Source organism: Myxocyprinus asiaticus, chromosome 36 (genome assembly GCF_019703515.2).
Source record: "Myxocyprinus asiaticus isolate MX2 ecotype Aquarium Trade chromosome 36, UBuf_Myxa_2, whole genome shotgun sequence".
Lineage (NCBI taxonomy): Eukaryota > Metazoa > Chordata > Actinopteri > Cypriniformes > Catostomidae > Myxocyprinus > Myxocyprinus asiaticus.
The window spans coordinates 30,908,945-31,197,302 of NC_059379.1; the positions used below are offsets into that span (position 1 = coordinate 30,908,945).

The 288,358-nt window shown below is 39.8% G+C and overlaps 7 protein-coding genes and 2 long non-coding RNA genes across 11 annotated transcripts; 5 read left to right on the forward strand and 4 right to left on the reverse strand.

Moving 5' to 3' along the window:
- The first annotated feature begins 28,801 nt into the window (after positions 1 to 28,801).
- On the forward strand, positions 28,802 to 33,136 carry LOC127427431 (uncharacterized). The gene is made up of 3 exons (XR_007894936.1): positions 28,802 to 29,125; positions 29,395 to 29,505; positions 29,608 to 33,136. It is a non-coding gene; the product is annotated as an uncharacterized LOC127427431 (long non-coding RNA).
- A 216-nt stretch (positions 33,137 to 33,352) lies between these two features.
- On the forward strand, positions 33,353 to 95,578 carry LOC127427376 (integrin alpha-M-like). The gene is made up of 30 exons (XM_051674957.1): positions 33,353 to 33,491; positions 56,340 to 56,457; positions 64,641 to 64,744; positions 64,860 to 64,936; positions 65,489 to 65,597; positions 65,687 to 65,814; positions 65,992 to 66,134; positions 66,289 to 66,439; positions 67,607 to 67,757; positions 67,913 to 67,986; positions 71,710 to 71,818; positions 71,941 to 72,077; positions 80,376 to 80,525; positions 80,648 to 80,851; positions 81,284 to 81,417; positions 85,318 to 85,460; positions 85,644 to 85,792; positions 86,130 to 86,258; positions 88,815 to 88,888; positions 89,066 to 89,207; positions 89,297 to 89,395; positions 89,596 to 89,675; positions 89,805 to 89,891; positions 89,986 to 90,064; positions 90,231 to 90,326; positions 90,593 to 90,673; positions 91,116 to 91,226; positions 91,324 to 91,437; positions 93,943 to 94,053; positions 94,197 to 95,578. Exons 1-30 carry the CDS (start codon positions 33,449 to 33,451, stop codon positions 94,278 to 94,280), a joined length of 3,411 nt encoding a protein of 1,136 aa, XP_051530917.1. The 5' UTR covers positions 33,353 to 33,448; the 3' UTR covers positions 94,281 to 95,578.
- Positions 95,579 to 106,105: 10,527 nt separating this feature from the next.
- LOC127427211 (testisin-like) lies at positions 106,106 to 113,527 on the reverse strand. Its single transcript, XM_051674679.1, has 5 exons — positions 113,500 to 113,527; positions 112,977 to 113,163; positions 110,705 to 110,973; positions 106,954 to 107,096; positions 106,106 to 106,530 (listed from the first exon to the last, which is right to left on the reverse strand). The coding sequence occupies exons 1-5, from the start codon at positions 113,525 to 113,527 to the stop codon at positions 106,180 to 106,182; spliced, it is 978 nt and encodes a 325-aa protein (XP_051530639.1). The 3' UTR covers positions 106,106 to 106,179.
- A 1,425-nt stretch (positions 113,528 to 114,952) lies between these two features.
- On the reverse strand, positions 114,953 to 124,837 carry LOC127427409 (sushi, nidogen and EGF-like domain-containing protein 1). The gene is made up of 7 exons (XM_051675009.1): positions 122,277 to 124,837; positions 121,321 to 121,416; positions 121,023 to 121,155; positions 120,810 to 120,931; positions 120,343 to 120,621; positions 120,130 to 120,222; positions 114,953 to 120,015 (listed from the first exon to the last, which is right to left on the reverse strand). Exons 2-7 carry the CDS (start codon positions 121,360 to 121,362, stop codon positions 119,836 to 119,838), a joined length of 849 nt encoding a protein of 282 aa, XP_051530969.1. The 5' UTR covers positions 121,363 to 121,416; positions 122,277 to 124,837; the 3' UTR covers positions 114,953 to 119,835.
- A 32,111-nt stretch (positions 124,838 to 156,948) lies between these two features.
- Positions 156,949 to 159,739, reverse strand: LOC127427434 (uncharacterized). Its single transcript, XR_007894941.1, has 3 exons — positions 159,397 to 159,739; positions 157,802 to 157,969; positions 156,949 to 157,691 (listed from the first exon to the last, which is right to left on the reverse strand). It is a non-coding gene; the product is annotated as an uncharacterized LOC127427434 (long non-coding RNA).
- A 12,543-nt stretch (positions 159,740 to 172,282) lies between these two features.
- LOC127427375 (mitogen-activated protein kinase 7-like) lies at positions 172,283 to 185,078 on the forward strand. 2 transcript variants are annotated; one of them, XM_051674956.1, is made up of 7 exons: positions 172,283 to 172,397; positions 172,957 to 173,270; positions 175,023 to 175,188; positions 175,291 to 176,744; positions 177,899 to 179,163; positions 182,562 to 182,695; positions 184,163 to 185,077. In XM_051674956.1, exons 2-7 carry the CDS (start codon positions 172,958 to 172,960, stop codon positions 184,314 to 184,316), a joined length of 3,486 nt encoding a protein of 1,161 aa, XP_051530916.1. In that variant the 5' UTR covers positions 172,283 to 172,397; position 172,957; the 3' UTR covers positions 184,317 to 185,077. The 2 variants fall into 2 exon arrangements, with proteins under 2 accessions (XP_051530916.1, XP_051530914.1); XM_051674954.1 differs by lacking the exon at positions 172,283 to 172,397 and adding an exon at positions 172,591 to 172,672 and having other exon boundaries at positions 184,163 to 185,078.
- A 4,904-nt stretch (positions 185,079 to 189,982) lies between these two features.
- Positions 189,983 to 195,460, reverse strand: LOC127427429 (serine protease 27-like). The gene is made up of 8 exons (XM_051675037.1): positions 195,202 to 195,460; positions 194,933 to 195,047; positions 194,762 to 194,788; positions 194,234 to 194,319; positions 193,042 to 193,118; positions 192,361 to 192,630; positions 191,340 to 191,502; positions 189,983 to 190,264 (listed from the first exon to the last, which is right to left on the reverse strand). Exons 2-8 carry the CDS (start codon positions 194,976 to 194,978, stop codon positions 189,989 to 189,991), a joined length of 945 nt encoding a protein of 314 aa, XP_051530997.1. The 5' UTR covers positions 194,979 to 195,047; positions 195,202 to 195,460; the 3' UTR covers positions 189,983 to 189,988.
- Positions 195,461 to 214,476: 19,016 nt separating this feature from the next.
- Positions 214,477 to 238,606, forward strand: LOC127427411 (paired box protein Pax-6-like). 2 transcript variants are annotated; one of them, XM_051675014.1, is made up of 8 exons: positions 214,477 to 214,694; positions 223,156 to 223,284; positions 224,152 to 224,319; positions 230,377 to 230,459; positions 230,601 to 230,757; positions 230,855 to 230,925; positions 237,181 to 237,310; positions 237,797 to 238,606. In XM_051675014.1, the coding sequence occupies exons 2-8, from the start codon at positions 223,179 to 223,181 to the stop codon at positions 237,892 to 237,894; spliced, it is 813 nt and encodes a 270-aa protein (XP_051530974.1). In that variant the 5' UTR covers positions 214,477 to 214,694; positions 223,156 to 223,178; the 3' UTR covers positions 237,895 to 238,606. The 2 variants fall into 2 exon arrangements, with proteins under 2 accessions (XP_051530974.1, XP_051530975.1); XM_051675015.1 differs by lacking the exon at positions 214,477 to 214,694 and having other exon boundaries at positions 223,221 to 223,284; positions 223,636 to 224,319; positions 237,797 to 238,605.
- A 16,916-nt stretch (positions 238,607 to 255,522) lies between these two features.
- On the forward strand, positions 255,523 to 273,863 carry LOC127427388 (matrix metalloproteinase-25-like). The gene is made up of 11 exons (XM_051674981.1): positions 255,523 to 255,557; positions 255,964 to 256,087; positions 261,897 to 262,029; positions 263,706 to 263,847; positions 264,255 to 264,544; positions 265,384 to 265,560; positions 265,811 to 265,907; positions 266,053 to 266,135; positions 266,795 to 266,947; positions 267,217 to 267,504; positions 273,160 to 273,863. The coding sequence occupies exons 2-11, from the start codon at positions 255,980 to 255,982 to the stop codon at positions 273,417 to 273,419; spliced, it is 1,731 nt and encodes a 576-aa protein (XP_051530941.1). The 5' UTR covers positions 255,523 to 255,557; positions 255,964 to 255,979; the 3' UTR covers positions 273,420 to 273,863.
- The last annotated feature ends 14,495 nt before the right edge of the window (positions 273,864 to 288,358 follow it).

The window sequence follows — 288,358 nt, forward strand, 5'->3', positions numbered from 1 at the left end:
AGCTCCATCAGAGGGCACTGATCTCGGAAGTGGCTCGGGTCTCCGCACCTCCAGCAGGCCGGCCCAGGCGCTACGCCTGCACTTGCATCGGCGGGCGCCCCCCCCTTAGGAGGAGAGTGGCGGGGCACTGGGATAGGGGTAGGTGTCACCTCCCACACCCGGGGAACTGGTTTCAGGGGCTGAAGTCCTCCTCGTCTGCGTGGGGCAGGAAAGGGACTTGGAGAGAGAGCAGAACGAGAGGAGAGAGGGGAGGGGGAAGAAACAGAGGGAGGAGAAAAAATGTAGGAGGGCTCTTCCGCCCTCGGGATCGCCGCCATGTGGTCCTCCGCAAGCCAGACAGCTTCCTCCAATGACGCCGGGCAGTGGCACTGGACCCACTCCGCCATCCCTTTGGCAGTCGATGTGTGAATTGCTCCAGTACCACCTGGTCGATAACTCCATTGACGTCACGGTCCCCCGCTAGCAACCATCTTCGGCAAGCGTCACGGAGCCGCTGGGCGAAGGCAAACGGGCGGTCGGGGCTCTCCAACTTCAAGCTCCGGAAGAGTTGACGACTTTCCTCTGGAGTGCGACCAACCTGTTGCAAGATGGCTCTCTTTAAATCTCCGTAGGCCAGGAGGCTCGTCGCTGGCAGTTGTTGAGCCGTGAGCTGGGCTTCCCCGGACAATAGTGGGATCAGTCGGGCTGCCCATTGGCCGAGCGGCCAACCCCAGATCTCGGCAGTCCACTCAAACAAATCCAGGAAGGCCTCGGGGTCGTCCGCCGCCCCCATTTTCTGTAAAGCTGGTGGGGGTAACGGCTTGGGAGTGGCCGGGGTCGCGGCTGAGGACGCCTCCTGACTGAGGAGACTCCGGATCGCCTGCCGGTCCTCGGCTTGAGCGTGCAGGAGCTCGACAAACCGGCCGTCTTGGTCTTGTCGGAGCTCAAGCAGTGTCTGTTGGTGGCTCTGATGTAGGCTAGCGAGGGCTTGGAGGATCTCCGCAACTGGGAGGACTCTACAGGATGACTCCCAACCATCTTCGACCCAAACTTCAATTCCGGGTTTCGGCACCAGTGTAAAGGAGGAGGCGAGAAGCAGCTTTCCTTGTTTCGGTAAGGGTTTATTTTTCCTCTTCGCAGCACAATTTACAGTCTCACTTTAAACACTAAGTTAAACCACTATCTCACACCGCTTCACAAAATAAACTCTCATTACTAAAAATCTTTGCTCTGGTTCGGCTCTGTCTTGTCCAGTCTCTCTCTCTCTGTCTTCTACTTGCGGTGTGTCTATTTATGCCGCTCTCCCCATGCTCACTGAAATTAGAGACAGGTGTTAGACATAATCTCTCCGGAGAGATGCTTGACCACGCCCCCGCTGCCACAGCCGTCCAAAATGTTCAATCTCCAAAAGGGACATAAAGGCAGCATAAAAGTAATCCATATGACTCAAGTGGTTTAACCCATGACTTCTGAAGCGATACGGTCAGTTTGGGTGAGAAACAGGTCAAAATTCAAGTCCTTTTATTCACTATGGGTCTGTTCCAAAAGTTAGTGAGCTGCCTCGCAGTCTCCTGCCTACATAGGCAGCTGTCTTATAAATGATGCCTCGTAAGAGAGCGATTTGGAACGCTCTACATAGGCGGCAGCTCCGTGCATCATTCAAACTGCGCTCCTCATGTGCAGTGCACAGCAGACTCGACTCGCAACTGATTTCAATACAGGTGATGCAAGAAAAAGACACGATCTTCTAATGAGCAGAAATACGCACAGCACACACACATTTTGGGTAAAACAGTCGGTTTTGTGTCATATTAAACTGTTATTTATCGATGTTTTCAGTAGTGAATGGATTATAAGTATATTTACAATCTAAATTTCTCTAGCTTCATCTGCCATCTTGGATTTATTTTTCCATCAAGCTCACCACGGTGCATTCTGGGATTGCCTACATGGGGAAGGATACATATGATGCTACCTTAGAATGTGCCAAAACGAGATATCTTAAGAGGCAGCATAATTAAGATGCCTACCTTTTAGAACAGCTTTCGCGTCGGGATCACGCCTATGATGTCTTAAAATGCTGTCTCTGGGGGAAGCTCACTAGGTTTGGAACAGACACTATAAATCTCGACATCCGGCTTGATTGGAACAAAGTGCAGGTTTCAAGACAGTGATGCTTTGACGCCACATATGGTTGCCAGGCACTCAATCCAGGTATTATTATACATTAGTAAGACATTGCATTTTCTTTTTCTAGTGTTTATCATCAACTTTTTTGCATACATTTTAAAAGTATCCTAAAAAAACTGAACCATTTTAATTGTTTAACTCTGGTTAACTGTGTTGGTGTGTAAAGAGCTCTGCGCATGCGTCAAGCGTGAGGAAGTGTGTGAATGAGCTTGTCTCATGAACGAGCCAAGGTGACTGCTAATGTCAATATTTATAGTGAAGAAGGAGTTACATTTTAGTCAGTTTCTCACCAAAAGTGATCGTATCGCTGCAGAAGACATGGATTAAATCACTTGAGTTGTGTGGATGTGCTTTTTGAAGCTTAACATTTTTTTAATCCCATTGCTTTGCATTGTATGGACAAAAACAATTCATACATCATGTTGCCCCTTAAAAATACTTTAAGAAAAAAAATGTTGAGGAAAAGGAACCTGTAAAGTTAGTCACTAAAGTCGAAACTGACACTTTACACCATCATAGTTTGGCAACTTCCTTAACTCGGTTATCAGTCTTCCTCCTTGATTTTCGCTTTTTCTCTGTCAGTTAGCAATTTGGCAACAGTCTCTTTCTGTTTGCGTTTGTTTCCATAAGATCAGAATAATTAAATGTGTATAATGGACACTGAATAGCAATTGCTGCAATTTTACCATTTACTCACCCTGATGTGATTCCAAACCTAGATGACTCTCTTCCATGGAACATAAAAAAAGATGTTAACTACTGTGCATTCTTGCCTTTTATGAAACATTGCCAGGAGAAATAAGCAGACTGGTCACCATGAAATTAATGTGTATTTAAGTATACTATTTCTGTGTGTGTGTGTGTGTGTGTGTGTTATATTGGTCCTAATTTGCACCATCCAACCTTTCAGTTGGTGCTGGGATTCAACATCGATCCTGTGACCTGGAAGTACTTCACAAGAAACAATGAGAGCCTGCGGCTAATGTACAGCATCGGGCGCTCCTCCCCCTCCACCACCTGCGGGAGTACGGCCCCCAGCCCTCTGTCTGAAGCGTCCGTCTGCAAGACAAAAGGGAAAGAGAAATCGAGTGAATGCAAAAGCGACCCCCCGCAAAGTGCGGCTTTAACCTGCATGAACGCCTGTTGACATTGCTCTGTCCACTGGACCGGGTTTGGAGCTACCTTTTTAGTGAGATCAGTCAGCGGGCTGGTGACATCCGAATAATTAGGCACGAATCTCCTATAATAGCCAGCCAGCCCCAAGAACTGTCTCACCCCCTTTTTGGTCTTGGGCCTCGGGCAGGTTGCAATCGCCGCAATCTTGTCAATTTGGGGACGCACTTGCCCGTGGCCCAAGTGGAACCCCAGATACCGTACCTCCACCCGCCCAATCGTGCACTTCTTGGGGTTTGCTGTGAGTCCCACTCGTCTCAGCGATCTCAGAACCGCCCTCAGATGCTGCATGTGCTGCTGCCAATCATTGCTGTAAATAAGGATGTCATCTAAGTAGGCAGCGGCGTAAGCCAAATGTGGTCTGAGGATTTGGTCCATGAGACGCTGAAACGTAGTCGGGGCTCCAAACAAACCGGCCGGAAGCATCACAAATTAGTGTAATCCAAACGGCATGGAGAAGGCTGTTTTTTCACAGGAAATTGGTGTCAAGGGGACCTGCCAATAACCCAGTGTCGAATAAAATCGAGCAGTGCCCAACCGATCGAGCAACTCATTAACACGAGGCATTGGGTATGCGTCAAATTTAGACACCGCGTTGACTTTTCTATAATCCACACAGAACCGCACAGACCCGTCGCTCTTAGGAACTAGAACAACCGGGCTGGACCAATCACTGTGGGATTCCTCTATTACCCCCATATCGAGCATTGCATCCAATTCTTATTGGACAATTTCCATTTTGTACTTGGGCAATTGGTTGGGATGGCTCGGTAGGGACCAACCAAGACAGGAAGAGACCCTCTGACAAATAAAGCGTACGTCAGTGTGTATGGCCCTTATTTGTTATTTAATGACACATACATCACACCGTATTTTAACGATAACACAACAAACTGGCTTATGTACTATTACATTTATCAGTATCTACTAAAGCCTTTCCAGATCATGCTATCATAAGACAATACATTAAACACAAGCAACATGAGGGAAAATGGACGCCATGCAAGGAGCAGACATGTGAGCGACGAGCTCTGCGCACTTTGCTGAATTTTTGATTATTCGCATGTTATAATCTGGTGAAATTTGATACACCCAGTTACACATTTGTCCTTTGTTGCAAAACATGGCAAAGAAGTCAAAATCTTCGGGCTCTGGAGATACTAAAAGACACTTACTTGTTCAGGATGAAAGCCCCGACAGGCCTACAGACCGGGGACTCGATTTGGATGGTGCGGCGAGAGAGGAGATCCAGCGTCAGTTAACCCCGTTATTGTTCTGTCTTGCCCTGGAACCATTAGCAGCTGCGATAAGAAAGGAGGATGATTTTCCAGGGGTGACAGCGGGAAGTGCGGCGCATAAGCTTCTGCTTTATGCAGATGATATTTTATTATTTGTCTCTGAACCTACTAGATGCCTTGCCTCCACAGAATTATTAATTCCTTTTCCAAGTTCTCAGGATACAAAGTCAATTGCTCTAAATCCGAAGCTTTGGCGCTGACAGCATACTGCCCAGAAACGGCTTTCCAGCCGGGTGCCTTCCAGTGGCCCAAACAGGGCATTAAATATTTGGGGATTTTATTCCCAGCAAATTTGTCTGATTTATAATTACAACTATTTAATTTTTTTTTTTTTAAATGGATATATACAGGTGCATCTCAATAAATTAGAATGTTGTGGAAAAGTTCATTTATTTCAGTAATTCAACTCAAATTGTGAAACTCGTGTATTAAATAAATTCAGTGCACACAGACTGAAGTAGTTTAAGTCTTTGGTTCTTTTAATTGTGATGATTTTGGCTCACATTTAACAAAAACCCACCAATTCACTATCTCAAAAAATTAGAATATGGTGACATGCCAATCAGCTAATCAACTCAAAACACCTGCAAAGGTTTCCTGAGCCTTCAAAATGGTCTCTCAGTTTGGTTCACTAGGCTATACAATCATGGGGAAGACTGCTGATCTGACAGTTGTCCAGAAGACAATCATTGACACCCTTCACAAGGAGGGTAAGCCACAAACATTCATTGCCAAAGAAGCTGGCTGTTCACAGAGTGCTGTATCCAAGCATGTTAACAGAAAGTTGAGTGGAAGGAAAAAGTGTGGAAGAAAAAGATGCACAACCAACCGAGAGAACCGCAGCCTTATGAGGATTGTCAAGCAAAATCGATTCAAGAATTTGGGAGAACTTCACAAGGAATGGACTGAGGCTGGGGTCAAGGCATCAAGAGCCACCACACACAGACGTGTCAAGGAATTTGGCTACAGTTGACTTATTCCTCTTGTTAAGCCACTCCTGAACCACAGACAACATCAGAGGCGTCTTACCTGGGCTAAGGAGAAGAAGAACTGGACTGTTGCCCAGTGTTCCAAAGTCCTCTTTCAGATGAGAGCAAGTTTTGTATTTCATTTGGAAACCAAGGTCCTAGAGTCTGGAGGAAGGGTGGAGAAGCTCATAGCCCAAGTTGCTTGAAGTCCAGTGTTAAGTTTCCACAGTCTGTGATGATTTGGGGTGCAATGTCATCTGCTGGTGTTGGTCCATTGTGTTTTTTGAAAACCAAAGTCACTGCACCTGTTTAGCAAGAAATTTTGGAGCACTTCATGCTTCCTTCTGCTGACCAGCTTTTTAAAGATGCTGATTTCATTTTCCAGCAGGATTTGGCACCTGCCCACACTGCCAAAAGCACCAAATGTTGGTTAAATGACCATGGTGTTGATGTGCTTGACTGGCCAGCAAACTCACCAGACCTGAACCCCATAGAGAATCTATGGGGTATTGTCAAGAGGAAAATGAGAAACAAGAGACCAAAAAATGCAGTTGAGCTGAAGGCCACTTTCAAAGAAACCTGGGCTTCCATACCACCTCAGCAGTGCCACAAACTGATCACCTCCATGCCACGCCAAATTGAGGCAGTAATTAAAGCAAAAGGAGCCCCTACCAAGTATTGAGTACATATACAGTAAATGAACATACTTTCCAGAAGGCCAACAATTCACTAAAAATGTTTTTTTTATTGGTCTTATGATGTATTCTAATTTTTTGAGATAGTGAATTGGTGGGTTTTTGTTAAATGTGAGCCAAAATCATCACAATTAAAAGAACCAAAGACTTAAACTACTTCAGTATGTGTGCATTGAATTTATTTAATACACAAGTTTCACAATTTGAGTTGAATTACTTAAATAAATGAACTTTTCCACGACATTCTAATTTATTGAGATGCACCTGTATATATATATATATATATATATATATATTTTACACATTTTACATATGTACTGTATATAACCGGGTGCATGTTTTGTGTTTTCAGACACTACTACTCCACTGGTGCTAAGGGTGGGTGATATACCAGTTTCAGTGGTCTCTAAAGAGAAAAAAGGCACCTGTTTTTGAAAAACAAGCTCAAAATATGGGAATTCAAAATCAAAATCAAACCTCAACCAAAATTTGTGAAAATAAGCGATTAAATTTTTTTCCCATGTGGGGTAACTTTCAGGATAGGAATTATAAGCACAGTATACAGTACAGTGGCCAATATATAGTAATGTATTTTCAAGAAATCTATTCTAAAGACAGAGAACACAGTCCCATCACCATCAATGGAGCATCAGTGGAGAGAGTCAGCAGCTTCAAGTTCCTGGGTGTCCACATCACTGAGGAACTCACATGGTCCGTCCACACTGAGGCCGTTGTGAAGAAGGCTCATCAGTGCCTCTTCTTCCTGAGACGGCTGAGGAAGTTTGGAATGAACCACCACATCCTCACACGGTTCTACACCTGCACTGTACAGAGCATCCTGACTGGCTGCATCTCCGCCTGGTACAGCAATAGCACCGCCCACAACCACAAAGCCCTGCAAAGTGTGGTGCGAACTGCCAGACACATCATCTGAGGTGAGCTTCCCTCCCTCCAGGACCTATACACCAGGCGGTGTTTGAAAAAAGCTCGGAGGATCATCAGAGACTCCAGCCACACGAGCCATGGGCTGTTCTTACTGCTGCCATCAGGCAGGCGGTATCGCAGCATCAGGACCCGCACCAGCCAACTTCATAATAGCTTCTTCCCCCAAGCAATCAGACTTCTGAACTCTTGATCTCCCACGATCAATATACATCAGCACTGCACTTTATTAATCTTATTATCTCACTGTCATAAATTATATTATTATTATATTATATTCTCTCTTAACAACACACTGGCAACTGACTATCAACCGACAGCTTGAATGTCAATACAGAACAATACAACCTACTGTACATTTTATATATACTATATATACTTTTTTTATTGTATAATGTGTATTCTATATTGTGTGTATTGTATACTGTACATTGTATGTTATTATTTGTATATTGTGTTGTGTGTAACTATGTGCATATTAGATTTTAAATTGTGTTGTAAATCTGATGTTTATTGTAAATTGTCTCATTACTGTCACGACTGCTATGTTGCTCGGAACTGCACCCAAGAATTTCACACACTATTGCACTTGTGTATATGGCTGTGTGACAATAAAAGTGATTTGATTTGATTTGAAATATATCCCCAAAAATATTTTAAATACTTAGAATATTCTTTTGGCTGCCTAAATCAATTAATAGCCTATAAATCTCTCTCTCCTGCCTGCATGCACACACACACTGTGTGGGCGCATTTGGACTAAACATCACCTTTTGCGGGCGAATGATTTTCAATTTTTTAACATTGGTTTTTAAACTAAGGATTCCTTCAGAATCAAAGCGTATGCTTATGTTCTTTTAAAAGAGAGAAGCCGCTTTGTTTTCGGTCAGCAGTAAGTGGTGTAATTCCAAATATTTGCTGTGATAAACCCTTTCTCTGGTTTCATGAAAATAATATTGGAACAAAATTTTAGCCAGTTATTAACCAGTTACCAGCATTTAAATATATTGTTTTCACTCTGTAACAATTGCAAGGGATTCAGTTACGTTCTGAAATTTTTTGTTTGTTTTCGTTTTTTGTTTTCATTCTTTTAACAGTTTTTAGTTCCTGCTTAAGACTTTATCACATGACAACTCAGCTAGCATATGGTAATATTAATGCATATTGCTTGTGATGGAGCATGAACTGTACACATCAGAGCCTAGGTGTCCCAATGTCTCAGATTACCTTTTTTCACCCTTTGTTATTTTACATCATGTGATCTTACATGTTATTCACTGCATTGCTTTTACTCTTAAATATTTTCTCTTAGGAATCCAGTCTACTGGTGATTTATTGCAGTGTTTATGTCAAATGTAACTAAATACTTAAAAAAGCGTATGATAATTATTCACATGTTAATGCATGCTTAGTGTATTTTCAATATTATTTATCTTTTTATTTTTTTACCATTTAAAATTTAGCAGTCAACAAATGCCAGTGGATACAATATATAGAGTATTATATATGAACACATTATTAATGTCACTTATTACACAATATATTGCATATAATAGTAACACAATGAATATGTCATAGAATAGGTTACTATGCTCTATTCTAGACGGTAATATATCTGAAAAGATGAGAACAGAAATATCATGTAGGAAATATTTTTTTCTTTATATTTTTCTCTTTGTTCAGGTAAGCCTGACGTTAAGTGCTGTGGGAGCTTTCCAAGGGAAGGGTGGATATCAAGAATACTATCAAAATGGTTATTCATCAGCCTTCCAGGAGGGAAATGAGCATGATAGTTACTTAGGTGAGACCCTGCTTAAATACAGGCCAAAAATACAATGCATGGAATTGGCCATGTATTTATTGATGGTATCTCTGATCTACACACATCTAAACGTGTTAAAGGAATAGTTAACCAAAAAAAAAAAAAAAAAGAATTCTGTCATAATTTACCCATTACCTCATGTCACTTTAAACTTGCATGACTTTATTCTTTCATGGAACACAAAATAAAATATTTTGAAAAATCTGCATTTTATCATACAATGACAACATATAGGCCAGGTGCCTTGCCTTGTGTGTTATATATATCAAGTCTTCTAAATCTTGCCTTCTTCCAATCAGTAGCTCTCAAATCTCTTTCACTCATGCGCATATTCAAACCTTCCAACCATGTGAATAGGCTAAGAGCAGCATGAATATTCTACAAAATTCTTATTTTGTGTTCAACAACAACAAAAAAAGCCTAATTATGTTCATACAATTTTCCTTCAAGGTTATTCAAAGACAATAGCAACAGGAAAAAGTTTGTGATTCTGTGAGCACCAAGATACTGACATAAAGGACAAGTGAGCATTTCAGAACTAGCGACCAACACAACTAACCTGCTGCTGGATTCTCCCAAGGTTGTATGATCATTCCCGCAAGACAATACTGTAAGGTTATGTTCTATCAAATAATTTTGCCTTTTGACACCAGAAGACAACATATTTCCATATATGTACATATATGTATAAAGACCAAATGGCATGATGTACAGTACTTAGGAATGAGCATTTTGACTTAGCCTAATTTTGTAGTATAAGACTTTCAGTGCCCTGCATTTTCTTTTCATTAAAGCAAATCATCATCCAGTCGGATAAGTACTTGACTACTATTGTCTAAATGATTGCATTTAATTGTACGTTCCTTTACAATACAGTTTAATTTGTATTTGAATTTCTAAATCATTCATAGGAGTATGTTTGTACATAGTAAGTCACTGATTTTTGAGATAAGGGACAAAACATATCCTACATTCAAAACTCCTCTTTATGTTAAAAATCATGAAATTCATAATAATAAAAATACTGAAAAAGTTAAATCTAAAGGAAATGTGTATACTCAATGTATGTCTATACTCAATTCATTACTTACAAGTTTTTAAAATGCATGCTCTATACTTGGAAATGTAACTGAACCTGTCCTTAGCAAGTGGTCACAATGTTAAACTGCCAAACAAAGTGTTTAAAAAATGCAACAAATTCATAAATATAAATATCAAATGATAGGGAGGTATCTGTAAGATATCAAACAATACATAAAGTAAATTTTAAATTATATTTTCCATAAAAAAAACTACCTATCAAAGTTGTGTCCTCACTAGGGATGGGAGATATGACCAAAATCTTATATCACAATATGAATAATTTTATATTATGATAAGGATATATATCATGATATAGTTAAATTTTTATTAAAAAAAATCAATAAAAACTGGTTTATACTGTATATAAAATAACCATATTGTAATGCCTATTTTTGAATAATCCAGTCAGTGAGTTAAATACCTAATAAATGAAAACTACTTCCTCTTATGTATATAATTTTATCTTTATTTAAATAAAAAAATAAAAAAATAAATAAAAATAAAATGTATTTGGTTTTAAATCAACTTTAATATAATGTTAAATTTCACATTATGCCACATTTCAGTCTGATGTTGTTGACTAATATTATTATTTTTATAAACTTTCCTTAAGAAACTCAACATCATCTCAAAGATGATACATAAGTAAAAAAAAAAAAAAATGAAAATAATCACTTCATTAGGCTTCAATGACTTAAATCATCTCTAAAGAAAATATGTGAAAAACTGAAGGCAAACATGGCTGATTTGTTTCCCTATATCTAATATCATTCAAACAAAATTGTATTAAGGGTGATGATGTGTAGTTTAAAAAACCTGCATGACACATTGTTTTAGCCGTTTTCCCCATCAGTGGTAGTTAGAATGTTGGGCTGTCTAGCCATTAGAGATGTTAGACTTCCTCCATAGCGTTTTAAGGTAAAAAACTTAGAATTTGAATTAAAATTGGTTCACATAAGTTTTGTGGTTTGTGATTCGGACTGAGTAGCATGTGCAATCCCACTCTGCACTCTCCTGACTCTGTAGCACAAACGGGAAACATGCTGGACTCACGTGCACCTGCATGTTCTAGAGATATCATGCATGACAATCACGTGAAACACAGCTCCACCTGTCAGAAGAAAAGTATATTTAGATGCAAGATGAATGTCACTGAATTTGCTTCGGTGGCCTGCAGTTTTGCTTGGGTGGCCATCGAAAAATTGTCAGTGCCTGAAAAACCCTGTTTTTTTAATTCTCAACTCTCACGTGAAGCCGCTCCACCTTCCTCCTCCATTTCTCTGACAAAATGTACTGCGTACCTGTAATGTGAACAGAATGAGGTGCGCATTTTTTGCCATGTGTGACGATTTTGCATAACTGCGATAGAGATGTGTGGCAGTGGGGGCATGGTCGAGCTTTCGTCCGGAGACTTCATTGCCCCGCTGCTCTCCCCCCTCAGGTGGATGTGCCCACTGACGCAAGTACGGGCGTAGCGCCTGGGCCAGCTTGCTGGAGCTGCGGGAATCCGTGGCACTTCTGGGATCAATGCCCCGTGAAGGAGCTGGGAATGGTGGTCCGGATCCCTGACACGCCACAGGCTGCCCCCGATCGGGCCGGAGCATACAGGATACCGGTAAGTGTCGAGGGGAGTACTCACCAAGCCTTGGTGGACACGAGTTGTAACCAGACTGCTATCCACTAACGCTTGGTTCAAAGTGGGGCGCTGTGCACAGTCAAAAGAGTGAGGGTGAAGTGTGTGCATGGGGATATTCACAACTATCTGGTAGTGACCCTCATTGTTAAATTTCAGTCAACAAAACATAGAGTGGAGGCCACGGTTAGTTCCTGCCTCACCCATCCGCAAATTCTGAGCACCAATTGCCCAGAATTAAAAAATTTGTTAAAGGGAATGTGTGCGGATGGGTCCTGCATGAAAGCGGTGGGATGTGAAATGTGTGATGCTTTGGCAGGGGAGGCGGAGCTGGGGCCATCTTCGTCGGCTCCACGTCAGGGTGACGTGAGGGGGGGAATGGCTGCGGCCCCTCCCATCCTCAGGGGATTTCCCAAAGGGGATTTCCCTTTGGAGCAGTCGAGGGACGAAACCCTCAGGCACGCCTTTGACCAAGTGAAAGTTATCGATGGTCACAGACTCCAGCCAAACATTGCGCTTTCATATCCGTATTTTGCAATAATAAAGGAGCGGTTGTATAGAGTGATGCAGGATGCTCAAACAAAGGAAGATACAACCCAGCTCTTAATACTGCGGAGCCGCCGGGAAATGTTGTTCCAGGCAGCTCATTATAATCCAATGGCGGGTCACTTAGGGGAGAGGAAAACACTGAACTGACTAATAGCCCGTTTTTATTGGCCGGGCATTGGCGGTGATGTCCACAGGTGGTGTGCGGCATGCCGTGTGTGTCAGCTGGTGAATCCACCAGCCACCCCAAAAGTGCCATTGCACCCCCTTCCGCTAATCGAGGTCCCCTTTGAAAGAATTGGCATGGACCTCGTCGGGCCATTAAAGCGGTCGCACGCGGACATCGCTTTGTATTATTCCTGGTGGACTATGCAACGCGATATCTGGAAGCAGTATCTCTAAGCAACATCTCAGCATGCAGTGTTGCTGAGGCACTCTTCAAAATAATCTCCCGGGTGGGGATTCCAAAAGAATTCCTCACTGATCAAGGCACAACATTTAAGTCACGGACACTCTGCGAGCTTTATGAATTGTTGGGTATTAAGTCGATTCGCACCAGTGTTTACCATCCACAAACAGATGGCCTGGTGGAGCAATTTAATAAAACCCTTAAAAATATGATTCGTAAGTTCATGCACGAGGATGCTATAAATTGGGACAAATTGCTCGATCCCCTGTTATTCGCAGTACGAGAGGTCCCGCAAGCCTCCACTGGGTTTTCCCCATTCGAGCTGCTGTATGGGCGGCGCCCACGTGGCGTGATTGATGTCATACACGAAGCTTGTGAGGAGGGACCTTCAACCAGTAAAAATGAAATTCAATACGTTCTTGATCTTAGAGCAAAACTCCACACTTTGGGGCAACTAACACAGGAGAATTTGCTCCAGGCTCAGGAACTTCAAAGCCGACTGTATAACAGGTGAACTCGGCTGTGGGAATTTACACCAGGAGACAAAGTGCTCGTATTACTCCCCACATTGGGCTCCAAATTACTCGCCAAGTGGCAAGGAACATTTGAGGTCAACGACGAGTGGGGGATCTCGATTATGAGGTAAAGCGAACTGATAGAGGGGATGCGTGTAAATATATCACCTCAACCTCCTGAAATTATGGAGGGAGGCGGTCCCTGTGATGTTGGCTACAGTAGTTCTGGAGAGGGCGGAGCTCGTGCCAGAGGTGAATACAAAACCCATTCATATCACCCCGGTCACTTGCGGAGACCACCTCTCACCGTATCAACTCGCAGATGTTGCCAAGTTGCAACAGGAATTTTCAGATGTGTTTTCCCCTCTTCCGGGTTGTACAAACCTCATCCAGCACCACATCGAGACTGAGCCAGGGGTAGTGGTACATAGCCGTCCCTACCGATTGCCCGAGCACCAAAAAAAAAAATAGTTCGGGAAAAATTGGATGCAATGCTTGATATGGGGGTAATTGAGGAATCCCACAGCGACTGGTCCAGCCCGGTTTTTCTGGTTCCTAAGAACGACGGTTCTGTACGGTTCTGTGTGGGTTATAGAAAAGTCAACGCGGTGTCTAAATTTGACACATACCCGATGCCTCGTGTTGATGAGTTGTTCGATCGGTTGGGCTCCGCTCACTTTTATTCGACACTGGATTTGATAAAGGGTTATTGGCAGATCCCCTTAACGCCAATATCCTGTGAAAAATGTCATGGTTACTTGCGTAACCTCCGTTCCCTGATGGAGAAAACAAGATGTTGTGTCGATGTAGTGACACTAGGGGTAACTCTTGGGAGCCCGAGACACCTCTGGTCTTTGATAAAAGGCCAATGAAAATTGGTGAGTGGTATTTGCATGCCACTCCCCCGGACATACGGGTATAAAAGGAGCTGGTATGCAACCACTCATTCAGGTTTTATGCTGAGGAGCCGAGAGAAGGTCCGGCCATTGCAGCGGGTAGTTCAGCGTTGTGGCAGGAGGGACAAAAAGTCTCATTCCCTCCATTAGGGAACGGAGGTTACGCAAGTAACCATGACGTTCCCTATCTGTCACTCACTCGACGTTGTGTCCCCTATACAAAACGCCACAACTGGCTGAACTGTGTAATGTGAACTGCCGGTGTGTGACGGGCAGACAACTGTGTGCCTCGTAGCCAGCGCACCAGGCCGACACGTAACCTCCCCCAACATAGTTATGAGTGTAGAACGGCCCTTTGGGGACAAGTCGACTACCCAAAAGGTAGAGACAGGCTAGCCCAGTCGTGGCCTCTTTTCCCCTTCTTTTTTTCACTCCCTAAAAAAAAGGGGGATTATCCAACTGGGCCTCCCAAGGGGAGGACACCGCGGAGACCACACCTCACCCAGAGAGAGGGGGGGATATTTAAGTGGAAAATACGTCACATGGTCTTGCCGATCATATGGAGGAGTCTCATGGTATATCCTACCCAGCGGGGGAGAAGTTACTACAAACATGGAGACTGTGGCAGAGGGGGCTCTGCCCAAGGAAGACGCAGTTTGCCAACAGGGAAATTAATTAGCGGAAGATATACATCGCATGGGGTTACCTTATAGGGAACCACCACATGTGGAGCACCTACCCCAGAACAGGGATCATAGTTAGCACGTGTACTGGGCCAGCAGCGAGTCTCTCTGAAAACTCGACTGTCACAGGGCTCGGAGGAAGTCAACCAGGGAACATAGTTTGTGAACACTACTGGGAAAAAATGGCGAACGTCTTCAGCTCAGAGGAGGTGAAAGGCACTACGTGCAAGCGATACATCCGGCCGGCTATCCCGGGCTTATCCACTTGTATTGCGTGCCACTTCCTGGGATGAAACCATTTCCACCCGGAGGTTGTAGAACCTCGCAAGGTGTTGGGTGTTGCCCAGCCCGCTGCTCTGCAAATGTCAGTTAGAGAGGCACCCCTGGCCAGGGCCCAGGAGGCTGCTACACCCCTGGTAGAATGGGCTCGTAGCCCTACTGGGGGCGGCATGTCCTGGACATGATATGCTATAGCTATGGCGTCAATGAGCCAGTGGGCGATCCTCTGCTTGGAGACAGCACTTCCTTTCCACTGTGCACCAAAGCAGACAAAGAGCTGCTCAGAGATCCTAAAGCTGTCCGTGCGATCCAAATAGATGCGTAAAGTGCGCACCAGACACAGCAACGACAGGGCTGGGTCTGCCTCCTCCTGGGGCAGCGCTCACAGGTTCACCACCTGGTCCCTAAAAGGGCTCGTGGGTACCTTGGGCACATAGCCCGGTCAGGGTCTCAAGATCACGTGAGAGTAACCCGGACCGAACTCCAGGCATGTTTTGCTGACAGAAAACGCTTGCAGGTCTCATACCCTCTTGATGGAAGTGAGTGCAGTCAGGAGGGCAGTCTTCAAGGAGAGTGCCTTAAGCTCAGCTGACTGAAAAGGCTCAAAGGGAGCCTTTTCCCCTGGTTCCCCTGTTCTGAAGAACTACAGAGAGGTCCCATGAGGGAATGAGTCATGGTCTGGAGGGATTCAGCCTCCTGGCACCTCTCAGGAACCTGATCATCAGGTCATGCTTCCCAAAGGACTTACCGTCCACTGTGTCATGGTGTGCTGCTATAGCAGCAACATACACCTTCAAGGTGGAAGGGGACAGCCGCCCTTCCAACCTCTCTTGCAGGAAGGAAAGCACCGATCTAACTGCACATCTCTGGGGGTCTTCCCGTTGGGAAGAACACCACTTAGCGAACAGATGCCACTTAAAGGCATACAGGCGCCTCGTAGAGGGGTCCCTAGCCTGAGTGATCGTGTCTACCACCGTGGGTGGTAGACCGCTTAGGTCTTCTGCATCCCGTCCAGGGGCCAGACATGGAGATTCCAGAGGTCTGGTTGTGGGTGCCAGATGGTGCCCCGTCCCTGAGAAAGAAGGTCCTTCCTCAGGGGAATTCACCGGGGGGGCTGTCGTGAGGAGCGTGAGGTCCGAGAACCATGTCTGGGTGGCCAGTAGGGTGCTACCAGGATGACTTGCTCCTCGTCCTCTCTAACCTTGCACAGAGTCTGTGCAAGTAGGCTCACTGGGGGAAACACATATTTGCGCAGACCAGGGGGCCAGCTGTGTGCCAGCGCGTCTATGCCTAGAGGTGCCTCGGTCAGGGCGTACCAGAGCGGGCAGTGGGAGGATTTTTGGGAGGCGAACAGGTCTACCTGTGCTTGTACGAATCGACTCCAGATCAGCTGGACCACCTGAGGGTGGAGTCTCCACTCTCCACTGAGGGTAACCTGCCATGGCAGTGTGTCCACTGCAGTGTTGAGGTCGCCCGGGATGTGAGTGGCTCACAGCGACTTGAGGTGCTGCTGACTCCAGAGGAGGAGACGGCGGGTGAGTTGTGACATACAACAAGAGTGCAGACCGCCTTGGCAGTTGACATATCCTACCGTTGTCGTGTTCTCTGTCCGAACTAGAGATGCTCTGAACCGGGAGGAACTTGCTCTTTTCCCAGTTGTCCTGAAGCCCTAGTCGGCTGAGGTGCGAGAGCACCAGGTCCCTGTGTGCACACAACACATCCCGAGAGCAAGCTAGGATTAGCCAACCATTGGGATAGTTAAGGATGCGAATGCCCACTTCCCTTAGCGGGGCAAGGTCTGCCTCTGCGACCTTCGTGAAGACGCGAGGGAACAAGGACAGAGCAAAAGGGAGGACCTTGTACTGATACACCCGACCCTCAAATGCAAACCGCAGGAAGGGTGTGTGTTGAGGTAGAATAAAGACGTGTAACTATGCGTCCTTCAGGTCTACCGCCGTGAACCAATCTTGATGCCGGACGCTCGCTAGAGTGCGTCTTTGCGTCAGCATCTAGGACGGGAGTCTGTGTAAAGCCCGGTTCAGTACTAGCAGGTCCAAGATTGGCCGCAACCCACCGCCTTTTTTCGGTACAATGAAGTAGGGGCTGTAAATCCCCTTTTTTATCTCGGCCGGAGGGACAATCTCATCAGATGTACCGGCAGGTGGGGCCTTGCAGCAGGGCGGAGCCTGAGGTGACACACCGTGTCATGGCCGTGCTGAGTTCAGGGACATCGAAGTACTTACCTGGCTCCTTGTGACCACCCCCGGAACAGCCTGGGATGGGGGAGGAAGAGGCCTGTCCTCGTGACCCGTGGAGACTGTCACATCAGGGGTGGATTTGTGCCTCAGCTGGGCGCTCAGGGGTGGGGAGACCGCCGCTGGAGTGCCAAACCTGCCAAATAGAGTGGTGGACGGTGGTCCTGATGACGGCCATGCACACCGGATACGTGACCCAGGGAACAAGGAAACCACTCTTGCTGAACTCTTGGGTACTGAATCCACTTGGGCATGCAGAGCAATTAAATGCAAAAGTAACAAAAGATTCTCCTCCCGGCCCTTGACCGGGGGATGGAGTGGTCTGCTTACCAGCTCCAGAGCAACGGGTTTTGTCATCCCTGGGTTGCCCATCTCAGGGGCACTTCGAAGCCTTTCGCAGGTTCTTGGTGGCCACGAGATGGGTAGCGTCTGCTTCCTGCAGTGGGCTCCACGCCAGGGCCGGGCCGCAGGGGCGGGCTGTGGTGGAGCCGGTGCAGTCACGATGAGCAGACAGGGTGCGGGATCTTGAACCGTGCCGGGGCAGGATGTGCCGGATAACCTCCATCTGCTGCTTCACCGCTGAGAACTGCTGGGCAAAGTCCTCGGTGTCGCCGGACTGGCCAACTTGGGAAATGAGGGCAGCAAAGAACTGTGCCTTGTTGGCCTCTCCCATCTCTACCAGGTTGAGCCAAAGGTGGCACTCCTGGACCACCAAGGTGGACATCGCCCGCCCGAGAGACCGAACCGTGACCTACGTCACCCGGATAGCAAGGTTGGTCGCCAAGCACAGCTCCTGCATCAATCCCAGGGCGGAACTACCCTCATGCAGTTCCTTTAGCACCTTGGCGGACTTGCAGGAGAGCCATGGCGTGCAGGGCGGAGGCGGCTTGTCCAGCAGCACTGTAGGCTTTGGCCGTCGGAAATGACGTAAACCTACAGGCCTTGTACAGGAGCTTTGGGCACCCACGCCAGGTGGCGGCCCTCTGCGGGCATAAGTGCACCACGAGTGCCTTTATCCACCAGGGGGATTGCCGAATAGCCTTTGGCTGCCCCACCATCGAGGGTAGTGAGGGCGGGAAGCTGAAAGATTGGGACCGGGCAGTAAAAAGTGCCTCCCACGACCTTGTCAGCTCTTCATGCACTTCCAGGAAGAAAGGAATGGGGGCGGGGCATGGCTTTGACCGGCGCCGCAAGCCCAGGAACCAATTATCGAGCCGCGAGGGTTCAGGGGAGAGCGGAGGGTTCCACTCTAGCCCGACGCTCGCGGCTGCCCGGGAAAGCATGTCGTCATCTCTGCGTCAGCCTGTGACTGGGCGACCACACCCGAAGGGAGGAGCCCAGCTGAGGCTTCCGCGTCCAACTGGACGAGCCTGCTCTCCAATGCTGCGCTTGAGAGCTTATCACTTTTGCGGGCTCCGAATAAGAGGTCAAACTCGCCATGAGACGAGCCGGCGGACTCATGCGGAAGCCCGATCGGGGCAGACAAGCGTGCTGGGGAATGGGAGGTCCATGGGGGGATACCCAGCAGAGGTGGTCCCATTGGGGTCCCCAAATCGCCCCCAGTGCTAGCCGCGCTGGCCTAATACCCGTGGGTAGAAGGACTGAGGTGGGGAGCCTATGGGGTGGCTTGCTTTCTTACGAAGATAAGCCGGGACCGCATCATTGCCATGGACATGTTCTCGCAATGAGTACATGACCCATCCACGAATGCTGTCTCTGTGTGAGCAGTGCCCAGACACGAAAGACAGTGATAGTGACCGTCAGAAGGCGAGAGATGATGAGCGCAACCAGGAATAACACACAAAGGAAAGGCATCTTTAAAAAGACGCGTCTTTAAAAAGACATTCCGTGTGTGCCACTCTTTTAGAAATATATACTCTTTTAGAGAAATATACTTTTTTATTTCTGCCGAAGCGCCCAGGGGCATTCTCTGCAGTGCACCAGTGCAGAGGAGGGAGAAGCCGCTGAATGCGCCGTCAGATCCAGCAGAGGTGAATGATGAGTCGTGGGAATTCAGCTCAGTGAGCATGACCGTTCGGCTCTGAAGAGAAAATCTGAATAAGTGGTTGCATACCAGCTCCTTTTATATCCATATGTCTGGCGGAGTGGCATGCAAATACCACTCGCCAATTTTCATTGGCTTTTTATCAAAGACCAGAGGTGTCTCGGGCTCCCAAGAGTGACCCCTATCGTCACTACATCGACACAACTTCAAGTGAGTGACAGATAGGGAACTGCCTTCTCCACACCGTTTGGAGCCCCGGCTACGTTTCAGTGCTTCATGGACCGAATCCTCAGATTGCACACGGCTTTCGCCGCTGCCTATCTGGATGACATCATTATATACAATAATGATTGGCAGCGGCACATGCAGCATCTGAGGGCAGTTCTGATGTCGCTGCAAAGGGCGGGACTCATGGCAAACCCTAAGAAGTGTGCAATTGGACGGGTGGAGGTACAGTATCTGGGGTTCCACTTGGGCCAGCGTCCCCAAATTGATAAAACTACGGTGACTGCGACCTGCCTGAGACTCAAGACCAAAAAGGGGGTGAGACAGTTCCTGGGGCTGGCAGGCTATTATAGAAGATTTGTGCCTAATTATTCGGACGTCACCAGCCCGCTGACTGATCTCATTAAAGGGAGTTCCAGACCCGGTCCAGTGGACAGAGCAGTGTCAACAGGCATTTACGCAGGTGAAAGCCGCACTTTGGCATGGGTGGGCAGTGTTTCCCACAGGATTTTGTGAGACTATGAGGGTGGACCTCCGACCCTCTAGTGGGGTCCGGTGGCATGCTCCCCCGTAAGAAAATGTTGTACATTGTAAAGTTAAATACATCCATCTGGGGCACTTTGAGAGCAAAATTATGAGGTTAGTGTTGTGCTCTTGTAAACAATTTTGTGCTCTTAAAGCTGCAGTAGGCAACTTTGAAATAAATCGAATTGTGAGAAACAGCACCCCCAATTCTTCCCCATATACATGATGCTCTTCACCCTAAGCCAGGGTTTAATTGACAGCTGTTCACAAACAGAGCCAAGGTCTGCCTCGCCAAAAGCATTGGCTAAAATTAGCTGGATTGACACTACCCGACCCACAATTTTCACTCAGAGCTAGAGTCTGTGGTGCTAACTAATCTCTCACAGGGTACAAACTAGGGATGTCAGTTTCAGCTTTTTATTTTTTAACGTTACCTCAGACTGCTAACGATAGCTAGCTAGTGAAGCTGCAAGCAGTGTAACGTTATGCCAATTAACTAGTAACGCTAACATTAATTTACGTTAATCATCATGATTAGGGTGACCGTATTCTGGTTTTCCAAAAAGAGGACACCTTCTTTTTTTTTCGCCGGGGGAGGGGGGAGATTGGGGTGGGGTGGAATAATAGGGTTCAAAACAGTGTTACTATGAATGCAAACTTTAATACAGTGAAAAAGACACTCTATTAGCATAACATAAATATATATAAATAAATAAAAATTTCCAACATTCTTTTGAATGTCCATGTACTAAAATAAAATAATTGATGCCATGAGTGTACCTTCATTTACTATTACTATTATTTTGAATGGCCATGGAAAATGAAGCAATGTGATAACCTTTACCTGGTCGCAAAAAGTAGTCCATTAATTTACCTCATGAACTTTCACCTTTTGCTGACCCTTTATGCTTCGCAGAGCTAATGTGTGCTTCTAAATCACTTGCACCTTTATTAGCAACTGACACATAAGTGCCAGCTTTACATGTCATACATTCCGCTTCCCACGGATCTCGACCTGGACGAAAGCATGGGAATTTTTTGTGCAAATCTTCTGTAAATTTTCACTTTTGTTTGGGCATTGTTTCCACTCAACTGTCATTTGCTGCTACTGTCAAGCTGTTTGATGCCGAACACAACAGCGCTTCGCACGTTCACAGAGAGATTGTCAGGCAGGAATTTGGCCAATAGTTGCTGCAAGCCTCTTATAGTTGACCAACTGGTGTGCGAGAAGGTGGGACTTACAAAGAGGGGTTAAAGCAATGCAAATATGCGCGCACACACAATGCAGTATTAGACCAGATGCACCTCATAATGCAACTAAAGCTGAATCCCGGACATTTTCGCAAATTTAGAAATCCCGGCCGGATGCTTTTTTAAGGTCCGAAAAAGAGGACATGTCTGGGAAAAAGAGGACGTATGGTCACCCTAATTATGATTCTAACTTCGGCAATAATATTATCTGTTTGCTCTTGTACACTGATGATGATAAATGTTGTGTGGAGTAGTGTCTAAATGCAGTGGATACATTTAATGTTAGTTAACGTTACTTACCTCAAAGATTTGTCATCCTCCTCAACCAAATAATGTTAGACAGATCCAGGAATACTGCAGTGCATATATCTGCGAGTGTGTGTGAGTGCATGAGTTTACAGCAGCGGGTGAGGAGCTGACTGAAGTGACTGGAGCTGACTGGCCCGCGAGAGAGAGTGCAAAACAAAACCTTTTATTTTATGTTCTTATGAGACTGAGAAGTGCAAAAATATTTTAGATGAGAAGTGTAAAAATGTTTTCGGTTCATTATGAGACCGTGGCGTGGGCAAATTAGACTGTGGCGGGCCGCCAGAGTCTAGTCAATTAATGGGAAACACTGGTGGGAGTGTTTGCGCTATTGTTGGTGTATGCATGCAAACTGTGGGTGTATTGAATGTTAATGAAGTGGTGCATAGCACAATTTGCTATTTCCCTGAGAAATAGGTCACTGCGCTACGACATTTGAAAAACATGTCTTAACTCAGCGCAAAGTTTAAATTCAATTCCTACATTTGCAGTTTGGAAATACCACCAGCATGTGGTAATAAAGTTCATGTCCAAACTCTGAAAATACAGTAGGATCACTATTGAAGCCTCTTTATGAAACAAATATTCATGAGATTTGTGTTAAACTATCTTTAGGCCATGGTTTATTTTTTCCAATTATTCTTATTATTATTGTTATATTTATATTTACAAATGCAGCTTTAGCAACTGAAATGGAGCTTAAGTGTAGTTCAGGCAGACCACAGAGTGCTAGCCCGCTCATCAGCTGACACTCAGCTCCACCTCCTACCAATTAGGCAGTACATATAAACTCAGAGCACACACCTGCTCTAGTCTGTCGCACAGACATTTGCTCACCCACCCCCATCCCCAGCTCCCCCTCACGCTCAAGCCAATCTGAGCCTTTCTGCACGCATCTTCTGTCCATGTGGATATTACCTCATTTTTCAGTGACATAGACTTTTATCGTCGACTTCCTGATTCCTTGTTCTGAACTCAACCATTGTAGTGTATCACTATTTGTACTGTATTATTACCATATATTGGATCTGTCATCAGTCAGTTGTCAATTTGCTTGTAATTTATCTGATTAATTGTTATAGGCTTCGTTAGGGGGTTTGAGCCTCAGCGAGGTATACCATGTGTTCAGCATGGAAGCTGAACCCCTCAGAGCAGAGCCTTCCTGCCAAAACTATTGTCAAGAGCTTGTACAAATAAATATAAATCAAACGAAGTGGTCCTGACTGAATTGTATTTATTATATCATTTGTATTAGTAATTTTCCACCTGTTATCGTAGAGTGATTTTTAAGTCACAGCAAAAGGGGTGGGTTAAAGAAGTTAAAATGTTTGGATTTGGGAGTGATCATGATTGATAAGGGCTAATGGGAAGAATTTAGCCAGGACACTGGGGTTATACCCAATACTCTTTATGAGAAGAGCCCTAGGATTTTGAATGACGAAAGAGAGCCAGGACCTCAGTTTAATGTCTCAGGATGGTGCCTTTTTACAGTATAGAGTCCCTGTCACTATACTGGGGCATTGGGACCCACACAGACTGTAGGATGAGCATCCCCTGCTGGTCTCACTAACACCTCTTCCAGCAGCAACCTTGGTTTTCATCAGGAGGTCTTCCATCCAGTTACTGACCAGGCTCAACCCTACTTAGCTTCAGTGGATAACCAGGTGAAAACTGCAGGGTGATGTGGCTGCTGGTAAGCTATGCTTATATACTTGTATTGTATACTTATAATCAATGACTATTTATAATCATTGACTACAAAGCCACTCCTTATGTATTGGAACTCTAAATGTGTGTATTTGTTTCTACAGCACCCAGGTCTAGACCCATTGTGTCCTTGGATGTGGAAGTAGCCTTCAGCCCATCCAAAACCCCAACCAAACTGAGTGAAATAAACTACATTAGGCCACTGGAAAACATCCTGACAGTGTGCTTCAACATGAGTGGATACAAACATGATATAACAGGTTTTCCAAAATTGTTGTAAATAAAATATAGCCACTAACAGTATAGAACGGTAACAGTAGCAGTTCCACTTGAGCACTGTTTGGCACGGCATGATTATAAACCATTCTCAGCCTGAAATTTCTTGGCATGGTTAGCTTAACATACTCAACCATTCTCAACCGTGTTGGCTTCAGTTTGTGGTGACTCACGATTGTCAACTTGCCAAGGTAACTTAATGTGCTTTTAGTTGTTTTTAGCTTGCCAAGTTCACTAATGTTTTGGTGAAGTTAGTAAAAGTTAATAAAAATTGTACATGTTCAATGTATGTTCATGATTTTATGATGATGGTTTAACTAGTATTGTAGCCTACATTTATTTTTCTACATGCCTTTTTCATCAGGGAAGTAGATTACTAGCTTGTTAAAACTCAAAATATATCAATATATTCTCATATACTATTTAAATATGATACTTATAAAACGTTTTGTCAATAAATATCCTGTTTAGCTAGTCTGGGAAATTTTACCATTCTGCATGTTCGTGTCCAGTGGCATACACAAGCCCTAATGACCAGGGCTGTAGCAATGTATTCTGGGCCCCTTTCCTATTAAAAAAATACAGTTCAAAATTTGTTGTGCCCCCCTCCCCACAGCCCTGGTCCTGTGGGCCCCTAGAATCATTACTACCTTTCACCCCACTAGCTATAGCCCTGCTCATCATGGTAAACCTCTCATCTTTTTCTCTTTGTATTCCTTTTTACGATGTGGGACGTGTCTCTTCTGTGTATTAGCAAAGTAAAACCTGGAGAAAAAAGCAGTACTAAAAACTGGAGTATGTGATCATCCTCATAGCACACTCGCTCCAGTGTTTATCTCTCATGCTGTCACCACAGATGGGTCAGTTACGGACATTTACCTGATTTCACCACACCACAGTGAAAAAAAAGAAACTTTAAATGTGCCAACTGGTGTCATGATCCTGACACTTTTGTCTTTGTTTATTCATTTTGTGGCAGGATCATGACAGTCTCTGCCTGCTTGTTTCTTGTGTGTGCTTGTTTCTGCGTTTCACTCTTGTGTTGCAGGTGCCACGTGGAGAACGTTAGCTCTGTTATCTGACAACAGCTAGTTACTCCACCCTGCTCATTATCAGTGGCACCTGCTTCCCATTACCCTTACCTGCCTAAGCTCCTCCCGTGTTCAGCCCTTTGCCAGATTGTTTGTGTGTCTACCTTGATGGTTGGCTCCTGATCTGCTCATTATTCTCAAACAGTTTTCCTGTTTGTTTCTTTGAGTTATTTAGTCCTGTTTTATGTTTTTCTTCCCCGTGAGAGTGTTTGGCTTGTATTTTGTTTATTTTGTAATTAAGCCCATTAATTTGCCTCTTGCATTTGGGACCTTCTCTCAAATTCCCTGAGAACTGGCCCTGGATTGGCACGGAACGGTAAGGCAAGCCACAAGAGCCTGTAGTTTATGTCACTTGAATATTATTATGACAATGTGTGTCAGAAGCAGATAGTATTAGGGGAAGGGACATTCTTGTTTTAGAGAGCATTTTAGTGTTTATACTGCAGAAGTATAATATGCAATATAAATACATCTGCTAAAAGTGAATTTTAAGAAACAATGCTACACTAGAAGGAAAAAAAATAATGTATGACGTTGTTTGCCTTGTTTTGATCTGTGCAGGCTTGTTCACAGGATTTTCTGAGCCCATTGTTTATTGAACTGATATTCAATTTTGAGGGTCTGCCCTCCCAAAGTCTTGGGAACTTGCAGCCTAATCTTTTACCTTGGATAAAGAACACTACCATCCACAATGTAAGAGATAAATATTGCATAGTATATTGTCATAAAGGGAGACAATAACTCTTAACTTTACATTTAATGATGACTCTTTCTTTTGTATACAAAGTTGTTTTGCTGTGCTGTCCCGTAGATTTACTTGATAAGACATGTTAGTATTAGGAATTGATCTACTGTGAAACACTTGGTTGCAGTTGTGTGACAAATGTATAAAAATATTTTTTTATATTTTAAAATCTGACCTCATATTGCAGTTAGAGTATGAGATAAACTGTAACTCAGACAACCTTTGTGTTGACAACCTCAAAATGGACTTCAGCTTTAGTGGGTAAGTTAATGTGTACTGTCAATTATAAACTTGACAAATACTAACTAAACTCAGCAAAAAAGAAACATCCCTTTTTCAGGACACTGTATTTTAAAGATCATTTTGTAAAAATCCAAATAACTTTACAGATCTTTATTGTAAAGGGTTTAAACAATGTTTTCCATGCTTGTTCAATGAACCATAAACAATGAATGAACATGCACCTGTGGAACAGACGTTAAGACACTAACAGCTTACAGACAATTAAGGTCACAGTTATAAAAACATAGGACACTAAAGAGACCTTTCTACTGACTCTGAAAAACACCAAAAGGAAGATGCCCAGGGTCCCTGCTCATCTGTGTGAACGTGCCTTAGGCATGCTGCATGGAGGCATGAGGACTGCAGATGTGGCTAGGGCAATAAATTGCAATGTCCACACTGTGAGACGCCTAAGACAGCACTACAGGGAGACAGGAAGGACAGCTGATCATCCTCGCAGTGGCAGACCATGTGTAACAACACCTGCACAGGATCGGTACATCCGAATATCACACCTGCGGGACAGGTACAGGATGGCAACAACAACTGCCCGAGTTACACCAGGAACGCACAATCCCTCCATCAGTGCTCAGACTGTGTCCGCAATAGGATGAAAGAGGCTGGACTGAGGGCTTGTAGGCCTGTTATAAGGTAGGTCCTTACTAGACATCACTGGCAACAATGTCGCCTATGGGCACAAACCCACCTTCGCTGGACCAGACAGGACTGGCAAAAAGTGCTCTTTACTGACGAGTCATGGTTTTGTCTCACCAGGGGTGATGGTTGGAGGAATGAGCATTACACCAAGACCTGTACTCTGGAGCGGGATCGATTTGGAGGTGGTGGGTCCATCATGGTCTGGGGCGGTGTGTCACAGCATCATCGGACTGAGCTTGTTGTCATTGCAGGCAATCTCAACGCTGTGCGTTACAGGGAAGACATCCTCCTCTCTCATGTGGTACACTTCCTGCAGGCTCAGCCTGACATGAACCTCCAGCATGACAATGCCACCAGCACATACTGCTTGTTCTGTGCATGATTTCCTGCAGGACAGGAATATCAGTGTTCTGCCATGGCCAGTGAAAAGTCTGGATCTCAATCCCATTGAGCATGTCTGGGACCTGTTGGATCGGAGGGTTTGGGCTAGGGCCATTCCCCCCAGAAATGTCCGGGAAATTGTAAGTGCCTTGGTGGAAGTGTGGGGTAACATCTCACAGCAATAACTGGCAAATCTGGTGCAGTCCATGAGGAGGAGATGCACTGCAGTACTTAATGCAGCTGGTGGCCACACCAGATACTGACTGTTACCCCCCACCCCACCTTTGTTCAAGGACACATTATTCCATTTCTGTTAGTCACATGTCTGTGAAACTTGTTCAGTTTATGTCTTAGTTGTTAAATCTTTTTATGTTCATACAAATATTTACACATGTTAAGATTGCTGAAAATAAAAGCAGTTGAAAGTGAGAGGATGTTTCTTTTTTTGATGTTTATATATATATATATATACAGGTGCATCTCAATAAATTAGAATGTTGTGGAAAAGTTCATTTATTTCAGTAATTCAACTCAAATTGTGAAACTCGTGTATTAAATAAATTCAATGCACACAGACTGAAGTAGTTTAAGTCTTTGGTTCTTTTAATTGTGATGATTTTGGCTCACATTTAACAAAAACCCACCAATTCACCATCTCAATAAATTAGAATATGGTGACATGCCAATCAGCTAATCAACTCAAAACACCTGCAAAGATTTCCTGAGCCTTCAAAATGGTCTCTCAGTTTGGTTCACTAGGCTACACAATCATGGGGAAGACTGCTGATCTGACAGTTGTCCAGAAGACAATCATTGACACCCTTCACAAGGAGGGTAAGCCACAAACATTCAAACATTCAAGAAGCTGGCTGTTCACAGAGTGCTGTATCCAAGCATGTTAACAGAAAGTTGAGTGGAAGGAAAAAGTGTGGAAGAAAAAGAAGCACAACCAACCAAGAGAACCGCAGCCTTATGATTGTCAAGCAAAATCGATTCAAGAATTTGGGTGAACTTCACAAGGAATGGACTGAGGCTGGGGTCAAGGCATCAAGAGCCACCACACACAGACGTGTCAAGGAATTTGGCTACAGTTGTCGTATTCCTCTTGTTAAGCCACTCCTGAACCACAGACAACGTCAGGGGCATCTTACCTGGGCTAAGGAGAAGAACTGGACTGTTGCCCAGTGGTCCAAAGTCCTCTTTTCAGATGAGAGCAAGTTTTGTATTTCATTTGGAAACCAAGGTCCTAGAGTCTGGAGGAAGGGTGGAGAAGCTCATAGCCCAAGTTGCTTGAAGTCCAGTGTTAAGTTTCCACAGTCTGTGATGATTTGGGGTGCAATGTCATCTGCTGGTGTTGGTCCATTGTGTTTTTTGAAAACCAAAGTCACTGCACCCGTTTACCAAGAAATTTTGGAGCACTTCATGCTTCCTTCTGCTGACCAGCTTTTTAAAGATGCTGATTTCATTTTCCAGCAGGATTTGGCACCTGCCCACACTGCCAAAAGTACCAAAAGTTGGTTAAATGACCATGGTGTTGGTGTGCTTGACTGGCCAGCAAACTCACCAGACCTGAACCCCATGAGAATCTATGGGGTATTATCAAGAGGAAAATGAGAAACAAGAGACCAAAAAATGCGGATGAGCTGAAGGCCACTGTCAAAGAAACCTGGGCTTCCATACCACCTCAGCAGTGCCACAAACTGATCACCTCCATGCCACGCCGAATTGAGGCAGTAATTAAAGCAAAAGGAGCCCCTACCAAGTATTGAGTACATATACAGTAAATGAACATACTTTCCAGAAGGCCAACAATTCACTAAAAATGTTTTTATTTTTTTTTATTGGTCTTATGATGTATTCTAATTTGTTGAGATAGTGAATTGGTGGGTTTTTGTTAAATGTGAGCCAAAATCATCACAATTAAAAGAACCAAAGTCTTAAACTACTTCAGTCTGTGTGCACTGAATTTATTTAATACACGAGTTTCACAATTTGAGTTGAATTACTGAAATAAATGAACTTTTCCACAACATTCTAATTTATTGAGATGCACCTGTGTGTGTGTGTGTGTGTGTGTGTGTGTATATATTACAAGTGGGCATTGAGCAAATTTGATCATAATAAAAATTGACTATATGACCCCTTTAATGTTGCGTTACCTTGTTCAATGTGTTTGAGACCCTCCATTATTTTTAGGTGTAACTAAAATGTTTTGGTGTTGTGAAAGATTCCAGATTGCTGGAGGAAAAGAGATGAGCAGCCCACCAGTACAGATTTTCTGAAAGTACTCACAAAGAAACATGTGTTGGTGAGTTGCATGTTTACTATCTATTCTAAATTTAATTAAAAAAATTATGGGTAACACCTTACAATAAGGTTCCATTTGTTAACATGCAGTCTCATGAACTAACAACGAACAGTGATATTTCACAGCATTTGTTAATTTTGATGAGTGTTAATTATTATTATTGTTATATTATAGAAAAACTAAACCCGTTTGACTAGAAGTTGAAATCACTGTCTTTATTTTTTATTTTCTAATTACTTATGTATCTCTTCTTTCTGTCTATGTGTCAGAACTGCTCTGTTGCAGTGTTTGCAGTGTTCAAATGTGATCTGAATCTCATGAAAAATAAATGGAAGTTCTACAACATCTCTAGCAATGTGACCTCTGGGTGGATTGAGCAGGTAGCTAAAATTAAAGACCTTGAAATAATAGATAAGATATTTCTGCCATTTTAATATTCACTCAGATCTTCATTCTAATAGTCAATTGTTATTTTTTCTTAGATTGGGTTTAGATTGGCTTCTTTTCAGCTGATCAGTACAGCATCTCTAGATTTTGATGAGATCAAATATATTTACTTCTCTGACTCCCTCAGCCCTGCACAAGTTTGCAAGTAACACATATGCATTCACTGAAGCCTATCATTTTCTAATTGTTACATGTACAACCTGAGATAAGTGCATACGTTTTATAATATTTTAAATGGTATACTTCATTCTATGCTTTAAACATGATGAAATGTTTAGACTTTACCTTTTGGTTTCAAAGGTAAATATTCAGGTGGAGGTCTATGAGGAACCCAGTCTCATCAAGGAGGTCACTGGAGGTGTTATTGGAGGACTGTTGCTCTTCTGTCTCATTACAGCTGTCCTCGTTAAGGTACAATACACCAGCCTTTTCATAATTCTTAAATACACTAAATTGCCAAAAGTTTGTGGATACCTGAACACCAACATTCATGTGATTTGTTGAACCATTATTTTCAAAACCATAGGGACTAATCCCACACTTTATTGCTATAACAACTTCCACTCTTCTGGAAAGGCTTTCCACTTGATGTTGAAATAGAGCTGCAGGGATTTGCTCCCATTAAGACACAAGAACATCAGTGCACTAATGTTGGGTGATTGGGCCTGGCTTGCAGTCAGCGTCCAATTCATCCCAAAGGTTTTCAGTGGGGTTCAGGTCTGTGCAGGCCAGTCAAGTTCTTCCAAACCAGACTCAGTACATAATATGCACCTTGCTTCGTGCTCAGGGGCATTGTCATGCTGTAACAGGAAAGGCCCCCTCCCCAAACTACAAAGTTGGAAGCACACAATTCTTTAGAATGCCACTGTTCACTGCAGCATAAAGATGTGTATTCACTGAAATTAACAGAATAGCCAAACATGTTAATTAAAAGGGGGTGTCCACAAACTTTTTGCCATATAGTGAAGTAACAACACAATGTATAATAAATTCATAATGTCTCTGTCACAGTCTGTCTCCCTCACGTTTTCCAAGGACTCTTATTTTGAAGTTTTCCCCAGACTACATTTCCCACGGTACACTGCCCTCATCAGCCATCTGTTCCCCATCATCCTCACCTGTCTTCCATTCAATCATTAGTTCTGTTTGTGTATAAATACCCTCCTGTTTTGTTCACTGATTTTCAGTTCTCGTCCATGTAATCCTGATGTTAGTGTGTTTGGTTCTTTGTTTACTCCACGGTGTTTGTTAACTTCATCATCCTCACCTTCATTAAAAGCCTGTATATTGATCCATCACCTCTCGCCTCATCTCAACTACACACCATACTTGCGTGACAGAAGAACTGACTGACAAAGATGGATCTACCGGCTGTTAGAATCCTCCTCCTTGAGCAAGGGTACCGTCCGGTTGAGGATCACGTGCGTTTGTTTCTCTTGCTTGCAAATTTGGTGCACTATGGAGACCACTCTCCCTTCATTCCCTCTGTCCCACCTCGGCTCTATGTCCCTTTTGGCTCCACCATGGTCCTTCAGTCAATTGGCTTCTCCGGGGTCCCTCCAGCTCCCCCTTGGTCAGTCGGTCACCTACGCGTTGTCACTCTGAGCCTCCGGTTTCACCGGGGACCTCCTTCCCTTCGGCACCGCCTCGGTCCTCCGATCCTTCGGCTACTCTCCGGGCACAAAGTTCCCTGGCTACGCCCCTCGAGCCTCTCACGACTCTGCCTTCCCTGGCTGCTCCTCCCTTGGCTCCACCCCTTGAGCCTTCCACGGCTCTGCCTCCTGTCCCTGCTCTGTGGCTGCCTCCCAGGCCTCTGGATCCCACCCCAGCCTGAGGCCGCCTCCCAGGCCTATGGATCCCGGCCCTGAGGCCGCCTCCCAATCCCAGCCCTGAGGCTGACACCCAGATCTCCTGACTCTACTCCTGGATCCTCCCCAGTCACCTGTTTCCTCCTGCCCTTCTCCATCTTTATGTGCCAGGAGCCGCGTAGTAGTAGTAGTAGTAGTAGTAGTAGTAGTAGTAGTAGTAGTAGTAGTAGTAGTAGTAGTAGTAGTAGTAGTAGTAGTAGTAGTAGTAGTAGTAGTAGTAGTAGTAGTAGTAGTAGGTCTGTTTCCCTCATATTTTCCAAGGACTCTTATTTTGTTTTCCCCCGGACTACATTTCCCATGGTACACTGCCCTCATCAGCCATCTGTTCCCTATCATCCTCACCTGTCTTCCATTCCATCATTAGTTCCGTTTGTGTATAAATACCCTCCTGTTTCATTGATTTTTCAGTTCTCGTCCGTGTAACCCTGATGTTGGTGTGTTTGGTTCTTTTGTTTACTCCATGGTGTTTATCTTCACCTTCATTAAAAGCCTGTATATTGATCCATCGCCTCATCTCAACTACACACCATACTTGCATGAGAGTCTCTTTGTTTCTATTATTGGCTGTTTTTTTTTTCAAAAGAAATCCATACAACTGATGAAAAGTACAATACAAGAAGCTGAGTTTTACAATCTAAATGAAAATTAATGTTAAACTGATGAATTCTTCTACTGTAGTTCTAGCATAGAACTTGTGAATATGTATATTAGGACTGTCAATAAATGAAAATAATTGTAGAAAATCTAGACCAGGATTTCTGTGTTTCTTTTCTGTTCTTATGATTGATTTGTTAATAGTTTTAAACTTATTTGCCTGTCTACATTTTACTCAATCTCATCATTGATTGGTCCAACCCTCAACACAATTTTCAACCAACCACCCACAAATAAAGAATGATTGTGATTTTCAGTTCCTGTGTTTTAATGGACACACCCAATCCCCTACATGTGAACTCCTAACCCGAGCCCTTAATCAAATTAATTGGACATATCAATATTTGCTGAGAAAAGCCCATAAATGAGAATAATTAAAAGATATTACATTATTGTGTCAGACAAAAGCAAGCTCTGCAAAGCCATGCATTGTGTGAGGAACTGAATGAAATTTATGTTGATAGTCACTCAAAATCATTCCCTCTGCTCCGTTGTCAAATCTAGTTCACACATATCTATTTTCAGATCTGCTGCGTCAAGAAACATCACGCAAGGTTTGACAAATTACACCGTTGGTTACCATATGTTTGTAACCAAATGCAATGTGCAAAGTTTGAATATTAGACTGCTCCTTTAGAGCTGTTCCTTTACAGTTGTGTAATAAAGAAAAGTGTAATAATTGTATGTTGACCTTTCTGTTGATTTAAATGTCCTGTTAGAAAAAAAAAAAGTGAAGTGAATAATAGTAATGTCGCTATCACTCTACGCAAGAGAACACTTTATAGAAACATCCTTACTTGGCTTTAGTCACAGTATCCATAATCACTATCTATTTCCTATATGTCTAGCACTAATGAATGTCATTGCATTATGCACAGTTCTGTTTGTATCTGTCATACTTGGATAAAGAAACTCTTTCTACCACAGTTACTAGAACAACAGTATGGGGGTTTTATATACTGTAGATTTAAACAGTCCAATGCCTCATTACTTTTCCAAGTGCTTTTCATTAACAAACAGATGTTGAAATACAATAACTGTACACCACTTGGTATCTCTCCCCAGAATGATTTTCTTTAAAAGTCTCTCTTGGCATCTATTTAATTTGAATATTCAAAGAGTTGATAAACTGCTAGAATTAAATAAAAATAATAATAATACAAAAATGTCTCATGACTTTCCATTTATATTGAGCTTCTCTGAAACCTAACTTCCTCTTTGGCAAGTTTGTTCCTCTTTAGTTAGATGTTACCACCCTGTATGCAGCTGTAAACCACAGGACACTCTTTCACACATTAGCTCGTTGACTCTAGCTCACCTCTTGCATTCGCTGATTTATGTTTGACAAGTAAAGATGGACCACAATTTCTTGTGTATCAGCTTGTGTATCTTTTGTGGTAAGAGCTATTTATTTATTTTTTTTCCACTCATATATTTTGTATTTTATTTTGTACAGACCACCACTACCCAAGTCACACGATACATGGAGAGATTAATGAATGATTTAAAGAGATTTTTTGAGATTTTTTTTTTTTTAGCAAAACTTTTGGATTAGAAAAACCTATGTACCAGTTAAAGGGTATGAAAATCGAAACTGGTGATTTTAAAATGCTTGGAAAGAATGTGGTTCTTATATTAGAAGCAGAGTATGACTAGTGCCTTCCATTGACATGTTATGGATAAAACAAAATTGTCCTTATAAGGCAAGAACAAAATGCTAGTAATAAGTGTGAACTTTCTTTTCTCTCTCTCTCTCTCACTGTCTCTCTCTCTCACTCTGTATGTCTGAGTATGAGGTCTGTTAAATGTTATCTCACACATTCAAACATGCATTTTTGAGCGATGAGGTACTTTGACTGATCTTTTAATATTATCAAACAAGCAATTTATTTATTTATTTATTTTTTATATTAACAATTTTATTGATTCCAAACATAAAACACACAAACACAACATAAAATACGGAATCAATTATTCACATTAAACCCTAAATTGCATCAGATGGACCCTTGCATCTCTAGATGTAGACTTGATGCTTTTTAGAATCCTAGCCCACTCTCCTTCCTCCAATACCAAGTTTAAATGTTTCTCCCATAATCTCTTGAGAGAAGACTAAGCTCAATCCCCCAGACTCTGAATTAACAGGGAGTAATACACAGATGCTTCATGACCTTTCCCAAAAGCAGTAATCACCATTTCCAGAGTATCTGCCACTTAAGGGGGGTGTATACTACTCCCAAAAATAGTACAGAACAGGTGGCGCAACTGTAATTACCTAAAGAACTGGGATCTAGGAATCTTAAAATGTTGAACCAAATTATCAAAAGATCTCAGTACTCCACTCTCATATAGGTCACCAAGTGTAGTATCCCCCCTCCCAATCCACTCTGACCTACAGAAAGGGGACTTATTAATATGAAATTTAGGGTTCAGCCATATGCTTGAGGCAACATTTAAATAAATGTCAGAATTAAACACTCTGGACACTTTTGTCCAAACCACGTGCTAATGCGAGATAACGGGGTGTGACTTAACTTCTCCGGTTAGTTTGATAGAAAGGCTTTGCAATGACGAAATAGGGGCAAGGACTTCCTGTTCAATATGAAACCAGGTTGGGGCTCTCTCAGGTGGAAGTGACCAATGAGCCAAATGTCTGAGACCGAATGCATAATAATAAAACAAAATCTTGGGTAGGCCTAGACCACCTTTGTCAATTGACCTATGTAACTTGTTTAAATGTAATCTGGGACGTTTATCATTCCAAATAAAGGACTTCACTATGCTATCAAATTGTTTGAAATAAAAGAGGGGAACATCTATAGGGAGAGATTGTAGCAGGTAATTAAATTTTGGAATACAGTTCATTTTAATAACATTAACCTTCCCAATCATAGATAAATGTAATGAAGCCCACCTACTCACATCGCTCGAAAACGTTTTTATTTAAGGGTCGAAATGAACTCTAACTAAATCACACAAATTAGCTGGGAATAAAATGTCCAAATACTTAATGCCCTGTTTGGGCCACTGGAAGGTGCCCGGCTGTATGCTGTCAGCGCCAAAGCTTCAGATTTAGACCAACTGACTCTGTAACTTGAGAATTTAGAGAAGGAACAAATAATCCTGTGGAGGCAAGGCATAGATCTAATGGGGTCAGAGACGAATAATAAAATATCATCTGCATAAAGCAAAAGCTTATGTGCAATACCTCCCACCACCACCCCTGGAAAATCACTTTCCCTTCTTATCGTGGCAGCTAATGGTTCCAGGGCAAGACAGAACAATAATGGGGAAAGAGGGCAACCCTGCCGGGTGCCCCTATCCAGAGTAAAATAATCTGAAATTAATCCATTTGTTTGTACTGCAGCTACAGTGTGTCTATAAAGTAATTTAATCCATTCAATAAAAGTATTCCCAAACCCGTACATTTCCAAAATCTTAAAAAGTTAATCCCATTCTACCATATCAAACACCTTTTTGGCATCAAGTGAGATGGCAGCGACCAGAGTCTGATCATTCGCCACTGACCACATAACATTGATGAAATGCCTAATGTTATCAGAAGGGCTGCAGCCCTGAATGAAACCCACCTGATCTGTATGTATAAGAGATATCATAACTTTACTTAATTGGTTAGCCAAGATTTTTGACAAAATTACTAAGATGTTTCCAACTGAGCAATCAACAACAGATGAAATGAGGGACTTGTATAATTATATATAAAATCTATTCTAGAATAAATATTATGGACTGATGAAAAAATGTATAGTCCCTATCAGATGGGTTCAGAAGTCTCCAAATATCTGTAAGACCAAGATTTTTACATATCCTATGAAGCATCACTGTTGCTCTAGGGGGCTTACACACTTTTGCTTCACTATGATCAAGGACTGAGTCCATCAAAAGATTAAAGTCTCCTCCCAATATTATATCATGAGGGGTGCTAGTGGCTTGCAACTTCCCTTCAATAATGACTCTTCCTTATTTTTCTTTAATCTGTTTGAGACATTTGAAATTTAGATGTTTACTTATCAATGTAATAACTCCCCTGCTTTTACTTGAGCAAGCACTAAAGGAAACATGTCCACCCCATATCCTTCCTTGCAGGGAAAGATGCATTTCTTGAAGAAACACAATATCATATTTTTTATGTTTAAGAAAAGAAATAACCTTCCTTCTTTTTATGGGGTGCCCCAACCCATTCACATTCCACGTGGAGAGAGATAATCCACTCATATTTGACATAGATTGTGTGTCAAATATAAAATTATAAAGACCACATTCCCCATTAGTGCAACAATCAAACCCTGAACTTCCCCCCAAACCAAACAAACAGAAAAAAGAAAAACGTGCACATTAACCCCACGCACGATAGCGCCAACTGGCGTCCATCCTTCTAAACTCTAACAGTCCATGTACGCTTACGAGAGTCCCCGTGACAACTTTGCCATCAGATTGCTCAAGTCCGGTGCTTCTATACAAATTTTGTGAGACAGAATTACATAACAGAAAATAATCTATAAAACAAACTCCAGACAATAGGCAGAATAAACACAAAGAACGTGTAGATTAATTTACAAAACTGTCCCGAAGGAGTGTTCCTCCACAAAACAAACTCCAGCCGCTAGCGGAGCCAGCACAAAATAAATAAATAAATACAAATGTTTAGTTTCCTCGGGCAGTGAAACGAATGTTCAGTGAGCCGGCTGTTCATGAGTGCAGCAGATGACCTAATCCATCCAATGTCCTGCAAAAAATACTACACGAAACAAACTCCGGCCAATAGGAGGCATAAGCACAAAGAACATGCAGATTCATCCATAACTGTCCCGAAGGAGTGTTATTCCACAAAACAAACTCTGGCCGCTAGGTGGAACCAACACAAAAAGAAACAAAAAAGGCACCCGGCTTCCTCGAAGGGTCAAAGGTATGTTCAGTGAGTCAGTCCACTTGGAGGCATGTGAGAAACACACCATGACTACCTCAGTCCATTGATTTTATGAAAGACATCGCTTGTTGTGGGCATGTAAATATTTTGTGGCCATCCTTTGTATCTATTCTCAATTTGGCTGGGAACTTCATTGTAAAAGTGACCCTTCGTCGATGCAAATGTTTGTTGAAGGAGTGTTATTCCACAAAACATACTCCAGCCACTAGGCGGAACCAACACAAAAAGGAACAAAAAAGGCGCCCAGCCCAGCCAGTGTGTGTACAGCGAGACAGCCCCCTCGGGGGCCGCATTAGAAACACCAAATGGTTTACTCACCCCATGGACTCTATGAAAGACAATGCTTGTTGTGGGCATGTAAATATTTTGTGGCCATCCTTAGCATCTATTCTCAGTTTGGCCAGAAATATCAAAGCAAAAGTGATCTTCTGTTGATGTAAGAGTTTCTTGCATTCCTTGAATCGATCACGTTTCTCTCTTGTCGAATTCGCAAAGTCTGGGAACAAGAAAATGCTGTGATTCTTCCAAGAAAGCTTTCCTTTGCTCCTCGCCTCGCACAACACGAGATCTTTATCGGATGATCTCAGATATTTGGCCAGAATTGATCGGCCCTGTCTCCCTCAGCCGATCTGCGAGCCGGGACTCTGTGAGCTCGCTCGATTTCTAGCTTGTGGCCTGATATGTCGAGCAGACTCGAGCCTTCTTCATGCTCAGGAATTCCAACAATTCGGACGTTGTTTCACCTACTACGATTCTTCAAATCCTCCAGTATTTCAAAAACGCGTTCCAAATCTATTTTGGTTGCTAGCAAATTTCAGCCAATTCCCTCTCTGATGACTCCAGATAATCGATCCGTCTCTCGACATCCGACAATCTTGTAACCAACTCATAGAATTTTGTTTCTATCGCAGTAATCGATCGACGTATTACAGCAAGATCCTCTAAGTCAGCAACAACTTTCGTCAGCATCACCGACATGCTCGCAAGTTGCTGCTGGATTTCTCCCGTTGCACAGTCCAAACCGAGTCCCTGGTCTGCGGGCCTGTCTGATGTTTCAACTTGAGCACGTTAGCCTGAGGATTTTGAATTCTTTGCAATGTTGACTTCAAAAGAACAGATATGTAGCAGGGTGTATCGAATCTCACCGGTTTATGACAAAAAAAATAAATATTAAAAACTAGCAAAGTGCACAGAGCTCACCTTTTACACGTCCGCTCCTCGCATGGCGTCATGTGACTCCCAAACAACCTATTTTTAAGCAATAAAGCACTTAAGGCTGTGCTATTCTGAGAATATAGTGATGGCTAAAGGGCAGGGGCGTAGATTCCGGGGGGAGGTAATATCCCCCTTCCCCCCACAATAATCAAAACAAGCAAGTACAACCCTCCCATTATTTATACCATTATCAATGGAAACATGTAAATGCCTCACACTGCAACCCCCCCAATGTTCAAGCCAAATCTACGCCACTGCTAAAGGGTGTTGTTAGGCATGCCTACAACACTTTCAGCTATGGCTTATAGCTAGCATTGGGGAAGCTACTTTGAAACTGTAATTTGACAAGCTACACGCTACTCATAATTTAAAGTAGTTAAGTTACAGTCAAGCTACCCTTTTGAAAAAATAGTTAGCTAGACTACAAATTACTATCAAGAATTAGCTAGCTACACTGGAGCTACTTAATGAGGCAATATTTTTGCAATGTTACTATAAAACCAATAATAATAACGAAATATACACTAGCAACATATATTAATTAATACATGTATTAATGAAATACAATAAATGCATTTAATTAAATACAATAAATGTATTTAACACATTTAATGAATAGTAACATTAATGCATTTTATAATGGCCATAAAAAAAATACAAATAAAATAAAAACCAAAAAAGATCATTCAAAATGACATTAAACACTATTTAAAATATATATATAAAAAATATTCTAAAGGTATACTTCACAATTTTCAGTCCTCCTGCTGTGGCCAGTTGTAGCCTACTTCTCTAAAGATAAATTTTTTTATGACAAACTCTCCTTGGGCTGACATTTTGTCACATAATATTTAGTATGGATAATATATGAATAGAGATTCTTGGCTTGTTTCCGCTCTCACCTGTGTTTTTGTTAATTGTATTTTCAGACTTTTTTTTTGCCATTGACATGCAAGTGCCAGCTTTACAGGTCACATACAGAGGTTGTGCTACAAATATCTGACAGACTAAGTTGTAAAATTTTCATCATGGTCTATTTTCATCCGTCATATTAGTTTAAATATCCCTGATACATAGTAAAGGCTATTTGATGTTGTCTCAATATAGTCATTTTCAGTTAAAAGTGACTTTGTGTTGTAAGCGTGAGTCTGATAAAACAGGTGTGCTATTTAATAATTCGCAGAGTTGGGGAACGTCCTTTTTAAAGTGTACTTACATTATTGATGTTCCTTTCCCACGCATACATACAACACACAGAAAGAGCGCGAGAGAGAACATGTAAATAGCCAGAATAATCACATAAGGACACATATACAAGTGTAAACTGATGCGTAGTATCAAATACACAAAATGTATGGTAGTCCTAATTGTAGACATCACATAAATATGAAGACAAAGCCAAATCCCAGACATTTAGAGGCAATTTTGAAATCCCGGGCTGATGATTTTTTCAGGTCTGAAAAAGAGGACATGTCTGGGGGAAAAAATAACATATGGTCACCATGGGCACCTGCAGTATTTAATCTGAGGGTATGCACAGAAATCTGCCTAGAGATCTGCACAGGCCTTAAAATGAATCCCGACCCATACCGAGACCGTGTGGCAATGCTAAAAGCACAGTGAAACGTGATGCAGTTGTCAAAAGACATCCATCTAGCGAATGTTTACATGGAAAAGGCCCTTGTTCACATAACACAGCACTAGCTGAAGTTTCTCAAAGTTACCTCTCAAAAAGACAGACTTTTGTTTCAGTTGACTGTAGGTAAATTTACACTGTATCCAGCACTGTTTGTTCTCTTTATTCGTAAATATCCCGATACTGTTTTACTGTGTGAGAAACAACTCCAAATGATTCAGTGAGAGAGCGCTCTGTACGAATTGTACTAAATCACGAATCAATTCAGAACGTTTTGCAAGCCTGTTTGGCCAATTCACTGAAAAGAATCAACTCAAAAAAATTATTCATTTGCAAACTGGGGATTGCTAGTGCTTTTAAACAGCCAACAGAAATATGGGACACATTTCATGAATGGTGAAATAGTCTGAGAGTAAATATTTCTCAGGTCAGTCAGAGCGCTCATGGTACGCACAGTGCTTACTGCTGTACACAGTGTTGCCAACTACTTTCAATGAAAAGTAGCTAAAGCCTGCTCAAAAAGTCACTAAATGTCGCTAGATGACGTCATGCATTAATTAGCATATTCATGACGTCATTGCATAGCATTTGCATTCTGCCTTGTGTCAGCCCTTTACATCTGTTTGCTTCTCTCCTACTCTCTGTGTTCACATACTGTATTTTAATACAGCCGAATTCCCAATAAAGCTGTTCTCATGTACATATTTGTTCAGTTTTTGTTGTCAGACAATGTAACAAGTATGAAATAGTGACTGAAACAATGCCCATTAAGACTACATGTAAACCAGTAGTCACTTCCAAGCAATTTCCAAGCTGCAGCACTTCACTGTTAAATATCCTGATTTTATAACATAAGTTAAAGACAACGGCTGTGCTGTGATTTCGGCTATATTTACATGTAAAATGAGCACTCAGATAGAAAGTTAGAAGCGACAGAATGTCTTATTTTTTCTCTCACACAGCGCACAGCCTCTGTCTGGGTAACAGTGAGTGATAAGCAAGTAAAATAATGGTCAAATTAAATTGTTTAAAACAAAGGAGGAGCAAACCATACAGATTACTGTATAACTCTGTATGCACATGCGTAGCTCATTCACGTCTATGTCAGCTGCCGTGCGGTCAACTGAATGTGCTGCTCCTCTCTGCCACTCACTGAACAGAGTAGACACAGAGAGAGGTGTGCCTGCGGCAGGAAAGCAAGACTTCGCGCGGCAGTGCTGTCGACTCTTCTATGGAAAGTAGCTAAGGTTTGTCCAAAAAGTCGCTAGGTTTATCACTAGGTGCTTTTTAGAAAAAAGTCGCTAAAGTTGTCTGAAAAGTTGCTAAGTTGGCAACACTGGCTGTACAGCTGCAGACGCCACTGATGGTCACCATGTAATAATACATGCCATAATAAATTATTTATTTTACCAGTAATTTTATTTGTTTGACATGAAAATAATGGTTAATTAAATGCTAAAAGATATATAAAATGTCTTATCAAATAGTTGTGCATGATCTGAATTATTTGTCTCGCTGCTCCCAATAAAGCACAGATAATGTGAAATGAAATAAACATATTAAGAACAGAAAATAAATCCCTCAAAAGGCAATACCTTACTGAATTAGTTTATTAAAAAGTAAAGATGTTGTGTTGTCTATATTAAAAAACAAATTGTTTTGAACATACTTTGTTTCATAGAATAGAATTGTGTTATTTCTAGTGGTCAACCGATGTGGGTTTTTTAATGGCTGATGCCGATACCGATATCCAGAGAGCAGGGTGGCCGATAGACTGATATAATGCCGATATATCACACAATTTAATATAGTAACAAACCTAAAATTGCTAAAAAATAATAATCTCTTATTTAGCACTATGTATTCAATTTCACACAAAACAAAAAAATAATTTTGTATTTTATTGTATTGGTAGATAGCAGTTTCTTCAGATTTCTAATTACTCATCACATTTGAGTAATTTTAGTAATTTATTGATGAAAATTAAGAAATTGTTAATATATTAGAAAGAAGTAAATAACAGTACACACAGTAGTTCAGCAACCATGTCGCATTTACTCAAAAAATACAGAATCAAACCAATTGTACATACAGTGCGTAGTGAATAAGGCATTTAATTATAGTACACGTGAAACGCTTTTATCTTGGGCTGCATCCGAAAATGTAGGCAGCTGACTTGCTACCTAAACAGTTAATGGCTAAACTGACATCTGTTTTGAATGAATTGAACGCTTAAGGAAACTGATCTCTGAACAGTTTGAAAAGCACCTTATTTTCATCGTACCCTCGTAGACAGGCTCCAGAGGTTGCATTTTCCTGGTTTCGGACGCAGCCTTGAAGTTGTACTCACGTGCTCGTGACAGCATGGATCGCCAACTTCGTGATTTGTGAATGAGAGGAACTTTTGATCCTGATACTTAAGTTTTTTCTACTGAAGAAAACACTGGATTTTTTGTATCTATTTAAACGAGATATGCGCATATTTGAAGACAGTATAAAATAGAAGTTTTATTGATATTTGTCTTTTATCATCAGAAAAGTTACAGGGAACTTTTGAGGAGAGACTTTTAGAATACGTGCTTCAGAGGAAGATTTATGAGCTGTCCACAGGACTTCGGATTTATAAATATTAGACATTGAATTATAGGCGATGACGTCACCAGCCCAAATTCACCCAAAATAGTCTCGTTTGTTTGTGCTTCATTTGTGCCGGTAAAAGTGTCGTTTGTGCTGCTTCGGATTTTTAAATATTAGACACTGAGTTACAGGCGAATTATAAATGCTGATATTTATTGAATACAATACTGACGGAATAAAATAGATCTCTTAATGTTCACAAAAATCAAATATAGGTTAGTAGCAGTCTCGGTCATTCTGATTACTATATATTAGGCCTCTATATTATATATTTCTAAAATAGGTCTCTCTTGTTTTGTGTGTAGTCAGTACGATTTATGAGCAGTGAGCATTTTATTTTGGGTTTGTCATTTTAATTTCTTACCAAAATGTTGGATGAAGATGTTTTAATACAACAACAACTCCTTCTTATCAATGTTTTTGTAGTCGCTATGGTGTTTATTAAAAACTTTATTGGTGTTCAGACAGCAGCAGCTCAATATTCATCTGGTGTCTGTCGGACTCTTTTTCTGTCACACTTTCGCTCAGCTCTGGGCACGAGAACAAAAGCGCAAATCTCCTCGATGTGAACACACTTTTAGAGTCGAATTGCCGAAGACTTTCTGTCAAGACTAATCATCACATCATTTGTTCAATAAACAATTATCTTTACTCCATTCACTGGTCTTTCCTGATTGAACTTTTTATTTATTTACATGGAGTATCATCTGCTACACTTCACTTCACTTCACTCAACATTCAAGAGAGCTAAGATTGTCAATGTTTATTGAACAGAAAACTCATTGCTAATACTAATATATGCTAATTACAGTTGCACATGTGACCCATGTTAGTTTTTTGAATACACTGTGCATCTAGGGGTCAACATTACCATATTGGTCCTAATATAAGATATATTATCCTTATATATTATTACTATATTATATTATCCTTATATTCAGACCAATACAGTAATACATAAAAACAAGTTTATACTGAACATGACATTTTTTTGAGTCAGGATTATTTAAGTGGGTAATTATGTTTTGCTTATGCCAGATGCCCAAGAAACCAGCAGTCGACAGATTCCATTTTCACTGTCCTGTGTTCATCTAAAGAGGCCATATTCCAAAATGGCAACAAAACTACTCCTAATCTGGACAGAGCTTAGTAAACAGCTAGAAATCAAGATCACTGCAAAGGCTCTATACACTTTTGTTAAATTAAATAGACACAACATCTGGACTGCTTTAGGGTTTACTCATGAATGTGATCATGAAACAAATGGCAGTAGTGATGACAGAGGGTCCCTTTCACCCAGACCAAAAGATTGCTGGACTTTTGATCTTGAAGTTCCATTTCAGAAATGGATTGAATTCATGCCTGAAATGGTTAAATACAACAAGTTCTCTAAAACACAAAAAAGGGAATACACAATTTTAAGCCTGGAATCTGGACACATGTGATAAATCATCACACGTTTTTAAGTTTAAGTTTTTAAAGGTCCATTATTTGTGTTAATGGATGTTCGATAGTACACAGTAATTAAATTTCAAAAGTAAAATAATTTTGGCTTCATTCTTAATTCACGAGTTTCCACACACACACACACACATATATATATATATATATATATATATATATATATATATATATATATATATATATATATATATATATATATATATAGTACTAGTCAAAAGTTTGAAAACATTAAGATTTTTTAATGTTTATGAAAGAAGTCTCTTCTGCTCACCAAGGCTGCATTTATTGGATCAAAAATACAGTAAAACAGTAATATTGTGAAATATTATTCTAATGTAAATCAGTTGTTTTCTATCTGAATATATAGTAAACTGTAATTTATTCCTGTGATCAAAGCTGAATTTTCAGCATCATTACTTCAGTCTTCGGTGTCACACGATGCTTCAGAAATCATTCTAATATGCTGATTTGCTGCTCAAGAAACATTCATTATTATTATGAGTTGAAAACAGTTGAGCTGCTTTTTTTTTTTTTTTTTTTGTGGAAACCATGATACACAACCATTCAAAGGTTTGGGGTAAATTATTTATATATATATATATATATATATATATATATATATATATATATATATATATATATATATAGTATATTATGTATTATTTTATTTTATTATAATACATAGACAATTCAGTGTCTAATATTTAAAAATCCGAAGCAGCACAAACGAAACTTTTACTGGCACAAACCAGCACAAACGAAGCACAAACGATTGAGACTATTTTGGGTAAATTTGGAGCATGTGGGGGGCTGAGTGACCTCAGAATAACCTCTAAATACTATTTTAATACCTAAAAAACCGAAGCAGCACAAACGAAAAATTTTACAGCACAAACCAGCACAAACGATTGAGACTATTTTGGGTGAATTTGGAGCATGGGGGGGGGCTGGTGACGTCATCGCCTATAATTCAATGTCTAATATTTATAAATCCGAAGTCCTGTGGACAGCTCATAAATCTTCCTCTGAAGCACGTATTTTGCCGACGTTTTGCGTCTGTCGCTCGCGGCTCTGATATGCGGACACCGGTCTATTATTGTAGTAACACGATGGCATGTAACAAAAAAATGAACAGTGACTGGTCGTTTACATGTCTCAGACGCTTCACATACAAGCAGACGATTTTTGGCGCCCTCAAAAAAAAAAAAAAAAAAAAAAAAAATTTTTTTTTTGGCCAAACGGGACAATGTATTGGCCGATGCCGATCATTAAAACAAGTCAGAATTTCACAAATACCACTGGTTCTTTCACCATTTTCAGATACCCGCCCCTGTACCTCATGTAAAAGTAAACAAACTGTGGTTGGTCGTTTTACATAACCATCAGACAGCCTCTTATTATCCAAGTGAACCATAATAAGCTGCCAGTAGATGGCGGTAATGCACTATTTTAGTTAGTGATCTGCCGTTACAAAAGAAGACAGATGCCCTCTGAAGGTGCGTTCTAACAGAGAGTATTTAGCAGAAACGGGCCACTTCTATTAAAATGAATGGGAGAAATTGGACCGTTCTACAACGGATGTAGAAAGGAAGTCCCACCTTAAAGTTAAAAGAGTCAATCACCTTGTAGATTGCAGACATCACCTGTCAATCAACTCTAGAACGCACATGCGCATTAGCTATACAAGCCGGGAAATTGTGTTTTTAGCATAATATGAGGTAAAGAATCACAATTTATGATACCAGTAATGTCATGACTGGAAATAGCCTCCGATGAGCGTTCCAAAGATGGCCGACAGGGGACTGACTTGCTAGAAAGATTTTGGTTCTAATCGACCCTTCCTCGGATCCTCCGAAGTGGACTTCACATGGTATTCAGCCATCTTAAGGGAGATTCCAATCTGAAGCGAGCGTTTATGTTCAGTTGGTAGGGAACTGCAAACGGCATAGGGAGTAGTCCTTTTTCACACTCCGGGTTTTGGAACGTGGAAGTAAACGTTTGCAGGGTAAACTTCGGCAGCGGTGAATGGGAGACCACAGCAAATGTTATTTTCACTTACCCATTTGCTTAGACCAAAAGAAAAAATCCACTATTACATTTGAATGACTTTCCAGAAAAAAGAAAGGAAAAAAAAAATAGAGCAGTGGATTAAGCAAGTCAGATGGGAGAAGATGACAAATTTACTGTCACTCTCTCTGCAGCTGTAATAGAAACCCCCTTTCAACTGTGGTAATTCTTTTTTTAAACTAATTCCAGGGTAATATAACACAAACCATAATGTTATAAACTTACACTCAATATTTAAAAAAATTATCATATTGAAAGTTTGCTAGATTTACGCTGCTAAATAAGGCAGAAACGCATTATCACTGTGCATGGATACGTCACTTCACAGGAAGTGGTGAGGGATATTTACCCACCAGTAAGTTACAACTTAGTCTAGTTGTGGCGTAAATGGCACTAAGTCGCAATTTATTCACTACTAAATATGTGAGCGTTGCCCCATTAAACGTAGGTAGGATGTAACCCAGTAGTAATGGATGGAATAAAAAAAGCAGACTGATATTTTATAACATCAGTGAGCTCATGTTTTGGTTGATAGGCTTCAGTCCTTTCGACATATAAGATGATGTTGGCATTTACGGGAGAAAACATTATGTAAAAAACTTAATTCTTCAGCATGAAACCGATCTAACGGTGCACTTTCCTGTGAACGCCGCCCGGTGTCATGTTTAAACATATACGAAATATATAAAATATTAAAATGAATAAATGTCTATTTTTCTAGCTTGTTTTATTAGTATTGAATTATTTATTGTCCCTTATTTTAGATACAGTTATTGAATATTGCTATTTACATAGGCTAAATATACCATTAATGAAATCTTGTTTTATTACATATCGTATTTCAATTGAGATATAATTATTACAGCTGACAGTTACGTGAGCAGACAAGGTTTGAACAAGATCAGACTGAAATTCACGGCTTTTTAACACTTCGCTGTTTATTGGATAAATACAGGTAAACGTCATATTATGTGACTACGCATTGCTTTACGGAGAGATTCTGACCTTCTAGTTCAGAACGCGTTTTAGACGCTGTCATTTTAATTAAGCTTAATTTACCTCAGGTGTGCTTTCTATGCGGTTGTGCGGAAGTGTAAAATACATCCATTTATGTAGTGTAAAGTCTGATATTTAAGAAAATATAAGGGGTCACTAACTTTGTCAATTCTTTCACTGTTTTTTTGAACATTTTTTCTGAACTGCACTGTAAATGTGTCCTATGGTGTGACATAACAAAAATGAAGAACAAAAAAGTTAGGTAATATACAAAGAGCATGAGAGATTTATTTTCATTGTTAGATGCTTATTTTCATATGGTGTTTTTTTTATTTATTATGAAAATGATAAATATAAATATAACAAATAATATAACACCCCCCCCCATTGAACCTGTTGAACTTGTTGGACATTTTCATTAAACACAAGTCAAAATTTGCTGTCATCCTTTCAAAAATGTTGAAAATTATACCAGTTTAAGATAAGTGATGATTATATCTACCCTAATGCAATATTCAGCAGTTTTTTTAAAACATATTTTGAGTTAAAAAATTAATTTTTGGTTCTTTTATGTGTCACACCATAGGACATTATGTGGACAGAAATGGTAGTTGTTGGATTAAAGAGAAATAAGATGTATTACATTCAAGCATTTTTATTTATTAAATTTTTTAAATATAATTGTTGCATTTTTCAAAGCAGCATTTAAACTATTTACTTTCTTCATCATTCTCTTAGGATCTCCTCGCTTCTGTGTGGATCCCTGTTAATTTTCTCTCTATACTTTTGTGTTCTCTCTCTCCCACTCATTTTCCTCCCTCAATACTTTCTGTCCAAAAATGAAACAATCCAAAAATAAAGGACCACATTTTATACTTCAGTAGTTTGCATGTAAATGTAATCTTCAATAGAGTAAAGCATATTTGGCCTGCTGTCCGATATTGGAGGGCTCAGAGCTCGAGACTCGACTTGAGTCCTGATTACACCAATCACCCCCCCGGACTTTACTTACTTGGGGGGCTGATTACACAACAACGTTTTCAACTAATAACGGAAAACTTTTTATGTTTTGGCTGTTCGTTTACACGACAACGGCGTTTTGGGGCCTGAAAACGCAAACTTTTGAAAAAGGGTTTCAAAGTGCACGTTTTTGAAAACGATGCCGTTACTGTCTCCGTGTAAACATACAAAAACATGAAAATTTGTGAAAACGATGACGTCATGCACACGCGTATTATGTATTCAGTCTATAGGCATGTGCGCGAGTACTTCAAAACAATGTGCGAGACATTCAAAACTACAATGGCGGACTACATGACTGTGCTGCTCAAGATTTTGAGTTTATTGACGCTTCTCCAGCAAATTGTAGATTTACTGCATCACTACTACGACCAGCAATCGCCATCTTCATTGTTTGTATTCACCGCTCTGTGGAAGAATGCTTAGGTGCGCAGGCGCGTAGTGTTTCTTTACAAAGTGACATCACCAACTACTGGCCTGGCATGCATAATACAGCATTTTTAGTCGTTTTCGCGGATCCGTGTGAACGGGGATCGTTTTGACAATGTTGTCGTCTGTACGCAAAACTTTTCAAAAAAGCAAAGGAAAAACTTTTCAGTTTTTTTGTATATCGTTGTCGTGTAAACGTACCCTTAGATGAATAGCGAATATCTGAAAATAGGTGGAGATGGGGAGGAGGCGGGATGCCAAGAAAATCTGTCAGGGGAAGCAGGTAAACTGCGGCTTATATACTGCTGCTCGCAGGCTGTAATTATGTCAGATTAAAATTGGCATGCTACTCCCGAACCTCTGTTAATTAACATTTATAACTATTTATTTTCATGACACTGAATAGCAGTATCATCATACATCATATCATCACTATAACAGTACAAATGTTCTGCAAAAACAGCAGAAAGTAGTTTAATTATTGCAATTTAAAACTGAAAATGGTCAAAAAAAAAAAAAAAAAGAATAAAAATTAGTTACATTTTATTTAATTTTTTAAAATGCTTCTTTAATAGACCTTGTCCTCTTGTGTGACATGTTTATCCTCTGGTGTGACAGATGAGGTGGTGTCACACCAGAGGACATTTTCTGTCACACCAAAGGATGTTTCAGCCTTTTGTGTGAGTTAATGACCTTGCTATTCTTAGCTAACATGTCATTAGCAGTTAGCAAGACACATTTGCACAATTTTCCATAATTATGCAGTTTAACATAGTTTTTAGTAAAAAAAAAAAATAATAATAATAATTTAGGGGTGTCACACCAAAGGACAACAAAATGTAAACACTTTTAGAGCTTTGAAACAAGTTAAATATTTGAACAATTTGGAGACAAAAACTTACCATGTGCATATGTCCTGGCCTTAACAGGGGGCTTCAGAAACATGACCTTGAATGGGGTTATAGAAACTAAATAAAGTTGTCTGTGGAATTGCCCGATTTAATATGAGGATATGGTGTCACACCAGAGGATGTGGTTTTCAGTGACAAAATGTATCAACTTCCTACGCTTTTAGACATATATGGATGAAAAAAAAACGAATTGTCATTTACTAAAATAGACACTTGTAAAATTATGCCAGTGGTATTTATCAAGATTTTTATGCTTTTCTTTTTAATTTATTAAAGTTAGAATTTATTGAACCTTGCTTGAGACAGTCACACCATAGGATAATTCTGAGATTTGGCTCAAAAAATTAAAAAAATCTAATGACAATGCAGTTTGTATAATAACAGGTCGATGTAAAGCAAAGAAATGTTTAATCATTTAATGCATTTTTAAATGATGACAATACTGTTTATTAATTTTTATCTTGTGTGACAGTGAAAATGCCATGTCATGTCAACAGTCCATATATATATATATATATATATATATATATATATATATATATATATATATATACACACACACACACACACACACACACACACACATCAGTGCGACTGTAATCAGTGTGACTCGAGCATTGTCTGTGTTTGATGGTGTTGCAGGGTATTCCAAATGAACGAATTTTGTCAAGTGAAGTGAACTTCAACAGATATCCCATGCTCAATGAGTAGGGAGCAGTGAACACTGTGTAGGGACCCTGCGGATTGGAATTTGGAACACACCTTGATTGTGAGAAGCAGCCAGAAATACGCTGCCAGTTCGTCAGACACTTTGCCGGTAGAAGTTTGGATTCTATGCAGTAAAGAAAGCTATTAATTATAACAGTTATAATCTGACCAAAACATGATGTAGCATTTAGTCGCGCTACACAGCTATTTGCTGGAAAATGTAGTTCGCTACTGGAAAAGCTACATTGTTTTAAAAGTAGCTGAGCTACTGTCAAGCTACTGAAAATTTTAGTTAAGTTAGTAGCGTTGCTATTGTAGTTAGCTACTCCCCAACACTGCTTATAGCATGGTGCACTAATTACTTTTATAAAACAGTAAATGCATATAAAAATATTGGTCTTCTGGTCCGAGTCATTCGTTCTTTTTTCACGTGACAGCTGTATACGCTATGCATTGCTCACACAGGAAACAGAAATGATTAGTTCACCTCTCGAGTCTTCTGGTCCGAGTCGTTCGTTCTTTTGTCACATACGAACGTACGAACGACTCGGACAAGAAATTCCAGAGGTGAACTAATAATTTCTGTTTCTCATAATTTGTCCTTGGCTGCATTATCAATTTTTCCTTATGGGGACTGTAATCAAAGTTTGCATAAGTAGATGTATTGGGGGGGATTTGGCTATTGAAAATGTAACTTGAATAAAGTTTGTTCATTTTGCTGAATGAGCCTCAAAGATTCAAGTCAGTAAAATGATCCAATCTTCCCATCACTAGTCTGAGATGACCCACATCTGGCCAATAAAATGAACAATGAAGACTTGTGAAGATAGCACATACCCAAAAAACACTCATGTTAATAATTATTCACATGACTTGAAGACTACTCTTCTGAAGAAACCCCCCATACCATGAAATCTAAGACACTCTCCTTTTGTCCTTCGATATAAACAATTTCCTACACTTAAATTAGGCCTATAAGGGAGCGTGAGACATTTCCTGCGGAACGCCTGAACGTCCATGATCTCCAGAAATGCAAAAGAAGCTCCTTGGTTCCATTCATTCAGTAACATATGAACACTTAAAATTACATACTGAATGACCACCATGAGACATTTCCAATGTCACATGCTAAAACTCAGTACAAGACAAGCGAGAGCTTGAAAACTGTTATACTTTCTTTAAAAATGATCTCTTTGTATTATTTTTTTGATCAGGACATCTCATCTTAATCCAGGAACTTTGACACAATTGCAAATCTTACTTTACTGTAATTTTATCCTGTTCATAGTCTGCCAAAGTGCCTAGAACTCTCAGTCAAGGTTTAGCCTGATAATATACCCTGACAGTTATGCTTTTTATAATGTATAATGTATTATCCATGTTGTAAAACCAATTAATTAACCATTATGATTTTTAATCGGGTATGTTCATGTTTTGTAACTTGCACGTTGAATATTCATGAAGGTATGTCATGTTTACTATCGTTGAGTTTCATTTTGCATGTCTCGAATGCTAATGAAGGGTATTTTCTAATATTTCTTAGCGATTTCATTATATAAAATGTATGATAAAAATGTACTTTTTCGAGCTGGAATTTTAAGAATCCTTTACACAAAGTATTGTAAATCAACTTCAGAAGGAGCAGAAGGAGGGATAGAGAGATGATCACATGGTATCTGAAAAACACTTCTGATTGGCTCAACGCACCTTTGGGGTGTGGCCAAACCTCAACTCAACTCAACAAAACCTCCCCTCCTAAGACGCGCTTCAGTCTCCTCTCTCTCTCTCTTTCTCTCTCTCTCTCTCTCTCTCTCTCCTGCATGCACTTGCTTCTTCCTCTCTTCTCTTCCCTCGTGACTCTTAGCCCATCTGCCCAGGATCCGCACAATGTAGAGCCCAGGAAAGTTTGGAAAGTAAAGTTCAGGAACTCTTCTCTGGGCTACGACTCACACACACGATGGGGGTGTTGAAAGTCAGCCTTGCGGGAGGCCTCGCTTCAAAGCCCCGCCTCATTATTACAATCCACAATCTTAACAGAGGTCCAAAACATTGACGGAACAAACAGAACTTTCTACAAAGAGCCAAATAACCAAAGCAACACAAGGAAACGCAAGTACGTCTCCAACTTCGCTGAAAGTGCTGGTGTCTCTTTAATATAATTTGAGTAACCCGATTGCCAATCGAGGTATTTATTCTAAATGGAAGTTGATGATTCTCAAAGCATTGTCTATAGACTCCATATAGTTACATTTCTCTGTACAGATAATTTCATTTACCTTCTGTTACAATTTACTCACCAACCTGTTTGTCATTTTTGTCTATGTGTTTAGAGTAGCAATAAAGTCTTGTTTGTTTTCCAAGTTAATTTGACTGTGGTACATTTTGATAAATAATCTCGTCACTTGATTTTTTTAAAAGATTTGAGCTCCGAAGCTCAAACCATATCTAAACATATTTGTGATATTATTTTCCGTGAGAATATTATTACTCTAAAGAGCTAAAAGATGCGGCATATAAACTCAGTGTGGCCGAGTGATCAGATGTACACTTTGAATTCTTTCAGTAAGTTAATTTATCATAATTCCCTTATTAGGCTAATTCCTTACATTTAAATTGTGATCGGATACAACGAGACGTTGTATTACATATTAATGGTGGAGAATTTGATTCAGATTTACAATCTGATCATTTGTCATTTATCCTTCTTATTATGGTGGTCGAACGCGGCTAATTCCATTATACAATTTCCTACGTATTATTGTCCGAGATATGTAAAACCGATAATTTTCCTACATAATGCCGTAGACAGGGGGACAGTTTAATATAATTCCTAACACACATAATTTTCCTACAACATTTTGGCTTATGAGATGCGTTATGCATGCAAAGTCAGTGTATATGTTTCTCAGTTTTCCAAAGTGCAATGAACTATTTCTTAAAAAACAAAAAAATATGTTTTCCATCGCATCATTTTTATTTTTGAATACACCCAGAGTTCTCACACAAATTGCTACAGCGAGCACTCCCATTAATAGCCAGTTGTCTTGGCATGAAAATTGAACTTACATTTAGCACTCTTGTGAAAACTGGATAAGACATAGTGCACGGTCAAAGCACATAGCCCTGCACATAATGCTGGTATTAAAATAGGGCTCAAACTCCCTGACATCTAAGGTTAATAATTGGCCTTTATGGGTGCTGCACAGTGATCAACACAGTAGCTAGGTTGAACAAGTGTTTTGCATTATAGCTGTTCAGTGTTGGGTAAGTTACTTTCAAAAAAGTAATCCACTACTGATTACTAATTACTTTTAGAAAATTGTAATTATATTACTTTACTAATTCATGTGGAAAGTAATTAGATTACTAATTACTTTACTTTGAAGTTACTTTCTAAAACCAATCAAACCTGCAGAAAAAAAACAAATGTGACACTAACAGCTCTTATAGTACTTTAATATTGACTGAAATTTTAACCAAATTACAGCAATATGACAAAGAAAGAAACTTGGCTAAAGAGATCCAATGCATTTATAAAAATGCAACTTAACTTTCTTATCTCAAATATGCTGTAGTAGTATCTTCAGGTGTATGTGTGTGTGTGTGTGTGTGTGTCTGTGTGTGCCCACTATCTACAACCTTCTTAGCTGTGTGTGGCATGTAAGCTTGTTTACCTGTGTTTATGTTGGTGTAAAAGACAGAAAAAGAATACTAATGAACTGAAAACCTTTCTGAAAACCCATTTGCAGACAGCTTTGTTAGTAAAACCATTGTGTATTTGAATGGTTGTTTCTTTTTTGTGCATATACAGGTTTGCTTGTGTTGCATCATGCATGTATGTGTGTTTGTGTTTGCACGTTATAGGAACAGTATGTGTGTTAGGAATTAAATTAAACTGTCTGCATTCTATGTCATTATTATGTAGGGAAAAGTATAATGGAATTAGTCGCATTCGACAACCATTATCAAAAAGATAAATGACAAATAATTAGATTGTGTCTGAATAAAATTCTCCACCATTAAAATCGTAATACAATGTCTTGTTGTATCCACTCACAATTTATATTGTAAGGAATTCGCTTTAATAAGGGAATTATGATTAATTCACTTATTGGAGTAATATTATTCACATGACTTATTGAAAATAATATCACACATATTTTAGGTATGAGCTTTGAAGCAAGATCTTTTAAAATCAAGTGACGAGATTATTTATCAAAATATACCACAGTCAAATTATCTTTTAATACAAATATTTTATTGCTATTCTAAACATAAAACTAACCTAACACATACAAACATGAAACAGGTTGGCGAGTAAAGTGACAGAATGTGAAAGAAATGATCAATACAGAGAAAATGAACTTTATGGAGTCTGTAGACAATGCCTTAAGAACCATTTATCATTCTTTGAGTCTAAATCGATTTGCAATCGGATTACCCAAAGTAGTTCAATAATATACCAGCACTTTCAGCAAAAGTCTGGAGATGTACCTGCATGTCGTTGTGTTTTCTTGCATTGCTTGTTTCTTTGGCCCTTTGTAGAAAGTTCGTTCCATCGATGTCTTGGACCTCTGTTAGATCGTGGATGTCTGTTGCTTGTGTCGATGTATGATGAGGCGGGGCTGTGAAGCGAGGCCTTCCGCAATGAAGACTCGTGACTCCCATTATGTGTGTGAACCGTAGAGTGGACTTCGTGTCCCGAGTTTCCTTGGACTCTGCATGGCACGGAGGCTGCAAGCCACGAGGGCAAGAGCACAGAGGATGCAGAGCTGCAGAGAAAGTGGAAGAAGCAAGAGAGCCGAAGAAGAGAGAAGACTAAGACAGAAGAGAGGAAGACACCCGAAGAGAGGAAGACTCAAGACTTCTTCCATGGTACCAGAGTTTTATGTTAAGATTGGCAATACCCCAACGGTGTCCTAAGCCAATCAGAAGTGGCTTTTCAGAGTCACATGGTCAACTGGTCTGTCCTTTTCAAAGTTGATTTACAATCTTTTGTGTGGAGGATCCATACAAATTTTCCGCTCAAAATAGTGCATGTTTAATCATTAACTTTTATATCTTGGATACAACTGAATATATCAAAAATGAATTAACATAAACATTCCTAAAATGCAGAAAGAATTTCAATGATAGTAAGCATGAGGTGTTTTATCCTGAATAGTTACCATTCTTTGTAAAAATGACATAACACGAGATTAAAGATTATAATCATCGATTTGTCAGTTATAAGTGATTACAAATCACTACACATTTTAAAAGGTACATAAGGCTATAATCATTAATTTGTCAGTTATAAAAGTGATCACAGGTCATAAAGTCATTTTCAGAATTATCTAGCAAGGCAAGGTATTGTGTACATTTTGGGTCCAAATGCATTCTGTACATTTTATAGGTTTAACTCATCAAAGTACTGTGACTTTGTGTGAAATGTTCCTGGATTAAGATGAGATGTCCTAGAATTAGAATCACACAAACACGAGGGTCTTTAGATCTGTGTGGAAGTTCAGAAGGTCATGCTGAGTCTGCCCCATGTCACTGTCCCATGGGTTGAGGGGCCTTTCTGACCAATGGCCTTTTTTGATTTAAATCATGCTGTTTCAGTCTCTTTGACCATTCTATCGTCCAAAGGCAGCCCTCCACTAGACTTCTTCTTTAGCTGCTGTTTGCAAAATACTGATCACAATGTCTCGTGATCTCTAGTTTAAGTGTAGCAAATTGGTTTATATTGAAGGACAAAAACAGAGTGTGTTTTAAGCATTTCCCGGGGTTTCCAGGGAGTGTGTTCTCTGTTTTTTATTGCTTGTCATCTCTGCCCTTAAAGTGGAGGAGGCCTTCCTTTAGAAGAGTAGCCTTTAAGTCATGTGAATAATCATTAACATGAATGACTTTGGGATGTGCTATCTTGGACAAGTCTTCCTTGTTTCTCAAGATGATTAAGTTAAACAGGTGGTCATCCTTATCTCATTTAGCTGGGTCATGCCATTATTTTATGGCTTTTGAGGAATTTCCAGGGGCCTCTGAGCGTGTTAAATTTTTTAATTTATTTTGTGTATTTTAGCACAACTGGACTGCTGTATTGACCAATCAGCATCCAGGACTAGAACAATCCAATTTGAAAATTAATTTAAATATGTAATTTAGATGTAGGATAAGACCAAAGAAGCAACTTGTCTTGCATATTGATGTCCTTTTTTATTTCTGAACCTTTTAGTATCTCAATCAATGATGGCTTTCAACATTGATCCTGCTACATGGAGAAGTTTCAGAGGACCTTCACAGCTCTCAAATGTTGCCTTTGGCTATAAGATAATACAGAATGAATCAAAAAGGTGAGAGCAACATAACCACTGATAATGAAACCTGCTTAGTTTGTGTGGCACCTAGAAAAACACAATATGGCCTGTACACATCACACTAGACAGGTTCAAATCCCACACTTACCGGTCAGAGAGTACATGTCTTTATTGGTTTAATTCAGGCTGGGTGAGAAAAAACCTTGTCTCCTGGAAATAGCAAAGCAGTCCGGCAATCTAACTGGAGCTTGCAATTTTCACAAGTGCTATTCAGCATTCTCTGCAATATGCATCAGATGGTTAGTAAACTGACTGTGGTTGGTCTATGAATGTACCATCTGAGGATGAGACTATATCCTCATGCGACCCTGCATACACATGTGTGGACGTTGTATTTTGGCTTCCCTATACACAATGCATCATTTCAATTCGTATAAACTGACTGATCTCAGTTCAGAAGTAACCCTCAGTAAAGGGTTAAAGGAATAGTTCACCCAAAAATGAAAATTTACTGATAATTTACTCACCCTCAGGCCATCCAAGATGTATCTGAGTTTCTTTCTTCATCAACACAGAATTTAAGACTTTTAGGATTTCATTTCAGGCCTCCTCCTTTAAACAATGCAAGTGAACATCCTTCATTTTTTGACGGTCCAAAATGCATATTTAGGGTGCATCAAAATAATCCACACGACTCCAGTTGACAACTGATTATTTTTAGAAACAAAACAATATTTATATACTTTTTAACTACAAATGTTCACTTCCTTACATCTCTGTGATGAGAGGGATGACATAAGCTCGTTGGGAAGGTCACGCGTCACGTGGAAAATGAGTCAGGAAGCGCGTCATTGTTTACATTGTTTTGTTTTATTATTATTATTTGGAAATTATTTTTTATTTATTTTATTTTTGAAATAGTTTTGGACTGTTTTGGTTTGTGAAAGGCACAAGTTTCTCTTGTAAACAATGACGCGCTTCCTGACTCCTCCACGTGACACGTGACCTTTCCAACGTCATCCCTCTCATGAGCGCACGTCACAGAGATGTACGGGAGTGAACATTTGTTTACGAAGTTGTAAATTTGGCTATAACTTTACTCAGAAAAGGTTTGTAAGTGATTTTATAACACTAAAATCATGTTTACATGCATACTCTTTATGTCTTGTGGATATACTTTTGAAACAGTGAGTATTTTAACATTCAAAAATTGCCCCCTGTTCACTTCCATACTGTTTGTTTGACAGTGCAGAGAGATAACACTGAGATTTTTTTGTATAATATATAAATGTATATGTATATATAATTTTTTTGAGATGTTACAAACAATACAGCTGATTTTCTGTAAAACTGCTTTGGAGCAATGTGTATTGGGGAAAGCTAAAAAAAAAAAATATATATATATATATACTGTGTATATATATATATATATAATCAGCTGTATTGTCTGTAACATCTCAAAAACATTATCTGGAAAACTATTTTCTCTAGGTTTGTATCATTTTTTATTATTATGTGCAACTAGTTACAAATCAAAAAGGGAAATGGAAATTCTTGATTGTTATTTTAGGTGCTGACTGATATTTTCTGATTTCTTTTTGTACATTAATCATCTGAAAATTTTGGTGGTGACTGTGAAATTGAACACTGGGATTTTTTTATACAAACTATTTATACAGTGCAAAGTGCCAATAAGTATTAACCCCATATACTGTAGTGCCCTGTAGACAGTGCCCCCTACTGAAGAGCAATGACCTTACAGCATTATAGATTGTACGGCCTTGTTTTTTATCAGGGTCAGAAATTAATTAGGGCTCAGGGCAAAAATACCACCACAAGTGGAAGTTGAAAAAATGCTGATATATTTAAAATGTGGAGGCAAAGGATGCCTAATAGCCATTGCAGGCTGTCTTGTGTGTATTTTGGTTTCTTTTGGTTTCTTGTTTCCCTCAGTTTTTGTTTTCAGTGTTTGTTTTGTATCTTACATAAAACTGCTGCGTTTGGGTCCTGTTTTCTTGATTCTTCATTCTACACGGCATTATAGAACAACTGACCTGCTTTTATGGATCTAGCAGCAGAATTAGGGGTATTCCTTTTTGGGAATATTTGGCTCACTTTCTGGCTTTAGAAAGCCGGTCAGACTGGGCTGACTCCCATCTTTCATCCATTTTTTGGTTCGGCCTGAACTATTATGAGAACACTGATTGGCCTGAGATGGGAGATTGCTCTGGAGAGTGTATACCCTTCATGTGAGAATAACACCACCTAGACCGCAGAGTCCCTGGCCGCCCTGACCGCAGAGTCCCCGGCCGCCCTGACCGCAGAGTCCCCGGCCACCCTGACCACAGAGTCCCTAGCAGCCTTGAATGCTGAGCTCCCGGTCGCTTTGACCGCTGCCTCCCCGTCCGTCTTTATTTTAGAGTCCCCTAGTGCCTTGACCTCTGAGCTCACTGAGTTCCCAGATGCCATAAACTCTGAGACCTATGAGCCCTCTCAGTCCCAAGCTGTTCTGACCTCTGAGCCCTCTTAGTCCCCAGCTGCCCTAACTTCTGAACTCTTTGAGTCCCTTGTTGCCTTGACCTCCGAGCCCTCTGAGTCCCCAGCTGCTTTGACCTCTGAGCCCACTGAGTTCCCAGATTCCATAAACTCTGAGACCTCCGAGCCCTCTGAGTCTCTAGCTGCTTTGACCTCTGAACCCGCTGAGTCCCCAGCTGCTCTCATTTCTGAGCTCTTAGTCCCCTATTGCCTGGACCCTGCCAGCTGTTAACAGCCATCTGCTGGGTTCCCAGTGGTCATCTGCTTCTCCGCCTGGTCCCCTCTGGTCTCCTGGCTGTCTGCCTGGTCCGCCCTGGTCTCCTGGCTGTCTGCCTGGTCTGCTCTGGTCTCCTGGCCGTCTGCCTGGTCCTCCCTGGTCTCCTTGCCGTCCGCCTTGTCCTCCCTGGTCTCCTTGCCGTCCGCCTGGTCCTCCCTGGTCTCCTGGCTATCTGCCTGGTCCTCCCTGGTCTCCTGGCTATCTGCCTGGTCCTCCCTGGTCTCCTGGCTATCTGCCTGGTCCTCCCTGGTCTCCTGGACAACTGCCTGGTCCTCCCTGGCCGTCTACCTGGTCCTTCCTGGTCTCCTGGCCATCTGCCTGGTCCTCCCTGGTCTTCGGGCCCTACACCAGCTCCGTTCTGGTCTCCGGACCCTCTGCCTGGTCCGCTCTGGTCTCCGGGCCATCCGCCCACTCTGCCTGGCCTCTTGGTCCACGCCTGTCTTCTGGACCCTACAGCTGCTCCGTCCTGGTCTCCTGGTTCTAGTTGGTCTCCTGACCCTCTGCCCATTCCACCATGGCTGCCTGGTCCATCTTGCCCTCCATCAGTCTCTCCTGCTTCACCCATGGCTTTCAGCTCCAATTGTTCCCCTCCTGTGCTCTCCTAGACTGCCAGCCACCACATAGTCTTCTGCTCTGCTTAAGATTTTTTTGGGTATATGTATTTAGAAGCATCAGGAGCCGCTCCTTAAAGGGGGGCTATGTAAGGTTTTCGCTGGCGACCACTAGAGGTTGCCATGTAGGTATGTTGTCCTTCCTTTGTCTTGTGTTTTATTATAGGTTTTGTAGTTCTTTTTGTGGTCTTTGTTCATTGGTCTCAGTGGTTATTAGTTTCAGGTGTTCCTCGTTTTATCATTTGTCCCTTGTTTATTTATTCCTCAGTTTGTCTGTGTTTTTTTTGTCAGTTGTTGTCCATGCGGGCTGAAGTGTGTGTATTTCAGTTTCTTTTGGTTTCTTGTCTCCTTCAGTTTTTGATTCCAGTGTTTGTTTTGCATCTTTTATTAAAACTGCTGCGTTTAGATCCTGTTTTCTTGATTCTTCATTCTACATGACATTACAGTCAGGAAGTGAGTGAAGTCGCAAACACGCAGTGGAACACAGAACACCATAAATGCACCTGCTGCATAAAGTCCCTATTAAGAATGACACAACGTTCTTTTATGCTTTTATGCCCTGCAGAATATTCAGTGCGAGCCCTTATACCCTTAATAATATGTTTTGCCATTGCTTTGTATAAATTAGTTTCCCGCAAAGAGTATCATGTATTTAAATATACAGTAAATAATCACCACTGCTCTGCGCATGAGCACAAGGTATCTTAGAATACGATTAAGAAAGTAGTCGGATTCAAATGTTAACATGGCTAATATTTTTCTTTTGAACTGATTATTTTAGGTCTACACCATCCCCTTCAATCGGATGGAAATTTAATTCGGATCCAGCTCAGTTTCAATCCAGATCTCTTTTGTGTTTACTTGAAGGCTTTTCAATCTGATTGATCTATCAGTCGGAATTTAAACAGATTATTTGGTTGCATGTAAACATGGCCAATGACGTCTTTGCTCACCATCCAGTCCACAAATGTGCAGACAAATGCTGAGAATTTTCTTTAAAGGATGTCCGTGAATGAGCTTTTGCATTTGTATTGAGACACTTGTTCCGCAGTCTATATATATAGATATATTTACATACAACAGGCAGGTCTAACACTTGTTGTTGAAAATGTTGAGATGTAGATAATACAAACCTCCAAGACACAACATTGCCAAAAAAATCAGCCATGGTTTAATGCTCCAAAGACCATCCCTGCATTTGTTCCATTAGTGGGATGGTAGAGGTCAGACTATAGGCCCTTTCCCACTGCAGTAACTAAAGCCTATTTTAAGTACTTTTACCTGGAACTAGTACTTTTTGTCATTTTCGGCTTTTTAGCTCCTACTAGGTACTTCTACCCTCAGAAGAAGGACTTTGGGAGGTGCTGCAACCTGTGATTGGTCAAACACGTATGACGCACAAACCTATAAGAAACGCGAAGAGTCAGCAGCCATCACGAGTAAACAAATTTGTAGCTGTTAGCCTGCTACTCAGAGAATAGCGCTAATTTTCCAATTCCCTTAACAGCAATAACATAAAACCAATGAAGTATCCAAAGAGCATCGCCTGATACACATATGTATGTGCGAGTGGTGAGCAGAGCTGTTGCCTGACTTTGAGACGTGCTTTGAGTTTTCATTGCTTCTGTAGCCTACGGTGTTTTTATAAAGTGATTTCTTTATTACTACATTGTTTTGTTTTTTTTCCTTGGATAATGGACATAAATAATAAAAAGTAACAAAGCGGATAACAAAATGAGAAAGGATACAAAAGCAATGCATCATAACAAGACAGTAACTCTAAAAGTGGGGTGTTACATGTGCTCTCTTGGGATCATTGAAGACTAGCCATGCTGCTGCATTCTGGATCATTTGCAGAGGCCTGACTGGGCATGCTGGAAGGCTGGCTAAAAGAGCATTCCAGTGATCCAGTATAGATTCTAAACTTGCTGCACGCCTGTTACTGTGTGGTTAACTTGCTTCAAGATGTCTTTTTTAAGTCAATGAGTGAATAGTTTAGTACAGTGTTTTTTGTTAAGTCATAACACCTTTATTGTAAAAGATTGTGTTGATAAATAGTTTACACTGCATTTTGAAAGTGTTCTGCATGGTTAAAACATACGGCACGTTTCATCTCTCCTCTCACTCCGGCTTCAGGGACACAGCACGCACAGCTCACACAGCCAGGGTAAAGACTGTATGATAACAGGAAAATGCTGCCTTTGGAGGGTGTACGTGTACAGAGATAGAATGAAAATATTGTGTTTTTCAAACTGTTCCGAGACCAGTCTCCTTAAGAGTTCCATTGATTCAAAATGGTATTTTTTTATACCATTGACTGATTAGGCAGTAAGGCAGCTGCCTACGTTTACGGATGTAGCTACAGTTTGTGTTAAACAGCCCTAACAAAAGTGTAGCTCCGATCCTGGCGTCCTCCGTTGGTGTTGTTGATTTTTCTTGTTGTTGCTATTGAATCGTGTGTGCAAACAACATTAGAAGAAAAATTGTCGACACTAGATGACGGCACTACGGGGGCTACTTTTTTGTGTGCGAATACAAGTGGGGAAAGTCTCCTCAGATGTGCCGTTCCTCTTAAGAGTTCTCATCTAGAGAGTTACTAAGGGGAAAAGTACCTAGACTGAATGTGGGCTTATGTCATTAACATGTGCCACATGCACATTTGGCTGCATCTGAAAATGAAGGCAATCAGTCATGGCTGAGTTCGCAATGGCATACTACTCATACTTCTCTTACTATTTGTGCCATATCTTTAAATGGCAGAAATAGTAAGAGTATGGCAATACACCATTCCGAACTGAGTCAATGGATTTACTGACCTTGCTTCTCCCATAACGTCACATATTTGTAACAGTTAATAACTGCCCTAGCAGAGGAGCATCACATTTTTGTGCTTTAGGAATTGACAATAACAACACTGATTGCAAGATTTTAATCTACTTTCAAGCCAACAATGAGAGAGAGAGAGAGAGAGAGAGAGAGAGAGAGAGAGAGAGAGAGAGAGAGAGAGACTCGCTATTCAGTTCACAGAAACTGCTGCTCAAGTAATCTTTTCAACCACATGATGTGTTCATTTTATGTTATAGACATTAAACTTATCTCAGCAATATTACAACAATAGTGTATACACACATACTGACATTTATAAATACCATTTCAGTATTTAGCGTTTTGTCATAATATTGTTTGCTATGACGACCGGCTGCCCACATAGTCTGTAATAACTTACCATAGAATATTATGTGTCGATGATAATATATGAGTAATAAGAAACCATATGGTTACTCAAATTGACTTCAAAGGCTAAATATCTGGTAACACTATTTTGATGGTCCCCTTACAGATATTCAACTGACTATAAGTGACTTATCAACTGACTTCCAATAGCCTGTATAACAGCAAAATAAGATCTTATCAACTGACTTGCTATAGCTAGTAAACAGTGTTTCAACAAACATTTAGTAGACTTTCAGTAGCCTGTATATAGATCTTTATTAATGATCTACTTACATTATTGTTGAGAACATCAGTTTCATTATCATTCATCATTAAAATTTTTGAACAAAACAATGACTTCTGTACATTTATATTTCTTTTACATACAGTCTGTGTGCTGGTTGCAATGTGGTGCTGCTATTCCTGTATGTTATTATCAGTATTGGTATTTATCATCTGTTGATAGTCTGTTTCAAAAAAGGAGACATGTAGCAGTCAGTTAACCGTATTCCTTATGTTCACTTTATTTTGATGGTCCCTAGGCAACTATAGATGAACAGTTGATGCTACATTAAAGTTACTCTGTACTGATAGGAAATTCATATGCAACAAACAGTCAGTAGAGCATTTCCAGAAAATCTTTGGGTAACTAAAGGTGAAATAAGAAAACGAGCAGGAAAGCAAAGATATGTAAATAGGTAATTAATAAAGATCTATATACAGGCTACTGAAAGTCTACTGAATGTTTGTTGAAACACTGTTTACTAGCTATAGCATGTCAGTTGATAAGTCACTTATAGTCAGTTTAATATCTGTAGGGGGACCATCAAAATAAAGTGTTACCAAATATCTAGTATATCGGTAGAATGATAAGTCAAACAGTGTCAGGGGTAGACCATGTTGCTTATAGCCTCAAAAGCAAAAAAAAAATAAAAATACATTAAAGTTGACAAATTGTTTGTTCATATGTTTATTATAGTATATACATTTTTTTTTTTTTTTTTTTAATATAATTTCTGGATTTTAAAAAAATATAATTAAAGCAAAATAATTTATTAAACTACTCGCCCACACTCTCCCTAAGTGATGATCCAGACTGTGAGGGGTTCTGGAAGCTGGAGGTGCTCAACACGCAGCGTCTGCTGAAACTGTAGCTCTAATGGTTGCAATGGCAGGGATGCTGTGTGTGTGGATCAATTTCGTGCATTTGTGGATTACCTTGTGCCTCTGTGGATATGTTAGGTACATTTGTTGATTGCCGTGCGCGTGTCTGTTGCGTGCATTTGTAGATTGCTGTGTGCATGTGAGGTTCTGTTGCGTGCATTTGTAGATTGTCATATGCGCGTGGGGATCTGTTGCATGCATTTGTACTGTAGATTGTCATATGCGTGTGGGGATCTGTTGCGCGCATTTGTACTGTTGATTATCATGTGCATTTGGGGATCTGTTGCGTGCTTTTGTGGATTGTCGTGTGCATTTGTAAGCTGTTTTGATACTGTTTTATCTCCATATACTTAGGCAGAAAATATATGAACACACATCATAAAATTAAATGAATTATCCCTCTTTCTCCTTTACCATAGTGTGATTGCAAGTGATCCTTTAATTCAAATCAACCAAGATCGAAGAGGACAAATTTATAGCTGTTCTGTTACACAAAGAAGCTGCTCACCACTAAACATAAAAGGTATTTAGGTTTTTTATTGTTTTCTGAGAGATTATTCAGAGATGATTTTTATTTTATTTATTTTTTTGTGTTTGTTTTCAATTAAACTGTACAAACTGCCCATGTGTTAACATAGTGCCTTCTGAAGCCTTCAACATGTCTCTTGGACTTTCCATGACTCAAGATCTCTTCAAAGGCTCTTCAGAATTGGCAGTAAGTTTTGGCTCAGCACACCTATACAGATTGAAGCTCATGTTTTGGAACCCAATGAATCACATCTTATGACCATTTTACACTTGCAAGTGGCCTTTGAACACAAAAGGCCAAATTAAATATATTCAATAAAACCACTTTGAATTTCAAGGGATTAGAAATGTTATGGCTATATTTAAAAAAAATTCTTAATAATAAACAAACTGCACTTTTTATGGGACTGGACTGACTAGAACTTCTCTTTGAATGTGCAGTAAAACTGAATTCTTATTGGTCTCAAAATCAGCACAAATTCAATGAAAGATATCTGTTTCATTGTGCCATGTTCTTTGTCTTTTCACCTGTCAACAATGGCAGGTAGGCTTAAGCACATCCACAAAATTTAAGCATGACAGATTCCTACTACTGTATATAATAATAAATTATAAATGGTTTTGGTTGATATTAGGACTGATTATCAGCATTACATTTATTTTGAATAAATTTGGATAAAATTATTTTAGTATTCCATTGATCAAATTAAACTTTGTGTTTAAATTCCATCGCACCCAGATTTGTGGTCCAACCATTCCAAAAATATGTGCAGGAGTTACCACCTACAATGGCATGTGCTTTGTTAGTGAAAACAAGTTTGACACAACTATACCAACAGTTTTGAGAGGTAAATATGGAAGGGAAGTTTTATTTATTAAGTCAAAGGATTTAATAAGTCTCTCTACTATATGCATTTCTGCTTCTCTCCATTTGCAGATTGCCCTGGTCAGATTGATATAGCTTTTTTGTTGGATGGCTCTGGGAGTGTAACCGATAATGATTTTAATAAGATGAAGACTTTTGTGATAAACATGATTGAACGTTTCACTGGACGCAATGCACAGGTATGAAGTGTCTGTATTGTCAGTTCATTTCAGTTTTGACACTAATTCTGGAAATCATTTTATTGTCTTTTTTCACATATAATAGATGTGACGTTATTTGATTTTGACAGATTGTGTAAACAATTTTTTACAATGACTTTAATTGAGACGGAATATGAATCTCCCCTTGGCTTACAGTTTGCTATTGCACAGTACTCTTCCAGTTGTGATATTCACTACAACTTCAATGAACTCAAAGACAGCAAGTGGAAAATTAATATTATGAATATACAGCAGATGCATGGAGGAACCAGCACTGCAAAGGCCATCATCAAAGTTCTGTAAGGCTTGTTTGATAATATAAGCCCATGTAAATGCTATTTAAGTAAATGTATAAGTTAAGCACCTCAACAATACAGACACCATGTTGATAAAGACAAACAAAACCACAATAATTGTTTTGTGAATAATAATAGTCTTTTCTTTAATGCACAGGGACTATCTATTTACGAACACTGGAGGGGCAAGAGCAGAAGCAAAACAAATCTTGCTTGTCATTACTGATGGAGAATCATTTGACAGACACCTTCTGCCAAAAGCTGCATCAGATGCACAAGCAAAGAACATCACTCGTTTTGCTATTGGGGTGTGTTTTTCGTCCGCCAAACTATTCATTTTTATGTAGACAGTGGAAATATATACCTGAGAATAAATAATTCGTTTAAATAGGAAAATTCTAATATGAAACTAAAATTGAAACATAAATTGAATACATTTCTAGTTTAAATAAAAATGATTAGAAATGATTTCTCAAATGTATACAACCTAGTTACTGTATAAGCTTCAAGAAATTATACCTGATATCTGCCACAGAAACAAGTGAAGTGGCTGTTGTATGTTCATGAGAAGTACCTCACAAAAACTATCATTTAAAGACCCCATGTAATCAGAATTATTGTAAAATTGAGAACAAGACTGTTAAAAAAGGACAAGTGTATAGAGTAAACATATAGACAGGGCCGAACAAAATACATTAAACGTAACGTAGACGTAACAGGTAGATTATAAATTTGTATTATGTCTTAATATACTATACTATTTCAAAAACAAGGGGTTGGAATGATCAAGTCTTACGTAGCCAGAACTTTGATTAAAACTGCAAAAGGTCTGGGGCTTACCGCATCTTAAACAGGCCTTGAACTGGCTACTTCGACAGAAAGATTATATAATAAGGGATTATTTGCAGTTGGTTTTGTCAATAAGTGCCATTTAGAGGTAGGGTGATCTGAGATACATTATACCATAATAAAAGACTGGTGTGGGAACAAATGTAACTTAACTAAAGCCGTGGCAGTCTCTGTAAACAATTGCACAGAAAACACATGGAAAATAGCAGAAAATGTATGGAGTCTAAGCATAGCACATAGAAACAGACTATTTTCACAAACAATTCTAAGAGAATTTGAAGTTATGCTTGTGTGTACCCATGTGTGTATATCTGAATATATTTAAAAGATTTGATGTCACTAACCTGGAAAACTTTGGCAAATCCAGTGAAAATTTCATTCTCAAAAGTTGAGGACTTATCAAAAGGTCCTGTATGCTTTTACTCACATAAGTTCTATCAAACCAGCCAAACAGATTACAAACATAATGTCCTACCTATTTTTTATTTGAATAGCCTTGGAAATATGTCACATTATGGAAGTAAAATGAGTTGCAAACTTGACAAGCTGTTGACTTTAAGCATGTCTTTTTTTAAATCTACAAATGCTTTATAAAATATTTTCACCTGGTTTGTTTTGTTCAATAGGTTGGCAATGCTTTTGATAATCATAATGCAAAATGGGAGTTGAATACAATTGCATCTGATCCAGACATTGACTATGTGTTTAAAGTGACAAATTTTGATGCATTGAATAATATTCTTCAAAAGCTGGAAGAGAACATTATTGCCATAGAAGGTATGTTTGCCCATCAAAAGACAATGCAAAAATAAAATATAAAAGTTTTAATAGTTCTTCCCTGAATTCTTTGAAGGATTGATTTGTAGCTTTTAACTGACACATTGGCTCACCCAATTATATGTAACAGGTTCTGTCCTGTTCTTCTGCTACAGGAACCCAGACTTCTGGTGACTCCTCCAAAATGGAATTTGCCCAGGATGGATTTAGCACAGCTTTCTCATCATATGTAATTAATCTGTTTTTGAATTTACCAAACCCCTGAATTTAGATTTCTCTTCAGACTAATTGAGGGAGCATATATTTTAAAAATATAAATAGTGTAAAAAAAAGTCTAATTTAGTGTAAAATCCCTTTACATATGTGGTTTAAAGGTGTACTCAGTAATTGTTTCCTCATCAATTTTTTTTTTTCAGGCTTATTCACACCAAGCCCAAATATTTGGAGCGAATTCTAATTTCGAAAAAGCTTTTGAATAGGAACAATGCATTCCTCTGCCACTATTCACATTGGGTCCGATAAATCTTCTGCCAACAATCCAAAGATTTTTTTTTTTTAACAGAGAGCAGTTTTTTTTTTTTTTTTTTGAGCCATGAGATACAAGCTTTTTTTTTTTTTCCAGAGTTACTGCTGCTCCACAGTCCAGCGTGTTGAAGGCACTAATCAACAGAACACTGGTGTCATTGGACGTGCAGCTGATACATACCCTCAGAAATTTGTAACTAAATAGTTGCAGTTCATGAACCCTTTGTACTGCAAACATTAACCCAGTCCAATTTTAAAAGTCTGTTTATAATATGTGCTTGCATGTATTATAAATGTTCATAAACATAAAGACATCAGAGTGCATTCTGGTGCTCTTTTACTCGACTGACACACAATAAAACTAAATCCAATGCAAATATGCAGTAAATAAATAATACAGAAGCATCGAACACATTTTTTTCTTTTAGAATATTTAATTATTATGCTGATACCTCATATTTTATAATATACCTGGCGTTTTGTCTTAATGTATATAAGACATACCCAGTGCGTACGGCCGTCACCACGACTACCGTCCACGGGCTTTTTCTTGCAGGATTGGCGCTCCAACGGTGTCCTTTCCGCCCCTGAGCGCCCAGCTGTGGCACACAGCCGCCCCCAATGTGGCAGCCTCCATGGGTTACGAGGACAGGCCTCTTCCTCCCCCATCCCAGGCTGTTCCGGGGGTGGTCACAAGGAGCCAGGTAAGTGCTTCGATGTCCCTAGACACGGCCATGCCGTGCTGTGGCACCTCACGCTCCGCCCCACCGCTCCGCCCCATCTGCCGGTACGTCCGACCACGTTGTTCCCTTGGTCCCCCTCGTGCGGAATTTGGACACGTGGCTTGCACTTTCCAATCCATCGCGGTGGCTGATCCGGACCGTCCGACTTGGCTACGCGATTCAGTTCGCCAGGCGCCCGCCCAGGTTCAGCGGTATTCACTTCACCTTGGTCAAGGGCGAAAACGCCGCCACCCTGCACGCGGAGATCGCTACCCTCCTACGGAAGGACGCGATAGAACCTGTCCCTCCAGCTGAGATTAAGAAAGGGTTTTACAGCCCCTACTTCATCGTACCAAAAAAAGGCGGTGCATTGCGGCCAATCTTGGACCTGCGAGTACTGAACCGGGCTTTACACAGACTCCCGTTCAAGATGCTGACGCAAAGACGCATTCTGGCGAGTGTCCGGCATCAAGATTGGTTCGCGGCGGTAGACCTGAAGGATGCGTATCAGTACAAAGTCCTCCCTTTCGGCCTGTCCCTGTCTCCTCGCGTCTTTATGAAGATCGCAGAGACTGCCCTTGCCCCGTTAAGGGAGGTGGGCATTCACATTCTCAACTATCTCGACAACTGGCTAATCCTAGCTCACTCTCGAGACATGTTGTGTGCACACAGGGACCTGGTGCTCTCACACCTCAGCCGACTAGGGCTTCGGGTCAACTGGGAAAAGAGCAAGCTCCTCCCGGTTCAAAGCATCTCTTTTCTCGGTTTGGAGTTGGACTCAGTCTCCTTGACGGCGCGCCTTACGAACGAGCGTGCCCAGTCGGTGCTGGCCTGTTTGAAGGCATTCAAACAGGGAACAGCGGTTCCACTGAAACTTTTTCAGAGGCTCCTGAGGCATATGGCGGTGGCCACCCCGCTCGGGTTGATTAATATGAGGCCGCTTCAGCACTGGCTCCAGACTCGAGTCCCGAGATAGGCATGGCGCCACGGGACACACCACGTGGCCATTACGTCGGTCTGTCACTGTCTTTTCAGCCCTTGGACCGACATTTCGTTTCTATGAGAAGGTGTTCCTCTAGAACTGGTCTCCAGGCATGTCGTGGTCACGACAGATGCCTCCAAAACGGGCTGGGGCACTGTTTGCAACAGGCACGCAGCCGCCAGACTCTAGATGGGCCCGCGACTGCATTGGCACATCAACTGCCTCGAGTTATTGGCAATTCTGCTCGCCCTGCGGAAGTTCCGGCCGTTGATCCAGGGCAAGCACGTGTTAGTTCGGACGGACAGCATGGCAGCGGTAGCATATGTCAACCGCCAAGGTGGTCTGCACTCTCGCTGTATGTCACAACTCGCCCGCCGTCTCCTCCTCCGGAGTCAGCAGCACTTCAAGTCGCTGTGAGCCACTCACATCCCGGGCAACCTCAACACTACAGAGGACGCGCTGTCACGGCAGGTTTCCCTCAGGGGAGAGTGGAGACTCCACCCTCAGGTGGTCCAGCTGATTTGGAGTCGATTCAGACGGACACAGGTGGACCTGTTCGCCTCCCAAGAATCCTCCCACTGCCCGCTCTGGTATGACCTCACCGAGGCTCCCCTCGGCATAGACGCGCTGGCACACAGCTGGCCCCCTGGCCTACGCAAATATACGTTTCCCCCAGTGAGCCTGCTTGCACAGACCCTGTGCAAGGTCAGGGAGGACGAGGAGCAGGTCGTCCTGGTAGCACCCTACTGGCCCAGCCAGACATGGTTCTCGGACCTCACGCTCCTCGCGACAGCTCCACCCTGGCGGATTCCCCTGAGGAAGGACCTTCTTTCTCAGGGACGGGACACCCTCTGGCACCCGTGCCCAGACCTCTGGAATCTCTGGTCCCTGGACGGGACGCGGAAGACCTAAGCGGTCTACCACCCGTGGTGGTAGACACGATCACTCAGGCTAGGGCCCCCTCTACGAGGCGCCTGTATGCCTTTATGTGGCGTCTATTCGCTAAGTGGTGTTCCTCCTGACGCAAAGACCCCCAGAGATGCGCAGCCGGATCAGTGCTTTCCTTCCTGCAGGAGAGGTTGGAAGGGAGGCTGTCCCCCTCCACCTTGAAAAAATGCAAATACCACTCTCCAGTTTTTATTGGCCTTTTATCAAAGACCAGACGTGTCTCGGGCTCCCAAGAGTGACCCCTAGTGTCACTACATCGACACAATGTTTCGTTCCCTCCATCAGGGAATGGAGGTTACACCAGTAACCATGACGTTTCATTTTATATGGAGAGGGTCCTGTCATGTGGGCTGCCATGTTAGCATAAGATGACCAGCAAAATACTACTCTCTTTATCTCAATATCTACCCTTTTACTGGACACTTTCACTCATGGAATAAATTAATCATTGCTGACTGTGAATAGTGAATTTTTACAATGGCAAACTGCATTGCATTTTTGAATGATGCTGCATTCACGCCCCTGGGTGCTTGTAAGCCCAAGACGACATAGATGAAGAAAAATTCTGAATGCACCTCATCAATACCACTGCTCTGACATTGTTTTAAAACACCCTTTTGTAATTCAGCTTTTGAAATACACAGCAATTGTCAATAAATAAAAAAAAATAAATTAAATAAAATGAAAGTTATGTGATATTTTCAGATGTTTTATATGTATCAAAGTGCATGTGATCCACATCCAGTTACTGTTTCTTATTTATTTATTTTTTAAGGGAAGTGTGTTACTGAGTACTGTGGGAGCTTATCAGTGGAAAGGTGGATATGAGGAATACTTTCGAACAAATTCTTTTCAATCGGGCACTGAGCATGACAGTTATTTAGGTGAGGCTTTTTTAAAATACAGTCTAATAAGAAAAAGAAGATGTGTGTAGAAGCAACTGACTTTTAAATCACAATGAGACATTTCAGAACATGCATATTAAACTATTACATTTTGTCTTAAGGCTATTCAGTGGCTACTGCAAAACTGTCAAGCTTTGACTTCGCATATCTTGGAGCTCCAAGATACAAGCATCAAGGACAAGTCATTGTTAGGCAACTCCGTGACAGTTCGCTTACATCGACGCTGGATTCCCCCCAGGTTCTCTCCACTCACAAATATGTTCACTCATATGTGTCACACAATGGTGTCAAAACCATACATAAAAACACAATGGGCCCAATTTTAAGAGCGCTAGCGCTAAGCACAGCACTATGTGATAAGCCATATGCCCAAAGTCAGTGGGCATGGCCATGAAGTTTTGGTATTTTCATGCAAGCATGCGCTAAGTCTAGGTGCAAGTGAGGTTGGCGAAATTGCGTGTGCAAAGTGCTAATGGGCTTGGTCAAGTGCAATTTAATTCTGAGGTTGTTCTCCAGTACTTGCACCGTCTCCATCCTATTTTATAGTCCATTCTTTGTCAAGGACCAGCGATATCAACAAACACAGCAGATTCATAAGAAGTTGAAAGTGTAAATGGGCTGTATGCAATCAATTATAAGAATAGAAATACAGACTTACATTCTTTTGTGCCTTAAATGCATCTTTGTTGAATGTGAGGCACACTGACTTGCACACAACATTTACAAATCTAAAGGTGCCTTTTTGGTCATCCAGAAAAAGGGGAGAATTTTTAGCAATTAAATTAAAATAGTTAAATAAAATAAAAATCTCGTCATAATCTCACAATAATGGTAATAATATATTATTATGAGATTTCTTTGTAAATCAAGGGCGTATTAAAGAAAATTAAGCGGAGGTGCCTTTAAGAGCGTGCGCTACAGCACATCGGGGCGGATTCCAATCGCAAGTGATCCTCCCAATGCCCTATACTCACTCCGAACTGCAGAGCCCTTGAAGTGGATAGTCTGAAGGAAACATGGCATTACTGTATGAATGTACCCTTCGCTAACAGTCTTGTGGAAGGGACTTCTTCGAAAATATTCATTTTCTCACTTTCGTTTTGAACAAGCTTTCTAGTGGCATCCCCTCCCGCAGGAATGCCCTTCAAGGAAGCAAAAAATGCAGTTTTTAATTCGTCCCGGAGCATCGAAGTGCCGTTACCTCAGACGAGTAACAGGTCAAATAAAAAGTCCACTCCATGTATTGTGTTGTAAGTTCATCAAAATAATAATACTCGATTGCTACCGCATTTCTAACATCACGCACCACTAGTGTAGACAGATTTATTAATTATAATGGAAGCGGTCATGTCACTTTCAGAGATATAAATTAAATTGATCATTTATAGAATATTGACATAAACTGAAGGAGCTGTCAGGTATTGCCAAAGCCAGTTTGGTTTTGTTGAAACTAATAATCCATTAGACTAATCACTTTCAGAAAAATACCATTAGGCTACCACAGTACCGCAGCTCCCTATACGGATATTACGCAGTCTGCATAGGGCACCAACTCCCTAGGGGGGCACCAGAAACTCCACTGGCTGCCCTTACTCGCATGTTATACGTTATTCAAGGACCCTGTAGCATTTGCGGAACACAGTCGATCGCCTCGACGTTACCAGGGTAATGCCATGTTACTGAATGATTGACCATGTTCATATTTCATGATATTGTCATGGTACTCCAAGGTACTTTAAAAAATACCATGGTTTTACTATGACACATGTCAAAAACATAATAAAATAAATAAATAAACAAGTATATTACCATGGTGCTTTTTGTGAGAAATTTAACAGAATAAGCTATTACTTTTGATAAAGGAAAAATGGAAAAATATGTACAGTATATACTGCAGTGTTTCCCAACCACTGTGCCGCGGCACACTAGTATATTGTCAGGTGTGCCGTGGAAAATTAACAAATTCCACAAAATAAATAAATGCATGAAAAAAAAAAAAAAAATATGATAATTTCAGGGATCCAAACTCCTCACCTTTCTGAGAAATTCGCCATTTTGAAACCATTATCGGTCACTTCTGTGATTGTGAAGAGCAATGATTAATGTGCAAAAGTGACTGATATTTATACACATTAAGGGTCTCTCACACGACTCGCGTCAGCGCTGCAGAATACACTGAAGTCTATGAAGTGACGCCACTTTACACCAAAGTGTTTTTCACACACACATTTTTGCTTCACCAATAATGTCTTTGAGAGTACTAAGCAACAAGAAATATTTAAAAACTGTCCATATTTGTGAAGAGACATTGAATATCTCATAATTTCTTTTAATTAAATATTACCTTATCGTTTACGAATATCAGAGACCCCAGTTATTGAACTAATTTAAATTCACCAAGAAAACGCTTAGACCTAAACATAAACGAGTCCTTTAATTACTTTATGCTATCAAAGCAACTGCACGCTTTTTCTCTCTCTTCCAAATACATGTTTTCAATGTTTCAATGTTTATTGTGCACACCTCCCACTTTTTTATGTGGAAAACTCTGTGATTGGCTCTCCGTGACGCTTTCTGCAACTCTTGTCATGTGGAGGGCAATGCGGCACCTGACGCTGGTGTTGAACGGAGCGTTGACGCCTCGACTCAACTCATGTGAAATGGGCTTTACAATGACGAAAGAACATTATTGAAACTCAAAATTATTATTATTTGTCTTATTGTGGTCTTTACTGATAAAAGCCATGCTCAGCAGTTTAAATAGGTTACTGTATTGTGTTTATAATTCTTATACTGAAGTCAGTAGATTTGTAGCCATGCAAGTTTTAATAAAGGAGAAGGTAAGGACGTTATTGAAACTCACTATTATTAGACTATTATTGTTGTCTTTTTGGATGAAAAATAATGCTCAGACTGAAGGAAGACTATAGATATGCTTTGTTCTTTTAATGCTTAAACACTATAAAGTCTCTTGGTAGATTTCAGTTGTGAATGACTCAAAATGATTCACTGACTCACTCATAGCACATAAGACCACCTAGTGACATTTCCAGAAGGGGTCACTGAACTAATCAGTTAACAAAATTGAACAAATTTGTGAAACAGAAGCAAGCCTCACCAAAATACTCTTTATTTTGCAGCTAATTGTGCACAATTGTAAACTTGAATAAACTTGAATCACTTAAATAGCTGGAATTAGTGCTTTTAGCTTATTCTTTAAAAAAAATATCCCCAAAAAAAATGTTCGTGGACCAGTGATTGTCTTAGCATTTTCACCCCTCATGAGTTTGCATCCCTGTAATTTGTTGTGGCATGGCAAGAACAAATCTACAGATTAGAAAAGAAGCAAATTTGTTGTTTTTTTAATTACCCATTTAGCGCTCTTACCATCTGTGACCTCACAGCGTAGCCTACCTATGTGACTTGTTGAATTTCAAACATTACAAGTAAACATGCTACTAAGACAGACAGAAAACATGGACAAGTTCTTGAAAACGAAACATATTGACAATAGTTAGCCTATGTGGGATAGTGGTGTACCGTAAAAGATTTTGGGAAACACTGCTTTAGACTACAGTCCTAATCATGGTCTCTTTTAAAAGAAGACACTTAGGAGTTTTTTGGTGAAGTGAAAGCAAGCAGCAATATAACTGAAATTAAAACAACTTTATAGAAGCTTAAGTTTATTTTAAAGAAAATACACTGCGCTTAACTTGCACTAAACTTAAATAAAACAAGCAAAAAACGGTACACAGTGTCCGAAGACCGGCTTCTTCTCGCACACCAGCTCCAGACACTCACAACTCTCCCGCTACTAAATCTAACATCACAACAACAGCATATATGGGTTCTGTGAAACATAGCAAAATTAATGTTACCCACCTATCAAGTAGAAAAAGAGCAATTTATACATCCGTCTTCAAGCCTTTTACCTCTCGGAGGTCTCTCCACCTCTGAAAAGCCTCGCTGATGTTGATGCGGCTCCTAGCCCTCGACTTATCATAATCCTTCTTTTTTTAGTTTATATTCGTCTGACCTTTTTCTCTTGGTCTGTTTCTCAGCCATATGTCCTCCTTGCAGTTTAGAAAGTTCACATCAGCCAGATTTGCTGTTGCTCTTCTTAGGAATTTCCCTCTCACTCTGCCCCCACCCCCCATCCTGTGCACGCGCAAGAACCACCCCCTGTTGCTGATTGGCTGGAGTAGTGTTGTGTTGATCGGTCTGTTCCACTTTGTTTTTGTCCCAATTACAGAGCCAGGGCTGTGCACAAATACTAGATTTTTTTCAGCCCACCCTCAGAATGGACAGCTAGCAGACTGTGAGGAGATATTTGCAGAATTTGACAACAAATGTATTGGTTTAGAATTACAGAGTGCACCTTTAATGGGTTCCAAATAAGCTATTTAAAAGTAGTAAATAAACATCAATGGCCGAAATGAGCAGTCGTTAACTTTTGATTCTTACCTTTATATTGCTCTTTTTTTCTGCTCCTCTTCTTTGTGCTGCTTCCTGCCTTGTGCACCTGATAATTTGGTTCTTTTTTCACTCATTTTTTCCACATATGATAAGGTTATGATTATAATATAATTGCTTAGCTCTAGTGCTCAATATATGGGTAGAGGGGCGCACAGTCGTCACAAGAGGCCGCACTTCCGACAAAAAAATAAATAAATTCCGGCAACCGCCTATGTCGCCTATGCCACGGGCTGGCCCTGATTTGTACATTAATATAGATTTCCTTAAATAACTAAAATGAGCACCCTCACAGGTACGTGCTTTCTAGGAGGTTTATGCCCACTCTGCTAAAACCAGGAAATCTAAAATAGCAAACCCCAAATAAATACAGAAAAAGCTGAATAAAATAATAAATAAGTCCTTCGAACAATTTAAAATTCCATGATGGGAGACTGACCCACAGGCTCACCATCACAGATCATAAATACTATTCTAGATGTAAACATAGTTAAATTAACAACTGCAAAATGTCTAAATAAACCATGACCTCTAGGAAGTTTAACACAAAACTCATACATTTTTGTTGCATGAAGCAGCTGCAACAGTGATTGTCAGGGACATCATTTTTTACATTCCATTATATTTAGTTTGGACAAGAACTTTATTACCAACTGTTGGTGGAATCTCCAAACTGCAAAAACAGGAACTGAGTTAGACTTTGCGCTGAGAATAGAGGTGATTCTCAAATGTCTTAGCGCAATGACCTATTTCTCAGGAAAATATCAAATTGCACTTTGCGCCACTTCATTAACATTCAATACAGCCACAGTTTGTGTGCATACACCCACAGATAGCGCAAACACTCCCTCCATAAGCCCACTTGCTCTTTGCGCCGGAACGAAAATCGTCTGATAAATGAAAAAATTTAAATTGCGCTTAAAATAATAAATGAGAATTAGCGCTCTCATAAAAATTGGACAAGACATAGCGCACTGTCGTTGCTTGTAGTGCTATGCTTAGCATGCTGATGAAAGAGCCCAACATCATTTTTGACAGAGCAATAATTATGCATTAGGTCAGACATTACAATGGTGCTGAACAGTGTTGGGTAAGTTACTCAAAAATAGTTATCCACTACAAAATACAAAAGATTATCATACTGGTTATCCTACTTCATGGAAAAAATAATCACATTATAAATTACTTTGCTTTTAAATTAGTTTTTAAAACTTTTTAGTAGAATATTCTTTGTTTTTCCACTCAACGATTTCACTCCTTGTTAACTGTCATTGTCCCTTCAGCTGACACAGAAACACAAACAGACGTACATATGAACATAATTCATGTTTTAAATGGTTTCTATATAAATAATATTATTTTAGAAACATTTGTAAACCAAGTGATTTAAAAGAAATTAAAGTAATTCAATTTTGAACGTCAGTAACTGTAATCTCATTGCAATACTTTAAAATGTAATATATTACACTACTCTTTGACTAAAAAAATAATTAATTACTGTAGCTAATTACTTTGTAATCAGATTATACCCAACACTGGTGCTAAATAGACCATTAGAGTAGTTAAAAGTGTAGCTGATTTGAATTAAATGTCTTCAGAACAAAAGGGGAAACTTAAGGTAGATCTAAAATTATTTAAATCCAATAGGATCCAGACCAGGATCCAAGGTTTCATGAGGATGTTGGTTTATCGAATGGGTCTGGGTGTAATGATAAGCCCCTTTCCCACCTACAGTCAGAAAGGGACACCCAAAGAAACTTTTCCCTTCTCGCATTCGCGCTCACGAAAGTAAAACCCGTAGTGACACCATTTTTCTTCTGATGTTATTGCATGCGTGATTCAATAGCAACAACAACAAACACACAAACTGTGGCTGCATCCAAAAACATGAGCAGCTGCCTAACCAGTTAATGGGTCAAACAACAGTGTTTTTGGATGAATGGAACTCTGAACGGAAAACTAGTCTCTGGACAGTTTAAAAAGCACATTATTTCATCCTACCTCCTTATAAACCCTCCGAAGGCAGCAGTTTCCAGTTTTCAGATGCAGCCTGTGTCTTCACGTTAGTTTACTGGGCTCGTGAGCTGTGCTGCAGCTGGAGTGAGAAGAGAGGAGGAGGTCAGCCTGCCACGCAGCACACAATGAACTCCGTGGACAGCATGTTGAAAATGCACTATAAATCTATTTATCTACACAATCTTTTACAATAAAAGCTTTTATGACTCAACATTAATTACTGTACTGAAATAGTCACTCATTGACCTAAAAAAGATGCCTTGATGCAAGTTAACCACGCAGTAACAGGCACGCAATACTTCCCTCATGTAAACTAGATTTTATGACGGTTTAGTTTATAACAGAGTTCAATTACCCACTCTCTATAAACATCTTATTAGTTATATCCATCTTCTGAGGAAAAAATTCAATTAAGTAATCCAGAAATCACTTTATTTTCTGCATAGTCACAATGCAAACAGTACAGATGAGATGAAAACTCGAAGCATGTCTCCCCTTAAAGTCACACACACACATGTGAAAAGGGTGAAACAGTTGTGCTACATTAGTGCCTTCAGTGTGTGGTATTTCAGTGCAAAACTCTGTGTCTTATTCTACTCGCTATAAAGTTTTACCATAGAAAGCCATGAAAAAACCTACAAGAATTCATAATCGGGATCAAAAATTACCTTGATTTGATTCAATATGTAAAAAGGTGTCCTATTTATATCTTCATCTTAAGTAATTTTATTTAATTTGTTTTTTCAATTACATCACACACAGCTGTTTAAATTCATATTTATTTGTTCACTTTTAATGTAGATAAACAGTAAAAAAAAAAAAAATATATATATATATATATATATATATATATATATATATATATATATATATATATATATATATTATTTAAATGTATTGCCACATTTCCTGAACTGACTCTTTCTGAGTCTTCATTACAAACAAATTTAAAACATCTATTAGTGCAGACAGATTTCTCCATTGGTATGTTTTAAACCTAATCTGCTTCTCATTTAAAGAATATTTTTTTGCAGCAGCATAAAGACAAATTCACAGTCAGTCATTCCTAATTATTACTAAAGATTATTTAGCAGAGATGGGCCACTTCTATTAAAATGAATGGGAGGAACTGGAACGAACAACCCATCGGTCAGCGGATGTAGAAAGGAAGTCCCGCCTTACAGGTAAAAGAGCCAATCACCTTTTAGATACAGACATCGCCTGTCAATCAACTCGAGAATGTGCATGTGCATTAGCTATACAAGCCGAGAAAATTGAGTTTTTTAGCTTAATCTGAGGGAAAAAAATCACAATTTATGAAACCCGTGTTGACAGACTTGACTTCTTATTTGAAAGATGCCATTTAAACGTAAGCTTGGCAAGCAGTTTTTAAGATTTCAGTGTTCCCCCATTCAAGTAGATAGGAGCTGCACTGTCATGAATGGCAATAGCCTCCCGGGAGCATTTCAAAGATGGCTGCTGATATACTGTACAACACTTACTGCTAACGTGTTCCTGAAGAAATTTAGAGCTGTATTTGTGTGAGAAATTTCACTGCTAGCAACTTTTTACAAATTAGGGCCAGCACATCTCACACAAAAAGTAAGTTTGCATTTTTCTGGCTATTTGCCTTTGGGCTAATCTTACACTGCTTTCGTTTGGATGGGCCTCCAGCTCTCTCTACTCCTTTGACCTCCTTTAGTCACTTCACTCTTCACAAAAAAATCCATGGTGAGTCAGAATTTCATAGGGAATGCCTAGGAGCCATTTTGGCCCCCTTTACGAATACGTTGATACAAAAATGTTATTTGTAATGGTTTTTTTTAATATACAGTATATGTTTAAAATGATATACACTCACATGAAGACTAGTCATACTTGTCCTTGTAACAGAGTTGACAGAGTGTGTTGTATGGTTTGCTATTAAATAATTTTCATACAGAGATTCAGGGAAGCTTAAAAGACAATGGCAGCCTATATAATTTTCACTGAAACTGGTGTGTACCATTGCAAACAGAAGACAGTATCTCCCCTCCTCTTTTTTCAGCCTCAGATTGGGTCATATTTTGGAGCTGAGGTGTGTGTGGTGGATTTGAACTCTGACTCCAACACAGACCTCCTGCTGGTTTCAGCACCAACATATACAATGGCTGACGGGGAGGGCAAAGTGTTTGTCTATTCACTCAGTCCACACAAAGTAAGTGATGAAGAAAAAAATGGTTATGAAAATCTTGACATTTGAAATACAGTTCTTTGATTATACAAGATCTTTAAGTATTCTTGATAACATTTTATGCCACTCTCTGTTCTGTTTTAAAGCCTTACGCTACTTTTTCACGTACGGTCCTGGTAGGCATAGCAGGACAGTGGGGGAGATTTGGCTCTTCTCTGGCCAGTCCAGCGGATCTAAATGATGACGGTTTCAGGGATGTGCTGATTGGAGCTCCCTTTGAAGAAGATAGGCAGGGCAGCATCTACATATTTAATGGTAGAAATGGAGTGATCAGTTCAACATACTCACAGGTGAAATAGACATGGGTTAGTTCACCCACAAATGAAAATTCTGTCATCATGTCTTCCTAAACCTGTAAGGAGATATTTTTAAGAATATTTGAGACTTTGTTTTCCTTACAACCAAGCTCCAAAAAGGACAGAAAAGCACCTTAAAAGTACTATGAATTTAAATGTAAATAAATGTAACCTCCATCAAGCATTTCTAGTCATTGCGGTTCAGACCTGCACAGTAAGGAGGAAATATGCACCAGTTCAACAGAAACAGTTTGGTTTCAGTTTGACAACTGGGATGCCTGTTGTGAATTGTTCATCATCCCTGTAGTCTATTTTTGGTCCTCTTCCATGACTCCCATGTTTCATTACCTCTCTTGGCTTACTTCATGGAGTCTAATTCTCTTAATCTGTCCCATTTCCTCTTTCTTCCACTGTGTGTGATAACAGAGGATTGTGGGATCATCTGTGGAACGAGGTTTGCAGTACTTCGGGATTTCATTAAGTCAGTTATCTCTAGACCAAAGTGGAGACAACCTACCTGACATTGCTGTTGGATCAATGGGAGCATTTCTGCTTCTCAGGTCTGTTTTCTTTAAAATAACTTAACATGCACTGAAAAAAAGTGGTAATGTGCAGTCGCTATCTCAAGGATCAATATCTACTTGATCTAACACTTAAAAATTACTTTGTTAATGTAACCATTTGTCAGGTTGATTTAGTTAAATGAAATAAAATATTTTGATACACATTTTTAATTTAGAAATAACAACAAAGATTTTGCTTCAGTTTCACTCCATCTCCCTCAGATCTCTACTCTTTGGAGTCACAATCTGTTGTTGTTCTGTAACTGTGATTTCTACCTTTTGTGTGGTAACACGTTAGGATGTTGAAAGGAAACAGTGTAAACCTAAAAGAGAAATTTCCTTTTGGATTCTCACATTGTACCGAGATGAGGTTAACAGCGCTTCATAGAGGCTCGCCTTTTCTTGCCAGACAGGCAGTATATTTGCCATCACTCCAGTTCTGTGGCCTCTGAGGAGCCACATGAGCTTGAGCCTTGATGATCTGGGTCTGGACCCAAGAATATGGAGAGCAAACGGGCACCGTATTTCTTGCTGTTTGCCTTCCTCCATCCCCTGAGTGAAAGCGCCACTACTTGCCACCGAATATGCTTGTGAGAGCTGACCGGATGAGCTTCACTGTTCTCTGACAAGTTGGCAGGTGAAAAACATATGCCTAACAGGCTGCTGCCAATTAGATTGGAGAAGGCGGGGAGATGCGGAAGTTGTTACTCTGACATGTGCTACACGGACGGGTTTCGATGTTGCGCACTGTCTCAGTGTTTCTATCAATGTCTATTGCTAAACATGTTTACATACGCGTCTTTCCGCGAATGTTGGGCATGGGGCAGGCACACCCCGCCAGAAATTTGGAAATTATGGGTCTGGCCCCCTGAGCGGGGCTCTCTCTCAAATGATGCTTTTCCCCATTCTAGATGATAGGGCCCCATCTATGATAAGGTTAAATGCTCTTAAGTGATGTGCATTTGTGTCATGTTGATGGCCCAGTCCACTGCCCTATCGGTTCAATGCTGGCATTTTTTATAGTGTTTTAGGGCCGGGGTTGCCTTGGCAATGCTTACAATTTATGTTGCTGTTATTACAGCTGAACACACATCTATTAACGGGGTGTCAGTTGGTAGACATTCTCTTGTGTCTTGTTTTATGCATGCGTGCGCAGGTTGAGACTTTTCTGCCTCGTTTGAGTTACCCTGTGGTACTTATGTGTGGTGTTAGAGGTGCTCTTAGGTGTTTCGTCTGAGCCCTTGACATCGGTATTAGATAAGTTATTAACTTTTAAGTCTGCCTCTTAAGACTGCTTTTGGAATTGGCATCTTTTAAAAAATTTGGGGATTTACAAGCCCTGTTGGTTACTCCATCTGGTTTAGAATTTGCTCTGGGCTTTTCGAAGGTGGTGTTGTGACCAAGGTTGGGTTATTTGCCCAAGATTGCTTCTACTCCATGTTCTCAGTAGGGCTGTTAACTAGGCTGAAAAACTAAATTAGAATTTTAACCTTAAAAATTAACAAAATTCTAATTAAATTTGAAAATTCAAATAAATTCTAATTATAAAATCAGCAGATTTTGATGACATTGTTTCTTTAGTCCACAAGAGAGTGCAATGAACACAAATAAACAGTACAGCACTCTGTGAAATTATTGCAAAGACCATCTCTGGTTGTTAATAAAAGAGCATTCCATTTTTAACTAATGTGCATAGAATAAAAAAACAAATGAAAAAAAAGTTTTAGTTGGTTAAAATTCTCAAATATTATGTAAAAACTAAAACAAAGGACGGACGGGGCTTACAGCTTGAACTCCTTTCCTGACAAAGCGTTTTAAAAACCTACTGCTTCATCTGAGAAACGCTGATAAGGCACAAAGACCTCCACCTAAGGGGTTCTCACCAAGCTCTTTTGCAACAATCCAGCTTACCATTTGTTTTTCTATGTAAAGACGCGCTAGATGAACATCTTTGATTGTTTCGCAGTGTTTTGTTGTTTATTCAGTGTTGTGCAGGAGGGCTGTATTTTTTAGATGCCATGTCAAGTTAAAAGAACTTCAAATTTAAAGCGCGTCTTGAGACATGTGCTTATTGTTTAAGTGTATTTGCTGAGCTGTGTCTAGCCTTTGCAAGAGCAAGAATGTGATCGGTCTGAAGTCATTGTCCGTGCTTGGCACACATCCAAAATTGTAATGCACATTTTTAGCATTCAAATGTTTGTTTTTTTTTTTTTTATTTGACTATTATAAACTATAGACTATTATTTTTATTATTTTTTATTCACATTTTTTTTATTTAACTGACTGCACCAGTCAGGGGCATAGGTCCATGTAGGTCCGTATAAAGCTTTACAATAAAATGTTCATACCATACCAGTCCAAATGTAAAAACAGAAAAAGGTTTGAAACTTTTATTTTCAATTTTTTTCCGGAGTGGATAATTGTCCTTTTCATCAATTAAAATTTTTCGAAATTGTGACTAGAAATAATTTTTTTATTTTTGTCTTACAATTTGCACTGTGGGCTGTACCATTAGCATTGGGGTGTGGGTTAGGGAACGGACTGTATGTAAGCTGAGGAGTAGTTTAAAATGCTTGCCCAGGGCTCGACAACCGAAGGCACACATGCCACCTTTGCCACGCAGAGGGGTTGGCACATGGCAATAGCAAGAGAGTGGACAAAACTTTTGCACCATGACCCACTGAGCCCCAACTTGGCGGCAAGCACATCTCTACACTTTAAGTGGGTCATGCAGAAACAAAGGGTACAGCTTTGCGTGGTTATCTCTGCGCAGTCTGGTAGCAGTTTGATCTCTCGCTGGCTGGCAGAAGCTGGCATTGACGGATCACATGTGTCAGTCCTCCTGCCTCTTGTATAACTTTTTTATATCCAGTTCATTTACAAAGCATAGGATACTAGTAACAAACAATGATGACCTCTTGGACGCAAAAGTAAACGGACCATTCATGAACCACGCCCTTCTGTTTGGAACTCACACAGAGCTGAATAAAATGTCAGAATGTAATATCAAATGTGGAAAATTAAAGTCCTCATGTAAAAAATAAATAATTTCAAATTAGGTCACTTATCAAATAAGCACATTTGTGACATTGTGTCACTGATCATGTTAACTGCTTTGTACAAAAACTCTGTGCTTTCACTGATGCAGACAAGATGCTGTATAGAACATTTTCAGATCATGCTAAATAACAATTGATCAAATCAAATAAAATCAAATCACTTTATTGTCACATAGCCATATACACAAGTGCAATGGTGTGTGAAATTCTTGGGTGCAGTTCCGATCAACATAGCAGTCGTGCAGTGATGAGACATATACCAATTTACAATAACATCAAATTAACACAACACAATTTAAACATCTGATATACACATAATTACACTCAACAATATACAAATAATAACATACATTGTACAGTATACAATACGCACTATATAGATACACATTTTTCAATAAAAATAAAAAATAAAAATATATAAAAAAGTATATATATATAGAATGTACAGTATTGTACTGTATTGACATTCAGGCTGTCGGTTGATTGTCATCAGGTTTTTGCACAGACTTGTGGAGTTCATGCCTGCTTAAATGCATGTCATTGAAAGTGATGCACCAAATAATAAGAAATGCTAAAAGTAATGTAAATTTAAATGTAAATCATTCGTTTTTTGCACTCATATTTCTAATAATGTGCTGTAATGTTTATAATAGAACAATTTATTGGAATTAAATTACATGCGTGCTTACATATAGGCTAGAAGCATTTTAACTAGTAGTCTCAGACTTTTGGACCACAATGTTTACTGTACATACCACATACAAATACAGATACAAAAAAGTACAAATTCAACCATTGTGTGTGTGTGTGTGTGTGTGTGTGTGTGTGTGTGATTCAGGTCCAGACCCATTATGCGCTTGGAAACAAAGGTAACTTACAGACTATCTAAAATCCCAACCAGTGAATCAGACTGCCCAAAGACATTGGAAAACACTCTGACAGTGTGCTTCACCATGAGTGCATACAAGCATGCTGTAACAGGTTCATGTATAAGCTGATGATATACTTCAATAAAGTGTTGGAGCCTTGAAAGCTATTTTACATGACATATCTTAAATTTTGCATTTTTGACTTCCTATGACCATTTACTTGTGTATTTCTTCATTTGCAAGTTGCTTTGAATAAAAGTGAATACTGAATAAATATAATGAATACATTCTCTAGGTTTGTCTGCAAATATTAATTACACCATAAAGCTGGATGCCAAGCGAGAGAAATTTCGAGCATACTTCTCACCCAAAAACCGTGTCCTCAATGTTAAGATGACTATCAGGATGACGGAAAAATGCAGCGATCATCGTTTTTCCATAGATGTAAGCCTTAAATGCCACTGTAATTTTATTTTTTCTTATTTGTGATAAGATTGTCTATGATATGGATTGAAGGCTTAGACCTGTGACTAAGAAATAACATTACTGAGCAAACATGCATGATAATTAAATCCTAGGGTGTTATGTTATTAATATTGCTTTTTACACTACTTTTCTCAATCAGGTTTATTCAGAAGATGCTCTAAACCAGTTGTTCAATCAGTTTACATTCATATTTAGCACATTGCAAAACTTGAGGCCAATAAAATGAGATAAAATAAAATGAGAATCCCAATTGTTGGGAAAATGTATATAATTACATTTTTCTTGTCTTAATCAGGTTTGTTCAGAAGATGCCCTGAACCCGTTGTCCAATCAGTTAACTTTCATATTTGAGGGCCTTCCATCTAGCATGGAAGGCTTGAGGCCAGTACTCCTGCCAGAGATAAAGAACACTACAGATTATAATGTAAGAATTAATTTTTCATATTGGGAGCCATATTATATACTGTATATGCTTGTGCTATCTATCTGAAAAATAAATGCCAAATGGGTTGATATTTTGTTATTTCATGTAATGACATTCATACTTTTTTGCAGTTTAAATGGTTAAATGCTCAAATACCTGTTGGAGCCTTAGCTTGTATGCAGTGCTCCGACATTCAAACTTGAGTTTAAGTCCCAATTCGAGGCCCTTTCCTGGTTGTTCCCATTCTTCTTCTCTGTCATTTCCTGTCTATCTCCCACTTGTTCCTAAAACAAAAAAAACAAAAAAAAAAAAAAAGGAAAAAATGCCCAAATATCTTTTTGGGCAATTACAGTTTTTCCTCGATTGATTTAATGCATTTCTCCAAACGCAGAACACTGCTTTCAAAACAGTTAACACAGCCATCTGAACACTGTAATTGTTCTAAACAGATTGTAAATTGATTTTAATAATTTTCTTGAAAGACTACACAAACATTTCTTGTTTCAAGATTCATACTTTCAAAACAGTTAACACAGACAACTAAATTAAAGTCATATTTTCAATTGCATATGTCAGGTTGTCACATCCTTTTTTATGGATATCTGCTGTGTTAGTGTAATGATGAGTCAGCGGAGTTGGGATCCATGTGCAGCTTTATTAATAGCAGAAGTTGTAATATAGACAGGCAGGGGTCAATCACCAGCAATAGTTGTATCCAAGGTAAACCAGAGAGATAGTCACAAAACAGGCAAGAGGTCAGGGCAGGTGGCAGGCAATAACAGGTAATATCCAGGTAAACAAAGCAGTAACAGTAGGCAGGCAGCAAAGTGTCAAAACAGGGTAAAAAGTCCAGGATCAAACACAGGTTAGGCAGTAAATATATATATATGTCAGAGAGTGAGAGAGAGTCTTAAATAGTTGAGGAACTACAGAGGCGGGATTCGTGACAGTTAGTAATGCACACAGCAAAGAAAATGCAATATACTAAAGGTTTCACACAACTATCATGACTTTGCTATCTATAAAAAGGGGTAAAATATGAAAATTCAGAGCAAACAAACAATGGGGAAGAAGAAGAGGAAAAAAAGACTAATAAAAGATGCAAACTGAGAAGAGGTATAGTGGGTAAAGAAAGAGGAAAAAGGAAGAAGCGATGAGAAAAGGAGAAAGTTTTCTTAACTCTTTCAGGGGTTAGTATTGAGTTGAGGAAAGACCAAATGGAGATGGTGTAATGATGGTGAACAGAGAGAAAGAGGGCGGCAGGATGGAAAAGGAGAGAGAAGAAGACACAGAAGAGGCTCAAATGATCTGAGAGTCCCTCATGTCATGAATCAGAGTCTCTATGAAGCACTCAAAGAGTTCGGCCTAATGTGAGCAGATCAACAGCGACTTCAATCGCAACAAAAAAGAATAGGGTGGAATGGCATTTTTCTGCAAGCCACAATCAATGTCCACAATTACTGTACCATCTGTGCTTGCAGAGCTGTCTTACGTAGGTCTATACAGTATAGCAAGACTTTTTTGTTTTTTGTTTTTACATAAATTTTACAAAAACACATGGAAAAAGGTCTTTATTGTGGATTTTAATGACAAAATGTGTTATTTCAATAGTAGAGTTGTGGATCTACAGCTGAAAATGCTATGAATTCAACAGAAAACACATCTATGGTGTTGATGTTAGTATTTAGTTTGAAAAATGCATTATCACAAAAGAACACAATGCTTCATTTTGCAGTGAAATGTAGTTGTTATGCAAAATTAAGTGTCTGTTTCGTCGGCTGTGTGAAATGTTTTGAAAGCATTGATTTTAGTTTGGAGAAATATGTAAATCGATCGAGAAAAACTGTAAACAATAACAGGCATATTATGTGGTAAATCAAGCATGCAAGTGATGAATATTGAGTTAGATTAATGTAAAAATGCACATTAAATCCGACCTGCCTGTTCAGACTGAAGGCATATCGAAGCAAATCTGATAGGGATCCGATATATTTTCACATATGAAAGTGTCCCAGATTGGATTTGAAAATGTCAGATTCAAAGCATTTGTGGCTGTTCACACTGTCATCCAATTTACAGATCATTGTCACATGTGAGTGAAAAAATCTGATTTGGGCCACATTCAGCTGCAGTACGAAACGTAGCCTTTGTAAATTCACTGCACTCTTTAGATACTGAAGAAAGTCACAAACAAATGCAGGAAATGTAGACTCTAATGTCTCCATTTGGGGAGGCCAACAGATTTTCCAATCATACAAAATAAACATGCCATAGATTTCATATCATGTCATACAGTATAGTGTGCATGCTGTCCTTTCATTTATCTTACGCTACATGATTAAACAAAGTCCTCACATTAACACCTAAGATTTTTAAGTAAGTTTAATTAACATCAAAAATATGATAAATTTACTTATGTACAGTACTTTTTTTTAAATGTATCTTTGTATATATATATATATATATATATATATATATATATATATATATATAAAATCTGTTTAAAAGTTAACCATTTTTTTTTTAATATTGTTGGGCTCTCCCTTTGGATCACAGTTGGATTTTGAGATAAACTGTGGAACTGATAACATCTGTGTTGATGAAATCAGAATGGATTTCAATTTCTCCGGGTGAGTTAATTAAACTACAGTAATGGTGGAGAAAGCAACAATGACAAAAGATTACTCATTGTTTATTTAAATAATTATTTTATCACTCTTGTAATGAGAAGGAATTAATCAGTACGACTATCTGTATGCCCATGAAGGAATTAACTTTTTTTTTTTTTTTTTGTTTATCTGATACAGATCTACAAATATAGAGGTTGGGATCATGCAGGAGATTAATGTGACAGTGTTTGTAGAGAACAGAGGAGAAAACTCATACAACACTGACTTCACCCTCAAATACCCCTTAGGACTTTCCTACAGGAGAATCACCTCTAAACAGGTAAAACCAGACTGGAAAAATGTTGAAACCAATTCTTAATACAATAATGATGATTATATATATTTATTACTGTATATAAACATACATAGGGCAGAGTGGAGTGTGTGTCTCTTGATGGTGAGCAAGGGGTTTCACTGGGAGAGACCATCTGCCACATCAGTAGCCCCATTCTCAAAACCAATGCTCAGGTGAACACACCCATGACACAAACATTTATGTACACAGTCATTATACTTAAATGCAATGTAGTTAGACTTTGAAAAGACAAAAGTATTTTTTATTTAATGTGTGTGATGGTAATCTTCAACAGACTCAAAACATTTATTTAAGACATTTAATACTTAAGACATCCATTTTAATGATCTTTTCCTCATTTTCCCAATTATAGGTTGTGTTTGAGATTACATACAGTATTAATAAAGAAAGTATGTTTGGCCAAAATGTGACATTTAGTGCTGTGGCCAAAAGGTAAGGCACATTTTTTTTTTGCTGTGATTGTTTGGATTGATTGTTTTTTTACCTTCATCACTAGAAGACTGATCACATATCAGAAACTGATAAATGTAACAACTAATCAAAACCCTCCGTCACTTACAGTGGGAATGACAAACACTCTGTCAACAGTGAATTATCCAAAGGGAAAACCATTGGTGTCAAATATGCCATCAATATTGTCTTGATAAGGTCAGTATCCTGCTCCTTTATTGTGTTTCTTTACCTACAGTACCTTTGTTTACCCTGACTAGTGCAATTCTCTTTCTTCATTTTATATTGCAAGGCACGAAAATTCCAGCATCCACATTAATTTTACAGCAGGGAAAAAGCCTCTTCAGAGACCAGTGCAACAAATATTACAGGTATTGGTTCAAGTGCAGTATCTTGAACTATCATCTAAAAAGATTTTAGCACATTTCATAAAGTTCACTAAAATGAATGAGTCCAAATTACAGGCAGAGTGTAACAGGATATTTATCTGAAAATGGACTAACACACTTTCTTGCTTTACATCCTTCTTTCTTTCAGGTTGAAAATGAACTAAGAGAATTAATTTTCAAAGTTTTCATCAGAGTGCCAGTAAAACTGGGAAATATTGACATCTGGAAAAATCCTAATTTACAAGTACATCACTTTCCTTATTTCTCGTCTTAGAGGCTATATTTCAATTCTTTAAATTGAATGTTTTCTTTCTCTGTACACCTATGGTATATCTGCATAACTCTTTATTGCTAAGGGACTTAGGATTGATAATGTCACAAAGGTTTTACTGTGGTAAAATTTACCTTCTTCCCAATGGCATCAGGTCATACCATATTTGCTTCAGATGTGTTAAATAAAACTAGAATTGAAGTAGTCTTTTTTCTTTTTTTTTCTTTCTTTTTTTACAGATTTCAGGCTGTGAGAAGAAGATGACAGAGAAACCTGTAGTTACCAATTTTATAGAAGTTATCAAAAAGCAACATGTGGTGGTGAGGACCCCCCACATAATGTATTTTATTTTATTTTTTTATACATGTACTGTACTGTTTACTTTACTCAAATTTACTTTCCTCAATTTATTCATATTGTGTGCTAAATATGTTACAGGCATAGTTCACCCAAAAAATAAAAATGATGTCATAATTTACTCTCCCTCATGTTGTTCCTAACCAGTATGGCTTTATGAGAAGTATGACCATATGAAAAGATGTTAGGCATAATGTTAGTCTCAGTCATAATTGAAAGTCTCACCATTCATGAAAGCGAATGGTGACCTAAACTAACCTTCTGCCTAACATCGCCTTGTGTGGTTCATGGAAGGAAGAAAGTCATACGGGTTTGGAACAATATGTGAGGATGAGTGATGTGATGTGATGTGATGTGATGACAGAATTTTAATTTTTTAGTCATCTCTCTTGACCTCTCTGTTAGAACTGCTTTGTGGCAGCGTGTGAAGTGTTCAGTTGTGATGTAAATCTCCTGAAAAATGAAAAGAAACTCTATTATATATCTGACAATGTGAGCTCTGGTTGGATTGAGCAGGTAAACACATTTTAATGGATAAAAAAAAACAGTACATTTACAGTTTTTTAAATCTCTGCTTAATCTTTATCATGGTCATTATTTCTATGTCTCTTAGACTGGGCTCAGAGCTGCAGTTTTTCAGTTGGTCAGCACAGCATCTCTGGATTATGACATGAGCAAATACATTTTCTTCTCCACTGATTCTCAACACACTGCTCCAACTGTCCAGGTAATTTTGTGAAAGTTCATGTTCAAGTTTAATGAACCGTGGCCTTAAACAGACTTTATTCTGCATGACAAATGTTGCTAATAAACCTGTTCAGTCTTTCTGACTCACAAGCCACAAGACATAACATTTATTGCAGATATGCAAATGATGAACTGGTTGAATATAAAAACCATTGTCCCTGGGACCTCCGGTTAATGTAGTCCAGTGGGCGCAATTATGTAATAAGTTTATGCTTAAAATATAAATCCCTGGTTACATAGTCAAATGTGGTATCATTTGAAAGCTTAGAATCTGAACTTTAACAAAACTCAACTTTTGCATTTGTTACATGAAATAACAAGATAAGGCCTGAAAACCTTAGTGTCAAGAATGAGTGCCAACTTGTGGTAACGATGTAGAATGTATGAATATGAACATTAAGGTTTTTCATACAGCATTAAAATAGACAAGTTCTCTTTCTCAGGATGCAACTGTGCAGTTATGCAGTATTTTGTGACCAAAACACCACAGTTCAAATTGTAAAAAGAATCACAAAGTGAAATATCATCACTGGATAGACAAACGTCTCATGTCTGCTCCAATCACTGCTTCTGTAAGCATGAAGTAGACAAAAACTCTATATCAGCTCTTATCTTATGCTGTTTTATTTCAAATGAGCCACTTTTCTACTTGTCTGTGAGCTTCCTTTTGGTAATTCAATGTTAATAATCCAATAATCCAGAACAAAATGCAGTCCAGCAGCAGTACTAGACTACCGATTAGGAAATATTATATTGTACATACATCACATGTACCGATCTCAGCTTTCCAAAGGCACCTAGATTAAGCTTCTAGTCCACTCTGAAGCTGAGATATTTGACCAAAGAGTGGGGAAGGTGCATGAGATCACAAAATAGACTGAATGTCTATAGAGGAGCACATGGCAAGTGCTCAGTTATGTTAGAGCGCCATCTGTATTTCAGATCTGCATATTGTAATAGACAGTCATAGAGGAAAATGTATTTTTCTTAGTACTTTCTTAGGGTGGCCCAGGGGTGCACAAGACTACAAAATTTGCAAAGCAAATAATTGCTGAAAATACAACAGAAATAAACTACAGCACAAAGAATTGTCTGTATCTGTTGATATGGCAAAATTATCTGTATCTGTATTCGGATAGAACCGGATGTGGGCGGGGCTTAGAACGGAAGTTCGTCTAAATGAAATGAAACACCCATTTTTTTATTTAACACTAATGCATAGTAAATAGAGTTATTTATGTAACTCTTTTACAGAAGTGTAACTTTATTACAAATATAACTATTACATTTATTATTATTATTATTATTTAAAATTTTTATTTTTTTTTACTAGATGAAGCTGAATATGTAAGCTACATTAACTGAATGTTTTGTTAACTGTGGTTTCTCCTTGTATTTCTGACATTAATATCTGCTGAAACAGAATTTTTGTTTGTGCTCGTTTACATTTTTCATCTGTGCATGTATAACAATGTTATTCTGGAGGCACTAGGTGTCAAGCAATTGTGAAATGCCAAGTACACATTTTGTAGTGAATATTAAATACAAACACAAACACAAACATTAAAATAAATGAGAATACATCGATATAGGCTACAAAGGTCTATCAGGAAGTTTTACCATACACTTGAGGCTGATTTTGTGCATACATATTTTAATGCAGAGGACATCATTATTTAGTTTAATTACATGTGCAGAATTACAGAAATGCAGTGGAATTTGGGCCATAACCACCATAGACATTGAGGGGGACATGTCAACTTTAAAACATGGCCAGAGGAGCTCCGCTGTGAAATGCAAACAAAGTCGCTGGGCTATATGATTTGAAATCCCACCTTGCGCATTTCAGTGATAAGATTGACATTTTAGTGATATTGGCTTCACAGACTTAGAATTTTGTTGCAATTTTGATATGTTTACTTATCATATCGGCTTATCCTTGTGATTCTTGGATAATCCGTTTAATGAATAATTTTTCTATTATTCGGATGAATTTGTTATTCATGAAGTCGTTATTTATGTCTTTCCAAATAAGTTATTCAACTTCGGGCACATCACTAACGGAAATAATCCACACCACTTGGAAATAAGCCACAAAACAACAGAAAAGCCACAACACAACAATATAAAAGGAAAAGTTCACCCAAACATGAAAACTCTCTCATCATTTACTCACCCTCATGCTATTCCAGTTGTGTAAGACTTTCTCACTTCTGCTGAACACAAATAAAGATTTTTAGAAGAATATTTCAGCTCTGTAAGTCCATTCAATGCAGGTGAATGGGTACCAAAATTTTAAAAACAAATGTAACGAGGACAAAAGTAAAACAAATGTCTCCAGTGGGTAAATCAATATCTTCAGAAGCTAAATGACAGGTGTGGGTGAAAAACAGATCAATATACAAACCTCCAACATTTACTATAAATCAAATAAAAACATCTTACTACCAAGGTTAAGGACTCATCCATTCTTCCATTTCTGCAGATTAATACCCAAGTGGAGGTGTATGAGGAGGTGAACCTCACAAAAGAGATCATTGGTGGAGTAATAGGTGGACTGCTGCTACTGGCACTTATCACAGCAGCTCTTTATAAGGTGCATATATATCAACATAATAATATCAGTTATTAATCAATCAGACTTTAATTTAAACTGTCTACACAGTCACAAATTGACTTACAGCATGCATGTGTCTCTACATTACTAATAGCTACTGTGTATTTTTCTTCTGTTACAAGGCTGGGTTCTTCAAAAGCCAATACAAGCAGATGCTGCAAGATGCACAGGAGGATGCAGGAGGGGAGCCAGTGACAGCACAATAATGTTAACATCTACAAATGTAGTCAAAATTTTAGTTATAAGTTTTATGAGAATTTCTAATATACTATATAAATTGTATTCTGTAAACTAGGTGCTAGTTTGCTTAAAGGGATAGTTCACCCAAAAATGAAATTCTCTCATCATTTATTCATCCTTATGCCAATTCATGTGTATAACTTTCTTTCTTCTTCTGAAAACAAAGATTTTTAGAAGAATATCTCAGCTCTGTAGGCCCATACAATGCAAGTGAATGGTGACCAGAACTTTGAATTTCCAAAAATCACATAAAGGCAGCATAAAAGTAATCCATACTACTCCAGTGGTTAAATCCATGTCTTCAGAAGTGAAATGATAGGAGTGAATGAGAAACAGATCATTATTTTAGTACATATTTACTATACATTTCCACTTTCACTATTATTTCTACATTCTTCTTTTGTTTTTTGGCAATTCACATTCTTCATGCATATCGCCACCTACTGGTCGGGGCTGGTCAATGGTGGAGATTTATAGTAAAAAGGACTTAAATATTGATCTGTTTCTCACCCACAACTATCATATAACTTCTAAAAATATGTATATACTCACCAGAGTCTACCAGAGAATACTTTTATGCTGTCTTTGTGGTTTTTGGAGATTCAAATTTCTGACCACCATTCACTTGCATTGTATGGACATACAGAGCTGAAATATTATTTTAAAAATCTTTATATTTGTTCTGCCAAAGAAAAAAATTCAAACACATCTGGGATGGCATGAGGGTGAGTAAATGTCATGATGAGTCATTTTTGAGTGAACTACCCATTTAAGTATTGATTAGTTTTGTTGTTTTGTAACATATAATCTCTTTAACCACAGGAAGTAAGACAATTCTTTGGCCTGCTTTAGAACATTTTATTAGGAAGAAAACTAAACAAATATTGAGCTTACTGCTAATCATTGCATCAAGAGTGGATCAGTGAGGTCAACGAGTTACCACCAAGAAAATATTTGGCTTCTTTTGTGTTAGAAAACTGATTAAAGAAAGTGCGAATCATTACAGAAATATTTGACTGCTTATGCAGGTTTGTTTCTCTTTTTTTCAGCTTGGAAATGTCTTTTTCTGTTTCTTAGTAGATTTCCAGATAAATGGTATTTTGAGCTCTGGTTGTATTTTGGGGAGAAAAAAAAATGTTGTACTGGATTCATACTCCGCATGCTAAACAGCTTCTTTTCAATATTTTTAGTATTATGAGTGAAGTATAAAAAGTGTAATACGAAATTCAAAGATTTTTATAAATAAAGTATTACATCAAAGGTTTGATCTTCAATATTTTTTTTTTCTAAATACAGAAGCATATCAAATTCACATAAAACACAATTAAATATAAATACAAATGCGTTTAAAGTTAGAGCTTGTGTCAGTGGTTATAAAACAATTATTGTACTACCATCCTACACAAAACTCAAAATGAAAAAAAATATCAGTAAAATAATTATACAATAGGTTATGACGGGTCTAAAGGCACACCTTAAGGAAAATGTGCTTTTTTCTGGTCACAAATTGTATCAAGACTGAAAAAATGCATTTCTTTTTATTGAATATTGATGGAGCAACATGATTTGTGTGAAAAGAAATAATAACTGAAGATTTGTTTTGAATATTGTTTTTTTTTAAAGGTGGCGAGGAAGCCTTTTACCCCAAACTTGGGTAAATGGCTCCCACATATGGGGTAAAAGGCCCCCAGAAGGGTTAAAATTATATCATGTAAATATAGGGACAATAGTTAAAGGGCAACACTTTTTAACTTAAGCAAATACTTTTGAGACAGCAAGATTCTTTTCTGAGTAACCAAGATTATTCAAAACAATCATGCCCGAAAGGGGTTATCCATTTCTTGTTAATTTCAATCACATTTGGCATTTCATAACATCTTAAGCATTTCATACATTTATCTCCGTTGTAATTGGATCAGTCAGTGTGAGCCCACTTTGAACATTTTTCATAACAATTCTATTTCCACCACTTAAGAAAAGCAGTGTATGTCATGGGAGCCTTTAGCCCATGCAAAAAAGGGGATTTTGTTTTACCCCAAATACTATCAGTTTATTAAAAAAACGTTTTGTTTTAATCAACTTGAACAAAACTGAAAATGATAAATAAGAATTTTTGTCTAAAAATTAATGTGACAATTTCAGGGATTCTCATTAGCAACATAAGTTTTCAAGATTTTAAAAATTATTAAATATTAGATTAAATGACCTCAAAATCAAACTTTAGACATTGCACGCAATGATCTCATGGATCAGGAAAATATTGCATTGCATAGTGACAAACAGGTGTTAAGGAAAGTACTCTGGTACTCTAGTAGAAATTAAATCAAAAGGGCCTTTTCCCCCTTTAGCCCCGTTGTATGCAACTTAAAGCAGTGCCCTGTTAGTTTCTTTTAATTGATTTACACATTTTACCAAACTATGGTCCATTTTCTCAAAACAGTTAACACAGTCAACTAAATTAATTATTAATTGTCCTTAACAAATTGTACATTTTTCTTCATCATTTTCTCAAATCACTACACACTAATTTCTTTGAGTTACAGTTTTTATACATTTCTCCAAACTTTAGTTAATGCTCTCAAAGCATTTAATTTTGCAACAACTACATTTCACTGCATAATGAAGGACTGTATTCTTTTCTAATAATGCATTTATTAAAACCAAATACTAACATCTGAGCTATAGACATGTTCTCTATTGAATTCAAAACCTATTCAGCACAATTGAAATAACACATTTAACATGAAACTCCACAATAAAGACCCTTAACCATGTGTTTTGAAAAATGTCTTTTGACAAAGCACTGATGGTACAGTAATTGTGGACATTTATTGTGGCATGCAGGCCAATGCCATTCCCCTCTTCTTTTTTTTTTAAGTCACTCACATTCAGCCGACCTCTGTGTGTCTCAGAGAGATCATGATTCATAACATGATCAATTACAGTAGAGGGACTCTCAGATCATTTGAGCCTCTTCTGTGTCTTCTTTACTCTATTCTTCCACTCTGCTGTCCTCTTTCTCTCTGTTCACAATCATCACAACATCTCCATTTGGTCTTTTATCCTAGCCAAATTCCCCCCAGTGGCCCTTAACAACCATGGCCTCCTAATAATCCCCTTCCATAAATTGGCTATATCACTCTGCTCTCTCCTCTCCGCCTGTTGCTGCTGTCGCATCATCCAGGTGGATGCTGCACACTGGTGCTGGTTGAGGAGAGTCCCCTGTTCACTATGTAAAGGGCTTTGAGTGTACAGTGTCAGAAAAGTACTATGTAAGTGTAACGTTCATTCATTTATTTCTGTCTGCTAAGTCACATCCAGCACTGCTACTGGAGTTCATGTAAGACAATGAAAGAAACCTGTCAGGTGTATTTTGTTGATTCATGTCTTTTATTTTGAAATCCTAGTTCCTGTTTCATGTCATGTGTTCCTGTTTCCCTTGTCATGTGATTTCTGTTTTCCCTCCATGTTCATGTGTCATGTTTTCATTGGTTTATTGTTTAATTAGCTTGTTATGAGTTCTGTTTGTTCACTGGTTTATGTTCTCCCATGTCTTGTATTTAAGCCCTCATGTTTTCATTGTCTAGTGGTCAAGTATTGAATGTGATGGTATGTGTTTGGGACGTTGTAGCCATAGTCAAGTCAAGTCAAGTCAAGCCATAGTCAAGTCAAGCCATAGTCAAGTCAAGCCATAGTCAAGTCAAGCCATAGTCAAGTCAAGCCATAGTCAAGTCAAGCCATAGTCAAGTCAAGCCAAGTCAAGTCAAGTCTAGTCTAGTTTAGTTTAGTCCATGTTCATGTTTTGTTTTGTAGTCAGGGTTATTGGTGTTCACGTTTGTAAATAAACTGTACTTGGGTTCTTCATCTTCACGTCTTCGTCATCATTGCCAGTTCCAGCATACATTACAGAATACTTGACCAACCATGAACCCAGCAGTTTTACTTCTGCGCCTATGTCAGGGGAATCGTCCCCTGGAGGACTATGTTGAGGACCTCTGCGGTCTAGCCAGCCAGGTGGACTTTAATGAGGTTGCCCTCAAAGACTGTTTTAGATTTGGATTGAATGAGTCCATTTCTTTTTTGATGCCTGACGGTCGCAGTTGCCTCAGCCTGGCTCAATATATCGACCTCGCCCTACGGTTCATTGGTTCCCCGTTCACTGTAGGGGAGGCGGATGCCGAGCCAGAGTTCCACGTCATGGCCGCCGCCGAGCCAGAGTTCCACGTCATGGCCGCCGCCGAGCCAGAGGTCCACGTCATGGCCGCCGCCGAGCCAGAGGTTCACGTCATGGCCGCCGCCGAGCCAGAGTTCCACGACATGGCCGCCGCCGAGCCAGAGTTCCACGTCATGGCCGCCGCCGAGCCAGAGGTTCACGTCATGGCCTCCACCGAGCCAGAGTTCCACGTCATGGCCGCCGCCGAGCCAGAGTTCCACATCATGGCCGCCGCCGAGCCAGAGTTCCACGACATGGCCGCCGCCGAGCCAGAGTTCCACGACATGGCCGCCGCCGAGCCAGAGTTCCACGTCATGGCCGCCGCCGAGCCAGAGTTCCACATCATGTCCGCCGCCGAGCCAGAGTTCTTTTGTTGTTTCAGAGTATTTGTTGTTGTTAAGAGTGATTTTCGACTACACTTAATGCATGTCTGTTTTGATTCACAAAAAAGAATCGGTTCATTAGAATCACTTGTTTGTCAGACTTCACTGGTTGCTCTGTCTGTTTTGATTCACTAAAAAGAATCAGTCATAATTTAGTTGTGAATCGGAATACAAGCGCTGGATGTTGTTGTGTTCTGCCCACGAGGACAAACTTATTTGAAAGACAAGTTTCTTTGCCATTATTTTGCAGTATATGATCTTTTTATTTCACCAACATTCAATTCAGACTGCAAATGGACATTCACAACTCCGGAAAAATGTATGTTACAACTAGTGCAGGCAGCCAAATTCTGCCATGTTTCACAACGACATCAAGCCGGCTGTTTTCCTGGTGAATACAGAAACGCTGGAGATCAAAGTAATAGACTTTGTGATGTCCAGTTCGTGAACAAATCGTTCTTTTGAACCGGTTCTTTTTAGTAAACGAGTTGAACTAGTTCACCAAATTGGACTGAATCATTTGAAACAGTTCACGTCTCGAGTCAACACTGATCCACAAGTTACTCTATCTTAACCTGTCTCTCGGATGTGCTTGACATTCCAAATCGAAATGAGGTGATAACCGGGAGTAATATGATCCTAAAACTGGTGATATCTGCTTTTGCCATCTCTTCTTTGCAATGAACCACTCCAACTAGTTCACAAATCATACTGAACGCTCCGGTCACAACAGTTCTTGAGTTAACAGTACAATGAGTCGCTCGCAGCAGTTCTCAAGTCAACAGTACACTGAACTGAGAATTGCCTCTTTCGGAGGTGTCCGACATACTGAGAACCGATGAGCTGCTGACATTGAGCATGTGTGTGATTAAGGGGCAAAATGTATGTTTCAGGTGTATTTTGCTGAACAATAGAGAGTGTAACAAATAAAACATACTAGAAATATGTTTATGACTTGATTGAATTACTGTTTTATCAACGTATGAAGATGATCCAATCTACAGCTCTCGAGTAAACAGTACATTGAGTCGTTCGCAGCAGTTCTCGAGTCAACAGTACACTGATCCGAGGACAGCAGCTCTCGCATCAGCGGTACATTGAGTCGTTCGCAGCAGTTCTTGAGTCAACAGTACACTGATCTGAGGACAGCAGCTCTTGCATCAGTGGTACATTGAGTCGATCACAGCAGTTTGCAAGTCACCTTCCCATGATGGGAAGTCCAATTCTTTTCCACGAACTTGTTCTTTCAGACGGTTCGTTTCAATGAACTGGTTAAAAAAACTGATTCACCAGTTAATTTACGTAATCACGTTATAATGTCACTTTATATATAACACTAATATGCCGGCATCGTAGAATACACACACAAACACATTCAATAAAGCCATATGTAAGGGCATATTGCTGATTATAACATATTATTTAATTAAGTTACAATAATAAGGGTGTTTATTGTCATCAGTGTTTCATTCAGTGATCTTACAATACATCCTACATTAAAGTTTTGCACATGCATGTTCTACACATGTTTAAAGCATAAAACGTGATTAAACTAGTCTTAATCAACTCACCCTTTTTACAGAAACCATGATCCAGCTCATCACAACTTCAGTTATAGTCTGCATGCACAATACTCAATAGTAAAATTTGTTTACACCTCTCAACTGAAACGTTTCGCCCCCTCATTCAAGTACTCGGTTCATGCATGCTCATCAGCTGCTCACTGATCAGCAGTTCTCATTGTTATGTCCAAAAGAGGCGATTCTCAGTTCAGTGTACTGGTGATTCGCAAACTGCTGTGATCGACTCAATGTTCCATTGTTTTTCATGGAACTTGAATGATGAATGAATGACAGATACCAGGAATGGAGATCTGTTCTTTTATATTTCCCAAGATAAATTCTGTGAAGACATACAGTATAAGGCAATTTCAGTGTAATATATGGTGAGATGAAAGGCCCTATGTGGCATGCTATTCAATAATGAATTTCAATAATACATGACTGTAGAGCCGAGGAGGGCGGGGCCGGGCTGGAATGACGCACGCCCGGTCCCCAATCAGCCTGATGGGGCGCGCGAGGGATAAAGGCGGCCGGGGACGACGGTTCGAAAGAGAGAGAATTACAAGCAGCTGTACTGTGTGTGTGTTTATGGTTGTGTGTTTTTGTTTAAGTTTATTATTAAACTATTATTTATATTCTCAAGCCGGTTCTCGCCTCTTCCTTTCCACTGAACCCCCTTACAATGACTTAGGTTAAAGTAAATAAATATACTTTGTTTTTAAATCTTAATAAATAAATAAAGAAGTTTACTTTTTAGTCCTTAAATTCATATTATTAAATTATAATTTTATGTCAAACACAAAATAATCTTCATGAATTAAATCATATCTCAATTTTTAGACAAATATGAAATGTATATATTGAATTAAATCTATTTTAAACATATACAGACTCTAAATAAACCCCAAATTTACCTGTAAAGACATATAAGTCACTTTTAGATGATAACAGCACATAATACGTTCAAATAACAAAATACATTTAACCCACAAATACTCCTCGGGTCATTTTTGACCCATTTTCATTTTGTTTCTTTAATAAAAATGGCATCCTTTGTCTGAGTGGTACAAGATTTGGTGACTTTTCCTCCATTTGCTATCTGAAAATGCAAAAAAAAAAAATAAAAATAAAAAATCTGGACTTGATTGGATAAATCTAAGTGGTCATTAAAAACAAAGAAAACAAACAACAACAAAAAAAGTGACACTTGTCTTGTTCGTGTCATAATTGACCCGCTATAGGAAATTAATGGAAAATACTAAAATACAGAGATTGGTTTTTATTTGTCAAATAAAAATCAATAAATCAGACACAATGCAGAACACAACCACACATAAATGAAGGGGTGAGACTATAAAACATCCACAATGCAGAAAACACATGCCTGCATGTGCGCGCGCACGCACACACACACACACACGTTGGTGCAGCTAACATTATGAGGACTCTCCATAGACATAATGATTTTTATACTGTACGAACTATAGATTCTATCACCTAAATCTAACCCTACCCCTAAACCTAACCCTCACAAAAAACTTTCTGCATTTTTACATTTTCAATAAAACATCATTTAGTATGTTTTTTAAGCGATTTGAATTATGGGGACACTAGATATGTCCTCATAAACCAAATTTATAGCATAATAACCTTGTAATTACCAGTTTGTAACCAGAAAAAAGTGTCCTCGTAAACCACCCAAACCTGCCCACACACACACACACACACACACACACAGGTTTGTTTGACTATATTAATGATCTCTCATGTAATTCCATTGATTTCCTATCAGTCTAATGATAGTTTCTATTTCCAAGTTCTACCCCTAAACCTAACCCTAACCATCACACAAATGTGCACATCACTAGATTTGAAGATCAACATCACATGACCCATTTAAGAGGTTTTTATTTATTTATTTATTTTTGGTATTTTTGAAATGTGAGGACATTTGGCCCTCATAAGGGTAGACAAACCTGTAAACACATACCAAACATACCCTACACGTGACAGGCCACTGCGAGATGGGTGCTATCTGCTTCCTGCGGTGGGATCCACGCCGGGGCCGGGCCGAAGCAGCGGGCTGCGGCGGAGCCGGTGCAATCACCACAGGGGGACACTTTTGGCGATGAGTAGACAGGGTGCGGGATCTTGAGCCGCGCCGGGGCAGGATATGTCGGCTAGCATCTGTCTACTGCCCCACCATCGAGAACTGCTGGGCAAAGTCCTCGACATGTCGCTGAATAGGCCCGCATGGGAAATGTGGGCAGCAAGGAACCGTGTCTTGTCAGGCCTTGGACAGGGGCTTTGGGCACCCGTGCCAGGTGGCGGCGCTCTGCGGGCATAGGTGCACCGCGAGCGCCTTTATCCACCGGGGGATTGCTGAATAGCCCTTGGCCATCCCACCATTGAGGGTAGTGAGGGCGGAGAAGATGAAAAGAATGGGACCGGGCAGTAAAAAGTGCCTCCCGCGACCTTGTCAGCTCTTCATGCACTTCCAGGAAGAAAGGAACGGGGGTGGGGCGTGGCTTTGAGCGGCGCCGCGAGCCCAGGAACCAATCACCGAGCCGCGAGGGTTCAGGGAGAGCAGAGGGTTCCACTCTAGCCGACGCTCGCGGCTGCCCGGGAAAGCATGTCGTCATCTCCGCGTCAGCCTGTAAGAGGGCAATCGTCCCCGAAGGGAGGAGCCCAGCTGAGGCTTCCGACTGGACAAGCCCACTCTCCGATGCTGCTCATCATTTTCGCGGGCTCCGAATAAGAAGTCGAACTCGCTGTGAGACGAGCTGGTGGACTCATCCGGAAGCCCGATCGGGGCAGACGAGCGTGCTGGGGAATGGGAGGTCCGCGGGGGGATACCCGGTGGAGACGGTCCCATTGGGGTCCCCAAATCGTCCCCAGTGCTAGCCACGATGGCCTCATACCCGTGGGTAAAAGGACCGAGACGGGGAGCCTCTGGGGTGGCTTGCTTTCTTACGAAGGCGAGCCGCGACCGCAATGTTGCCATGGACATATCCTCGCAATGAGAACATGACCATCCACGAACGCTGTCTCCGCGTGAGCAGTGCCCAGACACGAAAGACAGTGATCATGACCGTCAGAAGGCGAGAGATAACGAGCGCAACCAGGAATAACACACAATCGGAAAAGCATCTTTAGAAAGACGCGTCTTTAAAAAGACGTTTCGTGTGTGCCGCTCTTTTAGAGAAATATGCTCTTTTAGAGAAATATACTCTTTTATTTCTGCCGAAGCACCCAGGGGCATTCTCTGCAGTGCACCAGTGCAGAGGAGGGAGAAGCCGCTGAAATGCGCCATCAGATCCAGCAGAGGTGAATGAACAGTAGTGGGAATTCAGCTCAGTGAGCATGACCGTTCAGCTCCGAAGAGAAAATCTGAACCTGAATGAGTGAATGAGTTTGTGCTTAAGCTAAAGGTTTGCTATTAGTGCATCGTCCCAACAACCCCAACAGAATTGTTTCAGAAGTTGTCGGTCAGCTTCATCAGCAGGAATACCACCTCTTTTCATCACTTTAAGAAGGTTTGTGTGCAAACGTTGCAAGTACAAGGAAGGCTTTTCACCTGCGTTTTGCAGCGTATTCAGGAACTTAGTGAAAAGGTCATCACCGTCTTCTGCGGTGTCGAAAGCTGAGTCCAAGATATCAAGGTAAGCAACAGGCAAGGCTTTTGCACCTAATTGCTTGACAATTTCTGATGTTGGTGGCAGTAGGCTGTCTAACATCTTCCTAGACCGATGTAAGTCAGAAAGCGAAGGGTCTTGATGAATTTACTCTACACTGTTCCGCCAGGTGTCGTAATCAATTTCACGGCTAGGCCCAGATGACAACACATAGCTGAGTAGCTGAGAGCCATGTGTGGCTTGTCTATGGCAAGCCATGGGAAATATCAACTTGTGCTTGACATTTGGTTTATACTTGGAAAAACACGTAGGCAGGTGTGGCAGTCCACATCTCAGCCTGTTCAACAATGCCATCGGTTGGTCTTGTTGTTGTAGCATCTTCTTTAAATTACTATTGCATGATTAGTGAAACTGTCACTGCAGCAGCAAATTACATATGGCACTGTGGCCATTTTTCACGTACTTTTCTCTCCTCACAACTGCAGTGCCCTGACACACCCTTAAGTAGCTTAAGGTAAGTGAAATTTTGGCATTGTAAAATCCTATTACTGATATATTTAGGATTATTTGTGAATATAAAGTAATTTAATTCTCAAAGTAGTCTTTGTTTTGAAGGAAATAATTATGTAATATTTCCTTAGTTTAGTACCTAGGATCAAAAGTTTTTGGCATAAATGATATGTGTAGGGTTATTCAGGTTATTTAAAATATGCATTTTATATTACTCTCTGAAATAATGTCTGAAATGTTTCTAATTATATGTTATACTTGTGTGAAATTTTTTTTCTTATTTTTCCTGACAATTTGTAAGTAAAAAGATATGGCCCATGGGTGTGATTCTACAAAAAAAAAAAAATGCACACATTATTAGACTATAGACATTTCTGATGTGACTTACAAACATTAATACACTTTTCATGTGTAATTTTTAACATTATTTTAAATGGAAAATTTAAATGATTGTAAATACATGCATTAGACAATTTTAATCACTTCCAATGATACTACCAACATCAACACACTTCTGTAATGTTTAAAATGCTGTTTTTACTTCAAATAAAAAAAATATTGTAATTTAATTTTTTTATGGTTATTGATTGATTTACTCTGCAGTAAATTGAAGCATAAAGTAGGCTTAGTGTTCTTCTGGTTCAATTCTTGGAGTATACTGGCATTTAGTCTATCAGCCACATAAGGGTCTTCATCAGGCCTCAACAGAAAATAGCCAAAAAAGAATTGCGTAAGGCCCATGTATGGCCCACATTAACTTTTCTCATTTTGGGTCTTTACTGGTGCAGTTATGGCACTGTTTTGGTTCAGTTAGAGCTAATAAGATATGTACCAGATTTGGGCCGTTATTCACTTTCTGACCTGGGCTGCATTTCAGCTGTTTATTTTAGCCAAAGCTGTGCCAAAGGAAATTTGTTCACTGGGCCACCAAATGTTTAATATTTCATCCAATAAAAGCATTTGGACAGAAGATGAAGATGTCATATTTCTCATATAAAGGTCACAAATTCAGGGTATTTCTGTGTGTCTACCCACCCAGTAAAATGCGAGATAAGCCCGTAACAAAAAAGGAAACAGATAAATAATTGAAAATGCATAAGATATAAGAAAATTATACATTGATCATGTGACTACACTATGAGTACTAAAACAAAACTACTCTTTAAAACAAAAGCTAAACTGACAGCAAATGAGGATCTAAACATACTGTATAAGAGACTTAGAACATCAACAGAATAAGTAAAAGTTGAAATCCAGGGTTATTTTAAAAACTGTATTTGTGGGAAGTTAGAGGACATCTTAAAAGATGAACTGGAAAGAAAATTAAACATTTTGAAAATGTAAGCCGTTGAGGGAAAAACTGGCTTTTAATATAATCCATCAGATTTGAAATCCCAAGACAACACAATTAATTTATATCTGGTATAAACCTGAACCCCCTTTACATCGACAACACAATATGAAACTGTGGTAAATTATGAAAGAAATTTTTACATATTGTATATGTAATTGGACGACTACATATGTTATAAGATCTTTGTTGGCTACATTTATGAATGTGTTTACATATGAAATGAGAACAGTATTGCAATAAGCAACAGAAAATATGAGATTGAATTTTGTTTTGAAGAAGATCTTGCAGAGGTTGTTCTTGATGTAGATGCAGTTGATGTCGGAAGAGGAGGTAGGCCAGAGCAAGAGTAAGTATTGTCAGAATCAGCTCCAGTGGAGATAAACTGGACAAAACCTGGAGGATCGCTGCATACATGGGAGGAGATCCATTCCTGATAGCGTGATACTCTGGTGTAGACTCCAGGGAGATTAGGTCGAGCGCAGCCTTTCCCAAAGCTAACAATACCTGACTGGATCCATACAGTGTTCTGTCTGTTCACCATTGGACCCCCTGAATCTCCCTAGGAATACATACAGTATCACAAATAGTGTATTGGCTACGCTATATTGTAACATAGTATATTCACATTTTAAGTCACTGCCAAACATCTGCCAAGATGTCAGAGGTTCTAAAAAAAGGTAATATCATGAAGGTTCAAACTTTCATTGATCTTTTGAGAAAAACAATTTGAAGCAATTTGAAACACACTATAATGTACTGTATACAGTAACTTTCAGAACTCAAAACTTCCTCCCCATTTCAAAAAGCCAATTAATTAATTATTATCTAAGCTGCAAAAAAAAAACTACTTTTTCTGAAGTTACGTAATTTGAATGAATGAAGTGGAGGTTAGGAAAAGAAAATAAAATCATTAAAAATGTGTGGTAAATGTATATTGTATTATTACACTGAACATCAGTATATAAACAGAGAGCTTCTATACCTGACATGAGTCCTTGCCTCCTTCCAGTAGACCAGCACAGATCATGTTGTCTGTGATTGTTCCAACTTCATAGAGGCAGTTACACTGTCTGTTACCAATTACTGGAACCTCCACTTCCTGTAGAATATTAGGGGATAGGGACTCTGTAGGAAAGACATGATAAATGCATAGATTTAATATTGAGTGGTTATAAATTTATATTGAAGGTTTGTGGGATTAGTACCTTGTAAATTAGTAATCATTGCAGAAAATATTAATAATGTTCTCAGAATTGTATACACAGGATATATTAAACAACATATGTTGCTGAAAATATAAACACAAATGTGCTATCTAAAACTGTTTGATGTTCAGTAAACAAAGCTAGTGCTTAATGTACCTACATCATATAGAGCAATCACAACCTAAAAAGCTCAACACCCTTTCACTTACAAATATAGTATTAAGTAGGAAAATAAAGTCAAACTGAACAGTGAGCATAGTGTTAAAAGACTCTGCTTTCTTAATACACCAAGAAGATACTCTGAGAAGCTGAAAAACAAGTTTTCAGCTAACGACCCTGCATCAGTGTGGAGTGGCATGAAACAACTCACAAATTACAGGAATCCTACCCCCAACCCTGTAGGGAACCAACAACTGGCTGACAACCTGAATTTGTTCATATTTGAAAAGGCCCAATCTCACACCCCACACCCACTCTGACCTTCACTTCACACAAACACCAACACCTCCTGCAACCCCCCTCCTCCCCACTCCTGCTACTCAACCTGCACTTAAGATCTGTGAAGATGATGTGAGTCGCGTCTTTCAGACCCAGATGGCGTCTCACCAGCTCGTCTTCGATCCTATGCTAACCAGCTGGCCCCCATCTTCACACAGATCTTCAATAGATCACTGGAGCAGTGTGAAATCCCATGCTGCTTCAAACACTCAATCATTATTCCTTTCCCAAAGAAACCAAAAATCACAGGACTTCATGACTACAGACCTGTCGCCCTGTTGTCTGTGGTCATGAAATCATTTGAGAGACTGCTGTTGGCCCACCTGAAGAACATCACTGGACAATTTCTAGATCCCCTTCAATTTGCGTATCGAGCAAGCAGGTCTGTGGATGATGCAGTCAACATTGGATTGCATCATATCCTGCAACATCTGGACAGACCAGGGACATATGCAAGGATCCTTTTTGTGGACTTCTGTTCAGCTTTCAACACCATCATCCCAGCTATACTCCAGAATAAATTACACCAAATCTCTGTTCCCATGTTTATCTGTCAGTGGATTACCAGCTTTCTGACGGACAGGCAGCAGCTTGTGAGACAGGGGAAACTCACTTCTAGCACCTGTACAATCAACATTGGTGCCCCCCAGGGATGTGTGCTCTCCCCACTACTCTTCTCCCTCTACACCAATGACTGCATCACCAAGGACCTCTCTGTCAAGCTCCTGAAGTTTGCAGACAACACCACTGTCATCGGCCTCATCCGAGATGACGATGAGTCTGCATACAGAAGGGAGGTTGAACAGCTGGCTGTCTGGTGCAGTCAAAACAACCTTGAGCTGAACACACTCAAAACGGTGGAGATCATTGTGGACTTTAGGAGAAACACCCCAACACTGACCCCCCTCACCATTCTAAACAGCACTGTGGCAGCAATGGAGTCATTCAGGTTCCTGGGCACTACCATCTCACAGGACCTGAAGTGGCAGACCCACATTAACTCCATTGTGAAAAAGGCCCAGCAGAGGTTGTACTTCCTTCGCCAGCTGAGGAAATTCAATCTGCCACAGGTGCTGCTGATACAGTTCTACTCAGCGGTCATCGAGTCTGTCCTCTGCACTTCAATAACTGTCTGGTTTGGTTCAGCTACGAAATCAGACATCAGAAGACTACAAAGGACAGTTTGGACTGCTGAGAGGATTATTGGTTGCCCCCTGCCCCCCCTTCAAGAACTATACACTTCCAGAGTGAGGAAAAAGGCTGGAAAAATCACTCTGGACCCCACTCATCCTGCCCACTACCTTTTTGAACTGTTGCCTTCTGGCTGACGCTTCAGAACTCTGAGCACCAGAACCGTCAGGCACAGGAACAGTTTTTTCCCTCAGGCTATCCATCTCATGAACAGTTAAATTGCCCCATTGAGCAATAACTATGTGCAATACACAGTTTAGTCTTTCTTATATTTATCCAACACACCCAACCTCTTCTGCCATTTCATTCCTCTAAATAGAAAATAAAATAAAATTTTGCACTGTACATAACAGGTTTGTATTTGCACTGTACATAACAGATTGTATTAGATTTGCACTACCCATGTGTATGTGTGTATGTATGTATGTGTGTGTCTGTACGTATGTGTATAATTAGTTTTATTTTGTATTTTGTATTATTATCTATGTCTTGCTGCTGTTTTTGTATTGTTGTACACTGGAAGCTCCTGTCACCAAGACAAATTCCTTGTATGTGTAAGCATACTTGGCAATAAAGCTCATTCTGATTCTGATCCTGGTCTTATTGTGAACAATTTATCAGTGCACATTTTTCAAAATAAAATATAAAATGTTTTTGTTTTTCGTAATCTTTTATTAATTTAATTACTTAATCTGCCTCTGAAACAACTTTTCATTTCAGACAACATCACCAAGCACTGTTATTTTTCAAATCCTCCCCTTCTACAACCTGTCATATAGAGACCACTTTTCATGAGTCAATCAATGCCCGTTGACTAAAAAAATCTGTCAGAGTTTTTTTTTGCTTTAATGTTATATTTTGGCCACTAGAGGCCCTCATTGTGTTTCATTTCAGTTTCCCGCCATTTTATCATGTGTTATTGTTTTCACATGTGCCTCGTTCTGGGCTGTGTATTTAAGTTGATCACTTCCTTTTGTTTCTTTGCTTGGTTATTGATGTTCCTAGCCAGTTGCTGCTGTAAGTCTGCTCTAGTTCTAAGTACTAAACCTCGAAAGCCTTTTGGATTGTTTTTTCCCTGTGTTTATTTTTGCTGTTTTTTGGTGTTTTTTCCCTGAGTTCTTTGGAGATTATTTTTTCCTCCTTTTTGGACTAAAGATTTTTCTGTTTTGTAGTTGTCAGTAAGAAGTTGCTTTTTATACCCTTTTTCTATCGTTAATAAACTCTGAGTTCATTTAAGATTGCGTCTGACTATCTGGTTTAGCTTCCTTCTGTGGCTCAGTGGTTGAACTTAAGACTCTTGTACCAGAGACCCAAGATCAAATCCTAGCTGTGACAAAATCTATAAAAAAAAAAAAAAAAAACACCCCATTTTCTTGTTGCATACCATTTCACTTGGAAATATTTTACATTACAAGTAACATGGGCTGTGAATGTTGTTTCATCTCAGACTAAAGGTAACACTATAAGGTTACATTTGTTAACATTAGTAAATGCATTAGGTCTCATGAGCTAACAACGAACAATATATATATTTTTTTTTTTAAAGCATTTATAAGTCTTTGTTAATGTTAGTAAATAAAAATACAGTTGTTTATTGTTAGTTCATAGTGCATAAACTAATGTTAACACATGCAACTTTTGGTTTTAAAAAGGTATTACTATATGTTGAAATTAACATTAACCAAGATTAAATAAATGCTGTAAAAGTACTGTTCGTTGTTAGTTCATGTTAATTATGCGGATTAAGTTAAGTAATGTTTACAAATGGAACCTTATTGTAAAGTGTTACAGAACTAAAAAGTGAAACACATAATTGTTTATATCAATGAAAATTCTCACCACCTTCAGCAGTGACTCCCCATCCAGTGATCCAGCTCTCTGTGCCACTGTGGAACACACTGTTATCGGCTGCCAGACACACAGGTCTGATGAAGTCAGTGAAGGTGACAGAAGAGCTCAGTTTGAGCAGAGCGATATCATTGTCATTTGTATTAGGGTCATAACTGGGATGTTTGATGATCAACTTCACACTTCTGGACACCTCATTGGGGTTGCTGCCTTGCTGGGTCTGTTGCCCCAAAACCACGGTCAATATAATTTTGGGAAAACTGAGGAAGATAAAAAAAATAGACAAATTAAGAATGTAATTTAATTTATATCAGATAAACATAATGTAATACTTTAAAATTATGTCTGTGCATTTATTCTGACTGCATGCAGAAAGGAACTTGTTAAATTGAAACCAGATGTAATCAAGTTTGAATATTCAATATACAGTATGATGATACTGAAGTAAAATATTATTTACAAGTAGACCGATTATGTAAGTACTACATACTAGGGTTGCTCCGATACCAAGATTTTGGTTTCGGGACGATACCAGCCCTGGTACCTCGGTATCAATATTAACTCGAAACTCGAAACTTTTTTTAATGAAATTACACAGAAAATTGCTTGTTTAAAAGAACTGCATAAAGTCTTACAGATACAAATTATGCCTTTTCTGTTTAAATTTTTCTGGATTCTATGTTAAATGTTTAAAAAAAAATTCTCCCCTTTTTCTCTCCAATTTGGAAGTCCTCGTGGTGTAGTGACTCCGCATCTGAGACCATCAGTCCACGCATCTTATCACGCGGCTTGTTGAGTGTGTTAATGTGGAGACATAGCACACGTGGAGGCTTCACGCTATTCTCCACGGCATCCACCCACAACATGCCCTACTGAGAGCAAACCACATTATAGCAACCACGAGGTGGTTACCCCATGTGACTCTAACCTCCCGAGCAACCAGGCCAATTTGGTTGCTTAGGAGTCCTGGCTGGAATCACTCAGCATGCCCTGGATTCGAACTCATGACTTCAGGGGTGGTAGTCAGCCTCTTTACACACTGAGCTATCCAGGCCCCTTAAATGTTTTAATTAAAATTTATGATCAAATTATGTTTAATCAAATTCATTATTTTTGGTAAAAAAGATGCACAACAGAGCTTTATATTATTAATGAAAACATTAAATGAAAACAATTTCAAAAGGCTGCCATGGCTGAATCACAACATGCTGATATTCAGTACACTTGCTTATGTGATATTGCTTACAGATAATAATACTAATAATATAACCATTTAATATTATTGTTACTATGAGTATTATTGCGACTGCTTTGAATATTACACTTTTACACAGTAGTAATATTTTTCTGTCGTAATGTCTTCAATTTCATTGAAGTTGAACAGAGCTCTCATTTAGTGGGACTTTTATTTTGAAAGATCTTTGAAGTTCTACCTTTTTGTGAAGCGTTCGTTATATCAAGCTACCTGCGACTCACAAGCTGAAATCTCCAAGCTGCAATGGAGAAAGAGTTCATTTGAGAGTTCACAGCCGATTATACACTCAACACACTGATCTGTGGCTCTACAGATGGATACTATTGGACACACTGCATGAAAATCAAGCATTCATAGTGTGTGTTGTGTTCGTGTGCGTGCCTGTGTGTGTGTGTGTGTATGTTCGTGTGCATGCCTGTGTGTGTTGCGTGTGTGTGTATGTGTGTGAAGGAGATGACGGCAGAGCGGAGCCTCTTATTCATACTGTGGCAAGCAGGGCATGTGACAGTATATTATTTCATTAAAGGACATCTTTCTGCTGTTTAATGATCATACTTGGCCATATAGAGGCACTTTTTAAAAATATTTTCAAATGATCTTTGATTTCATCTCAAAACTCTCACATTACATTACATTTTGCTAATGGCAGCATACTTTAATACGGTACCGAAATTAACAACAAGATGATATCGTACCATTTAAAACATTTTGGTATCGCGATATATCGTTAGTACCGGTATACCGTGCAACCCTACTACAGACACATATTCTATGTCTAAATGTAGTTCTCATTTTTATATGCCACACTTGTCAGACTTTAGAAGTGTGTTAAACATGTAAGGATGTGTATTAATGTGTATCAACCTATTATACTGTATGTCCATCATAATCACACAGGCATACTGAACGTGACGGTGTGACATCACAATAATTTAATCTATGCATTTGCTCATGCAACTACTAAAGTAATTATGTTGAGAAATCCCTTAAGAAATGAAAAAGATTTACCCAACACAGTGGGCAGCACACAGCACCCAGTCTTTGTTGATTAGAGAAGCTCCACAGATATGTCTGCCAAACTGACGAAGGCTAGCCTGCCAGGGCCAACGTCCAGCTGATGCATTTTGACCTCCTACTATCCTCGTGCCAGTGGCAACTGGACTTTTTCCACACACTATGGCACTTGAAGGGTTTTCTTTAAAAAGGAAATTGGTAACATTTTATAATAAGGGTACATGAATAATCATGAATTAATACATGAATTAATACTTCATTAAGCATGAATTAATGATGAGATAAGGAATGGACTAATCAAGAACTAATGATGAGCTAACCTTAACTACATCTGGAGTAAAATTAATTAATGTGGAATAACAGCCCCCTTAACTACATGTTAGTACATGTTTGGTAGTTAATGCATTAATTAACATTTGGGAATAATCTAAATTAAGGCTTTGTCATAAAGAATTGAATCTTGAATTAAATGTGCATATGTAATATTATCATAATTTAATTATTTTATACATTTCGCCATCTGCAGCTGCAGTCGCAGCAAACATCATTGGGTGATGCAGGATTATTTCCATTTTTTTTAGATGGACATAAATATGTAGAAAAACATATTGCCACCAATAATTTTAACAACCAGTTAAGCGTAAATTTTCCGTCCATTTCACAATATAGGCTGCAGCACTCGTTATCCAGATGAAATAGGAAAGAGTGTCCTGTTATTTTCTTTTTGCCAGGTTTTATTTTATAAATATTCGTCATTATTTTTCATGGTTACTTTGTTTCATAAAAACTCAAACTCAAAATTATGATGATGATTTTTATTATCATCAGCATCAACATCATCATAATTTTTGTTAATACTTTTTTTTTTTACGGACATTTGTGAATGTAAACATTAAATTATTTGTTGCGTGAAATTCATTCAAAGCAAGTGCAAACAGTTTGCTTCATTTCTGTCAGGAACTACAGTATGTGGAGAAATTTCTGGTAGGACAATTATAAACGGCACACTCTAAAGGTGTTGGCTGCAGGCCCTGCGTTCCAAATGGAATAAATCCACCTCTGAAGGGCACTTCAAAGGGGAAACGTTCGTAGCTGCTATGTTGAAGGGTCTTTCCAAACCGAAGGGCTCATAAATAGCTGCTCCAAAGGGCCTTTCAAAAAAGGGCGTTTCCATAGGGTTCAACTGATGGACACTTCACTGCCAAACGGACTGGAACAGGACCATACATCATAAATCTACAGGTTTGTTGTAAATTAACCCACCTGCACCTCTAAACACACTCTGGTTCTATAAACAAAAAGGCACTGGTTTAAAGGCTTTTAATTATTATAAAGAACTTTTAAAACATTTAAACCCCTGGCTTTCTGTTTGAAACTGGCTTTTGTTTGTGTTATTTTCCTGTAAATTCAGTTGATCTGTTATTCTAATAAAGGAGTTGAAATAAAAGAAATATACACAGTGGCATTTTATTAATAATTGAACATGTACTGGTTCATTGTTTGGTTCATATTTTTTAAATAAATAAATATTTAAACATGAAGCTTACATTTCTTCATAAAGTCTAAAAGTTTTAAAGCATTTAGTTTTGGTTTGCATTCTGAAAATAGTTAATAATAGGCAAAATCATGTATAAATATTTATTTCTGATTAGGTGCAGGTGATGGTCATTAGCATTTGCCTTTGTTAGACGGCAGCTGCTCCATTGGTTTGGATAGATGACGTTGAAGTGCATTCCGACTGACCGATATTTTTGAGCCCTACACCCTTCAAACCTCCGAAGCTCTCACTCTGGTGGGCAAACCCTCTGAAGGGATCAGGGCATAAGGATGAGCCTTTTGGAATGGAACACACCCAGGGACAGAAAACAGTTCAAGGAATGTAAACAAAAAAATTAATATATATATATATATATATATATATATATATTATTATTTTATTTTATTTTATTTTTTTTTTTTTTGCAGAACGTTACCAAAAACGAGAACAAAGTCCCTTTCAATTGTTCCGGAGCTAAAACATTATTTTTAAATGCTGATAACTGGTTAATAGCCAGTAAATCTTCTTTTCGATAATTGTTTCATGAAACCAAAAAACAAATTTTCGCAATTACACCACTTATGTTGCCTGAGAAAAATAGGCTTCTCTCTTTTTAGTAAAACATGAGCATGTGTTTCGATCTTAAGGAAACTTCTGCATCATATTTCTTTGATTGAACAATGTGGATGTAGATATATATACTGTATGATGCATAAATACAGATTATATGATGCATTAATACAGATTTGATGCTGATAGGTTTTGATTGAGAAGATCTGTAATTATCTACATTTTGTAGATAATTTTTTTTTTAAATGTTTGATAATGACGATCCATGTAAATTATGCAAAATAATCCTGTGTAATTGGAAAACAGCAAAAGTCATAACATTTCTTAATTATGATAATATTATATTATTATAATACATATTTATATTTTATATACACTGATGAGCCAAAACATTATGACCACTCACAGGTGAAGTGAATAACATAGATCATATCCTAACAAGGGCCAGAGGTGGGTAGAGTAGCCAAAAACTGTATTCAAGTAAAAGTACAATTACTTGAGAAATAATTACTCAAGTAGAAGTAAAAGTAATGATATTAATAATTACTTGAGTAAGAGTAAAAAAGTATCCAATTAAAAGAATACTAAAGTGGCGTGTAACTGGTTACTTTCATATGTAATATAATGGACGTTTACTCCCCAATATTCCATTACACAAAACACATTAAACATGTATTATATAATAATAATAATAATAATAATAATAATTTAATAATAATAATAATTATTATTATTATTGTAAATTCTTTCATCATTCATCCTCATGCTGTTCCAACCCTGTATGACTTTTTTTCTTCAATGCAACACAATTAAGGAGATGTAGACAGAATGTTGTCCTCAGTCACCATTTACTTTCACTGCATGTTTTTCCCTCCTTATTTTAAAAGGGAATGATGACTAAGATTGTCAGTCCCTAAAATTCTGTCTAACATCTTTTGGGTTCCACAAAATACAGAAAGTCACACAGGTTTGGTACAACATGAAGGGGGGAAATGATGACAGAATATTAAATTATGGTTGAACTATCACTTTAAGGATGCTTGTCAGATTTGGATGAATCTGTAAATTAGAAGAGAAGTTTGGAAACCAGTTTTTAGTAATTATTACGGTGAAAAACGTGAACAATATTCCACAGGCCCAATCATATTTAATGCTGAATAAAACGAAGCAAGCATACTTTGTTAATGGCTACCTCTGCTATTTCAACACTTTTTAAAGCCCTGTATGGATTCTTAGTTCAGTGTAGTTACAGTATTTTCATTGTAGAAAGAATTTAGATCATTAGTTCTATACAGTAAGGGTAAACTGAACCACCTCTTTATTTGGAAATGTGTTAAAGGCTTATTTAAGTTCAGATCTTGTTCTCTGTTGTCCATGAGAAAAACGCACATCTGTCAAATGCAAAGTTGCTGTACAGCGTGTACGCGCAGAGATGCGCTCCAGTAGACACGAACGCATGCGATCGGAAGAGCAAAAGGCATTTACACTTAACGGGGAAGTTTATGGATTTATACAGTAGACACTGATATATTTCAGCACTGATATACATATATACTTAGAAATTGAGGACAGAGCTCATAAATACAGAATCACCCTGAAAATGACCATCACCACAACACAGTAGGGCACAAATACAGATTGAAGTACAAAGTTGCACTGTTTTTTTTTTGTTTTTTTTGTGGTTCTTGTGGTTTTCTCATTGAAACCTAATGTTTTTCTGGAACTTTCCCAGGAATACTCTGTCCAAGTGGTTCTAGTCTTTGGCAGAACTCTCTCCTTTGTCATTATGAACTATGGAAATATCTCCTCAACAGATCAAAATTTTTTGAAAGGGCGATATGTCTTTTATTTTTCAGCCTATTGACGATATTCGATATATATCTCGATAGTTATGTATTTTCTCTAAAATGGCTCAAGTGTGTGTGTTTTTATTTATTTTTTTATTTTATCAGAGGAACCATCATTTCATCCAAACAACCATTGTACACTGACTTATTTTTGAAACACCAGTTGAACATTGCAAAATACTAAATTATTACTGTGGGACACGTCAGGTTTATTATTATAATATAATGCTGAATTATCATTATTATTCTGATTATTAGATTTGTGTTATACAAAAGTAATATATTTCTGTCTTGTTTACTTCACCTCCACCTGGAGGCTTTTATTTTGACACCAAAAGTGCTGTCGTATTTACTTCAACTTCACAAGGGGCTTTTATTTCGACACAGAAAGGGCAATGTGTGTTTGACAGTTTACAATGTTCCGCATTTCATGAAATGCTGTAATCTCCTGCTTTTCTGTTATATGATGCCGCATTTGTAGATTTGTTTAATAACTTGTAGCGGTTACTAATGTTTGGAATTGCACGATTGCTTGAACCTGCATTACTATGATTTCACAATGCATGTGAACTGATCTGAGAGCGCCGCCATTCGCGTGCACACAGATCAGCGCGTCACCGGTTTGTTCTGAATCACACTAAGACCATGTTTATCTGTCTTTAAATCACAGACTCTCATGGATTAATAATCACATATGACCAACTCACTATTTTGATATTATTTTGATTAATTGTGCAGTCCTGAAGGATCGTGAAATTAGTCTACTGATGGGCTGTTAATGAAACTTAATGGCCAAATGAAAGCACATTAAAATCATCATGATATTCACGATACTGGTTAATTTTACATAGTCAGCAAAATGATTGTGATTATATTATTAATATTCGATATATCGCCCAAGCTCACGTTATCACAATCTTCAACGAGTTTTTTTAGCTTGAAATATCTGTTTATCTTGGTGTAATATGAAAGCAATGCATGACAAAAGAAAGTGTGGACTCGAGTGACAGTGAGCAACTGTAAAGTTCCACTGTCGTAAAAGACCCATTTAAAAATCTCTCAATAAACCACACATTTATTAAAACGTATTTAATTAAAACCAGTAATGTTACGAAAGGAACGTTGCCCATGGTAATGAAGTAAAAGTAAAAACATTTTCATTAGAAATTTACTTGAGTAAGAGTAAAAAGTACCCGCTATTAAACTTACTCTTGAAAGTAAATTTTCTCCAAAAATGTACTCAAGTAAATGTAACCACACCTCTGTCAAAGGCACATGTCAAGGTCTAAGTAGCTTGTAGATGTAAGCGAACAATCAGTTATCGTAGTGAAAGTGTTGGATGCAGGAGAAATGGGCAGGAGTAAAGACCTCAGCGACTTTGACAAGTGCCAAATTGTTATGGTCAGATGACTGGGTCAGAGCATCTCTGAAACGGCAAGGCTTGTGAGGTGCTCCCGGTCAGCAGTGGTGAGGACCTACCATTAGTGGTCCGAGGAGGGACAAACCACAAACCGCCGACAGGGTCTTGGGCACCCAAGGCTCATTGATGTACAAGGGCAATGAAGGATATACCGTCTGGTCCGAACCGACAGAAGGTCTAAAGTGGCACAAGTCACAGAAAATTTTAATGATGGTTATGTGAGGAATGTGTCACAACGCACAGTGCATCGCACCCTGCATAGCCACAGACCGGTCAGAGTGCCCATGATGACCCCTGTCAACCATTGAAAGCACCTACAATGGGCACGCGAGTGTTGGAACTGGATCTTGGAGCAGTTGAAGAAGGTTGCCTGGTCTGGTGAGTCCCGTTTTCTTTTACATCACGTGGACGGCCTTGTACGTGTGCGCCGTTTACCTGGGGAAGTGATGGCACCAGGATGTACTGTGGGAAAACGACAAGCCGGTGGAGGGAGAGTGATGCTCTGGGCAATGTTCTGCTGGGAAAACCATGGGTCTGGCCATTCTTGTGGATGTCAATTTGACACATACCACCTACCTAAACATTGTTGCAAACCAGGTACACCCCTTCATGACAATGGTATTCTCTGATGGCAGTTGCCTCTTTCATCAGGATAATGCACCCTGCTATACTGCACACATTGTTCGGGAATGGTTTGAGGAACATGATAAAGAGTTCAAGGTGTTGCCCTGACCTCCAAATTCCCCAGATCTCAATCTGATTGAGCATCTGTGGGATGTGCTGGACCAACAAGTCCGATCCACAGTGGCTCCACCTTGTAACTTACAGGACTTGAAGGATCTGCTGCTAATGTCTTAGTGCCAGATACCACAGGACACCTTCAGGGGTCTTGTAGAGTCCATGCCTTTGCGAGTTGGTGCTGTTTTGGCAGTACACGGAGGACCAACCGTATATTATTGGTCATAATGTTTTGGCTCATCAGTGTAAATTATGCATGTTTAATTCAAGGTTGAATTACTTTACATTCTTTCTTACAAAGCCTGTTTGATTGTTTTGAGCGCTTGCTGCTGCTGCAGCAGTGGTGGACTCGTGTGACAGCGGGCAACTGTAAAGTTATAAAGTGTTACCAGGAAATATAACATATGATATTTCCCAAAAGGCTTTTCAAGTGGTGCAGCTATAATATAATACATTTGTTTTTTATGTACATATCTGACTGCCAATTGTGTACAGGAATGACCAGGGGAACTAAATGAATTGCAATGATACTCCAATGCAAACAAATTGAGGCATCAAATATATTTGACTAAAGTAGAAAGTAGAAACCACATTGTCAACCTCATATAAATGTACCTTGGGGTTCAGTTGTGTCACAAAATCCTGAAAACAAAACAGAGGGAGATGTTAGATACATAAATGTACATTTCTTAACTGTACACATATAAATATACAGTAATATTAAAATAAACTGACAAATGTTCATGTTTTGAGATATTTGAAGAAAATGTTATATAGTATGTTACCGTTGTTTTCTGATTCTTTGTCAACACGAAATACCCATCTACCCAAAATGTTGACATTGCTTGTGTATGCCAGGTTTGTGATGTCAGAGACAGGGATTGAAAAGTATTCAGTAGAATTAATTGTGTCATAGCCAGACTGTTAATGAAGAAGCACAAAAGGAAAGAAAAGTTCCATTAAACCCAAATACACACTGCTACAGATAATGTAGGTGAGACAACATAATTCATCATATATCCCATACTACTTTACCTCTACATAAATGGTGGGAGCAATATAATCATAATGCATCAGTGTAAATGATAGGTTTTTGCCAGACACCAAAACCACTTGGAAGGTTGACTCCTGGAAGATACATGGAATTCCTCATGAATACTCGTTTTACTGAACACTATTTTTTATTTAACACATTTTGGTTAATAGAAAATGCAATTCAAGTGCAATCAAACTAAAATAAATATTTACTGCTTCTCTTTGCATATAGTATGGTACTTTGTCCCATGTAGCAATGAAAACCCAAGAGGCAGAGAAGTTCAAGTTTGGGAAACATTGGTTTATGTCTCTTGAGGCCCTCTCAAATAGACGAGTATCTGTTACTTCTCGGTAAGAGATGGTTCCACCCCATCTAATATCAATGTCTGTCCACAGTGGAGCAATGATGTCTCTGGGCGAGAATGTAGAATAATAATAAGGATACCACTGATAAAGTGGCTCATCAAATGTCAGATCTCCATTATTATTCACCTGCAGGACCAAATTAGACATTATTATATGGGAACCAAATAGGTGGGTGAACAAAATCTGTTTGGTTCTGTTTTTCATCTGGATTTTCAAGTAACATCCTAAAATAAGGCATCCTATGTGGAATATACTGTAAACTGATGCTGTTTCAATAAGTAAATGAATGTCATGTACATCACACAGCATCTTACATATATTGTGTTGTAAATACGGCCAAAGTAGACAAATGGCTCCAGTAGGATGATTGGTGGAGAACTTCCATCATCTGACTGAGGGCTCTTTGCATCTTCATCTCCATACGGGTAGAATATTCCTAATAATCCCAATTGTATTAAGCATTATAGCATCATGTCTATTCGTTAGAAATGTGTTCTGATATCCACTATATTATACAGTAACTTTACCCTCCTCAGGTCCACCATCAACACGGAATGCCCAGCGTCCCAGCACATTGACATTGCTGGAGTTGGAGAGCATATTCTCGTCATGGACAGGGATTGAAAAATAATTTGTTGAGTTTACTGTGTCATAGCCAGCCTAAGTAAACAAAACAAAGACAAAATCAATCAATCAATCAATCAATCAATCAATCTTATATATAAGTTCATTTGATAAGCTTTGGACAATTTTTGTTCTTCACTTTTTCTACTGAAAGACATTTACATTGTCTGAGTCTGTAACAAGATTCTTATTCTTTCTGACCTGAAAATGTTGATCTGTTGAGGAGATATTTCCATAGTTCATAATGACAAAGGAGAGCGTTCTGCCAAAGACTAGAACCACTTGGACAGAGTATTCCTGGGAAAGGTCCAGAAAAACATTAGGTTTCAATGAGAAAACCACAAGACCTGAGTAAAAAAAAAAAAAATAATAAATAAATAAATAAATAAATAAATAAATAAATAAATATTGCAACTTTGTACTTCAATCTGTATTTGTGCCCTTAATCCAATGGCATAGGTAGAAGGCATGCAGGGCACAAACTGCGGGGTTTGGGGATGAGCATTCAACTCTGTAGACCTCCAAACATGCATATTATTGTCAAGTGTTTCTGTGGTTTTGTTCTAGTTTCATGTCTTTAATTTATTTCACGTGTTTGTGTGTTTTTGTTCATGTTTTGATTTTCATGTCTTTTATTATTTTTAATTGCTATGTTTCCTGTTTATGTCATGTGACCCTCTTGTTCATGTGTTTATTGGTTAGGTTCATTGTCTTGTTATCTTGTTATCAGTTCAATTTGTCATTGGTTCTTGGTCAACCCGTTCTCATTCCCTAATCGTCCAATTTTGAAGCTTGTGTTGAAACCGTCCACGTCTGCATGATGATTGCAAAGGTGCCCCCTGGCGTCCTCTCATTGATATCCAGTGAGAAACTCCATTGTTTTCAATGAGAAAACTTTGTCATCATTTATCAATCTTTGGATATTATTTGATGTGTTTAACCTCAATGTTTTATTATACTTATAAATATATTAGTGTGATTCTAAAATATACAATCATATATTTTAGATCCCCTAACCCAACCCCATATCTAAACATAACCAATAATCAACAAAATAAAACATGAAAGAGACACTTTGATATTCATAATTTGATATACATGACACTATTTATAGTTATTTTGAAGCACCCAACTGCATATTTATGCATAAACCTTACCAGTTCTTAAAGAAAAGACGTAAAAAGCAGATGCCCTCCGTGAAGGCATCCTGATCCTGTGTCATCCTAATTCTACTGGTGTCATGATAAATTTAGTCCGTCTGGTAAATCAAGTCCCCATGGGGCTAATTGTTTGTAATGCCTGAGCAAAAACCTATCATGTTATTGTGATAGCATGTCATTGAAGTCTAGGCTAACTGAAAATCACAAACAAAGACACATCTTTAATTTCACAATCTATAATTTCAGTTATATATTATTATGTGTAACATATGATTTAAAAAAAACATTAAATGTCATATTTACATAGTTAAAACTGCATGAACCATAAAGTGAATTTGTAAGATTTTTAATCAGGCACTGAATAGAGTACTAGTTCTTTGAGCCAATGGAATCGATGTGATGTTATATGGGGACTCCAATTACCAGGCAGACTCAATTTATCATGACACTGGCATGTAAAAATACATATACATCCGAACATGAGGTCATTGTAATCGGTCACAAGACACATGTGAGCCAATGGTAAATACTTGAGCTTGTGACGATTGGTCACAAAACACGTGAGAGCCAATGGCATAATCGCTGAGTCTCTGACGTCATACCAGTGTCATTGCTGCTTGAGCCGGCAATTTTTGAATGTGTTATAACAAAACTTGTGCAGGATGTGTTATGGTGGATGCCAGGTGACTGTGTTCGGTTACAAAAAATTGACATTTAGGTTTGTTCTTCACATTAAATGATTGTAAGACTTGAAATACACCCGGAATGAAACGGGTAACTTCAGACAGATAAACAACAGATTAAATATTAACCACTGTGAATAAATGTTGCTTATTTCAAACTAAATGACAATCATACCCCCAACATATGCCACGATGACAAAATTGTACCCCAACGTATAGTTAAAAGATGCTAAAATTGTAATGCCCATCGTGTCAGTCAGTTGATGTCAAAGGTTTTTCATTGAAACGCCTTTGGCGTCTGTAGATTAACGCGCTGGGCTCTTGCAGTTTTTGATGCCTTGGAAGTGGGAACGTGTTGTCTTGGTTTATTAGACTTGTCACCTTGTTATTAGTTCTGTCTTGTCATTGGATGTCTTATGTTGTTACCTTTTGGTTTGTCTTTATAGCCCTCATGTTCCCTATCTGTCACTCACTCGACATTGTGTCGATGTAGTGACACTAGGGGTCACTTTTGGGAGCCCGAGACACCTCTGATCTTTGATAAAAGGCCAATTTAAATTGGCGAGTGGTATTTGCATACCACTTCCCCCGGACATACAGGTATAAAAAGAGCTGGTATACAACCGCTCATTCAGATTTTCTCTTCGGAGCCGAACGGTCATGATCACTGAGCTGAATTCCCATGACTGTTCATTCACTTCTGCTGGATCTGACGGTGCATTTCAGTGGCTTCTCCCCCCGCTGCACTGGTGCACTGCAGAGAATGCCCCTGGGCACTTCGGCAGAAATAAAACAGTATATTTCTCTAAAAGAGTATATTTCTCTAAAAGAGTATATATCTCTAAAAGAGCGGCACACACTGAACGTCTTTTTAAAGATGCCTTTCCTTTGTGTGTTATTCCTGGTTGCGCTCATTATCTCTCACCTTCTGACGGTCACGATCACTGTCTTTTGTGTCTGGGCACTGCTCACGCGGAGACAGCATTCGTGGATGGGTCATGTACTCATTGTGAGAACATGTCCATGGCAATGATGTGGTCGTGGCTTACCTTCGTAAGAAAGCAAGCCACCCCAGAGGCTCCCCGCCTCGGTCCTGCTACCCACAGGTATGAGGCCAGCGCAGCTAGTACTGGGGGCGATTTGGGGACCCCAATGGGACCACCTCCGCCGGGTATCCCCCCACGGACCTCCCATTCCCCAGCACGCTCGTCTGCCCCGATCAGGACCATTACGCTGATCTGTCACTGTTTCTTCAGCCCTTGGACCGACCTCACGTTTCTACGGGCAGGCATTCCACTAGAGCAGGTCTCCAGGCACATCGTGGTCATGACAGACGCCTCCAAAATGGGCCGGGGCACTGTTTGCAATGGGCACACAGCCGCCGGCTTATGGATGGGCCCACGGCTGCATTGGCACATCAACTGCCTCGAGTTGCTGGCAATTCTGCTCGCAATCCTACATCTTCATCTCGTCCTGTCTTCAGCCTGCCTCAGTATTACAGAATACACGACCCAGGACTAGAAATCATGAGGGCTATAAATACAAACCAAAATGTAACAACATAACAAGACATCCAATGACAAGACAGAAGCATAGATTCCTATCACGTCAGAAAACTTTTCAACTCAAGCTGACATGTGAACCTGAATATAAGATGGACAGGTAGAATAAGCTCTATCAAATTCATTAAACTCAAAAATTACTGTATTTGAATATTTAATATCCTATTTTATTTTTAAATGTATCTGTTCTATCTGCAACATACAAATAGGACTGTAAGTAGGTCTAACCCTCCACCATGTGGATGGGCCCAAACACTGTGCTCTGCCACTGCCTAAAACACATGAAAATGTATAGATGACTTTGCAAACTAACTTTTCTTCACTTGAATATTTTTCTCATGTCACTTCATTAACCTTTACTTTGCATTAAAATAAAAAACACTGATTACATTTTCAATCCATTCCAGTTTACGTAAACTAGCATGAACTTAAGTGTGTTTTCAAAATATTATAAGTACTTGCCTATGCCTTTTGATTATGTCAAGATGCTATTCATGCAATCTTTTAAATCTTTTTAGAATATTAGCAATAATTTAAAACTCCATTCTATTATTACATCTTCTGTTAACAATCACAATGCTACTATCATTCTACATTTAAGTTTAGAAGCATTTATTTAGAAACGTAACCATATATGATCAACATACCATCCTGGAGCTGTTAATGTAGGACACCTTATTCCAGGTAGCAATAAGGACTGTAGATACAGAGAACTGAAGCTGAGGGAAATACTGTCTGATATCATCTCTCGCCCGCTCCAGAATACGGCTTTGAATTACCGAATGGTAGGAGATGGTTCCATTGACACAATTGGCAAGATTTGTCCAGAATGGAGCTATAATATCTCTAGCAGAATAAGCAGGGAAAGCCTTGGGGACACATTCATTCAATGGTGCATCAAAAGTCAAATGTCCATCATTGTTGACCTACAGTAAAGGCATGAACATTTACTGTAGATAAGGCAACATATTTTGCTATGGCTTGTAACCAACATGTACTTCAAATGTAATTTACATTATATAATCTCTCACATATATTTTGTGGTATTTGCGGCCAAAGTATATGAATGGATGATGCAAGAGAATTGCTGGTGAGCTTCCATTACTTTGACCAGATGGATAGAATAAACCTGAAAAAAAAAAATATATATATATATATATTTGTTTGTGGCTTGGGATTAGAAATTTTAGATATTGTGAATGAAACTCTAACAGGAAGGAAGAAAGAAAGAAAGAAAAAAGAAAGAAAGGAAGGAAGAATGGAATGGAATGAAGAAAGAAAGAAAGAAAGAAAGAAAGAAAGAATGGAATGAAGGAAGAAAGAAAGAAAGAAAGAAAGAAAGAAAGAAAAAAGAAAGAAAGAGGAAGGAAGGAAGGTTGAAAGGAGGAAGGAAGAATGGAATGAAGGAAGGAAGAAAGAAAGGAAGGAAGGAATGAATAATGGAAGAAAGAAAGAAAGAATGGAAGAAAGAAAGAAAGAAAGAATGAATGAATGAGAGAAAGAGGAAGAAAGGAAGGAAGAATGGAATGAATGAATAAATGAATGAAGAAAGAAAGAAAGAAAGAAATGAAGAATAGAATGAAAGAAAGAAAGAAAGAAAGAAAAAGGCAGGAAGGAAGGAAGGAAGGAAGGAAACTTATTACCATCTTCTTTTGGCAAAATGTCAACACGAAAAACCCAACGTCCCGTAACATTGACATTTGTGGAGTGGCTGAGGCTAGTGATGTTAGATACAGGAATTGTAAAATAAATGGTTGAATCAATAGTGTCATATCCAGCCTATAATAAATACAAACATGTTCGTTACAGGTTATTTAGTAAGAGGTAAATAGATTTATATGATAGTAAATATATTTCTATAAGACAAACATTAAAGACATGAATAAACATGAAAAAATTAAAGACACAGAATGAAAAAATGTGGCAATTTTAAAAGCATTCTCACCAGTGCAGCATGTTTAGTTGGTGCAGTGTTGCCATAGTTAAATAAAATAAATGACAAACCAGCACCTGAGACCAGCACTAATTGAAAAGAGGAATTCTGAAAAACAAAATCAAATTCATAAATAGACCTGTAGCTGTTTATTATCTCACAGTCACTATGACAATAGAAAACAAATAATATAACAAATCCAGCAAAAGCCTACCTGTCCTGAAGACTTGGAAAATACCACATTATCCCAGGTAGCCACAAAGACCGAGTCTGCACTGAAATTTACATGAGGAAAATACTGCCGTATATCCTGCGTAGCTCTCTGTAGTACTCGTGGACTATTGTATTGTTGGAATGAACAGACACTGTTTTCAATATCTGTCCATAATGGAGCAATGATGTCTGCATTTGTATATGCAGGAAAACTTTGGGGATTTAACTGAGACAATGGCCACCTAAAAGTAAGAAATCCATTGTTGTAAACCTAAAGGGGGTGTAAAATAACAGATAACATGTTGACAAATACTGGTAAGATACTAATAAGAGTCTAATAAGTTTTTATTATAAAGTCAAAAAATAAAGTTTGCATCCATGAGTGTCCTCACATAAATGTAGCTGTATGTGCGCCCAAAGTAAGGAAATGGCTTCTGCAAGTAGACAGCAGAAAATCCATAATCATATTGAAGATTTGAAATTCCTCCACCTCTAAATGGATAGAACAGTCCTAAGAAAATACATGATTATTTTCAGTGTACATGTAGGCTGTAAATGATTTGTTATGTTATACTGTAAAGGCATTATACTTTTTTTCCACTTTTTTTTTTAAATGGAGAAATTCATTTTGTTCTACTTGTTTTTAGAGATAACAAATATTAAATTAAATGTTTGAAGTAAAGGCCACTTTAATTAAACTATTACCATTGTTTTCTGATTCATTGTCAATGCGAAATACCCATCTACCCAAAACATTGACGTTGCTTGTGTATGGCAGGTTTGTGATGGAAGAGACAGGGATAGAAAAGTAATCAGTAGAATCAGTGGTGTCATAATATCCAGACTGCCAATGGAAAAAAAGCACAAGGGAAAGACAATTTTAAATTAAATCCAAACACAAATCACATTGCTAAAGTTTATAAGTTTAGGTGAGAGAATATAATAAATTAATATATTTTCCTCACAAATTTACCTTTGCAGGGTAAAGTTTACAGGGGGCAATGTGACCATAATGCATAAGTGCAAATGATAAGTTGTTTCCAGACACCAAAGCCACTTGGAAGGTTGACTCCTGGATGATACAATGAATATCAAAAATATCCACTCTTTTAAAAATTTCAGTTCAGGAAAATACTATGCAATCAAAAACAAATACAAAAAGTGTATTCTAACTTACTGATCGTCTGTCTCCATAGTACGGTACTTTATCCCATGTAGCAATGAAAACCCATGAGGCAGAGAAGTTAAGGTTGGGGAAATATTGGTTTATGTCTTTTGAGACCCGTTTCAAGAGATGACCATCTGTTACTTGTCCGTAAGAGATGGTTCCCTTATGTGTAATATCAATGCCTGTCCACAGTGGAGCAATTATGTCTCTGATCGATGCAGAAAAAAAATCAGGAAACCACTGGAGAGGCGAATCATCAAATGTCATGAATGTGAAAATACTGTTTACATAGAGTTGATCATAAATAAGCCCGAAGTAGACAAATGGCTTCAGAAGGGGGATCCTAACAGATCTTTCAAAAAACTGCTGAGGGCTCTTTATATCCTCATCTCCATATGGGTAGAATAATCCTGTAATTATAAAATGTAACCTTATAACATAAAATATATTGTCATATGTAATGAGTATTTTATTGATATAATAGTTGAGTTTGAGTATAACTGAGTATTATATTAAGTTTATACTTGTATTTGGGACATTTGGGTGGTACTCCAAATTAAATTGCTTACAGTAGCTTTAAGTTCATACTATATACACGGTTCATTGCTTTTGTAAGGTGGAGACTTGGTTACAATTAGAGAGTCTGTTTGGATCAGTAGTGGTACTTGGTCTGACAAGACTGTGAATCACTGCACTGTATTAAACAGAATAAAGAATTACCCTCCTCAGGTCCGCCATCAATACGGAATGCCCAGCGTCCCAGCACATTGACATTGCTGGAGTTAGAGAGCATATTTTCATCATGCACAGGAACTGAAAAAGTATTTGTTGAGTTTATTGTGCCATAGCCAGCCTGAGTAAACAAAAATAAACGAAACAATTAGCTTCTGGAGCATTTTTCATTTGTTCAGTAAAAATAAATAAATAAATAAATAAATAAAACATTATTATAAGTTCTCTATAATATTAAGTCCCAAAGTTCAGTGATATGGTTCTAATTCCTTCTAACCTGAAAATGTTGGTCTGTTGAGGAGATTTTTCCATAGTTGATCATGACAAAAGACAAAGAACCACCAGACACCAAAACAACTTGAAAAGATGAACTCTGTTACAGAAACAGAACATTATCTTAATAGATAAAACAGACTGAGATTAACACTTTATGATTAACTACAATGCCTTAAAACTGAAGTGTGCATTTTTTATGTTAAAATACTTTCTCCTATCCCAACTTAATGAAAAGATGAGAAAAAATAAATAAATAAAATTAGGCACAGAAATTACACATTTGATCCCGTGGTCGAACAGCTTGAACTAAAAACAATGTATCCACACTCCCATTGTATACAATCTACTGTATATATATATATAAATAATAATAATCATGTTTTTGGTTTTTTTTATAATAATTTTTGAAAACTTTTTGGTTTTGGAATATTTTTGGTAGCTATGTAGGCCTACCATGGGTAGACCAGACATGGGTAAGAAGAGAGCTTACCGACCACGAGTTGCTGAAGTATGGGACTTTATCCCAAGTGGCAATGAGGAGAAATGAGGCAGTAAAGTTCAGATTGGGGAAATATTGGTTTATGTTGTTCGAGGCTCCTACTAAGAGTCCACCACGGGTGACCTGGCGATAAGAGATGGTTCCATTAACACGGTTGTCCATTTTTGTCCAAAGGGGAGCAATGATGTCTCTGTTTAGTTGTGATAATGAAGAATTGGGTATCGGTTGGGAAAGAGGCCCATCAAATGTCAAGTGTCCATTGTTATTTACCTATAGCAGAAGAAATACAATGTTATAATACAGCTATTTGAACTTGTAAACAGAAACAACAATAAAAGAATGAATATAAAAAAAAAACAATGCTCTTACATAAATCTGTTGATAAACACATCCAAAATATACAAATGAATTTTCCAATGATACCATTGGAGAGCTTCCATCATCATGAGAGGGATTCACAATGCCTCCATTTCCAAATGGGTAGAAAAGGTCTGGACCTATAATATGTAGATAACAGCTGATCTACAACATAATGTATTCATGGATGTAGTAAATGTAATGCATCTCTTGTGCCGCTTTCTGTTTTTACAAGTCATAAGAATTGTGTTAATTAGTCAAAGCAGCACTTTTAGTCCAAGGCTTTTCAAAAGTGTTGTGAAGTGAAGACGGAATATTTTGCCCACTGAAATCATGCTGCTTCTTGTGCTGGAGCCATCACAAGCTGCTTTTTAGGCTTGAAAATACTTTAATATTGAACAGAATTCATAGCAATCAAATTCACATATGATATTTGTAAATAATATCGTTTTATTTTAGACACAATAAAAAATTGTTTAAGAAAATAAAGAGGCTGGAGTTGTTGTGCAAACCAACATACTACATTAGACTGCCCATCTTTACATGAGATAGTATTAGTATTTATTAGTATTATGTTAGTATTCTGAATTCATTTGACAGATTTTCTATTTGTGTGAACTGAGAATGTCTTAACAATTAGTAAAAATACAGAGATATGTTTGTCACAAAATATCATGCCCTTGATATTCTCCAGGTTTATTCATATAAAATACCTCCATTTAAAAATAAACTAATGTTTTAATTCAGTTAAAGCTGATTAAACAAATAATGTGGTTTCTTTCAAATAAAAGAAAGGATAAAGCCAAAGATTAAATAAATGAACAAACAAATAAATAAATAAGACCACCATAATATACAGTATTTGTTGCATATGTAGCAAGTTTTGGCGTTTGTATATACATTTCTTGAAATTCTGGGATTTCTTATCAATAATTGTGTAACAAGCAAGGATGAGTGAGTGTCCTGCTTTAACTCTTACCTACTATCTCTTCTCCATCGCACAGAAAGTTGCTGTCCTTATCTTCACCATCAGATGTAAATGTCACAAATCCGATGTCTGTTCCATTAACATTCTCCAAGATCCAGTTTTGGAACTTAGAAACTCTAGCATAGGCATCTGGTGCAATTCCAGTACCACAGGGAATCCCAAAATTAGTTACACCAGCCAAGATCCATACAGAGCCCTGCTTACATTGTAATGGGCCACCAGAATCTCCCTAAATAGAGAAATTGAAAAATAAATAAATAAAACGAGAGAGAGAGAGAGAGAGAGAGAGTTATATAATTTGAGAGTAATAAGGGGGACCCCAACCCCCCATACACTGTAAAGATGAATTCAGTGGGTCCCCATCTTCACAGGGCCCAGGACAATGTTGGAACGTGTGTAAACCAGAATCAGAATTCAAGAATGTTGTAGTCTAAACTTCTGTAACTTACATAACAAACCCCTTTGCCTGTCTTTCCTCCAGCACAGATCATTGTAGGAGTCATTCTTGGCATGTCCCAAAATGAGAAGTCTTGAAACATGCAGTCACACTCCTTGTTCCCCACCACTGTTACCTCAACCTCCTGTAGAGCTGGCCTGTCCATAAAATCTAAGTGTTTTATGAAGATAAGTAATCTTTGAGACATTCTGATGAAATATATGTATCACTGTGATGATCTTACAGTACACTTTTGAACTTTCAAAAATCTAAAACAGAAAATTGTAAACTGCAGTAATTTCTCAATGCTAAAAGATAATAAGGGTTGTTAAGACACCCTGCCATTAACCCTTTTAATAACACCAGTCACATAAATGAAATAAAAAAATAAAATAAAAAAAAATTTAAAAATTGTTTAGAGTCTGAAAGGCTTAAAAATATTTATTGATGTACTTTTACACTGTGTGGTCAATTAATGAAATTGTAACAATGTTACATTTATAGTGTATAAATAGTCACATTACTAGGACCATTTACAGTTTGTTTCAAAAACTTTGTTGTCAAAGCTCTATAATGGAAGCAAGTGAAACCTGCTGGCTCATAAAAATCCCTCACAGAACATGTGAACATGTCAAGGGTAACAAATGTGACCAGTGGAAAAGAGACCCATTTTGAATAGTTGATTCAAAATAATAATACAAAATAAATAAATAAATAAATAAATACGATTTTAATGTATTGTTACATTAAATGAAACAAAGTAAAAGTAAAATTAAATTTTTGTTATTTTGTTTGACTCTGTTTCTGCACTGATCACATCATGACCAACCTTTTGAAAACTTTTCTTAACAAAAGACATTATTTTATTTAGCTATGCAGTGAGTAAAATGCATGTTTTAACAGAGGAAATTTCAGATTTAAAGGGACAGTTCACCCAAAAATGAAAATTCCCCAAATCATTTACTCACACTCATGCCATCTCAGATGTGTATGACTTTCATTCTTCTGATGAACACAAATTAAGATTTTTAGAAGAATATTTCAGCTCTGTAAGTCAATACAGTGCAAGTGACTGGGTGCCAAAATCTTGAAGCTCCAAAATACACATAAACACAGCATGAAAGTCATCCATACGACTCCAGTGGTTTAATCCATGTCTTCAGAAGTGATTTGATAGGTGTGGGTGAGAAACAGATCATTAAGTCCTTTTTTACTCTAAATTCTCCTCCATGCTCAGTCAATCTCTACTTTCACTTTCACATTCTTCTTCTTATGAGAAATAAATCAATATTTAAGTCATTTTTTTGCCATAAATTATTCTCCCTGCCCAGTAGGGGCGATATGCATGAATAATGGGAATTACCAAAAACATAAGAAGAAGAATGTGAAAGTAGAGATTGACTGAGCATGGAGGAGAATTTATAGTAAGAAAGGACATAATGATCTGTTTCTCACCCAAACCTATCATATCACTTCTGAAGATATGGATTAAACCACTGGAGTCTTCTGAATTACTTTTATGCTGCCTTATGTGATTTTGGAGCTTAACATTTTTGTCACCCATTCACTTGCATTGTATGGACCAGAAGATCTGAGAAATTCTTCTAAAAATCTTCATTTGAGTTCATCAGATGAAAGAAAGTCATACACATCTGGGATGGGATAGAAGTGAGCAAATGATGAGAACATTTTCATTTTTGGGTGAACTATTCCTTTAAATAAGGTAAAATGGGTTTCTACCCCATCATAGATTTTATCTTCACTTCTAATGCCGTAGCAAAGTTTTCTCAAAATGGCATTGTTGGAAACCCTTGACAGCATTAACAGTGCATTACTGGTATTTCCCCTGAGATCCATGCATTGTATTTCTTATGACGTAATTCAGTCTGTTTCTTAACTTTCCATTCACACCTAAATTAATTTCATATTTAGTATTTCTCAGTCATTTTTATGACTTATACTGACAACTATGGACACAGCATCATGTGAAAGAAATAACTTTCGGTCAGCCATGATTAATTTATTAAATGTGTAAACATGTCTGATAATAGGGTGATTATCAGGATAAAGCAAATAATATTTAGCTGGTCATGTGATCTCATTATGTTGGCCCCTATGTAGCAGCCCAGATCCACATAGCAAAACTTATTTCTCAAAAGTACTATTCATTTCCTCATGAGTAAAATGTTAAAAAAGAGGAAAAACTACTTGGAGCAGTTTTAAAACTCTCAAAAGTCTTAACTTGATATCCTGACTTGATAACACATTACCTGCAGTAATGTAACCCCATCCAGTTGACCAGCAGGTGATGCCACTGTGAAAGACACTGTCATTAGCAGCTAGGCAGATTGGGCTGATGTAGTTGGTAAAGGTAATTGGTTCACCCAGTCTCAGCAAGGCAACATCATTGGTGAATTGTGAGGAGTTATAGTCTGGATGGAGAATGATGAATTGGACGCTTCGATTCATCTCATTTTGATTGGAGACAGAAATGCTCTGGTTCTGTTGGCCCAGATAAACAGTCAAGAAACTGACTGAGGGTCTGAAGAAGAAAACAAATCTGCTCGGTAAGATGGTTCAGAGCATCTTGTGGGAATTAAAACAACAAGTTCATCTTGACATGAAATCATATATTATTTAATTTATAAATCTATTTTGTGGTCTTACAAGTAGTTAACGCAGTGAGCTGCAGTGAGCACCCATTCACTGTTGATGAGGGATCCTCCACAGATATGATAATCAAAAATGTGTAGACTGACCTGCCAAGGCCAGTTCCCTACAGGTGCATTCTCACCCCCCTCAATACGAGTGTTTAACGGGGCCACCCCACAGCGTTGTGCTGAAGAGAATGTTGAAGAAAAAGTTTTCAAAGAACTGAAAGAGTTGATTATGATAAGCAGACCACAATTTAATTCTATATTAACAATTTACCAATTTTGAGACAATTGTGGTTCCTAAATTCATCATTACCTTTAATTGCTTTTCTCATGCCACCTAGAGAGAGAGAGAGAGAGAGAGAGAGAGAGAGAGAGAGAGAGAAAGAGAGATTGCTTAAAAATAAGTAAATCAGCGACATTTGCAAGTGAAATTTTAATACATTATACAAATACTGTATATATTGTGTCAAGCTAACCATTATTCATATTCAATAGTATAATTGAATACAGTGGTAGAAATGCCTGAGATTCACTGGGGGGACCACAGTTGGGCATTTGAAGATTTTTTTTTATTTTCTAGAAGAATTTAAAGATTGGCACAGGCTTGCCATGTCACAACATTATGCTGACAACAAAACTATTAGTAAGTTTTTTTTTTTTCTCCCCTTTTCTCCCCAATTTGGAATGTGTAATTCCCAATGCACTCTAGGTCCTCATGGTGGCATAGTGACTCGCCTTAATCTGGGAGGTAGAGGACGAATCTCAGTTGCCTCTGCGTCTGAGACTGTAAATCTGTAAATCTTATCATGTGGCTTGTTGAGCGTGTTACCGTGGAGGCATAGTGTGTGTGGAGGCTTCACGCTATTCTCCGTGGTATCCACGCACCTCACCAAAAGTGAGAACCACATCATAATGACAGAGGAAGTTACCCCATGTGACTCTACCCGCCCTAGCAACCGGGCCAATTATGTTGCTTTGGAGACCTGGCTGGAGTCACTCAGCATGCCCTGGATTTTAACTCATGACTTCAGGGGTGGTAGTCAGTGTCTTTACTTGCTGAGCTACCCAGGCCCCTCTACTATTAGTAAGTTTTAATACGTTTAACTATTAAACCATTTAGAATGACAATAACAATGTAAAGTAAAACTGCCATGTCAAACTTACTTATTATTGCCACTCCCAGGGCCAGCATCTGAAGTGAACTACCAACTTTTGCAGTTTGAGATCAGTAACATTGTTTCAATCAATTTACCTACGAACATGCTTAACCCAGATGCCTTTAATGAATTTGTTTTTCTTTTTTCTATTTTTATTTCATGCTAGGTTGTCCAGGTTGATGACAGAAAGCCTCCACTCATTATTAAACTGACCAATCAAAATGGTTATGCAAATGATGCAATGTCATCTGCTTCCATCAAAAATGTGGCCAAAAAAGGTCAAATGGAGGTAAAACAAATTGGCCTCTTTCTGCATTCATAACCTATCATTATCAGAGGTAACCTTTCAAGCCAATCAGCTTTCAGTATCACGTCAATTCATCATCAAACCTGCTTGTAGTTAATGTGACAGGTAAAGAGAAACTTTAAAAATGTACTATGTTAATGGAGGACCTAATACACATAAAAGGCTGACAGACAGGATCATATATAAATTTAACTCAATGAAGAAACTGTGGATGGAGTTTCTCTACACATACTATATTAGGTAAGTACTGTAGATGTTAGGAATGGGGCCCTTTATTCATTTCTACATTTATACTGTGTTTTCATTAATCATAGTCTGAAGATGGCACTGCATGATTTGTCACTTGTTTACTGTATTGACAAGTGTTGGGTTGGTGATCAGAAAGATTAGAACACAAAGGTTGTTATCAAGAGATCACGTGCACGGGATCCTCCCCAGAAAGTTCCCTCATAGACTGCCACTGATAAATATGAAATACTACAAATAATCACCTGAAATTTGATCTAATGCCTGTTTATTAGAAAACAAGCACACACAAAAAAAAAAACATGTTGAAGCCTTTGAAAAAAATAAAGACTTTTCTTTGCTGGAAAGGCGATAAGATGTTGTGTTGGTTTTAGTTGTTTTGGGGTAAATATTCAACTTCATCCAACACTATTTTTGTTCTCCTCATGAATAAGATATCTTCTGATTCTAAACCGCAGACAGAAATTACCAGGTAGACTCATGGGTGCCGTAAGGATGTTTGGGTCCCCTGACAACTTTGTACTGTGGGCCCACTATCTCATAGCAACCCGTAACAATTTTTCTTTCTTCTTATTTTATACATATCATTTTTAATAAATGTAAAGATAAGCATGATTTTACAACAATAAGAGACATAAAAACAAATTTAGGTTTGAATAGTTTATTAAAATGATACTTTTAATGGAAATAACTATATATAATAAATGAATATATTCATACTGTTTGATCAAGTCATTTTAGTGAGTTGGAACTGTGCTTCTAATGGAAGTGTTTATGGGGTTTTTTATGTTTTAAATGTTGATTAAAGTAATCTCTTGGGATTTCTGAAGGCAAACAAATCCAGATTTGTATCCCCTACAACCAGAGAGCATTAGAACAGAACAGATTTTACACAAGATGAAAACTGAGCTTAGTACATTCATGAGAGACTTTAATCATGAAGGCCCTTCATGGTATAACTTTTTTCATTTGTAAGAATGACCACAGGTTAGACCGTACTGTAGACTCTTTGTAGCCTCTAAAACAGGGCATTTAGGGAATTTTTTTTGCCTAAACACAAGGTAAAAAAATGATCAGTTTAAATATAATGAGTCAAACAGTTCCCTATCTGTTACTCACTCGACGTTGGTGTCGATGTAGTGACACTAGGGGTCACTCCTGGGAGCCCGAGACACCTCTGGTCTTTGATGAAAGGCCAATGAAAATTGGCGAGTGGTATTTGCATGCCACTCCCCCGAACATACGGGTATAAAAGGAGCTGGTATGCAACCACTCATTCAGATTTTCTCTTCGGAGCCGAACGGTCATGCTCGCTGAGCTGAATATTACTGTTCATTCACCTGCTGGATCTGACGGCGCATTTCAGCGGCTTCTCCCTCCTCTGCACTGGTGCACTGCAGAGAACGCCCCTGGGCGCTTCGGCAGAAAAACTAGAGAGTATATTTTCTGAAAGAGCATTTTGCCCCTCTAAAAGAGTATATATTTCTCTAAAAGAGCGCACACACAGAACGTCTTTTTAAAGACGTGTCTTTTTAAAGATGCTTTTCCGATTGTGTGTTATTCCTGGTTGTGCTCGTTATCTCTCGCCTTCTAACGGTCACGATCACTGTCTTTCGTGTCTGGGCACTGCTCACGCGGAGACAGCGTTCGTGGATGGTCACGTTCTCATTGCGAGAATATGTCCATGGCAACGTTGTGGTCGCGGCTCGCCTTCGTAAGAAAGCGAGCCACCCCAGAGGCTCCCACCTCGATCCTTTTACCCACGGGTTTGAGGCCAGCGCGGCTAGCACTGGGGGTGATTTGGGGACCCCAATGGGACCGCCTCCGCCGGGTATCCCCCCGCGGACCTCCCATTCCCCAGCACGCTCGTCTGCCCCGATCGGGCTTCCGGGTGAGTCTGCCGGCTCGTCTCACGGCGAGTTCGACCTCTTATTCGGAGCCTGCGAAAGTGATGAGCTCTCGAGCGCAGCATCGGAGAGCGGGCTCGTCCAGTCGGAAGCCTCAGCTGGGCTCCTCCCTTCAGGAGGTCGCCCAGTCACAGGCTGACGTGGAGATGACGACATGCTTTCCCGGACAGCCGCGAGCGTCGGTTAAAGTGGATTTCACTGCTCTTCCCTGAACCCTCGCGGCTCTGTGATTGGTTCCTGGGCTCGCGGCGCCGCTCAAAGCCACGCCCCGCCCCGTTCCTTTCTTCCCGGAAGTGCATGAAGAGCTGACAAGGTCGTGGGAGGCACCTTTTACTGCCTGGTCCCGATCTTTTCAGCTTCCCCGCTCTCACTACCCTCGATGGTGGGGCGGCCAAGGGTTATTCGGCAATCCCCCGGTGGATAAAGGCGCTCGCGGTGCACCTATGCCCGCAGAGCGCCGCCACCTGGTGTGGGTGCCCAAAGCCCCCATCCAAGGCCTGTAGGTTTACGTCGTCTCTGACGGTCAAAGCCTACGGCGCTGCTGGACAAGCCGCCTCTGCCCTGCACACCATGGCTCTCCTGCAAGTCCGCCAAGGTGCTAAAGGAACTGTACGAGGGTAGTTCCACACTGGGATTGATGCAGGAACTGCGCTTGGCGACCGACCTCGCTCTCCGAGCGACGGAGGTCATGGCGCAGTCTCCCGGGCGGATGATGGCCACACTAGTGGTCCAGGAGCGCCACCTTTGGCTCAACCTGGTCGAGATGGGTGAGGCCGACAGGACACGATTCCTTGCTGCCCCCATTTCCCAGGCGGGCCTATTCGGCGACACCGTCGAGGACCTTGCCCAGCAGTTCTCGATGGTAGAGCAGTAGATGGATGTTAGCCGGATTATCCTGCCCCGGCGTGGCTCAAGATCCCGCACCCCATCTACTCATCGCCGAGGGTGTCCCCCTGCAGTGACTGCACCGGCTCCGCCGCAGCCCGCCCCTCCGGCCCGGCCCCGGCGTGGAGCCCACTGCAGGAAGCCGGCGCCACCCGTCTCATAGCCGGCACCGAAGAACCCACGGAGGTCTTCGAAGCGCCCCTGAGACGGGTGACCCAGGGACAACGAAACCCGTTGCTCTGGAGCTGGTAAGCAGATCTTCATCTTTGTTACCTTTTGCATTTAATTGCACTCCATGCCTAAGTGGCTGCAGTGCTCAAGAGCTCCGCAAGAGTGGTTTCCTTGTTCCCTGGGTCACATATCCGGTGTGTACGGCTGGCATCACGACCACCGTCCACCACTCCATTTGGCAGGTTGGCGCTCCAGCGGCGGTCTCCCACCCTGAGCGCCCAGCTGTGGCACAAATCCGCCCCCGATGTGACAGTCTCCACGGGTCATGAGGATAACAACCTCCGCGGCTCTGTCATAGGAGAGAGTGTAACGGTCAACCAGCGTGTTACGTCAGTAAGTCACCGTTTGCGGATACCATACAAATGAATGGGGAGAGCAGTAAACTGACACCTACCTGACGCTAAATTGTCCATGTCTTCCCTCATAAAACAGCTAATTTTATCAAAGTAAACTCCACAAATAGTTCATTTCAAAAGGATTGTTTAGTGTAAAACATATTGAAGATTAGTGGACAGGTGGTCAGTTCATAAAGTGATGAGCTGTTTCCTCACAAAAGCAGTTTAGCCAGCACACTGAAGCATCTCCTCCATAGACATCTATTCAAAAAGAATGGCCTTTTGTCTCCTCGTCAGTGTACTGCCCATAGAATGTCTATGAGACTGCAGCATTTTGCTAATTTATGCTAGTTTGTAGGCTCAGCTTACTAGAATGGTTCTGGTAGGTGTGTTCGACTTGAACTGCGCCTTGCCACAAGCCCTGTATAGGCATGCAGCGACTTCCAGCGTCAAAGCGACTAGATCTCATAAATTTTCATTGAGAGTACAGTGATTTCTGGCGGCACGAGTGACAGTGACCGTTGGCAACAAGAGGTCGCCGTGGTGAGCGTCATGACAAAGTTGAGAAAAGATTAACTTTATGTAAATGACAAGTGACATTTGGGAGAGATTACCATTGAGAGAGAAGGAGCTCACGCCATCCATCTCCTATGACATACTGAAGTCGAACGCAAGCAAGACAGAGTAGAAGATATAATGTAGTGAGGGAATCACTGCTCTGTATCATTTGTCTGTAACCACATGCATGGATATAATAATAACAAACAATTATATGTGGAAAACATGTCAGAAACTGTCAGCACTGTTAGAGAGTTTGAATAATATATTAATAGATAGTTCATCTTGTTCATGATATGATGCAATGAGCACTGCTGCAGGTTATATAGAACAGTCTCCCCTGCAGAGTGTTAGTTTTTAGAGGCAAGAGAACTGATTACTTGTCAAATTAGAATTATATCTTAGTTTTAACAGCAGTATCATCTGTGATCAGCATTTCAAAAGCTATATGGCCAGATGTGCAGTTCACCAATAATGTTAGAGAGACAGCAGTAGGAACGCCCACTAGCGACTTCATAGTATAGAGACTAGAAACATCAAGCGATTAAGTCACTGCATGTGTGAGATTTGCCAGTTGCATTAGGGGGAGGAGTTGAAAAGAGAGCCATCAAGCCGGACATTGTGCTTCCCATCCTGTGCTGAACCTACAAAGGTCACAGCAGATCTTGTGATTCCATGAAGTGGAATTCAGATAGACAGAGGTTAGAATTTTGCATATAATAACCAGATACATTATTCATTTAAAAAGCCTATATTATTTAATTAACAATAAAAGAGTCAGTATTTTTAATCATTTTGAGTTTTTTTTTATGAATAAACATGATATCACTATGATAAACCTATTGTCATATAATATGTGTAACATGACAACCTCCTCCCCTGATGTCAGCAAAGCCACGCCCTTTTGGATCTGCCAACCTTCCTTAGCTCCCAACAGTAGTGGCCAGGATAAAGGAGAGGTGCAGTGACTTTTCCCCATTTGGCAGCATGTGAACACACCTGAAGTTAATGAAGAGCCTCATCACCATTGCCTTTAAAATCCATGTGCACCTCTTCTCGGGAGACCAGCCTCTTCATGCTGGACCAAGGAGGGGGAGAGTGTGACAGCCACCGTACCCTGCACATTATACCTGGACCTTACTCTTTCATCACCATGTATCCTTTGCATAGTCCCAGCGCACTGTGAAGATGCCAGATTCCCTTTTGTTTTGGACACTTTTCCCTACTGTTATAAGAACACAGATTTTTGATAGTTTATCGGAACAGAATATATCAAATTAAACACCTTAGTAATGGCACACTACCATACTACTTTTACTATTTCTGTCATAGATAGATATAGCAGAAGTAGTAAGAGTATCATGTGCAATTTGCCATTGTGAATTCAGCCCATGAAACACGTCACCATTGCCATCTCAGAGATCTGACCAATTGCGAATAAGCTGTGTAATCATCAGAGCTTGTGTAGCCGCTCAGGAGCAACTGCACTGGCTAAGCCAGGCGGCTGCTCTTGAACCGTTTTAGTAGTACTTTAATGGCATATGTCATGGTGACGCGGTGGTGGCGGTGTCTCAAATCGGACAAAATTTCTAACCAACATGCACTGCTTCAAGTCAGGTCGGTATCTGCCTGTGCAACGCTGCATGAATTCGAACACACCATGTGTCGTCACATCCGGCTACGAATAGTAGTGTAATCAAGCATCCGCCCACCAGTTTTGATAAATTAATTAAACCAACTTAAGATGCACTTAGCAGTAAACATCAGTCATGGTCTTGGTGGGTCTGTCTGTTTTTTTTCCTGTCTGTCTGTGTGTTTTCATCTCCTGCTTTTATTTATCTCTGCCTCGTGGCCAGCGTGATTATTGTTTCCTTGGGAGTGCTTGTTCACCGCTCACTAGGTAATCACTGTCACCTGTTCCTCATTTCATCTCCCTATTTATTGTCCCTCATGTGTCCTGTTTGTCACCAGATTGTTCAGTGTTCCCTGTGTATGCATTTTCACCTATCTATCGGTCTTTTGTTATTTTATTCTCACCCAGTTCCGCTGCCAATTTGGATTATTGCCTCTTGGATTTATCTGTTATTGGGTTTATACTCACCACTCTGGATTACTCTTGTCGCTCGCTGATCTTCTAATCCTTCTCTGCCCGGGTGTCTTCCAGTCATCATCAGTTCCTCCATTCCACTCTGCAACCTGTGCCGGTTTCACCCATTATTGACTTTACTCACCAGTTTATCTCTGTGTGCCATCAATAAAGAACTGTTCACGTATCTCTCTGCATTTGAGTCCTTCTCTGCTACCGCACCCCTTACAGAACTATCTGGCCAATCATGGACTTTGCAGAGGGAGCCAGTTTTCATACTGCCATTGCCCAACAAGGTGCTCTCCTCGGTCGCCAGCAGGATGAGCTTTCTGCCTCGAATCAAGCTATCATGGGGTTGGCTGGGAAGATAGCCGCGTTAACCGCGCTGGTTCAACAGCTTCAGCTCTCTCCCAACACCAGTCCCGCCACTGCCGAGGCAACAGCAGCTCACACCTGCATCCTACTCTGGTGAGCCGAATACCTGACGATCGTTCCTGTCTCAATGTTCCTTGGTATTTGTTCTACAACCATCATCATCTCCATCTTTTGAGAATTCCAAGGTGGCCTACGTCATCATCCTCCTTACCAGGAGAGCTTGTGAGTGGGGAACCGCTGTGTGGGACAGCAAACACCGCTGCTGTGCCACATTCAAATCATTCTCCACCGAACTCTGCAAGGTCTTCAACAGCTCTGCTATGGGGACTGAGGTGTAATAATTCTCTCTGATCTTCATCAAGTAACCAAATAAGTCTCTGATTTCTCCATTTAATTCCACACCCTCGCCGCTTCTTGTGGTTGGAAGGAGAAGGCTCAGTGGGACAGGTTTTTTGTGGGGTCTCTGACCGGGTTCAAGATGAGATCTATGCTCTTGATCTCCCCGCAAGTTTTGATTCTCTGGTTGACTTAGTCATATGAGTGGATAATCGCCTTGTCATGCGACAACGTTACTGTAGAGTCTTCCCTTTCCATGAGCCATCTTTAGCTACGGTTTCACCATCCACTCCTGCTGCATTGTCTGAACCCACGTCAGGGGAGGAGCCCATGCAGATTGGGAGAGCTTGGCTATTTCCCAAATAACAGTGTCATCGCTTGGTCAGACTGCATCCTGTCTCGGTAAAAGGGGCTGATCCACATTTGGTTAGGGGCTAATGGTGAGCAATTCTCCTCTTGAAAAATCCCCTGGACTACAGTCTCTTCTCCCAGCCAGGCTGCAGTGTGGCAACATCAGTCATCGGATCTCTGCTCTCATTGACTCTGGAGCTGAGGGGAATTTCATGGGCAGCAATCTCATCAACCAGTGGGCCATTCTCTGTTCCCTGTTAAAAGAACCCATCTCTGCCAGCACACTCTGTGGTACACCCCTCACCAAAGTTACTCAAATCACTGCCCCCTCATTCTAACCATCACTGAGAATCATGTGAAATAGATATATTTTTACATTATTCATTCTCCCTCTGCTCCAGTAGTCCTGAGACACCCATGGCTGGTTTTGCACAATACACGTTTAAATTGGGGTGAGAGTTCACTATTGCCATGGAGTCCTTTTTGTTTGTCTCAATGTCTTTGTTCCGCTCTCTCCCCCGTTTTGTCTTTTTCTGTGTTGCAAGAAGAGCCAATGGATCTCACCAGGGTACCCAAGGTATACCATGACCTGAGGGCATTGTTCAGTAAGACCTGAGCTGCATCTCTGCCTCTGCACTGCCCGCATGACTGTGCATTTGATCTCCTGACTGGCACTTCTCGGCCTCGGGGATGTCTTTATTCACTTTCTGTGCCTGAGAGGGAGGCCATGGGGAAGTATATCTGCGAATCCCTGGAAGCCGGTATTATCCATCCTTCTTCCTCTCCGGCAGGGGCGGGGTTCTACTTTGTGGGGAAGAAAGATGGTTCTTGGTGTCCCTGCATAAACTATCGGGGGTTGAATGACATCGTGGTTAAGAATTATTACCCCTTGCTGTGATTTCTTCGGCCTTTGAACTCTTGCAGGGAGCATCTGTCTTTATGAAGTTGGAACTCTGCAATGCTTCCCACCTTCTCTGGATCAAGGAGGGGGACAAAACACCTTTAACACTCTGACAGGGCATTTTGAAAATTTGGTCATGCACTTTGGCTTTTCCAATGCCCCGGCGGCTTTCCAGGCACTTGTTTATGACATGCTCAGAGATATGTTCAATCGGTTTGTTTTCGTTTATCTTGATGACATTCTGATCTTCTCCCAGAATATACAGGACCATGTCCAGTTCGTCAGGAGAGTGCTTCAGCGACTGTTAGAGAATCATCTGTTCGTCATCTGGAATTTGCCACTCCTTTGACGAATTTAACCTCCACCAAGACAGGTTTCTGTTGGTCTTCACAGGCTCAATCTGCGTGGACTTTGTTATCGGTTTACCCCCTTCCAATGGCAAAACAGTTGTCTTGACTGTGGTGGATCAGTTCTCAAAGGTGACTCACTTTATTCCCCTCCCCAAATTACCTTCACCGAGGGTGACAGCGGCAATTGTCATAGATCATGTCTTCTGCATTCATGACCTCCCGGTGGATGTGGTCTCTGATAGGGGTCTCCAAATTGTGTCTAAATTTTGGGCAGAATTCTGTCAACAGCTGGGGGCTACTGTAAGTTTATTGTCTGGGTTTCATCCTCAGACTAACGGATTTCCAAATTAACCTGGGGCAAGTATGCACATAATTCCCTTCCCATCTCATCTACGGGTATGTCGCTTCCAGTGCTGTTTAGGATACAAGCCCCCATTATTTCCTTCCCCAAGAGTCCGACGCTATTGTTCCGTCCACGCACATGTTTCTCCAGAGATTCCTTCGCACATGGAGGTTCACCAGTGAAGCACTTCTCTGGACTGAAACGGAACAAAGCATCAGTAGACCATCACTGTTCTAAGCCCCCAGTTTACGTTTGTGGCCAATACGTCTGGCTATCCTCCCAGGATATTCCACTAAGACTTCCCTCATTCAAACTGGGACCCACATTTATTGGACCATTTACCATCACCAAGGTGCCTAGTCTGGTGGCAGTCTGGCTCAAATTGCCTAGTACATTTCTGTGTGCCATCAATAAAGAACTGTTCACATACCCCTCTGCATATGAGTCCATCTCTGCTACCGCACCCCTGACAACATCAACCGTTTAAATTGTTTGTTTGCCTTAACACAGCACTTCACTATGTGTGTCATCTTCCACTTTAATATCGGAGCAAGGCGATTATCAGGGCAAAGTTTTCCTGGTTCATGAAGAACTGCAAGCTATTCAGATGACTCCCAGAGGGCTAGTGTGCCAACTCAAGTCCGAAGAGACTGCGCTTAAGTATTATTATATCATTGTTTTCACTATTGCAGCATGTTAATCTTCTTTTTATTTAAATTGCATTTGATCGGCCAGTGAACGCTTCCCCAATCACTGCACTCAAATCACGAGGATATAACTCCATGTTTGCTATGATTAAAAAAAAACAATTCTGTAATCGGACTCTGGGATGGAATTGTTTCTTTACTTGAGCATTTTAAATGGATCTTATTACATACCTGGATATTATTTTAAAAATTAAGCACGTGTAAGCAATGCGATCATTATTATTGCTCTTACTCTTTATAATCTTTACTCTGAAAATAAGTTATTTTGTGACATACTGTATAACCCTGTCTCGTTCTAATGCTCTTTAATGTGTATACTGTACAGAACAGTATGTGAGAAGAAAGAAATCGCTGACTAGCTGAAATCCACCTCCGGTTTGCATCGAAGTTCTGTTGTTGTTTATATTTTTTAAATAATGACGGTCAGGCTGCTCATGATCCAGCTTATTCAAAAAATACTTGCCAAATAAATAATTAAATAGACATAAAACATTTATTTCAGTTTAAATTATTTTATTAGCTTACTTGTAGAAATCGCACAGTGATCAGAGAAGTAGGAAGGATGCCTCATAAAACTCAATCCCTGGATGTGCTGTTGTAACTTAGAAATATCTGACCGCTAGATGGTGTGATCAGTATCGAGTATTCCAGAGACCCATGTAATAAATGAGTGTTAATGGCCAGAATACAGACAAAAGAATGATGATTAGAGGCATATCTTACTATCAACAGATGTTTCAATGGCTTTCAGCTGCAGATGACACTTGAGTGAATGGGCACTTAAGAATGTTTGAGTAGATTTGATTCCTTTTCTAGAGTAATTAAACAACAACAACAACAACAACAACAACAACAAAAATGACATGGTCTTGGAAAAAGTCTCTACGCCAATGACTGAATAGATATAGATAGATTTGCACCAGCTTGCAAAGAAATCTGTATGCCAGTGTGTACATGTTGACTGATCTAAACTGACTGAAGAACGTAACAGGCATTTGTTTTTGCCCTCAAAGTAGGTGGAGCTCCAAGTCACACCTACCGATAATGTGGACCAGTGGCAGTAAGATGGTGTTTAGCAACCGGTACGAAGTCTTCCTAAAAGTTTGCTCTGGGGAGCTGTTATGAACCTCCAAACCAAACTCAAAAAACAAATTTGTTTTGGCCAGATTTTGTTCAAAATGATGTCACACTCCATCGTTCTTCGATTTTGTATGAAGTATGCCGGGGTCTTTAATATTAGCCATATAACTAAGTGATGGAAGAATTTGTGCCAAAAAACAATAGAGCTTAACTGAAGACACTGACTTCAACAACAAAAGTTATAGGAGTCATTTTCTTCTACCTTTGAAAGTTAATAAGCCTTATTTTGCTATTATAAATATGCATGATCATATGGGTAGATGCATTTCATTATTTGGATTAAGCGATGATTTTTGTCCCTGCAACTCTCTATGGACCCTTTTTTTTTAGGTAACATGTTTGTGTTCATCGAGTTGAACAATGTTAAAGATACACTATGTAAGATTTTTTTTTTTTGTAAGACATGTACTTCATTTCATTAATGAGCAAATACACCAACAATCCGTCTTCCAAACCATGTATTTGCCTTACTGCGATTCCCTATAGTAAGCCTATAATAATGATAATAATGATACATCATGATGGCACTGCGGATGGCCACCTCGGTGTGGAGCACTCCTATTGTTTTGTTGTTTTTGTTTGTTTGTCCTGTGTTTAGTAATCTTTTTCCAGTCAGTTTTACCAGAGACGAACTGCTGAATATTCGACAACTTATACCAGACAGTCTTTTCCCAGTTTTTTAATATTCAGATGTTTTGCTAGACATTTTAGTTGGAGGCACGGCTTTGTTGTTCAGGAGACGCAGGCGAGGAAGATGAGAGCGCTGGTCAAACTCCATCGGCGGGGCTTTCGAACAACGCTGCCGAGCATTCAACTTGTGAATCTCCGCTCTCTTCCTAACAAAACGGATGAACTACATCTCCTCACCCGCACAAACAAGGACTTTTCAACCTCTGCTGCCTTGTGCTTCACAGAAACCTGGCTGAGTGAAGCTATTCTGGACAGCGCATTACATCTGCCGGGCTTTCAGCTGTTCAGAGCGGATCGCATCGCAGAGTTAACGGGGAAATCGAGAGGCAGTGGAACATGTTTTTACATCAACGAAAGTTGGTGTACAGATGTAACAACTTTAAAGAGGATGTGCTGTCCTAATTTGGAAGCACTCTTTATTAACTGTAAGCCTTTCTACTCACCGCGGGAGTTTTCTTTGAGGTGTTTTTGAGGCTGCAGCCACAGACCTGGACGAGCTCACAGATACTGTTACATCATACAGTATATCAGTTTCTGTGAGGATATGTGCATTCCTACTAGGACTTATTTAAAGTTCAACAACAACAAACCGTGGTTTACAGCAGAGCTCAGGCAGCTTCGTCAGGCCAAAGAGGATGCTTACATTAGTGGGGATAAAGTCTTGTACAATCAGGCCAGGAACACACTGAACAAGGAAATCAGAGTGGCTAAAAGAAGATACTCTGAGAAGCTGAAAAACAAGTTTTCAGCTAACGACCCTGCATCAGTGTGGAGTGGCATGAAACAACTCACAAATTACAGGACTCCTACTCCCAACCCTGTAGGGAACCAACAACTGGCTGATGACCTGAATGTGTTCATATTTGAAAAGGCCCAATTTCACACCCCACACCCACTCTGACCTTCACTTCACACAAACATCAACACCTCCTGCAACCCCCCTCCTGCTACTCAACCTGCACTTAAGATCTGTGAAGATGACGTGAGTCGCGTCTTTCAGAAACAAAAGACGAGGAAATCTTCAGGCCCAGATGGCGTCACCAGCGTGTCTTCAATCCTGTGCTAACCAGCTGGCCCCCACCTTCACACAGATCCTCAATAGATCACTGGAGCAGTGTGAAGTCCAATGCTGCTTCAAACGCTCAATCATTATTCCTGTCCCAAAGAAACCAAAATCACAGGACTTAATGACTACAGACCTGTCGCCCTGACGTCTGTGGTCGTGAAATCATTTGAGAGACTGGTGTTGGCCACCTGAAGAACATCACTGGACCCTTTCTAGATCCCCTTCAATTTGCTTATCAAGCAAACAGGTCTGTGGATGATGCGGTCAACATGGGATTGCATCATATCCTGCAACATCTGGACAGACCAGGGACATATGCAAGGATCCTTTTTGTGGACTTCAGTTCAGCTTTCAACACCATCATCCCAGCTATACTCCAGAATAAATTACACCAAATCTCTGTTCCTATGTCTATCTGTCAGTGGATTACCAGCTTTCTGACGGACAAGCAGCAGCTTGTGAGACAGGGGAAACTCACTTCTAGCACCTGTACAATCAACACTGGTGCCCCCCAGGGATGCGTGCTCTCCCCACTACTCTTCTCCCTCTACACCAATGACTGCATCGCCAAGGACCCCTCTGTCAAGCTCCTGAAGTTTGCAGATGACACCACTGTCATCGGCCTCATCCGAGATGACGATGAATCTGCATACAGAAGGGAGGTTGAACAGCTGGCTGTCTGGTACAGTCAAAACAACCTTGAGCTGAACACACTCAAAACGGTGGAGATCATTGTGGACTTTAGCAGGAACACCCCAACACTGACCCCCCCCCCCCTCACCATTCTAAACAGCACTGTGGCAGCAGTGGAGTCATTCAGGTTCCTGGGCACTACCATCTCACAGGACCTGAAGTGGGAGACCCACATTGACTCCATTGTGAAAAAGGCCCAGCAGAGGTTGTACTTCCTTCGCCAGCTGAGGAAGTTCAACCTGCCACAGGCGCTGCTGGTACAGTTCTACTCAGCAGTCATTGAGTCTGTCCTCTGCACTTCAATAACTGTCTGGTTTGATTCAGCTATGAAATCAGACATCAGAAGACTACAAAGGACAATTCGGACTGCTGAGAGGATTATTGGATGCTCCCTGCCCTCCCTTCAAGAACTATACACTTCCAGAGTGAGGAGAAAGGCTGGAAAAATCACTCTGGAGCCCACTCACCCTGCCCATTACCTTTCTGAACTGTTGCCTTCTGGCTGACACTTCAGAGCTTTGAGCACCAGAACCGTCAGGCACAGGAACAGTTTTTTCCCTATCCATCTCATGAACAGTTAATTGCCCCATTGAGCAATAACTATGTGCAATACACAGTTTAGTCTTTTTTTTATATTTATCCAACACATCCAACCTCTTCTGCCATTTCATTCCTCTGAAGAAAAAAAACAAACAAAAAAAACAAACATTTGCACTGTACATAACAGATTTGTATTTGCGCTGTACATAACAGATAACAGATTTGTATTAGATTGCACTACGTATGTGTATGTATGTATGTATGTATGTGTGTGTCTGTGTGTGTATGTACGTATGTGTATAACTATTTTTTATTATTATCTATGTCTTGCTGCTCTTTTTGTATTGTTTTTGTATTGTTGTACACTGGAAGCTCCTGTCACCAAGACAAATTCCTTGTATGTGTAAGCATACTTGGCAATAAAGCTCATTCTGCTTCTGATTCTGATTCTGATGATTGATATTTTAGAGATGTCAAGACGGATTTGGGGGGAAATTGCATACTTCCGTCAGTCATCCGTGCGTGTTTACATCATGTCCAAAAATAAAGAAAAGAAGGTCTGGAGCTACTACAGCATGTGTATATGTGTGTTGATTGGTGTGGTAGTAGTTTGAAGCTGAAAGCTTGTAGCCACAACACATGAGAAACATTGATCATGGATCATTCAAAAAGGCAGCCTTTTGGGGAATCACTCATTTTCAAAATAAAGAAACCTTGAACAGTGAAGAGTCTGCAAGCAAAAAGGGAAAGCCACAGAGCCCATAATAATAAAACACGAAACAACAATGCCGTGCATGTTTACGTCATGTCTGTAAATAAAGAAAAGAATGTACGGAGCTAGTACAGCATGTGTCTATGTAGTAGTTTGAAGCTGAAAGCTTGTAGCCACAACACATGAGCAACATTGACAATGGACAGGGTTGGGAGGGTTATTTTTGACATGTATTCCACTATAGATTACAGAATACATGCTGTAAAATGTAATTTGTAACGTATTCCATTAGATTACACAAGGTCAGTAATGTTTTATAAATACATTGGATTACTTCTTCAGCACTGGTAGATTTTTTCACTTGTTTTGACTATTAAAAACTCTGCCAGTACAGTAAGACCAAATACACATGTTAAAAATACATTCTCTGAAAAACCTAAAGCTCTTATGCAGTGTTGTTTCTAAAACAAGATCAATCAAACTGATCTTGTTTTAAGGATTTTTAGATATTTTTACAGGAAAACAATACAAAATTTATCAAGAATTTGATTTTTGCCCTAATATCAAAGGTCTTACTAAAAAAAAAAATGAAATTATGATCCAACGTGAATTTTCTTGATAAAAAAATATGATCGTGCCTGGTAATGTGCATGTAAAATGGCTAGAAATAGCATTTTAGCTTAGCGTAAAGCTGACAATTTACACAAGGTTTATTTCTATTTCTTCTGCTCCAAACTTACTTCAAACTTACTTCTCTGTCTGCTCGTATGAATGTAACACATCATAAGAAAGTGTTTCACCGCTGTTCAAATGCACTTTGGATCTCATCATTTATATGTATAAATGTTTTCCATCTAAAAAGATTACATTTTAAATGAAACAAATGACAATAAAATGCAAAGTAATCTCTTAAGTAATCAAAATACTTTTTGAATGTAACTGTATTCTAATTACCAATTATTTAAATTGTAACATGTATTCCGTTACTCCACCACCCTGACAATGGATCATTCAAAAAGGCAACACTTTGGTTAATCACCCGTTTTCAAAATGAAGAAACCTCGAACTGCGAAGAGACTGCAAGCAGAAAGGGAAAGCCACAGAGCCCATAATAATAAAATATGAAACAACATCAGCTTGGATTTTCAGAGGCGGTTACCACTCAGATATCTGAAAGGATTTAAAACCGACCCAGAGATGGCTTTTTCTGCTCGACATTTAAGATATGTTATTGGACCAGTAGTTAGCCAGGTAGCTCTCTTAGCGCGGTAGTTCGTAAGATGGCGTTAGCCACTCTAATGGGGCATTTTATTATGGATTGTGGTACCACAGTGCATGATTTCATTTAAGGAAGGACAATGGGAAAAAAAATACTTTATGATGGTAACAATGCCAATCTCTGTACCAGTTACTACCATAGTCTATTTGAATCAGAATCAGAATCAGAATGAGCTTTATTGCCAAGTATGCTTACACATACAAGGAATTTGTCTTGGTGACAGGAGCTTCCAGTGTACAACAATACAAAAAAAAAAAAAAAAAAAATACAAAAACAGCAGCAAGACATAGATAATAATAAAAAATAAAAAATACTTATACACATACGTACAGACACACACATACATACATACACACATACACATGGGTAGTGTAAATCTAATACAATCTGTTACGTACAGTGTAAATACAAATCTGTTATGTACAGTGCAAATGTTTTTTTTTTTTTTTTCAGAGGAATGAAATGGCAGAAGAGGTTGGATGTGTTGGATAAATATAAGAAAGACTAAACTGTGTATTGCACATAGTGGATGGATAGCCTGAGGGAAAAAACTGTTCCTGTGCCTGACGGTTCTGGTGCTCAGAGTTCTGAAGCGTCGGCCAGAAGGCAACAGTTCAAAAAGGTAGTGGGCAGGGTGAGTGGGATCCAGAGTGATTTTTCCAGCCTTTTTCCTCACTCTGGAAGTTTATAGTTCTTGAAGGGGGGCAGGGGGCAACCAATAATCCTCTCAGCAGTCCGAACTGTCCTTTGTAGTCTTCTGATGTTTGATTTTGTAGCTGAACCAAACCAGACAGATATTGAAGTGCAGAGGACAGACTCAATGACTGCTGATTAGAACTGTATCAGCAGCACCTGTAGCAGGTTGAATTTCCTCAGCTGGTGAAGGAAGTACAACATCTGCTGGGCCTTTTTCACAATGGAGTCAATGTGTGTCTCCCACTTCAGGTGCCTGAATGACTCCACTGCTGCCACAGTGCTGTTTAGAATGGTGAGGGGGGTCAGTGTTGGGGTGTTCCTCCTAAAGTCCACAATCATCTCCACCGTTTTGAGTGTGTTCAGCTCAAGGTTGTTTTGACTTCACCAGACAGCCAGCTGTTTAAACTCCCTTCTGTTTGCAGACTCATCGTCATCTTGGATGAGGCCGATGACAGTGGTGTCATCTGCAAATTTCAGGAGCTTGACAGAGGGGTCCTTGGTGATGCAGTCATTGGTGTAGAGGGAGAAGAGTAGTGGGGAGAGCACACATCCCTGGGGGGCACCAGTGCTGATTGTACAGGTACTGGAAGTGAGTTTCCCCTGTCTCACAAGCTGCTACCTGTCCGTCAGAATGCTGTTAATCCACTGACAGATAGACATGGGAACAGAGAGTTGGTGTAATTTATTCTGGAGTATAGCTGGGATGATGGTGTTGAAAGCTGAACTGAAGTCCACAAAAAGGATCCTTGCATATGTCCCTGGTCTGTCCAGATGTTGCAGGATATGATGCAATCCCATGTTGACCGCATCATCCACAGACCTGTTTGCTTGATAAGCAAATTGAAGGGGATCTAGAAAGGGTCCAGTGATGTTCTTCAGGTGGCCAACACCAGTCTCTGAAATGATTTCATGACCACAGACATCAAGGCGACAGGTCTGTAGTCATTAAGTCCTGTGATTTTTGGTTTCTTTGGGATGGGGATGATAGTGGAACGTTTGAAGCAGCATGGGACTTCACACTGCTCCAGTGATCTATTGAAGATCTGTATGAAGATGGGGGCCAGTTGGTTAGCACAGGATCTAAGACATGCAGGTGAAACGCCATCTGGGCCCTGTGCTTCTCTTATCCTTTGTTGTCGAAAGACACGGCTCACATCATCTTCACAGATCTTAAGTGCAGGTTGAGTAGCAAGAGGGGGGAGGAGGGGGGTTGCAGGAGGTGTTGATGTTTGTGTGAAGTGAAGGTCAGAGTGGGTGTGAGGTGTGAGATTGGGCCTTTCAAATCTACAGTAGAACACAATCAGGTCGTCAGCCAGTTGTTGGTCCACCACAGGGTTGTGGGCAGGAGTCCTGTAATTCATAAGTTGTTTCATGCCACTCCACACTGATGCAGGGTCGTTAGCTGAAAACTTGTTTTTCAGCTTCTCAGAGTATCTTCTTTTAGCCACTCTGATTCCCTTATTCAGTGTGTTCCTGGCCTGATTATACAAGACTTTATCCCCACCCCTGTAAGCATCCTCTGTGGCCTGACGAAGCTGCCTGAGTTCCGCTGTAAACCACAGTTTGTCATTGTTAAATGTTAAATAAGTCCTAGTAGGAATGCACATATCCTCACAAAAACTGATATATGATGTAACCGTATCTGTGAGCTCGTCCAGATTGGTGTCTGCAGCCTCAAAAACACTCCAATCAGTGCAGTCAAAGCAGGCTTGTAGTTCCAGCTCTGCTTCATTGGTCCATCTCTTTACAGTCCTTAATACAGGCTTAGCAGATTTAAATTTCTGTCTGTAGGTTGGAAGAAGATGAACCAGACAGTGATCAGAGAGTCCCAAAGCTGCTCTAGAGACAGAGCGATATGCATCCTTTATTGTTTTGTAGCAGTGATCCAGTATATTTCTGTCTCTGGTGAGGCATGTGATGTGCTGTTTGTATTTGGGCAGTTCACGTGTGAGATTTGCTTTGTTAAAATCCCCAAGAATAATAATAACTGAGTCCGGGTATTGTTGTTCCGTGTCTGTGATTTGATCAGCCAGCTGTTGCAGTGTGGCATTCAAACACGCGTTTAGCGCGATATACACATTCACCAGAATAAACGAGGAAAACTCCCGCGGCAAGTAGAAAGGCTTACAGTTAATAAAAAGTGCTTCCAAATTAGGACAGCACATTTTCTTTAATGTTGTTACATCTGTACACCAACTTTCATTGATGTAAAAGTATGTTCCACCGCCTCTCGTTTTCCCCATTAACTCCACGATGCGATCCGCTCTGAACAGCTGAAAGCCCGGCAGATGTAACGCGCTGTCTGGAATGGCTTCACTCAGCGAGGTTTCTGCGATGCACAAGGCAGCGGAGTTTGAAAAGTCCTTGTTTGTGCAGGTGAGGAGACGTAGTTCGTCCGTTTTGTTAGGGAGAGAGCGGAGATTCGTTAGATGAATGCTTGGCAGCGTTGTTCGAAAGCCCTGCCGACGGAGTTTGACCAGCGCGCCTGCTCGTCTCCCTCGCCTGCGTCTCATAGTGCATTTAAACAACACAGCCGCGCCTCCGACTAAAATGTCAAACAAAATGTCTGAATATTCAAAATCCGGGAAAAGATTGACTGGTGTATGCTGTCGAATGTTCAGCAGTTCGTCTCTGGTAAAACTGACTGAAAAATGATTGCTAAACACAGGACAAACAAACAAAAATAACAAAACAATAGAAGCGCTCCACACCGAGGCGGCCATCCGTGGTGCCATCATGATGTATATGACTAGTATTTGCCTGCTAGCTAAGTTATAATAGTTTCCACCATTTGACTTTATCTGATATGACTAGCAATCATTGTCTAATGTCAGCATTGCCTAACTTTTGTAATATTATTTATTTTGAAACAATTGTTTTCAATAAGTCAAAACAACACTGGAAGATGTGCTACTTACCTGCTAATAAGATATTTTTTGGATATCCGTCTTTTACTTCCTTTCGTTATTTATTTATTTTTATTTTTTAAGGGGAGAGGGTTTTGTTGTTGTTAGTGACATCCACTCTGATAAGTTGATTACCTGTAACCATGGTTACATTGTACTCCTCAAACCATCAGATTCATCCACGCAGAAGAGCAGAGCCAAAGCCCAGCTCATGTAATTACCAAAACAATTCTCCTCCGCAAGTAGCTTGCAGTTCTATGCTTCAACCACTAGCCAAATGTTACATAGTGTAACTTTAAACTTCCATACAGTTGTAAATAATCGATAGTGGAGAGAGCAAGAATCTGAGCCGCTACTGCTCAACAGTTCCCCTTAGGAGCTATGTATGTATCAAAGTTCCATAAGATGAGGGATTAGCAACACCAACATGTCAGTAGGCACCCCAGTGATGAACATTTAGAACTTTAATAAGGAGACTTATTACTCTGATAAGTAATTTGTAATGTATACAGTATGGACATCTTGCTATTTTATATATAATTTGTGGTTTCTTTGTATTCAGCTTTTATAATTATTTGTTTTCCCTTTTTTCCAATTTTGATACTAAAGGTACTTTAAATGCTTTGGCATCATTGTAAATGTTAAAATGACATTAAAGCTTTTGATTCTGAGGACATGGTAATAAAATTATATAAAAAATATAAAATGATTATATTAATATAAAATTATTATTATTATTAATATTATTGCCTATAATTGTTCAGCGTTTCTTTATGCAGAGGAAGTTCTTCTTAAACTTGCTGGATTAACACCCATTTTTTTTTTTTTTTTTTTTTTTGCATTGGAATTAAATTTGCATTGAATTCTAACTAGTAATTTTTTTAATATTTATAAGCAGACCTTTTTATACTCATTTACAATGGAAAATATTTGGTCCCCTGGATAGGCTGGATATTGGCATAGTCAATTTTTGATTTTCTTTTTCTTTTTTTTTCTTTTCTTTTTTTTTCTTGAAAATTTTTATTTTTCCTTTTATTTTTATTTAAAGAAATGTATTCATCCTAGATATACTATATACTTTCAATAAGGATTTGAAATTGTAAAACAAACAAACAAACAAACAAAAAACAAACACTTACTGATAAGAAATATTAGCACCAGATATTTAAGGTATTCCATTTCTGTGTGTGAAGGCAGTTAAAGTTGCCTCTCTTAAGTAAGCTTTGCAACTGAGGAGAAAATAAATAGTAAATATATAAATAATCATTCATAAAACGTAATTATTCATACAAAGTAATAAATAAACAATGAAAGCCTGGTCTGATTAAAAGTTATATTTCTTCTGTACCATAAGAAGTAAAATGAAATATACAAACTCACCTGAATCTCCAGTGTGTTGAGAGATGTGTTTTTCAGTTTAAAACAAACACTACTTGTCATCTATGATGTGACAACACTTATTTACCATATGCAAATGCTAAATGTAGTGTAGGATGACATAACAGAACACTTGAAAGAACCGGTTTGAATCGGTTCACCTACATAAAAAAACAGTGAATAAACTCTATTAAACAGTGTGGAAAATATCTAAATGTAATGCCAGTGACCTACAACTCACATTTTATATTGACCATGCAATGCCAAAATTATACAGGTAAACAATGGGAAACTGAAATGGATATTTGTTGTAAGCATCATACTGGTTTAAAAAAAAAAGAAAAAAGTTAAAGAGTTTTTAAAACTTTACATAAGGTTCTCAAAGTTTGTTCAGAATTCAAGCCTACAGATTAAAACCTTGGAATAAAAAATGCATTAAAGAAAAAAGGTAACACTTTATTTTAAGGATCAGAAATTAGACAGTAATAAATGATTAATAACTGTACTTGTAAGTGACTAGTTATGGACTTGTATGCCATTATAAGACATTAATAAGGTGTTTATTTGTTGCCTTCTTATTCTTGCCTTATAGCCCCTTTACATTTGTTTTTGTCCTAACAATGAAATTATTATGTAAAAACAAAAGATACCAATAGCTAGTATTGTGCAAATTACATACTTTATAGGTTCTCAATACACTGTGTGAATGTGCAGCTTATAAATATGAAATAAATATAGAATGGGTATTTCAACACAGGCATTCAAATGAGCTGAAAAGTGGTGTTACACAAAAGCAGTTTTCTAGTAGTTGTTCTATACTAACAAATGATTTATAACTGAAACATTCCCTGTTTACGGGTAACAAACATATTTCTCACTAATAAATGCATTATAAGCCAATATTACCTCAGAGTATGTTCCCTGTTCTAAAGTAAAACTTTGTTGTCTTTTTCAATAAGAAATGAAGACATTACATTTTGCAGTTGAAGGAAATCAATGTTTATTTTTTATGACAAAACAGAAGAACAAACTGCAGAAGTGAGAGACATCTTGAATAAATACAGTCAACTTTCAAACAATTTATTAACAAATTTGCTTTTCTAACACTAATAATAATAATATTAAAAAAAGCAAAAGCAAATTTACTCCAGCCTACACAAGGTCCACAGTTAAAAGGTTACAATTCAAGAACAAGTCTGGAATTACTAACGACTCGTTTCAGGTGTTCAGAATCGGTTCTTTCTTTTGGGAGTCAATAACTCCATTTGTCATGCACTTGATTTTCGAAATTTTGCAGACTTTTTTACATTCACAAACAGTTATCTAACACACTACATGAAAGGTAATATTTGAAAAACCATAATAGGTGCTCTTTAAGTGATGTTTGAGCATGCTTTCTGTGTGGTTCCCCCTAAATCTCCACACTGCTGCCTTGCAAACTCCCCAGAACCTCTCAGTGTTTTGTGTGTGAGCACCTGTCTGAGGATCAACAAAAACCTCTTTATGGTTCACAGTTAGATTGTTATATCCAGCATCTCTGAGACTGTTATAGTCTCTCCACCTATGTGAGACAACAGTGCTTCCTTGTCTAATATGCCTCTGGAGAATTGGCATGAGGTATTGAGCTGAACGATGACTGACGACTCTCAAAATGGGTCTTCTGCTCTCCTCTTTGACACCAAACATTCCAAACACCCATGACCTCCTATTGCTCTGTCTGCCCCCATTTTTTTACTAAAAATGAGCACATGAATACAACAGAATTCCAACTGTTAGGGCAAGTATATTTTGGATCTTTGATCTTTACTATAAACTGTGACCAGATTTAACTGAAAATATATTACCTTTGTTTTGTGGCCTATATCAAACAATTTCATGTCTTCTTCTATTCATTCACTGCAGAGTTGCAGACTCCGCAAAGACGATAAGCAAGTTTAGTTAGTGTTGAAGAGCTTCCAGTGATGCCTTCCTGTAGCATGTCCACTTGCCGCAACCTGAGTCCTTGTGAAAATCTATAAAAGCAAACACAGGATAATACATCAGGATCATAACATATTTCTCAATACTTAATTCACTAACAATGAAGTTAGGATATTATCTGCAGGTATATATATATATATATATATATATATATATATATATATATATATATATATATATATATATATATATATATATATATATGGATAGATAGATAGATAGATATCAACAATTTGGCCAACTATTAGGATCTAATTCTAATCTAATAGATTTTACAGAATTTAGGCCTATGTGGCACAAAACAATGACAATCTAATTTAGGGTGGCATTAAAAAAATAGGGTGGCACTGATGACATTAAACTGAACTAAATAAAACATATGACATATGAAACCACACGTGTGTAGCATTCAATCTAGATACACATTTAACTGCAGAATGCGTAGATTATTCCATAGAATAAGAATAAGATTTAAGTCATCATGTCATTTTATTTTGTGTAGCGCTTTTCAAAATGTACATTGCCTCAAAGCAGCTTTACAGAAAATAATGATGTACAAACCTGTTTCCAAAAAAGTTGGGACACTGGGTAAAATGTAAATAAAAACTGAATGCAATTATTTGCAAATCATTTAAACTCTATATTTTATTGAAAATAGTACAAAGACAACATATACAATGTTGAAAATATGTTTGTTTGGTTTTTTTTTTTTTGGTGAGAAATATATGTTCATTTTGAATTTCATTCCAGCAACATGTTTCAAAAAATTTGGGACAGGGGCAACAAAAGACTGGAAAAGTTGTGTAATGCTAAAAAAAAAAAAAAAAAAAAAAAAAAAAAAAACACCTGGTGGAACATCTAACAACTAATTAGGTTAATTGGCAACAGGTCAGTATCAAGATTGGGCATAAAGTCTTTCAGAAGTAAAGATGGGGATGGGTTCACCACTCTGTGAAAGAATGTGTGGGCAAGTAGTTTAACAATTTAAGAATAATTTTTTATCAACGTAAAGTTGCAAAGAATTTGAGGATTGCATCATCTTTGTTACATAATACGATTAAAAGATTCATTGAATCCGGAGAAATCTCTGTACGCAAAGGACAAGACCAAAAACCAATACTGAATGGCCGTGATCTAGAGGTCTTCATGGGCCCAAAAATTCATGCCCGAACCCAAAGAGACCTGGAAATGTACTGCCCGAACCGGACCCATCTATTATTTGAAAGCTTGGACCCATACCCATGCAGAACCAAGAAATGTGAGACCCGAACCAGACACGTCTATTATTTGAAAGCTTGGACCCTTACCCATGCAGAACCAAAAAATGCCGGACCCGAATCGGACCCATCTATTACTTGAAAGCTGAGACGAGACACAGACCCTATTGACACCGATTTCACAGCTGATTGCTATTAACAAGTTAATTTAAAAGTTGTGTAAACAAAACGTTGTGTCTTACCTAATGGAACATTAGAAGCCTTCTCCCCTGTGCCTGGCCGTGACGCATATAATCCATCCTCCTTGCCAAGAAAGTTGGTAAAATACATCCTTGTTTTCTGTGATTCTTCTCTTGCTGATTGAAACAGCATAGCTAATCCACTCATTATTTCAGCTTCAAAAGTCCACTTGCTATTATGGTGACGGATGACAAACGAAACTTGTTTAGAATCAGCTTTGTAGTTTTTTTGTATCTCACATAAGATAATTTCGACTGTTTGCCCTTTTGAAGTATAAAAACAATTGTTCGTTCATTGCCACGGCTGCTAATATTAGCATTGCTCATTTGCTATCGTGTGCCTTAACTCCGCTCTGCCTCTGACGTCACTCAGCTCGTTGTGGCTCCACTCCGTTTTTCACCTTATTTCCCGGCCTGCACTTTTTCATTCTAATTTTACAATGTTGCAAGTTACAACACACACACAGCACCATCATCATCAGCGCTACTGGATCGACTCAGGTATTACACAATGTCAAACAGAATGGGACCCGAACCGGACATGGCTGACCATATAAAATGTGGATCTGAACCCGTACAGTTCCCGGGTCGGGTGCTCAGTTTAGGGTGGACCCGTGAAGACTTCTTCTGTGATCTTCATACCTTCAGGCAGCACTGCATTAAAAACAGACTTGATTCTGTAGTGGAAATCACTGCTTGGGCTCAGGAACACATCCGAAAACCATTGTCAGTGAACACAGTTCGTCACTGAATCCACAAATGCAAGTTAAAACTCTACCATGCAAAGAAAAAACCATTCATAAACAAGATCCAGAAATGCCACCGCCTTCTCTGGGCCCGGGCTCATTTAAGATGGAATGAGGCTGAGTGGAAAACTGTCCTGTGGACTGACAAATCAAAATGTTAAATTCTTTTTGGAAATCATGGATGCCGCATCCTCCGGGCTAAAGAGGAGAGGGACCATCCAACTTGTTATCAGCACACAGTTCAAAAGCCAGCATCCGTTATGGTATGGGGGTGCATTAGTGCAAATGGCATGGGTAACTTGCACATCTGTGAAGACACCATTAACGTGGAATGATATATAAAGGTTTTGGAGCAACATATTGTGCCTTCCAGATGGCCATTTTCAGGGAAGGCCTTGCTTATTTCAGCAAGACTAATGCCAAACCACATTCTGCACGTATTACAACAGCATGGCTCTGTAGTAAAAGAGTCCAGGTACTAAACTGGTTTGTCTGCAGTCCAGACCTGTCACCCATTGAAAACATTTGGCAAAAATATGACAAAGGAGGCCCCAAACTGTTGAGCAGATGAAATCCTATATCAAGCAAGAATGGGAAAACATTTTGCTTTCAAAACTACACCAACTGGTCTCCTCAGTTACCAAATGCTTACAGAGTGTTGTTAAAAGAAGAGGTAATGCAACACAGTGGTAAACATGCCCCTGTCCCAACTTTTTTGAAACTTGTTGCTGGCATCAAATTCAAAATGAGCATATATTTAAAAAAAAAATTTTTTTTTAAATCTGTTTCAACATTTGATATGTTGTCTTTGTACTATTTTCAATTAAATAAATGGTTTAAATGATTTGCAGATCATTGCATTCTGTTTTTATTTAATTTTACACAGTGTCCCAACTTTTTTGGAAACAGGGTTGTAACAATTAGAGCTTTATTTACAGATAGTTTATAAACTACATTATACTGATGTTGCTGTTGCTGGCCAAAACTTAGCAGATACGACTGTTTGACATTTGTGTAGTTAAAGATGTTAACTAGCCAACCCATTTTTAAACAAAATATCAAGACATTAACTTTAGTAGTGTCACAAATAAATATAAAATCATTATTTTCCTGTGACCTTTTATATAGCCAAAGCACAAAGTGAAGCAGCAACAACAGCAGCAGGAGCAACTGCAGGAGAGTCCCAAAGATGCAACATCTGTTGAGCTGGAGGAAAAGGAACCTTTACCATGCTGCAGCAGCCAGGGATCTGGTACTAGTATGTTGTCATTTTGTCTATATCAAAAATAGCAATTAACTACTTGTATTTGTGTCCAGTTATTGAATACCTAATTGTTAGCTTATTAATATTGCTTTCGGATATTTCGTTTCCAGGCACTTCTATGAAAATGAAGATCGTATTTCTGGAAGTGAAAATAAAGTGGCAAGTAAAAATGATTGGAGAGCTGGAAAATGAACGTGATTTTCTGCGAGAACAGGTTCTTGGAAAAGCAAAAGGACTAGATGCCAGTAAGTATTATATAATGAGATGATGTTCCATGTTGTGCGATTTTTTTCACATACAAGCGAATTTACACATCAGACTTTTTTTCTGGTACAGCTCCATTGATGTCACTTGAATGGCTGCTGAGGGCTTTAGCTATTAGTTTTAGTTATTTTTTAGTTGATTGCTAAGTTGTTGAATAGAATCATGAGTGGAGCATATATCCTAAAATCTTAAATTCTAAAGTTCTATTTATTTTCTGATAAGTAAAAGTGTCATCCAGCAACTGATTAACAAGGACCCCCCCCATCTAATTGGCGAGTTTATTGTCTAATTAAAGTGGAGAAATAAAAAATGCTACACTTTCTATTTATTTTCAGCACTTTTGAATGTGAAACAAGAAGTCCACTTTCAAGAATGGTTGCTGAGATGAGACGTAGGATCTATTTGCAGGCTTTAATAAAAATGACAGTGAAACAACAAACGGGAACCGACAAAGAAGGAACTAAACTGGAGGGTATTTATACATACAAGGCCTGATGAGGGAATGGAAAACAGGTGAGAACAATAAGGAACAGATGGCAATGATGAGGGCAGTGCATACTGGGTAACGTAGTCTGGGGGAAACACTTCAAAATAAGAGTCCTAGGAAACACGAAGGAGACAGACTGTGACATCCACCATGATAACAATGATGACACCTCCTCCTCATCACCAAATTTGAGCGAATCAGATGAGCCTGAACTAATAGATAACAAAGAAAAGGAAACAGAAGGCACACCATTCCCTTCCTCATCATATACGAGGTAAATAGCTTTTTCACATTGTTTATAATTTATATATTTATATATATATATATATATATATATATATATATGTTTCCCCATATACCTGAATTTGCTTTCAACAATGTTGTTTATGTTCAATGAAAAATCAACTTGTCATGATCTAGTCCAGACTGTATAGGGATGACCCACTATTATTTGCAGCAAATGTGTCACATTAGATGTAAAGTGTTTGCTTGACATACATTTCACTGCTTTTATATTTTCATTTTTCATGGCTCAAATTGAAAGAGGTTAGGGTTGTACAGCATGTCATAAAATTAACTTTTACATTAAGGGGCAGTATTTTCCCCTAGATTTGATTTTTATGGCCTTTTGGCTTTATTTGACAGAGACAGTTGAGACAGGACAGGAAATGACAGGGGAGAAGAGTGGGAATAAAATCAGGTAAGGACCTCACAAGCCGGGACTCAACCTTGGGTCACCCATGATGCAACAGCACCATATGTCGACTTGATTTGATTTTCATGTTTTTTATACCATTATGTGCGTATATGTTTTCTAATTTCTCATCCTTTTAATGTTAAAAAAATTCAATCTAATTAATGTATCAAAGATATAGTTTACCCAAAAATGACAATCCTCTCATCATTAACTTACCCTTATGCCATCTCAAACTTGTATGACTTTGCAAAAACAAAGATATTTTGATGGAGATGTACTGTATATCCATACAGAACAAGTCAATGGGGACCACACTTCCAAGTTTAAAAGCATACAAAGGCAGCATAAATGTAATCCACATGACTCCAGTGGTTTAAGCGTTGTCTTCTGAAACAATATGATTGGTTTTGGTTGAGAAACTCTATAGATCTTGACATCTCCAGTCTTCTTGGAAACACTATAAATTATACAGTGTTTTTGGCACGATGCATGCATTAAGTATGAGGAAGTGTAACTGAGACTCAAGTCATGATCACACCTAGGAGACTACAATGTCTATACTCTATATATACAGTATCTTGGGGGTTATATTTTGGTCTGTTTCTTACCTAATACCGGTCAGACTGCTTAAGAAACTGCTAAAGTCAAATGCTTTTTTCCGCCTTTATGTTCTTTTTGGAGTTTGAAATCGTTGGTCCCCACTGACTTGTATTTTATAGATACTGTATATTAACATCACATCTCCATCAAAATATCATTGTTTGTGTTCTGCTGAAGAAATAAACTGATATGAGTTTGAGGCAGCATAAGAGTTAGTAAATTATAGAAAAATGATCATTTATGGTTGAAGTATTCCTTTGAATATAAATTCTCACAAAGATGTATACATAGATCTGACCCACATTTTGAATTTATGGAACATTTTCTGTCACTTTCAGTAGCATTTTTTCCCCAAGCCTCAGTTAATGGACTCTATGCATGGCATTTAGCCTGCGTATTTCCAGTGAACTCTCGGCTGCTATCTGAACTTCCAGCATAGTGTTCTTTGATTGGAAACTGCAGTAGTAGCGAACTCTATCTATATCTCGATTATATATAGGTCACAACTAATTTAATTATATATATATATATATATATATATATATATATATATATATATATATATATATATATAATTATTATTATTACATTGAATTTAAATAATATTTTAGTGTATTATATTAAGGAATAATGGTCTAGTAGTAGATAATAACTTTAAATACATTTGGCGTGAAGGTGAATGGTCTCAGTATTGCTTTGTTTCGTTGTGTGACACGTATTCATATTTAAATCCAGCAACTGTACAACTCCAAATATCTCCTTTACTTTATGGAGTGACATGTCAGCCTCACAATGCCATTGACATTGCACACAGTAATTTGTGAAATATCTTGCAAACAGCGAGTGTAAAAGTCATGCTTGGCTGGCAGCGCTCATTGATATGCCAGGCAAAGATTGCTTCCGGTGCTACACAGGATGATGTGGTGGGCACCTCAGCTAAATGCAGAAGGGACCATGCATAGTGTCAATACTGTTGTACAGTATACTTGACTAGATTTAATAAAACAGCTTCTCAATTCCTTGAACAGAAATTTTTTGTTGGTCCATTGGCATATCCAAAATATATGCCTTAATGCTTAATAAATTATATGAAACTTTCCATGTTGTACAAGTGCTAAGAGTAAGTAATTATGTTCTTGATGGAGTTAGGGAATGGGAATTGTAAGGAATTTTATGATTCTGGATCCTTAAAAGTTACATTAATGATTCATATAGTACTTCTGAGGAAGTTAACAGAACTGCAGGTCATGAAAATCATTTAGTTCTGGTATTTCAATCAATCAATCAATCAATCAATCAATCAATCAATCAATCACATTTATTTCTATAGCACATTTAAAACAACACATGTTGACCAAAGTGCTTTATAATATAAGAAAAACCTTACAGACACTTTAAAACACACAAATAAATAAATAAATAAAACTAGTTTTAAATAAGAATCGGTTCTCATTTCCCAACACTAGATGAGGGAAACCTCTGCTTTCTGTTTCTTCATACATTTTGTTAAATGGTGTAGTGACAGTGCATCTTTCTAACTTTCTTATTTCTGTAAAGTTAAAGGTCTAAAAGAGGTTAACAGCCGCTACCAACAAGTCCTCAAAACATTCCGGAAAGTTGGCAGCATGTCTGAGGCATTCCATCATCACAATGGTGACAGAGGCACCATTGCAGCAACAGCACCAGTAACAGAGCTTCAGACTGCAGACCCCAAGACCTATAGCACCCTGGTGTTTGATCCAGCTATGGAAACATTGCTCACCCAAAAGTTGCTAGTTCATAATTTAGAAAAGAGTGTAACTGAACTAGGCCCAGACAAGCTTAAACATGCACGCTCCTCTGGAATGGAATTTTCATTCTACTACATTATAGGAAAACAGTTGCTGATCGATCTGTCCTCTTGTTTTGTGAAATATACTGTACAAAGAACATACTGTGCATGCAAATTACTAATTACACTAACATTTCATGGGAAGAAGATTTCCGTAGTGTAATGAAAGCCCTCATTTCATCACACATCTGTCCTCACCACAATTTGTAATGCAAAAAAGAAAAAAAAAAAAACGTATAGCTGCGAAAAGGAAACTGGTATATACAGGTATGCAGACCAGGCGGATACAACTGCCAGTGGTCCAACAATCTAACTCACAGAAGCCAAACTGTTGATCAACTTCGGTGACATTTAGGGGCAGGTAAAACTTAAATTTATGGTACCACAAAATGTATGTGTAAGGAGGTTCAAGGAATGAGGAAGTGGGAGACGGCGATTCCAACTCAGGAATGTCACTTTTATTGACAACAAAAACACATTCGCTTAAATGTGCAATGGTATAGCTTCACATAAAACTCAAAACGGCAGCAGCCAACACACACACGCAGCTTCTCAACTGGGCTCTCCCTCTTGACTGCCACTGTCTCCTCTCCTTAAAAGTCTCAATCACTCCTCACTGAAACACAAGACAGATATTAAGCACAGGTGGCAATCATTCACCACTCATCTCCCCGGCTTTACTCTCCACAGCACAGTGCTCGGCAACGCCTCCACCTCAACAGTACCCAGGGCCGTAGTAAGTGGGGTGAAAGGTATTAATGATTCCAGGGGCCCAAAGGTACAGGGCGAAACTGTATTTCTTTAATAGGTAAGGGGCCCAGAGCAATATGACCTCAGGGGGCCCAGAATTCCTTGCTATATCCCTGACAGTACCATTATGCAAAAAGTAGTTGTTCATTCAAAAAATGCTGCAACGGTCACTGTAAAAGGTTGGAGAAATGTAGACCCATAGAAATTAGTCAAAAATGTTTATAGATTTCTATACTGTTTTGATTGAGAATATCAAGCTTACTTGCAAATAACTGCCCCAAACCAAACTTTCAAAGAGATGATGCCATGGATTTTACAAACTTTTACTACCGGTAATCTTCCTCAGGAGCCCTCATTGTGGAAACCCATTAACAAAATGTGTTTTCCGGTAGACTGAACCTGACCCTAAGTAGCATGTGGTCAGGTTGGTACAGGCGTGTATGAAATTTCAAGTCCATAAATAAATACCTGTATTTAATTAGCAGTACAAATATTGCTTTTCATCGCCTGTGATGATTGCACATAATATTGCATTTGCATATTTTTATGTTTATTTGTTCGGTAACACATTAAGGTTCCCTTTATTAAGGGTTTGTAAAGGAGTTTATTAATGTCTAATAACTCATCTACAAATGCTAAATAAATCGTTTATGTGCAGTTACAACAACATAAATAAAAAGGGTGAAGTTCATGCTGTACCTGCCAAACAGTGAGCCAGTTTTACTCACATGTAATAAATGCTTAATAAAGGTACATACTAATTTTAATCAAAATCATGAAATGTCATAATTCATTATTTATGTCATGATACAGCAAAAATAGACTATAATAGGGAGAATAAATGGTGTTGTTAATATATTCATTACTCTAATGTCTTGACTCATGTCACTTTGCTTGTCAAGTTGGAAAGAATGCTGCAACACAGAGTGGTAACCTAAGTATCAAAGTTGGAATGTCTCAGCCAAACACCTTTCAGGTCTTCATGCTCATCCACAGCAATACCTGTAACTTTGATTCCTCTCATTTATCAAAAGTATATCTATATTATTTACTTCTCTTCATTTTAGGGGTCATTTATTAATTCAATAACAATATCTGCACTTTCTAGTACAAGTCTTAATGTAAGGTGGATTTACAAATGTATTTAGCAACCTCACAAAAGGTATGCAAGCTGAACTACCATGGCTGATTTATTGAGTTATCCATGAACCATTCACTGTATTAATGACTTACCAACATTTGTAAGCTAGGGAAAATGTACCTTAATGGAATTGAACACTTGTGAATCATTTATTAATGAGTTATGAATGTTAGTAAGCTATAAAAGTGTACCTTAATGTACAGTGAACACCTGTGAATCATTTATTAATGAGTTATGAATGTAAGCTATGAAAGTGTACCTTAATGTAAAGCGAACATCTGTGAATCATTTATTAATGACTTACTAACATTTAATAAGCTTTAAAAGTGCAATTTAAAGTCGGCATGAAATGAAAATTCACCCTATCTATTTTTCTAAATGCATGTTATTGATATTATTGTGAACAATTCATCCAAGCATATGTTTTATTTATCTTTTTACCTCATAATCTTTAATCAAAATGTAATAACTCGATCTTCCATTGAAACTATATACTTCTCTCTGGTGATGTATCCAGGACTTCTCCAATCATTTAGTCCGTTAAACCCCGCCCCTTTCTTATAAATACTAGAGATGGGAAGTCCTATTCTTTTCCGCAAACTGGTTCTTTCGGACATTTTGTTTCAATGAAGCCAGCTATATGTCTGGAGCACTCGACTATGGGAATTCGCACCAGGAGATAAAGTGCTTGTATTACTGCCCACCTCAAGCTCTAAATTACTTGTCAAGTGGCAAGGGCCCTTTGAGGTCACACAGCGAGTTGGAGATCTCAATTATGAGGTTAAGCGAACGGATAGGGGCGGAGCACGTCAAGTTTACCATCTCAACCTCCTAAAATCATGGAGGGAGGTGGTCCCTGTGGCCTTGGCAACGGTAGTTCCCGAGAGGGCAGAGCTCAGGCCAGAGGTGATGCTCAAACCTAATCAGTTCACCCCGGTCCTGTGTGGAGACCACCTCCACCATCGCAGCTCACAGAGGTAGCCAAGTTGCAAGCTGAATTCGTGGACGTGTTCTCACCTCTCCCCGGTCACACGAACCTCATAGAGCACCACATCGAGACCAACCCGGGGGTGGTGGTTTGTAGCCACCCCATCGCCTTCCTGAACACAAAAAAAGGTAGTTCAAGAAGAATTAGAGGCAATGCTCGAGATGGGCATAATAGAAGAGTCACACAGCGATTGGGACAGCCCGGTGAATCTGGTACCTAAGAGTGACTGGACGGTCCGATTGTGTGCACTACCGAAAAGTGAACGCAGCGTCTAAATTTGACGTGTACCCAATGCCCCGGATTGACAAATTGCTAGATCAGTTGTGCGCGGCTCAATTTTATTCGACACTGGATTTCACAAAGGGTTGTTGGCAGATCCCCTTAACTCCAATCTCCCGAGAAACAAATGCTTTTTCCACACCATTCGGTTTACACCAAACTTTTCTCTCCACTTTATTCTGCAGATGAATGCATCTGTAATGGGGGGTGGGGGAGGGCTGATCGCAAATGTTTGTTGGATCTATGGTTTAGGGAAACACTAAATCGTTGAACTATGTTGATAACGATATAACTTGCAACCATAGTTGGCAAAAAATTATTTTGGGAAACGTACCACAGACCGACAAACTAAGGGACCTCCAACATGACCCTACATGAGAGAGAACATATACTGTAAAAAATAATCCTGTAAAAAAACAGTAAACTACTGGCAGCTGTGGTTGCCAGCATTATACTGTAAAAATACGGTGTGTTACCATTCTTGAAATTAACAGCAAGATACTGTTTTTGACAGCTACAGTATACAACTGCAATTTAGCAGCCTATTGCTGTTAAATTACATACTGTCTACTGTTGTTGAAATTAACAGCTATGTTCCCAGCATGCACTGCGGCATGAAGAATCTACTTCTATTTTTTACTATTTGCTGGTTTATTTTGATATTGTTTTTGTTGTAGTCTAAGTTACTTGTATTTTAATGTTCAGCTTTTAGTTTTTTACATAAAAGTATGTTTGTTAATTGTCACCACTGTTGCGTTTTGTATGCCAAGAGTTGATTTCTGTGTGTGACTTGCAAAGGCGCAAAAACCATATATACAATTTATGCAATGCATAGGGATGCCATGTGAAGGGGGGTGCCAGCAGTTCACAAAGGTGGTGCAATCGGCCTCCTTGACCCATCCAACATCACACCGGCCCCCCCAAACACTAAATATGCTGATATCATTTTTCTCTAATATCCTTTAGTGTTGTTGCTTTTATGTGTGATGCATCACTATTGCCACATATAGTGCCATTTATATGGTAGGATCAGACTGTCAGTCTGACCTTAGGATTTGTTTTGCAAGTAGCACAGTGCAACAACTTGTGTTTTACTTAAATACAAGCTGACTGGCTGGAAGAACATAATATAATAATAAAGAAGGTCCAAGGTGCCAGCTCAAGAGAACACTAATCACCATAATGGTGACTTCAAACAAAACACAACTATTGATAACAAAACAACAACACTAATTAAACTAAGACTTCTATTAAGTCTGAATAAATCCTTAAATAAATGTTTTTTTTTTTAGTTTTTTTTTTTAGCCCCAATGCATTGCCAAAACATACATACTTATTCAAGCACAAAGGCTTATGGGTATTTCACCATTATAACCCACAATGCAGTCCTATACTGTTATTTTACTGTGTACAGGTTGTTGTTGTTTTTTCATAAAAAATACACTGTTCAATCCTGGCAAAATTGTGCATATAATATGTACATTGCTTCAAAGGTTGATTTTTTTTTTTATTATCTGACTTCTCATTAGACAGACAAGTGAAGGCTGATGTGAGATGATAAAGAACAGAGAAGTTGGTCAGAAACATCATGAACACACCATGTGCCACAAACTAATATTTTCATGGGGTAAAAATAGTTTTACTATTTACTGTAAAACTAGTCACTTCACAGTGAGCCTGCTCTTGATCTCCCAGAATGCAACATTTTTAACAGCAAACTACTGTATTTAAGAATCACAGTAGATTGCTGTAGGAATTTGGCCGTAAATTTACCATAACTTTTTACAGTGTATGGTCAGTGTTGGATGGGAACTGCGTACTATGGATTGTCAGATGAGAACCTTGATGCACATTAGGGGGCCTTTCATATATACAGTGTGAAGTGTGAGTGCTTCATCTCTCCTCTTTCTTTAATTGGACGCAAGATGTCGAGTTGTGCACTAATAGTTTAGATTGGTCAGATGGTGCAGGTGTTCTGCAAGCGGACTGGTTTTTCCATTCGATGTACACTGTGTGCCCAATTATTAGGCAAGTGAGTATTCTGAACTTACCATTATTTCCATGCAAATTTTCCAACTCCAAACCATATAAACCTGAATGCTTATTGGATTCAATCATTTTCAGGTGGTATGTATTTGTGTAATGAGAGAGGGTGTGGCAAAAGTGACTAACACCTTATATCAAGGTGTGCATAATTATTAGGCAGCTTCATTACCTCAGGTAAAATGGGCCAAAAAAGAGATTTAACTGACACTGAAAAGTCAAATATTGTAGAATTCCTTTCAGATGGATGCAACACTCTTGAAATAGCTAAACTATTGAGGCGTGACCACCGGACAATCAAATGTTTTGTTGTGAATAGTCAACTGGGGCGCAAAAAACGCATGGAGAAGAAAAGGTGCAAATTAACTGCAAAAGACTTTAGAAGAATTAAATGTGAAGCTACCAGGAACTCATTATCCTCCAATGCTACCATATTCCAGAACTGCAACCTACCTGGAGTGTCCAGAAGTACAAGGTGTCAAGTGCTCAGAGACATGGCCAAGGTCAAGAAGGCTGAAACACGACCACCACTGAATATATTTACAAGTTGAAGTGTCAAGATTGGGCAAAGAAATACATGAAGACAGATTTATCAAAGGTTTTATGGACAGATGAAATGAGAGTGACTCTTGATGGACCAGATGGATGGGCCCGTGGCTGGATCACTAATGGACACAAGGCACCACTTCGAGTCAGGTGCCAGCAAGGTGGAGGAGGGGTACTGGTATGGGCTGCTATCATTATGGATGAGGTAGTTGGACCTTTTCGAGTTGAAGATGGACTGAAACTCAACTCCCAAACCTACTGCCAGTTTCTGGAAAGTACATTCTTCAAGCAGTGGTACAGGAAGAAGTCCTTGGCATTCAAGAAGGCCATGCAGGACAATGCTCCATCACATACATCCAAGTACTCCACTGCTTGGATAGCCTGCAAGGGCCTCAAAGATGCCCAAATAATGACGTGGCCCCCGTCCTCACCTGACTTAAATCCTACTGAGAACTTGTGGGCCCTTCTCAAACGTGAGATTTACAGTGAGGGAAGACAATACACCTCTTTGAACAGCATTTGGAAGGCTGTGGTTGCTGCTTCAGTGAAGGTTGATCGTGAACAGATCAAGACACTGACTCCATGGATGGAAGGCTCATGGCAGTTATTGAAAAGAAGGGTGGCTATATTGGTCACTGAATATTTTTGAAAGGCCAAAAATGTTATTTAATTGTCATTTTGTGTTACTTATTTGTTGCACTTACTCTAAAAATTGAGAATAAACAATTAAGTTGGGAGAAATTATTTTTGTAATTTAGTTGCCTAATAATTTTGCACACTTTTGCACCCCGAGAAAGACAAAACTCAATTTTACTTTGTTAAACATTCAGGTTTGAGGTTCAATAACATTTTGGATTGACTGAGAGCACTGTGTTTTGTTCAACAATAAAATTAATCCTGAGGAATACAATTTGCCTAATAATTGGGCACGCGTATGGCGATGGATCAATATCATATGCAAACGTCTTCTGAAAACGATAAAAGGACATATTATGTTGATTTCGAGTGATTCATTCCACAAGTTTGTTAATTTTTCCAGGTTTGTCATCGAATTCAGTTTCTTTTTGTTTAAATATCAATATAAACCTTTAATCTTTAGTAAGTACGGGTCACTGATAATTATTTACGTTCGTTTCAGTGTCGACGCCGCCCAAAGAATGACCCTGCGCTACACTTCAATTAAGCCCGCCTTCCGGAGCATCCTATTGGTTGATACACTTGCAAGCATGCAGTTGATTGGTAGCTTTGCTGTCATTGAAGCACATCAAGGAAGAACACAAGGAAGTAAAACGTTGGTTCGCGTTAGAGAAGAATAGACATGCTTTGAAAGAACCGCTCAGAATTTCCACTGCTTCCATATATTACCAGGTAATGATTAGTCTTTTTATAACCCAAGTTTTGCATTCATTGGTGTTTGTTTTGATATAAAATGTGAATTTACTAGTTAAAGTAGTTTTGGGCCAGGGCTCTCACGTCCCTGCTGTTAAAATCAAGAGTAATTGTTTACACAGAACAGCTACGCCCTCGTCCTGTGGTATGTTGTCCTATTACAGTAAGAGATCAGCAGTATAACCGCTATTATATGCTTGAGTTATGGGAAAATGTAAGTTTGTCCCATACAACCTTTTATAATCTAAATACAGGTAAGGTTCTTAAATGTGATCATTTCCATGTTTTAACAGATGTAAATTATAAGATCTGAGCTCTGTAGTTACAGAGTTGTAAGCGTTGTTGTCTTTGAATTGTTTAATAACTGGATATTATTGGCTGTTCTGTTGCTTATTTAATTAAAAGATTAGTTAAACTGTGGATTAATTGACTGGCACTATGCCTGCTTTTAAGTCCTAGAGGAATTTAGAGTAAAAAGTAAATAAATAAAATGTGTACAGAGAGAGTCAATGATAAAAACCTTGACGTTTTGTTTCAGAATGTCATCCAATGAGAGGGAAGAGACCAATGACGCTCAAACAGTGCTGGTTCAAAAAGCCTCACAGACCAATAGCAGGAGAGATGGCAACACTGACAGTAACCATCACAGAGGAGTTACAGAAGGTCCCTCTCAACCTAGTGATGACACATCCATTGTTACGGATGCAAATACTATCGCTGCCAAAAACCTGGCCCTGCTCAAAGCCCACTCTTTGGATGTGAAGTTTGAAGTTGGCGAAGAATATGATATTATCGAGACCATTGGCACAGGTGCTTATGGTGTGGTCTCATCGGCCCGGAGAAGAGACAATGGTAAGAGAGTCCTCTCTACAATCCTGTCTAATATATATATATATATATCACAATCAGAATTAGCTGTATTGCCAAGTATGCTTACACACACACACACACACACACACACACACACACACACACACACACAAGGAATTTGTCTTGGTGACAGAAGCTTTCAGTGCACAGAGAAAATAACAAGACACCGATAATAAAATAAAATAGGAATTAGTGAATATATATATATATATATATATATACACATTAAAGATGAAGTGTGTAACTTTTTTGATGTCAAAATATGTTCGACTATCCCAGTTTATTGTTCATTGACGACCATTAGTAAGCCATTCATGGGTTTACCTCCCCCAAAAGTACAAACACTGAGCATCTCAGGCAAAAACATTGATGTTTATATTTTGAGCGGCCCGTTCAGCTCCACTCATCCCTTTCTAGCTTAGCCTATAGCGTGAGTTTGGGGCATGGCTACTTGAACTAGCTGTTTAGCTGGGAGAATATGAACAACCATGGCAGACTCGTACAGAGGAAAATAAAAAATTTTCATCTACAGATGTTAAAGCCAAAATTCGAAGACTTGCTAAAAGACACATAGACAGAACGGAGTAAAACAAGAGTTAACATTGGCATCGCATTTACAAGTGGAGGACACACACACGCACACCACCAATGAAGAGATCGCTCTGGCAAACGTGAGCGCCAATAACAAGATTGCCGCGGAAGTCGCTAATACACCACCGCCTCCCCCCCTCCAAAAACTGTTGTAGCAACTAACCCAAATTGAGCTAACTACATTGAAGAAATTAAAGGAAGAAAATGTTTTTAATAGTAAATTAGTAAATTGGGAATGATAGGCCTATTATTTAATTCTACTATTAATCTACTAAATACTTTAAAGAATTTAACTGGCACAAAAAGAATGACATACTACTTAAAAAAAAAATTATTTATACTAAATACAACTAATAAAAACACTTTTATATTAACTGAGTCAAAAGAATAATAATAAACAGCTGTAATTACCAGCTGTAATTACCTAAATATTTAGCTTTAAAAAAGAATACAAAGTAACTTCTACGCATGGGCTCAAGTGAATCAGTGTATCCTAGGGTTGTAACGGTATATAGGGAGATTAGATGGTTTTTGTTTGTTTTTTAATTATTATACAAGCGTCTGTATCCAACATGTGCGACATCCTAAGCCTACGTAACACGGGCATACGCATGGAAACCACTTAAATGCACACAAGAAGCTCTAAAATATGATTACTAGCTGAATCTATGAGAGCTGAAAGTGCAACCAAGTAAAAGCGAATATAATACAGGAAGCGGGAGAGAGAAATAAGCGCCTTTTTAGCCGGGAGGGATATGGGGGCTTATATTTAAGAAAACTGCCGATCTTAAGTCTTAAGTTAAGATCTGATCAGTTAAGTTTCACAAATTCATATAACAGAAGCAAATCTTAAATCAAGTTTGTTACTTTCCAACACTAATGCCAAGATCTGCCACTGCTCTAATGGATTGTATAGATTAAAAAATTTATATGCAAAAATTGGCATTGTCTCAATTAGACACCATACTGTTTTTTTTTTTTATACTGTGTGTATGTGTGTGTGTATGTATGTATATTTTTATATATATATATATATATATATTTCTTTTTACTTTTGATATATCTGCTGATTCTGAAATTAGCAGTGTTTGAGGATAGACAAATGTTCTTATGTTTTAAATCTGAAGTTATTTATGCATTCAGGCCAGCAGGTGGCAATAAAGAAGATCCCTAATGCTTTTGAGGTCGTGACAAATGCCAAACGCACACTCCGAGAGCTGAAGATTCTGAAGCACTTCAAACATGACAACATCATTGCCATTAAAGATATTCTGCAGCCTTTGGTCCCTCACTCGGCTTTCAAATCAGTGTAAGCTTGAATAGTACAGAGTAGCACACACTTTCTCTTTTGGCTAGAATATTTAAAGTAATGGATTGCCTCTTACTTTGTGTCTTATCCCTGTCTCTTCAGTTATGTGGTTCTTGACCTCATGGAGAGTGACCTGCATCAAATTATCCATTCCCGGCAACCTTTGACCCCAGAACACACACGCTACTTCCTATATCAGCTTTTAAGAGGCCTAAAGTACATTCATTCAGCCAATGTCATTCACCGTGATCTCAAGCCATCTAACCTTCTAGTCAATGAAAACTGTGAGCTTAAGATCGGTGACTTTGGTATGGCACGTGGATTAAGTGCAGTCCACACCGAAGAGTCACGTTCCTTCATGACGGAGTATGTGGCCACCCGCTGGTATCGTGCTCCTGAGCTCATGTTGTCCCTTCACTACTACAGCTTGGCCATCGACCTCTGGTCTGTGGGCTGTATCTTTGGTGAGATGCTTGGCAGAAGGCAGATGTTTCCCGGGAAAAACTATGTGCATCAACTGCAGTTGATTCTTTCTGTTTTGGGCTCTCCACCTGAGAGTATCATAGGATCTATAGGATCCGATCGGGTGCGCTCATATGTGCGGAGCCTCCCCTCAAAAGCACCAGAACCACTTAGTGCACTGTATCCGCAGGCTGAGCCTGCTGCATTGGACTTGTTGGGTGCCATGCTCCGCTTTGACCCTCGTGAGCGAACCAGTGCATGTCAGGCCCTAGAACACCCATATCTGGCCAAGTACCATGACCCGGACGACGAACCGGTGTGCGTGCCTGCCTTTGATTTTGAGTTTGATCGGCAGCCTATGGGCAAAGAACAGATCAAGGAGGCTATACTGACAGAAATCCAGGACTTCCATAAGAAGAAGCAGGGAGTCAGAAAGAAGATCCTGTTCACACCACTGCATGGTTCGGTTCCAATAGTGGGTGGTATCTCCAATAACACCCTTTGCGGCGCTCAGCAGTCTCAGCACCTGACAGAAATGGCACAAACTCATCAACAGCCAAATCTCAAATTCAAACCAGCAGACACTAAACAAACTAATGCAGTTCCTTTGTTTTGTAACCAAGATAATCCCCAAGTGCCACACCATATCACCCAGATGTTGCCATCCTTGTCCCAGTCAGTAAGTTGTCAAGATGTGGACATGCTCAGTGCAAACTCTGACGGCAAACCGGAAACTATTGATCTGACTACTCCCACCTCTGGTCAGGGCACACCTTTTACTGAACCAATGACAGACTGCACAAAGAAGGAGCTTGTCTCAAATCATGCTCCTCTCAAACACATGGTTCATTCCCACCCCATCTCTCAGATGCTGCCCACATCTGTGCCATCTAGTCTCCCTCAGTCTGGCCCTTCACTCTCTCTCACACAGTCCCAGGCTCAGTCACTATCTCAAACCCTCTCTCGCTCCCTTGGAAAAGGAGGAAAAGCAACAACCAATGAAGCTACAAAAAAGGAGGGAGCAATTTCAGAAGACACAAAGGCTGCTCTCAAGGCTGCCTTGCTCAAATCAGCTCTAAGGCAAAAGGCAAGAGGTACGTTTTCTATTTTGTTCATATATTTATGCATGAAAAACCCTCCGGCTGTTAAGTTGAGGCATCTGTACTGTATATTTACATGTTACATTTGTTTTATAAGATTTCTCATAATCAAGGCCCCAGAGATTCAACACAAGACCTATTTTTCCACATACACACTGCAGCTAAATACGGATGTCACTTCTCTTCTGAGTGCTTAATCCCATTCTGTACACACAAAGTTTGGTTATTTACAGGAGTGACAAATCTCTCAGAAAGAAACACTGTATGTTCCAGGCTCATAAGAAAATTTCAACATACATTATTATGTTACAAAATAACGAACAACCAGTGGGTTAAACTGTTGGCATACATGCTTCTTGTTTGGAGCCTTGAGATGGCAAAATGCTGCTGTAGTTATCAAGCATCACAATTTTGGAAGTGACTATATCATATTCACATATAGTATGATAATTTAGGGTATATGATGATTTAAACTCCTAAAGCATTGTGGTGTGTACGAGGCCATGGAATACTTAACTTTCAGTGAAAATCAATGGGTCTGTTCCAAAACCTAGTTGCTGCCTTGTGTCTCCAGCCTACATACAGTACATAGGCAGCTGCCTTCTATTGCAGCATCCTAATTGAAATGAAGCCTCATAAGAGACATATTTTGAATGCTCTTCATAGACAACAACTCTGCGCTTCATTCAAAAAGTGCACCTCACGCACAGCGCACGGGTGACTCGACTCGCAACTGATTTCAATGCAGGTGACACGAGAGGAATGACATGATATTCTAATGAGCATAAATACGCATAGCATAGCATTAATTTTGGATAAAATAGTATGTTTTCTATCATTTTAAACTTTTTTTATCGATGCTTTTCAGAATTGAATGGAAAATAAGTACATTTAAAATCAAAATTTCTCTTGCTTCGTCCTCCATCTTGGATATATTTTTCCACCAAGCTCATTACAGGGCATTCTGCGATAGCCTACTCCAGGAAGGATACATATGATGCTACCTTAGAATTTGGTCAAAATTAGGTATCTTACTAGGCAGCATAATTAAGATACCTACATTTTGGAACAAAAAAGGCAGCTCACTGGGTTTTGGAACAAACCCAACAAGTACTGTCTTAAGTATGTACTGATTTTCTCATCCCCAGATGGAGGCTCTTCAACTCTTGGTATAGACCTAATTAGAGGAGCTGTTAGAGGTTTATCTTCATCGCTCTCCTCCTCTAACTGTGGCCCAGAGCAGAGAAAGCCAGTGACTGCCCAGGAAAGACAACGAGAGAGAGAAGAGAAACGTAGAAAGAGACAAGAACGTGCCATAGAGCGAAAGAGGAAGATAAAAGAGAAGGAGAAGAAGGAGGGAAAACCAGGAGAATCTTTGGGTGGGGTTTTACTCAGTGACAATGACAAGAAGCTGTTGGAGCGCTGGGGACGAATGATGGACAACCGGGTGGACAAATTGCAGGCCACAGAAACAATTAGTGCCAAAACCAGTGAGAGTAAGACCACCCCCTGCCAAATCCAGCCAGCAACAGGAAAAAACCTCATTAAGACAAACTCAGATGGAGGAGAATCAATGCCGCCGAAACAACCAAATGAAGTGCAAGTTTTCAAACCCCCCCAAATACTGCCTCAGATGGGACAGTGTGATGGGGAAGGAATCTTCCATCCACCCACTACTCATGAGGCACCGCCAGTCTCTCTAGGCCCAGCTCAGAATGGAGATGTAGGAATTGTTGGTGTAGTGGGTGGCAGAGGTTTTGGTGTGGTTGATAGTGGGTTAGGTGTTGTTGGTGGAGGGGGCATAGGTGTGGTAACTGCCCCAAGTGCCTTTGCCAAAAACAACATGCTAAAATCCCACTCACAATTTCTAAGTGTTGGAACAATGTTCACTGAGAATTGGACTGGAACCCAGGCAGGTGTGGGAACATCTCAGTGCCAGCAACCAATATCATATCAACCCCAGAAAACTCACCAACCTCCCCCAGAACTGAATCATCGTGCTCACTCAGGCTTTCCTCAACAGACTTGTACACATCCTCAAAGACCGAGTCATTCGCAAATACAACCTCAACCCCTCACACACACACCATCACAGTCCAATCCTCACATCCAGCTGCTGCCAGTGGAAACGTTTATAACCAAACCATCATTCCTGAACCCAAGCGGCGCTGCCAGCATTGGGGTCTCAGACACTAGCACATCTCTCCCTAATCCAGAGACTGTCAATGGTGCTCAAACCCTGGACAAACTTTGTGGTTTAGGGGAGCATCAAAATTGCTCTCATTCACAGGGCCCTTTAAAACAGCTTCCAACAGCTGCAGCTCAACCCTGCCTTAGTCTCACGGACACTGGACAGCCAGCAAACAGCATCCCTGATATCCATACAGTGACACAGCAACTCTCAAAGTCACAGGTGAGAAAACTTGCATGAAGGTGAAAGGTTTAATTTCTGAGAACACAAAATAGAAAATGTGAGTGGTGCTTGCCCACACAAAACTCGCTGCCATGATGTTGGCCTTACCACGTTCATAGTATTTGCTAAGGTGTTCTGAGTGGCTTGCTTTGTGGTTGCTTACTGACCCAAGTCAAAAGAGTTTATCCCCAGTCTATAAGTTCTGGTTCTAGATATGGTTCTGGGCCCTCTGTCAGTGTAAGTATATGACCCTGTTTACACCTGGTATTAAAATGTGTTCTCTGTGATCTGATCACAAGTGGTCTGCCGAGACGCATTCCTGTTTTCACCTGGTATAACCATGTGTCTTCTGTGACCACTTTTGATCAGATTTCGAGTGGATTTCCTGTATAAACCTGAGCTTCAGATATGTGTACTTGTCGTCTGTGTTTCTGCATGTTGATATCAGACACACTGAAGAATAGGGGTGCACTGATCAATCGGCCACCGATGTAAATCGACCGATCTTTGTCTGATGTCTGTGATCGGCCGATCGTGCCTAGAATGAGGGCCGATATTTTTTGCAGCACACAGGGAATCACACATACACTGCTACTCTAATGAATGAGTGCTTTCTCAGCCCTTGATGCATGACAGTGTGGCCTCTGGAAGGTGAATTGTTGGCTGCAAACGGGTATAAAAATGAATTAAACAACAAATAAACAGGCATATACAAATCTAAGTATACGTGATGTAACTTGAGTCATGACAATCAGACATTGTGTTGAGCGATAGAGACTGTTTGAGCGATCACTCCCTTCAATATGCTCACTTGCGGTGCCAATCAAACATGCGCGCTCTCAATATCTCATCAGTCACTCATCTCAGTGCTATTCTGTGAGGATCCCAATTTAAATCAGATTAATGTTGGTCACATTACCACTACTCGCATCAATTACATTTTAACCATTTTAACGGCACCACGTCTTCACGCATTTGCTTAATATTTTGTGATTTGTGTTACAGCAAAACACCAGAGACAGTAAACATATCATAGATATTAATGATTTCTCACTGGAGCAGTTTTAGAGCTTGTAATGGATATATTTTTCTTATTTTTGAACGAATCTCTTCTGTGTGTGATGCTCTCATGGGTTTTACTGCTTACCAGTATGTCCCATTGACCTTTTGATATTGACAACAGAACTATTCATAACTGTTTCAAAACAAATAAATTAACAATGAATGTAATTTTAATGTCATTTTGGTAACTTTATAAAAAGGTTCCATTCGTTAACATTTGTTAATGCATTAGGTATCACGAACAAACAATAAACAATATATTTTTACTGCCTTTATTAATTGTAATGTTAGTTAATAAAATTACAATTGTTCATTGTTAGTTCATGTTAGTTCATAGTGCATTAACAAATGTTAACTAATACAACTTTTGATTTTAAAAATGTAATAGTATATGTTGTAATTAAGTTCATACAGTAATGTTGTTAAATAATGTTAACAAATGTAACCTTTTTGTTACCGTAATTTAACTGTGTGGGGCATAAGCATATAACTGGACAATATAACTTGCAAAAGTGTGGTAAAGGGCACTTTTAAAACAATTGGTATCGGTATCGACCGATCTTAGTGTTAAAGATCGGAGATCGATATCGGCCTGAGATTTCCTGATCAGTGCACCACTACTGAAGAAGATCCATGAAGTTCTTGTGCTTGCGTGTGTGTGTGTGTGTATTTGTGTGTGTATATATATATATATATATATATATAATATATATATACACACACACTTATATATAACTTTTTTAGATTTTCCAATCGGTTACTTGCTTTTAAAGCCGCACATAACCGGCAAAGATCAAACCCTTGTTTTAGCGTAGCATTGATTTACAGGTGAGGGGTGGTGCTTTGCTGCTGTCTAGGACACATTCAGGATAGATTAGTAGTTCACATCTCAAATGTGATGTGGTCACATATGTTTTTGACTACTTCCATATGTGGTTTCAGTGATCCGTTCACAAAATATTTTGCACCCCGTTTCCACTATAGGGCTGGGCGATAGGACGATGTAATCAGATATCAACATCTGACAAATATCCAGATACCAATATCGACACTCATTGACAGATGATGTGCGACAAAATCGGGAAATGAAAAAACCATGGAGCTGGGAAGTCGCCAGATATATTAAATAGTTGCCCAGGTTTGAAATTAGCACCCACGAGTCGCGAACCGCCAAATGCGGGTTGTCTATTCCATGCACAGTGGCGGGTAATTTTGCTCATCTACCCACCACTCAGGCGGGCGACCTGTAAGATGTCTCAGAGTGACGCATGACAAGAAATGCTGTTAGACACGAAGGCACGTGTTTGAAGAAACACACTTTATTATATTTTTCTGTCATCTGTTCTTCAAAGCCGTCGATACGCGTGTCTGATTTGCTGTTTGTTAATTGGCGTGAAGCGCGAGCTTGTCTCGCAGAACACACGCATGTAAAGAGTTCACTCTTTCTTCTCTATTTCAGTCGTCTGTTAAGTTAGTTTTATTTCCACAGAACAGTTCGAGCATAACATGCATTGTAAACGCAACTCTGCAGGTTCACAAATAATAAAATAATACAAAGACTAAATACTCAATCTTCAATGTCCATTATTATTATGTTTACATTTATTATTTTCTGATCTTATTTTGTATAAGTAATTTTCCACCTTATATTGTAGACGGATAGGCCTACCTGCGTGACAGAATATGAGAGGTGGTAAATACAAACATTTTGACCACTTCATTATTTTGATTGCTTTGTTTCGTTTGAAGTGCAATTGAAATTTAGAAATATCTTTGGATTAAGTTTTTCATGTTTCAATAAATTCATTACATTTTGAATGCAAAATCAATAATGCAAAAATATTACACACACGCTTGGCAGTGGGGCCAGGGGGGCTAACGATGTAATCGAATATCGCTATATATATGTATTTTTTTTAAATAAAAATATCTTGAACATATTTCTTGCATATCGCCCATCTTAATACCAAGTGGTAATGGGGTCTAGGGGATCTATTTGCCACAGGGCAAAAATCTAAATCAGATTGATTAGAAAAGTAAAGCACACCTCTCCTAAACAGGATGCATATCAGGTATCAATTACATCTGAGCACAAACGGTGCGCGACGAGTTTTTCAAAAACCTCACCACTGTATGCTTCCGTACGTTCATAAAAAAATAATTATTTTTGCAATTCTGTCATGTGCTGCAGAAATTACGCACCACCATAAGTCACTATACTTCATTTGAGATGAACTGCACTCTTTTTTCAGTGTTGGTCAAAAGATTGTTTTAGTGTCTCTTTCCATTGTCCCTAATTATATCGGTCATACCCATGTTGTCATTTTCCCTGCCAGGTTGAGGACATTTTGCCCCCAGTTTTCTCAGTGACCCCCAAAGGCAGTGGAGCTGGATACGGTGTTGGCTTTGACCTTGATGACCTATTCACTCAGTCTCTTTCCGAGCTTCAGCACCCTGACCTCCGGGAAAGGTTTGTCAAAAGTCCTGGGGCCTGATGTATAAAGGTTGCTTATGCACAAAATGGGCATTGGCAATTTCTCACGCACACATCAGTATTTATAAAAAATAAACTTGCCATTAATATGTGTGCACCATCTGCACACTCTTAACCTTGGATCTTTTACTAGTGTATGCAAGTTGGTGAACAAACTGAATGGACTGATTCCAAACTCTGCTTTTACAACACATTTAGAATAAAAAAAGTATTGAGTTAAGCACTCAGATCAGAAGTAATGGTTATCCAGGTGATATTCTATTAATTTTATATAACTAATTAAAAAGGCATTAAACTGGTCTATAATGGACCGTAAAAAGGAAAGATTGGTTAGAGATGTTCTGCCTTAAGAAGACTTTTCCCATAGTATTATACAGAGGGAGATGCTTCTAATGAGAATAGGGATTTTTTTGGCTTGTGGGATTTTCAGTTCCCAAAGCCATCAGCTTGGAATTGTTTAATTACAGAAATCACATTCTGAGATAAGACAGCATTCAAATAAAGATAAATCTGTGATGCGTACTTGACACTCAGTGACGTGGAATGGCCTGGTAAAACAGGCAGAAAAATGTCAGACACTACCCGACACATTCAGTTGTTGAATGGACCAAGAGTAGTAGTCTGCTGTCTGCATAGGTCTTATCAGAAACACAGGTGCAGCACTGCACAACATAGACATAAAATGTGCTGCCTGCCTCACTTAATCCTGACCTGAAGTGCAATGGTAACTCTGTTTGTAGTGGTCTTATAAAAATATTAGACATATTACAAATATCTTTTCGAATATAAAACAAAAGATAAGCTTGCAAGTTTTATTTTTAAAAAGCGCTTTAAATATCTGAAGATATCAGACAAAAGTCTTTTATAGCATTTTATATATCTTTGTTTCCAAGGCAAGTTTATTTATAAAGCACATTTCATACACAATGGGAATTCAAAGTGCTTTACATAAAAATGATAAAAATAAAAATACAAGAGAAAATAAATTAAAACCAAATGAGAATAAGAATAAAATGTAATAAAATACATTTTAAATAGTAAAAATTATTAAAATGAATAAAAAAAGAATACAGTAATAAAATGAAATCAAATAAAATTCCAGTAAAAATATCTAACTTATCTATTAAAAAACACCTTTAAAACATTTAATGTATTACCTGAGAATCATAAACGCATATGCTACATTAAATTTATGCACTACAACAATTAAAAATCATTTACCAATGGGTGTGAATACTGCAATTATTTTCAAGATATAGACCTGTTCTCTGAAAACACATCTTCATATCTTATAGCCTAAAATATCTTTTCTTAGGTAAATTGATGTGGTTTAAAAGATGTCTAGATACTTTACTTTAAAACTAGACAAAGACTAAGAAATGTACTTGGAATGTTTGACTCTTATGCACCTTTTAATTTAAATGTACTCATTTCTCTGTTTAGTCAGATTGACTTGGCCCCCCTCTCTGCATCCCTGCTTTCTGATTGGCTCGAGGTACACCGCATGACCCCTGTTGACATGGAGTCACTTCAACAGGAGCTCCAGCTTGGATCTCCCATGATCCTCTCTGACAACTCAACGCTCCCTGACAACTGATCATTCCATCCACATTTCTTGTCCAACACCTTGTAGAACCTCTTTATGGAAGTGAACAAAGGAACTTGATAGCTGTACTGTCTACCAGTGTACTATGCCTAGAAGAGTTGGTAGAGTGAATCTCATTGCAATAGGCTCCAAATAATTAAGGACTTAACCTAAAATCTTACCCAGAAACGTGCCTTTATCTTTAATGGGTTCACATACACTATTTATTTGTGCCAACATCAAAGTATGTCAAATTATCACAGTTCAGTTTTTGGGGGGGTTTTCCATTCTAAGAATTTCAGTGCCATTACAAAGCAACAAGGATAAACCAGGGAGGAGTTCAGTTCTGTTGTATCAGTTGTGCTAATGCATACTAGCATTCATTAACTCTGTTATGTCTGAATGTGATTTTAAGGCAATGTTCAAGCCGATAGCAATGAAATAGTAACGGTCATATTTTTATCTCAAGTTACTTGCAGTACACACTACAGTAAGTCACCACAAGGGTGGCAGTATTGTGGTGGATAAAACACAACAAGGGCAGCAAAGCACAGTGGCGTCATTACTGAAGATGTCTAACTGTAGATATTAGTGCAGAGTAGAGAAGTGATTAATTTGATGTTGCATGAATGCTTTCTAGAGAACTTTGCTCAGTTTTTACACCAGCAACAAAGAGTATTGTCTTGAATAAATCTGTCACAGGGATTCCTATGCCCTTTAGTAATGATGTCTTTTTTTCAGTGTTCTGTTTAATGATACATAGAAGCCACACAACAGTTACTTGCACATTTCTATATGCAGTGTTCGCCTATCATAAATATGCATGCAAAAAAAAAAAAAAAAAATCAATTACAAAAATGAATTTATTTACAACATTAAGAAAATCATTCACCAATAGATACAAAAATACAATTGTTTCGTTATATAAGTGCATTACACAGAACATATATCAAATTGCACTAGCAACTAGATGAAAAAAATTTGTTTTTACATGATATAAAGTTACAAAACATTCATAATTACTGTGCAAAATATTGGATAATTTTTCTTTTAGTATGCTTCATGCTTAAAAATATTTCACATTAAATCTCTGTGTAGCTGTCAATGAGGTAATGTACGAAGACTATATTAGTGTTATTTTGACTAAGATCTAGACTAGATTTCTGTGGATTTGACTTGTTAACCTCAGACAATTTCAGCTAAATTTTAAGTGCACATTTTCACAGTGTAATCACTCATTTATTCCTGTAGCCACTCTTATCACACTGTTAATCATTACAGACTTTCACTGATTTCAGGGAGTTAATGCATTACTAAAGGAATCAAGTGAGCAGGTAAAATACATACAAAACAGCTAAATCATTCAGCATGTCTATGTGGAATACTTGGTGTGTACCACATAGGAAAATACATATTATGAAGTTTTGTAAAACATATATATATATATATATATATATATATATATATTAACATGGGTCAATGTGTTTATCTCAGCATATGTACCAATACCGCTAGAATTACAGTCCTGATAAGCACCATGACTAGGGCTGCACGATTATAGCAAAAAAATAAATAAAAAAATCATAATTGTTGATTACTGCCCTTGATATTGTAATCGCGATTATTAATGTCGATTAAAATATTAAATTACCGTGACGTCACAAAGTAAGCAACCGTGCGGTTCTTCAGAGTAGCAGATTTCAGTGGTGGATATGAGCTGTGCTCCAGTTTCTTTTAAGCATTAAATATTGTAATAATGTTTGTTAATGTTAGGCCAAATAAAACGTATTTTAAATGGATATCTATGGTATAGAATAAACTATTGCTAAATTACTGCTTAAATTATTAGTCCATATACAGTATGAGATATTCAATATTCAAACTTATTAACAGCCAATTTAAATCGACCAAGTTACTTAATGCGTTCAGTAAGTCCTTTGGTGGCGAGACGGGACCATTGTTCCCGTTAGATCTTCAATGGTGATCTTGTTCATGTAAGATGATCGTTAGATCATTTTTGGCCTCTGTGGTTGCACTTCGGAAATTAAAAACAGTCATTTGCAATCGGAGTTTGTGCGATTCTACCAGCTGCGTGGCAAATTAGAGCAGACGCGATAACAATTATGGTGATTCCTGAAATATGCTATTCATGCCATATTCTTTATGTTGACTACACCTCCAAAACACACTTAGAACAGTTAAGCTGAATTACTTTATTGCTATTTTGTACAAATCAAATTCACACTGGCATAACTATTAACATGACAAAACAAAACTGTTATTAAATTTTTAATAATTTGTACACAGAAATCGAGCAACGCGACAAACTGTCCCATTATAGTGACTACTGTCACTCACTGCAGGTTTACATTAAGAACTGCATTTTGACACGAGCTCAATGACGCTCCGCACAAAGTTCTGCACACTCGCGCATGCTCCCATTAAAAACAAAGCTGTCTAATCAGCATAATAAATCAGTTATTTACACCGCGTCTATGCCTTCATTAGAACGGGAGCGTTTTAGTTGTTGTGTTGCTCATTTGCAGTCTATTTAACATCTATTTTCAAAGCAAACTGTGCAATATGCAATGAATCCAAAATGCTAAGTGCTTTTCGCTCTTGTTCTACAGCTTCTTTTCGAGTGTCAGGTGATGTTTCTTCAATATTCATTTTCGTGTGCCACCGCAAACAGAGGGGGAACGTAGAGCAAGCATCTGTGCATTCAGACAGTTGTCATCACTGATAGGACGGAGGACTAATTTAAGTGGCTCTGATTGGCCATTACCGTTCCATTGCTCAACGGACATGTTAGTGATTGGTTAGAATAGAAACCATTGACGCCGTTTACGCACCTTTTTATTTGTGAAATAGCGTTTACTCACATTTTAATTTAATTAATTATCGTTTACCTACTTATTACCACGTTCCCAGCATTGCTCAGGCAGGCGAAGTATGCTCGATTTGCCTTGCAAGCGTGCACTGATTCATCTATCCAACAAAAAACTCCGCTCATCGGCGTGCACGCTATACACTGACGATGCATATGGCAAGCCAAAAGTATGTACAGGTGCATCTCAATAAATTAGAATGTCGTGGAAAAGTTCATTTATTTCAGTAATTCAACTCAAATTGTGAAACTCGTGTGTTAAATAAATTCAATGCACAAAGACTGAAGTAGTTTAAGTCTCTGGTTCTTTTAATTGTGATGATTTTGGCTCACATTTAACAAAAACCCCACCAATTCACTATCTCAAAAAATTAGAATACATCATAAGACCAATTAAAAAAAAAAACATTTTTAGTGAATTGTTGGCCTTCTGGAAAGTATGTTCATTTACTGTATATGTACTCAATACTTGGTAGGGGCTCCTTTTGCTTTAATTACTGCCTCAATTCGGCGTGGCATGGAGGTGATCAGTTTGTGGCACTGCTGAGGTGGTATGGAAGCCCAGGTTTCTTTGACAGCAGCCTTCAGCTCATCTGCATTTTTTGGTCTCTTGTTTCTCATTTTCCTCTTGACAATACCCCATAGATTCTCTATGGGGTTCAGGTCTGGTGAGTTTGCTGGCCAGTCAAGCACACTAACACAATGGTCATTTAACCAACTTTTGGTGCTTTTGGCAGTGTGGGCAGGTGCCAAATCCTGCTGGAAAATGAAATCAGCATCTTTAAAAAGCTGGTCAGCAGAAGGAAGCATGAAGTGCTCCAAAATTTCTTGGTAAACGGGTGCAGTGACTTTGGTTTTCAAAAAACACAATGGACCAACACCAGCAGATGACACTGCACCCCAAATCATCACAGACTGTGGAAACTTAACACTGGACTTCAAGCAACTTGGGCTATGAGCTTCTCCACCCTTCCTCCAGACTCTAGGACCTTGGTTTCCAAATGAAATACAAAACTTGCTCTCATCTGAAAAGAGGACTTTGGAACACTGGGCAACAGTCCAGTTCTTCTTCTCCTTAGCCCAGGTAAGACGCCTCTTACGTTGTCTGTGGTTCAGGAGTGGCTTAACAAGAGGAATACGACAACTGTAGCCAAATTCCTTGACACGTCTGTGTGTGGTGGCTCATGATGCCTTGACTCCAGCCTCAGTCCATTCCTTGTGAAGTTCACCCAAATTCTTGAATCGATTTTGCTTGACAAACAATAAGGCTGCGGTTCTCTTGGTTGGTTGTGCATCTTTTTCTTCCACACTTTTTCCTTCCACTCAACTTTCTGTTAACATGCTTGGATACAGCACTCTGTGAACAGCCAGCTTCTTTGGTAATGAATGTTTGTGGCTTACCCTCCTTGTGAAGGGTGTCAATGATTGTCTTCTGGACAACTGTCAGATCAGCAGTCTTCCCCATGATTGTGTAGCCTAGTGAACCAAACTGAGAGACCATTTTGAAGGCTCAGGAAACCTTTGCAGGTGTTTTGAGTTGATTAGCTGTTTGGCATGTCACCATATTCTAATTTGTTGAGATAGTGAATTGGTGGGTTTTTGTTAAATGTGAGCCAAAATCATCACAATTAAAAGAACCAAAGACTTAAACTACTTCAGTCTGTGTGCATTGAATTTATTTAATACACGAGTTTCACAATTTGAGTTGAATTACTGAAACAAATGAACTTTTCCACGACATTCTAATTTATTGAGATGCACCTGTAAAGCCAAGAGGGTCAGAATTCACGTTTTGTATCGCTGTATTAAGCTTTGAAAAGCCATTTTCTAAAAGCCGTAAGCATTATACGCTATAGACTAAAACGGCATTTTGGATGCACAAATACGCGCTTTATTTGCGCCGTTTTCCTTATAGTATAATTAGTCTCGCCCGCTGATTTCCACAGCCAATTCGTTTTAACTGTTCTCACCCAATCAACAATGAACTGAGTCAGACCAGACAAGTTACTTCACACATGCGCATTTGTTTGGCGATTAGTCAATAGTGTATTGTGAGCCTTTTGGCTTGCAATAGATGTTGAACTACCCAACCTCTGATACGCGGTCACGTAAGCCAACACCTCTGGATGTGGACAAAGAGGCATTCTGGGCATTGTTGTCCTAAAGAGGAACTAATAGTTGTTCTTGTCATTGCCATTGAAATCTGTGATTAAAAACAAATACACATGCAGACAAGAATTTTGAATGTGGCCAACATACTGACTTCAATTAGTCAAAATGATTAGTTTTATTTGGTTTTCCGGCAAGCGTTGAGACAATGAGACCTGCAAGCAAATGTGATAAACTGCAAATATTAGTTGTCACCAGTTTCATGTGTAACAGTTATGTATTGTACATTAATACATTGTTTATGTTACAATTTGTATCCACACTAGTGCTCTTTAGCGCTTCAAAATACTTAATGTATTTGCAGTGTAGCTCATATCAGATAATTATTAATGTGAATAAAAATATTTTAATATCAACATTTGCAAATCATATGTTTGGTGGAATGTGTGTTCAGTGCAGATGATTTATTTTTTTAGATTAATAACCTGATTAATTACTTACACTAGGCCTTCCTTTTTAGTAGACTTGCATCAAATGCAATTAATTGATACTGTTTAAAAATGTAATACGTTTTTGATTATATTGATGAATGATTTGTCGTATCAAAATTATCCGGAGAAATTCATAGTTTACCAACGTTTTTTTTTTTTTTTTTTACCACTACATCACTGGCTGTAATCGTCTGTTTTCACGATGACATAATCGTGGCAGCCGTAATCGTAATCGCGATTAGTTTTTCAATTAATTGTGCAGCCCTAACCATGACCCTGTCAGCCCAATTGTGACTTGATCCACTCTTCTGCTGGACTCCTACATGGGACTGGATGTAGTTAGCAAAACTAGACACTTTAGCATAGACTCCTGGTCGGTTTGGTTTATCACAGCCAAAACCAAAGCTACCAATTCCAGCCTGCACCCAGCTACCATCACTGACCTGACACACCAGAGGGCCACCAGAATCACCCTAAACAGACAAAATGGAGATGTATGAAAAAATGTTTCAGTATTTTCGTGGCAACAGAAAGGCATTACATGAATTTGGAGGGTACGCTGATTAAGCCAAAATTCAAAATGCTCCATTGTACTGTTGAAACTTATAGAGAAGCTGGGATATGAGAGAGAATTTTAAAAGGTACACTCAGTACTTTTATGTTTATGTAGTCTTGGACACTGACACTTACGGGACTAGATTCAGCATCATTCAAACACAATAGTTTTTAGTTAAAGGGATAATTCACCCAAAAATTAAATGTCTCATTTACTATAACTCTCCACTTTCACGATTCACATTCTTCGTGCTTATTGCCACCTACTGGGCAGGGAGGTAAATTTACAGTAAAAAAGGACTTAACTATTGATCTGTGTTTCACCCACACCTATCATATCGCTTCTGAAGATATTTAACCACTGGAGTCATATGGATTACTTTAATGCTGCCTTTATTTGCATTTTGGAAATTTTAAGTTCTGGTCACTATTCACTTGCATTGTATGAACATACAGAGCTGAGATAATCTTCTAAAAATCTGTGTTTGTGTTCTCGAGAAGAAAGAATTTCATACACATCTAGGATGGCATGAGGGTGAGCAAATAATTATAGATTTGTAATTTTGGGGGTGAACTATTCCTTTAACAACATCATTCTAGAAATTCACTATTCATTGTCAGCCATGATTTATTTAATCAATGAGTGAGCGTATACAATAAAATTAAGCAAGTAGTATTCGACTGGTCATGTGATCCTAAAATGGCAGCCCCCATGAGGGTACCCTCGCTATGTAGAATAAAACAGCTTTTATAAGGTTACTGATATGACTGGTGTCATCATCTCAAGTGAGTAGTCATGATTCTATACATTCAATATTAAAATTTATTTCTATTCGAGTAAAACGTTCTTAAAAAAATATAGTGTGCATCTTTAATATTGAAAAAAATTACATAAGCTTAAATTTGTGCTTGCCAATAGCATTATATATGCTAGCAAATGTATGTTTTCCACACACATACTGCACACACATCAACAAACAACACTCTCCTCACCTGGCAGGAGTCTTTGCCCCCTTCTTGGAAGCCAGCACACATCATGTCATAGCGGATGTCAATGTTCTCTGTGGGGTTTTTCAGAAACATATCCTGACATGTCTTCGAGTCAATGATAGGCACCTGCAATTCCTGTAAAGGCCCAACCCCCTGCAGAGTAACCAAAGAACAAGATGGTGGTTTAGAGAGAAAGATATTAACAATAACTACTTCCTTTGTCATTTACAAAATAATCAGAAGAATCTGCCCTGATGAGCTGTACTTATTTATGAAAAAAAAAGAAAAAAAGAAGGATTGTCTGTCTGATGCAGACAATTGTCCAGTTCTGATTTATTTCCAAACATAATGATGTCTAGCATATATTGGGTTCTTCATATTACTTAAAGCATACTGCACTTGGGCTACTCTTATGCTAAAATGTGTGATTTATAAGTGATTAAACTTCCGAAATGTCATTTCAGTATGCCATTATGAGTTTTTAAAATAAATACAAGTAAAAATAAATGTTTTCCTTCGCTATCTTTCATCATTCACACTCAAATCAAATCACTGTTCCTGTTTCCAGTACCCAAATCAAATATGCTGGCTATGCCGCAGGTTGGACATCGTGGCGTTTGGTCTCAAGATACACAAGACCAAACATGTTTGATGTTATTAATGTCCAACCTGTGCTATAGTCTCCAGATCTGATTTATGCATTGATCAATGATTTGATTTGAGAGTGCATTGCAACTTAAACTTTAGTCTGTTCATCACACAGTCACCATTCACTTTCATTACATGGCAAAAAGCCATGTAAGGACTCTTCAAATATCTCCTTTCATGTTCTCTGAAATATCAGTCATGCGGGTATGGAACAACATGAGGGTGAGTAGATCATGCCAAAATTTTCATTTTTGGGTGAACTGTTCCTTTAAGTGTAGATTACATATTACATATTTATGAGCTGTGCATGAAGGGAGGAATGTCAGATAATTGTACTATGTGATTCAGACAACACTCACTCCCCTGACACTCACCACAATCTCTAATGTCACCCCATCCAGTGATCATGCATCTCATGTCACTGCTGAACTCAGCACTGGCTGTGGGCAAGCTGACCGGCTGAATGTGTTCAGTCCACACAACAGATGACGCCAGCTCCACCAGGGCGATATCCTGGCCCAGCTGGGAGTTTGTGTACCCCAACGGAACCACCACACGACGGATACTATGACTGGTCTCGTCCGGGTTCCAACCCTGCATCTGCTGCCAGCCCACGTAAATGATGTAGGAGGAGATGTCATTAGGGCTGGACAAAGAGGAGAAATTCATATACAAAGTCTGTAATAAAATCGCAATGTAAACAAAGCATTGTGTTTACTTAAAGGAACAGCTTACCCAAAAATGAAATTCTGTCATCTTTAACTCACTCACCCTCATACCATTCCAATCCCGTATAATTTACTTTCTTCTGTGGAACATGGAACATGGAGATGTTAGGCAGGATGTTAGTCTCAGTCACCATTCACTTACATTACAACTTTATTCATACAATGAAAGTGAATGGTGAATGAGACTAACATTCTGCCTAAAATCTTTTGTGTTCCACAGAGAAAGCAAATTCATACAGGGTTTTTCTTTTTTTTTATATATTATTTTTTTGTGTGAACTATTCCTTTATTATTTTACTGGTGTTTAACAGAGGTGTATGCAAACTCACTTTGGAAAGCAATGAGCAGCTGACAGAATCCAGTTCTCTTTAATGACATTTCCTCCACAAACATGTCCTTGACCATTCTACAATGTACACATCATTCATGGATTAGGTGAATATTGATAAAAAAAAAAAAAAAACAAGCCTGGACAGACAACTCAGAATGTACACTATAACATAAATAAATAAAAAGACTTATCAACTTTTAAAATGGAGGAGAAAATGATTTCCATATCTTCTGGTGCTGATGTCAAAGGCTGTGATCATTTTGTTTTCTCGCAAATTCATCTGTACATTGGTGATATGGCTAATCCTAATCAAATATTTGGCCCAATGTTTGTGCCATCTTTTAGGGTGGTACAACCACACTTCTGTTATTGTTTATGCATGTACAAAAACTGTAAATTTTCCTATTGTTTTATTACATGTGAATATTTTTACATATTGTTGGGCCTACGCAGTGCATGGTAATATTCGCGACATTTAATGTTTGACTTTTTGAAAGGAATATTCCGGGTTCTTTACAAGTTAAGCTTAATTGACAGAATTTGTGGCATAATGTTATTACCACAAAAAATTATTCAGACCCATCCCTCCTTTTCTTTAAATAACAAAACTGAACTTACTATGGAAGTGAATGGGGCCAATATTTGGAGGATTTAAAAGGTAGAAATGAGAAGCTTATGATTTTATAAACCACTTACATTAATTCTGTAACAATTTGTGTTAGGTTAGCAAGCAATTTTTTTAAACTAAAATCATGTTAACACATATTGTTTACAAGTTTTTGCTATACTTTTGAAACAGTGAGTGTTTTAACATTAACTGATTGGCCCCATTCACTTCAATTGTAAGTGCCTCACTATAACCCAGAGTCAAAATTGCTGTTGATTTAGCTTAACTTTTATAAAACCCAGAATATATCCCTTTAAGGAAACTTTTGTTACTTTTGTACAATAAACAATTTTGGTACTGTGTTGGGTTACCACTCAATGTCCCATGTACTGCAGTTCATTAGCTCTGTTCCTGTACTCTGCACAATGACAATAAAGCTGAATCTAATCTAATCTAATCTAAAAATGTGAGCCCTGAAGCAAAACCAGCTGAGAACTGCTGACTACGAAGCATTTCAAAGTAACCAAAGCCTCTTGACATTTTCTCGGTATTTCAAAATATTTGTAATGGCTGCCATTTTTACCTGAATATCCACCTGCCAAGGCCAAGCTCCCTCTGATGCAGAAGAATCTCCAACAATCCTGTTTAGCATTTGTGGCCGACCACATTCTAAAATTAAGATAACGTTTTTCAGTTAGCATCTTATTTTACTTGTTGGCTTTCCTCTAATGAAACAATACAACACACAAAAAGCTGCCTGTATACTTCATACTGCAAGCATATTGATATAGGTTCCTAATATAATATGGGACCCCATCAGTGTCACTTTGCCCCAGAATCTCATTTTATTAGCTTAATGCAATACATTAAATTGAAAGTCTCAAACAAAATGTAAATGATTATATCTTGGCAATAGAATTGAAATATAGTAATGATATCATTAGAAAGTTGAGATTTTCTTTATTATTTTATTGCTTAAAATTCAAAATGTGTTTGTGTCAAATTGACTCAAAATGATGGAGCAGCTCACATATATTAAACATAGATTTTCACTTATAGATTTCTCTCTCACAGACACAAACAACATTAGTAAATTAGGTCAGTCTCTTACCTTGAGCCTCGCCCATCCATAACAACCCTGAATGGCGCCCAACATAAATGGAAGCAAATAATTAATTAATAAATAAACAAAATAGTTTATAATCCAATGTTAATGCACTACTAACACCATTCATTTTCAGAAAACAAACTAAATGATCAAAACACAACGTTATGCACCTACCAATAAACACCAAGAAGACAGTCCAAAAATATGATGTGTTCTGCATCCTATTAAAAATACGCTACTTTCCTTCTTGTGTCTAAAGAAAAGGTAATCTTGATCGAAGTTGATAATTCTGAAGGAAAAGACGCAAATCTGTTAAACGATTGTTACTGGAAATATTTAATTCCTAGATCGATGAAGTCTAGAAATTAGTGAACATCAAGCCATCTGAAGTTTCGCTAGAGGAAACACATTGTTCGAGATCTTTATTTTAATGATACACCTACCTGTCCACCAATAGCCAATCAGAAGCATCCGCCCCGCCCACTGGGAGCGCACACTCCGCCTCACCCCTCACCTGGAGCAGTTTTGGTTTTCCTCTTTGGTTTCGAGAATGTGTCCGGGAATGTGGCAAGGTGATTTTGGTATAGGCAAATAAAAGTTTGACATGTGAAATATCCAAATAACTGTAATCTAAATAATATAACAATATCAACCATTTCACCTAGTGGTTAAAATATATAGGCCGCTTTAGCCTGTTACATAAATGTTGATTTAATTGTTTCCAACCTTCTGTAATAATTAACTCGAGTTTAAAGCTGTTATTGTGTCAAGTGACCTTTGTCATCTAATACTGGTGATTAGTTTGCAGTGATTTTTGAAACTGGTGTCAGCAATTGCTTTATATTCTCATGAATCATGGAAAGACTCTAAAAGAACAGGTTTGGCTGATTTAGAATGGCTCACAAGCAGGCCTATGCAAGCAATGCCAAAGACAGGTTCCTATTATAAACAAAGCATAATTTCCACCTTTTGTTGTTTAAGTTGCAAATGTGGCTTTATCATATGTCAGCATTGACATACAGTATATCCAATGTAATCATAGCTTCTTGGCTTTTGCCTGTGTGTGAATCCAGCAAACAAAAATGATAAGGTAAACGGGGTGTTGTGTAGATCTTGGTTCCATTTCTCATTGAACTCACTCATGAGAAACATGCTTCCTCAAGTCATGCCTGCATGGACTGGTGTAACATTAATCCTTTTCTTTGTTCTTTTTGTCTTCGTCTATGTCTTTATCTTTTTTTTTTCTTTCTTTTTTTTTAACAGGGTTTGGTTAAGTCTCCTTTATATTTTTTGTCTTCTCTGTCTATGTAATCTCTAGTGGTCTACTTATACATTGCAGAATTGTGTGTTTTTGTAATTGCCTGATGCATTTAACTTTGTCTGTGCTTGTGTTTGCAAGGCATCTGTGTCTGTATAGATGCAACAGATTTATCAAACTCCTCCACTAGCTGGGTCATTCTCAGGAGGTTCCTATGGGACCCCATTTGCTGACTTCTTCCCGTAAGGTTCCTGTTGATTCCACTTGCTGTGTTCCTTCTAGGAGGTCACTGTGAGATATCCTGTATGATTAGTTAGCACATCTGTTTCCAGGTATAAAGGTCTGGTCAAAGACACTGTTCTTTGGGTTAAGATTCAGAAGTGCTATACTACACGGTTGTCATAAATAAACTATTTTCCCCAAAGGTACTTGGTTTTGCTTACTCTTCTTTATGTATAAGACCTCTAATACATTAGCGAGCCACCCAATATCTGTTAAGCCAAATACAAGAACGTACAGCAGGGTGGCCGATGGCCATTATAATGCCACTAATACAGTTTAATGTCACCAAAGACAAAGACATTTGAGGAATTTGAAAACTGTTGAAATGAAATGCATCCAGAGAGCAGGGTGGCCGATAGAATGCCGATATATCACACAATTTAATATAGTAAATGACATAAAATTGCTAAAAAAAAAATGAATAAACTCTAAGTTAGCACTACATTTACTAAATTTTACACTAAACTTTAACTGTGTAAAAAGAATCTAAAAAAATAACATTGGTGAATAAGATATTTACTTAAAGCACATGTGAAGTGCTTTTACTTTGAAGTCGCACTCACGCGCTCGTGTGGATTCAGCATGAGCAGCAACCTCCTGACAATTTAAATGGCCTGGATCACCTGCTTGAATTGACACGTACTGACCATCATGATTTGTGAAACAGAGGAACTTTTGATCCTGATCCTGAAGTTTTGATTCTGGCTGATAGAATACGCGCTTCAGAGGAAGATATTATATGAGCGCTCGACGGGAAGAAAACACTGGATTTTCGTTAGGTTCGTGAATTACATCGGTTGAAATGAGACATCTGCATATTTGCAGATGGTATATACAGTAATAGAAGTTTTATTGATATTTGCCTTCTATAATTAGAAAAGTTACAGGGAACTGTTGAGGAGAGACTGTTAGAATACATGCTTCAGAGGAAGATTTATGAGCTATCCACAGGATGCTGGATCTGCTCAAGTTTTGTGAGGTTTGTTTATTACATCTGTATAAATAAGATATGCGCATATTTGCAGAAGGTATATGATATTAATTTTATTGATATTTGCCTTTTATCATTAGACAAGACAGTTAAAAGTTAGAGGGAACTGTTGAGGAGAGAGAGGGAGAATGAAACAGGTGAGCACTTTAACATTATGAGCTCAAACACGTCTGGCGTGGCTCTGATATGCGGACAGTTTAAATGACACTGTGTTGCACATGCTGCACATGCAAGCAGGCGATTCTCGGCACCCTCAAGAAACAAATCGGCCAAAGGGGAAAATTTATCAGGAGATGCCGATAATGAAAATAATTCAGAATATCGGCCGATTTATCGGCCTCTGCGATATATCGGTTGACCACTAATCCTTAGTTACCCTTAGTTGAAAAGAAAGAAAGAAAGAAAACCAAAATTGTTTACATCCATTGAAAAAGCTGTTGGTTGATTCTGTAACTAACACAAGGGGAAGTTGGCATTTTTGTTTAAGGAATATTCCAGGTTTAAAGAGCACCTATTATGGTTTTTAAACATGCCTAATTTTGTTTTAAAGGTCTCATACAATAGATTTACATGCATCCAAGATCAAAAAACACTTTAATTTTCTCATGATTTAAATTGCAGAATTACCTTTTTTTCCCAGTGTCAAAAACGACTCGTTCAATAACCCGTTCTAAAGGATTCATTCTAAACTCCTCTTTTCAGAGAGACTACTCTGCTCTGATTGTTCAGATGTCCCAGTCTGTTGTGATTGGTCTACCGCTTAGTGTAATGTTTGAGGGCAGGTCAAAGCTGTTCGCGAGCAGCCAATGAAGATCAGGGGTGGGTTTTTTGTTACCAAATTACGTAGGTTAGTACAGGAAGTAAGTCTGGAATTACTAACTACTCGTTTCAGGTGTTCAGAATTGGTTCTTTCTTTTGGGAGTCAATAACTCCATTAGTCATGCACTTTGATTTTTGAAACTTTGCAGACTTTTTTACATTCATAAACAAATATATAACACACTACATGAATGATAATATTTGAAAAACCATAAAAGGTACTCTTTAATACATTTAGCTCTGTCGACAGCATTTGTGGCATAACACTGATTACCACAAACATTTATTTCGAGTTGTCCTAACATTCCTTTAAAAAAAAAGCACAAATCTGTATTACAGTGAGGCACTTACAATGGAAGTGAATGGGGCCAATCCGTAAACATTAAAATACTCACTGTTTCAAAAGTATAGCCACAAGATGTAAACAACATGCATGTTAACATGATTTCAGTGTGATAAAATCGCTTACTAACCATTTCTCTGTAAAGTTAATTATTATTCAACTTCTTTGCCATGACAACAACACTGTAAATCCTAAAACCCTAAAATGACTGTAAAAATGATTTAAACAACATAACAGCTCAAATAATACACAAGTTTTAATAAAATAATAAATGTACATAAGTGCTTTTATACAATTATAAGATTCACTTTTCTGCCTATAACCCCCCCCCACACACACACACAAACAAACAAATTGGCCACATTCACTTCCATTGTAAGTGCCTTAATTTAAAGGGATAGTTCACCCAAAAATGAAAAATCTCTCATCATCTCATGCCATCCCAGATGTGTATGACTTGCTTTCATCTACTGAACTGAAGATTTTTAGAATAATTTTTTAGCTCTGTAGATCCATTCAATGCAAGTGAATGGGTGCCAAAACTGTTACGCTCCAAAAAGCACATAAAGGCAGCATAAAAGTAATGCATATGACTCCAGTGGTTTAATCCATATCTTCAGAAATGATATGATAGGTGTGAGTGAAAAACAGATACATTTTTAAGTCATTTTTTGCTAGAAATTCTTCTCCCAGGCCAGTAGGGGGCGATATGCCTGAAGAATGTGAATCACCAAAAACACAAGAAGAAGAATGTGAAAGTCATCTGTTTCTCACCCACACCTATCAAATCGTTTCTGAAGATATTGATTTAACCATTGGAATCTTATGGATTACTTTATGCTGATTTATGTGATTATTTTTTTTAGCTTCAAAATTTTGGCACTCATTCACTTGCATTGTATGGACCAAAAGAGCTGAGAAATTATTTTAAAAATCTTAATTTGAGTTCAGCAGATGAAAGAAAGTCATACACATCTGGGATGGCATGAGGGTGAGTAAATAATGAGAGAATTTTCATTTTTAGGTGAACTATCCCTTTAAAAAAAAAAAAAAGAAAAAAGGAAGGGAGAAGTCTAATTTATTTTTTTGTGGTAATCAGTAGTATGCCACAAATGCAATCGATTGAGCGTAACTTGTATTGAACCTGGAATATTCCTTTAACCTGTCAAGTGGACATGATTAAACGTGACCTCGTTGTGTGTTCCTCTGTTTTTGATTGGTTATGGTTATCTTACATATCTTACATGACTAATACAGGACACTGTAGTGACCCACAGCTGCCAGATTAGTTTTCGAATCTGGGTTGTTGTTGTTTTTTTGTTTTTTTGTTTTTTCATGAAAAAAGAAGCTAAACTCTGAAAATGAAAGAAAGCTGTATAATCAAAGCAACATGATCACATAGTGTGTGGCCAGTAATTTAAAATGAGCTCACTGTGAATTTAGCAAAAGTGAGGGTGCTTCTCATTTCTAAAACTGTGCATCCTCATTTCATTTCCTTGTTTTCTTTCCTTGTGTCCTAGCTCCACAAAGGGTACAAGGACAGAGGAATCAAAGCAAGATGTATTTGTAAAATTGAATATATTTGCTCACTTCAGAGCACCGTCTTTGCACTGCTGCTTACCTCCGAGCACTTGCCGTTATGTTGTTGAAATATGATGAATTAATAAATTCAAGATGCACTGTTGAATTAATGTTTATTTCAATGGCAAAGGCAAAACATGAATTAAACTTATGCCAGATGTGAATGGGGAAATAGGATTTCCAGTATGCCTGCTTCAGGTGTTTTGTCAAAAAAGACTTCCGCATCGGATGCACCCTTTGCGTCCTCGCTCAAGCCTCCTCGTGGTGCATTTAGAGAATTGATACGTCCTTCATGGTGGTGGACTTTGATCAGTTTCCAGGTCACAAGCTTGAGGGTGGAGGAAACGAGGAAGCATCCATTAGGGTATTGAAAAGAAGCCTAAGTCTACATTTCTTGAGCAAAGCTAGGCCTGTGCTGACCCAAATTCGAACTACTGTCCCTAGTTGCCAAAGTGGCCGAAAGGAAATGTTTTTGAATGAATGGGCACGTGTGAGCTGCCCAGAGTGGCACCAAAAGTGAGTTGTAAAGTGTGTTGTTTTTAGTTGTAAATGATGTAATACAGTTAAGTTACTAATAAATGCATATTTAGTAACTCTACCCCCAAACCCCAACCCTAAACCTAACCATCAGTGGAGTAAAAATGTACTGCAGTTGTTGAGGAAAAATGGAACCTCTGAATCACTTGTCACCGATTATGCGAATGCCATTACTTCCTGGTTTCAACATGGGATGAGAACCCAGGTCTCCAGCGCTGCTGACAAAAAATTCTATTGGTTGCACTGCTGGAGAAGATAAAGACACTTGGACTAATGCAAAAATGTCTTGTGGGTGATGACGCAGTAACTTGGTTGAATGGAGTTGACGTCAGCATATTGAAACATTCGGAAGCAACATATCGACTTCCTGTGTCATCATGTTATTCGAGTTTTATTGTGTCTTGATATCTGGAGCATTATTTACAGCTAACTTTGTGTTTAATGTTGATTTGATTTATGGGTAATAGCCATAATTGTTGAGATTTAGACAAAATTCCCCAGAAAATCAACTTTACAGTTTAATAAAACAGTTGTTTTCTAACACTGCTCTGTGTTCACCTTTCTCTGATGTTGTGCTGCTGCTCTGACTCTCTATCTCTCTTTTGCTTCCTCTCTCTTGCCTCAGGAATTGTGTCTACTTTTACAGCACAATTGAAGGTGACAGGGACGGAGGGGAGGGAGATGCACCACGGTGTCACCAGAGGCAACACAACACTAGGAAAAGAGTGAAAGAGAGGGAGCATCGGAGAAAAGAACAATCTAAAGACATGGCAAGAAAGTGTTGAAGGAAGCATCAGTTCCACTGAGTAGCAAGACAGCCTGTTGATAATTAATGGAGGGGAGAGCTTGATTTTGATGATCAGACCACATACATAGAAAGAACAGAGGAAAAAATACTCACATACAGTTCTCTGAAGTTCAGTGATTGCACATGAAATCATCTTTCTGCAAGCTGTCCCAGGATGAACTACATGAGTTTTTTTTTTTTATCTATTCCTCTGCTTTTTTTTTTAAAGGCTTGATGAATATTGGTCATGGCATTGTTACTATGGTGACCACCCCATCTCGCTCTATAGCACACACATACCCCCCCACACACACATACACACTTTCACCCCCAGCACTAAAAAAAGAGGAAGAGAGGGATAGAGAGATGGGGTGGGGTGGGGATGACAGGAATGAAATAAGTAAAAAAAAATATTTGCATGCCCTAAAGCCAAATGAATCTTTGCAAGAAAATCCACACGCAAACACTCGCACACTGACCCACACGCATGGCCAATGGTCACACAGACTTCCAAATACACACATGCACGAGAACAATGTTAGAAATTGCAGTCTGCTTCTACGTGAATTCCACACAACCTAATTTGTGTAGATACACCGTTTCAACTCAGATGGCTCAATGATCATAGAGATGAGCAAACATCCACACCTTTGTGTCACAACACATGGGTTATCACGTTCTCAGAGACATCAAACACTTATAGCATGGGAACTGCAATGGGCCATCAAGAACCATCCCAGACCAATGGGCAGCACAACTTTTGTCAAATCTAATTTACATTAGGAGCGTAAGTTAATTAACATAGAAATCGTAGACTCATTTTCTTTATTGGCGGCAGACTTGACTGAATGAATTTTTTATTGTGATATTAAAACCCTTTTGATTTAAAGGCTTATGCTTAAATATTAAAAATTAGTTCCCTATCTGTCACTCACTCGACGTTGTGTCGATGTAGTGACACTAGGGGTCACTCTTGGGAGCCCCAAACACCTCCGTTTTTTTTAAAAAAGGCCAATGAGAATTGGCGAGTGGAATTTGCATGCCACTCCCCCGGACATACGGGTATAAAAGGAACTGGTATGCAACCACTCATTCAGATTTTCTCTTCGGAGCCGAGCAGTTCTATTCATTGAAGCTGAATTCATCCGCGAAGTTCATTCACCTCATCTGCTGGAATCTCCCGTGCATTTCAGCGGCTTCTCCCCCTCTGCACCCGTGGAGTGCAGAGAAAACCCCTGGGCACTTGGCAGAAACAACTAAAAGAGTATATTCTAAAAAGAGTATATTTTCTTTCAAAAAGAGCGGCACACACGGAACGTCTTTTGAAAGATGCCTTTCCATTTGTGTGTTATTCCTGGTTGCGGTCGATATCTCTCCTCTTCTGACGGCCACGATTGCTGTCTTACGTGTCTGGGCACTGCCCACATGGAGACATCGTTCGTGGATGAGTCATGTCCTCATTGCGAGAACATGACCATGGCAATGTTGTGGTCGCTTTCATAAGAAAGCAAGCCACCCCAGCGGCTCCCCACACCGGTCCTTGTACCTACGGGTTTGAGGCCGCGTCGGTTAGTGCTGGGGGCAATTTGGGGACATCAATGGGACCGCCTCCGCCGGGTATACCCCCATGGACCTCCCATTCCCCAGCATGCTCGCTTGCCCCGATCGGGCTCTCGCACGAGACCGCCGGCTCATCTCAGCGCGAGTTCGACTTCTTGTTCGGAGCTCCGGAAGACGATGAGTTATCGAGCGCAGCATCGGAGAGCGGGCTCGTCCAGTCTGATGCAGAGGCTTCGGCTGGGCTTCCTCCTTCGGGAACGGTCACCCAGTCTCACGCCGAAGCGGAAATGATGGACATGCTTTCCCGGGCGGCCTCGGGGGTCGGACTAGAGTGGAATCCTCCACTCTCCCCTGAACCCTCGCGGCTCGACGATCAGTTCCTGGGCACGGGGCGCCGCCCCGGCCACACCCCACCCCCATTCCTTTCTTCCCGGAAGTGCATGAGGAGCTGACAAGATCGTGGGAGGCACCTTTTACTGCCTGGTCCGGTATTTTCAGCTCCCCCACTCTCACTACCTTTGATGGTGGAGCGGCCAGGGGGTATTCAGTGATCCCCCAGGTGGATAAGGCCACCTGGCGCGAGCGCCCGAAGCTCCTGTCCAGGGCCTGTAGGTTTACGTCGTCCCTGACGACGGTGGCCTGCGGTGCCGCTGGACAAGCCACCTCCACCCTGCACGACATGGCTCTCCTGCAAGTACACCAAGCCAAGGCACTAAAAGAACTGCACAATGGTAGTTCTGACCCGGAATTGCGATGAAGGTCATGGCGCAGTCTCTCGGGCAGGCGATGTCCACCCTGGTGGTCCAGGAGCGCCACTTTTGGCTCAACTTGGTCGAGATTGGAGAGGTGGACAAGGCACAGTTTCTTGAAGCCCCCATTTCCCAGGTTGACCTGTTTGGCGACGCCATCGAGGACTTTGCCAAGCAGTTCTCGGTGGTGAAGAAGTAGACGGAGGTCTTACAGGTGGTGGGTTGCGACCAATCCTGGACCTGAGAGTACTGAACCGGGCTTTGCAAAGACTCCTGTTCAAGATGCTGATGCAAAAACGCATTCTAGCTAGCATCCGGCATCAAGATTGTTTCGTGGCGGTAGACCTGATGGACCCATACTTTCACATCTCAGTCTTACCTCGACACAGACCCTTCCTGCGGTTTGCCTTCAAAGGCCAGGCATACCAGTACAAGATCCTCCCCTTCGGCCTGTCCCTGTCCCCTCGCGTCTTCACGAAGGTTGCAGAGGCTGCCCTTGCCCCGTTAAAAGAAGTGGGCATCCACATCCTCAACTATCTCGTTGACTGGCTAATCATAGCTCACTCTCGAGAGTTGCTGTGCACACACAGGAACCTCATTCTCCGGCACCTCAGCCGACTGGTGCTTCAGGTCAACTGGGAAAAGAGCAAGCTCTTTTCTCTTTTATGGCGCCCCAGCCCATCTTGGAGGCATCTGTTGTAACCACAACGTGCCTGGAGACCTGCTTTAGGGGAACCCCTGTCCGCTGAAGCGGAGCTCCCTCTATGAGGTGCCTGTATGCCTTGAAGTGGAGTCTGTTCACTAAGTGGTGTTCTTCCCAACATGAAGACCCCCGGATCAGTGCTTTCCTTCCTGCAGGAGAGGCTGGAGAGGTGGCTGTCCCCCTCCACCCTGAAGGTGTATGTAGCCGCTATTTCGGCTCATCACGATGCAGTAGATGGTAAGTATTTGGGGAAACACGACTTAATCATCAGGTTCCTGAGAGGTGCTAGGAGGTTGAATCCCTCCAGACCGCGCCTCGTCCCCTCATGGGACCTCTCTGTAGTCCTCCGGGGTCTACAGGGAGCTCCCTTTGAGCCCTTGGAGTCAACTGAGCTTAAGGCACTCTCTTTGAAGACTGCCCTCCTGACTGCGCTCACTTCCATCAAAAGGGTATGGGACCTGCAGGCTTCTCTGTCAGTGAATCGTGCCTGGAGTTCGGTCCAGGTTACTCTCACGTGATCCTGAGACCCCGACCGGGCTATGTGCCCAAGGTTCCCACGACTCCTTTTAGGGATCCGGTGGTGAACCTGCAAGCACTGCCCCAGGAGGAGGCAGACCCAGCCTTGGCGTTGCTGTGTCCGGTGTGAGCTTTATGCATCTATTTGGATCGCATGCAGAGCCTTAGAAGCTCAGAGCAGCTCTTTGTTTGCTTTGGTGGACAGCGGAAAGGAAGCGCTGTCTCCAAACAAAGGATCGCCCACTGGGTCATCGATGCCATCACGATGGCATATCAGGCTCAGGACGTGCCACCCCCTGCGGGGTTACGAGCCCACTCCACCAGGAGTGTGGCGGCCTCCTGGGCCCTGGCCAGTGACGCCTCTTTGGCAGACATCTGCAGAGCAGCGGGCTGGGCAACACCCAACACCTTTGCAAGGTTCTACAATCTCCGGGTTGAGCCGGTCTCGTCCCGTGTATAGGCAGGCACGAGCAGGTAAGTTCCAGGACAACTGGCCGGGTGTACCGCTTGTGCATAGCACCTTTCCCCTCCCTTGAGGTGAAGACGTGTGCTTTTGACTCCCAGTCGTGTTCACAGGCTGTGATCACTGGATGACTTTCCTCCTTAGCCCTCTGGCAGTTGAGTTTGCGGAGAAACTCGCTGACTGGCCCAGTACGTGAGCTAATGAGCCCCTGTACTGAGGTAGGTGCTCCACATGTGCTGGTTCCCCGAAGGCGACCCCATGTAATATCTTCCGCAAAATTGTTTCCCTGACGGCAAAACTGCATCTTCTTTGGGCAGAGGCCCCTCTGCCCCCGGTCGCCATGATCTGTAGAAACTCCTCCCCCTTCGGGTAGGACCTACCATGGGACCTATCCACATGACATACTTCCGACAAGACTCGGTAAGACCATGTGACGTATTCCACTCAAAATACCCCCCCCCCCCCCTTTTTGGGTGGGGTGTGGTCTCCGCGGTGTCTTCCCCTTGGGAGGGACACCCCCGACACAGACACTTATGGCTCACAGTCAATTAACAAATTCCACTCTTTTTGGGGAGAAAAGAGAGGGAAAAGAGGCCTCAGCTGGGCTAGCTTGTCCCTGTAGTTGGGCAGTCGACTTGTTCCTGATGGACCGTTTGACGCCCATAAGAGCGTTGGGGGAGGTTACGTGATGGTCTGGTGCGCTGGCTACGAGGCACACAGCAGTCTGCCCATCACACACCACCAGTTCACGTAACACAGTTCAGCTAGTTGTGGCGTTTTGTATAGGGACCCGCTGAAATGGCCGGGACCTGGTCTCGGCTCCTCAGCACAAAACCTGAATGAGTGGTTGCATACCAGCTTCTTTTATACCCATATGTCCGGGGGAGTGGCATGCAAATTCTCATTGGCCTTTTTTAAAAAAAGCAGAGGTGTTTGGGGCTCCAAGAGTGACCCTAGTGTCACTACATTGACACAACGTCTTGTTCCCTCCATCAGGGAATGGAGGTTAGAAAGTAACCAGGACGTTTTGTAGACGAATATACATTTTCCCTGCATTTGAATTTCTTTACAAAGCTAATGCAAAATCGATTTGTTTTTTGTTATTTCACACATAAAATCTCAAACTCCCTTTTCTTGTACTCTTTTCCTTTCCCAACTTCTTAAATGTGTCAAAGTAAAATTGAAATACATTTCAGATAAATCCAACTTTTTTGCTTCTTTGTAACAATAAAGATTTAAAATATTTCACTTCAGAGCATTATAGGGGGTTCTAAATATGTAAATGCTTGGTACAAAATTTGTGTATGATAGAGAGAGAGAGAGTTAGGAGATAAAGTCTTGTCAACTGGAAATAAAGTGAGCTGGCATCTCCCACTCCCCAACCCAAAGCTACACACACACACACACACGCACACACACACACACACGCACACACACGCGCACACACACACGCACACACACACACACGCACAAACCCAAAATCCCAAACTTAAACTTAACCATCAGTGGAGCAAAAATGCAACCTCATAATCACTCTTGTCCCTGATTAAGCAAATACTATTACATCCTGGTTTCAACACAGGATCTGAACCCAGGTTTCCCACACTGCTGATGCAACACACTTCCATTTGCACCACAGGGGAAGACAAATACACATGAGCCGATGCAAAAATGTATGATGGTAGATGGCATTTGTCACTGAGTCAGCAAAACGTGTAAGATCCTAGGTTACTGAAACTTTCAGAAACAACATGTAGACTTCCTGTGTGATCATGTTGTACAAACTGAGTAACTCAAACTTGAAGTTCCACCTTCACGATTTTGCAAGTTTCAGTCAGCAGGAAGCGGTCATTGCAACATTGGCTATACAGGCAACACACAGCTGTGCAAGCATAGAGCAACTCAACATGTTTACAGAGAGTTGGACAAAGCATAATGCAGGGGTCTGGAGATGTGTTTTTTTTAAGTTTCAAACTACATTTACTTTTTTAACATTTACATTTAAGGCCTAAATATGCCGCGAGATGCTGAAAACCAATGAAACAAACAGACACAACCTTAGTGAAATGCCCCAAAAGCGTCTGTCTGATGCTCCAAAAAGTGAGATGCTCCAAATCGTCCATCTGACGTACAGTATGTGTATAGACCAGCAAAAACATTAGGACACGTCCTGTTAGAACAGCCCTGTCTACCTCACACAGACTAGCAAACTTAAATTCTAAATGAATTTCTGTAGACTGTAGGCCAGTAATAGGATTGTCAATGATATGAAAATAAAACAAACAACATATTGACTTCTAAAGCCACTTTCTGTATTGTCTAATCAATGCTTTACTAGTTTACTACAACATTGCAATGTCTTTGAATTATCTGAATTGTTATATTGGTTATACATTACATTTATAATTATTTTGGTTATTATATTGTGCTTTATTTTGGGGTCCTTTTCCAGCAAATATTGATATATGTGATTAATTGTGATTGATTAGATTCATTCATCAGCTTATCATGTAATTAATTAAATAAAAAAATTCTAATCAATTGACAGCCCTATATACCTCCCAATGGACTTCCTGCAGAATCTTCACAGAAAACCCAGGATCTAATGTAGTATTCAGTGTGGGAGATCAAGTAAAATTTGTTTTTAATTATGTTTTAAATAATTGATTAATTAATTGAGATGAACTGAATTTGGATGAGACAGATTCAGTCAAGTTGAAATAATCAGATTTTAACTGAACAGAATGTAGAGACTAGAGGTAGACCGATATATTGGTTTTACCAATTAATCAGTGCCGATGGTTGCTTTTTGGAACTATCAGGTCTTGTCAAAAATCTATGTTGATAGTTGCTGATAGTTTATTATTATTATTATTATTATTATTATTATTATTATTATTATTATTATTCCTCTGTGTTCCCATGTGGCCAGTGTTGGAAGACTCTATAGTTAGACCAACTTGATTCTACAGTATAACAACGGCCTCTAAGTGAAATAAAAACAATCACTTTCTGTATCTAAATCTTTTATTATTGACAATATTCATTAATATTTTCGTCACTTCAATACATATTTTGATTACATTATCATGTATTCTTAATTGAAGCGAAGGCATGCAAAAAAAATTTGACTGTATGGAAACGTGCACAATCAGCAGGGTTGGGAGGGTTACTTTTGAAATGTATTCCACTACAGATTACAGAATACATGCTGTAAAATGTAATTTGTAATGTATTCCGTTAGATTACTCAAGGTCAGTAATGTATTCTAAATACTTTGGATTACTTCTTCAGCACTGGTAGATTTTTTTCACTTGTTTTGACTATAAAAACTCAAACATACAAAATACACATGTTAAAAATACATTCTCTGAAAAACCTAAATATCTTAGGCAGTGTTGTTTCTAAAACAAGATAAATCAAACTGATCTTGTTTTAAGGATTTTTAGATATTTTTACAGGAAAACAATAAAAAAATTATTATCAAGAATATGATTTTCGCCCTAATATAAAAGGTCTTACTAGAAAAAAAGAAATTATGATCCAACGTGAATTTTCTTGATAAAAAAAATATGATCGTGGCTGGTAACGCGCATGTAAAATGGCTAGAAATAGCATTTTAACTTAGCGTAATCTGACAGTTTACACAAGGTTTATTTCTATTTCTTCTGCTCCAAACTTACTTCAAACTTACTTCTCTGTCTGCTCGTATGAATGTAACACATCATAAGAAAGTGTTTCACCGCTGTTCAAATGCACTTTGGATTGCATCATTTATATGTATAAATGTTTTCCATCTGAAAGGACTAAATATTAAATGAAACAAATGACAATAAAATGCAAAGCAATTGTAACACAGACTCAGGCTGAGTGGGATCCATGTGCGGTTTATTAGAACACAAGTTCAAAGTACAAACAGGCGTGGGTAGGATAACCAGGGCAACCAACAATATCAGAGACAGGGCAGAAAACGTAGTCAAACAGGCAGAGGATCGGAGCAGGCAGCAAAACAGCAATAGTGATAGTCCAGGCAAAACACAGTGATAGGCAGGCAGCAGAGAATCGTAAAGGGTAATCCAAAGCAGAGTCAAATACGGGCAGATCAACGCAGTAAATAATAACACTCAGAAATGTAGCCGGGGCAAACAAGACTTTGCAATGAACGAACAAACACACTGGGCTTAAATAGTCTGAGTGATATGAGGCAGGTGTAGAGTAATCATTCCAGGCATGTGGGCACTTGGGAAATGTAGTTCAATGTTAATATTCAGGTGAGTGAGACCTCCGGTGGTTGATTGAGGAATCATTACTGGCGTTCGTGACAGAGCACCCCCCCGCGAGCGGCTCCTGGTGTGAGAGCACATCCGAGGTCTGGGTCTTCCTCGAGGTCGAGGGACCGGTTTCTCCGGGTGAGTCCTATGGAATTCTGCAATGAGATTGGGGTTGAGGATATAATCTGCCTTGACCCAGGACCTCTCCTCCAGACTGTACCCCTCACAATCTACCAGATATTGGATCTGGCTTTCCCGATGTCTGGAATCTAGCAGATCTCGCACTAGGAATGCCTCCTCGCCATCCACGATCATGGGTGAGGGGCCTGCGTCACCACCTTCCTCCTCCACCCTCGGACCACCGGCAGGTTTCAGCAGAGAGACATGAAAAGTGGGAGAACTATGATAATTAGCAGGTAACCGGAGGCGATATGACACAGGGTTGATTTGTTTTAGAATTTTGAACGGACCCACATACCTGGGACTGAGGCTCTTGCAAGGTAGATGGAGATGAAGGTCCCGGGTTGAAAGCCACACCCACTGTCCTGGAACATAGTTGGGACTGGGACGACGGTGGCAGTCAGCTTGTTCTTTTCCCCTGTTTATGGCACACTGTAGATGGACATGAGCTTGATCCCAAACAGCCTCACTACGTTGAAACCAGTCATTAACAGCAGGAACATCAAACGGTTCACCAGACCATGGAAATAGAGGGGGTTGGAACCCCAGAACACACTGAAAGGGTGTCAATTTTGTGGAGGGTTTGAAGATCGAGTTCTGCACGTATTCTGCCCAGGGAAGAAAGCGTCTCCAGTCGGCTTGATTCTGTTGACAGTACATGCAAAGGAATTTGGTGAGTTCTTGATTCAGACGTTCAGTCTGGCCATTAGACTGGGGGTGATAACCTGAAGTGAGACTTATATTGACATTAAGTAGTCGATAGAAAGCTGTCCAAACCCTTGATGTAAACTGAGGGCCCCGGTCAGAGACAATGTCTTCAGGAAGACTATAGTAGCGGAACACATAATGGAAAAGATGTTCTGCGGTTTCAAAGGCTGATGGAAGCTTAGACAGGGGTAATAGTCAACATGCCTTAGAAAAACTATCAATGACAGTTAATATGGTGGTGTTACCTTGGGAGATGGGTAGATTGGTGACAAAGTCAATAGCAATGTGGGACCAAGGTTGTTGTGGAATGGGTAGAGGTTGTAACAACCCTGCCAGTAGTTGTCTGGGTTTTTTTTTTTTTTTTGCTGTGGCGCAGGTATGACAAGCGTTCACGAATGTACTGGCGTCTGCCTGTAACGTCTCCCACCAGAACCGATTTCTTAACAATCGTACTGGTGTAGTAATGCCTGCATGGCCAGAGCTTGTGGAGGAGTGCACCCAGCAGATTACCTTTTCTCGTAGACTAGGTGGCACAAACGTTCGGTTGGACGGACATTCTGGAGGAGCCGGGTTCTGTGAATGTGCCTGGGAGATTTTGGACATGATGTCCCACTGGACCGGAGCTAGGATCAGAGAGGGTGAGATGATGGGTTCTGGAGAGGGATTCTGAGGAGTGGAGTCAAATTGATGGGATAGTGAGTCGGCTTTGATGTTCTTTGATCCTAGATGATAAGTGATTGAAAAGTTAAAATGAGTAAAAATAGTGCCTATCTGCCTTGTCTGGGGTTTAATCTTTTGGCTGAGGGCAAGTATTCGAGGTTGCGATGATCGGTTAATACCAGAAATGGATGTCTGTTCCCCTCCAGCCAGTGTCGCCATTATCATAATTCTGTTCAGCAGAGGAGAGTTTACGTGAGTAGTACGCACAAGGGAAAAGCTTAGGAGGATTATCTTGGCGTTGAGAGAGGATAGCGCCAATACCAGTGTTTGATGCGTCTACTTCAACCACGAAAGGTACGTTGGGATCAGGATGATGCAGAATAGGAGCAGAAGTGAAGCGACTTTTCAATTAATTAAAGGCTTGGATGGCGTCAGAAGACCAGCGAAGCTTGGTGTTACCTCCCTTTGTCATGGTGGAGCAGTGACAGTGCTGAAGTTTCGAATGAATCTTCTGTAAAAATGTGTAAATCCTAAGAATCGTTGTAGTTCCTTTACAGTAGTGGGTTGAGGCCAGTTTAGAACTGCTCGTACCTTGCCCTCATCCATAGACACCCCTTCTGGACTGATGATATAACCGAGAAAGGAAATTGAAGTTTGGTGGAATTCACATTTCTCTGCATTGAAGTTTATATCATATCTTCTGAAGTGATATAATAGGTGTGGGTGAGAAACAGATCAGTATTTGTCATTTTTTGCTAGACAGCAGGGGCGATATGCAAAGAATGTGACTAACCAAAAACACAAGAAGAAGAATGTGAAGGTGATCTGTTTCTCTGTTTCTCATCCACACCTATCACATCGCTTCTGAAGATACTGATTTAACCACTGGAAACGTGAAAATGTCCCACAGGGACATTATATATAATGCTGAAATATAAACCAAAGCAACATCATGCTTTATTAATGCCTTATTTCGCTATTTCATAGCTTTTAAAGCCCTGCACTGATTCTTATTTCAGTGTAGTTACAGTTTTCAGTGTCGTAAGTATTTAGATCATTAGTTCTGTACAGCAGTACCACTGCTCTCTAAATGCAGAGTACACAGCCTAGTGCGTAGGGCACCAACCCTGGTCGCGGACACTTGCTGTGTCTGAAACCGCCCCCATCCACTATATAGTCCACTATTTCGAGTGTCCGCCATTTTGTAGGATTGTCTGAATTCTGAGTGAGCCACTCGTTCCTTACTGTTGTTCACTCATTATTACCCACAATGCACTCTAATTTCGAGTGTACGTTTGATGTACACTCGATGACGGTTAATTGCCCACAATCCACCACGGGGAAGACATGCGAGCTGGGAGTTTACTGCTTCCTTCACACCTGCAATGTTTTATTTCATGCTGTATGTAGTAAATTACTCTTTGACAAATCATTACTTGATTAAAATAACATAATAACATATAGAGGCAAAACATACAGATACATTTTAAAATGTACTCTTTATTTGATCAAATGTGTTTACTCTTTATATTAACATACAGTATATATTAAAAATGACAACCAGAATGAAGATTTATTGTATTAATATATTATTTAATAAGAATAACAAGTAAGGCCCAAGTATTTTAAAAGTTTATATGTGATGTTGTTTCTGTGACAGCCCAAGAGATCCGACACTCTGTGTATACATCAGCATCCGAATTTACTCACTCATTTCGTTCACTTACTGCTGAGATATTGTGCACTAACTGCCATTAACTATATAGGAACGATTTTGGACACATCCACTCTCTTCGCCATATCCTCGCACCCGCACATCTCTCACACGCACGCCCCGCGCACCTTGCTGTGCACACACAGAAATGCTGTCTGTTCGCGCTCCAGTTGTCAATCACGCGTACAGCAGAGCTAAGGCATTTATTTACACTTAACTTGGATGTTTCCATGGATTTATAGTTAATCTGCCTGAAGTAGCAGTAATAGTTACCAGTACAGCATTTAAATGTGTAAATACTGCTCATGACATGCGGGATGCGGGACAAAGCGCACTGATATATTGCTGCACTGATTTAAAAATGTACACTTAAAAACTGTTGTCATAAGAGCCCAGTTACAGAATCACCCTGAAAATTACCATCACATTCACACAGAAAAGCCCGTGTTAGCATCAGAGCCAAAACTTACCTCAGCATGCTGCCTTAAAGTTGAAGCTGTGATTTTAATCTTGAAATATCAGCTTGTCTTGGTGTTCAATGAAGGCATTGCATAACGAAACTATTCTTTTTTCACTGTGCGGAGCGAAGAAAGTTTTTCACTTTGAAGAGTTTGATGCTGCAGCACTGATGACTTGAGAGACAGTCTGTGACAGCAGCACGCGCAGCTGTGTGAACTTCCACTCTCTTAAAAGTCCCATTCAATAATCTCTCAATAAATTACGCATTAATTAAAATTAAACCCAGTACTGTAACAACAGGAACGCCGCCCATTTTAAAGAAGTAAAAGAAAAAAAAAATGTATTAGAAATTTACTTGAGTGAGAGTAAGAAGTACCCACTTTTAAACCTACTCTAAAAGTAATTATTTATCCAAAAAGTTACTCAAGTAAATGTAACGGAGTAAATGTAGCGCATTACTACCCACCTCTGTATATACACTATAAAAAGCTCAATTGTTAATACTTAACATAGAGCATAGTAACAGAGCCAAGTCTCTGTCATTCCAAAATAAGAGTCCCTGGTGTGTTTAAGTCCCACGTTATACACCAAATCTTTATTTTTATCTTCATATTATTGGTATTTTGGTTGAACAGTTACCTAAATCTGGGTTTTTTTATTCATTTTGGACTTTTGCAGTCTGAGTCTGTGCCCATCATAAATCAATGAATCAGTTATTGGACTTTTCCATCACCTTATTTATTGGCATCGGCAAAATCCACTATCAGTTAACCTTTTGTAGAGGCTGCATTCATGAAGAGGAATAAAGTGAGAACATTAGTTTGTGAGTAGTTTTTTAACCTGTGCAAGCTAATTAATATTAAATTGTGCTAATTTCTGTGCAGAGCCATTCCCCACTTTCTCTTTTCCCTCTATAGCTCCATTATCTCTTGTGGTTTTATTGCTGTTCTCTCTCTCTCTCTCTCTCGCTCACATTAAGTTCAAATTTGACACTGATGTTGACTCACTGTGTCACTCTTCCTCTATTTGTTCCATCCTCTCTCTCTCTCTCTCTCTCTCTCTCTCTCTCTCTCTCTCTCTCTCTCTCTCTCTCTCTCTTTCTCTGTCTCTCTCACTTCTAGGCCAAAAGTTCCTGAAGATGCATTTCTCTCCTGAGCCCCCCCTTTCTCTCTTCCACCCTGTCTAATTCTGAGCATCTCTCTTTCTTCATTCTCTTCCTCCCTATCTCTCTCTCACTCCACACACACATTTCATTGTTGATTAAACAAGTTAGCAGGATACCTTTAATAAGACTCCAAAACAGGGATGACATCGGTTTTGCTACAATGGATGAGCTGCAAATAATGTAACTGTTGGTGAGTTAGATTTGTACTATTATTGTTGTGTTGTTTTATATTTTTTGGTACAAGCATTTAAAACTGTTATGTTGAGTTTATATATGTGGGTAAAGATACAAAAACAGATGTAAAGAATAGAAAAGACCACATATATTGGCTAAAGGAGTCCAAATATTGAGAAGCAGAATGTAAGCTTGAGACTGAGGCAAGTTGTCACACTTTTTACTCCAGTGAATATGTCTCAGAGTAGGTTTATTTTTGAAAGTCAGTTGTTGCTTTAGCACATAGCTTAAAGACTTGGCTACAAAAAAAGTTATAGCCACCGCTATTGCCCATGTAAACACACATTGACCTCATAGCAGGCATGTTGTCACAATATATGAGGTAAGATTAAAAATGAAAACAATTATGAAGCACAAAACAATTAATGAAAAATCAAATGTTAAATACAAAATATTAAACAAGTGTTTCTGAAAACAGAAATTGAAACGACTGCCTCAAATTGACATTTATGAGAAATACCTCTGTCCTGAGAATACAATTTTACCAGTATCTACCTTCATTAAATAGTTGACACTTGCCTGAATGTATGCTTGTGTGGTTTTATTGTGTTCACTTGTTTACCCAACAGCTTTTGTAAAAATATGATGATACTGGAATGTTAGTTCAGAAGAGGGAAACCACAAAAATTATCCTAATCCTTTGAACTAGGTGTTCAAAACCACTTCCAGAGAAAACAAGCATTTGTGTAAAAAAATAAAATAAAAATTATAGTTACTGAGGTATAGCCCTTGTGACAATAGAGGTCTGTGGTGCATATTCCTATTGCTAAAATAAATAAAAAAAATTTAAAAAAAATATATATATATATATATATATATATATATATATATATATATATATATATATATATATATATACAGTATATCTGTGTGTGCAATACATTTTTGATTCACAAATATTGAACATTCCACAAAATCTGTACACCCAGGGCAAGCATATGTTGACATCATAAATAGTGGAATGTTGGTATTACCTAAGTTTATATTTTTACTCCTATACATTTCCAGTATCTTTCTCTGTCTCATTAATATATTTTAGTAGTCAGAGAGTGAATGTAGCATGCCCATGTAACAGACTCTTTCTCTGTCAGAATGATGCTAATTCACTTCTATGAAATTTGTGCGTAAACTCGTGCTTCTCTCACACTCTATTTGTTTCGCTGTTCTTCTGTCAGTCAGGGGTCAAAGGTCATGGTCATTTTTTGGGAAATCTAAATTATATTATACACTCAAAAAAAGAAATTTCACCATTGTCAGTTTAACTCAAGCCTTCCATGTTCTTATTACTAAAAAAATATATGTAACCATGGGAACTTAAATTAACTGAGCTGATTCAACCAAAAAGTGTCTTGTCAGCTTTAGTTAATCCATTTGCATTGGGACAACATTAATATTCTTTGTTTGGTTATCTGAAACTGGGCAGAGGATTTCTAGTTCCCAGCATGCTTTGTATGGGACTCAACAGGGAGAGAAATTGCTAAAATTAAAGGGATAGTTTGCCCAAAAATGTAAATTCTCGTATCATTTACTCGCCCTCATGCCATCTCAGATGTGTGACTTTTCTTCTGCTAACCATAAACAAAGATTTCTAGAAGATTATTTCAACTCTGTAGGTCCATTCAATGCAAGTGAATGATGATCAGACCTTTGTAGCACCAAAAATCACATAAAGGAAACAGTAATTCATATGACTCCAGTGTTTAAATCCATATCTTCAGAAGCGATATAATAGGTGTGGGTGAGAAACAGATAAAAATGTAAGTCCTTTTTTTTACTCTAAATCTCCACTTCCACTTTTACATCTGAAAGTCACATGTGGTGCCTGTTTAGTTTCATTTTCACATCTGAAAGTAAAAATTAAAGTGGAGATTTAGGGTAAAAAATGACTTAAATATTGTTCTGTTTTTCTCCCACACCTATTTAATCGATTCTGATGATATGGATTGAACCACTGGAGTCTTATGGATTACTTTGTTTCCTTTATATGATTGTTGGTGCTAACAAAGGTCTGATCACCATTCACTTGCATTGTATGGACTATAGCTAAGATATTTTTATAAAAATCTTCATTTGTGTTCTGCTTAAGAAAGAAAGTCATTAACATCTGGGATGGCATGAGGGTGAGTAAATGATGAGAGAATTTTCATTTTTGGGTGAACTAACCCTTTAAGTGTTGTTTTATGTGTCTTTGTGCAAGAATATTATAAAAGGGGAGACTTTTTAGTGTTTTTGTTTTGTTATGTTAAGATTTAAAATAATTTCTGTAGTACTTTTTGGGGTAACCATCAGGGTGAAGAGTGGAGCTTGAGGCTAAGTTGAGGACCAATATATGTTTTGCATTCATCATATTGCATTCTCCATAGAGAAATTGCTATGCTAACCATAGCTTAGTGATCAAGTTGCATGCAGTAGTGCTTTCCAAAAGCATGCATTTAATATACTAACATTTCTTGTCATTAGCTAGCATGCCACTGGATAAGTTCCCTATCTGTCACTCACTCGACGTTGTGTCGATGTAGTGACACTAGGGGTCACTCTTGGGAGCCCGAGACACCTCTGGTCTTTGATAAAAGGTCAATGAAAATTGGCGAGTGGTATTTGCATGCCACTCCCCCGGACATACGGGTATAAAAGGAGCTGGTATGCAACCACTCATTCAGATTTTCTCTTCGGAGCTGAATGGTCATGCTCATTGAGCTGAATATCACTGTTCATTCACCTCTGCTGGATCTGACGGCGCATTTCAGTGGCTTCTCCCTCCTCTGCACTGGTGCACTGCAGAGAACGCCCCTGGGCGCTTCAGCAGAAAAACTAGAGAGTATATTTTCTGAAAATGCATTTTTCCCCTCTAAAAGAGTATATATTTCTCTAAAAGAGCGCACACACGAAACATCTTTTTAAAGACGCGTCTTTTCATAGATTCTTTTCCGATTGTGTGTTATTCCCCAGCGACTCCCCGCCTCGGTCCTTCTACCCACGGGTATGAGGCCAGCGCGGCTAGCACTGGGGGCGATTTGGGGACCCCAATGGGATCGTCTCCGCCAGGTATCCCCCAGCGGACCTCCCATTCCCCAGCACGCTCATCTGCCCCAGTCGGGCTTCCGGATGAGTTCGCCGGCTCGTCTCACGGCGAGTCTGGCTTCTTGTTCGGAGCTCGCAAAGATGATGAGCTCTCGAGCGCAGCATCGGACGCAGAAGCCTCAGCTGGGCTTCCCCCTTCGGGGACGATCGCCCAGTCACAGGCCGATGCCGAAATGACGGACATGCTTTCCCGGGCAGCCACAAGCGTCGGGTTAGAGTGGAACCCTCCGCTCTCCCCTGAACCCTCGCAGCTTGATGATTGGTTTCTGGGCTCGCGGCGCCGCTCAAAGCAGCCGCGCCCGCTCCAGTGCCATTCTTCCCGGAAATGCATGAGGAGCTGACGAAGTCATGGGAGGCACCTTTCACTGCCTGGCCCCGACTCTGCAGTTCCCCCGCTCTCACTACCCTTGATGGCGGGGCGGCCAAGGGCTATACGGTGATCCCCTGGTGGATAAGGCGCTCGTGGTGCACCTATTCCCGAAGAGTGCCGCCACCTGGCGTGGACGACCTAAGCTCCCATCCAAGCCCTGTAGGCTCACGGCATCCCTGACGGCTAAAGCCTACAGTGCTGCTGGACAAGCCACCTCTGCCCTGCATGCCATGGCTCTCCTGCAAGTCCACCAAGCCAAGGCACTGAAAGAACTGCACGAGGGTAGTTCCGCCCCAGATTTGATGCAGGAAATGCGCTCGGTGACTGACCTAGCCCTCCGGGTCGATGACGGTCACGGCGCGATCTCTCGGGCAGATGATGGCCACACTAGTGGTCCAGGAGCGCCACCTTTAGCTCAACCTGGTAGAGATGTGCGAGGCCGACAAGACACGGTTCCTTGCTGCCCCCATTTCCCAGGCGGGCCTATTCAGCGACACCGTCGAGGACTTTGCCCAGCAGTTCTCGACGGTGAAGCAGCAGATGGAGGCAATCCAGCACATCCTGCCCCGGCGCGGCCCAAGATCCCGCACCCTGTCTGCTCGTCGCCAAGGGTGTCCCCCTGCGGTGACTGCACCGGCTCAGCCGCAGCCCGCCCCTTCGGCCCGGCCCCGGTGTGGAGCCCACCGCAGGAAGCCGAAGCCACCCGTCTCACAGCCGGCGCTGAAAAACCCACGGAGGTCCTCAAAGCGCCCCTGAGATGGGCAACCCAGGCACGAGGGAACCCACTCACATGGAGCTGGAAGGAAGACCACTCCATCCCCCGGTGGAAGGCTGGGTGGAAAATCTTTTGTTGCCTTATTGTTTGATTTCACCGCACGCCCAAGTGGCTGCGGTACCCAACAGTTCAGCAAAAGAGCGGCTTCCTTCCTCCCTGGGTCACATACCTGGTGCGTACGGTCGTCACCACGACTACCGTCCACGGGCTTTTTCTTGCAGGTTTGGCACTCCAGCGGTGCCCTTTCCACCCCTGAGCGCCCAGCTGTGGCACACAGCCGCCCCCGATGTGGCAGCCTCCACGGGTTACGAGGACAGGCCTCTTCCTCCCCCATCCCAGGCTGTTCCAGGGGTGGTCACAAGGAGCCAGGTAAGTGCTTCGATGTCCCTAGACTCAGAACGGCCACGGCATGCTGTGGCACCTCGCGCTCCGCCCCGCCGCTCCGCCCCACCTGCCGGTACGTCTAACGACGTTGTCCCCCTCGCGCAGAATTTGGACGCGTGGCTCGCGCTTTCCAATCCGTCGTGGTGGCTGATCCGGGCCGTCCGACTCAGCTACGCGATTCAGTTTGCCAGGCGCCCGCCCAGGTTCAGCGGTATTCACTTCACCTTGGTCAAGGGTGAAAACGCCGCCACCCTGCGTGCGGAGATCGCTACCCTCCTACGGAAGGATGCGATAGAACCTGTCCCTCCAGCCAAGATGAAGAAAGGGTTTTACAGCCCCTACTTCATCATACCGAAAAAAGGCGGTGGGTTGCGGCCAATCTTGGACCTGCAAGTACTGAACCGGGCTTTACACAGACTCCCGTTCAAGATGCTGACGCAAAGACACATTCTGGTGAGCATCCGGCATCAAGATTGGTTCGCGGCGGTAGACCTGAAGGATGCGCGCCCAGTCGGTGCTGGCCTGTTTGAAGGCGTTCAAACAGGGAACAGCGGTTCCACTGACGGGCATGGCGCCACGGGACACACCGCGTGGCCATTATGTCGGTCTGTCGCCGTCTTTTCAGCCCTTGGACCGACCTCTCGTTTCTACGAGCAGGTGTTCCTCTAGAACTGGTCTCCAGGCACGTCGTGGTCACGACAGACACCTCCAAAATGGGCTGGGGTGCTGTTTGCAACGGGCACGCAGCCGCCGGCCTCTGGACGGGCCCGCGACTGCATTGGCACATCAACTGCCTCGAGTTATTGGCAATTCTGCTCACCCTGCGGAGGTTCCAGCCGTTGATCCAGGGCAAGCACGTGTTAGTTTGGATGGACAGCATGGCAGTGGTAGCATATCGTTGTATGTCACAACTCGCCCGCCGTCTCCTCCTCCGGAGTCAGCAGCACTTCAAGTTGCTGCGAGCCACTCACATCCCAGGCAATCTCAAAACTACAGCGGACGTGCTGTCACGGCAGGTTTCCCTCAGGGGAGAGTGGAAACTCCACCCTCAGGTGGTCCAGCTGATTTAGAGTCGATTCGGACAGGCACAGGTGGACCTGTTCACCTCCCAAGAATCCTCCCACTGCCTGCTCTGGTACGCCCTCACCGAGGTTCCCCTCGGCATAGACGCGCTGGCACACAGCTGGCCCCCTGGCCTATGCAAATATGCTTTTTCCCCAATGAGCCTGCTTGCACAGACCCTGTGCAAGGTCAGGGAGGACGAGGAGCAGGTCATCCTGGTAGCACCCTACTGGCCCACCCAGACATGGTTCTGAGACCTCACGCTCCTCGCGACAGCTCCCCCCGGCGAATTCCCCTGAGGAAGGATCTTCTTTCTCAGGGATGGGGCACCCTCTGGCACCCGCGCCCAGACCTCTGGAATCTCCATGTCTGGTCCCTGGACGGGGCGCGGAAGACCTAAGCGGTCTACCACCCGCGGTGGTAGACACGAACACTCAGGCTAGGGCCCCCTCTATGAGGCACCTGTATGCCTCTGAATGGCATCTATTCGCTAAGTGGTGCTCTTCCCGATGCGAAGACCCCCAGAGATGTGCAGTCAGATCAGTGCTTTCCTTCCTGCAGGAGAGGTTGGAAGGGAGGCTGTCCCCTTCCACCTTGAAGATGTACGTTGCCGCCATAGCAGCACACCACGACGCAGTCGACGGTAAGTCCTTAGGGAAGCATGACCTGATCATCAGTTCCTAAGAGGCACCAGGAGGCTGAATCCCTCCAGACCACGCCTCGTTCCCTCATGGGATCTCTCCGTAGTTCGTCAGGGTCAACAGAGAGCCCCCTTTGAGCCTTTGCAGTCAGCCGAGCTTAAGGCACTCTCCTTGAAGACTGCCCTCCTGACTGCGCTCACTTCCATCAAGAGGGTAGGTGACCTGCAAGCGTTCTCTGTCAGCGAAACGTGCCTGGAGCTTGGTCCGGGTTACTCTCACGTGATCCTGAGACCCCGACTGGGTTATGTGCCCAAGGTTCCCACCACCCCTTTTAGGGACCAGGTGGTGAACCTGCAAGCACTACCCCAGGAGGAGGCAGACCCAGCCCTGTCGTTGCTGTGTCCGGTGCACACTTTACGTATCTATTTGGATCGCACGCAGAGCTTTAGAATCTCTGAGCAGCTCTTTGTCTGCTTTGATGCACAGCAGAAAGGAAGCGCTGTCTCCAAGCAGAGGATCGCCCACTGGCTCGTTGACACCATAACTATGGCATATCTCACCCAGAACATGCCGCCCCCGGTAGGGCCATGAGCCCATTCTACCCGAGGTGTAGCGGCTTCCTGGGCCCTGGTCAGAGGTGCCTCTCTAACAGACATTTGCAGAGCAGCAGGCTGGGCAACACCCAACACCTTTGCAAGGTTCTACAACCTCCGGGTGGAACCAGTTTCATCCCAGGTAGTGGCACGTAACACAAGTGGATAAGCCCGGGATAGCCGGCCGGGTGTATCGCTTGCACATAGTGCCTTCCACCTCCCTTGGAGCTGAAGACATGCGCTGTTAATTCCCAGTAGTGTTCTCAAATTATGTTCCCTGGTTGACTTCTTCCGAGCCCTGTGACAGTCGAGTCTTCAGAGAGATTTGCTGCCGGCCCAGTACACACGCTAACTAAGAGCCCTGTTCTGGGGTAGGTGCTCCGCATGTGGCGGTTCCCTGTAAGGCTAACCCCATACGATATATATCTTTTGCTAGTTCGTTTCCCTGCTGGCAAAATGCGTCTTCCTTGGGCAGAGCCCCTCTGCCCCAGTCTCCATGTTTGTAGTAACTCCTCCCCCATTGGGCAGGATCTACCTTGAAGGCTCTCCACATGGTTGGAAAGACCATGTGACGTATTCTTCCACTTAAATATCCCCCCATCTCTTTGGGTGAGGTGTGGTCTCCACGGTGTCTTCCCCTTGGGAGGGACACCCCCCGACTAGACCTGGCGGCCCAGTCGGATAATCCCCCTTCTTTTTTAGGGAGTGGAAAAAGAGAAGGGAAAAGAGGCCACGACTGGGTTAAGCCTGTTTCTATCTTTGGATATTCAACTTGTCCCCAAAAAGGGTCGTTTGACACTCATAACTATGTTGAGGGAGGTTATGTGTTGACCTGGTGTACTGGCTATGAGGCACACAGCAGTCTGCCAACCACACACCGCCAGTTCATGTAACACAATTCAGCCAGTTGTGGCGTTTCGTATTGGGACCCCTAGTGTCACTACATCAACACAATGTCGAGTGAGTGACAGATAGGGAACATCATGGTTACTGGTGTAACCTCCATTCCGTGATGGAGGGAACGAGAAGTTGTGTCCCTCCTGCTACAACGCTGAACTACCCGCTGAAATGGCCGGACCATATATCGGCTCCTCAGCATAAAACCTGAATGAGTGGTTGCATACCAGCTCCTTTTATACCCGTATGTCCGGGGGAGTGGCATGCAAATACCACTCGCTAATTTTCATTGGCCTTTTATCAAAGACCAGAGGTGTCTCGGGCTCCCAAGAGTGACCCCTAGTGTCACTACATCGACACAATGTCTCGTTCCCTCCATCAGGGAACGGAGGTTACACCAGTAACCATGACGTTTCATTTGAGTTATTTTTACATGTTAAGTTTTGTTGGGTTCAATTGATTCAGTTAGGTTCCCTCTACTTGAAGTATTTCAGTTTTAACTTAAGAAAACAAATTTCAAACATGTGGATTTTTTCCATTTAAACCAAAGAGTTAAAATATTTTATTTATTTATTTATTTTTTGAGTGACAGTCTTGACTTTCTTCTTATCCAGAGGCTGTAGTGGTAAAATTTAGGATGTTTGAAAGGTTAACCATGCTGAATCTCCAAAGTAGTTCAAACTGGATTGGACCCAATGACTGGTACCACCAACAGGACACAGTACCCACCCAGCACAGCACTGGTGAGATTTCTGAATCCTTATTATAGCAAAGATCATCATCAAAGTCTTTTTAGCAAGTCAGTCCACCCAGCGGCCATCTTTAGAACACTTCCGGGCAGCTATTTTTCTATGTAAACAAGCGACATACAAGTGCAGCTCCTATATACTTGAATGGGGAAAGACAGAAATCTTCAAAATGGTTGGTCAAGATCACGATCAAAGAATATATTTCAAATCAGCAGTAAAATCTGACAATACTGATATCATAAATTTTCCCAGCTTGTATAGCTAATGTGCATGTGAGTTCTGGAGTTGATTGACAGGCAATGTCTGTATCTAAAAAGTGATGCTTTCTTCCATTAATTTTAATAGAAGTGGCCTGTCTCTACTAAATAGTCTCTGTGGTTATGTTCCTTTCCACCTTTCCTCCTTTGACTGTATATATCAAGACAAATGTGTAAGTATGAAAGACATTAAATGGTTTTCGAGGATGAGGGAATGTCATCCAACCTGTTCATGGTTGTATTGTAACTTCTACCAAGTCAAGTGACACATTAATGTGCTACAAAATACCATAGAGTGTGATTTCGCACACAGACTTTGATGTCAACAACAAAAGTGTGTGGGAAGTGTCTTCTGCCGCATTTAAACAGTTGATAAGCATATTCATTTTGCTATCCTAACTATGCACAATTATATGTTTATTTGCATTTTATTGTTAAAATTTACCATTTTTTTTTTTTCTGTCCACGACTCTTTCAAAACAGACCTGGGACCCATTTTTGGGTCACAACCCATCAGTTGAGAAGCGCTGTGTTAAACCATTCTCATTTTGCCATTGCTTGGTAAACTATTGTTTATGCTCCTCAGTAACTGTTATTTATTCAGTGTCAGATGGCTGCCTGGTAGACAAGGATGTAGGGATGGCGGGAGGAGGAAAAGTAGTGAGAGATGGGGGGGGGGGGGGGGGGTCTCAACTGAGGCTGCAGCTGAAGAGAAAACTTCAGCACAACAGAACCAGCTTCACAACAGAACAGATTGAAGCCCTGGAGAAAGGTGAAAACTCAGAGTGCTGTGATTGTGAAGCCTTGATGAATGGATGAATAGACAGATACTGTCTAAGCAAACATATACAATATATAATGCATCATATTTATTTATGAGATAATAAGTAGATTAGTGTTGAATTGTTGAACTGGTTTCCTGGTCAATGATAAATAAGGGGGTGTCCAAGGAAAAATCTACTTTTAAATGTGCCAATTTCTTTGAAATGTAATATTTGTTTAATACATTATTAAACTAGTGTTTATGATAACCAACCAACATTTATGAAACCAGACAATTATGTAATAAAAATTTTTATTTAATGACTAAAAATGTAATGTGTTATAACATACAGTAAAAAAGTAATACAATATTTTCCTCACATTCATAAGGATTCATCCTTAATCATCTTAATTATTGTTTTCCAAAAAGTTTTCAAACACATTTTCAAGATAAAAAAGATTTTTCAAAACAAACAAAACTAAAAATGTATGTTATGCCCCACAAAAATATCAGATTTTTTATTCAGAAATTGAAGACATGTTAGAAGAGGTGCTTTCAAATCACTGGCTGAAGGAATTGAAAATAAAGTAAAAAAAAATAAAATAAAATATAATAATAATAATAATAATAATAATAAAAATATATATATATATATATATATATATATATATATATATATATATTTAATTGAATGACTCTGAATGTGATGTGTTGTAATTATCCAGTAAAAAGTAATAAAATATTTTCCTCACACATTACACGTGTGTCCACATCTTAATTGTTGTTTTCAACAAAGTTTTTAAACATATTTTCAAGGTAAAATGATTTTGCCAAATTACTTCCGCTTTTTTTTTTCAGCCTTTAAATGGGAATTTTCTTCTTTTTATTTCTTTCTCTCTTTTTTCCTTTCTTTTTTGTTACAATCTCCAGACAGCTACATCATCCTGATATATTTTACTTTATGCTCCACAAAGATATCTACATTTTTATTCAGAAATCGAGTCATAGAAGAAGTGTATTTAAATACTTTTTAAACAAATGAATAGGAATGATAGAATAAAATAATCTGGACACAAAAAATGTGTCATGTCACTCTCAGCACTCACACACGTGTGCGCAAACACACACACACACACACACACAAACCTCCACACCTCATCACTTATTTCTATTCTGTCTGTGGGATGGAAATGAAGCTACAAGAGTACAAATAAAACCATACACCATATTCAAAGCGGTGCCATCTTTGATTTTTTTTCACAGAAATGACAACAATTCCGTGAGGGATAGATGTACAGTCTCTTCAATGAACTGTAATGCAGTTTAAATTGTTTTTTGATCATTCCTCAGACAAAACTTGAAAAATATCTTTCTAAGAACATTCAGTAGACAAAAAACTCTAGACAACATGAGTTGTGGAAAATCAAATGGGATCTAGGAGCTTTATACAGCTTTATATCGTGCCACTGAAGAGTCTGTAATTCTATCCCTCACAGCATCGTTTTCATTCCCGTTAAAGGAATATTCCGGGTTCAAGACTAGTTAAACTCAATCGACAGAATTTGTGGGATAATGTTCATTACCACAAACATACATTTTCACTTCTGTCTCCTTTTCCTTAAAAAAAGCAAAAACCAAGGTTACAGTTAGGCACAATGGAAGTGAATGGGGCCACATTTTGGAGGGTTTAAAGGCAGAAATGTGAAGCTTATAATTAAAGGCAGAAATGTGAAGCTTATAATTGAAGGCAGAAATGTGAAGCTTATAATTAAAGGCAGAAATGTGAAGTGTCTAATTTTATAAAAGCACTTTTGACTGTTTTACGCTTATTTCCTGTGGTGACACTGTTTTCCTGTTCCTGTTCCTGCTAGTGCTCGCTAGCCTGCTTAGCATAGTTATTTCTCTGTTTTCAGCATTTTTTCCGCTTTTATAATTTTAACGTGATACTACGTGCATTTTACTGCACACACCTGCCTTTCCACTTTTATTGCAATTAAACTGCGTGCTTTACCGCATGCATTTTTTTACACGGATCATTGCATTGATCTCAAATCCCCACTGATCAAAAACCACCACCACAACAACAACAAACAATTGTGGTAAGTCATGGCATCCGCTCATATTATCGCTTCATGCATTGCATGCCACATGTTTACTTCTTCCATCAGCAGTGAGGGATTCACATTTGATAAATTTAAGGAATTCTTCAGGCTGATGGAGAAGGTTAATGTGTTAGAGACACGCATCCAAACGCTAGTGGAGGTCAATGAGAAAGAGAAGCCGGTAGATACTGTTTCGGATGCGGGTAGAACAGCAAGCAGCACTCACACTTTGGTTCCGGCTGTAGAGCACCCGCAGTAGGGTGGTTGAGTGACATCTCAGCAGCATACTCGTAGGGCAAAGCGACACCACTCTCCCATTCCTGTTAGGATTTCCACTGGATTCTCCACACTCAGTGATGCACCCACTGAGAATCATGTTGAAAGCACTCTTGTTATTGGTGACTTTATTGTAAGGAACGTGGAAATAGAGACTCTAGCCACTATTGTTAAATGCATTTCCGGTCCCAGAGCATCTTATAAAGATTGTTTTTCATGTCGGCACTAACAATGTCCAACTTCGCCAGTTAGAGATCACTACAGATAATGTTAAAGAGGTGTGTGAACTTGCAAAAATGATGTCAGACACTGTAATATGCTCTGGCCCCCTCCCTGCTCGTCGTGGTGGCGAGGTTTATATTTGATTAGTATCACTGAATGACTGGATGTCTGAGTGGTGTTCGGAGAATAGCACAGGATTCATAGACAATTGGAAGATTTTTTGGGGAAGACCTGACCTGCTAAACAGAGACGGACTTCATCCCTCCAGGAAAGGTGCCACTCTCCTCTCTAGTACTATGGCTCAAAGTCTTAATAGTGATAGTATTTGACTAACTGGGGCCCAGATCAGGAAGCAGACAAACTGGCTAATCCAAATGTCTGCTAGCTGCCTTGAGACATCACACAGGTAACATAAACTACAACACATAGGGAATGAATCACCTATATATCATATAGAGACTGTGTCTGTTCCCCAAATTACCAAACACAAAACCCTCAGTAAGTCATATAGAAAAAATTTGATCAATGTCAAACTTGAAAAAAAAAAAAAAAAAAAAAAACTGAAGATAAACATCATATAAAGGTAGGACTACTTAACACTAGATTGCTTCGCAGCATAGTAGTAATGACTTTATGAAATTCTTTACTGATAAAATCTAAATCATCAGAAACAAAATTGGAATTATGCATCTGTCTGGCACAGCACCCCAGAAGACAAAAATTATTCCCTATGAGCAACTTCAATCCGTTGCTGTTATAGGTCAGGAAGAGCTAACAAAAATGATCAAAATATAAAAATCAACAACATAATGTTAGATCCAATACCGACTAAACTCCTAAAAGAGGTGTAATCTCAGAACCTCTTCTTAATATTATTAACTCCATGTTATCCTCAGGGCATGTCCAAAGAAACTTTAAACTGGCAGTTATCAAATCGCTTATCAAGAAACCACAGCTTGATCCAGGAGAATTGGCTAATTATAGACCGATTTCAAATCTCCCATTTATGTTGAAAATACTAGAAAATGTAGTGTCCTCCCTACCTTGTTCATTTTTACAGAGAAATGGTATATATGAAGAATTTCAGTCAGGATTTAGGCCCTATCATATTACAAAGACTGCACTTATCAGAATTACAAATTACTTGCTCTTATCAACTGATCGCAGATGCATTTCTCTTCTAGTGCTTTTATATCTTAGTGCTGCCTTTGACACCATAGATCATGACATTCTCTTGGATAGGCTTGAGAATTATGTTGGCAATTGTGGACAGGCATTAGCTTGGTTAAGGTCCTATCTCTCTACCACGTTTTCTGTGTAAATGAGGAACTCTCAGATCAAAATAAAGTATGGAGTGCCACAGGGATCAGTTTTAGGGCCTCTGCTTTTCTCCATATATATGCTCTCCCTGGGAGACATTATCAGGAACTATGGAATTAGTTTTCACTGTTCTGCCGACGATACACAACTTTATATTTTTTCGAAACCCAATGAAATTTCACAGTTTTCCAAATGAACAGAGTGTATAAATAATATCAAAGAGTGGAAGGCTAGAAATTTCCTTCTACTCAATTCGATAAAACAGAAGTATTAATTATTGGAACAAAAACCTAAAAAAATTGATGGATGTACTGTAACACCAACTTCTACAGCAAAAAATGTATGTGTTATATTTTATTGCAATCTAACCTTTGAAAAACAAAATATTAATATTTGTAGAACTGTATTCTTCCATCTCTCAAATATTTCCAAGTTACAACACATGCTATCTGTTTCTGATGCCAAAAAACTAATTAATGCGTTCATGACTTCAAGACTAGATTATTGTAATGCATTACTTGGTGGATTTACTGCAGGTTTAATAAATAAACTTAAGTTGGTTCAAAATGCAGCAGTGAGAGTGCTAACTAGAATCAAGAAATATGATCATATCAGCCCCATTTTACTCCGGCCTGTTAACAATACCGAGAATATCAAAATCCACAAAATGAGGGAGATCATTTTCATATTTGGCTCCTAAACTATGGAATAGCAGTGTTCGGAACTCAGACACACTCTCTCAGTTTAGGTCTAGACTAAAGACTTGTCTATTCAGCCAGGCATACACCTAATTTATCCCTCAATTCATAGTTATGCTGCTTTAGTTAGGTCTGCCAGAACCAAAAACACTTCTCTTATTCTTTAACTCTGCTTTAAAGTGAATGGCATCTATGCTAATTTTATTCTATTTCTTTCCATCTAAACCTCGGGAATATATCCCGAGGTTACCAGAGCCTGCCAGATCCATGTCCGGTCCTGCCTGATGTCCGATTCCCACTGTGTGGCTGAGTGATGATGACCATCTGCAGCATGTGTCAGCCAGACTTCACTTCAGTCTACTAAGATGGACTTCATTGAGGACGAATTGAAACTCAAAGACATGGGATTCTTCATGAGCCACTGTCTGAAGCATGGGCTCAGGATAGAGTTCACCAAAATTACCTGCCATAAGTTTCCATAAGCTGCGATGCTCCTCACTGAATGATACTTATGTCAACTTGGTCAAAGGAGGGACAACACTCCCTTAAACTACAAAGAAAATGAATTAACCACTATCAAAGCCTTCATCGCCCAAAATCAAAGGACATAGCATCTAAGTGTATTTCCTCAATGAATTCGGGATGACTTCAAGGATTTTAAATTTATTGTTCATACAAAATCATTTTGTTTAATCACTGACCAACAACACTTACTAAGTTGACTAATTTTAACCACTAATAGTTGTAATATTGGCAATAAATTAATTCATTTTCTGTTATAGCATAATTTCATGTACAGCTGCTTTGAAACAACACCTGTTGTGAAAAGCGCTCTACGAATAAATCTGACCGGACTTGACTATAAAAGCACTTACATTAATTGTTAAAATTCATGTGTAATTTGAGCTGTAAAGTTCTTAAATCATTGTTTTTACAGTTGTTTTAGGGTTTTATTGTTTGTTGACATCGTCATAGCAACAAAGTTGTAAAGTTGGACATACCTTTTCACAGAAAAGTTTAGTAAGCGATTTTATCACACTAAAATCTTAAGACGCAAATTGTTTGTCTTGCGGCTATACTTTTGAAAAAGTATTTTAATGTCCAAAAATTGGTCCATTCACTTCCATTGTGAGTGCCTCACTGTAACCTTGATTTTTGCCTTTTTTAAAGAAAAGGAGAGGCAAGTCACAATTAATTTTTGTGGTAATTATTATTATGCCACAAATGCTGTCGATTGAGCTCAACTTGTATTGAACCCGAAATATTACTTAAAAAAATCAAAGATGCCACTACTGTGAATAAGATCTATTCATAGATTTTCAACATGTCAATATGTACAAAACTTGAAACTGCACAAAAACAGTGAATATATTTGGTAAACTATTTAATCTTTTCAACATAAACTACAAAACTTTTTTATGTTTCTGTCGATACATCTCATCTAACAGAGTTTGAGAGAACACATTATCCAGATGTTTTTGCCAGAGAACGACTTGCAAACAAAATCGACCTTCCTGAGGCACGGATACAAGTATGTAATCTCCCTTTTTATTACTGAGAAAAGCCCTATTTCCCTTCCTTGAATAAAGTGTTTACATCAGGACCACAGTGAAATCAGTATGATAGATCATTGATTCCATCTCCCAATCATTCTCTGGGCCTTGATTGACAGGTGTGGTTTTCCAATCGAAGAGCCAAATGGAGACGAGAGGAGAAGCTGCGAAACCAGAAGCATTCTGGGGGCAGGACTTCCTGTCCTCAAACACATGCTGCTCTGACCACATCCTTTAACCCAACTGTTTATCATCATCAGCATGGCAACAGTGCAGGTGTGCTTGGAGGTTTACATAAGTGGTACATTTGCATACTAGGAACTTCAGAATATAATCATGTCTTTGTCTCTGTTTTTTGTTTCTCTTTGTTTAGCTTTCATGCTCAGTCAAAGTGAGACAGCTCTCCCCACATATAATTCTCTCTCGGTCTACTCTGGAGTCCAGGTAAGGCCTCCAGTGCTCATTTTATGATAAATATTTCTATTTAGCACATCACTCACTGATCCTTGGGATAAGGGACAAAACATGTTTAGATGTTAGTTTTTATTTTTTTAATTCTACATTAATTAGAAATTGATATATTTGTTGACAAAGGTCTTTGCTAACGAAACGTAAGAGAACAGGTTTTTCTGAAAATGCTTTTTTTTCAGAAAATTGACATTTATTCAGTTCATAACTTAATTTGTGTCAACTCCGTCAGACACAATAAAAAGCATGCTATTTTAATTTGATCCATCCAACAAGAGTGTAAATTCTTCAATTATCTAATTATGGTGTTCAGTAAAGAAGCTAAGTGATAAAATACATTCTCTACATTTTAGTTTTCTGTTTTCACACTATTATGAAAAATCCAATTTCTAAATTCCTTAATTCTCGACCTTCCTTTTTAATACTAAGCATATATAACCAAAGTTCTTAGGCATCATATAATTTAGTTCAGTTGGTGTTTTAATATATTAACACAATAAATTGAACAAAGTATAAAATATTTCGTCTGACGGTGTTGACAAATAACTGACTGTGTTGAAAAAGAACCAACTGAGGTTACAACAGATTAAGTACTAACAAATATTTCTTTCAATTAACTGATTAACAAGACAACAAATTAAGAGAACTAACTCACTTTTGATATTTAATTTACATGTGCGAAGAAGACAGGCCTCACTTGCTGGAGAGCAACAAATTAATTGAAAGCTGTCCTCTAGTTTAGTAAACATCACAACACCTGATGATCTAAAAGCCTGAAGCATTAAGCATGCATTTTCGTGATAGTGACATAGACATGTCTTCCTATCAGATGTCGTCGGTGCTGTAACATAGAAGGGTCGCAGAGCACAGAAGGAAGAGTAACTGAGCTTCACATTTGGGCTCCTCTTGATGAAATCACTGTGGAGGTTAATCATGGAGTCATTCAAGAACATTCGCTGATGCTTAATCTTGTTTCTTATGATAGTGTCAGTTTTGTCTGTTGTCATGCGAGAAGAATTCATAAAGAACTCCTGAACAGCCTGGCTGATACCCTGGAGAAACGTTGGCTTTTATGTGCTGTCTGTTTCATTTCTCTCACTAACTTGTATGTCAAACCAAACTGGCGAATCCTATGAAGAAGGCAGTTCTTCTTCAGGATCTTGCCTGATAATGTCAGTGCTTGACAATTTGACTTGTCAGTTAACTGTCTCTGTGACACAGGAGTTTGTTTATTCATCTGAAGTTCTCGGCAGAGAACATTGTGGAAGAGCAGCTCTCTAGGGACGTCCTCATTTGTAAATATTTTAATTTTTTTTTATTTTATAAAAATGCAGAAATTTTTCTATTAGGGTTAGGTTACAGTATTTATAACTAGCTGTACACAAAACAACAGAAGTCTATGCAATGTCCCCATTTAGATAGCTAAGTAAATGTTTGTATGTGTGCGTGAATGCATGCCTAGAGTAGATGTAAAGCTGTTATGTATACAAACTATGTAAATCAGGCCAAATATACATGTAATTAAAATCATGAAACATCATTAGAATAATTCCCCATATTCAAAAATAATATTTTGATATTATATCACTATATAAAGAGTTTTTGTGAGCACTTGTCAACTCCATCAGCTTACAAGTCAACTCCGTCAGACATAAAACCTTAAAACAAAATTTAATATTTTTCCATCTTAGCCATGTGTTGTACAGAGGAGCCATTTCGTTTTTTTACTCAGTTGAAGCTGCCTCAATAACCATAACACAAATACTAAGATTTATCCCACTGCTATTGACAGAAATTATGACAGTGTTGACATGTTAAAGCTGTGACTGCAGAGACTTAAACATTGTTTGTTTAAAATATAAAAATATCAAACTTACCAGACAATGTGTCCTACTGTTGCATCCACCATGAACAGGAAGTAGGAAAGGGGTCCTCAAAGTTATAACTGACAATGGCATTGCCTGATTAATTCAGGATTTTAATAAAATCTGATGGAGTTGACACAAAGTGAGAACACCACTTTGATAATGAAGTTCAGTTTTGAAAACGCTGCATTCTGTTCCATTTAGCTGAGCTCTGTCTAGCTGTTTGAAACCCTCGCCTGCTGTATATACAATGCTTCAGTGCGTTAAGTCCACTGCCACACGCCTGGTGTGTGTGTGTGTGTGTGTGTGTGTGTGTGTGTGTGTGTCCAAGTGTTCGCTCCTGTGGAGAAAGCCGCGATGCTCCGTATTGTTGTTGCTGTGATGATTCATGAAGCTTTCCGTTCAACTCAGAGAGTCGGAATTTCCACCTTTCAACTGAGAAAAGTGCGACAGAATGTTATGTTGGACTTCTAACTTGGAAACTTGTGCGGAAATCTTCAACTCACATTTGTCGAGATGCAGGTGTGTATTACATCACGCAAACATTTCGGCACCCAGGACAGGGAGGTTTACAGTCAGCGACAAACATTCACTTTTATTAAATAATATCCATTAATGAGTCAAAGTTCTTACAGTAAATTATAATAAAACGTGTTTAGCAAATGTTTTGCAAAGACATGCGTTCAAAACACGGTTAATTACATTCTCTTTTGATTATCGTAACGATAGCATTGCAGCGTCGTATATCAGTTTGGTTGCTATGAGACATCTCTGACAATCAATGTACCCCTCAAAATCACAATGTAATCAATCTCAAAATTAAGTTAAAAATAAGCTCCCTCTTTGACATGTTTGTGTTTAGTTGTCAGGTAATTGTCACTGAATTCTGAATTAAGTCAAAACTCACATCATGCTTGATCACCATTGATCATCGTTTTCATGATTGTTCATTGCTGCCACGTCAGAGTACCCGAGTACTCGTGCCTATCCCTGCACAGTACAAGACAAACACTGTGCCTGCATTGCTAGCAATATGCCAGTTTCAGTCATCGTTTCTTTTTTATGCTGTATCAAAGAAAAGATGAATATAATTTGAATTTCTATTCATCATTGATGTATCTGTAAAATGACATGACATCATCTGGCTAGCAAAAAGAAAATACACAAAATTAGTTACTGTCCTCAAGTTGTGCCTCATTGTCCCCCCCCCCCCCCCATAGAATCTTAAAACAATATTTCCTACAAGAATCCTAACAATGCTCTTTTACATACAACACTTCATATTGACCACTGCTGTCAAGGTCCAAAGTGGCGAAAAAATCATCATGAAAATACCATAAAAGTAGTCCATACAACACAAGCTTTTCTATGGACCCAGCTTAGAACATAGTGCACAAGTCATTTAGACTACTGTTATGATGTCTTTATAATGAACCTTTAATAGTGCTTTATAGTATTTGTCCAAGTACAAGTAAGCTTGACAGCTCCTGCTCACTATAAACTGTTATTCTATGGAACAGAGCTGCTTAAAATATCTATTTTATGTTCCAAGATACAGTAACAGCATGAGTAAAACAGTGAGTAAAAGTACATTTTCCATTTTTAGGTAAATAAAAATGGAAAACTACTCCTTTAACTGGTGGCTCATTTTTTGAGCACAGACCTGACCTGACACAGACCAGGCTTCCTCAATGGAATGAAAACTACTTTGTTAATGTTTTCACTTTCAAAATTATGAATGACATCCAAATCAGGTACTGTACATGACATATTTTCAATTCAAAATGGTGAATTTTGCCAAATGGTGAATAGTTTACACCTGTCATGAATCCCGCCTTTGTTGTTCCTCCCGCTCACCACCAGAGGGCTCCATCACTTGGGGATTGAACTCTCTGGACTCCATGTCCCATAATCCCCGTACCTGTCACTGATTACCTGCTCAGCTGTTTCTCATTTACTCAGCTATTTAAGTCTCACTCTCACTCTCTAACATTGCAAGTCTTGTTTTGCCCTGGCTGACATTTCTAAACGTTCTCTGAGGTTTTGCATTATCTGTGTATGATCCTGGACTGTTTACCCTGTTTTGACCCATTGCTGCCTGCCTACTACTACTGCCTTGTTTACATGGAAATAACCTGTGATTGTCTGCCGCCTGCCCTGACCTCTTGCCTGTTTATTTTCTACCACTCTGGATTGCCTTTGTTATTACGGTTGCTGTTGATCGACCCTGCCTGTCTGTATTATGATGTTTATCATTATTATTATATTATATATTATTACATATAATTATATCATCACATGCATCTTATCACGTGGCTTGTTGAGCACGTTGCCACAGAGACAGCGCGTATGGAGGCTTCATGCCATCCACCGTGGCATCTGCGTTCAACTCACCGCAGCATCCATGCTCAACTCACCACGTGCCCCACCGAGAACAAACCACATTATTGCGACCACGAGGAGGTTACCCCATGTGACTCTATCCTCCCTAGCAACCGGGACAATTTGGTTGCTTTGGAGACCTGGCTGGAGTCACTCAGCACGCACTTGGATTCGAACTAGCGAACTCCAGGGGTGGTAGCCAGCATCTTTTACCACTGAGCTACCTAGGCCCATGATGTTTATCATTATTAAAGCTGCACATGGATCTCAACTCTGATGACTCATCGTTACAACACCCTTGGAAATTACATTCGGTTGGTACCAAGGCCGTAATCATGTCTTGAATATTGGGGGGGACAAAAACATTTGGGGGGGGGGGGGGTTCGAGGGTGTCCTCGGTCCTTTAAAATAGTAAATGCGGTAAATGCAATAATTTTTTGAATAAAGGCTTTAAATGAGTTAACGTTTTTAAATGCGACCAAAATTTGATAATTTGTGGTTTTAAATTATATGGGTTTTTAAGTTCATACAGTACAAGACAAACACATCCGACATCCGAATCATGTACTGTACATGACATATTTTAGATTGAAAATGGCAAATTTCAGCAAATGGTGAATAGTTTGCAACCTTGGAAATTACTTGGTTGGAACAACATTTTAATTATAAAACAGTGGTCAAATTGTGCATGTTTAGTTAGATACTTACATCTCACATGACACAAATACTCTTAACCTGAACTGCTTGCTGATGCATGGCACTGGAATAATCCACGAGGTTCCTGCTTAGCATCTTAAACTTGAGTCCCGCCTTCATCGATTTGATTGGCTATCTCATATGACTTTGATGAGTGGTGTTAGACTACTGAGCACGCTTAAAATTAAACTTTTTTTTAAACCTTTATGTTATTCCTGCAACAACTTAATGACAACTAGATGGTGATGCATAATGGACTGCAGCAGAACAGCAACAAAGATATCAATTATTGGAGGGGACATTTCCACCTCAATGTATATTGCACTTGCAGCCCTGCTAATTGCATTACATTCAGTATACATTCTAAAATGTTTTTCCACTCAATAAATTAAAAATAATGTTTTGAATGTTCTCATAAAGGGGTTGCACACTCTACAGCTGTCAAAAAATTGCAAATAAATAAACAAATATTTACATATTAAAAAAAAAAATGGTTTATGTATGCTACATAAATAATATTTGAGAAATATGTGTAACCCAAGCAATGTACTTACATTTTACACTTACTTAAAAGTAATTAATTTATTTGAATGTCATTTGCTGTAATCTGATTACAAGAATATAAAATGCAATGTGCTACACTACTTATTTGACTTAAAATAATGAGATTAATTACTTTCTAATTAGATTACACCATCACAGTCATCTGAAGACACCCAATGCAGGAACGTTCCTCAAAATAGCTACTTTTCTGAGACATTTTTGCAATTATTTTTAACCTCACACAGGTGTTCTAGGAGAGTAACCACGGAGAGTAGTTCATCACATTAAGATGGGAATCTTCCACTAACAATTAACAACCAGAAAGTATCCAAATACATTTTGTCTTCATTTTGAAGTCTGTATCTATTGTTTTATGGTTTAAAAGCTATATTTTGCTTGAAAAGTGTGCATGTGTCATCTTATTTAAAAACAAAAGCTACTTAGTTTGACACTTTGCTATCTAATGCTTTAGCATTCATTCATTTTTAAGCGTGGTGAATGTGTCAAAATACTTTTTGGGGGCCACTGAACATCTGTTTCACTATGTATGAGTGCCCTCTAGTGGTGAGAATGGAACTGGCATCAACAATAATCAAGAAAATCTGCCTTTCTTCATTGCAGTACAATCATATTTTAAATATACTATTTAGTATTATCAACTTCATTAACTACTTTTTATTATTATTATTATTATAACTATTTATAAACACTATAGAAACTCAACTTCATTATCATTCTTTTGCAGTCTTCTCTTTCTCCGTCTGCCTCCTCTTATTCGTGCATGCTGCCACCATCCCCTTCTGCACCTAGCCACTTTGAGACGTCCTACTCTTCACCACATCTGCCACCTCCTTCTTTAGCTAACAGCAGCACAGGTAAGTCTATTATCTCTTCCTCTGCTATTTGTAACCCATCCATCCATCCATCATATGTGGTTCAATCTATTGCAAAACTGCTAAAATACTGTTTTAATTGAATCAAATGTGTTCTTTTTATGATCGTACAAAACCATTTTGGAATTGAGTACAGTATGTAACATTTTACAATAAGGTTGTAGCCTTAGCATTAACTTACTGTAAGTTAAAGGGATATTTCACCCCAAAATTAAAGTTCTCTCATAATTTACTCACCCTTATGACATCCCAGGTGTGTATGAATTTCTTTCTTCACCAGAATATATTTGAAGAAAATTAGAAAAATATCTTAGCTCAGTAGGTCCTTAAAATGCAAGTGGATGGAGATTTATCATTTGAAGCTCCAAAAATCACAGAGAGTCAGCATAAACGTCATCGATATGACTCCAGCGGTTAAATTAATGTCTTCTAAAATTGCATACAAATGCTTGCTCATTTCTGTTTTAGGTTTGATCTCTCCAGGGATTCCTGTGCCTGTCCAGGTTCCAGGAAATGAAGACAATATGGGGCAGAACCTTGGCCAGTACTGGGCCAGACTGCACTGAATAAGCATGAGAAAAGTGGTAGATTTCCATTGCAAAGTCACAAAATATGGATATTTACAAAAATACAAATAAAAACTTTAGAACAAGTTGTTCTAAACTCTGAGGAAATATTTCCTCTGGTGATTGGACCTTACAACCTACAAACCAAAACCTTACAAATGTTTTTTGGAAGAGATTTAAGATCTGATGACAGTGTGCCATATTTGCATCCATGTCACCCCAGCATTCAGCTTCAGACAGGAATGTATATGATGAAACCTGATAGCCAAGCATTGTGTAATGATCTTTGTCCTATTTCTAAGCAAACGTCTCTTCAGAATCATTGACAAAAGTTCCTGGCAGCACGTCTATTAAAATGGGAAGCTTATTATTATTATGGTATTCAAGAACACAGTTCTGGTGTCTACTTATTTAATAATAATTCCTGCTTACTCCACTGTAATGTCTGCATTAAAATCATTCATTTGTTGTGATTGTTTTCAGAAACAGATATGTGATCTATATATCACTTCTTATGAAAACTTTATGACTTTGCTTTTTGCCACCTCAGTAAGGCAATGACAATCAAGGCAAATGCCTTATTCAATCAAAGCAGGGGACTGAAAGCCAATCATGATACAGGTGCATCTCAATAAATTAGAATGTCGTGGAAAAGTTCATTTATTTCAGTAATTCAACTCAAATTGTGAAACTCGTGTATTAAATAAATTCAATGCACACAGACTGAAGTAGTTTAAGTCTTTGGTTCTTTTAATTGTGATGATTTTGGCTCACATTTAACAAAAACCCACCAATTCACTATCTCAACAAATTAGAATATGGTGACAAGGAATTTGGCTACAGTTGTCGTATTCCTCTTGTTAAGCCACTCCTGAACCACAGACAACGTCAGAGGCGTCTTACCTGGGCTAAGGAGAAGAAGAACTGGACTGTTGCCCAGTGTTCCAAAGTCCTCTTTTCAGATGAGAGCAAGTTTTGTATTTCATTTGGAAACCAAGGTCCTAGAGTCTGGAGGAAGGGTGGAGAAGCTCATAGCCCAAGTTGCTTGAAGTCCAGTGTTAAGTTTTCACAGTCTGTGATGATTTGGTGTGCAATGTCATCTGCTGGTGTTGGTCCATTGTGTTTTTTGAAAACCAAAGTCACTGCACACGTTTACCAAGAAATTTTGGAGCACTTCATGCTTCCTTCTGCTGACCAGCTTTTTAAAGATGCTGATTTCATTTTCCAGCAGGATTTGGCACTTGCCCACACTGCCAAAAGCACCAAAAGTTGGTTAAATGACCATGGTGTTGGTGTGCTTGACTGGCCAGCAAACTCACCATTTTCAAGAGGAAAATGAGAAACAAGAGACCAAAAAATGCAGATGAGCTGAAGGCCACTGTCAAAGAAACCTGGGCTTCCATACCACCTCAGCAGTGCCACAAACTGATCACCTCCATGCCACGCCGAATTGAGGCAGTAATTAAAGCAAAAGGAGCCCCTACCAAGTATTGAGTACATATACAGTAAATGAACATACTTTCCAGAAGGCCAACAATTCACTAAAAATGTTTTTTTTATTGGTCTTATGATGTATTCTAATTTTTTGAGATAGTGAATTGGTGGGTTTTTGTTAAATGTGAGCCAAAATCATCACAATTAAAAGAACCAAAGACTTAAACTACTTCAGTCTGTGTGCATTGAATTTATTTAATACACGAGTTTCACAATTTGAGTTGAATTACTGAAATAAATGAACTTTTCCACGACATTCTAATTTATTGAGATGCACCTGTATCTGCACTTAAGCAGTGATCAATGAACAATGAATGACTAATCAATTATTGGTTTTATACAATCATAAAAGTAATGAGAATCACCACTGTTGGTGAAAAGCATCAAAGGATACAGAATGCAAAATGTCTTGCCAACAATTTTACAGTATGTCTCATGGAACATCTGTTGATCCTAAGTATTGTTGTTTCAAAACAGTAACATTGTGTTTAACTTCTTTTTAAATCTGACTTTTAGTATATATATATATATATATATATATATATATATATATTCTTATTTTTTTCCTTTTTTTAATGTATTTTTTATTTGATCCTATTTATTTATTTACAGATTTTAATAAATAATAATAATAATAATAAAAAATAAAAAAATAGAAATATGTATGGTCTTTTTGACTCCACTATGTGTGGATTTTGTGTTCACTCCCATCAGTCAACCTACACTACTGTACGCATTAAACACTTTAATAAACATTTCTTTGACAATCATACTGCAAGTTGTAATTGTCTGAAATGCACTTGATCAAAATCAAAATGCACTTGATTGATTGACTTTAGTCCATTCAACCAGGTGAGCATAAAATCTGTGACTCATTTTTCAATGTCTATGTTCATGTTTTGGTTTTACTTCTCTAAGAGACATTTGGATTGCACAATGGCATGTGATTTTATATATATACTGTATATATATATATATATATATATATATATATTGGGGAAAGATGAGGGAGAAGTACCATTGATGGTTTGCAAGCAGATTTGTGCAACAAGAAATGGACATTCTGGAGCTCTCTGGTGTCAACAGATATTATGTTGTCTAAAGTGTCAATAACTATGCCAGAGTTGTCATTTTTCATGGTGAATGGTCTGCACTTATATAGTGCTTTTTTTAACCTTAGTGGTTTTCAAAGCACTTTACACTGTGACTCATTCACCCATTTGTGCACACACACACCAATGATGGCAGAGCTGCCATGCAAGACACTAGCCTGCTATTGGGAGCAACTTGGGGTTCAGGGTCTTGCACAAGGACACTTTGGCATGTGGTGTCATGTGGGCCAGGAATTGAACTGCCAACCCTGTGATTAGTGGCCAATCTGCTCTACCACCTGAGCCACAGCCACCCCATTTTTCATGATTCTGCAGTGATAAGAAGTGTTTCCCTGTCAACACAGGGAAAGTGGAAGATTTGTGAACAGTTCTTACTGTGAAGAGCAAATTAAGACTCTTCCATTAAAGCATTAAAATCCCCATTGCATTCAAAATAATTTAACTTAACTACAAGGCCTGGACAATGTAACAAATACCAAGAACATGTTGGTATTTATATTAATGTTCTAAAAAGAAGTTGGGCATATCCTATAAAACATCTTCTGTCCTTCTTGTAGCACTGTCATAGAAGTATAAGATGTGTCAACAGTAGTGGGACATTTAACAGTTCTTTGAGGAAAAGCTGTCTTTATTACAGTCATGCAGGTAAATGTAATTAGTGGTGGTTGTAAGGCAAGCAACACTATTGCTCATACTTAGGGTTGTAGATTAAAAAAAAAAAAAACCTTTACCATAAGTATTAACTACTAAACTTCTGCATGTAACTCGTCCCACGCTGTTATTTATAGACATGAATGATACATCTGTTTGTGGAGGAGAGGTGCTATTACTATTCTAGGTGGTAAAAAAAAAAAATGCCCATAGACTTCTTTAGAAAATGTAAAAAAAAAAAAAAAATCTACGTTACACTCTGTTCTTGTTTGCAGATGACATCACTGTCATTGGCCTCATCCGAGATGACGATGAGTCTGCATACAGAAGGGAGGTTAAATAGCAGGCTGTCTGGTGCAGTCAAAACAACCTTGAGCTGAACACGCTCAAAACGGTGGAGATGATTGTGGACTTTAGGAGAAACACCCCAACACTGACCACCCTCACCATTCTAAACAGCACTGTGGCAGCAGTTGAGTCATTCAGGTTCCTGGGCACTACCATCTCACAGGACCTGAAGTGGGAGACCCACATTAACTCCATTGTGAAAAAGGCCCAGCAGAGGTTGTACTTCCTTCAGCACCTGAGGAAATTCAACCTGCCACAGGTGCTGCTGATACAGTTCTACTCAGCAGTCATTGAGTCTGTCCTCTGCACTTCAATAACTGTCTGGTTTGGTTCAGCTAAGAAATCATATATCAGAAGACTACAAAGGACAGTTCTGACTGCTGAGAGGATTATTGGTTGCCCACTGCCCCCCCCCCCCCTTCAAGAACTATACACTTCCAGAGTGAGGAAAAAGGCTGGAAAAATCACTCTGGACCCCACTTACCCTGCCCATTACCTTTTTGAACTGTTGCCTTCTGGCCGACGCTTCAGAGCTCTGAGCACCAGAACCGTCAGGCACAGGAACAGTTTTTTCCCTCAGGCTATCCATCTCATGAACAGTTAATTGCCCCATTGAGCAATAACTATGTGCAATACACAGTTTAGTCTTTCTTATATTTATCCAACACATCCAACCTCTTCTGCCATTTCATTCATCTGAAAAATAAAATAAAAAATTTGCACTGTACATAACAGATTTGTATTTACACTGTACATAACAGACTGTATTAGATTTGCACTACCCATGTGTATGTGTGTATGTATGTATGTAAGTGTATGTGTGTGTATGTACGTATGTGTATAACTATTTATTTTTTTTTTTATTATTATCTATGTCTTGCTGCTGTTTTTGCATTGTTTTTGTATTGTTGACACTGGAAGCTCCTATCACCAAGACAAATTCCTTGTATGTGTAAACATACTTGGCAATAAAGCTCTTTATGATTCTGATTCTGATTCTGATTCTGAAAACTGTAACTGTTCAATTATGTTTCTAGCAGTACCATGGAAGGCATTTGATCCCATTCAAAGTCCATTAAGGAATATTGTTCTGTCTCTCACCCACACCTGTCATATCACTTCAGAAGACATGGATTTAAACACTGGAGTCATACAGACTATTTTTATGCTGCCTTTATGTGCATTTTTGAGCTTCAAAGTTTTGGTCACCATTCACTTGCACTGTATGGAGAGAGAGAGAGTTCAGCAACAGTTGGCAGCAAAAAATATCAGCTCCTGCTGTAACTTCAGTATTTGCCAGAAAATGTATGTTTTTATGACTCAAACAATACTTAAATTATTGGAAACTAAATTAGGGTCAAAAGAGGCAGAATATTTTTAAGGTAAGACTTCTAAGAAACTTAAAGATAACATCAAATATTACATATAACCTAAACATCAAGCTAACTGCTAGCCAGGCTAACATTCCATGGCAGTTAAAACAGCTGATCACAGCTTGGGCCTGTCTAAGGCAGTAGCATCTTTCAAAAATGAAAAGGAGCTGGAGATAATATATCCAGTAGAAGTTAAATCAAACAAAGATGAAAGAAATGATCCTGAGAGAGAACCCAGAGATGATGCTGTCTGATTACAGTGGACCAGAACGCAACAGAGTCTGGTGTAACCTGCTCTTCTTCACTGATCACCCATCAGCCTGGCACAGCACTCTCATATCTGCCATGAACTGCCGCAGAAAAGGTGGCATCAGTAAAGGCAGACAAATTACTCTGGAAGGAGAAAAGGAGATAAAGCTGACTGTAAACTTGTATCACAACGGTACGGTCATGGTCCAAGTGTCAGAACCCAGCCTTGATGAATTCCAGAAGAATTTCATTGACTTTAATATGGAGGTTCAGAAGTTTAAGAAAGATCCTGAGGTGAAGAGCAGTGTAGAGTCCTACAACATAACAGCCACTAACACTGACGTCAGCTCAAGCACCCCTGTAGCACACAGACACACTGTCTCTCCTGCATCTCAAAAGATTAAGGCCTTGAGAAACAATATCGCTGAGCTGGAGCAGGACTACTTCCTGTTTAAAGAGGAAACTACCAACAACCTCTGCCAGATCCAAAACCAGACCAGCCACCTCAGCATACAACAACTTCAACAGCTCTGCTCTGCTGTCAGACAGCTGGAGGAGAACACCCAGAAGCTGCGAGAGGAGCTGAAGAGGGTGAGAGAGGAGCTGATCAAGAGAGATCACCACAGCAATATGCTGTAGAAACAACTGGAGGAGATGAGACAACAGCTATACACAAACACTGAACACATCACAACCACAGAACAACAGCAAAAATGTGCCAGTACAGAAACACTCAACACCTCTACTCATGAACACATCAAAAACACAACAAAACATCAGCAGTGTGTCAACACACAAACACACACCATCCCATCCCCCGCAGCCCCGCAAGTTTCTCAGGTCTCTCAAGCTTCTCAGAACTCCAAGAGAAAAGACATCAGCACCAGAAAAAGATATACACAGACTACAACAACATCTATCAGCAGCAACAGAGAAGAGAAGAGATAACACAACATCGTCATCCTCTGTGATTCTAACGGCAACCACCTCGACCAGAGACGACTGTTTCCAGGGAGAAATGTGAGGAAACTCTGGTGTCCCACCTCTCACTCTGCTTTGAAGCTGCTGAGAGAAGGTGAATTGGGCACACCCTCACACATTATACTGCACACTGGGACAAACGACCTCAGAACCAGGAGAGTGGACGTCACCAAAGCTCTCATCAACGTGGTGAAATCAGCTAGAGTGATCTACCCCAGTGCCAGAGTCATCATCTCAACAATTCTGCCTTGCAGAGATCTTCCACAAAACATCATCAATGCCATTAATGCAGAGATAACTGATGTGTGTGCACTCATGCCAAATGTACATATAGCAAATCATCAGCGCATCACTCATGCGCATCTATATGACCGTCTCCACATTCATCGAAATGGCATGAGACTATTTGCAAAATCCATCAAGGACGCAGCTCTCAGGAGCCCCCAGAGAACATGTCCTGTCAGCGAGGAGAGGGTCACACAGCATCCCGGCAGACAGTCAGACAGCTACGCCGCTGTTGTGGCTGGTAGAGGTAGTTCAGACACCAGTGACCTCAGCCAGATAAAAAACATGCTGAAAATTATATGTGATAATTTATTAGCTTAATTACCTACAATGTGAGTTTATTCAAGCATATTCTTTAATCCTTTATTATTATTATTATTATTACTATTATTATTATTATTATTTTGTAATGCATTTTAATTGATTCACTATTTTTCAAAACAATATTGGGTCGCAAAATCATATATTATTCTTTCTGGTAAATAGAACATTTCTCAACGACTTCATTAAAAATAGCGTGCTACAATATTCAGAGGATGTTCTCTTCATGTTTTGGAGAGAAAAGCACTAATCCTGATTTTTTAAATATTGTATATAGTTCAGATATAATTATATTACTTGAGACATTGAGTCGTTTAGAGTCTCAAACCTACACTCCTTCAAACTACAGAGAGTTATTTATAACTTCAATGAAAAACCTTCATGTTAAAAATGGAAGAGATTCAGGAGGAATTATAGTTTGGTTTAAAGAGCATATTTCCCACTATATTCAGCCTGTAAAAAAAGGGAAAACACATATCTGGATAAAACTTAATAAGGAACTCATTTGTTCAGATGAGGACACTTACCTACATGCAGTGTATATCCCCCCATACGAGTCCCCCTATTATAATGAGGACATCTTACCAACACTACAGTCAGAGATCATTCAGTTTCAGTCTCTAGGCTCTGTACTGTTAATGGGGGATCTGAATGCAAGAACTGGAATGGAACCAGACTACATTAGTTCAGCTGGAGATAAATATATTAACAGTACACATATACAGCAGAATCAACTTTTTACTAAAGCACATCAGGGCTATGACAACATGATAAACAGACATGGGAAACACGTCCTGCAGCTCTGTAAAAGCCTGGGTTTATATATATAGTTAATGGCAGGACAAGGGGAGACTCTCTGGGTCGATTTACTTACTCCTCACCTCGAGGCAGCAGCACAGTGGACTACACTATAATAGATATAGACCACAATAAGATCAACTACTTCATGGTGATGTCACAGCTTCCTTTCTCAGATCACAGTCACATAGTCATTAGTCTAAACAAGTCAGCAAATCTGCCATCTTCTAATCAGAAAATTCAATTGTATTCCCTCCACACCAAATTTATATGGAAAAATGAGTCCTGCACAGTATGAAGCTGAGCTCCACAGCATTCATATTCAGAATATAATAGACACATTTTTCTATACCAAATTTGGACTAGACAAGAAAAGTATCAATTTGACAACAGAACAGTTAACTAAAATAATGCATACAGTGGCCAGCAAAGCCCTGAGAAAATGACAAATATACAAAAGCAAAAAAGAAATTGTGTAAGCCGATTGGTTTGACAAAGATTGTCAAACATCAAGAAAGGAATTACGATCATTATCAAATGAAAAACACAGAGACTCTGCAAACCAGCACACACGAACCACATATCATCAAATGCTTAAAATGTACAAGTCACTACAAAGAAGGAAAAGAACTGAACACATGACAGAAAAACTCAACAAGATTGAGGAGGCTGTCAATGAAAATTATTTTTGGGATTTATGGAATAATTTAGATAAATCAAAAAAGTCAAATCCATTCCCATCTGTAACCCAAAACTCTGGACAGAACATTTCGGAAACCTCTATTCACAAAATGAACCAAACCTCAGCCAAAAACATTTGACCTCCCAACTAAATAATCTGGAACACACAATAAAAGATAAATTAAACCATTTGAACACCACCATATCATTAAATGAATTGACTGAAAAGATGAAATCCCTCAAAAATAAAAAATCTTGTGGCTTGAATGGAATATATAATGAGATCCTGAAACATAGCAGCCCCAAACTGAAAGATGCTATTCTGAAATTATTTAATCTCTTATTAAAATCAGGAAACTTTCCTGAGAATTGGAAGAAAAATCAAATCACCCCAATTTTCAAACAAGGGGACAAGTACAACCCAAATAATTACAGGGGCATTGCAGCAAGCAGCAACCTCGGGAAACTATTTTCTTGCATTATAAATAACAGATTAGTGAATTTCATTCAAGAACACCAGACACTAAATAAATGTCAAATTGGATTCATGCCTAAACAGCAAACAACTAATCATATCTACACACTCCTCTTACTTATACAGAAATATGTTCAGCAAACAAAACAAGGCAAAATATTTGGTGGCTTTATTGATTTTAAAAAGGCCTTTGATTCTGTTTGGCATGACGGACTCTTCCTTAAACTCATCCAGAGTGGAATAGGAAGAAAGACATATAATGTCATAAAAGACATGTACAAAGGCAATAAATGCTGTGTTAAGATTAATGACAAAAGAACCAATTATTTCAATCAGACCAAGGGAGTTCGTCAAGGCTGCAGCCTCAGCCCAACTCTATTTAATATTTATATAAATGAATTGGCCACAAACCTTCAAAAGTCATCTTGCCCTGGACTGATCTTAGATGGAAGAGAAATCAAATGCCTCCTTTACGCTGACGACCTCCTGCTGCTGTCACCTAATGAAGAGGGATTACATGAAAGCCTCTCCATTTTAGAAAAATATAGCAGTGATTGGGCTTTACCAATAAACATGGAGAAGTCCAAAGTCATGATTTTTCAGAAATAAAATCACATTATGAGCAATAAATATATATTTACAATCGGTGGAACAATCCTTCATCATGCCAAATGCTATCTTGAAAAATTTTAATCAGATTTTGCTGAACTCAGAACATTAGCAAACAGAGAGAAAGCTGCTCTCTCCACAGCATCACCAGAAGGACAGTTGCACTCACAGGCCACAGTGAGTGGCCTCAGGCCCATGCCTCTGCCACACCCTCCCCCACACGCACGCCCGGACTCAGTTTCTGTACAGCGCATACAGGAGTGCCTCTCACTGCTTGAAATGGAGATCACTGAGTTCAGAGAGAATAAACTCCATGAGACTGACATCATACAGCAACTGCAAGAGGAACTGACCATTATGAAACAATCATTAAAAGAAAAAGAAGCTGTGATCCACAGTCTCATGCAGCAACTGACCTATCTGACCCCAGAACAGCCCCATACACAGATCACTTCTACAGCCTCACAGACAAAGAGAAACCCATCACTAAATACCAACAGCCCTGAGACACCAACCTCCTCTTCACTAACAGACAATAGCTCTGCATCCACACCAACACCCACTGAACCTTCACTGCAGCCTGGACCAAACACACCCACTGAATCTTCACTGCAGCCTGGACCAAACACACACACTGAATCTTCACTGCAGCCTGGACCACCTGCCTATCAACAGAACAGGTCTCACCTAAACATGCCACCTCAACGTCCCAACACTGTCATCCTAATTGATTCAAATGGCAAGTATCTCAACCAAAGAAGATTACTCTCAACTCACAAAGTCGCAAAGTTCTGGTGCCCAACCACAGACTCAGTTCTTAAGCTCCTCAGCCAGTCTACTCTCAGAGATCCCTAAAACATTGTAATTCACACTGGCACAAATGATCTACGCTCCAAAAAAGAAAAAGTAGTAGATGCTGTAAAAAATATGGCAAAAAACTTTCAGAAGAGGTTCTCTGGGGCCAAAATAACAATCTCCACTCTGCTGCCAAGAACAGACTTTCCCAAGGACTTAATAAAAAAACAAAACAACCAAAACATCATCATAGCCTGCTCTGACCTTCCCAATATAATCATCACCCATCACCCCACTCTGACAGAACTGCACCTGTACGACCACATACACCTGAACCAAGAAGGGATGAGAATCTTCGCAAAAAATCTGAAAGATGATGCTTGGAAGAGATCCATCAATCCACAGGCCAAATAAAGGCTCACCACACCATTAATCAAGACCACTCAACAGCTCCCACAGTCTCAGCCATCATCCGCTGGAAAGTACCAAACGACTACCTGATAGAGCCCCGCCCTACAGAGCCCTTCACAGAGAACCCACACACAACAGAGCCCCACCCAGCATCATCCAAACAGCTCATGGCCATGAGAATCCCTACAGTGGCCCGTGTCACTCATCTCATAACCCCCACCAGCAGGCATGCCCTCCACAGCTTTACACTTACTCAGAGGCACTTCAAAGTAAAAAGAATCTAGATTTGTCAGACATAGGAGAAGTTTGCCAAATACTCCAGCTTATTTCAAATCAAATCAAATCAAAATCAAATCACTTTATTGTCACACAGCCATATACACAAGTGCAATGGTGTGTGAAATTCTTGGGTGCAGTTCCGATCAACATAGCAGTCGTGACAGTGATGAGACATACGCCAATCTACAATAAACATCAAATTAACACAACACAATTTAAACATCTGTTATACATAATTAAACTCGACTTAAAACATCAAATTAACACAGCACAATTTAAACATCTGTTATACATAATTACACAACTTAAAACATCAAATTAACACAACACAATTTAAACATCTGTTATACACAATTACACTCAACAATATACAATAATAACATACATTGCACAGTATACAATATGCTGTTTTTGTTTTTTTTTTTTGTTTTGTTTTTTACTATATAGATACTATATAGATACACATTATTCAATAAAAATTAAAATATATATGAAAAAAGTATATATATAGAATGTACAGTATTGTACTGTATTGACATTCAGGCTGTCGGTTGATAGTCAGTTGTTAAGAGAGACATAATATAATGACAGTAATATAATTTATGATGGTCCGGTGTGAGATAAGAGTAATAAAGTGCAGGGATGATGTATTTTGATCGTGGGAGATCAAGAGTTCAGAAGTCTGATTGCTTGGGGGAAGAAGCTATCATGGAGTCGGCTGGTGCGTGTCCTGATGCTGCGATACCGCCTACCTGATGGTAGCAGTGAGAACAGCCCATGGCTCGGGTGGCTGGAGTCTCTGATGATCCTCCGAGCTTTTTTCACACACCGCCTTGTATATATTTCCTGGAGGGAGGGAAGCTCACCTCCGATGATGTGTTTGGCAGTTCGCACCACCCTTTGCAGTGCTTTGCGGTTGTGGGCAGTGCTATTGCCGTACCAGGCGGAGATGCAGCCAGTCAGGATGCTCTCCACAGTGCAGGTGTAGAACCGTGTGAGGATGTGGCAGTTCATTCCAAACTTCCTCAGCCGTCTCAGGAAGAAAAGGCGCTGATGAGCCTTCTTCACAACGACTTCAGTGTGGACGGACCATGTGAGTTCCTCAGTGATGTGGACACCCAGGAACTTGAAGCTGCTGACTCTCTCCACTGGTGCTCCATTGATGGTGATTGGACTGTGTTCTCTGTCTTTTCTCCTGAAGTCCACCACAAGCTCCTTTGTCTTACTGACGTTGAGGGAGAGGTTGTGCTCCTGACACCAGTGTGTCAGAGTGTGCACCTCCTCTCTGTAGGCTGTTTCATCATTGTCAGTGATCAGACCTACCACCGTCGTGTCATCAGCAAACTTAATGATGGCATTGGAGTTATGTGTTGCCACACAGTCATGTGTGTACAGGGAATACAGTAGTGGGCTGAGAACACAGCCCTGCGGGGCTCCAGTGTTGAGGGTCAGTGATGAGGAGATGTTGCTGCCTATTCTAACCACCTGGCGTCTGCTTGACAGGAAGTCCAGGATCCAGCTGCACAGCGAGCTGTTTAAGCCCAGAGCCCGGAGTTTCTCATCTAGCTTGGAGGGCACTATGGTGTTGAATGCTGAGCTGTAGTCTACAAACAGCATTCTCACATAAGTGTTCTTTTTTTCCAGGTGGGAGAGAGCAGTGTGTATTGTAGATGCAATGGCATCATCAGTGGAGCGGTTGTTACGGTAAGCAAACTGCAGCGGGTCAAGATTGAGTGGTAATACAGAGCAGATGTAATCTCTGATTAGTCTCTCAAAACATTTGCTGATGATGGGGGTCAGAGCAACAGGACGCCAGTCATTTAAACAAGTTATTTTCGATTGTTTTGGAACAGGCACAATGGTGGATGTTTTAAAGCATGTGGGGACTACAGACAAAGAGAGGGAAAGGTTGAAAATGTCCGTAAAAACACCAGCCAGCTGGTTCGCGCACGCTCTGATGACGCGGCCCGGAATGCCGTCTGGACCCGCGGCTTTGCGGATATTCACCCGTCGGAATGATCGGGTTACATCCGCTACAGAGACGGAGAGTGAACTAACCTCTGTAGCTTCGGCCGTGAGAGCTCTCTCCGCGAGGGCGGTGTTATTTCCCTCGAAACGAGCATAAAAAGTATTTAGCTCATCCGGTAGAGAGGCAGCGGTGTTCATGGCGGAGTTTTTATTCCCTTTAAAGTCCGTGATGATGTTAATTCCCTGCCACATGCTTCTAGAGTTGGTGGTGTTAAACTGTCCTTCAATCTTACTCCTGTACTGGCGTTTTGCTGTTTTGATAGTTTTTCGGAGGGCATAACTGGCTTGTTTATGCTCCTCCGCGTTCCCGGAATTAAAAGCGGAGGTCCGCACATTAAGTGCTGCGCGAACATCGCTGTTGATCCACGGCTTCTGATTCGGATAGATTCGCACAGTTCTGGTCGGAATCACTTCCTCTACACACGTTCTGATGAAGCACATTACGCTATCAGCGTAAAGCTCGATGTCGTCATCAGAGGCGGACCGGAACATCTCCCAGTCCGTGCGATCAAAACAGTCTTGTAGCGTAGAGTCTGATTGGTCCGACCAGCACTGGATCGTTCTGAGGGTGGGTGCTTCCTGTTTCAGTTTCTGCCTGTAAGCGGGCAGAAGCAGAATGGAAGAGTGGTCCGATTTTCCAAATGGTGGGCGGGGGAGGGATTTGTAGCCATCCCGGAACGGAGAGTAGCAATGGTCCAAAACCCGGTCCCCTCGTGTGTTGAAACTAATGTGCTGGTGATATTTTGGTGCGACTGATTTTAAACTGGCTTTATTAAAGTCCCCGGTCACAATGAACGCGGCCTCAGGGTGCGCGGTTTCCTGCTCACTTATACTCCCATACAGTTCCTTGAGTGCCCGGTCTGTGTCGGCTTGTGGGGGGATGTACACAGCAGTGATAATGACCGCTGTGAATTCCCTCGGTAGCCAGAATGGTCGACACAGAAGCATAAGAAATTCCAGATCAGGAGAACAGAAAGACTTGATAGAATGTATGTTCCTCTGATCACACCAGGATTTGTTGATCATAAAACATACACCACCTCCTCTAGTTTTACCTGAGAGGTCTTTCGCTCTGTCCGCTCGGAGCATGGAGAACCCTGCGGGTTCAATGGCTGAGTCTGGAATCTCCGCAGACATCCAAGTTTCCGTAAGGCAGATAACGCAGCAGTCCCTCGTCTCTCGTTGGAAAGAGATCCGCGCTTTCAGCTCGCAGAGCTTGTTATCCAGAGACTGAACATTTGCCAGTAGAATAGTGGGTAGCGGGGGTCGATTTGCGCGGCGTCTTACTCTGATGAGAACGCCGGCTCTGTTTCCCCTTTTCCTCCTGCGTTTCCGCGGCCGTGCTGCCCAGACAAAGGGCTCCGCTTGCGTGTTTGTAAACAGCGGGTCGGCATTGAGGAATGTGAAGTCCGGTTTACGGTGTGAGATCGCTGAGCCAATGTCCAAAAGTGTTTGTCTGTCGTAGACAATAAGGCAGGCAACATCCAAGACAAGAAACATAAGAATTGTAAACAAAACAAACAAACCATTGCTAAGTTGTGTCGGAGCTCGCAACGCAGCAGCCATACTCGGCGCCATCTTGAGTTCTATTCCTCTGCAAGATATTAGGCTAAATAGTAATCTAGAATGCAATACAATGTGCTCTTTTTTTTTTTTTTTTTTTGTAATTCTATATTGTTATACTGTGTTACTTTACACTGCTATGCTGTATTGTCTTATCTTTGTATCTAAGTTTTAACTCACAAAATTACACTTCATGAAATCTCTCTGTATAAGCTCGTGGAATATCCAATGCCTTTTTTCTTCCATCTTAGGCCCTAAAAGCTCAAGTTCAGAGTTACTTCAAAACATTTCTGATCAAGATATTGTAATCTTGTTAGAAACATGGTGTCGGCAAGATGTAAACACCTTCTGTCCTTCAGGTTATAAAGAAATAATCCTGCCCTCCTACAAACACAAAAATGTGAGTCGTGGCAGAGACTCTGGTGGGGTCATTGTGTGGTATAAAGAAATCACATTTATCAGTCACAAAGACAGCACTCACACCTATTTGGCTAAAACTTCGAAAAGTCATCATAGAGAATGACAAAGATCTCTATATATGTGCAGCTTACACCCCACCTACAGAATCACCGTACCATAATGAAGAATTCTTCTCTATCCTCCACACAGAGATCAGTGATTTTCAGGCACAGGGAAACATACTGCTGTGTGGGGATTTCAATGCAAGGACAGGGCACGAATGTGACATCATAGGCACTCACGGAAATAACCACATTTTCAAGAATTCCCTGCAACTGACCCCCACAAAAACTGTTCACAATAACCTTGACCACACAGTTAACAGAAATGGAAAGGAGTTATTACAGCTTTGCCGAGGCCTTGGCCTGTATCTGCTAAATGGCCAAATGCGAGGAGACTCGTTGGGCCGCTTCACATACAGCTCAGCTCTTGGCTCGAGTGTTGTTGATGATGCTATCACAGACATGAACCCCTCCTATAAAAGTGCTTTCACAGTCAGACCACAGACCTACTTGACAGATCATTGCAAAATTAACGTAAAAGAGAAAGCTTGCAGGTCACCTACCCTCTTGATGGAAGTGAGCGCAGTCAGGAGGGCAGTCTTCAAGGAGAGTGCCTTAAGCTCGGCTGACTGCAAAGGCTCAAAGGGGGCTCTCTGTAGACCCTGAAGAACTACAGAGAGGTCCCATGAGGGAACGAGGCGAGGTCTGGAGGCATTCAGCCTCCTGGCGCCTCTTAAGAACCTGATGATCAGGTCGTGCTTCCCTAAGGACTTACCGTCGACTGCGTCATGGTGTGCTGCTATGGCGGCAACGTGCACCTTCAAGGTGGAAGGGGACAGCCTCCCTTCCAACCTCTCCTGCAGGAAGGAAAGCACTGATCTGACTGCGCATCTCTGGGGGTCTTCGCGTCGGGAAGAACACCACTTAGCGAACAGACACCACTTAAAGGCATACAGGCGCCTCGTAGAGGGGGCCCTAGCCTGAGTGATCGTGTCTACCACCACAGGTGGTCTGGTCGCGGGTGCCAGAGGGTGCTCCGTCCCTGAGAAAAAAGGTCCTTCTTCAGGGGAATTCGCCAGGGGGGAGCTGTCGCAAGGAGCGTGAGGTCCGAGAACCACGTCTTGGTGGGCCAGTAAGGTGCTACCAGGATGACATGCTCCTCGTCCTCCCTGACCTTGCACAGGGTCTGTGCAAGCAGGCTCACTGGGGGAAACGCATATTTGCATAGGCCAGGGGACCAGCTTTGTGCCAGCGCATCTATGCCGAGGGGAGCCTCGGTGAGGGCGTACCAGAGCGGGCAGTGGGAGGATTCTTGGGAGGCGAACAGGTCCACCTGTGCCCATCCGAATCGACTCCAAATCAGCTGGACCACCTGAGGGTGGAGTCTCCACTCTCCCCTGAGGGTAACCTGCCGTTACAGCGTGTCCGCTGTAGTGTTGAGGTTGCCCGGGATGTGGGTGGCTCGCAGAGACTTGAAGTGCTGCTGACTCCAGAGGAGCGCAGACCGCCTTGGCGGTTGACATATGCTACCGTTGTCGTGTTGTCTGTCCGAAGGGGTGGGCTGTGGCAGAGCCGGTGCAGTCACCTCAGGGGGACGCCCTTGGCGATGAGCAGACGGGGTGCGGGATCTTGAGCCACGCCGGGGCAGGATGTGCCGGAATGCCTCCGTCTGCTGCTTCACCGCCGAGAACTGCTGGGCAAAGTCCTCGACGGTGTTGCCGAATAGGCCCGCCTGGGAAATAGGGGCAGCAAGGAACCGTGTCTTGTCGGCCTCGCCCATCTCGACCAGGTTGAGCCAAAGGTGGCGCTCCTGGACCACTAGTGTGGCCATCGTCCACCCAAGAGACCGCGCCGTGACCTTCGTCGCTCAGAGAGCGAGGTCGGTCGCTGAGCGCAGTTCCTGCATCAAATCTGGGGCGGAACTACCCTCGTGCAGTTCTTTCAATGCCTTGGCTTGGTGGAGCTGCAGGAGAGCCATGGTGTGCAGGGCAGAGGCGGCTTGTCCAGCAGTGCTGTAGGCTTTAGCCGTCAGGGACGACATGAGCCTACAGGGCTTGGACGGAAGCTTAGGGTGTCCGCGCCAGTTGGCGGCACTCTGCGGGCATAGGTGCACCGCGAGCGCCTTATCACTGTGGAAAATATCAATTAATTAGAAACACATTCTTCACAAAATGCAGTGAATCTATACCTGAAATATGTGAACTGCCTGAAATTGAACCTATTCAGATTATATTAGGAAAGAAAGAACACATGGCCCCTACAGCTGCTAAATATGCCACACTCTACCATAACCCGAGAGAAAGAACTCTGAGCCACTAAACCAAACTTCACACATTAGTTCATATATTATTTCATTATATATACTGTATATTACTGTGTATCAGTTAAATGTGATTTAAAATATTTACATACAATGCATTTATTTATTTGTTTGTTTATTACTTTGTTCTAAATATCCACAGTTGAAATCTGTTGAATAATGTTATACACGTTTCAACTCCGTTTGATTTGATTATAACTCATGCTTTGGCAACATTGTAACATACAGTCATGCCAATAAAGCAATTGAAACTGAAAAAAAAATTGAAAAATTGAAGAGAGAGAGAGAGAGAGAGAGAGAGAGAGAGAGAGAGAGAGAGAGAGAGGGGGGGGGGGGGGGGGGAGGCGCTTTCTTTCTCATCGATCGGTCTTCGCCCTGCCTCGTCTTTAAAAAGAAAAAGCTGAAGTACCAAGAGGAGCGCGTTTAACTGTGAGTGAATATCATTAGAATAAAACACAATCCTTTTAATTGTCTTCAGTTTAACTGTTTATTATTGCCATGGACTGTCTGAATTATTTTGAAATATGAATATGAATTTGAAACGGAATATCAATGTAAAAACGTTTCAAATTAATAAGTAGATAATTAGAGTTAGGGGCCGTTCACACCGAAGTTGTTTTTCTGTACGTCCCATCCGTTACGCGCTCGCCGTGGCAGTGAAAAAACAACGCCAACTTTTAAAATCGCGCCTCGAGACACCTGCATTCTGTTCTATTCGTTGCGCTGCGTCTAGCTTTATTAGCGCCATACCTCTTTCGGTGTGAATGGCCCCTAACGGGCACAGCCGTGTAATTTACGAATCCTTGTAATTCAGACTGCCGCGCTGTGTTTGCAGATTTAAATTCAGGCAGATGATAGTGTCAGGATATCATTGGTTGGTTTACCTGACCTGCACTGTTGTGGTGTTGATCTCTTCGGTTCATATGGCTCCGATGTCGGACCAGTACTCCCGGGGTGTGGTAAGAAGATGAGTTTTTTTCTCCCTTATTACAACGAGCGTTGTTCTGCATTACTAAGAAAGAAAACTTACTAAGAAAAAAAAAAAAAGTCAATTTAATGGTTGCTAATTATTTTATAAATATTTATGCTGAATTATAAGATTCAGCGTATTATCACAGATCAAAGACTACACATAGGCCTAATTATTATTATAATTATTTTTTAAAGTGGTTTGTATTGTGAAGTTTTCTAACATAATAGAAAATTGTAATGCAATTTTTTTTTTTTTTTGGTGGCATTTATTTGGTGTTTTATTTTGCCAGTTATTTTGCCATGCATAGGCCTATATATATATATATATATATATATATATATATATATATATATATATATATATATATATATATATATATATATATATATAAAGCCACATTTGAAACAGAAAAGCAAAAAGGAAAGGTTAGAGTGGGCAAAGAAACACAGACATTGGACAACAGATAATTGGAAAAGAGTGTTATGGATCTTAACCCCATTGAGCTTTTGTGGGATCAGCTAGACTGTAAGCAGGGGTGTATAGTAACGAATTACAAATACTCACGTTACTTGATTGGCTGTAATTCACACAAAAATTAAAAATTATCTTATCGTATACTCAAACTTATGCCATCCCAGATGTGTATGACTTTCTTTGTTCAGAAGAACAGAAATTAAGATTTTTAGAAGAATATTTCAGCTCTGTAGGTCCATACAATGCAAGTAAATGGGTGCCAAAATTTTGACGCTCCAAAAAGCACATAAAGGCAGCATCAAAGTAATCCATACAACTCCAGTGGTTTAATTCATGACCTCAGAAGTGATATGACAGGTGTGGGTGAGAAACAGATCAATATATAAGTCTTTTTTTTTTTTGTTGCTAGAAATTCTTCTCTCTGCCCAGTAGGTGGCGATATGCATGAAAAATGTGAATCACCAAAAACACAAAAAGAGCTATGTGAAATTTAAAGTGGAGATTGACTGAGTAGGGAGGAGAATTAATAGTAAAAATGGAATTAAATATTGATCTGTTTCTCACCCAACCTATCTTATCGCTTCTGAAGACATGGATTTAACCACTGGAGGCACATGGATTTGACTACTTTTATGCTGATTTATGTGATTTGTGGAGCTTCAAAATTTTGCCACCGATTCACTTGCATTGTATGGACCAAAAGAGCTGATACATTCTTCTAAAAATCTTAATTTGTGTTCTGCAGAAGAAAGAAAGTCATACACATCCGGTATGGCAAAATGGTGAGTAAATGATGAGAGAATTTTCATTTTTGGGTGAATTATTCCTTTTGAAGCCCGATGTTGCCCCTGTACCAAACAAATGGTCTGCACTTATATAGCACTTTTTTAACCTTAGCAGATTTCAAAGCACTTTACACTGTGGCTCATTCACCCATTCACATACACACTGATGGTAGAGCTGCCATGCAAGGTGCTAACTGCCACTGAGAGCAACTTGGGGTTCAGTGTGTCTTACCCAAGGACACTTTGGCATGTGGAGTCACAGTGATTAGTGGCCAACCTGCTCTACCACCTGAACCACAGCCGCCCCAAACAACTTTTCCCACACCTGCTCTATCTCCTCTATTGTGCAGGACATGACACTCCAAGTGAACCTGCTTTTTTAACGTTTTTTGCTTTCCTTGCATTGTTTTGAACATGTTTAACAATAACTCACTCTGTCGTCATTAAGGGAAATTTAGACCCTACACATAAACTGATTTTAATGTAATTGTTTCATACATTATAATTTAAAATGGTGATCAGTGTATTGAAAATAACTTCTTCATCTTTTCATTTCTGTAATCATGTCACCCTTTTATTTTTTTAAAATCAGATTCATGTAGTGTTTATCGTAGATAAGCGATGTGTTTTAAAAGTTGGCAGTCAAAAACACCTATAAAATATATATATATTTTTTTCTGGCAAACAGCCATAAAAGGAAATATAAATTACGGTATGTGTGCTATATTTTGAAATTGCAGCATACAGTGTTTATTATAACGGGGCATAGCTTTCGCAACTCATTACTCAATACTCACTACTCATGAGTACTTTTAAATAAGCTACTCTTTTACTCTTACTTGAGTAGTTTTTAGGATGGGTACTTTTACTCTACTCACACTACATTTTTTGGGAAGTAACAGTACTTCTACTTGAGTATGATTTTTCAGTACTCTTTCCACCCCTGACTGTAAGGTGCCTGAGAAGTGCCCGACAAGACAGCCATGTCTATGGCAAGTGCTACAGGAAGCGTGGGGTGAAATGTCACCTGACAAACTGACAGCTAGAATGCCAAGGATCTGCAAAGCTCTCATTGCTGCACGTGGAGGATTTTTTGATGAGAACTTAAGAAGTTCTGAATTTTTTTTTCAAATTGTAATAGTAATTTTCATGTTATTAATGTCCTGACTATACATTGTGATCAGTTGAATGCTACTTTGGTGAATAAAAGTACCAATTTCTTTCCTTAAGAGCAAAATCTGTACATTATTCCAAACTTTTGGACACCAGTGTATATACAATGGTGCCAAAAATATTTGCACCCTTGGTAAATATGAGCAAAGAATACTGTACAAAATATGTCTTTATTGTTTATTCTTTTGATCTTTCATTCAAAATATGCACAAAAATATATCCTCTAATGGATATCAAACAATTGAAAACACAACACAAGTTTTATCAAAAAAAAAAATATTTTTGTCAAATATATGTGTGTCACAATAATTGGTACCCCTTTATTCAATACTTTGTGCAACCTCCCTTTGCCAAGATAACAGCTCTGATTCTTCTCCTATAATGCATAATGAGGTTGGAGAATACATGGCAAGGGATCTGAGACCATTCCTCCATACACAATCTCTCCAGATCCTTCAAATTCCGAGGTCCACATGGTGGACTCTTCTCTTCAGTTCACCCCACAGATTTCTATGTACTGTAAAACATTTCGAGTTGGTTAAACTTAGAAACGAAAGTGTGACGAGGAGGAGCGCAGGAACCGGGCTGTGACTATGCGTACCTGGCCCTCAATCACGCTAATCAGCCAAGGAGAGGGATAAGTGCAGCGGGATGTGGCAGTTTGAGAGAGAGAGAGCCACACGCAGCTACCATGTGTGTATTTGTGTTTGTGTCTTTTTGTTTAATTTAAATATTACTTTGACTGTTCAGCCGGTTCCAGCCTCCTCCTTTCCCATTTTAACCTTGTTACATTGGTGCCGAAACCCAGGAAGGAGGAGGGATGCGCTGTCGTGGAGTCCTCGCCACTGCCATCTGCCCAAAGGAGCAGCTGCGGCCGTCCGCCGGGGGTGTCGCTGCCAGCCACCTCGATGCGGAGGAACAGCAGTGGTCTGCGAGGGGTGGAGGGGCTCCCTACCGGCTGCCACAATGAGGAGGGGCGTTCCATCCGCCAGGGGTTGGAGGACTTGCTCCAGTCTGCCTGGGGAGGAGCGGCTGTCATCTGCCAGAGGGTGGAGGAGTGATCGAGGAACGGGCGACGGTGTGTCTGGGAACCGGCGAGCAAATGTTTTTCTCTCTCTCACTGTCGCTCCGTCTTGCCCTTTCCCTCTCCTCTTTTTTTTTGTTTTTTTGCGGGGAAAAGCCTACCGGCAGGCGGGGCCAGAAGAGTTCCCCGCCCTGAGGCAAAGGAGGGAGGAGTGTGACGAGGAGGAGGGTGGGGCCAGGCCGTGACTACGCATGCTCGGACCCCAATCGGGCTAATCAGCCGAGGAGAGGGATATGTGCAGCAGGATGCGGCAGTTCGAGAGAGAGAGAGAGCCACATGCACATGCCGTGTGTGTATTTGTGTTTGTGTCTTTTTGTTTAAATTAAAAATAACTTTGACTGTTCAGCTGGTTCCCGCCTCCTCCTTTCCCATTTTAACCTTGTTACAGAAAGTTCACCTGCTGTCTTAAAAACATGAGTAATTTCAACTTTGGAGTGGAGGTGGTGTAGTGGGCTAAAGCACTGAACTAGTAAGCAAAAGGTTGTTGGTTCAATTCCCACAGCCACCACCATTGTGTTCTTGAGCGAGGCACTTAACTCCAGGGGGATTGTCCCTGTAATAAGGGCACTATAAGTTGCTTTGGATAAAAGCATCTGCCAATGCATAAATGTAAACTTGAAGATAACCTTTGTTTCAACTCAAATAGTTTTGTTTTACAAGTTGTTTAACTACTTACTATGTTACTTTATCAATTCAAGAGGAGTCACTTTATCTTGTCAAATAAACACACAATTTCTCACTATTTCAACAATTTTCAAGTTAAGATAAACTTTATTCATATCAATTTTCATTTTAAGAGCTCTAATGTTTTTAAATTGTTTCTTAAATGTATTTCTCATCTCAACTAATAACGGCAAGTTTGCCAGTTTCCTTATTCACACTGAATGAACTTACAACCTTTCTGCTCAAAAATATAACATTTATTTGAACAAGAACAATGTTACACAAGCTTTAACATTGGCTTGGGAATTTATTCCTAGTAGGACAACGGGTTCTAATAAAGACTGGTTGTAAAAACATCCATTTCATCAAAATAATATCCAGGTTTCTCCAATGTTTTACAGAATTAGTGCAGTCACATTTGCAGAGCACGGTCAATGTGCTGAACCTTTCACCATGCATGAAATTGGCAACATTATTAAATTTTATCAACACAAGTTAAAAAATACAAACTCACCTCCTCTCCGCCTTTGTGTTACTCACCAGAAATTCTTCTACTCCATCTCATTCAAAAAGGTGGCAACTTCTCTGTATTTCCTGTTCAGTATCACCCCTCCTCAGTCAGTCAGTCAGGGTTTACATACAACAGCACTAAGTGATCGCTCGTATTACTACTACACTACTAAAGCTAGGAAATAGCTTTAAATGGCTTTAAACAATCAACTTCAGCATTAAGGCTCATCACAGCTGAGAGACACAACAGACTGATTAATTACACAAACTCAAGGCGCTTACCTCTTACCAGACTTTCCTCATTGGAGAGGACATACTGTTTAAATTGGCGGAGGAGATTGCGGTTCCTATAGTGAAAGACTCTTGCACACTAGCTACCGTGAAATAGGGAGAAATACCCCCACTTGAATGGCTATTTTTCAACTGAGAAAGCTGATCTTCAGAAAGCTGACAGCATCTCTGCTTGGGAGTGGCAACAGGTGATGGCACATGCTCCATCCTCTCTCTCTCTCTCTCTCTCTCTCTCTCTCTCACTCACTCACTCACTCACTCACTCACAAACACACACACACACACACACACACACACACACACCGTTGTTTACCAGTAACTTGTTAGAAACAGCACAAGCTGTGATACTACTTCTGAAGTGACATTTTTGAATTATTAACGAAGATTTGGATGCATCATTTGGTTTAAACCAGCAACGACAGATTCTGATCCGTCACGTAAGAAAGTAGTTCTATGCACAAATGCGTTTTTATGACTGTTTTTTTACTAATTTTTTAAAACTTACTTGCTCATTGAACTGTTGTATACAAGCAATATCATACTCGCAATCCTGCTATATGGCCCTAAATCAGCACTGCTGTGATTACCTGCAGCTGAATCACAGCAGTGCTGATATAGGGCCATATCGCACTCTTGCTCTTGTGATATTTCTTAAATATAGCCTTAATTTCTCATCAAAATGATAAAAGGGGGAAAAATTCTAATGTGTTAAACACATGTTGTTTATTGTGATTTATTGTTATATTATTACAGCAACTGATGAGCTTGCATTCACTGATTTGAGTTTAACATTTCCAGAATGTATTTTATATTAGGATTGGCTGAGCCGTTATGGATATCTGCCTCCTCTGGACCCACACGCTGGGCAGCTGCAGACTAAAGATGGCATTGAGAAGGCTATCAAAGCAATGCAGCGATTTGCTGGCCTCAAAGACACAGGCAAACTTGGTAAATGCAATGCATTGTCTTTTCCTATCAAAGAAAGTAGTTCATTACTTGCAGGAAGTAATCTAAGAGCCTTGCTAGGCCAAACTTTGAGTGGTTTATTTCATCCACACACTTTTTCCATATTGTCAAACTGGGTTTTCCTGAATATTGTGAAAGAGCTCTTTTGACTTGATCTTTCTTTCTTTCTTTCTTTCTTTCTTTCTTTCTTTCTTTTTCAAAGGACACATAAAACCTTTGATTTAAGATTTTCTGCTCTTTCAATTGAAATTGATTTCAAATCAAATCACTTTACTGTCACTGCCATATAAATATAAGGATGGGTAAAAATCATGGTCAATTCAGTCAGGCATTTGGCTGATGCTTTTATCCAAAGTGACTTACAGTACGTCTAAGCAATACATTTTATTAGTACATACTTCCCATGGGAATCAAATCCATAATTTTTCCATTGCTAGCACCATGCTCTACCAGTTGAACTATAGAAACACATGCACACACATCACTCACATTCTACACAGAATACACAGTAAACACACAAAGTGTAATATATTGTAGGGCATACAATGTGGCTAAAGGCACTCCTTAAGGAAATGTAAATTTTTTCATGGTCACAAAATGTATCAATGTAAAATAAATTAAAAAAAAAAAAAAAAAAAAATTATATTGATGGAGCAACATAATTTGTGATAAAATAAATAACAACCGAAGGTTTTTTAGATTAAAAATAAGTTTTAAAAAAAAGGCGGTGAGGGAGCCTTTTACCCGACACTTGGGGTAAAAGGCCCCTAGGGGGTTTAAAGTGATATTGTGTAGATATAGGGGCAATAGTTATAAAGCAACATTTTTCAACTATAATTTTGAGACACAAAGATGCTTTTTTGAGTAACAAATTAAGATTGTGCTTCCTCAAAATAACTACTTCAGATAAAAGTCAACTATTTCCTGTTAATTTCAAACACATTGTGAGCCCACTTTGAATATATTTTATAACAAATCTATTTCCCCACTTGGGAAAAACAATGTGTTTTATAGGAGCCTTTAGCCTCTGCAACAGGGGGCCTTTTTACCCCAAATACTGTCCTTACACTTATTGGACAGTTATTAAAAAATGTTTGAATTAATGACCTTAAACAAAACTGAAAATGATAAATAAGTATTTTGTCTCAAAAGAAATGTGTTAATTTCAGGGATTTTCATTAGCTACATACATTTGCAACATTTAAAAATAAATAAATAAATAAATTAGATCAAATTGCCTTAAAATCAACTTTTAGACATTACATGCAAAGATCTCATGGAACAGGAAAATTTTGCAGTGTATAGTAACAAACAGGTGTTTAGGAAAGTTCTGTGTTAGTTTTTGATGCTATTTAGAGTTTTGGGAGAAAACAAAATCAATGGAGCCTTTTACCCCGCGGAGCCTTTAGCCCCGTTGTACCCTACACATAAAACAGATTTCCAAATGTACGAAGTAATTAAGCAGTTTCAATCATTTGGATTGACTTTTTGCTCATACTATAGTTTTCAAAGGTTTGGGCCATACTCTAGAGAAGAAGCTATTTCATAGTCTCCCCTCTGCACATGGGTTTTTATTACACCCAAGGCATACTGTAATGGGCACTGTATCTCTGAGGTCTATATATTGATTGGAGTCCTTCTGTCCTGTGCATCTCTAGACAAGGACACCCTGAAACTGATGGGTACACCACGATGCTCTCTGCCAGACATAATAGGAATGGAGGACATGAGAAAGCGCAGGAGAAAAAGAAGATATGCCATCACTGGACTTCGTTGGCCAAAGTCTGATCTTTCTTGGAGGTCTACATTTTAGACAAAAGACAAATTTTGCTCGTTCAAGACCAAACTTAACAGATTGCAGAAATTCCTTAGAAATAGCTGACTGCCCATTAAGGAATATTCCGGGTTCAATAAAAGTTAAGCCCAGTCGACAGCATTTGTGGCACAATGTTGATTACCACAAAAATTGAATTTAGAATTTTCTTTAAAAAAAGCAATTGAGGTTACAGTGATGCACTTCCCATGGAAGTGAATGCGGCCAATTTTTGGAGGGTTTAAAGTAACTGAATGATCCACACACTGCTAATCACAGCTCTTAAAATAACCATTATTTTCTACATTTTAACTTTATAAAGTTTTTCGCAGTCACATTTCATTAACTTGATCGTTCTTCAAACTTTCCTCTTTATTCAACCCTCTCTTTCTAGCATCCACAGTTACCCATCTCTCCATCCTTTCCTCGAACCTGCTAAAGTGGACACTATAATGGCCAATGCCCTTAAAGTCTGGAGTGATGTCACCAACCTCAAGTTTCATGCCATGTCCTCAAGTGAGCAGGATAGAGCTGAAATCAAGATCTCTTTTGCTCGCTCGCATCATGATGACGGATATCCATTTGATGGAAAGGGAGGGACACTTGCTCATGCCTTCTTCCCAGGGGAGTCTGATGTTGCTGGGGATACACATTTTGATGATGATGAGAGCTGGACCTACAGAGGCAAGAGCTACAAGCTTTACCAAATGTAGACTGACTGATTGACAGATGAAAGATAGTCCCAAAAATGGCATAAGGATTAAAGAGAGGTTCACACAAAAATTAAAATTGTGATATTATTTTCATCACTCTCATTTCGTTCCAAACGTGTATGCTCTTTTTTTTTTTTTTTTTTTTTTTTGTGGAACATAACAGTAGAATCTTTGAGGAATCTTCACACAATAAAACCATCATAAAAGTAATCCATAGTCTTGAACTGTGTGCAATAATTCCAAGTCTTTTATAACTAAATGATTTATTTGTGAGCAGACAGAAATTCAAGTTGTTATTCACTGAAAATCTTGCACCCCGCTGTAGCTCTAAAATCAAATATAGTGCCTCTAGATGTGTCGCTTTGTTTTGAGGTTTGACGTCAATGACGTTTGCTCATGAGACGACCAAACCAGTTATGTTTGATGTAATATTGACAGCCAGCCTGTGCCATATGCTCAGTGCATAATGTCTTAAATTACAGTCTATTCCTTACATAAAGCTATTTTATGGCTTTAGAAGACTTGGAATACAGCACACAAGTTGTATAGACTACTTTTGTGATTTTCTTTTTTTTTTTTTGAGCTTGACAGCCATGGTCACTTTAAACCACTGTTGTATGGAAAAGAGCTGTGTGAAAAAAATACTCCTTTTGTGTTCCAATGAAGAAATGAATTTATACAAGTAATAGTTAGTAATGACAGAAATTTTGGGTGAATTATTAATGTAACAGATATATGTATATGGACTTAAAATGTGACTACAGTATGAGTATCTCCAATGAGTTCTTATTATACTCTCAATGTTTTTAGATGACAGTGGCAGTGATTTATTCACGGTGGCTGTGCATGAATTTGGCCATGCTCTGGGTCTCTCCCATTCCTCCACTAACCCTTCTATCATGTGGCCGTACTACCAGGGTGCTGCTGGTAATATTGAAACCTACACTCTTCCAGAGGACGATCGCATTGCCATTCAGTCACTCTATGGTAGGAGCTGGTTCACAATCTTTAGTTAACATAGTTATCTGCTCTGGTAATAATTGTTTCTGCTTAAAGCTAAAGTGTGTAATTTCTGTGTTACTAGCATCACAAATGGAATTGCAAAAATAAACATTGTTTTCAAACAGCTTTCCAAATACATCTGCTGTTAATGAAATGAGCCACCATTTTTTGTCAAGATAAGCCTAGCTGACCATTAAAAAAATTGTGGCTGTGGTTTTTGTTTATTATTTGACAGGAAGAAAGAGAACTACACCAACACCATCTTCCCCAAATCACCCTACGCCATACTTGCCTAAACCACCAAACCCAACTCGTCCAAGTATAACATTACAGTAAGTCATGTTTTCCAGCAGACATAGACAGATACAATGCAATATGAATAACTCACTAATTATAACATCCCCAACACTGATCTCTCATATTTGACCAATAATTACACAAGTTAAAAGTGTTCAAACCTGATGTTTTTTTGCCTAGACCTGATCCCTCAGCCCAGGATCGTTGTGAGGGAAGTTTTGATGCGGTGGCAAACATTAGAGGAGATGTTTTCTTTTTTAAAGGTACAGTCTTTAATTTTTAAAGCTGTCTTGAGCAAACCTGTGACTATTTGGACAAATATCCAGATTTTGCACAGCATGCATTTTTATCAATATTATCAGCCACTTAAAACTTAAAAAGTTAAAGGTGCTATAAACCATGTTTTAATACCACATATTCATGTTCCTACAATCTAACATATCAGATATCAGAAATAGTACACATCTGAAAAAGCACACTTCTCTGTTATAATCCTAGTCAAACAGAAAACTAACCAATCAGAAATGCTTTCTACCTGTCAGTCATTTCAGGTGTTCAAGTTTCTCTCATTGAGTTGGCTAATATATATTTGGAGGGTGGTAATTTTTGATAAGATGGCGTGTGGTTGAAGATATCAGAACAACTGAAATCGCTTACAGCACCTTTAAATGAATTTGTCACAAAAGGTTAGGTCTTATACTGTAAATAAAGTTCTGCGAATTTGGTATGCTTAAACCTCAAGCCCTTCCTAATGTGGCAGAACAGTTATTTGTTCATTCTTATTTATTGATTGCACCTTGATAGGTGTGTACGGTCAGTTGTCTGCTACACAATAATAGGATCATAAGTTCATACAGCCTCAAAATGAATACTTATTTATACTTCAGATTGTTTCTTTTCTCTTCTCCATGGTTTTGGCTAGGTCCGTACTTCTGGCGAATCCAGCAGTCCGGTTCTCTTGTGTCCTTTCACCCTGCTCTAATAAAAAACTTCTGGATTGGTCTTCCCGATGGCATTGACAAGATAGATGCTGTTTATGAAAGAAAGACGGACAGTAGAATAATCTTCTTCATAGGTCAGTAAAGGTTACATTCAGATGAGTTTGTCCAAACTTTTGACTGGTGGGGTATATTTTGTACATCTGTGCTTTGGATTTGGGGTCATAATTGAAGGACATATCGATTTAAAAGAGCTTGTTCCTATAAGATAATGTGTAAGAAGTTTATTCAGACATTACACCTGCTACAGGCTGTGTAGGGTGTGTGACTGTGTGTTTGCAAAAGTGGATGTGGTCTCTGAGGTTAAAGGAGGTGTACAACATTTCCACATCTATTTCTTATATAGGTTCACAGTACTGGGTATTTAAAGACACTGTGGCACTTCATGGCTACCCACGTCCATTGTCTGATTGGGGCCTGATTTCTCATGATGGAAGCAAGGTGAAGAAGGTGGAGGCGGTATTTATTTGGGCTCATAACGGAAAAACTTACCTCTTCAGTGGTGGAGAGTTCTGGAGGTTCACTGAGAGCCAGGAAACAGAAAAGCAACATCCAGATGCAGATTACCCTCGAAACTCCTCCCTCTGGAAGGGCATGCCCAATAACCCTGATGACATCATCACCTGGGCACAGGGTAATATACAGAAATAAATACTGAATGTGTTTACATGCACAACGATATGCTGAAAACTGCCAAAAATTGCCTTATTCAAAAAAATCAAACAACTAAAAAAAAAAAAAAACATGTTTATGTAAGATTTTAAATCATCAGTTTATTTCTTTTGACATCTCAGTGCAAACAGTCATCCACACAAAATGTGCTCACATTGGATTAAACTGTTTATGACCTTAGCCCAAAAGAGAAACAGCGTTTAAGGTGTTTACAAGTGCATTTTCTGCTAGGACTTGATGTACATAATAACATGATTGACCTCATTTGTCATTACTCAGGATGTGCTGTTTCATCTTTAGCAGTCAATGTAAGGTGGCCCCAAAAAAGTATTTGGACTTAAGTCACTCTTAAAAATGTATGGATGTCTTTGCATAAATATCAAACCAAGTGGCATTTATTTTAGAGAAAAATCAAGCAAGTAAAACATTACACAAAATCAAGTTTGTTAGATTTCAAATTATAAAACAGTAGATATATTGTTCAAAATGAAGTGAAGTACATGTACACTTTATGGTTGTCAAATTTAGGTATAAACTCCATAGTTAATGTGATGAACTGCACCTGTGGTTACCCTGCTAGAACAACTGTGTGAACATGAGGAGAACTGACTTCATCCATCCACTAAAAATCCCCTTGACACCAGTTGGTTAAATGTAATTGCAAAAACAGTTACTGTACTTCTGGGAAAAGCTCTAGCATCAGGTGTTTGCTACGGAGCACATTAGAGGTCTAGGAGGGATTTTTTTTTATTTTCTTGGAAATAGTTTTGTATTCCCTTGCAATAGTTTTGGGTTCTCTAGCAATTAACTTAAATTAATTGTGGTTTTATTACAGTAACCATATTTGAGTAAAACCATAGCAACCACAAAATGTACTATGGTTTTACTGTACTAAGTATGGATTAACTATGGTATTTATGGTAAAACCATAACTTATACAGGTGCATCTCAATAAATTAGAATGTCGTGGAAAAGTTCATTTATTTCAGTAATTCAACTCAAATTGTGAAACTCGTGTATTAAATAAATTCAATGCACACAGACTGAAGTAGTTCAAGTCTTTGGTTCTTTTAATTGTGATGATTTTGGCTCACATTTAACAAAAACCCACCAATTCACTATCTCAAAAAATTAGAATATGGTGACATGCCAATCAGCTAATCAACTCAAAACAACTGCAAAGGTTTCCTGAGCCTTCAAAATGGTCTCTCAGTTTGGTTCACTAGGCTACACAATCATGGGGAAGACTGCTGATCTGACAGTTGTCCAGAAGACAATCATTGACACCCTTCACAAGGAGGGTAAGCCACAAACATTCATTGCCAAAGAAGCTGGCTGTTCACAGAGTGCTGTATCCAAGCATGTTAACAGAAAGTTGAGTGGAAGGAAAAAGTGTGGAAGAAAAAGATGCACAACCAACCGAGAGAACCGCAGCCTTATGATTGTCAAGCAAAATCGATTCAAGAATTTGGGTGAACTTCACAAGGAATGGACTGAGGCTGGGGTCAAGGCATCAAGAGCCACCACACACAGACATGTCAAGGAATTTGGCTACAGTTGTCGTATTCCTCTTGCCACTCCTGAACCACAGACAACGTCAGAGGCGTCTTACCTGAGCTAAGGAGAAGAAGAACTGGACTGTTGCCCAGTGGTCCAAAGTCCTCTTTTCAGATGAGAGCAAGTTTTGTATTTCATTTGGAAACCAAGGTCCTAGAGTCTGGAGGAAGGGTGGAGAAGCTCATAGCCCAAGTTGCTTGAAGTCCAGTGTTAAGTTTCCACAGTCTGTGATGATTTGGGGTGCAATGTCATCTGCTGGTGTTGGTCTATTGTGTTTTTTGAAAACCAAAGTCACTGCACCCGTTTACCAAGAAATTTTGGAGCACTTCATGCTTCCTTCTGCTGACCAGCTTTTTAAAGATGCTGATTTAATTTTCCAGCCGGATTTGGCACCTGCCCACACTGCCAAAAGCACCAAAAGTTGGTTAAATGACCATGGTGTTGGTGTGCTTGACTGGCCAGCAAACTCACCAGACCTGAACCCCATAGAGAATCTATGGGGTATTGTCAAGAGGAAAATGAGAAACAAGAGACCAAAAAATACAGATGAGCTGAAGGCCACTGTCAAAGAAACCTGGGCTTCCATACCACCTCAGCAGTGCCACAAACTGATCACCTCCATGCCACGCCGAATTGAGGCAGTAATTAAAGCAAAAGGAGCCCCTACCAAGTATTGAGTACATATACAGTAAATGAACATACTTTCCAGAAGGCCAACAATTCACTAAAAATGTTTTTTTTTATTGGTCTTATGATGTATTCTAATTTTTTGAGATAGTGAATTGGTGGGTTTTTGTTAAATGTGAGCCAAAATCATCACAATTAAAAGAACCAAAGACTTAAACTACTTCAGTCTAAACTACTTCATTGAATTTATTTAATACACGAGTTTCACAATTTGAGTTGAATTACTGAAATAAATGAAGTTTTCCACGACATTCTAATTTATTGAGATGCACCTGTATATACCATAACATAAATAAAAAAATTTTTTTTGGTGAAACCATAGCAATACATGAAAATGAAAACTCACCAGGTTCAACATTAGGCATGAACGTGCTCCTACTTGCCGATTTATATATGCCTAAACTGCAGAACTCTTTTAAGAATCAGAACATGAACTTTTACATCTAACCAAAAGACTCTGAGAGCCAAGAGGACTCAGTTCCAGGTTATTTGTTCCAAAGCCAGATGTCCATTTCACGGTGCTTCTAAACCTGTGTTGGACACGTCCGTGGTGACAACTTTGACATCTGACCATCTTGGCAAATGTCACACTTTCACGATAAAATTCAGTTATTGGTTATCCTCCAGTAACTAGCCATAAATTAGCTTAAACAATGATGTGTCACTTTGAGGCAAACATGACCATGTTGCCTTGAATCAAGACTTACGTATATGGTAAGTGTCCAATTCAAGTGCCTCAAGTTCAGTGTGGGCCATAGCCCAACATCCTTCTTGGTGACCAGAAAATTAGCAGCTGTAGTTCTGTGCCTTGCATGCCGGTACTTCCTCTATCGCATCTTATATATTGAGATATTTTGCTTTTGAGCATTAAATCATTGAGTGCCACACCGTATGGTGGAGGACAGAATGCTGTTGATGTGAGGTGATTGCTTTATGAACCGATGCACATGGCTGTATTTGACTATGCTCAGTTTGACTGTGCTCAGAGTCGGCTCAGCTAGATTTTTGCAAAATTATATCATGTTTGTGCCTTGTGTAGCCACTACAAGGTTTGTCAGTCCTTCTGGGGCATGGCAGTCTTCTTGCATAAGACTAAAATAGTGTTCTTGTTCCCGGCATAATATGGTAGGGAAAGTGAGAGCGTTGTCCTTGGAATGTGGAAGAAACTGCTCCACAGGGTCTATCCAGTATGCATACCTCGCAACGAGGTCTAAGTTCATGTTGTAACATACTGTAGCAGTCTTTTGGCATGGCGTCAACAGTAAAATTAGACATAGAAATGACCAGTGTCACGCCACAACTCATTCCCGGCTCACAATAGTCGGGAAACTGAGAGGGCTGTTTAGTCAAAACCTAAAATCTTTGTATTGTGATATGGCAGTCTTCTGGCATGGTGTAAGCAACAGTTAAAACAGGGCTAACCATCCTATGTTACTGTGGAGATGAGTTTACCTAAGAGCAATGCATATTGATTTTCATTTGTTCGCCATGAACAAGCAATCTCAGTAAGTGCAGTGCCAGCGAGGGCTAAACCCAGGCTACAGTATATACAGTGCTCAAACTGAATGTGCAAAATGCTTAAAACAGAAAAAAGGAGGCACACAAGGCTTGAGCTTGCGACAAACTCTCCTAAAGTTTCCACGCTCTGTATCAGATCCTCTCGCGCCTCACTCATGCTGTGCGGTCCTCTGAAGCCGAAGAGGAGCATTATGGGGAAGATAGGGGATCAGCTTCGGCTTTCAGAATGAAAGTGAGCCACTAGAGCCAAGCGTCATGAGTTTTATATGCTCACATTGAATGCAATCATTCTCAGTGATCACTGTTAAATATGAGCTTTTTCGCTCTTGCCCGTCACACAGAAGGATATATTGCTTGCAGGTGGAAAACACTTGTGAAAAGTTTCTGTCTTTAAAAATACAAACTTAAGTTACTCTTTTAGGGGGGGGCCTGGGTAGCTCAGTGGTAAAAGACGCAGGCTACCACCCCTGGAGTTTGCTATTTCGAATCCCAGGGCATGCTGAGTGACTCCAGCCAGGCCTCCTAAGCAACCAAATTGGCCCGGTTGCTATGGGGTAACCTGCTCGTGGTCGCCATAATGTGGTTCGTTCTCGGTGGGATGCGTGGTGAGTTGAATGTGGATACCGCAGTGGGTGGTGTGAAGCCTCCACACACGCTATGCCTCTGTGGCAACGCACTCAACAAGCCACATGATAAGATGCAAGGTTTGACAGTCTCAGACGTGGAGGCAGCTGGGATTCGTCCTCCGCCACCTGGATTGAGGGTCACTACGCAACCACGAGGACTTAAAAGCACATTGGGAATTGGGCATTCCAAATTGGGCATTCCAAATTGGGTGAAAAAAAATACTCTTTTAAGAGTCCAATGTAAACACACTTAGAAGAGTCTTTGAAGAGGTGCTTCTTTTGCTGGAACACAGCAGGGAGAAAAGAAGGATTAATTCCCACTGACCAGAAGCCAGTGGCATAACTACAGGGAGGATTGGGTGGGCAGCCGCCCTAAGGCCATATGTGAGAGGGGGCCCGCTACGGCCAACCAAAAGGGAAACAATAAAAATAACAGCAGACCCGACAGACAATAAAAAACAACAAGGGGAGGATGAAAATTATCGAGGGGGACTGTAACACGGTTCGTTGTTGGGTGGAAAGGAGGAAGCTGGGACCAGGTTGAACGATATACATAGACATTTATTGCTGCATTCTTCAATGACACACAATAAGATACTGCTTCACACTGACACCAGACACACACTGCTGCGTGCGTCTCTCTCTCTCCCCATCTGCCGCTGTCTCCTCTCCTTAAATACTCCCGCCGCTTCTCATTGGAATGCCAGACTTGTGTGGCGCACAAGTGGAACTCGTTCACCACTAATATTCCCGTCCTTGCTCTGCCCAGACGCCGCTTGCCCATGCCCTGCTCACCACAGGAAGTCTTTACTCACTATTGATTTCAATAGAATTTGGTGTTAGCATGTTGCTAAGCTAACAACGTGATACTCTATTAAGTACTACAGTGATAGCACACAGAAACATTGGGTAAAATAGTCTCTGACTATTTCATATGGCACTCTTTAAATATTTCTATCAATATTTTTCAGTATTGAATGAAGTATATTTTCAATCTACATTTTGCTCACTTCATCCGCCATCTTAGATAGATTTTTTTTCACTGAGATCATAAAAATGCTTTCTGGGATTACCTCTTCTATGAAGGATACATGCAGTGATGATTTAGATATTGGCCAAAAGGCAACATAATCATGTTTATCTTTTACCTTATTATGCTGCCTACATGGGCAGCTCACTAGATTTTGGAACAGAGCCATTTTGAACCCTTTCATTTCATAACTTCTCAGGAGATGCCTGTTTCTTCAAGAACAACTCATATTGGGTGATAAAGAGGGGAGGATTGGAACAAGACAGTGTCAGTCATAGATCAACCGCAGTTGATTGGATGATGTGTCCAGAACCGACTCCAACCAATTTTCCAGGCAGTCAGCAACCAAGAGGAGGGGATTGTAACTGTGGCATCAATAGAGCCTTACAGCTGAGTGCTTCCTATGGGTTATTGTCAATCATATTATTGCTTTTTCCAGCTTTCTTCATGTACTTGTGATGATGCTTATTTATATGGACTGTGTCAAGTCATTTAAATTTGTATTGCACTTTTCAAAACACACATCGTTTCAAAGCATCTTTACAGATAATTATGCTGTAATGTCTGTAATGTCTTAAAATACTCACTGAGCAGTTTCATTTTCATTTCAGTTTCATATTTGAAAGTCATGCCCTGTTTGTTTTTAGGTCCCCAGTGAGCAAGCTAAAAGGTTACTGTGGCATAGAACCCAAAGCTCCATAAGATGATAGTTAATGGAGCGAGAAAGAAAGAAAGAAAAAGAAAAAAAAAAACATCATGCTCAGCTGGGGGGCTCACCAGTCTCAAAGCACTTAAAGTTATAGACAAATGAAGTGACATATGTTATATTCAAATATTATTTATAAAGAAGCATCAAGCATCAAGTCCCTTATGAATATATATATTTTTTTTTTATGTTTTGATCGATGCAAGTGTGATCTACACATAGGCTTTATTAAAAATGAAACTTTTAAAAATGAAAGAATCAAATTTTGGGATAAAATCTATGGTTGAATAAATGAATTTAACTGTATGAATTTATTCTTTTAAGCTTGTACTATCACCCTATGGCAATGGTCAAGGTTATGCTGTGACAAATATTTCATTGTAATCCATTTGGCTTTGTACCTATATTGCATTTGTGCATACAGGGTAAATATATACATGCAGAATTTAACTATTCTAAGCTTATCTTAATCTATTTGTTTCAAGAAAGCAATTTGAGCTGAGTGTGTTCCACAGTATTTACTGTAGCTTACATGAGATCTAGCTGCAGTGGCAAACATAATCCACTGGGGGGCATTAACACACAGCACAACATAGTGGAGTTTTCAATATCCTTTGCAGTATTATCCAGGGTTGTTGCTTAAATTCACAGAGCACAAATTCACTAAACAGTTGCGCTTCTTTTGTGTGTGGGGTTTCAGCACAAAAACCTGCACCTTACTCACTAACCACTTAAAATCCAATTAAAACAGGTAGTATATCTGCTGAAATAGAGTTTTTAAATTAAAGCCATTGCCATTCCTCTCAGTGCAAACATATTTTCTTTCTATGTAAATTATTTTTATTGATTGTGTCTTACTCACAAAACTGTGAATATGATAAATATTGATATTTTAATATAGAAAGAAGGTGGTAAACAGAACTTAATTTCAAAGAGATGTTTGTGTACATTTCCTATTGATCACGACAGCAGTAATTCATCACATGATTACCAAAAGATGGAGAAGAGTGTTATAACCAGGCATATATCCAGACACATGTCCACTGTCCACAGACACAGTTACTTTACTGAATCGGGTGCTAAAACAACACAGACAGTGTGTGTAAATAAACAGTGCATTCAGCTGACACAATTTATTCTTAGTGAATGATTTCTCTGTTCAGTCTCTCCCAATCCAGGGTTCAGAGAACTCAAAAGACATCTTGTTTTACCTTTACAGTAACATGTAAGGGTTTTGCCTCTGTCACTACATCAAATGTTTAGAACTGGAATATTCAGTATTTATCTAGACACCTGAAATCTGTGTGACCTAGAAAGGGATAAATTACTGTGTGACTTCATTGATCATTCACTACATGAAAGGTAGCATATGAGAGAATGTTTGAAAAACATACTGTACAAGAACATGAGAGGAAGTATATATAATACTAAAATATTTACAGTATTGTGTATGCAATTGATTTCACATGCAGGCAAAACTGTGCCCAAAAATTTGTGTAATGATTTGTTGTATGAACACAACTATTTGGTTTTAAAACCAAACATAAGCAACTGGAAAGACTTTGTTGCAGCTTTTGCCCTCAAGACATGTCAAGTGGTGTGAAGTTGTTAACTAAAAGTCAAGGGAGGGTAGGTGGGGGAAGCCAGAGGAGGGTGGGTGAAGCCATGTGGGTGGCACTGATGTGGGGGTGGAAATAGGTGGCTCCAGAGCGGGGATGAGATGGGGCAAGGCTGGAGCGGGAAGATAGTCTGCTGGGTCCAGAGAGGGGATGAGGTCAGACATCTCGAGGACCAGTGCAGGTAGCCAAGCAAGGGGCGGACCTGGTGACCACCGGAGATTTGGCCTAAGTAGTGCCAGTTCTGGGTACAATACATATAAATTGTAATTAAGTACTGATTACTGACAAAATGTTGCATAAATGCATTTAGGAATGAATCAAATTATTTAATGAATCAAATTATGAGAATTGATATGATTTTTTGTTTCACTCACTATTTGTCTGTTAATGAGTGAAACAAAAAGGTACTTAAAGGGTAATAAAATACAAAAACACATTTTAACTGATAAGAATAATTCATCAGCATACATATTTATGCAAAGAAAAACGTGTATTTCTAATGGGAGAGTTTTTAGGATTATGGACAGGTTATCCAGGGCTTGTTTAATAACAAATGTGGTCTTACTCCAGTAATATCAGCATTCCATCCAGCCATGTGAGGTAACAGATCAGACCAGTTATGTGAATCACTGTCACAAAAAACAGTCTCAAAAGTTAAAGCACATTCATGTACATTTTTAAAACTGAGTACAAAAGCAATTCATGAAACTAAAACTAACTTTACCACACTAATGCAATTGGTTCAGCATTTATGTGTGGATTAGATTGTGAATACGAAATGTGTGAAAACGGCATTTTGATTAGTTTGATGGACAAAACCTTTCTAAATACAGTGACAAATGGTTCTGTGTTCCTCAGGAGTTGGTTAGATATGCAATGTAAAGTTAAGAAAACATGCAAGCACACCTTCAAATGCTCCAGTAGATCTGACAATGAGAAAGACATAATATTAACTTTTGGAAGGCAGAGTTTACATTGCACCGAAATGTTTTTATTCTGTGTCTTCTTAAAAGTAAAAAAAAAATTTAGTGGTCAAATGCTGAGTGAGATGCTCCATCTTCAGTGTTATAGTTACCTGGCTAGTGGCTATAGTATCAGGTCTTCCACAACCCTCCTTTTCTTCCAAAAACACTCACATACTTACTAATTGTAAATTGTTACTATTACAATTTGAAAAAAAAAAAATATATATATTCAGAACTTCTTAAACAACTTCAAAGAGTTCTCATCAAAAAATCCTCCACGTGCAGCAATGACAGCTTTGCAGATCCTTGGTATTCTTGCTGTATGTTTGTCCAGATACTCAGTTGATATTTCACCCCATGCTTCCTGTAGCACTTGCCATAGATGTGGCTGTCTTGTCGGGCACTTCTCACACACCTTACAGTCTAACTGATCCCACAAAAGCTCAATGGGGTTAAGATCCATAACACTCTTTTCCAATTATCAGTTGTCCAATGTCTGTGTTTCTTTGCCCACTCTAATATTTTCTTTTTGTTTTTCCATTTCAAAAGTGGCTTTTTCTTTGCAATTCTTCCCATAAGGCCTGCATCCCTGAGCCTTCTCAAATCAAATCAAATCACTTTTATTGTCACACAGCCATATACACAAGTGCAATGGTGTGTGAAATTCTTGGGTGCAGTTCCGATCAACATAGCAGTCGTGACAGTGATGAGACATATACCAATTTACAATAACATCAAATTAACACAACACAATTTAAAGTCTAATATACATATAATTACACACAACACAATATACAAATAATAACATACACTGTACAGTATACAATACACACAATATAGATACACATTATTCAATAAAAAAAGTATATATTGTATATATAGAATGTACAGTAGGTTGTATTGACATTCAGACTGTCGGTTGATAGTAAGTTGTTAAGAGAGAATATAATATAATAATAATATAATTTATGACAGTCCGGTTTGAGATATAAGAGTAAGAGTAATAAAGTGCAGTGCTGATGTATTTTGATCGTGGGAGATCAAAAGTTCAAAAGTCTGATTGCTTGGGGGAAGAAGCTATCATTGAGTCGGCTGATGCGGGTCCTGATGCTGTGATACCGCCTGCCTGATTGTAGCAGTAAGAACAGCCTATGACTCGGATGGCTGGAGTCTCTGATGATCCTCCGAGCTTTTTTCACACACCGCCTGGTATATATGTCCTGGATGGAGGGAAGCTCACCTCCGATGATGTGTCTGGCAGTTCGCACCACCCTTTGCAGGGCTTTGCGGTTGTGGGCGGTGCTATTTCCATACCAGGCGGAGATGCAGCCAGTCAGGATGCTCTCTACAGTGCAGGTGTAGAACTGTGTGAGGATGTGGCGTTCATTCCAAACTTCCTCAGCCGTCTCAGGAAGAAGAGGCGCTGATGAGCCTTCTTCACAATGACTTCAGCGTGGATGGACCATGTGAGTTCCTCAGTGATGTGGACACCCAGGAACTTGAAGCTGCTGACTCTCTCCACTGGTGCTCCATTGATGGTGATGGGACTGTGTTCTCTGTCTTTACTCCTGAAGTCCACCACAAGCTCCTTTGTCTTACTGACATTGAGGGAGAGGTTGTGCTCCTGACACCAGTGTGTCAGAGTGTGCACCTCCTCTCTGTAGGCTGCTTCATCATTGTCAGTGATTAGACCTACCACCGTCGTGTCATCAGCAAACTTAATGATGCCGTTGGAGCTATGTGTTGCCACACAGTCATGTGTGTACAAGGAATACAAGAGTGGGCTGAGAACACAGCCCTGTGGGGCTCCAGTGTTGAGGGTCAGTGATGAGGAGGTGTTGCTGCCTATTCTAACCACCTGGTGTCTGCTTGACAGGAAGTCCAGGATCCAGCTGCACAGCGAGCTGTTTAAGCCCAGAGCCTGGAGTTTCTCATCTAGCTTGGAGGGCACTATGGTGTTGAATGCTGAGCTGTAGTCTACAAACAACATTCTCACATATGTGTTCTTTTTTCCAGGTGGGAGAGAGCAGTGTGTATTGTAGATGCAATGGCATCATCAGTGGAGCAGTTGTTGCGGTAAGCAAATTGCAATGGGTCTAGAGAGAGAGGCAGCACAGAGCAGATGTAATCTCTGATTAGTCTCTCAAAGCATTTGCTGATGATGGGGGTCAGAGCAACAGGACGCCAGTCATTTAAGCAAGTGATTTTTGATTGCTTTCGAACAGGCACAATGGTGGATGTTTTAAAGCATGTGGGGACTACAGACAAAGAGAGGGAAAGGTTGAAAATGTCCGTAAAAACACCAGCCAGCTGGTTCGCGCACGCTCTGATGACGCGGCCCAGAATGCCGTCTGGGCCCGCGGCTTTGCGGATATTCACCCGTCGGAAGGATCGGGTTACATCCACTACAGAGACGGAGAGTGAACTAACCTCTGTAGCTTCGGCCGCGAGAGCTCTCTCCACGAGGGCGGTGTTATTTCCCTCAAAACGAGCATAAAAAGTATTTAGCTCATCCGGGAGAGAGGCAGTGGTGTTCATGGCAGAGTTTTTATTCCCTTTAAAGTCTGTTATGATGTTAATTCCCTGCCACATGCTTCTAGAGTTGGTGGTGTTAAACTGTCCTTCAATCTTGTTCCTGTACTAGCGTTTTGCTGTTCTGGTTTTTCGGAGGGCATAACTGGCTTGTTTATGCTCCTCCGCATTCCCGGAATTAAAAGCAGAGGTCCGCACATTAAGTGCCATACGAACATCGCTATTAATCCATGGCTTCTGGTTCGGATAGATCCGTGTTGTTCTGGTCGGAACGATGTCCTCTACACACTTTCTGATGAAACACATTACGCTATCAGCGTAAAGCTCGATGTCGTCATCAGAGGCGGACTGGAACATCTCCCAGTCTGTGTGATCAAAACAGTCCTGTAGCGTAGAGTCTGATTGGTCCGACCAGCACTGGATCGTTCTGAGAGTGGGTGCTTCCTGTTTCAGTTTCTGCCTGTAAGCGGGCAGAAGCAGAAAGGAAGAGTGGTCAGATTTGCCAAATGGTGGGCGGGGGAGGGATTTGTAGCCATCCCGGAAGGGAGAGTAGCAATGGTCCAAAACCTGGTCCCCTCGTGTGTTGAAACTAATGTGCTGGTGGTATTTTGGTGCGACTGATTTTAAACTGGCTTTATTAAAGTCCCCGGTCACAATGAACATGGCCTCAGGGTGCGCGGTTTCCTGCTTGCTTATAATCCCATACAGTTCCTTGAGTGCCCGGTCTCTGTCGGCTTGTGGCGGGATGTACACAGCAGTGATAATGACCGCTGTGAATTCCCTCGGTAGCCAGAATGGTCGACACAGAAGCATGAGAAATTCCAGATCAGAAGAGCAGAAAGACTTGATAGAATGTACGTTCCTCTGATCACACCAGGATTTGTTGATCATAAAACATACACCACCACCTCTGCTTTTACCTGAGAGGTCTTTCGCTCTGTCCGCTCGGTGCACGGAGAACCCTGCGGGTTCAAAGTCTGAGCCTGGAATCTCCGCAGACATCCAAGTTTCCGTAAGGCAGATAATGCAGTAGTCCCTCGTCTCTCGATGGAAAGAGATCCGTGCTTTCAGCTCACAGAGCTTGTTATCCAGAGACTGAACATTTGCCAGTAGAATACTGGGTAGCGGGGGTCAATTTGTGCAGCGTCTTACTCTGATGAGAACGCCGGCTCTGTTTCCCCTTTTACTCCTGCGTTTCCGCGGCCGTGCAGCACAGACAAAGGGCTCCGTTTGTATGTTTATAAACAGCGGGTCTGCATTGAGGAATTTGAAGTCCAGTTTACGGTGTGTAATTGCTGAACCAATGTCCAAAAGTGTTTGTCTGTCGTAGACAATAAGGCAGACAAAATCCAAGACAAAAAACATAAGAACTCTAAATAAAACTAACAAAACGCTACCATGTTGTGTCGGAGCTTGCAACGCAGCAGCCATACTCGGCGCCATCTTGAGTCCAGTTCATCTTCTCTTTACTGTTGTACATGAAACTGGTGTTGAGTGGGTAGAAATCAGTGAAGCTGTCAGCTGAGGACATATGAGGCGTCTATTTCTCAAACTAGAGACTCTGATGTACTTCTCCTATTGTTTAGTTGTACATCTGGCCTTCCACATCTATTTCTGTCCTTGTTAGAGCCAGTTGTCCTTTGTCTTTGAAGACTTTTGTATGAAATCTTCAGTTTTTTGGCAATTTCAAGTATTGTATAGACTTCATTCCTCAAAACAATGATTGACTGATGAGTTTCTAGAGAAAGCTGTTTATTTTTTTGAAATTTTTGACCCAATATGGACATGCCAGTCTATTGCATACTGCGGCAACTTAAAAACAAACACAAAGACAATGTTAAGCTTCATTTAACGAATCAAATAGCTTTAAACTGTGTTTGATGTAATGGCAAGTGATTTTCTAGTACCAAACTAGTTGGGGTGATGACTGGTGGAAATGGGGCCTGTCTAGATTTGATTAAAAATGACTTCTTTTTTTTTTTTCAAATAGTGATGGTGCTGTTTTTTTACATCAGTAATATAAACTATACTAGACTATATTTTGTGATCAGTTGAATGCCGCTTTGGTGAATTAAAGTACCAATTTCCTTCGGAAAAAGCAAAATCTGTACATTATTCCCAACTTTTAGCCTCCAGTGTATACCAGCAGTTGGCTGATTTAGAATGAAAATTTAAAAAAAGAATTAGGGGAATCAATAAATGATTGTAACTTTTTGGCAGGCTCAGGAGCAGGAACAAGGATGAAGCAGACGAAAAGATGGTGAAGTGTAGAACTCAAGTGCAATTTTATTTACAGTGCTGATATCCAAAAATCAAACAGGATATCCAAAAGGTGAAACTGAACATAAACATGAACAAGAACGAGGAATTGACTAGACTATAAACTTTTACTTAATTAGGACTCGACTTGACTGGTCATGGAAAAAGCATTCCAACCAACAGTACTCAACACAGGGCTATAGCAAACATGAGGGCTAAAATACACTGACAAGGGAAACACATGACAAAGACAACCAATTACAAGACTTAACTAATAACAAGTTAACAAGACAATGAGAATAAGACACATGAACATGAGGAAAACAGGATATCACATAAATAAGACACATGACATATTCAGGAACAGGAAACAGTAATCTACTTTTCAAAATAAATGTCATGAAATAACAAATGAACAAAAACACACAAAAATGCCCTTCCGGCTTTCCCCACCTTTCGAGACCTGGGAGGGTGACAAGGGGAGGGGAAAGAGGAGATGGAAAGAGTAAGGCGGAGCGACAATGAGAGAGAGAGAGAGAGAGAGAGGAGAGAGAGTGTAAAAAATTGCTCGCAACTTCACCGACACGTTGTTGCCTGGTCCACGACCACTCCACCACCCTCTGGTGGACGACAGCCGCTCCTCCCCGGGCGGACCGGAGCGAGTCCTCCAACCCCTGGTGGATGGAATTCCCCTCTGTGTTCTGGTGGCTGGTAGCGAGCTCCTCCACCCCTGGCAACGGCTCCACCACTCCAGGCGGCTGGCAGCGAGCTCCTCCTCCCCTCGCAGATGGTGGCCATTCCTCACAGGAAATCCCTGTCGTCAGCCTCCCCTTGATGGAGGGAGTGAAGCTGATTGAGCTGGGTGATTTGTTCTCTGACAGAGCCATTGGGTTGGGAGATGTGAAGAGAAAAATGCTTGCTTAAAAGTACACTTCAATTGGGCCAGTCCGTTCTGTCAAGGTATGTGTTTATGGAACAAGGACTCAAATGCAGGGGAAAAATAAATATTTATTAATAAAGCCAACAAACTAAAAAAATAAAATAAAAAATGATTAGCCGATTACACCATACCATAAGAACCTGTTCACTTTCACATTCAATTTTTGGTCCTTCAAGCCAGATCGGGTCATTACCATGGCAACCCCAGAGCACAGAATCCCAATTTCTGAACTTTTCTTCTCCCAATGTCCACGCAGAGCAGTTCAAAGGCCTGTTCACCTGGACGATTATGTGGTTGACCCTACAGACTTTCAGACCCCAAGAAGTGGCAATGGTGACTTCAACCACCATCTTCTCTCATTCACCATTTGGAACTGCTATCTCACCGGATGACCTCATGCTGCAGATTGCTGAGATAACTTTGAGACTGCTAGGCATAAAAATAAATCTCTTGGAGAGAGTCCAGCTACACATCACTCCACAAGCATCTCCCCAGTCTTCACAAGCATCATAATGGCATCAGACACCTTGGACCCAAATCTTGAAATCAGTGGAGAGGAAAAAGCCAAAACTTAATGTTAGCCCAAGTGAAATCAGCTCATATCTCATAGCTCATACCCTTTTGTTGAAGAGCTCTACCAAGTGCTAAGAAAAATCCATATAATCATTTCACCTCATTTCCTTTCACCACCCCCTGTGGGTAGAGAGATTACATTGACTGAGCACATGACAGAAAAGATCCCTGGGTGAAACCATTGCCACCTGCCCCAGAACAGAGGCCAAGCCAACCCACCCAGCTTGCTTAGATAGCACCATCCTCTGAGGCTCCTCCAGGTCATAGCCAGTCTGCTTCAGAGAGTGGGCCAGTGCCACCACCTCCCTAAACATTTGCAAGCTCCCAGCTTAATGCTATTGCCATGCCATATTTCCCTGCCCTATTCCACCATACTGGTTACCAACAGTAGTAGGGTCCTACCATCCCAGACTTCTCCATAAAGAAATAGCCCAGCATGTGGAACTCTGAATGGCTCTGGACAACCTGCTCCACCCCTGCTGCCAGAGCATTATAAATACTCCATCCTCCTCAAGCATATGAAGGTGCCCAATGCCCATAGACTGGTGTTAGCACATGTAGAGTCAACCATGCCTTACACTAATACTCTACAAACCCTTGAAAGAAGGTATGACTGGTCATATCAGTTTATGCTAAGAGAAATGGAGAGTCTGGAAAACCTACCACCTGTCCATGCTGGTGATGAGCGGGCGTTTGAAGACTTTTCCCTCAGAGTCCAAACCACAGTCAGCATGCTCAAAGCCCTAAAGGAGGATGGAGTTGAGGAGCTGCACAGTGGATCAAATGTGAAACACCTCTTAAACCAACTGCCTCACCCACAACAACACCAATTCAGGAGGCATCACCTTAAGAGCAATGCAGACAAGGCTAAATTCTCCCTCATTGAGTTTGTAGATTGAGGTGGACAGCCATTAACCAGGAAAATAAAAAATGGCACTCCATGTCAAAAAGGTTGCTGACTCCAGGCCTAAGTGGCAGCCTGAAACAGCTGAGACTACGAACTGTGCACGAAAACCTTGAGACATTGCATAGCACTTCAATAATATTTACCTTGTCCACCACAAGTGATCCAAATAAAAAACTCAAGATCCAGGGTGCCTTCACTGCAGACCAGCTTCAGCTTCCAGAGTATTCCTGCCCATTGAGTGCTCTACGGAAACAGTATGTGCACCTCAGAGGGTCACTCATACCTTCTCTTGCAAAGGCACTCCCCCTACTCCTTATTGGCTCAGATCACACTGAGCTCATCACCCCAATTGAGCCAGTGCGCCTAGATCCACTTGGAGGCCCAGCAGCAGTCAGAACCCTCCTCAGCTGGACTTTGCAAGGCTCAGTCAAACACCTAAAAATTCAGCCCCCAGTTTAATTGTCTGCTCATATAGACTTCTTCAGCGGTGAGTGTTTCTACTGTTGTGCCCGAGAAGGTGCCGACCACCAGCAAAGTTCCCTCTCTCCCTAACTATAACTCTTCCCACCACTATTTCTGCTGCCCATGGCCTCCCAGACCCCTTTTTAAGCTTGTGAAATCCATGAAGACTGGTTCTTTCATCAGCTCTCCTCCACTGCTGGGTACTACCACACCTGCAGCCTCCTCTCAGACAGCCATTTCAGAGCACTCTGTCTTTGCTCAGATACAGGCCCAACCCCTACATCCTCCCTCCAGTACACTCTCCAGCCTGTGAAACCAGCATGTTCAGTCAGGTCAGACCTGTGGCCATGACAACACCATCCACTCTCATTGTTCCAGCCACACTGCAATGTGGCATTATGCTCAGAGTACCTACCAGTACCCAGCCAACCTCTAGTCCTCACCCTGTGACCCCCAACTACCTATTGATGGTGCGGCCCCCCTCTATTGAACTTCAAGTAGTATATTTGCACAGCAAATGTAGGGGCAGCTGTAAAAGAGGAAAACTCAGTTTCAGTACCAGAGAGCCTCCACATTGTGATCATGTGCTGATCACTCTATGGTTCATCCAAACAGGATGCGCCATCTGATATGAGGAGGTCATGTGCAGAGGAGGGGAGACTCAGCGGCACCCCCAGAGAGCCCCATGCAGGTGATCACACCCCAGTCACGTGCACGGGCAACCACTCAGAATGCAGCATTGGTCAGAGGATGCTGCGACAAAATGTATGTACTTGTTGCAGAAAGGAGTGCAAGTTAGTTTCCCTGCCTTTATAACGCCTTTTAAGATTTGCTTGCCTTAATGACACACACATACACACACATCCACATGCCATATTTAACATGTTAAGACTTTGATGGACATTAAAACCCTTTAAACTTGGATTCTGCCTCCATGTCCTTACCAACACTCCATGGCTAGCAAGCAGCAATTATCAGGGTTCAAGCGGCATAGGGCCTTATGTGTATGTGTTACAATGTTAGAGCATTATTCAGATAGCTTGTAAGCACCTAAAACAGAGCTAAAGCAATATCGTTTTATTTGTTTATTTTTAATTTATTTTGTCATGATATTTATGATTGTTTGGTCTGCATGAATAAAAATAACAAGCAACAATTACAGGGCCAAGCAAACCATCAGCATTTAAGGAAATATGATTGGACATTTCAGATAATGATTTTGAAAAAAGCTGTAAAAAAATAAATAAACAGAAATGGTTATAAAACAAAACATTTCATAATAACTTTTGAATAATAGTTGGCACTGTCACCGAATTTGTGTAGTGCTATCAGGGTTGAGACACAAAATTCCATGTCAATACAGCAAAGCATCACTGCCATCTAATTTGTTGAAGTGCTGTTCAAGGACCATTTAGTCTATCAAAAAGCTTTTGATAACTGTTTGTTATGAATGTCGCTAGATGACACATGACAACCCAGCCAACATACATATATGGACCCCATATGGGTTATATTCAGGCGGCATGGGTTCCAAGTTGGCGTGGGCTGAAACTGGGTAAATTATGTGGGCCTCATATGGTTTTAGTAATACAGGTCCCACATACAGTAGGCTTGCCTTTGTTGATACACTGATGAGCCAAAACATTATGACCACTCACAGGTGAAGCGAATAATGTTGATCGTCTGCTAACAATGCCACATGTCTTGGTAGATTACATGGTAAGGAAACAATCAGCTCTTGTAGTCAGTGTGTTGAATGCAGGAGAAATGGACAGGAGTAAAAACCTAAGCGAATTTGACAAGGGCTAAATTATTATGGCCAGTCGACTGGGTTCGATCATTTCTGAAATGGCAAGGCTTGTGGGGTGGTCCTGGTCAGCAGTGGTGAGTACCTATTGTCAGTGGTCCGAGAAGGGACAAACAACAACCAGCAACAGGGTGTTGGGTGCCCAAGGCTCATCGATGCATGAGGACAAAGAAGGCTATCTCGTCTTGTCCAAACCGACAGAAGGTCTACTGTGGCACAAGTCACAGAAAATGTTAATGATGGTTATGAGAGGAATGTGTCACAACACACAGTGCATCACACTCTGCTGCATATGGGGCTGTGTAGGTGCAGACCTGTCAGAGTGCCCATGATGACCCCGTCCTCCATCGAAAGCACCTACAATGGGCACGCAAGTGTCGGATCTGGACCTTGGAGCAGTGGAAGAAGGTTGTCTGGTCCGATGAGTCCCGTTTTCTTTTACATCATGTGGATGGCCTTGTACATGTGCGCCATTTACCTGGGGAAGTGATGGCACCAGGATGCACTGTGGGAAGCCAGTGGAGGGAGTGTGATGCTCTGGGAAATGTTCTGCTGGGAAACCCAGGGTCCGGCCATTCATGTGGACATCATGCGACCTACCTAAACATCATTACAGACCAGTGACACACCTTCATGTCAATGGTATTTCCTGACGGCAGTGGCCTCTTTCAGCAGGATAATGCGCCTGCCACACCACACACATTGCTAGCGAATGGTTTGAGAAACATGATGAAGAGTTAAAGGTGTTGCCCTGGCCACCACATTCCCCATATCTCAGTTCGATTATGCATCTATGGGATGTGATGGACCAAAAAGTCCAATCCACGGCGGATCCACCGTGCAACTTACAGGACTTGAAGTATCTGCTGCTAATGTCTTGGTGCCAGATACTACAGGACACATTCAGGGTGTTTTGGTGGCATGTGGAGGACCAACAGCATACTAGGCAGGTGGTCATAATGTTTTGGTTCATCGGTAATACTGTATGGGACCTACATGGGATCTACATGGGCAACAATTTATTTGGTCTACAATCAATATTTAAGTCCTTAAAGACTTTCAAATGTTCAAATATTGGCTGGTTATTAATTTTAAAACAGATATAACTTAATAAATCAAAATTTGAATAGATCCTAATGAATTATTAAATTAAATAAAAATTTTATTGTGAGGACATAGTGAGGTAATTATTTAATACTCAATATTATATATTTTTTTAATTTTACTGTCTTAGTTACACATTTTGTAAAAATGTAAATTAGGTGTACATTAGTGTGAAAATAAAAGTATTTTTTTTTTAGCTAAATGGGCCTCACATGGGACCTTCATGTCCGATACACATTCATCTCAGACTAACAACACCCCTGCTTGTTCCGCTTTGTTGGGCCTCATGTATTCAGATAGAAGACAAAGGCAGGCCTAACACAGTCATAAAAACCTAACTCAAGCCCCTACATTCCAAGTCATGAATCTTACTGATAACAATCACGCCAAAATCAAACAAAGCGAGTCCAAAACAGACTACAAATCCCATGAAGCCTTGCTCACTAAAGGATCGAACTCTCAACTCCTATTGGATGAGGCACACAACAGACCGCACCCCAAACCATGACATCATCAGGAGTTGAAATACCTCTGAAATGCTTTCGGGATTTGCTTCCAGCGACTTTGCTTGCAGTGTGTAGACGCAGTTTCATCGCTGCTCTCAGGTGCAACCTCGTGGCACAAGGAAGTAACGTCCGACTTGAAACTGTGGCCATACAATCTCCATCTCGCAGGATGAGTTGAGATTACTCTGTGTTCAACTGAACCCTCTAATGGATCCGAAGGAGACCACTGAGCAATCCGCATCTTCATCCATTTGCCTATCAAAGTGAAGACATTAATGATTTCTCTTCCATCTTCAATCAAGTCGACATTTCTGAGTTCTCCGCCAAGAATCAACAGCCGTACTGCCCGCCGACAGAGCGGCATCACCCGAGCCTCAAGGAAACGGGTCAGAGTTAAAGGACGGAGGAAAACACATTCTACCTGTGTCCTCATGCGATTCAAGTAAGAGGTTTACGTCTGGACAGAGATAGAATATTATAGTGTATTATTCTTGTGTTTCAAGGTTTTTGCTTGTACAGTTTACAGACCACCATGTCCGCTCATTATTAATACTCAGGGTATTAATTATCACAAATTTGTTTTGCTGTATTGTGGTCCAACCAAATTGGATTATTGTGCAATTTCGCCATCGCGGGTGAGACAGCAACTGAGTTCATCCATTAAAGAGTCAAATAAAGCGGGACTGTTTACGAGCCGTCCACCGCGTCTCTGAGCAATGAACTAACAGCTGTTTTCTCTCCCACGATCGCGAAATTGGCTTTAGGGCCGTCACTTCTCTCTCTTGTACTAACCACACACACACTGTCACACACAAACTGTCACACACACACCTTACGTGTTATAGGATTATTTTATTTCCATATCAAATCATATCACTGTTTAGTTTGTAGTTGGAAGTTGGAAGTTATTGACTGCATTGTATTAATTATTAATTGATATTACTGCATAAATAAACCTTGTTTATATTACAAAGAGAAGTGTTTTGGTTTGTTTTGCATACGCCTGTGTCATGCTGAT

Excerpts from the sequence above, each read along its gene's own strand:
- LOC127427376 (XM_051674957.1), top strand. The coding sequence starts at position 33,449 with ATGGACCACAATTTCTTGTGTATCAGCTTGTGTATCTTTTGTG. Across the intron at positions 67,987-71,709 it reads GCACAGCTTTCTCATCATAT|GGAAGTGTGTTACTGAGTAC; the intron begins GTAATTAATCTG and ends TTATTTTTTAAG. Across the intron at positions 80,526-80,647 it reads ATTCACTCAGTCCACACAAA|CCTTACGCTACTTTTTCACG; the intron begins GTAAGTGATGAA and ends TCTGTTTTAAAG.
- LOC127427211 (XM_051674679.1), bottom strand. The coding sequence starts at position 113,527 with ATGTTTGCTGCGACTGCAGCTGCAGATG. Across the intron at positions 110,974-112,976 it reads TGTGCTGCCCACTGTGTTGG|TTTTCCCAAAATTATATTGA; the intron begins GTAAATCTTTTT and ends TATCTTCCTCAG. Across the intron at positions 107,097-110,704 it reads GGGAGTCACTGCTGAAGGTG|AGTCCCTATCCCCTAATATT; the intron begins GTGAGAATTTTC and ends TCTTTCCTACAG.
- LOC127427409 (XM_051675009.1), bottom strand. The coding sequence starts at position 121,362 with ATGAACTATGGAAATATCTCCTCAACAGATCAACATTTTCAG. Across the intron at positions 121,156-121,320 it reads CAACAGATCAACATTTTCAG|GCTGGCTATGACACAGTAAA; the intron begins GTCAGAAAGAAT and ends TTGTTTACTTAG. Across the intron at positions 120,932-121,022 it reads TGATGGTGGACCTGAGGAGG|GAATATTCTACCCGTATGGA; the intron begins GTAAAGTTACTG and ends TGGGATTATTAG.
- LOC127427375 (XM_051674956.1), top strand. The coding sequence starts at position 172,958 with ATGTCATCCAATGAGAGGGAAGAGACCAATGACGCTCAAACAGTGCTG. Across the intron at positions 173,271-175,022 it reads GGCCCGGAGAAGAGACAATG|GCCAGCAGGTGGCAATAAAG; the intron begins GTAAGAGAGTCC and ends TTATGCATTCAG. Across the intron at positions 182,696-184,162 it reads CACCCTGACCTCCGGGAAAG|TCAGATTGACTTGGCCCCCC; the intron begins GTTTGTCAAAAG and ends TTCTCTGTTTAG.
- LOC127427429 (XM_051675037.1), bottom strand. The coding sequence starts at position 194,978 with ATGCAGAACACATCATATTTTTGGACTGTCTTCTTGGTGTTTATTG. Across the intron at positions 192,631-193,041 it reads GCTGCTCATTGCTTTCCAAA|CCCTAATGACATCTCCTCCT; the intron begins GTGAGTTTGCAT and ends CTCTTTGTCCAG. Across the intron at positions 191,503-192,360 it reads TGGGGTGACATTAGAGATTG|GGTTACTCTGCAGGGGGTTG; the intron begins TGGTGAGTGTCA and ends ATCTTGTTCTTT.
- LOC127427411 (XM_051675014.1), top strand. The coding sequence starts at position 223,179 with ATGTTTGAAAGGTTAACCATGCTGAATCTCCAAAGTAGTTCAAACTGG. Across the intron at positions 230,460-230,600 it reads TTCCTGAGGCACGGATACAA|GTGTGGTTTTCCAATCGAAG; the intron begins GTATGTAATCTC and ends CTTGATTGACAG. Across the intron at positions 237,311-237,796 it reads TTTAGCTAACAGCAGCACAG|GTTTGATCTCTCCAGGGATT; the intron begins GTAAGTCTATTA and ends TTTCTGTTTTAG.
- LOC127427388 (XM_051674981.1), top strand. The coding sequence starts at position 255,980 with ATGATAGTGTCAGGATATCATTGGTTGGTTTACCTGACCTGCACTGTT. Across the intron at positions 263,848-264,254 it reads AAGTCTGATCTTTCTTGGAG|CATCCACAGTTACCCATCTC; the intron begins GTCTACATTTTA and ends CTCTCTTTCTAG. Across the intron at positions 265,561-265,810 it reads TGCCATTCAGTCACTCTATG|GAAGAAAGAGAACTACACCA; the intron begins GTAGGAGCTGGT and ends ATTATTTGACAG.